This window comes from Podarcis cretensis (assembly GCF_951804945.1).
Source record: "Podarcis cretensis genome assembly, chromosome: 1".
In the NCBI taxonomy this organism is placed as follows: Eukaryota; Metazoa; Chordata; class Lepidosauria; order Squamata; family Lacertidae; genus Podarcis; species Podarcis cretensis.
In genome coordinates this window covers 44,010,428-44,297,165 of record NC_137170.1, presented here as the reverse complement: position 1 = coordinate 44,297,165, position 286,738 = coordinate 44,010,428, and the positions used below count along the sequence as shown (strand labels likewise).

The window sequence follows — 286,738 nt, the reverse complement described above, 5'->3', positions numbered from 1 at the left end:
AAACCTGCCGTTCTGACAGCCAAATATGTTTACTTGTAGGATATATGTTGTGATTTATTTGTATACCATCTTACGGTCCAAAGGTTACCAAAGATACAAAAGAATACAAAAAGAGAAATCCAATAAAAGCACAATCATTGCAACAGATCATCACCATCATCATCACACAGAGAGAGAGAGAGAGAGAGAGAGAGAGAGAACGCTGCTCCAGTCTCTCATTTAGGAGCAAGCTCAGGCCCTTGCCTTACTTCAACAGAGAGACATTTTCCCTTCATTGATGCCCTACCAGGGCTGCCTCAGCAGTGGCAACGGACTGCCAATAGCAGTCTCCAAACAACAGATTTCCACTTTGGGAACCAGCTACAGTCGTGGCAAAGTTCTTGCTCTTCATGGGTGGGGCCAGCTGGTCAATGCTTCTTGCCCCTCTTACAGGCTGCTGTTCTCCAGCTGCGGTAGAAAAAGCCTGGGGAGGCTAACATTTGTATCCAGCTCCCAAACAGCAGAAGTCCAGCTACTGCTACCTGCTTCCTACGCGGAAGATACTTGTAAGTGGAAAACTACTATTTCAAAGCTCTCTAGGAAGGATTAGGCAGAGGCTTGGTGTGCCCTTTGATGTGACACACTGTAGAATTATAATATTATCCACTGAAAGAGGATACAATTGGGATGGAGAACTAACAGGTGAGGATCTAGTCTGCTTTTTTTATTCATATATCATCATCAATGTACAATGCATAGGGGGCTATTTATAGTTTTATCCCACCTTTCCTGCAAGAAGTTCCAGGTGGCATGCAGTCTCCTGCCCCCATTTTATCCTTTACCACCCTGTGACATAATTGGGTGAGGAGTTGGTGATCAGTCCAAAGTTATCCAGCGAACACTATGGCTGAGTGGAGATTTGAACTCAGCTCTCCTTCACTAGCTCTTGAAACAATCATTGGCTGGCTTGCACACTAGCTATTTTCTCTGGAAATGCCACCCTTGGGTTGTTCATTCTTTTTATCCCCAAAGTAATCTGCAAAGTGTTGCATTCCAGCGTTTTCTGAGTTCAGAGTCAGACAATTCAATTTCTGATTTGATTGGTGGCCTTTTTTATTTTACTTTTTGCCTTTCAGGGCTCCCGTGCCTTTTAATTTAAAGTTTCCTGTTTGCAGATCCAAACTGTTTGACGGTCTCCTGTTGTTTAAACAAATGGTGGATTAATGCTGAATAACTTCATAACTGCCTCAATATTATTTTTTCATGAGGTGGAAAGGCTTTAAATACCCTTTTCCTCTCTTCACCTTTTAAAAACAAACATAAAAATGGAGTGGGGGGGGGAATAATGCAACACAACCAATAATTGAAGCCTCCCGCTCCATCCACAGGAGCAGACACTGACATTGGGGCAGTTTAAGAGACCATTCCTTACCAGGCCCATAGTCACCGTCAACAGGAAACCATCAAATGAACAGAACCTGAAAACCGGAAGCTTTTTATAAACAATGGGAACAAACTTTACTGAACAGGAATGGCATGTGAGTAAACACGACAGGAGGACTGTGGCTGTGGGGATTTGCATTGCTAGAGAACATAATGCTGTATAAAAACTTTGTTTCCATTCCCCTTCTACCTAATTACAGTTCCTGAGCCACACACTAGTGTGTTTAATGTAGAAGCCCCACCCTGGGAATGGATGTGGAAAGCTCAGGTTCAAAGTTCTACCTAGGGCCAAACTAGATGCTACCATAACGTGATGAAATGGGGAGCATACCACCCCCTTTCACCCTGACACTCCTTTGCTTTAAATAGGAGGTCCTCAACATGGCATCTGTGGGCACAGCCCCCTGAAAACAACCACCAAAGCCCCTCCAATCTTTTATTTTTAATTTTTTACAATGAGGGGCTTTTGTGGTTGCTTAGCTAGGGGTACTTTGTGGGGGGGGGCTTCTTTTTGGTTTGTGTTTCATCTGTTTTGAGGTTTGTAGGTGTTTTGCCTGCTAATACTTGGAGGGGAAGTATGTTGATCAACACTAGTTTTTCTTCTGGGAAATGTTTTTTTATATATATACTGTCCGTGTCAGTTTCTGAGATTTGGAAGTGTTCTGCAGGCCTAAAAAAGTTTGAGCTGCCTTCCCTAAAATCATGGTCACTGCCTCCCCATCTGCTTTGCCCCCTGAAATTGAATTGTCTCAGGGCCGGCATCAGCAACTGGCACCCTTGAACTCCATATTTTATATATGGGCCAGTGCTCCAAGGAGTGTTGGGCAACTGGGTCAAGCCACCACCCATGCCTTCCATGTTGCATCGGAACAGGGAGAGGCAACATGATGCCCTCTAAGTCCCATCAGCCCCAGGCAGCAGAGCCAATGGTCAAAGTTGATGGGCGTTTTCATGCAGCAATATCTGAAGGATGCCACATTGGCTACCCCTGCCCTAGAACATTGCTACAGTGGTACCTCGGGTTAAGAACTTAATTCGTTCTGGAGATCCGTTCTTAACCTGAAACTGTTCTTAACCTGAGGTACCACTTTAGCTAATGGGGCCTCCCACTGCCACCACGCCACCAGAGCATGATTTCTGTTCTCATCCTGAAGCAAAGTTCTTAACCCGAGGTAATATTTCTGGGTTAGCAGAGACTGGAACCTGAAGCGTCTGTAACCCAAGGTACCACTGTATTTGGATGAACATGGGGAAAGATGCTGTGAGGAATTAAAATTGTGCCTACACAATCCCTCCTTGGAGTTCTGCTGCCACCATTGCCTGATAACCCCACCAGGACCCACTGATAGACCCATCAGAGGGCACTTTGACCACTGTATTGCCTGGGACAAGTCATTTCTCTCTCTCTCTTTTAATCTACTTCACATGTGAAGCTAAATGGCAGACATAGGCTGTCTTGGCAGTTGTCTTACAATGAGATCCTATGCATGTCTACTCAGAAGCAAATCCTATTGAGTTCAGCAGGACTTCCTCCCAGGTAACCTGGAGGCAAAGCAGATGCTCTCTGCTCCTGAGCTGTAAGGCATACAGTGACACTGAGCTACAGTTCATGATAAATAACAGCAGGCATCTTTGCTTAGCTGCATGGCAATACCAGCTCAAGTGCCAGGCAGAAAGCAAGTGCAAAGAGCTATTGCCGGTGCTCAGCTGCTTCTAAATTTAGCTTCATTCCTAACAACTGGCAAGGCTTTGGACTAAGCTGAAATGAGCATAAAATCCACTAAACAAACAGCCTTTAGCTGAAGCTGCTCTCTCGCCTTCCAACGGCTGTGTGCCATCTTTGAGTCTTTCCAATCTTGTTCCTGAGTTAGATAATTTCTGGGCAGTCTTTTGGTATAAAACTCCCAGGGCAGCATGCAATTAGTCATAACCTTACGTGGGGGCAGGGGAATAAAAGTAGCTGGCCACGAAATAAATAAAATCCAGCAGAGCTATACCATTCAACTAAAATTGTTTCAATAAGGTACCAAAATATCTGGGCATTTTTTTTTAGGTCTTCACCTGGCATTGAGAGAGCAGCTAGGTGGGCCACCAGGTAAGTTTCTCAAGGGGCTGCATGTCATAGATAGAGTCCATGCCCCTCAAAGCCATTTCCAGTTATCACCTGGCATCCACCTAACCTTTGTATAGTGGGACAGGAGATGGGACATGGAAAGCTTTGTGAATAATGGAGCCTTTGGGTTGAATAAGGTGTGCCTTCAGGTAACCAAGAGTGGAACACCCTCCCCTCAGATGTGAAGGAAATAAGCAGCTATCCTATCTTTAAAAGACATCTGAAGGCAGCCCTGTTCAGGGAAGTTTTTAATATTTAATGCTGTACTGTTTTTAACATTTGATTGGGAGCTGCCCAGAGTGGCTGGGGAAACTCAGCTAGATGGGCGGGGTATAAATAATAAATTATTATTATTATTATTATTATTATTATTATTATTATTTACTATTATTACTATTTAGAACATTTAGAACATTTTTAATATAGGTAACAATGAATTGCTCCCACTAAATTGCTTTTAATTGCCCCCACTAAGCAGCAAGGTTACTTTTAAGTCCTGGCAAGATACTTCTTTATAGCTGTTCCTAGTATTTTTGTGCTATGCTATGTTTGAAAAGTCTTCAAGGGCAGCCCCATGTATATAGCATTTCAGTAGTCTGGTTGAAAGGTTAGTAGTGCATGGATAACTGTGGAGTTCTCCCTCTTCTAGGCCTGAGCCAGAGAGACCCAACATGGGAGAGGTCCAAGGTCCAGCTGACAACTGTCTGTTCAGGGCACAGAAGCTGACAGTAGATGTCCCCAAAACATCCCAGAGGAGTATGTGGCCTCCATTCTTAAACATTAAGTGTGTTGTCATCAGTTTTCCACTTGCCACCAAACTCCTTTCACAAGTTTCTCGCTCTTGTGCAATATTTGCTTTGGTGAAATTTGCCTGAGAAGGAAGTGTTAGATTTTCTCACAGTGCAAGCCCTCAAAACGTAAAAACCATCTGAAACCTGTTCACAAGCTGATTATTATGCAGATCAGTCAACATTATCCTTTCCCTCATTACCTCAAATGCTTTGTGCCATCTGTTGGTAACAAACCTGCATCTGGCAAATTACCCATTGATTAGGGCTCCTCTGATAATTAGGGTAGAAGCTTGTGGAGAAGGCCCACCAGTGGGCACGAGGAAAGCTACTGGTGTGAAAAGAGAAGGACCCTACAGAGTCAAGGTCTTGCATCCAAATATATATCTGACAAGGATTCTTCCTGAAAATGACTAGGACCAAGATCAGCTGCATCAGTTTCTTTCAACTGCAGTAATTCCCTGCAGTGATTCCTGATTGATTTCTTGTTGGGCAATCAGGACTCTAGTAATTCACTTCCTGTGCACAATATTCCTGTTCCTGCATAGTCTGCATATAGGGACAACCTAGTGAACTACAGTGAACCAATAATGCAGCGGTATTCAACTTGGTGTTCTTTAGATACAGGCTACAACTCCCATCATCCCTGGCCACTGGCTACGTTGATGGGACTGATGGGAGATGGAGTTCAGCAACATCAGCAGGGTACCATATTGGCCACCCCGACACAGTGGAGCCAAATTGATCTGGGTAGAGCTTGCTAATGTGATCTCACTCCTCACATGCACATCCTCACTCCAGGCATGTCCATCGTAAGGACGGGGCTACTGTGATTTGTGAAACAGAAAGCTTCACTAAGCTAGCCATGAATGTGCACACTTGCCTTCCCAGATTCAGATCCCACCCCCCACACATGTCACGGCTAAAATGGCCGCTGTTTCTTTAATGCGAATAATGCTGGGTCAGCATGACTCAGCGGCCTGCAGCAGGTTGTATATATAAAATGAGAAATGTTAGTTTGTGCTGAGGCTGGTGTCTGGAGGTTGGGTTGGTTGGTTAGTGCTGGTGTGTATAGTTATTCAGTCATGTTTTGCACAAAGACTTTTAAGAATACTCTAAATGGCCAAAATATCATGAGATTCTAGAATATGATGGTGAAAGGGTGAAACTTCAGAGTTATGAGAAACTAAAGCCTAAGGTTCGAGATTGGTTGCACTATCATCAGATAAATGAGACATTTAAACAGGACAGGAAAATAGGATTTCAGAAAGAGAGGTCAAAACTAGAAACAGAATTGTTGGAACCCAATACTAAGAACTTATCAAAAATGTATAACTTGCTGTTGAAATGGAATACACAGGATGAAACGGTGAAATCAGCAATGATTAAATGGGCACAAGATATTGGTCATGATATTATGTTTGCTGACTGGGAACAGTTATGGACCACCGGTATTAAATTTACTGCATGTAATGCTTTAAAAGAAAATATTATGAAAATGATCTATCGGTGGTACATGACCCCAGTCAAGCTTGCAAAAATTTACCACTTGCCTAATAATAAGTGTTGGAAATGTAATGAGACTGAAGGCACCTTCTACCACCTTTGGTGGACCTGCCCAAAGGTTAAAGCTTTCTGGGAAATGATCTATAATGAAATTAAGAAGGTCCTTAAGTGGACTTTTCCCAAGAAACCAGAGGCTTTTCTCTTGGGCATGGTTGGCCAAGTGGTGTTAAGGAAGGATAGGATTTTCTTTATGTATGCCACTACAGCAGCAAGAATTCTACTGGCAAAGTATTGGAAGATGCAAGAACTACCTACTCTGGAAGAATGGCAAACAAAGGTGATCGACTTTATGGGACTGGCCGAGATGACGGGCAGAATCCGTGACCAGGGGAAAGAGACAGTGGAAGAGGACTGGAAGAAATTCAAAATATATCTTAAAAACAATTGTAAAATTGAGGAATGTTAAGATGTCAGGGGGTAAGAGGTAAAGAATTGCAGCAGTAATCAAAAAAAACTAAAGGAAACTTTATGAAAGGGAACTAAGACAATGGACCTAAGGGTTGCTAAAGAACCATTAAACAAGGATGCAGGGATGGGGAGGTATGGGGAAGTCAAAAGAAAGAAGGGTATGAAATGATGATTTTGAAGCTGTATTGTTCTATATTGTTTTTATTATCTGTCTGAAAAACGAATAAAAATTATTAAAAAAAAAAAAAAGAATAAAACTCTGCAAGGATATTCTCGTGGACTCTTTTATGCAGACAAGGGTCCGAGGACCAGGCTGAAGAGACAAAGGGAGGTCAGAACCCTTTCCTTCTTTTTTTTGCTTTTTACAAACACTGACAACACATACACCCTGTTCTGCAATACAGAGATTATACCAATGACGTAACTTACAAAATTGTTGTAAGGACTGCTATGATAATGTACAAAAAAAGATTACTAATGCACCGAGTCCTATTACACGAGGCCTACAATATGAAGCCTTTATGAAGGCTTGCAAGAGGATATATGAAAAAGTAACAGCGTGGGATAAAGCGAGTGCTGAACATACAATAAAATATTAAGTGTGAATATGTAGGCAAGTTTAGGGCCACAAATGACCAAAGGCAAAGTCTGTCAAATAGTAACAGGTATTTGTTATTTCCTGTGACATTTGCCTCTGCTCCACAGAAGACAGAAAAGCATCTACACTGGCAATGGAAGATACAGAAGTAGGATACATTCATCTACACCAGGCATAGGCAAACTCGGCCCTCCAGATGTTTTGGGACTACAACTCCCATCATCTGTAGCTAACAGGACCCGTGGTCAGGGATGATGGGAGTTGTAGTCCCAAAACATCTGGAGGGCCGAGTTTGCCTATGCCTGATCTACACAAATTTATGTGCCTGCCATCTACATGAAATCCAACAGTCAGCCAGCAGAACTGACATCGCTGACAGAACAGATCCCCCTTTCACAGCCCCCCAAAACTCTAGAGAGCTGAGGGACCCTCTGAAACAGATGAGGGGCCCGGGAAGTCCCACTGCGCAAGCCCCATGATGCAGTGCTAATGTTGCCCACTGACTTCTAATGAATCCTAGGCAGCGAGCAACAATGCAACCTGGAGGAAAAGACACCCAGATGAGACCTAGAGGCTATCTGGCAGCAAAGTTGGGAGGGCATAAAGCTGTCTTCCTGCCCAGCTCAGCTTTACATCCGTACCAATAAAGGGCACCTGCAGGCCGGGAGACACAATTCTCATTACGTCAGTGCATAAAGCCCCCGATTCACCTCTATATTATGGAAAGACAATACACCCAACAAGGAAACCAGCAGGCCTCCCCTATCAGTCACACCCCTTTCAGAATTATTTCCTTCTTTTCTTCTCCGCTTCCCAAGTCCAATTTCGGTGAGTTTCACTCTCTCCCCCACCTGCTCTTCCCATATTAAACATTGATGCCGGAGCGGAACGTGATAGTGGTGGCATTTCTTTACCGATGCAGCGAGTGGAGGAAGGGCCGGGGGGGGCGGAGAAGGAGGGTTGATGCTGAGGGTGGGGGAGACGTGATCGGTCGGCGAGCCTGCTTTGGAGGGGAAGCAACAAAGAGGAAGCGGGGAGTAACATCTGGCAGGCAGAAGCAGGGCTGAGAGTGGGGTCAGAAACAGGCCTTGCGCTGAGGCAGGTCATTGTATATGCACTTTCAGCCTCAACAGTGGAACGAGGAGGGTGTAACATTACACACTTCTCTTAAAGCCTACCCAGGTAGCAAGCTTTGCAAGGCACCGGCAGCCTATTCAGCAGCAAGGGTGTTTTCGGAGATGGCGCAAACCTCATCCAGCAGGCACACACTTTCAGATCATCTTGGTCAGGTTCAGAGGCCGAGACTGCCAGATTTGGTTCGCTGCTTCTGTAGAAGGTAACTGAAGATGGGCAAAGACCCTACAAGAGCCGATAAGCTGCGCCTGCATCTTTGCTCAGGTATCAACAGTATCCAATGAGCGTCTGAAATCAGAAGCAGCAATGGGCTGAAGCGAGAGAAGCGTTTCAAAATGTACTCATCTATATGCTGGTGACCATTAATATTAATTAATATTACTGCAGAACTCAGAAGACAAACTGACCAACAGGTTCTGTTTGCTTCCCATCATGATCTCAAACCAACTATGAAGCACTTAAATGGATGCACACCTATACAGTGTTGCACAGTTTTACAGCATCAGTAATCTCTCCAAGGCTCAAAACACCAACCTAATGTAATAACTGTGAGATAGGCTATGTGGAGAAATTAATTTGGCCAAGGCTACCCTTGTGGGCATAAAAGACTTTGTTCTTCCAGTTGCTATTGGAATAAATTATTGATCCACAAATCCACAGGACTTTACATGTGAAATCAATTATTTGCATACAACTGAAACCTCTGCTGTATAATCAGTATCAATTTGTTTTTAAGTAAACCCTTTTCTCGGTCTTTGACAAAACAGTGGCATCTAGTGGCTGGTCCCAGAGTTTTTACTCCTACTTCAGCTTAGCATTTTTAGAACAAGGTGGGGGTGGGAGTAGAGAAACCTAGTTGTTCTGGATAAATGCAAAATGAGTGGCAGATTACTCCCAACGTCCAGACCAGACACTGAGGTCCAGCGCCAAGGGCCTTATGGCGGTTCCCTTGCTGTGAGAAGTGAGGTTACAGGGAACCAGGCAGAGGGCCTTCTCGGTAGTGGCGCCTGCCCTGTGGAACGCCCTCCCACCAGATGTCAAGGCAATAAGCAACTATTTTACTTTTAAAAGACAACTGAAGGTGGCCCTGTTTAGGGAAGTTTTTAATGTTTGATGCTGTATTGTTTTTAATATTCGGTTGGAAACCCAGCCAAATGGGCAGGGTATAAATAAATTATTATTATAATATTATTATTTATGAATTCTTGTACTAGAACGTTTTCAACAATTACATTATATACAATTAGAATTTCATATATTTCCAATTATTGTTTAGCTGGCTTAACAGCAAAGTGGCTTTTAAAGTGGCTTTTAAAGTGGCTTTTAAAATTTGCTTTGGGGTGCGAGGTTTCTTTGCTGGTCATCAAATGACAGAGATATTACAGAAAAGGAGAGCACCTGTCAGTGGTCCAAACACTATCAAGAAACAATAAATCCAGAGAGAAAGGCATCCGGCTGGCCACTGTAAGAAGTGGGTGCCGGACTTGATGGGCTCTTGGCCTGATCCAGCAAGGTTCTTCTGTATATTTTTGGGTGTTTATATATCAGTCTTACAATGTCAGCTGACATGATTACTGTAAGTACCATTTGTACCATGTATCATCTTTCATTTTCTTCCTTTTGCTGTTCTTGAGGAAAGGCTATAGCTGTGGAAACGGGTTATGGTTTCATGGCACAGCATCTGCTTTGCATGTCGAAGGTTTCAGGTTCAATCTCTGGAAAGGTTTCAGGTTCAATCTATGGCACCTCCAGGTAGGGCTTGGACTGTCTGAAACCCTGAAGAGCTGCTGCCAGCCAGAGCAGGCAATGCTGATCTGGGTGGACCCATGGTCTGACTCAGTGTTAAGGCGGCTTCTATGTACTGATTCACAACATCAAAATACAAAATCATAGCTAGATTTCAAAAAGCCCAGCTAAAATTAGTGTGTGTTTTAGTGACACAATCTTGTAGCTTATGCCCTGACCAAAAAACAACAACAAAAGGCCAAGGGAAGCCACGCACCAGGATGTTTACTCCCAGCATTTCATGCTGACAATCTAGGCTCTCAGCATAGCTAGATGGCAATGCATCCCCAATAACTGTTTATTCCGATGCAGCTTTAAAGAGCAGGTTTTTGTGGAGAAAGCTCCAGAGCTTTAAAAGGGTGTGTGTGTGTGTGCTTGGACACACAGCTTTAAGGCACAGACCTGTGTCTGTAAAGAGTAGGGCAAAATGTAAGTGTGGATTGCACATAATTGCACAAGTCTGACTCAAATAGAAATTGGATTTGGCATGTTAAAGGCTACCACTGACCTCAAGAAATCCATCTTTAATATTGATAATGAACATGGTGAGCATGAAATGCTAAGCATCATTGTACACAATTCTAGAAAGTTTGTAATAACGTTTGAGTTTCCCCATGAACAATTCCTGTTTCTTTGTCGCATATTACTTTTAGTGTCCATGTAGTAAATAATATTTTTAATTGAAACTAATGAGACACTCAGGTGCTCCACAGCCTCATCACACCAGAAGCAGGCAGCCACACGCATATTCCAAGCATCCAACAAAAACCTCAAAAGCCAGGTGACCATTTCAGAAAAGTTTAATGTGCATTTAAAAAATAACAACTGAGGCACATCCTTAGAAGCAACTTCACCATAGAAACCCTCTAGTTCAGACATAACCTTGCTCATTATTAAAGGTAATTCATAACCAGAACGAAGAGCGAGTGGATCAGTCACAGCCTGGACCCATCCTGGGCTCCCCATTCATGCTGTTTGGTTGCATCTATTAAGGTTTAACTCTGCCCAAAAGAAAGGCGGCAACTGCAGGTGAGGAAATGGAGGTGCCACTGAGACAATCGGCTAGATTATCTGCTAAGCCTTTGCCCCACCCACCTAAACAGAGTCAAAGCCCCCAAAAGCACCACTTAGGGAAAAGGAGCAAATGATGAGAGGAGACTGAAAGGTAGCCAAAGGGAAGAAAGGAGCAAAGGAAAAAGATGGATCTAAGCAAGAAGCTAAAGAAGATGATGCTGAAGTGTCTGACGACAAGCCAAATTCTGAGTAACAAATTTAGCTCCCTTCATTTCCATCATTTGGTATCCGTACCTCCATACTGTATTGGTAAGAGAGGAATGTTTTTCTCCACCCTTTTATAAATGGAGGTTTTCTTAGCATGAATTTAATTATGGAATATCTTCATTTCAGTTACTTGTATCTTAAACCAACGGGAAAACGAACAAAGCCATTGTTTTGTGATTGTCGCAGTTTGTATGGTACCTGGGAAGAATGAGTGGTGGCTTCCTATTGACTTCTGTCACTATATAATCCCTTTTGTTTCGTAGGTCATACAAGACTTCAAATTGTCACCCTTCTTATGTGCTGAATGGTTTCTTAAAGTAGGGCGGTCTAAAAATGATTATGGCAATAACGCCACAAAATAATTGCGTCAGACAGTCCGATGGTTCTGTGGGTTGCTTTTATAAAGAAGCTAGGATATTTTCAGGAAAAATCATAAGGAACTAGAAACTTGTATCCCAAATGTAGTTCTATTTTGCCACATTTTACAGAATAATCAAGAATGTATAAAAAAAAGGGGGGGGAGAGAGACTAGAACCAAGAGGAAATGTAGTTCTAGTTACATAGTACCTCTGACATGATTTAAACTTTGGGTCCCTTAGCTGGCTTTCCTTGTGACCTAAAGTCTATTCCACATCATTATTGTCTTTAAAGAGGGAGGGAGGAAAGATACCTTTCACCTTACATCCAACAGTTGTTCCAACCACACCATTTTTCTATGGTCATTTAAGGATGTGAATCCTGAATTCTCTTGCTCCAACTTCAGGATGGATTTGCTGTTGGCGACATGCGAGTTTCCAATTCTATGTTTTAATATCAGTCCACAAAAATGTGCAGCTAATAGTGTACAGCTGTTAAGACCAGGAATGGCCAGGTGTTGCTGTAATTAGGGGCAGTGTGAACATTCAAATGAGAGAGTGTAAAAAATAAAAAGGCAACAAAACTAGCATGGAACATCTTAGATCTGCACAAATGGTATCAAGTCAGAGTGCCATAATTTTCTTCCTGCATACTGTGAACAAAATGAAGAAATCTTACAGAATGTCAAGCTACCTGACATAAGCTTTCAGAAAACTAAGGGGGAAAAGAACAACACCTCAAAAGAGAAAAATAAAAATGTAGCATTTTACATGGAATTGGTTTGCCTAAAAGTGAAGCTTTTATGCCATATTACAGGAATAGGCAAACTCGGCCCTCCAGATGTTTTGGGACTACAATTCCCATCATCCCTGACCACTGGTCCTGTTAGCTAGAGATGATGGGAGTTGTAGTCCCAAAACATCTGGAGGGCCGAGTTTGCCTATGCTTGGCATATTAATACAATGGACCTGTGTTCGGAACAGGACTTCATGCACATTTTCTCCTTTTATATTTCTGACACAGAACACAATCTCAGTCTCGTGACCAAGAAAAACAGCAGGAGATGCTCCACATTTGAAAACAATACAAGTGTATCCCCACAACGGCCCAATTCTTTATAGAAATATGGGCGTAATCCAGATATGGTAACACAAGCGGTAATGTTTGGTTACCTCTCAGCAAGAAAAACATCCATTTAGAATTCATATTAAGGATGTCTCTGAAGAAGCCTTGTGTAGGCAGCTGTTAAGAGTGCTTTGTAGAACGTCAATATAATTGCCTTAGTAGCAATGACCATTACTGACACCCCACTAACTTACAGATTGTGAGACTCGCATAATACTTTTTCAAATCCCCATGGAGCCCACGTGCCTAAGGTGCCTGGTGGTTAGCTGCCAAGCCTCATGCTCTCTCTGCAGGCAGTTTCATGCTCCAATGCAGGCAGGAACATGTTGGCCTTACAGCCAGCTCTGCATCTCCTCTTCATACCTCTGTGGATCAATGAAAGGCTTGTCAACGGACCGGATCATCAGCTCTCCACAATACACACATTCAGCTGCCACAATATCATCAATGTCAGCTTTCATCTGCTCACGGCTTAACTGTCCCTTTCCTTGGCTAGAAGTATCGGTGTCCTTAGGCCGGTGGTGGGATTTGGAGGGCTGGCTTGTGGCCGAGAGCTTCTTTTGAAGGTCTTCCAGTTTAGCCTGCTTGTAGGCAGGCAAGTTTGGATAAACTGCCTGCAGAAGGCAATCATAGTGGAACATGTGCCCACAGAGGAAGAGGTAGAAGGGGCGGTTCAGGAGCGGGAAGTCACATGCCGCACATTTCTCCTGGGGTTCCACAGAGCCATATTTGTTCCTCATTTCCTGAATGTCTTCCCGGATCCTTTTGGCACTCTGTGTGGCTTCCTCCATCTCCATCTTCAACTCCTCTATGTGCTTGTTGTAGGCCTCCAGAGAGTTGCAGATGGCTTCCTTGAAGTGATCGATGGTGACAAAGTCTGGGAAGAATGGCAGGACATCTTCAATCTTCAGCAGATTGCAGCTGGAAAGGCAGGCCATGGCCTTCTTGACATCCTTCTCTTCCTGGACGACATGTCGCGCGATCTTCAGCCAAAGCTTCTTCCTCAGCTCCTCATCGTCTTCAGGGAGGTCTGCACAGGACTTTGCCATATCTACATCCACCTGGGAAGAACAAAGCAAGAAGGAAGGAAAGAAAGATAAGGAACTAGTCACCATTTATACCCCTCGCTCCTGTCACTAAATACACGGTTGGTAAAGGAAAGAGACTGCTAAGAGGAACCAGACATAGTTACATAAAAATAAAGGTAGCAAGAGGAAGATGATGCGTCTCATCTCCCCCAATGAAATTGTGATGTTGTTTTCAGTTGCTGCTTTCAGTGGCCAGGGATCATTTTGAAAACTCATCTATCCAGAGATGAAACAAGACATAAAAATTCAAAAGGAATTGCATTTCCCCATGGGACACACTTTTTGCTCTTAACCAACGTGGCTGGGGAAACCCAACCAGATGGGCAGGGTATAAATATTAAAATTATTATTATTATTATTATTATTATTATTATTATTATTATTATTATTAACATAGAGAGAATTAATAATGTAGAAGACCATTTGGATGCTCTCCTTACAAAACGGAGGTTACTGGGTGCTTTCATTAATTGCCCACGAGAACAATAGTCATATGGCACCTTGAAGAGGAACATGTTGAAGAATTCACATTTCAAATGCTTGTCTGAAAGAAAGTGAAGACAGGGATGGTTCCTGCTGAGCCTCTACTGGCAGGGAATTTCACATGGCAGCACCTGCCATGCTAAGGCCTCAGTCCCTAATAAAGGCTGACTGAACCTTAGGGGCATGGGGAACCACAAGAAGTGCCTCATATACACATGGCCAAGAGAGGGAATTCTAAGCAGTGAAGTCAGAGCGAAACAAAATGGAAGAAGTACAGACAGTGGGTTATATCAAACTTATGTCTCTCCATGGATGAAAGGCTTGGAGTCTTCCACCAGTGGAACACAGATCAAGGTGATCTTTGGTGATTTTGCCCTCCCTGTTACATTACTTCCTGTGCTATTCCAAAGGGTCTCCCAACCCTCTGGAGCAGATTGGAAGCGATGCTGGGTGGAGGGGGAATTTCCAAAAATGGCTTCACTCCCTGTTCCACTGACAGAGGTCTCTGCTGGATCTAAGAGCCTTCCAACAGCAGACGGACACCAAGTGTACACAGCCCAGCAGCAATTACGTGAAGGTGACATAGAAGACCTAAATGAAACGTTGTCTAGAAACAGAATCTCTCAAAATGCCAGGTGTTGGGACAGATAACCATACGCTTCTTGTGAGTTCCCCCCCAAACAACTGCTAGCTGCTGCTGAAAAGAACACCCAACCAAGCCAGCAATACAATTATTCCATTAGACAACGCTGTACTAACAGACTCTTGCTTTCCAGTCAATGAATACGACAACAGTGTTTCCCAGGTCTTCTGCCTACACCAAAACTTCCACAATCCTTTCAAGCTTTGAAATAAATCTAATGCATTTTCAAGTGCATAAACGAACGGGGTCATTGTTCCCCTACCTGCAAAGCAAGATCCACAGCTTCCTCATACATCTCCATAACTTTGTACACATGGACACAAGCCCGGTGGTGGCCGTGTTCTGCACAGAGCCGAAGTGCGTACTTCAGGTCATAGTGGATGTTGTCGGCGTAGGTTCCAGCACGTTCCAGATACGACAACAGCGAGTCAGGGCGACACAGAGCATAGAGGGACAAGAGGTAATTGTGAATGGCCTGCTGAGTTTCCTTCAGTTCACTCACACAGAACTCCATGTATCGAATGGCTTCGTTGATCTGTTCGGTGCTCCCACTCTGGCTGTAGTTGACAAGGGCAGGGATGAGGTTCTTGGCATCCAGCTTCTTCCCCATTTCGATCCAAGCATCCACCAGCTTCTTGGGGATGTGCTGGATCAAGACCGGAGAAAACTTGTAGAAGAGCACATCGTCCCTGATTTTGGACAGGACTTCCAACGCTTCATTGTAATTCTCATGTTGGCAGTAATGGGCTATCACCCGTTCGTAGTCATGCATTATGACGGCAAAGTACACCATGTGTTCCGTGTCCCCGTGGCTCGCCAGCAGCTCGTGAATGGTTGCCCGGTTGTTGAACAGGCAGTCTTTGTTTCTGGGGCTGCCCAAGAAGCTGCGGAACTTGTCCCGGGTCTTCTCGTAGAGGTCCCGTTTCGATGCGTCTGCTTCCAGGACTCCTAAGCGGTTTAAGTACAGCTCCGTCAGCCATGTGGTCAGCAAAGTTGTCTGAGTCTTTTCCGAAGGCTTCAAGCTAGCCAGTTTCTTAATCAGAAACTCCATCAGCGCCTCTTCCTGCTTGGCTTCGATAAATTTAAGAGCAATCTCCTCAAAGTAATTTTGAGTCAATGCATAACACTTTGCACTATCCAGGTATCTCTTGTTCTGGAAGCAATATTCGGCCTCCTTGGCCAGCACGATATCCAAGCACTCGGGGCGATCCTTGCAGTACTCTTTAGCCAGATCAAACTTGTTGATGTTCGTATACATCTTCCACACGTCACGGGACTCTCGCTGCACATTGTATCGAAACACGGCCTTTTCTGTGTGGATCCAGATTTGCCCAAACGCGGGGTCTTTGATCATACGCTTCAGCGAGCCAAACTTTTCCAAGAACACATCCTGGAAGACAACTTGCCCATTCAGGGTACACACAGCCTTCACTCTGTCGGGAAACAGCAGCAGAAAATGAAACTGCGTGAGCACTATACTCATGGGCTTGTTGGCTACCGCGTCTACGTCAGATGGATATTCCCAGACCTGCTCATCGCTAAGAATAGAGTCGGGACGTCCGTAGTCCAGCGATCCGTACAGGACACCGTTGCCCATCATCCAAGCAAAAGCACTGGGGGTGGAGCGAAGCTTAGGAGTATAAAATGCAATTTCGCTGTAGCCAAGGCTAGCTGGAAACTCGCGGAAGCCAGGCAGGTGATCTGCGGGCATGCTAAATATTGCTCCAAAGGCTTGCTGTTCAGATCCCTCTGGAATCTTGCCAACAAACTGGAAAAGCCTCTTGCGAGTAGTGGCAATGATAAAGCACTTCCCATCAATTCCTCGTTCTATCTCGAGGCAGCAGACTGGGGCAGGTCCTGCCTCCTCTTCTAGGTTATAGATCTGGCGAAAATACTGGTCAGGGTTAGTGCCGAAGAGACTGCCTTCACTGACTGAGACCTCAGCTTCGTATATCTGGCCTTGGGATGTTCCCACCAAAATGGGGCCCGTGTTCATCTCCGAGCCAAGGAACTTGTTCCAGCCCACACTTTCAATCAAATGACCTTTCCAGCGTGACAGGATCCGCACCTTCTGAGCACTTCGGTTCAAATAGAGGCACTCACTGGTGTTCAAGGCAATGATAAGGTGAGAACCTGTAGTAAAAAAGGGAAACCGCAACAAAGATGAAAACAGAGGATCATAGCAAAATACCTCTCCTTAGACACATCTTCTGATGCCTAAAGTTTTCAGAAGGTTCTAGAAATAGATTTGACAAGCACAAAATATTCATCTCCCCTCCTCCACATCATATTTGTCATATCATTAAATACCTAGCATAACAGTATAACATATCTCTTCATACACATTTAGACAGGAAGGCCATTAAAAATCCTGATTATTCTTCAGGAATCTCCTACTTGCCTTCATTGTTTCTATCCAAATGAGAACACTCATAATTATGCATAAATGTGACTTAGAATTTGGCTTCTTTTGGTGTCAGTAGATGTCAAATTTGCTACAAATTTGAATATTTTTAAAACCCTTATTAAGATATCAGCTAACACATTACCTTATTTCAGTTAACAGAAACACATTCTTCAACATGCCCAGCTTCACTCAAAGATCAGTTTATCTTGAGAAGACAGAAAGCATACAAACCGCAGTGCTCCTGTGATAAATCTTAAGATAACGACTTGTGGACATCCAAGTCTGAATATCATCACTGTGCTATGACCACATTTAATCAGCAAAAAGTGTACTGAAGGAATACCCTTGCAGGATGGTCTGACCAAAATATACCGTAGGTAAAAGAAGAAAGAATAACAGAGGCTATTGCAAATGTGTGTTTTCACATGAATGTGCACTTTATAAAAAATTCCTTAAGGAAGAAAAATAAATTTTGTTAATACTGTATATGGGGTGAACTAGGGATGACTTTTCTAGACAGAAAAATTCATATTGCATGCAAAAAACAAACAAACCCCATAACATAATGTTTGTGGCATTTACTGAACATGCCAAAGAGCACTTTGTAGCTCCTCTTATTGCCTCACCTGTGTGGTCCAAAAAGAGCTTGTGAACTCTGGCTTCATCCTTTCGGCCAAGCTCTACCTGGTTAGGCTCATCTGCCTTGGCCAGGTCAAGCCTACATAAAAGCGGAAAGAAAGCAAATGGTTGAAAATTAGGGGGCGGGATTGGGTGGGACTAGCAGAAACTTTGCTGCTTGGCAGAATTATCATTCAGGCTGGGATTTAGGACTGGAACAGCCTCAGTTGCCCTGACTGATGTTCTGTTCCTGATGTCCCCATCTAGATGTTAATTATGCTGGATTAATTATGTTGATATCTCAACAGCTTTTGATATCAACATGGTATATTATGAGACTTCCTCTGTGAGATGGGAGCATTGTGCTATTGTAGTTCTCTTCCTACCTACAGCATTAGTTCCAGAAGATGGCACTGGGCAACTTCTGCTCTGCCCTGTCGCCATTACTCTGTGAGGTACTGCGGGGTTCTGTGCTGTCCTCCATGCTTTCTAACATCTATATAAAGTTGCTGGGAGAGGTCAGCAAATATTTGGGAGTTAGGTGTCATCGGTATGCTGACAACACTCAGGTATTTTTCTCCAAGTCACTTGAGTCAGGTGAAGGGTCTGGACCACTGTCTAGTCAACATAATGGGCTCAAGGAGGGCAAGTTAAATAAAACTGAATCCCAGTAAGTCACAGATTGTGTAAAGTAGTGGGTCCAGACCCTGAGGTTGTCCTATGAGGCCCTTTGCCATGTGCCTCCGCGGTGACAAGAAAAAGGACCTTAACAGTTATGGACCCTATTTTGTGGAATGTGGAAAGTCCACCAAATACAGACATTCACATCATTTTGGCACTAGATAAAGACTCTCCTCTTCTCCCAGACATCTGACTGTTAACATCCTTAGGTTTTGCTGGACATTTAAAGGGATTTACTTTGTGCCACTTATGATACATGTATTTTCCTTGGGGTTGTGTGGGTCGCTTTTAGAATTGTACTGACACAGTTGTGGGTTGACTTTATCTCTGCTTTCAATTCATGTATATTTTTATATTGTTTGTAATTTTAGGTTGGGATTATTTTTTTAGTAGAAAGCGTCTAATAAATTGATTGATAATAGGAGGGAGGAATTCAGCATCATATTCTTCTTTCATCCTTCCCACACCCGATGAAATTTCAAACACAATAACAAAAGATTGCACATACCTAAAAATGATGTCTTTTCCAAGACTCATACACAGCTGGTTTGAAGAGACAACCAGGCTATTAATCTTTTCAGGGGGGTTGAAATCAATCCTTTGTTTGTTAAAAATTGGGGTCTCTTTTTCTAGGCGAGCATTCACATACCCTTAAAAAAGAAGGAAACAGGTTTTTAAAAACTGAAATCAAACTGCAGCACAATCCTGTGTATAAACCCTCAACTGCCATGCACTTACTAGACATGGAAAAGTGATCCAATTACATACACTGCATTTACTGAAAACAGTTAACTGTCCTTTGTGCCAAATAAAATAAAGAGAAACATTAATTTATTCCTGTTGAGGCATGTGCAGAGTGCCCATCCTCATGCCAGCAGAGTGTGCCAAAAGAACAGAGAAACACCAAAGAGCTTTAGGAAGAGTCAGTTGCTTTATATAAGCCATGAATAAACCAGAAAAGAATGACCAGCACACAATAATGCAAGCAAGTTTGCAAAATGTATGCACTGCAAATAAAATTCAACATCATGCAAGGGGTACTTCTAGGACTACGGTGAAAATGTGAAGCTCCCTTGATATTTTTACAGCTGGGTGCTGCATGTTATTTAAGTAATCTTGATATATTTATTGTATTGGAATGTGGTTGTTTGATATGTTATTTTAATTGCTTTTTTTGCTATGTTATGAAATGGTTGCTTTGTTAATATGAAATTGTTTTTGTAGTGTGTGTTTGAAATGCATCCCTTTTTTTGTTGTAAGCCACTTTGAGCATGGTTGGGGTTTTTTTGGCAAAGTGGCATACAAGTAAAATGAATGAATGAATAAAAAAAATGCATGCAAAAGCAGACTGTGGAGTAGGTTAAACAATGACTATTATAAGAATCTCAGTGTTAAAAGATATTAATCTGGAAATATTGAGAATAAAGATACAACTTGTTTCCAATCAGACATGCACAGCATTGCGCTGTAACATTATAATCTCTCATTCAATCTACAGCTACCATACATAAAAGATGATGACTCAAAGTGGAAATGAATCTAATGTGCTTTCCAAAATATATATCCCTTTCCTTCTGGTTCACTTTCCATTTTAAAAGTGTTCCGTTAAATGCAGGAAGTTACAACACACACGCTAATGACAGCTGCAAACAATTTCACTAAACACACTTAACCACATTTGTTGGGGCTTTCATCTCACTAGTTTCCACAAACGTTAGTGGACAGCAAATTGCACTGGCCAATACAGAAAGATGCAGAATCTTCATTCATACAAATATTCAAGGATGTTATTTTACTACACAGATACACAGCCTTCTGTTTGGAAAACTTAAAAATGTGTAGTTTCAAGAACTTTTGAAACCATCCCAAGGTAAATATGTCTCTTTTCAAGATCAAGGAGAAAAGCATAGTTTTCCACTGAACTGGAAAATAGTGTGACATCCTCATAGAACAACACATAAATGGAGCCATTTTTAATCATCCGCAAACAGATAGTATCAGAGCTTTTGGACCACATCTGTCCTTCAAAGACGCCCATTTTTCCTAGGCTCACATTCATTGTAAGTCTGCAGAACACCAGAAAACCCTTTAAACAAGATCTGCCCATATCACCTCAGGGTGGATGACAAAAATGGGATGAGCAGTTGTGGGTCCCTTCCCAAGTTAATTAATATCAGATTCACTGGAAGCAAATGTGGGGGCAGAGAGCGGAGAACCCTAATGCCAAAGGAATTTATATAAGCCTGGGAAAATGTTCACAAGTAACATGTACTTGGAAGAACTGACACGGACTAAAGCAAATGTTCCAGATCATCCGGCTTCATTCTTTGCAACATTGACCTATGCTGTTCCACTTGTCTCAGTTCTTCCCAAAGAGTTCCTTTACTATATTCTGGGATGGGAAAGTTCCATTAGCACTGAACTGAAACACAGAACGGCACTATGGCAGCTGTCTTCCATATTTTGACCCTGCTTTAAGGTTACCCTCAAATCACAACCTGTCTTAAAATAGGACGGCATCTAGATAACCACAGATTCTGTTTGCTTTTCATTCGAATGGGAGTGAAATGAAAAATAAAAATTGTATGACAGAATATAACAAGAGGTCAGCTGTGGGCTTCTTTTTTCAACTATCATTTCTGTTCTGTTGAGACTATCCGTAGCGTCTGAAGGACCATCTCTTCCCACACAGATCTACCTGTGGGTTGCAACCAGCACAGAAGATCCTGTTGTACATCCTAGCACACAGTGACACAGGACTGAATTTCTACCCCAGTAGCATCTTCTAGATTATGAAATTCCAGATATAAACATCTTCAAATGCCTTCGGAAAGCAAGAATAGGCCGTTCATGGTACTGCTTACCAATTACTTCTGCTGCTTCATTTTTGTGTGGTGGCACACAAACATGGTTATTTCAAAGTTCTAATCATGTTTTAGATATGCCATAAACCTCTCTGAGGCCCCTACTCAGGTAGGAGAGTGAGATATAAACATTTTGAAGAGATAAATTGCCTCCATTGTGAACTGAGAAAAAAGCAGAAGCGGTGGGGAGGGAAGGCAGGAAAACGTTTTGCCACACCGGCGAGGGATCCAGAAGGATCAGAAGTTTACTCGGGAAAGAGCGGCCTTAAAAGCGAAGGGCGCATGGGCGTATCCCATATTTTTGTTGGGGAGCAGGCCTTTTGTTTTGGAGGGGAGGCAGAACCACAGTTTGCTATGCATTTTTATTTATTTCTGAGGGGCAGCAGCTGCCCCTCCCTGCCCCCCCCCCTTGGCTACGCCCATGGAAGGGGCATTGGGGAAATGTGCAGTCAACTCCTAGCAAAGAGGAGGAGGCAGAAAGAGCCGAAATACACGCTGCTTGAAAGAAGAGACTCAAGTGCACTAATGAATGGATTCTGCTTCCCGTCCTCCTACCCGTGTGCGGGATGCCCAGGCTGGCGCGGTTCTGCTGCGAGGAAGCCGAGTGCGAAAGCGAGTCGACGTACTGGTCCAGAATGGAAGCCATGGCTGCTCCGGCCTCCCCGGAGAGCTCTTCCAAGCCGCTGCCGCAGCACCTCCTTGGCTCCGGCCCCCAGAGACCGCCAAGAGGCTCGGCCCGGCCCTCTCGCTCCCTCTCTCTCCCCCCCCCCACCGCCTCCTCCTGCTCCGATCAGCTGACGAGACCCACGAGCGCAGGCTGCGCTTCCTGTTTCCGGGTCGAAATCCCGACCATAGAGAAGGGAGCGCAGGCAAGAGAGTTCAGTGGGCAGCTTCTCTTACGTCGCCCGACTCTCTGGGCACAGGAGGGGAGGGCTTAGGACAGTTGGGTGTTTTTAGAAAGAGTAATAAATCCAGAAAAATATGAAATGTTCTCCCTATGCATGAAGGCCTGAGTTAGACGCGGAGTGAACGTTTAGCTTTACTACTATCATTATTATTATCAATTAAATTTCTGTACTACCCTTCATCCGAGGATCACAGGGTAGTTTTGCAATATAAAAACATAAAAAGGGCTGGCAGGAGGTTATTAAATCGCGGTAATGTGTTTCTAGGCGCACAAACGTGGACCTTTTTGCAATCGTTCGGTGGATTTTTTAAATGTATTTATTTAAACACTATACACACACACACATCACTTAACTACAATAGTCTTTTGTGTGGTTTACAAAGATGCAGTACAAAAAATAAAAATCGGTTAAACTGTGCAATCGAATTTTTAAAGTTCTGCAATACTGAACACACAGCACTTGGTTGATGCAAACTGTGCATCAGAGCCACAGGGACCGCTAACAGTGGCTCCCTGAAGACTTCAGTGATCAGGCATGAATACAAGGGATTGGACATCCTTGAAGTACGCTGGAGGCAAATTGTTAAGTGCCTTATAAATGCATGCAAGAACCTTGAACTGATAGTGTGTGGGCAGTTAGTGCAGACCCCTGAGCTCTGGAGTAATGTGCTGGTGATAGTCCGTCTGCAGTGTTTTCCATCAGCTGGAGACTATGGATCAGGCCCAAGGGTAGCCCCACATAGAGCACATTGCCATAATTGAGTCTTGAGGTTACCAATACATGACCACCCCTGTCAAAGAATAGCTATTGTTGATGTACCAGATGTTGCTGGTACTGTAATAGGCACTCCTAACCCGAGGCCACTTGAGTTTCCAGGGACAGGTGGATCCAGGAGCACCCTCAGACTCCAAGCCTGTACTTGAGGGAGTGCACCCCACCCAGAACAGGGAGCTAGCCAATTTCCCGGACATAGGAACTACCAACCTACAGTGCTTCCATCTTCCTAGGGTATTGGCACTCATCCAGTCTGTTAAGTTGTGGGTGAACATATCAGACGACACAGCGATTCTTCAAACAGCTCTTGTTTATTCACAGGCCAGAACTGAACTGAAGGGTTCAGCCAGCCTGCTTATATAGAGCTCCACTACAACGCAACAGTAACCATTTTCTGTAACTATCCAATCACTGAATGTCACTTTTAATGCCTTATTTTCATATGTGGACCTTAAATGGCTACTCAGAGACAAGCCCTGCTGAGAACAGCTAAACTTGTTTCAATACTATATCCACTTACCTGGGACTAAGCTTTATTTAAATCAATTCATTGAAATGAATTCATTGAATTTCTGGATACATGTGTAGGATTGTGTTGTTTACATTGGGAGAAGCAGCTAGGGAACATCCTTCTGGTTTCTTTTTAAAACTTTTTATCAAATAAGAAGGCCCAGTACTAAACTCCTTTTAAAAGCCTATTTGTAACATTATTTTTTTCCCATGGACTGAAATTAGCCGCTGGGGAAAGTCGGTACTTGAAAGCCCAGCTGGCTCCAGTGCTCCCAAGAGGGGCTTGAGAACAAGACAAGTAAGCTGGTACTAAGAGCCTGAGGGGAGAAAGAAGCAGCACAGGGTGATTAAAATGCTTTATCTCCTTTCATACTGACAGAGCATAGTGTATAAACAGCTTTGTCTGTGGCACATCTGTAGATGAATAATATGTTCAGTATCACTCTGAGCTGGACGAAGACATTTTGCTGCCTGAGACAGTGCAGCAGCTGCCCCACCCCTCCAGTTTTGACTCCTGAAATCCCACAAGTGTGGCTTCCCCTTCCCTGGCAGTAGGGGGGGAAATGCTAACAATTTGCTGCTCCAAAATCGGCTGCCTCACTGTCAGCCAGTGCTTCAAATGGAGGTGCTGTGAGTGAGGAAATCAACTGATCTGGATTGAGTGATCTGGTGTTGGACCCACACACCCATCCAAAGCGCCAAATTGTTGGCTGGGGATCATTCTGGAATTGGAGCTGCCTGGAAGCCCAGATGGGGGCAGATAAGAGTGCTTTCCCCCCAACTTCAGTTAGCGTGACAGCTACAATCCTATCTTGGGAAAACAGACCTAGCCTCAGTCATGGATGTGGTAGCTGCATCCATGCTGGCCTACTGTAATGTACTCTTAGTGGGGCCGACTTTGAAGACTACTCAGCAACATCAGCTCATACAAAATAGGGCTGCTTGAGCCCTTCTTGTGGCGAGACAGTTCAACCACATCACATGGCTCCTATATCAGTTGCACTAGTTGCCAGTGTGTTTCCAGGGCCAATTCAAAGTGCTGGTTCTGACATTTAAGTCCATAAATAGTTTGAGTCCAGATTATTAAAATGGACTTTGGAAGCCTAACTTGTGTGTCAACATTTAAGATCAATTTAGACTTGTGGCTACTAGAGGTAGAGTCTTCTCAGTGGTGGTGCTGTCAGTTAGTATTTCTTAGTGCAGAAAATATTGATCTGATGTGTAGAGATCTTTCCTCTACTAATTAATTCAAGAGGGTTCTGGAAGCTTCTCTGTGTGAAAGAAACAAGCAGAAGGTTCATGATGTTTGGGTTATTCCTTCAGAAAAGCTGAGTGTAGCTGATTTAAACTGGTTCTGTCTTCTTTTCAGTCACGTTGACTATAAAAGTAAGGCCAGAAAGAGCCTGGGTTTCATTTTCTGTCTCTTTTCCTTCTGGTGTGGTGTTCTGTACATAGTATGCTTAGTGTTGAGGTTTAGACTTTTTGTAAGTTATTGTAAGTTTCAGTTAAGTCTACTGCAACTGGACTTCTTATGGACAGTGCCAATCCTGAACGTACTGGATTTGTGACCATTATGCTCATTTGCCTTCAGTACCAGTAAAGCTCTTCTGGATGAAGTCCTGTACAATTGCCTCTGGTCTATTTTTGGGAATCCTGCAATGTGTTTAAGTTTTTACTCTGCTAACTATACATTGGAGTTCTGCTGTGGATCAATATTGAGTAGAATTCCATGACAGGTGCCCACCTTATGGAATTTCCTTCCAATAAATATTATGGCTGCCGCCTTCATTTTCAGGTTTTTGGGGAAGCTTTAAAAAGTCCTGTTTTCCCTGGCTTTTAGTTGAAGGTTTTACTGTATATGCTACAAAGACTTTTATGGCATTTTAAAATGTATTATTCCTGCCCGGGGCCACCAGGTGGCGTGTTGGAAGATGGCCGACAATAACATCTCTCTGACCCATACGAGGTAATTAAGGGGCTGCTATGGGAAGTATGCAGTCTTCCTACCCCCCCCCAGGAGACGGGGGGCGCGCTGCCTTGCCAGCGGTGTTCACAATGCACCCCCTGATCCGAGAGATGGGGGTGCCGAACACTTGGCACGAGCCCTTGGTGAAGTCAGATCTTCCTGACGCCGATTCCAATTAGCGCGTGCTGGTTAGCTTCAGCTCGGAATTATAATTGGAAACATATGATTGGAATGAAGCTGAAGCACATACATCAAGTAATGTTCGAGAGATAAGACTGCTGATTAATGGATATCTGTGACCGGGAGTGACGGATGGATAAGTAAATCTTCTGATGAATCACCACTAAGAGATTGTATGTTTGGAATGAAGGGGGGGTGGAGGAAAAAACTTTTTTTTTCTTTGCACGATGTGATATTAATAACCCTTCACCCCAGATAGAAATAAGATTGTTGCGTTTTTACTAATCACAAGCAGGAATTCAAGAACTGTGTGGGATGGATTATAACAGGAGAGAGGATTGGTGAATGGTGAGAAAGAGGAAAAAATTTATGACGCAGTTAAAAAATGGCATCTCGCCAAGACAGGTTTGCCGGAGAAAGAAGGACAGGGGGAGGAGAATCAGGATCGTTCGAAAGAGAAGGAATGTTGGAATGCAAGCTTGACCTGACAGAGCCTCCTGATTCATTTGATTTATTTGGCAAGCCTGAGAAAAGTAAAGGACAGACCAAAGTTGTTGTTTTTTTTTATGGAAGCGTTGAACAGAGGCTGTCCCTGAGCGATATGATCTTTGGAGAGTACAAAACCCACACAGAGGATGCCTGTTTTCAATCTGCTTGTGAAAATTATCAGAGATCGCAAAGAAAGGAATATACGATAACAACAAGAAGAGAAAGAAAGTAATAAAGGACTATCTGGATTGAACTGGATAGAACTATCTTATTAAAGCAGTAATATAAGTGATGTTTGGACTCGTTCGGAGTTTTGGACTCGTGCGGAGCTTGATGTATGGGTACCCCCAACAAAATTTAAAATTTGGCTGTATGATTTGGAACTAATGTGATTTGGATAATGTGATGTGATTGGCCTGTTAATAAAAATTATTTTAAAAAATTAATAAAATAAAATGTATTATTCCTGCCCAACTAGCAGTTCAAAAGCACATCAAAGTGCAAGTAGATAAATAGGTACCACTCCGGCGGGAAGGTAAATGGCGTTTCCGTGCGCTGCTCTGGTTCGCCAGAAGCGGCTTAGACATGCTGGCCACATGACCCGGAAGCTGTACGTCGGCTCCCTTGGCCAATAACGCGAGATGAGCGCCGCAACCCCAGAGTCAGCCACGACTGGACCTAATGGTCAGGGGTCCCTTTACCTTTACCTAAAATGTATTATACACAGTGTTGGTCATTTTTATTCATTGTTGTATGATATTTCGTGTATTGTCCTGTTCTTACATATGTTGTACTCCACCCTGATTTACTTGTTGATCAAAGGTAGCACAAAACATTTTAAATAAATAAATGTTGTCGCTCATAGCTGGGCTGATAAGATGTTATAAACTTAAGCTTGTTGCAGATCACATCATATTGTTTCCACCTCAAAGAGCTACCACGGATTAAGGCTGCAATGCACTTATTAAGCATTTTTTAAGGTCGTGGGGCACATTTCTGAGGAGACATGCATAAGAAGTCTTCGTTCCTCTGATGAAATGGGCTTGTGGGCTTGTGTAGTCTTAGAAGCCCCTTCATGGATCACTGCCTTGCCATGGCGAAGGGGCTTGAAGAACTCAGAGAAGCTATGAACTATGCATGAGCCTGACCAAGCTGCGGGGGGCAGTGGAGGACAGGAGTGCCTGGCGTTCTCTGGTCCATGGGGTCACGAAGAGTCGGACACGACTAAACGACTAAACAACAACAACAAAGTCTTAGAAGCAAGTCCCACTGTGTTAAATGGGGTTTACGTGTTTGTGAATGTCACTGGATTAAGCATAGCTGGTTTTGTCCACTAGGTGACAGCAAAGATTTATTTTTAAAAAGACACATCTGAAAAATATCAAGCAAAAAAAGACAACTCAAACAAATACCTGTTTGGTGGGTAAATGCTGGCCTACATCTGAATCAAGCCAAGGCAATCAGACTAATATATGTGTTGTTGTTTTTTCTGGAGCATTAAAAAAATCCTGTTGCTTTAATTCAATAAGCAACTTGTAAAGATCTAAGTAGCCAACATTTTGGGAACGCTGAAGAGTGATGTAGAGGTTATTCCTTCTGCACATTTCAAGTCTAATTCTGTTCAGCGTTGCTTTATTTGCATAGCAGGCAATCTAAATAATGACAGACTATAAGAGCAGGCTATACACGGCGGATCTTTATAAAGCCTCAGAGTTTGACTCCATTGCATTCCCTTTGCAGGGGGAGGAATCCCCGCCCATGAGCCCACCTGGAGGATTGATTTTGTTGGTCAGCCCAAGAGATAGGGTCTTTTTTGTGGTGGTCCCCAGATTGTGGAATTTACATAGGACCTCAACGCCGGAGACTTCTTAAATTAATTAATTAATTAAATGGCATTCACATTCTCCAGTCAAAACTGTGACAATGGGCTTTAGGAATAGTAACCGACCTTGGATCAGCCAGCAAATTGGCAAAAATTCCCTTTTAACAGAACACAACAGCATCCATTTTGTTAACAGTCATAACTATTGCATACAGTTTTTATAGAGTTTCACACTATTTAGGTCATTACATTTAGGTCATTACATTTTAATCTTGGGCCTTTCTCATCATGTCCATCAAGATCACATTTTAAGCAGCGATGCTGCAAATTTATTTCACTGTCGAAATTAGGGAGTTGGCTTTCCCCCCCGACTGGACTGAGATGAGCTGTCAAAAGTGACGCTTGGTGAATCAGCTTTAGCTGGCTCTCTCACTAATTAGATAATAATTAAGCAGGTGATTGGCAAGGGAGGTGTATAGCTCATCTCCAGAAAGATCTATCTTGGTTTCACCAGATCCCTTTTACTTTGCTGCCATGCTGCCTCTTCAGTCACATCTGCAGGGATCCCAATCTTTCTCCACACACCTTTCATTCTTTATCAGTGTGTGGGACACAGGATGCAATCTATGTTCCCTAATATGGAAGTTAGTTCCATTGGGTTGGATCCAAACTAGCTTTCAGTGGGAACAAAGTGCAGCTAACTTAGTCTGGATCCAAATCCAAGTAAGCTTGCTTCTACTTCAAGCATAGGGTGTGGCAGAGCAAACCATTTAAGGAGCTGTGACTCTTCAGGAGCCACACACTGATTCTGAAGCATGTCAACACTTCAGTTGACTTCAGCCAGATCACTTTGAGACCCACCATTCATTGAGAACTTAGGAAATGGGGGCTTGTTCCAGTGTCTGTCTGTCTGTCAGGTTAGGCTAGCTGGGACCTGTGCTAAGATATCCTCAATTGCAGTACTAAGTCTCAGTCTCCAAGGAGGCCTACTTGAAGACCATCTTTATATTATTCCTTTGTGTGACAAATGAAAAACAAAATTTGGAATAGGAGATACAATGTATCGTAGCGGCAGCTGTGGCTTTTGTATTGGATGGTTGGGGTAAAGCATTTTTTAAAAAACACAACCACCACCTAAACACACAATTAATTATCCAGTAGAAAGGTAAGTTGTGGGGGCCTTGTCTGCAGGCCCACCATCAAGGTCTTTTCAGTGGTGACCCCATATCTCTAGAGCTCCTTCCCAAAGGAGGTACATCTGGCTCCTTCCTCTCACAAAGCTACAATTCCTAGACTTCCCTGTAAAGAGGGATTGATTGTTAAACCACTCTGGGAATTGTAGCTCTGTGAGGGGAATATGAGCAAACAACTCTCAGCGCCTGTAATAAACTACAGATTTCTGAAGTCTTTGAGGGAAACCATGATGGTTTAAAGTGGTATCATAACACTTCAAATGTATGGTGTAAATGTGGCCTGGACCTGCCTGCCTTCCGCTCCTCTCACACACAGTGTGGCAATCTCCTCTTTCCCTGAAACAAGAATAACAAGCAGCTTGGAATCCTTACCCCCCAGATGCCCCTCTGAGTGATGTCTCAAGATATAGTGGGGACAAGGGCAGCCCTCAGGCTCAGCTGAAGCCAGTGCTCATCTGCCTTCCATTTCCCCACAACTGACTTCATTATATCCACCTCCATTCTTTACCAGTACACTATGCAAGGTCAATTCAACAGGGCAGCATCGTTCTGCTCAAGAAGCAATAAACCTTTCTGTCTTATCAAGGATTTATGCTTATGCTGAACAGTGGGGAAATTCCCCGTTATGACTGCAAGCTTCTTCCTTTTGTTTTTCTTCTTTGGTTTATCTTCCTTGCAGACCTTGTAAGCAACTCAGCACAAGACACTTTCCTGCTCCTCCTCCCTTTAGTTTGTGTGCCTCCAGAGTCGCAAAAGCCACAAACATTCTCTTCCCATGCATTTTGTAGCTGTTTGGCTCCAGTGTTCCTACAACAATACCTTTTCTCGGAATCCATATATGTGTATGTGGGGCCAGTGTGGTGTTGTGGTTCGAGAACTGAACTAGGACTCAGGAGAGCAGGGTTCAAATTCCCACTCAGCCATGAAGCTCACTGGGTGACGCTGGGCCAGTCACAATCTCTCAGCCTAACCTACCTCACAGGGTTGTTGTGAAGATAACATAGGGAAGAACAATGTGCACCATCTTGAGCTGCTTGGAGGAAAGGTGGGATAGAATTGTCATAGTTAACTAGATAAACTATGTACACAATCTACCAGCAGAGAAGACTGCTTCATACATCTGACAAAATCCATGAAAGCTTATGCCACCATTAGCCTGGTCACACCAGTTAGCCTCCACAGTTTTTTAATTGCTACTTTAAATATGTCCTTACTGCTATTGACCAAAAGATTCCATAATGTGTACAAAAGTGTGAATAAAAGTGTTTTAAAGCCCAGTCCTATGCGTGTTTACTCAGAAGGAAATTCCACAGAATTCAGTGGGACTTACAAAAGTACACAGGAGGATCAAAGTCTTGCGTGGCGAGTTCCCGCCCCCCACCAAGATAAATAAAACACACGAGACACCATAATTAAGGTTAATTGGGCGAATTAGGCCACAACTTTATTGAATTCAGGAATGAGAGGCATTGGCTTAGGCATTGGTCCTATCGACTATCCGGCTGGAGACACGGGGAAGGGTTAACACTAATCGGGGGAGTCTCCCGCCGAGGCACGTCGACTAGGAGCTCCCCCGGGTCACCGCTCTGGGGCGTGCCTTTGGCCCACACCTCCATAGGCTTCGGACAGGGCCACGCCCCCCGGAGTCCTTTAACGGACCACCCTTCGTTCACTGGGGGGGAGGTAATGGCGTTCCTCCCCACACACATCCTCTTAACCCCTTCTTACCAATGCCTACCGCCAATGCCGAAGAGTTGTGACGAGTTGCTACAAGGTAGGCGAAAAACCAAAAGGCTGTAAATTGCCAATTGGGAAAAATTCCTACCATGCCCCTTGCGGCGACAGACCGAAGTCCATAGCAAAGTCAGACCTACCTAAAGCCCAACTAAAGGGAGGGAGGGTGGGAAAACGTGGGGGCTAGCCGGAGAAGAGAGGGCGAGCCCCCTCCGATCCGGCCCTAAATAGGGCAAGCCATGCCCCCCCAGCCAGCCGATTGGCTGGCTGGGGAGGCGTGGACGGATGGGATTCCCCTGTTCTCGCGGGGGCTGAAAGCAGCCCCCGCTCACGTGGGGAGGGCGTGATGCCCGCAACCCCACCTCCTGGGGCAGGCTCGGAAGTGGCTTTATGTGACAGCCACACCATGCACTAAAAGTGCATTGAAAGCACATGGCTTCCCCCAAAGAATGCTGGGAACTGTAGTTTTCGCCCTCACAGAGCTACAATACCTACACCCCATGGGTGTAGCCAAGGGGGGGGCAGAGGGCAGCTGCCCTCCCAGGTCAAGTAAAACAACTTAACTAACTGATCACATCAGTTTTGCCCCTCCACAAAAGTCTTGTCCCCCGTCCCCTAACAAAAATCCTGGCTACACCCATGCTACACCCCCAACAAACTATGTACTGCTCCGAGGATTCTTGGAATTGCAGTTTGCCCCTCACAGAGCTACAGTACCTAGGACCCTTAACAAATTACAATTCCAAAGGTTCTTTGGAGGAAGTCATTTGCTTTAAATGTGTGGCATGGATGTGACCTTAGTTTTCAAAGCTATCAGCTGTGCACCTTTCCTGAGCGAGGATATGCTCTGGCTGTAAAAACAAAACTCTTAGCTGAAGTCAGGTCCCATTGTTTGAAAAGCTTTTTACTTTTTTTTTTTTAGTTGAAGTGAAACTGCACCTGTAATTTTTAGATGCTGGGAGCCAGATAACGCCTGAGAAAGAAACCTGTGGGAGCAGGGTTGTTTGTTTCTAATAAATTAATTGCTCAGATTAAAGATCATTGAGACACTGCACAATTCCCACAGAGGTGAAGAAGTCATTCTAGGCAATCGTTGTCAGAAACATATAACTAAGGCAGAAAGCAGGAGTCCATCAGCAAAATGAAGAGTGATTATTTCACGAAGTATGTGAATAAAGACTCAAGCAGCCACTCTCAGGCAGCTGGCCAGAAGTCACGGAGTGCTGCAGGAAGCTGGGTTGTGCCAAGGGTGGCAAGAAAGGCTCAATGCTGCAGAAGTGGCCAATATGGAGTTCTCGGACTACAATTCCCACCAATGGCTGGGCTGACTGGGGCTGATGGGAGTTGGAGTCCAGCAACATCTGGAGGGATATCCCTGGGGCAAATGTATAGCAGGGCCAGCAGGACCTGGCATCCTTGAGCACCGATGATACCTGCCCCAGGGACCAACTTATAGTCGTGTTTTTTTTCTGGCTGGCACTCTAAGCCGCTCCAAGTGGCTGGGTCTAGACACCCTTTTAAATTAACAGGGTAGCTTAACCCAGCCACCCTACAGGCCCAGATGACAGATCAGTGGTGACAACAGAGGAGACTCTGTCCAATCTGGAGCTGGCTCTGCTTCTAGGGAAATTTTTTGCCTTACTGCTAAGTTTAGTTCCAAACGACACTATTAATATGATCTGTGAGAACAGGATGCTACACTAGATGGGCCATTGGGCTGATCCAGCAGGCTCCACTTATGCTCCTATGGCTACCTCCCTCTTGCAGGGGATGTGGACCAGGCATTGTCGCTGGTCATCTGGATGGGATCCCCTTGCTGGGTACATTTGCAGTATAAACAGGTGGGGAACCCAGAGCTGGACTGAATGGACTGGATAGCTCAGTTGGTTAGAGCATGGTGCAAACAATGCCACGGTTGCAGGTTCGATCCCCATTTGAGACAGCTGCATATTCCTGCAATTGCAGAGGGGGTTGGACTAGATGACACTTAGGGTCCCTTCCAACTCTACAATTCTATGATTCTATGTATTGCTTGGTATGGATTAGCTGCGTCTTGCATGGATTCCATGCCAATAAGCCCTGAGCTTGGAGGAAGAGGATGTGCTAAGAGGTAGCATGCACAGATCAAATTTTGTTGCAATATCCTTAGTGAAAGCTACCATAACCATTGTTCTAAAGAAGGGCAAGGGGGGAGGGGGAGAATTAGCCTTCTCAAGGAGCACTACGGGATGGGTGTGTTCATCTCTCACTTTCCTAATCCTTGCCTGCCAAGTTCATTGCAATGACTGCATTTGCCGCACCAGTGATTGTGTCACTGGGAACGCTAATGTCAACACACAGGAATAAGCAGTGGCGTAGCGTGGGGGGTGCAGGGGGTGCCAGCCGCACCAGGCGCAACATTTTGGGGGGCGCACTCGCAGCTCTCTGCCCCTACCTGGCTCACTCACTCTCTCTCACAGTGCTGGCTGTGCGAATCCGATCCGAGCTGCCGGGTCGCCGCCCACTGTGCGGAGCAGAGAGAGAGCGATTTACTTGCCTTGCCCCGGGTTAGGGGGCGCAAATTACTTGCCTTGCCCCGGGTGCTGACAACCCACGCTACGCCGCTGGGAATAAGTCACTTACAGCCTGTACACTCAGAGGTAATAGAGTCAGTGGGACTTATTCCCAGATATGTAGAATATTAAAGCTTCAGAGCTCTATTTTTAAATCCATTGTTTTTCAGTAACATGCTGCCTCTTCTACTAATGATGATGCTGGCTTTTGTGAGTGCAGCTTGTCACAGAGCCCCCAGCAACAAATGCAAGAGGAAGAGACCACCTGGGTTTCCTCCAGGAAAATATGCATGAAATGAGCCCAAGATTTCACCTCTTCCAGAAAGTCAAACCTGTTTGCTTGCCATGCTGCCTTTGCAGGATATAGGAGAGCTCACAGCTCCCCTTCGTTTGCTTTAGGTTGCTACGCTCTGCTTGTTGACCAGAGCCACCACTCCCGATCCTCTTTAGAAATCCCCGGCAAAAATCAATAGCTGTTTCTGTTTGGGCCAAGAGGGCGGAGGGGTTCTGAAATGCAATCATCTCATTTGCCTCCCCGTCTCACTACCTCTGGAAACACCCTTTTGAATGACTGCTCAGCCTTGGTGAGAGAAAAAATCGTTTGCATCTGCCAGGACCTTGATAGCAAATGAATCTCAAGGGGTGTCCAGAGCATTGTGTGGTCCTGTTTTTTGGATAAGTTTCAGTTAGTAAGGCTCAGGGAGGTGGACTCTTGGCTGCTAAATCTAGCAGGGAGGGGATTAAAGCCTCTTTGCAAGAGGGGGTGGTCCCTGCTTGTACCTGGTTCTCCCTCTCCCTGTTTTATCCTCACAACAACCCTGTGAGGGAGGGAGGGCTAAGAGTCCATGAGAGACGTTACCCAGTGAGCTTCATGGCTGAGTGCGAACCAGATGCCCATGGGAAGCCTGTAAACAGAATCTGACCACAACAGCACTGCTTCAGACAGTGGAGGTAGAAGCCACAGTAGCAAAACTGTTTCACCTGTTTGTTTGTTTGTTTGTTTGTTTGTTTGTTTGTTTGTTTGTTTGTTTGTTGTGCGAGATGGCGCTTCACCCCACCTTACCCTCATGTGTCAGTCAGTCCAGCAGTTTGCCACAAACAGCACCTTCAGTAAGTGCTAGGAAAAGGAGGAAAGGCGGCTGGGAGTTTGGAGTTTGCTCAAGCACCTATAAGGCAGCATCAGGTTACCGGGAAAGGGGGTGGGCCCATGCAAATCACAGCTGCTCTGGGTGGCTTAAAGAATTAAAAAAAAACAACCATTACAGGTCTCGGGAGTTAAATGCAAAGTGAAAAGGTGGAGTAGTCGGCCCGGATGCAACTCTCTTTTGCTCCAGACCCAAGACACCTGAAGGGATGCAGTCCCAGAAAATGAGATACTACCACTGCGCGTGGGAACAGAGTGACTGACCCGAGTTTGGCTCTCACTTCTTCCTGCTTGGCAGTTGTGGTGTTTTTAAGCCCAGAAGAACTAAATATCCAATCGCAACATTTTTTGTTTCAAAAGAGGGACGCCAAGTGTCCCCTTTCTCGCTCCTCCAGCGATGCCCCCCCAGGAGCTACTGGATTACTCGCCCACCTTGAGAAGATGCAGCACCCCCAGCAGAGGCAGCGGCTCCGAGCTGGGCATCAAGTGTGTCCTCATAGGAGATGGGGCAGTCGGCAAGACCAGCCTCATTGTCAGCTACACAACCAACGGATACCCAGACCAGTACCAGCCCACGGCGCTGGACACCTTCTCAGGTAAGCAGAGCGGAACCTGGGCAGCTCCTTCCTTCCTGATATGTACTGGGGTCCATTTTGCCACAATGGGGTACGCTGTGGCCTGTTGTCATTTTGGCGCTCTGCGTTCTTGACTAATTGCAACAAGACCTTTCGCAGTGACAAGTGGGATACAAAGTTCATGATTAATAGATCAATGGCATGTGTGACAATTGAGATATATTGAGATGTATATTATTGAGATATATATCGAGATACATATTATTAAACTGCTGGCTTAAATGACTGTGTTTTATTAGAATAGGATGTTGTAATTTAATATTGTTTGCAATGTAAGAAGTCTGAGTGGGGATTAAAAATATATATACATACATATTAAGAAGCAATTAAGTAAGCATGCAAAGGATTGCTTTTTTCTCCCCCCCCCCCACCCTGTGCCTTTAACAGTAGCATGGGAGGTGGAAATTCACCAGGTGAAGCTATCTCCAGCAGGCAGATGCAGAGCCAGGGAAAACTTTGCTTACTGATTATCTCCTTTCAAATGTGAGTTTTGCCAGAAGAAAATGAGGGGGAGGCCTGCATGTGTTTTCTGTTCCAAGCAAAGACTTTTGGATCTTCTCTTCTTGGGTGTAATTGGAGTTGTAGTGGAGGGGCTGCAGCTGCTGCAAACAACCAGCCTTCTGAGCCCAGTATCATATACTGTAATTGGCCAGCCAGTTGCAGCAATCGGATGGTGTTCATCTGTCAAGGAAATAGATTGTGAAGCAGTTTAACCTGATCCCTTACAAAACTTCATTGGCACCACAACCCCAATGCATGTCTGCTCAGAGAAGCTAAATGGGACTTCCTCCCAGAGAAGCTGCTTTCCTATAAATGCTTAGTACAGTGGCCTTCATTGCCTGTTGCTTTAAGCCACAGTTAAACTTAGCTATGCGCTGGTGCAGGCGAGGTGGGGGGAAAGGGAAGTAATTACAGTGGTACCTTGGGCTAAGAACTTAATTCATTCTGGAGGTCCGTTCTTAACCTAAAACTGTTCTTAACCTGAGGTACCACTTTAGGTACCATGCGAGTAGCGCTGTGGGTTAAACCACCGAGCCTAGGGCTTGCTGATCAGAAGGTTGGCGGTTTGAATCCCTGTGACGGGGTGAGCTCCCGTTGCTTGGCCCCTGCTCCTGCCAACCTAGCAGTTCGAAAGCACGTCAAAGTGCAAGTAGATAAATAGGTACCGCTCCGGCGGGAAGGTAAACGGCGTTTCCATGCACTGCTCTGGTTCGCCAGAAGTGACTTAGTCATGCTGGCCACATGACCCGGAAGTTGTACGCCGGCTCCCTCGGCCAATAAAGTGAGATGAGCACCGCAACCCCAGAGTCGTCCGCGACTGGACCTAATAGTCAGGGGTCCCTTTACCACTTTAGCTAATGGGACCTCCCGCTGCCGCCGCCCCATGATTTCTGTTCTCATCCTGAAGCAAATTTCTTAACCCAAGGTACTATTTCTGGGTTAGCGGAGTCTGTAACCTGAAGTGTCTGTAACCCAATGTACCACTGTACAACCACTTCATTCATCAAAGTTTGAAGGGCTTGTGGTTTGTGTCTCTACAGATAAACCATGAACTGTCACCAAGGTTTGTTCATGGTTTGGGAGAGAAAAACCTGAACCCTGGTTTGGTTGTAAAGCTAAGCCAAACCATGGCTTAGCTCCTGGTAGCAGGGCAGCAACAAAAGCTTTACCTTTAAACTATAATTAAGCTTCTGTGTGATTTAAAGTGATGTGTGAATGAGGCCATTATTTAAAGCACCAGTAGCCATATGTATCTTACATAGTCCCACCAATATTGAATCAGTGTCAATATCTTTAAGAGGTTTTGAAAGAAAATTAAAAAGCTGTCAAGTGGACACATCTTGAACCCTGAAAAAAAAAATATAAAGGAAACAGGTTTGGTCTTCTACCCGAAACATGGGTGGCAGCACTCTCGCTTAACTAACTGTGGAAGACTGTTCAACTGGTTTTGGGTGTTTCTAATTGGGAGAGTAAACCTCAAGAGACTGTGTTTCCAGTTCAAGCATAGGAAAAGAGGAGAGAGCAGTTGTGACATTTGAAGCTGTGTTAGTAATTCATTTATTAGGATGAAACTCCCCATAGCACGTGGGGCTGGATTGCCTTAAGCTCTGTACAGACAGGAGGTTTCCCACACTGCAGCTCATGTGATAGGGCACTGAACTGGAAATGCAGGAAGGATCATATGGAAGGTAGAAAAAGAAGCAGACATTTGGAGGGATTGTTTGCCAACTGACAGAACATGCTCTGAGTTCTGTACTTCTTAGGGAATAAGATCAGGCATGATTTTACTATGGTAGCATACATTTCCACAGGAACAGTAAAGTGGTTAGAGTGTCGGACTAGGACCTGGGAGACCAGGCTTCAAATCCCCACCCAGCCATGAAGCTCACTGGGTAACTCTGGGCCAGACACTGTCTTTCTCAGCCCAACTTACCTCACAGGGTTGTTGTGGGGATTAAATGAGGCAGGGAAGAACCATGTACACCATCCTGAGCTCCTGGGAGAAAAAAGTGGAGATCTCAATCCTGATCTCCCAGGTCCGATGCTCTAACCACTACTCCATACCACTACTCAGTATGGTTCACATTAAAATGCCAAGCATTAAACAACTCCCCTAAACAGGGCTGCCATCAGATGTCTTCTAAAACCCAGATAATTGTTTATTTCCTTGACATCTGATGGGGTGGTGTTCCACAGGGCAGGAGTGACTACTGAGAAGTCCCTCTCCCTTGTTTCCTGTAACCTCACTTCTCGCAATGAGGGAACCGCCAGAAGGCCCTTGGAGCTGGATCTCATGATATGGGTGGAGACTCTTCTTCAGATATACAGGGTCAAAGCCAGAGGTGTGTGTCATGCACCTGGGGAACCACCAATGAGGGAAATCACCCCCTCTCCCTGCCAAAAGTCTCTGCCAATATAATCCAGGATCAGGAAGTCCCTGAGATGTTCTGGACCCAAGTTGTTAAAGAACCAAGTTTGTTTGTTCTTCTATTTGGAAAGTCCAATTTCATCATTGTTATGGTCAACAGATGCATTTTCAAAAAATGGAAGTTAATATTCAATTATATATTACATTTCTTTCCTGCCATTCCTCCTAAAGGGACAACAAATGCATTGGCGTTGAAACAGTGCAAAATTAAGCACCTGGGTTTGTTTACTTCAAACACAACCCTCTTTCTTTCAATATTAAGAATTAATTTTAGGCTTCAAAAGGATTTCATTACAACACTAGCTGTTGCCATGTGTGTCTAAATGATCTGGCTCCCTGCCTTCTCATCCCATTGGGGCCTGCCCTGCCCCACACTCTCTCAAGGCTCTTCAAAGGCCATTAGTCCCCGCCTCAAGAGAGTTTCTGTCAGTCTGGATGCCTTGTAAGGAGAAGGGAGGAAAAGGCACAGCGGGTGAGAACTAGGTGTGAGGACTCTCCTAGTATTGCCTGTGAATTGCATAGGCAAAGGGATTACCTGTGGAAAGAGGAGGGGGTGTTTATTGTATCTCTAATTGGGATGGAGAATTTCAGGTGCCAGGAGGCAGCTGTGTGGAATGATGGTTCCAAAGTCAAAAAGGGATTGGAACATTCTTGGGTCTTAAAAGATTTCATACTGGAACCCTGCACAAAATGTCAACCAAACATTTTTTATGAAGTAGGCCATTGCCTTTAAGGTATCAGGGCACAATGCGTTTTCCTTGCAGCCTTCCTTAACTCATGCTGCAAAGGCTGCAATCCCATGCAGGCTAACTTGAGAGCCAGCCCTATTGAACACATTGGGATTTACTTCTGAGTAAACAGGGTGTTCTTGGACAGTGTTCTCGAAGCTACCAACATGAGTTTGACCAAACTGTGGGAGGCAGTGGAAGACGGGAGTGCCTGGCGTGCTCTGGCCCATGGGGTCACGAAGAGTCGGACACGACTAAACAACTAAAGAACAACAAACAGGGAGAGGATGGGGGTTTAGAAAGAAATGGCTGCAATCCATTTACCTGAGAGTAAAGCCCATGGAGTGGACGCAGGTGGCGCTGTGGGTTAAAGCCTCAGCGCCTAGGACTTGCCGATCGAAAGGTCGGCGGTTCGAATCCCTGCGGCGGGGTGCGCTCCCGCTGCTCGGTCCCAGCGCCTGCCAACCTAGCAGTTCGAAAGCACCTCCGGGTGCAAGTAGATAAATAGGGACCGCTTACCAGCGGGAAGGTAAACGGCGTTTCCGTGTGCGGCTCTGGCTCGCCAGAGCAGCGATGTCACGCTGGCCACGTGACCCGGAAGTGTCTCCGGACAGCGCTGGCCCCTGGCCTCTTAAGTGAGATGGGCGCACAACCCCAGAGTCTGTCAAGACTGGCCCGTACGGGCAGGGGTACCTTTACCTTTACCTAAAGCCCATGGAATTTTATTTGTTTTTTATTTGTACCTGAAGTCTGCTCTTCACCAAATGTCCCAGGGCAGCTTACCAACCAACCAACCAACCAACCAACCAACCAACCAATCAAATAAAAATTCAAGGATAAAACTATTGCAAATCGGAAAACGAAATCGCAAAATTCTGAAGCTCTCTTTTGAAACAGTCAGAAAACGATTGCATCAATTTCTTGGTATCAATTGGTTAGGTTCCGCCAGCCCCTTTGAAAGTTTCCAAAAAGTCTGTCTCTTTATATTTTGGAAACAGTGGTAGTATATCAGCCTGCAATAAGTAGAACACATCTTGACAGATATTTGGGGCAGCTGTGGGAGTAAAGCAGTGTTTCCCAACCTTGGGCCTCCAGATGTTTTTGGCCTACAACTCCCATCATCCCTAGCTAGCAAGACCAGTGGTCAGGGGTGATGGGAATTGTAGTTCAAAAACAGCTGGAGGCCCAAGGTTGGGAAACACTGGAGTAAAGGGTGTACATCTCAAGCATGTTTTAATTGAGCTGCTTGAAGTAGGGTAAAAGGGGTGGAGCAAGTAAAGAAACTAAACCTTAGTTAAACTAGGCCCCAGTTTGAATCTCACCTCTGCTCTAATCTCACTAGATGGCACTCTCTTTTACTTAGCCTCCTGTCTGCATAATGGGGTGACGAATCTACCTTACAGGATGGTTGCAAAGATTATGTATTTGAAAGACTTTGAACACTTTAAAGTGCTCAGTAGAATTGAGACTGACTTTTACCTTAGGATCTGGCTGTAAAACAGTTTCACCTTTTATTTTATTTCTTTCGTTATTTATAAAATATTTACATACAGCTTGGAATATGCAGAAACGGTGAAACTTGCCAGAGAAATAAGTAATCAAGATAAAAAATAAAAATAAAATAAAATAATGGAAATGGTTTATTGAATATTTACAGATAAATTATAAACAGATAAAAACTTTGGCAGGATTATTGTAACAACCTGCAGTTTTATAAGAGTATATATTTAAAGAAGATGAATAAATGAGTAAATTAAGTTAATTTGAATATGCAGAAGATATTTTTTTAAAAAAATTAAGGAACCACAGAAAAAGGGGGAGGTAAGTCAAGTTTTGAAATGTCAAAATGAATGTAAAATTAATGAAATGTATAAACTTGTAAAGTATAAATAAATAAATAAAATGGGGAAAAATATTTACATCCAGCTAGTCATTAAAAAAAAATCAGAGCGGTTTACAACAATTATACATGAAGCCATACTATAGAAGCCATATAAAATATGTATTCTTAATTGCCTGTATAAGCCTCATGGAACAGAAAAGTTTTCAGCAGGCATTTAAAGTTGAACCTTTCCCCTACACTGCACATAGACTCCCCTAGAAAAATGAGTAGTCTAGTGCAAATAGGCTGAGAATGTCTGGAGGCGATATCTCTGTTCTTTTAATTGGAAGCATGTGTAATGTTTAGATGGCAGGCAGACTGTGACTCAGAGAGCAAAGACACCAATTTCATATGTCAGCGGTCATTCCGCTGCTGGTCATTTAGTATAATCATTCATCTATTTTCAGGTTTCACCTGTTGCTTTTATTGTTGTGTTTTACTGAATTGATCTGTTATTTTCTGCACTGTCCTGAAATCTTAATATGGTTGAGGGGAGTATATAAATGTAAACCTAGTGGTTGGTTAGGTTGCCACTGCTGCCCCCCCCCCGGGTACTGGTCAGGGGGGACGGCAGCGCAGAAATCTCGCCTCACGCCTCTCCACTTTTTCAGTTTCTGGTCCATGTTCTCACCTGGCTTCAGAGGCGCCACTACAATTCCTGGCCAAGGGTGCAAAGGAGCCTCAGTTCTTCTGTTGAGAAGCAGTTTCCTTACACTGGCAACTGTGTGGGGGCTGGGTATTTAATATTGTGAAGGCTGTGACGGCTTTGCTCCACACCCAATTTGACACAGCTGATCGCTAACCTTTGGGAGACCAGGCAAGGCCTTATCCTGATTAGGGGCTATTGTATATGGCTATCTTCCTGATCTTCAAATTTATTTGCAAGATATGGCAACAGCAGCTTAATTGCTCTTTCTGCCCTGTGCCTCCTTGTTCCCAGTGCTCACAGAACAGGCTTTGCAATCTTCTTTTTGAAATGTGTTTGTTTGTTTTTGACACTCCTCCAAGGACTCAAGGCAGGATACAATGCACCCTTATCTCATTTTCTTCTTCACACAATAGCAGTCTGAGAGATAGTGACTTATCTAAAGATAGCCAATGAGTTTTCATAGGTAAGCACTTATTTGATCCCTGGTTCCCATGCCCATGCTATGTCCACACTATGCTAGGGTAGCCATCTGCCCTGCTTTACAGAGGAATGGTCCTCTGTTGAAAGTTGCCCTTCATTTCAAGGGCTGCCCAGTCCAAATCTGGTTTAAAGACTAAAAAAGCCCATCAGAAAGTACAACAGGGGTCTTGGAGCTGCCCTTCAACACTGAAAGCAGCTGGGCAGCAGACATGCAGGTCCTGGTCTTCCCCACTATGGCGAGATGTGTTGTATTCATATTTAAATAATAGTAATTAATTTTAAATCTGTAGTATATGCACAGGTTATGTGAATCTTTTTTTGTTGCATTTCTTCTTTTTGGTGAGGCATAAGTGGCCACCACCACAAGTGATTATTCACTGCACCTTTGAGGGGCTGCCTCAAATTAGGGTCCATAAGGACATTGTCATGAGTTCTGCCTTCCAGGCCAAGCTGCAATACATGGCTAAACTTAAATTATCATCTTATGAGCAAGAAAAGGTCTGAGCCACATGGTCAAATCTTATCAGCTATACACCTGAATAAGTTGTCTAAAAAAAACAACAACCCCAAACTAACAATCTCACTGGAGTTTCCCTCCACAAGTTTCTCGAAAGATTTGTCCTTTGTTTTTTTATGCATTGTCCACTGTCAGGGTTAGGCTTCTCTTATGGAAATAATCACGTTTTCCCAGAACCCAAATTATAATGTTTGGAGGCTGTCTGCAGGCAGCACATCTTTGTTGTGTAGGATATGGGAGAACCACACAATCCAACACACACACACATGTATGGTTGCAACAAGGCTAACACTTGTGGGAAGTGGCTGCCTTTAGAATACAGTGGTACCTCTGGTTACGAATGCTTCGGCCTACAAACTCTGCTAACCTGGAAGTAGCTGCTCCTGGTTGCAAACTTTGTCCCAGGATGCGAGCGGAAGTCACGCACTGGCAGCAGTGGGAGACCCCATTAGTGAAAACTCGTCTCAGGATAAGAACGGCTTCAGCTTAAGAACAGATCTCCAGAACGAATTAAGTTTGTAACCAGAGGTACCACTGTAACAGATCATGAGTAGTAAGTGCCATTACCTTCTTCCTGGTAAGTGACCAGAGAGAAGATAATGGCATTTGACAAATAATAATAATAATAGTAATTTATTATTTATACCCCGCCCATCTGGCTGGGCCTCCCCAACCACTCTGGGCGGCTTCCATAGAAACCAAAAATACAGTAAAAAAGCAAATTTATGTATATATTGTTACTATCCACAGCACCTCCACCTAATAAGGATTCAGTTTCAATTTGTTGGCCCTTGTCCAGCCCATCACTGACTCTACACACTGGCCTGGCTTCCCTGATTCAGATGCAAGTGGAATACAGAGTGGGTGTCATCTGCATATTGATGAAGCCACACTCCAAACCCCCAGCACCACCCAGCAGTTTCATGGAAGCATTTATTAATACAAGATGGGGACGTGGGTGGCACTGAGGTCTAAACCACTGAGCCTCTTGGGCTTGCCAATCAGAAGGTCAGCAGCTTGAATCCTTGCGATGGGGTGTGCTCCCGTTGCTGTGTCCCAGCTCCTGCCAGCCTAGTAGTTTGAAAGCACACCACTGCATCAATAGGAGTATAGCATCTAGATCAAGGGAAGTAATAGTGCCACTGTATTCTGCTCTGGTCAGACCTCACCTGGAGTACTGTGTCCAGTTCTGGGCACCACAGTTCAAGAAGGACACTGACAAACTGGAACGTGTCCAGAGGAGGGCAACCAAAATGGTCAAAGGCCTGGAAACGATGCCTTATGAGGAACGGCTAAGGGAGCTGGGCATGTTTAGCCTGGAGAAGAGGAGGTTAAGGGGTGATATGATAGCCCAAGGGGTGCATATGATAGCCATATAAAAGGATGTCACATAGAGGAGGGAGAAAGGTTGTTTTCTGCTGCTCCAGAGAAGCGGACACGGAGCAATGGTTCCAAACTACAAGAAAAAAAATTCCACCTAAACATTAGGAAGAACTTCCTGACAGTAAGAGCTGTTCGACAGTGGAATTTGCTGCCAAGGAGTGTGGTGGAGTCTCCTTCTTTGGAGGTCTTTAAGCAGAGGCTTGACAACCATATGTCAGGAGTGCTCTGATGGTGTTTCCTGCTTGGCAGGGGGTTGGACTCGATGGCCCTTGTGGTCTCTTCCAACTCTATGATTCTGATTCTAAGTAGATAAATAGGTACCACTGCAATGAGAAGGTAAATGGCGTTTCTGTGAGCTCTGACTTCCGTCAAAGTGTTCTGTAGTGCCAGAAGCGGTTTACTCATGCTGGCCACATGACCTAGAAAGCTGTCTGTGGATAAACACTGGCTCACTCGGCCTGAAAACGGAGATGAGCACAGCACTCCATAGTCGAATTTGACTGGACTTAACCATCCAGGAGTCCTTTACCAGTGTGGTATAGTGGTTAAGAGCAGTGAACTCGTAATCTGGTGAACCAGGTTCGTGTCCCTGCTCCTCCACATGCAGCTGCTGGGTGACCTTGGACTAGTCACACTTCTCTGAAGTCTCTCAGCTCCACTCACCTCACAGAGTGTTTGTTGTGGGGGAGGAAGGGAAAGGAGATTGTTAGCCGCTTTGAGACTCCTTAGGGTAGTGATAAGGCGGGATATCAAATCCAAACTCCTCCTCCTCCTCCTCCTCCTCCTCCTCCTGCTCCTCTTCTTTCTTCAATACAAGATGAATCCCCACAGTGCACCACAGTATAAATGCTACGAGGCTAAGCAGAAAATCTCTAATGCTATTCTCTGGTAATGGTCCTATTGATAGAAACAGAGCCACTGTAACACAGTGCCCCCAATTCCTACGCCAGGAGGATACTGTGGTCAGAAGAAGAAGAAGAAGAGTTTGGATTTAAATCCCGCCTTTCACTCCCTTTAAGGAGTCTCAAAGCGGCTAACATTCTCCTTTCCCTTCCTCCCCCACAATAAACACTCTGTCAGGTGAGTGGGGCTGAGAGACTTCAGAGAAGTGTGACTGGCCCAAGGTCACCCAGCAGTTGCATGTGGAGGAGCGGAGACTCGAACCCGGTTCCCCAGATTAGGAGACTACCGCTCTTAACCACCACACCACACTGGCTCTCAAGTCAGTGGTATGAAGCACAGCCAAGAGGTCCAACAGACTCAACTGGGTACCATTCTGTCTGTCACTCTCCCAAATATAATCAACCAGGGTGACGAAGGCTGTTTCAATGCTATATTCAAATCTGAAGCCAAACTGAAATGGGTGCACATAATCTGCTGTATCCAGGGATAGCAGCCACCACACAATCTCCCTGCCCAGTAAGTGATTATTGCAACTGGGTGGTAGTTATCTAAAACCTCAGGTTCTGGGGAGACCATCTTCAAGAGGGGATGCACCACTGCATCCTTTAATGCCGTGGGCATCTTCTCCTCCATAAGTGAGGCATTAAGTGCTCCCTACCCATCTCTGCTTAAACGGCCAAGAGAGAATGCAATGGGCCTGATCCCTTCCAGGGTCCTGTCCCTCCTCAGGCAGCAACAACTGATCTCACCGACTTCAAGCAGACAGTGCTCTAACCACCTTCACAGGACTTGCATTAACTGTGACAGCAAGTGAAATGTGGATACGAGCAATTTTGCTGATTGCCGTCAAAGGCTGCTTTGCTATGGTTATCTGCTTTCTCTTCAGGGCTGGATTTCAACAGCCCATTCACCACTTGGAAAAGCAACACTGGGCAGTCCACCGAGAAGGCATACAGTGTACAAAGACAGCCCCATGGTTATCATGTCCTGAGGCAGAGCAGAAAATTGGCCCTGACACAGATCTTGGTCCATGTCACAAACAACCTGGAGAGAACCTCTGCTACTTCAGACGCAGGAAGGCTGTCGGGAAGGGGGGGTGGGTGCTACTTCACCAACACCCCAGGCTGCTCTGTAGCTCAGCCCCTCTGGTGCAGATTCTCATATCCAGTTCCCAGACAGGCTTCCTGGTGAGAAATTAGTTTCCCATGCATACAGGTTTAGATCTGAACTACCAATAACCTGTCATTTCAAGTTAGTTCGTCACTCGGGGTCAGAAATATGCATAAATATTGACCTTCAACCACCAAACTATCCTGTTTAGCCTGCTTCTCCGTTATGCCGAAATTCTTCCATTGCGTATAGGAGGGGCCAATGCAAGGTTTTAGAGAGACCTACAAAATTGTAGTGATGGGGGAAGAAAGAAGCAAACTTCCTCATACCGAGGTGCTGTGCATTATAAAGGTAAAGGTAAAGGTACCCCTGCCCGTACGGGCCAGTCTTGACAGACTCTGGGGTTGTGCGCCCATCTCACTTAAGAGGCCAGGGGCCAGCGCTGTCCGGAGACACTTCTGGGTCACGTGGCCAGCGTGACATCGCTGCTCTGGCGAGCCAGAGTCGCACACGGAAACGCCGTTTACCTTCCCGCTGGTAAGCGGTCCCTATTTATCTACTTGCACCCGGAGGTGCTTTCGAACTGCTAGGTTGGCAGGCGCTGGGACCGAGCAGCGGGAGCGCACCCCACCGCAGGGATTCGAACCGCCGACCTTTCGATCGGCAAGCCCTAGGCACTGAGGCTTTAACCCACAGCACCACCTGCGTCCCAAATGCATTTGGATGCCCTGAAATGGGGGTCACAGTTCTGCACCTTTTCACACTGCCACCACGTACCCTTCTCTCTGTTGCCATAATTTACGAATGAACCCTGTGCTCCTCCCAACTTCTTTCTCTTTCCTCTTTCCTGATTCTTTTCCAGTTGGTTCACCCAGGTAAAGAGAGGAAGATAAGCACAGGCAGTTACTAAGGAAATGTATGTGATTTTCCTCCTCCAGAAGAATGGAGGGCAGTAACAGCTGAGGGACTGTCCTGAAACCACCTAGTCCAGGGTTTATCTGACTGGGGCTGGTAGGAGTTTGATCCCAATAACATCTGGAAGGCCACAGATTCCCCCAAACCTGATGTACAGGGTAGGCTGCAAAGTGACAGAAGCAATAAAGCCCCAGGGAACTTACAGTCTGTATCCTATTGGTTCACAGTTCTCACATGAATTTCTGATAAAGTATTTGGGGCAGTATACAACTACCACATCCTGTTGGTGCCTTTATTTCTGCTTGCTCAACAGGACATCCCCCCTACACATGTCCTGCATCCTCCCTCAAACACTGCACATGCCAGTTATTTATTTCCCAGTTAACCCCCACCCATGGGATTGGCAAATACGTAAATACTTAGAAATGAGACACCAAGAGGGAAATGCTCAGCATCTTGAAGATCAAAGTAGAATCTTTTGATCAGGAACAGGTTTCCCTTCTTTCTCTGTGGTTACGATATGCTAACGGGCTCAGCTATAAAGAAGTGATGTATTTCACACCAGCTCTTCTGATGGCTGAAGAGGCACTCTAGGACCTTGAGCTATCCCTGCATCTCTCTTTTTTAACCTGTTTTTGTACTTATGTGGAGCCATTTTTAAACCCCCTTCTCACCCAACACAGTGGCAGGCAAAAATGTTCATTGCGCTCCAAACATTGAACCCTAAAATTCAATAAGGAAACCTCTATTTTCACCCGGTCACGTGATAACGATGCAACCATGTGTGCGGATATTCAGGGTTGGCCCAATAGTGTGAAGGTCTTGCTTAGACCCAGATATGTTCTATCTGGCACATGGCCCCTTAGAAAGAAACAGGAGACCAGCTCCTGAAGGTGAGGCCTAGCTGGAAGAGTTTGTTGTTACCCTTTGCAGAATCCTAGGCCTTATCAAGAAAGACATTGCACGTTCTTTTGTAATTCACACACACACACACACACACACACACACACAAGGTTAATTTATCATTAACTCTGTCAGTAATGTATTCATACATAAACAGCAAAGGGCAAGACATCTACCAGCGTAGTCTTGAGTGGGGAAACTGATGCCCTCCTAACATTGTTGGACTTCAACGCCTGATACCCCTGACCATTCCAGTGACCCTGCTTTTGTATCTGTTTTGCCACATTGAGCCAACCAAAGTCTTTTGCCTTTCCCTGTGCCTCACTTGCTACCTTTAACACCTTGGCTGCACTTCAAGGAATATCCAAGCCCAGCCCAGTTGACAGCTTGGAGGCCTTGAGTCCCTAGGAGCCTGCCTGGCCGCTGAGGCAGCATGTAATGAAATTACTGAAGTGAAAACTGATGGCTCCTTTCTAATTGTCCCATGCCTAAGAGGAGTTTGTACTCCATTTTTCTTTAACCAAAATCCCCTAACCTACTTATTTAAACTACTGTGGGATCTTCAACAGTAACTTTGAATGTATCTTACTGCCTTTCCGTGGTGTAGGATTTTCCACAAATACAGTGGTACCTTGGGTTAAGAGGTCCGTTCTTAACCTGAAACTGTTCTTAACCTGAAGCACCACTTTAGCTAATGGGGCTTCCCACTGCTGCGCGATTTCTGTTCTCATCCTGAAGCAAAATTCTTAGCCTGAGGTACTATTTCTGGGTTAGCGGAGTCTGTAACCTGAGGTACCACTGTAATGCACTGTGACTGTGCTGTCTTGTTCTCTTGTCTCCATTTCAGTACGTTTCTGTTTTTCTGCAGTTCCAAAATGCTCCTTGATTCCGTAGTCCCAAAACACCTGTTTGTTTATCCTTTGATGCATTTGCGAATCTCTCCTCAAACTTGTGCTTCTGAGAATGGAGATCTCACATTTTCTAAGTGCTCAATGTGCAATATTTTGTAGCTGGAAAAATTAGTGGTCCCCCCCCCCTCCATTCATGGGAACGGCTATTGCAGAGGTAGCCAAAGTGTCAGTGGGGGTGGTATCCTCTGGGTACAACCTCCCTCCCCCTCAACACATAAAGTTTTATTTATTTTAAATTGGACATTTCACCACACTCCCTCTTTCCTGTGTAGGAGTGCACATCTCACCATGGAAAAAAGGGAAAGAAAGGGCTGTACAAAGGCACCACCTAGTTGCTCCATTGTCATTGAGATTCGGGGTGGGGAAGGAGCTGAGACACAGGCGAAAATGTGATCAGGGCACCCTTTGCCCCACTGCACCGAAAGGCCCCAAGGAAGGGAGAGTTATTTTGCTCAGTATGCTCAGTAGATCAATGTAAATTCTGAAGCGAGGTTGTTTGTGGTCACCTGCTAATGGCACAAAGCCTGAGAAAAGTTTAACCCTGTCTCTCTACAAAATAAAGAACCCATACACACCCCAGTTGAGGAAAGGACACAGTGGCAATATCACTAGTTGGTGCTAAGTATGGGCTATTGTTGTCTTTAGCACAGGATGTCTGCTTCTCTTGATTACACACTCCTGCTAATTATGCATTTTATCTTGGGTTGTTGTTTTTCTTTATTACCCTGTCTCTACATTCTCTGTAAGCTACCCCCAATATCTATTAATGTTCCAGAGCTCGTGTTGCTCACAGCTTCACTCTGTAATAGTTAGTTAAATGCAGCTCAAGGTAGCGGATAAGACTTTAAAAAAACATTCCTCCATGGTATATTTCCTTTCATTCATTTCATTTCAGTCATTCATTTGCATTCATTTGCATATTGTCACACACACTCCATTACATGGTCTCATCTGTGGTGTTCTTTGTCTCGTGAAGAGAAGCTACAAAACTGTGACATACTTCCAGTGGGGGCTGGCTCCCATTGGGACTGGTAGGGTGGAAGGCAGAGAGGACAACGGTCCTAGAAGCATAAAATTGCAGAGTTGGAAGGGCTCCTGAGGGGTCATCTAGTCCAACTCCCTGCAATGGAACCTGTAGCAGGGTGGGCAGAGAGCTCTCCTTCACGGAAAGTCTTCAAACAGAGGCTAGACCGAGATGCTCTCTAGCTCTGCATTTCTGCACTAACCAGAAAATTGGGCAATATTCTGTACAAGGGCCCCTTCTGCATTATTCTGCAGTGTTTCCATTTGAAAATAGATGTGGGCGGTCCTGGCTATGGAGGGTGTATCTGCATCTGTGCAATGACGTAGTTATACCAAGATAACAATCACCACTTCCTCCTTTCTTTATCTGGGGCATGTGCAGGGAGGAAAAGGCATGGATAACCAAATCAAGGGCAAGGTTTTCAAATGCGCATCAAGTACCTACATCCACCCATCCTTGTGGATGATCCAGTATAAACCTAGGTTGAAAACATCATGTTGAGTTCGGACATGAATGATTCCAGACTGAGAAAACTTTGTGCTTGTGCTTCAAATGGGATGGTGTATACGCAGCCTAAGTCACTGGGATTTGTACACTAGTGGAAGAAAACTGGCCTGCTGCAAAGGGATTGTACGAAACCTGCAAGGGAGAGGCCTTTATATTGAAATCCAAACTTGCTTGGTTGGTTTGTTGTTTTTTTAAAACTATACTGCAATTATGGAACAATGTTGTTGCAAACATTGCACAAATAATTCACCGTCAGTACAGTTTCGCTGTTGACAGTAAACTACGTTGGCTATTCATGGCTGGTTCCATCCCTTCATTAGTGTGGCAGCAAAAGAAGGGAGTAGCTGGACATATGGAGGAACGCTTGCTTTTCAAATGGCTGCTTTTTGACACTGTGCAGCTCCTCACATTCAAAGAGCTCCTAGGTATATAAAACAGGGGACATGTTAGTAGATGGGTGTGAAATATATCCAGCAATTACTCACTCCCAACCTTCTCTCTCTTTCTGTTTGCAGTGCAGGTCCTGGTAGATGGGGCACCACTTCGTATCCAGCTGTGGGACACTGCAGGACAGGTGAGACTCATAAATTAAAGGAGAATACGGGTTTGAGTTCTGATGGGGTGCCAAGAATGTCAGGAAGAAGGTGGTGAAAATCTGGGTCAAAGTGAAATTCTGAGTGGCATTAATAATTGCTCTTGTACAGCACATTTCAAGTTCTAAGATGTTTCAGATACATCACCCCTGTAATCCTTACTACAGACCTACTAGGCCAATCTTACCAAATTAAGAAAAAGCCCTGCTGGATCTGGCCAAAGATCCATTTAGTCCAGCATCCTGTTCTCACAGTGGCCAACCAGAGGCCTGTCAGAAGCCTACAAGCAGGACCTAAACGCAACCAAACTCTCCTTACTTGTGATTCGCTGGAACTGGTATTCCATACTGCCTCAGACAGTGAAACACAGCTAGGATCCCTGTACCGCAGCTGAGGGTATGCAGTATTGTCACCTGATGAGTTTGTGTTTGAGGTAACATTAGAACTGAGGGCTCCAGGAATTGAAATCTACTGAAGCCTCCACAGCCAGGGTACTGAAAAATGTGGGGTATCTCTGTATAGAAGTGCAGCCCTGGCTAGAGAAGCTTCCCAAGCGTTAATTGGAACTGGCTTTTTTTGCTTGGCTGAGATCCCTCTTTGTAGTGGACCTTAAAGTCTCTCCCTTTTACAGTCATACCTCGGGTTAAATGTGCTTCAGGTTGAGCGTTTTCAAGTTACGCTCCACGGCGACCCGGAAGTAACGGAGCACGTTACTTCTGGGTTTCGCCGCTCGCGCATGCACAAACGCTCAGAATGACGTCACGCGCATGCATGGAAGTGGCGAAACGTGGCACGCGCAGTCACATGTTATATTTTACTCAGGATGCGAACAGGGCTCCGGAACGGATCCCACTCGCATCCAGAGGTACCACTGTACATGGGCCAAACTGAGCTTCCTCTAGTTATGAGAGTGGGTGAGCTACCAAGTTGTCTTTGTTTCCCTTTGGTTACACTTGGAAAGCTCAAGCTGTTTTGTTTCTTGGCTTCAGAAGGTTTGCTGGGACAAAGGATGAAAATGTATGCTTTAGAGCAGGGGTCAGCAAGGTTTATCTTGCTTGGGCTCGATCGGTCTCGCAGAGATCCCTCCATGGGCTGGCTTGCATGCGCCCGCAATTTTGACGTCTATGCATGCGCAGACGTGATTTTTGGCATCTGCGTCTGCGCAGATGCAATTTCCGGCACCATGGAAGCAAGTCCCTGCACCGGTTTAGCGCAGCGCGCAAGCAGGTAACTCAGTTCGGGGGCGGCTCGGGGGCCAGTCAAATGACCTCTGCAGGCCACTTCCGGCCCATGGGCCTTAGGTTGCTGACCCCTGCTTTAGAGCTTTGTGGAAAAGACAGCATTACTACATTTTATGAGAACCCTCTAGCTTATCAGCCACAGCTAGTTTCTGCCGGTATGCAACATCTCCTATGTTTCCTCTGCAGGAAGACTTTGATTGCCTCCGTTCACTCTGTTACCCTGACACAGATGTCTTCCTGGTCTGCTTCAGTGTTGTAAATCCCACATCCTTCCAGAACGTTATGGAGAAATGGATCCCTGAAATACGGACACACAATCCCCAGACTCCCGTGGTGCTGGTGGGAACACAGTCAGATCTGCGGGACGACGTCAATGTGTTGATCAATCTGGACCAATATCATGCCGGGCCTGTGCCAAGAACTCAGGCCGAAGGCCTGGCTGAGAAAATCCGGGCTCAGACTTACATCGAGTGCTCTGCTCTGACTCAAAAGAACCTGAAGGAGGTTTTTGACACAGCCATCATCAGCGCAGTTGAGCACAAGGCCCAACAGGAAAAGAAAATGACAGCCAAGGGAATAAAAACTCTCTCCAAGTGCCGGTGGAAGAAGTTCTTCTGTTTTGTCTGAAGCTGGTTTGGGAATGAAGAGGCCTAGAAGTCGGGGTTGGACTTTGCACTTTCTGCCACAGAGGGCAAAGTGGCTAACTGAATGAAAAAGTGGCTCCAGCAAGGAGAGTGTCGCGAGCCAAGGGGACCTGGAGCCCCATGATTTGCTGGGTTGGGATAGAACTTTCCTGGAAGACAGGAAGTGGACTTGTGTAGTAGTGCCAGGATACCAAATGGCTCATGCAATCTCAATAGAACTGGGGTGGTTTGAAGCTTCTTGTACTGAGTTCAGTATTAAAGAATAGCCAAGCTTGTCATTTTAGGTACCCAGACAGCATGGGCAGTTTCCAGAACCTCCTCACAGCATCTTATTTAAACCCAGGAGAAGCCAATGCAGTGGGGTGGTGCCAGACCGCTGCCCCCCCCCCCCGACAATGGCATTTCTGCTTATTGGGGCAAGGGCAGGGCTGTAGGGCCAGTCTGACAGGAGCACCGGGTGCTGGTGTGCCCTCACAGCCTTGTCCTTCCCACAGCCCTGCCCCATAATTTGAAGTGGTCCCTTTTTCAGCCAAGCAGCAGCACTCCACCTCACGGGATTAAACCTGAGATATATTCTTGAGGCTGATATCTCCTTTTCAAGGCACAGGCAAGGATAGAGGGATTTCTCCCGGGAGACAACAATGTCAAATAACATGGCCTGCTCAAGGAAAAGGTATCTTTTATACTTTGCTTTCAGTCCTGCTTCAGGAAGCGGAATAAGTCCTCCAGACAGCAGGGTGTTTGTATGAAGGAATATCAGTTGTGTGGCACGTCTTTAAAAGGACAAAGCATTTTCTAGCGAAATGACATGGAATGATCCTTATGCTTCCACAATGCTATTCCAATACAGTACATCATTTTGGACATCATGTATTTGAGGTTTTTGGTGGGGTAGGGTACCTTCCGGCATCTAAATGTGAATATTTCCCTCTTAAGAAGGACCAAGTGCATTTGAAAGAACTGTAAGAAAATTTCACAAATATTGTAAAAGTGAGAAGATAAAATGGGAGGGAAATGGCAATATAGGAGAAGCACGTGACAAGAAGGGCAGAGAGATGGTAGGAATGAAGGAGAAGAGAGCGAGACAGAGAGAGATACAGAGGGAGTTTAAGGAAGGTGAAAGGGAGGCATAAAGGAGCATTTCCCAATGCAGTGCCCTCCAGATGTTTGAACTTCCTGGTCCCATCAGCACAGCTGGCTAAGGCTGGTGGAAGTTGTACCAGGCTGGCATAGACTAGAGAAACCAAGAGACAGGAGAGTATGTCGCCATGGGGTTTAGATTAGGTTGGCAGAGAGTTGTGTTTTTTTGCACTAAGAAACCCTTCAGTGACCTCACCTCTTGATGGTTAGTCATACCTCAGATTCAAATGAAGGAAGATGCAATAGAGGAATTGTCATGGAAATAAGATCTTTGATGTGCTGTACTAAAAGCAAGGAGAGAGACTGCTGTTCTTCCTGTATCAGGAAAGAACTGGCTTTGCGACCTATGGGTGGAGCGTGAGAGCCAGAAATTCTGGCAGCCCTGGAGTCGGAGAGATCTCACCTCTGGATAAGGATCCGAATGCAATCCTGGACCTTTGTATAAGAGGTGAGAGTGCCTGCAAATTGTATAGCAAAGAAAAAGAAGTGGCACTGTGTTACTAAATACACAAGTATTTTGGAATTCACCAGTTTCTTAAATGCCAGGCTTTGGAAAATGTGAATGAGAAGCGGGAACCTGAGTGGCTTTGCTTATTCAATTGATGTCTCCACAGGCAGGAAACAGCATCCAGATCAGGGATTGATCATCACATGCGGTAATCATGCGTATTTCCTTTTTGCTATGCGTAGATATACTGGGAAGCTCAGCCATGACTTTCCAGCATTTGTACGCCTTGTGTGATGATCAGCGCACAGTTTGCATGTTGGAAATGTGCTGTGTTTGAAGCAGTTCTTGATCATCGCTATTCTCGAGTTGCACGGCACACTTTTGCTGCACAAGTGGAAAACGCTGCATGTTGGGTCTTTATGCATTTCCATTGTACACGGGGGAAGGTCCTGGAATGAGGTTGGACATCATGGCAGCCCTGTGTTGAGGACTGAATCTTAAAGGCAGTGCCAACACCAGGAGTTCAAAGGAACTAAGCATGCTTCCCTTTTCCTGCAGTACTAGGGAAGGATGCATGGGTGTTGTCACTTCATGTTTGTAGCATTGGAGGGATTCCAAGGAGTTCTTCCTGGGAAAGAAAGGATCCTCAATCCTGTTCCCATTGCCCTAGGGACTGTGTATCATACACTTTTTGTTTTGTTTCCAAATAAAGATGTTTTGTTTAAGTATGAATGCGGTTCTGTGAATTATTTGCATTGGTGGGCAATACCTTCACAGATTAAATGGAAACGAATTCAAGGTATCAAAAGCCTAGTGACGATGAATAAGAGTCACAGAACATTTTCTTCCCGCAGAAGTAGCAAGACACAAGTTGCAAAATGTCAGGTGAATTAAATCCAAATTAAACTCGGCAAATTGGACTCCTCAGCCTTAATCACATGTGTGTGGTTGAATTATTGAAGACCTCATTCTATATAGATTGCTAAATAAATAAGCCACAAAATATCCCTCCAAAAGCAAAATAAACTGTTGGGAGCAGTACAGACATAATTAATAAATACAGATAATACAGGTGCCATCATACACAAAGTAGGCCATTGGGTGGAATTCAGTGTCGTGTTGTTATAATAGTTCCATCTGTGCAACCAGTTCAGTTTTCTGCATTATTTCTTTTGGCAACAGGAAAGAGTATCTGTGCTGTAAGGCCATTACTTTGATAAAATCATTATTTCGCAGCAAGCTACTTGGACGCCAGCAAAATAGACATAGACTAAGCACTTTGATCCTGCTGTAACCAACCGTCACTTGACCTGGCCAAGTTGCAGCATGCCTTGCTGCTTGGGCGGCAGCCAGGAGGGAGAGTTTCTGTTTTTGGTGTATTTAATTCTAAAGGAAATCCACAGTGACACAGATTTTAGAGTTGCTGTGTCAGCTGCTACTGCTGCTTTCCAGACTAGCTGATGAGAAGCAGTTTGATGGAAACCTATCTGACTGGGAGTGATAGCAAACTGTCAAATAACCTTTAGAGTAATTCATTGCAAAAAACCCAAACATTATCTTTTGGGAGTACAGCAAGCCTAGGAAAACACTTGAGGTAGGGGATCTAGTTCATAAGAAGCATTTTTATGGTGTTCCATATAAGAGTAAACTGATACCTTCCTCAGTTCCCCTGTGCTGAACCAAACTTGCTGGTAGACCCAATTATAAAAGCCTCAAGGCCACAGAAAGGTTCTATATTTTTAACAATAATGATAATTCATATAGCATTCTTTTGTACAAAATCTCTTAAATCTTTATTGCATTCATCTCGCAGAGTTAATATTACTAATTCAAAAAACTCTCTTAAAGTGCCAAATCTCTTACTATCTTTATTACAGACATAAAAGCTGAGAGTTTGTAATAACACAGTGCACTTACAAAGCACACTTCAAAGCGTTTCATATTTGTTTATCTCTATAATCCTTAACAAACTAGGTCAGAATAATTAATTGTCTCCATATTGCAGATGAGAGTGTGGAAACTGAGCAAACAATAATGGCTTGTTAAAAAGGACTTGAATCTATAGATTTCTCAGGTTCCCGTCATGGCAGCCACTCGTCAGCAATACCTCCAGAGAGATCCAGTTTTATGTGTGCGTTTTAAGCTGATTTTCTGCCTGCGGCATAAAGCCACCCATCCATTGACTCTTCTTCAAATCATGCTAAACCATGCGATGCTGCTGAATCATGGTGCAGAAGGCACAGAGCGAGGGCTACCTAAGGGCCAGTTTCAGTCTGGGCACACTCTTTCCAGATTATACCCGATACTGGCTGCATTCTTTCCACAGCTTTATAGTTAGCAGACGACAGCAGAAACTATGCAACTTAGCTCACTTGAAACCCCTTCTCTTGGCTCCATAAAAAGAGTGGTCTTTATCTATGCTATGATTTTTTTGCTGAAAATCTCCCACCAATGTGAGACTCATGTGAATGGCAGAATCCTGCAGCTGACTTCTAAATAATATTCCTCATCAATCCCAGCTGATAGCAAACCTAATTTATTCAGGGATGGGAATCTGCAGGGCCATTCACAGGAGGGTATCCGTTCTACCAACTCTAGCATTTGTAGTGTGGGAAAAACACAGCAAATGCCTTGCTTACCTTAGGCCCGTTTGTTTCACTACAGAAGAATGCATCCCTTAAAAGGCTTGGCTTCACCTCATCAGCTTCCTGCTGGGACAGCTACCCTATTCCCCCTCCTGATCCCAGGCTGCAAATTAAGCCCTGGCACACCAAGTATTGTTCAGTTCAGTGGGGTTCCTCTTCCTAAAGTGGGGTGTGGCCAGGCTTTGAGACCTTCCAAAAGATTCACCCTTCCTGCTGTTTTTCTTCCAAGCCTTATTTACAATGCATGGAGAAATGTAGACGTTGGTGGTGATGAAGTGAGTCCTTTAGCCAGCCTCTTTCAGTTAAAAATGCTGATGAGACCACAGGGAACTTAACTTAACCATGCTAATTATGGGGGCCTTTTAAGATAACATGCAACAGGGATGGTCCTTCACTTCCCCCAGAAGCCTGGGGGGTATTTCCCCCTTATAAACAAAATTCAAGGAACAGGCAATTATACTATGATGCATTCAAATAATAAAAGATTAGTCTGCTCGTTATCTTACCATTTTTATTTCATGATTTACACAAAACTCTAAGGAACTAACTTGGGCGTTTTCATTTCACCCCAACATCCTTTAATCCCTGCTTCTTTCTTCATTGTTCAATTTGCTTGCTTAACTTCCCGCCTGATGAAAAGTTTTGATGGATTCGGAATCTTCTTGCTTCTTTGTGATCTTTTAGTGGATTGTGCTTTTGTTACTGTCCATAAGCAACAGCATTACCTGTCTTGTGCTTTTATCTGTGCTTTGTGGCTGGTTGTGTGTGTGTGTGTGTGTGTGTGCTTTCATAAGCAACCCTGGTGAGATATAAACTATAGAAGCAAGCAAGCCAACAAACTCTTTATTTTTCATAGGTATGTGACATGTCATCTATGGGGAAACTGAATGAAGATGATTTCTGGATCTTATTTTTTTCTTTATTTGTTCATTCAGTTTGCAAGCACATGTACATTCACATTCCCTTTCCACTCAGTCACAAAGTTGCACCTTAAGATTTTCACTAAAGTTGAGTGCCTTGAGTCTCACTTCACACACAACAGCAGAAAATAAGGGAATTACACAGAGTGAGTCAAGGAACATACGAACCAACTCTTAAGTTAGGCACAGTGACTTGCTTGAGGGAGGGCAGCCACCAAGTCTACCCATTTCACAGGTGGGGACACCTGGGATCTGGTGTTTCAGTACCCCCTCCCTATCGGCTTCATCTGTTTCTTAATTGTCAACAAATATGGCACATTTCAAGAGGTGTGGTGGATCAAGGAGACAGTAGAATCAGGTCTGGGGCAGAATTGATAGCATTTTCAAGATCAGGTGACTGGGCCAGAGGTGGCAACACCGTGATCAGAAGGAGAATGGAGGCAGCCAGTCAGTGTGACTCAACTTGGTTTAAGACAGGTATCAAAAGCCTGTATGTGGTGTGGGGATGGATGTGGGTCAAACAGGAGGAGGAGGAGGAGTCCAAAGTTCAGTTTATAGCAGGAGAAGGAAGGTGGGTGTTGGTGAAAATCTTTGGTTGAATTGTCCTTGAGCTCAGCATTCAGTAATCATCCCAGTGGACAGCACTGACTCAGGCCAGAGTACAGACCGCCTCCTCAAATGTTGCGAGAGGCCCACAGGCAACAAGCTCCTCCTTCTGTACAATTTGTAGAGTGGATTTGATTCCAGTAAGGATAAGGCCGGAGGCGAGGATGTCGGGAAAGCCATCTCATCCTGCTCTCGGGGCCTCCTAAATGAAACCTGCTGAATCATGTGAACTGCAGTCCCTCCTGCGCTAGACAAAAAGTTCCCAGCACAATGATAAGTGCAGTATTGTTTTGCCCTTGTGAAGGTCCATTGTGCAAGCGGGTGAAGAAAGGGGTGGGGGGAGGAGGGAAATGATTCAAGCTCAACCCTGAGACAAGTCTCATCCTTTGCATCATGTGATGCTGGTTCCCAGGCTGACACCGTGCCCTTTGCGCTGTGTGTGAGAGAGCTTGCAATGCTCTAAACTGGTCTAACCAGTCTTGGAAGGGAAAGATCAGCTGCAGGGCCCTGTCTCTTCTTCCACTGACACCACCACCCCACGTGAGGCTGTGTTGTGAACCTGAAGTGCTGCATGAGAGGGTTTTTTTTCCCTTTGTCCCTCTGACTGAGGATCATCGGGTGTGTGAAATCTGGCTCCCAAACAAGTTTCGCCACATGTCACCAAGCCAGGCTTTTCTTTCCCATGAGATAATCCTGGGCGGGGCAGGCAATCTGTTAAAATCGAAACACAATGAAAATGAAGGGCTTCCCAGGAGTTACTGTAAATCTCCCTTGCTGGTTTTTCTCAAGAAGGACTGGGAATATGAAGGCGATACTGGGTTTTTGGCAAAGAGGATAAACCTATTAAATGCCTATATCCAATCACACGTTGGGGCACGGTGAAGAACTCCCAAAGTAAGAGCACTCAGCAGTCCCCTGATGGACAGAGCAATCCCAATTCCCCTTATGCTCAGCTAGGGGGAGTTGGATTGAGTAGAGGTATCTCAATGCTCAGCCAACCTCCCATTGGCTGCCAGTTAATCTGGGCTGGTGGGATCCCTGAGCCAGGGACCACTGAGCCAGGCCGGGATCCTCTGAAGTCCAGGCCAGTCTTGCTGTTGTTGCAAGGAGACTGTTGTGAGTCGAGGACCCTCCACCTGCACAGGATTATAATAAGACGCACAGACACGTTATTTTAGGTCAATGGGCAAAATTGAGCATGTGAGTAGTATGGGTTTAGGCATTGGATAAAACAGCAATACAAGACTCCACCCCACACAGCCAGAAGTCATATCAGGGTTAACAACCAATGGGAGGAGCTTGTTGATGCAAATACAACTGGAAGCAACCCCATGACATCACCAGCGGTTGTGCCATGGCCCTAGACACTAGCAGGGCATCGGACAGGATTCACGACCACCAGATTCCTTTAACGGACTACCCAAAAGAGGAGGGGTAGATGATGGCGCATACCCAGTCCTCCAGCACAGCACACATATTCCAATGCCTAACCGCCAGTACCAGAAAGTTGTGACAAATCGCTACAAGGTAGGCGAAAAAACCAAGAGGCTGGTGCCAATTTGCCAAATGGATAAAAAAGTCCTACCAGGCCCCTTGGGCAACCAAGGCAACCAACCGAAGTCCATAGCAAGGTCAATATGCAAAAGAAGCTGACCTAACAGGGAGGGAGGGCGGGCGGGAGATCCGAAGGAAGCAGGAACAGAATGAGAGAAGTGGGCTGCCGCGGCTGTTTAAATGCATTTAGCCCCACCCACCAGCCACTCCTATTGGTTGGCTGGGAGGCTTGGCCGCGGCAGCAGAACCAATCAGTGGAAGGGAGCCTAACACAGCTCCCTGCTCCCCACGGGAGGCTGCTCCCGCTCACAACCCCTCCCCTCTGGGAGGAAGAGGGGCTTTGTTGGACTCAATCACTGTGAATTGATTGAGACCAAATTATTGTCCTGCTCCCGCCTTTTGATGCAGCTGCTGTGGATAGCTGGGCTAAAGATGCCACTCCACAGATCCTCACCTCTGGGAGTTCAGGATTGGATTTCACCCTTAAAGACACATCACTCCTCTTAAGCATGCCTTATTTTAGAGTAAGTTGGATACAACTGGCTGTTGTGCAAATAGTTGCTTAACAAGATACAGTGGTACCTTGGGCTACAGACGCTTCAGGTTACAGACGCTTCAGGTTACAGACTCCGCTAACCCAGAAATAGTACCTCGGGTTAAGAACTTTGCTTCAGGATGAGAACAGAAATTGCACAGCGGCGGCGGGGCGGCGGCGGGAGGCCCCATTAGCTAAGGTGGTACCTCAGGTTAAGAACAGTTTCAGGTTAAGAACGGACCTCCGGAAGGAATTAAGTTCTTAACCAGAGGTACCACTGTATTGATATAGCCACTTTTGCGCCTAAGGAACCATTTTGCTTAGGACCAGCCTGGAGATATTTGTAAGTCTGAGGTGGAATAGTAGATGCCCCTCCAGCATGGCACCAAGGCCAGTCCAGCGATTTTGGCATCTGAGGCAGAAAATCCAACAAGCACCTCTCCCACAACCTGGCAGATAAAAAAACACAACAATAACTACTAATTAACAATGTGCTGCCTTTTGTGACATTCAAAATCAGCTGCCTGAGGCCAACGCCACACATTTGTAGCTCATGTTTACTCAGATTCTTATCATTGGATAGGATGAACAATTGGGAGGGGGGGGGAGAACTCACCCCACTGTGCTAAACCATTTGTAGAGGCTATTTGAATCATCACACCAAGTGGCAAGTAGAATTTTTTCCACATAACCGATATAGATATGTGGAATGAACATGTGGAAAAATGGCTGCCTTAGTCCACTTGTTATAAAGGGTACAAAAAAACCCCTGCTCTGTGAGTCAAGTCATTTCAGCCTACAAAACTGAATCCACTAGTGGGTTAGACTGAGGGGGAAGGACCATAGGTCAGTGCCTTGCATGTGAAGGTCTCAATTCAGTCCCTGGTGTCTCCTGGCAGAGGCTGAGGAAGACCTCTAGGGAGCCACTGCTAGACAAACCATGGCCTGACTCTGTATACGGCATATTAAAAAAAAAAACTTGTCCAATAGCACCTTAGAGACCAACTAAGATTGTTCTTGGTATAAGCTTTTGTGTGCATGCACACTTCTTCAGATATGTGCATGGACATGAAAGCTTATACCAAGAACAAACTTAGTTGGTCTCTAAGGTGCTACTGGACAAGTTTTTTTGTGTGTTTTTTTTGTATATTTTGACTGCGTCAGACCAACATGGCTACCTACCTGAATCTGTATACGGCAGTTTCCTATGTTCCAGTGTTCCTACAGCTATTTCACACATTGCATGGTAGTCAGTTTTGCCACCCGTACACAGGTGTTTAGCCTTAGGTGGTTGGCAATGGGTGCCGTTTGCCAGGTGAAACAATCTGAAGAAGGGTGCATGCACACGAAAGCTCATACCAATAACAAACTTAGTTGGTCTCTAAGGTGCTACTGGAAGGCATTTTTTTTTAATTTTGTTTCGACTACGTCAGACCAACACGGCTACCTACCTGTAATCAGCAGCCACTATGTGGTGCACAAGGGAAACAGAATTCCCATCTTCAGGTGGTTTCTGAATGAATAGTTGCCCCCTGGTGTAGGTTGCTAAAGTCTTCAGGGACAATGATGCAAGTTGACAACCATGGTCCTAGAAGAGGAACTGTGAGGCCCTGTCTTCCTTTTTCTCCACACACAAGGTCAGTGAGAAGTTCTCAAGGGTTTAGAGAAGCATACCCTCTCTTCATTTTGTGTGTGCATAAGTGACAATGCAGGTGTGTATGGGCAGCAAACGCAACTACCACATAGAGTGTTGATTGTTCCTCAAACAAAGAATCAAGCAAAACAGGAAGATCTTAAATTTGGGCAGAATATTATAAACTAGAAAGGTGAAGCGACTTCTATGAACATCATTCACCACCAATTGCAAATATATTTAAGATGCCTAACTTCCTTTAAACTCTAGGTAACTTAATCAAAGTTCATATCAGACAGCATCCACAGGAATGCATCTCTGAGAAAACAGAGCAGTGAGGAAAAAAATGAACAAAACAGATATATTTCTATACTTCCTAACCTAATTTAAATAATCATAGCAGTGGCATAGGACATATTTTGGACTGGGTACGAGATACACTGGCTATTCAGTTATCATGGAGTTTCACTTTATTGAAATGGAGAACTTAGCATGAGAAATTGTGGAAGAAATATAGCAGGTGAGGCAATACCTAGGGGCATTGCTGGGTTAGTTTGTGGGACAAGTTTAAACTAAAAGTTTCTCCTCTTATGCTCACTGAAAGTCACATCTGGCTGGAGAGGAGTGTGTGTCTGTCTGTGTCCCACACCTGAGGAAGAGGCAGGAACATTTTGCAACCAGAGATTGGAGAACTACAAGCCTGAGTATGGTCAGAAGGACTGTCTGAACTGTGCTTTCACCTTACCACCCGCCACCTCCATGAGTCGACAGGTGCCTCAGGCAGTACAATGACGCACCACACACCTGAGATCATCATTTTCATGGGAATAGACTCCTGAGAGAAGAGAAAGAGTTGATGAGACTCTCCCAGGGCTTCAGTCACAGTCAGCACTCACAGTGCAGATTTCACATGATACTTCAAAAGCCTTTAATAACCGCAAGGGATCTATGTTTAAAAACCTTCCAGAACTGTGCCAGGAGGAAATGCAGTCAATTAGGGGACAAACGTTTCACACCTCTTCAAATGAATTAACTGCATTCAGAGAGAGAGAGAGAAAGGAAATGTTTCTGTAAGACATAAACCAAATAATTCCAGACACTTATTGAAATTCAATACAATTGGATTAGGTGCTTAATGCTGTACAGTGGAGGAGGCCATTGTGTTCTGTAGGTCTTGCTTATGCAAGGTGCATTAGGGTTTCTCAATTTAGGAAGCATTTTGAAGGGAATAAACATGCATCCGACCACCTCAATCCTGATGCTCCCAGGAATGTGCCTGCCAATCAACAACTCCACCCAGCAACTAGATCTGTGCATGGCAAGAATTTCACTTGGAGCCTGCAAGAAAAGGTACTTGTTTTTGCATAAGAACCCTTTTGCCCAGTCCACACATGTGTGGCACACTGAAAATGCAGAACTATCTCACCGAACTGCACTCGATGCCAGCATAGTTAACAAACATAGTAAAAAAAGCCTATTAGAGGCAAGAATACCTCCTTCAAAGAATGGAAGCCTTGTTCAAATGAAGAGAACAAAAAAGGAACACAAACCTTGGCTGAAAAAGGAAGTGCAGGCAGACAGTAAGGGATGCTTAAAAAAGAACATGAGGGGCACCATGGGCGTAGCCAAGGGGGGCAAGAAGGGGCAGCTGCCCCCCTAAATCAGTAATAATAATAATAATAAAAACAACCCCCTAACAAAAATCCTGGCTACGCCCATGTGAGGCACATGCAATAAACCTCAGGAGGCGAGAGAAGTACTGTGCTCAGGCCTTGCTTGCAAGTTTCCCACAAGCATCTGGTAGACACCATAGGAGCCAACTCCTAGTGACTGAGGTCCCTTCAGCACCCCCAAATAAAATATTTGAGGGGGCTGGGATCCCCAAAGTTGATGGGCATTGCCATTCAAATGGTGTTCATGTGCTGTGTCATGTGATTGATTCTGTGGGGTGGGGTTTACCGGCGTCCCCCCAATATTTTATTCAAGTTGGCACCCCTGTTGACCACTGTGAGAACAGGATGCTGGACTTGATGTGCCCTGATCCAGCAGGCTCTTCTTCTGTGCTTAAATTCTCAGTCTTGATGAATTCACCTCAAAATCACCATGCAGCGGCCTCAGCAGCAAGAAGAGAGTTTAGTCCTGCTGGCCACATGACCCGGAAAACTGTCTGTGGACAAACGCTGGCTCCCTCGGCCTAAAAGCGAGATGAGCACCACAACCCCATAGTCACCTTTGACTGGACTTAACCGTCCAGGGGTCCTTTACCTTTTTTCCTTTACATAAGAATAGTATTTATGAGACTGAGTCATCTTTCATGACTGAAGATCCAGCCTTAGGAAGAAGGTTGGACTCAACGTCCTGCACAACATCCCTTCAGACTATGTAAATCTGTGAGTTCATATCTACCTCATTGCTTTATATACTGTATGTTATGGTTTCAACAAATGGTTGGAGTATTAGATTTTAACTTGGCGATCACTATGATCCCCATAGTGGGCATGTCCAAAAGCACTTTCAGAAATAAGATTTTTGTAATATAGTGGTACCTCGGGTTAAGTACTTAATTCATTCCGGAGGTCTGTTCTTAACCTGAAACTGTTCTTAACCTGAAGCACCACTTTAGCTAATGGGGCCTCCTGCTGTCGCCGCGCCGCTGGAGCACAATTTCTGTTCTCATCCTGAAGCAAAGTTCTTAACCTGAGGTACTATTTCTGGGTTAGCGGAGTCTGTAACCTGAAGCGCATGTAACCTGAAGCATATGTAACCCGAGGTACCACTGTACTTGTTAGCATGTTGAAATAGCAAGTGGAAGCAAGCTCTGTGCTGATAGCGTTGGTCCCCTCCAATATCTAGCAGGGATTGATACACATGAACAATGTTCAGCATTGGAAGGTGTGTACCAGAGGTGGCAAATGTGTCATCCTTCCTAGTGCCATGAACTACAACTTCCATCATTGTGGTCACTTGGTCATGCCAAGCCAAAAGGAGGGGATTTTTTTGTTCACAATATCATTCTGGAGGGTACCATGTTGGTTGTCCTTGGAGCAAACCACTATGCTGGTAGGAACCCCCACTTGATCACTCCCACTTCTGGTTCTGCAGTAAGATTGCCACTCTAGTTGCTGGGGGAATACAGATGGCAGAGATGGTAGCTTGGCCACTTCCAGTTGGGACATTTAGAACCAGCCAAGCCTTAACTTCCACTATCAGCCAGCTACTTCACAGATATACTGTGAGACCGAATAAGATCATGAGCGTTTTACTCTGAGAATCCAGTGATATTAATGAACATGACTAAGATCACTGGACAGTGTTCTCGAAGCTACTAACATGCGTTTGACCAAGCTGTGGGAGGCAGTGGAAAACAGGAGTGCCTGGCGTGCTCTGGTCCATGGGGTCACGAAGAGTCGGACAGGACTAAATGACTAAACAACAACAACAAGATCATTAATTTCAGTGGGTCTCTTCTGAGTAAAACTTAGTTGAACACCATCCAATTTTTTTAATGCGAACTCTGATCAGATTCAAGACAGGTAACAACTTTAGTGAAAAGAGACATGGTGGAATCTTGTATTCTACTGTTTCAAATGAAAAGGCTCCATGGCTTCAACTACTTGCTTCTCTCTGCTCACAGCAACCCTGAGGCTGCTGCTGCATGAGTCATCAATAGCTGGAAGCTGCTATTGTTACTGTATTTATCCTTAATGGAGCCAAACCAAAAGCAGGCACATTCTATGCACCATTTCCCTCAGGGAGAATGAAATAAAAAAAGCATTTGAGGAGAAAATTTCCTCTCACAAAGAAGAATGCAGCTCATCTGGTGGGCTTTGGCACATCTCCATTGAAAACAGCAGCATGACGATATTTCTTTTTGACAGAGGTGTATAACAGGAATTCAACACGTGCATCAGCACCTTCAAAAATAACTACACTTGTTGAACGTAATACTTAAATTTAATACTTACATTTATTTGTGTTCTTAGTTGTATTTGTCTTAATTTTATGCTGTGAGCCGCCTTGGATCCCATACTGGGAGAAAGGTGCAACATAAATAAAATAAATAAATTCATATTTATTAAACTTATTAGTCCCTTTTTAAAAGCAAAAGTAACTCACAGCAACTTACAATAATAAATAAATAACACATAGATTAAAACCAGCATAAAACAAAACAGAGAAAAATCTAAACCTCAATTTTTTAAAAGGTGGAACTAAAACATCCTACCCACTGAAGGAGGCCTGAAAAAAATGTTTTTGTTTGGCAGCTCTGGATAAGTAATGATAGCACTAAGTGAGCCTTCCTGGGGAGAGCAAACCACAACTAAGGAGCCACCACTTAAAAGGCCTGTTCTCGTGATGCCACCCTCTGGACCGCCAGGGCAGGGGATACAGAGGAAGACCACCAATGACGATGGCCAATCAGCAATAGCTTACCAGGATTTTGTTGCACTGGGTCAGAGCATCACTCAGAAACAAGTAGAGAGAGCTATCATAGCCATACCTAAGGAGGTGGATGAGTCATGCTACAGCCACCTGAGATTTAGCCATGGGCTTTGAGATGTCAGCTGTCTCCCGTTTTTGGAGGGCTGCTTTGCGGATGGGAATCTGGGGCCTCCCTGAAACTCGGCTGTGGGTGGAGGCACACTACCCACGTCAGTAGCATCCCCGACCGCGTCACGCCCCCGGCCAGCCAATTGGGCTGCTTGGGGGCGTGGCTACCCACGGTTTAAATTCTGGTGCATCTGGGGAGGTGGCCTCCTTTGCTTCCAACTCGAGATCTCCCAGCCCACACACCCTCTTTTCTTGCTTGGTTTGACTATGGCGTTGCTATGACTTACGTCGGTCGCCTGGTTGTCGGGGCCAGGTAGGAATTTTTCCACTTGGCATAATTGGCACTAGCCATTTGGTTTCCATCTACCTAGTAGCAATCGTCACAACTTTCTAAGGTTAGGCATTGGGTAAGCCTTATTATGGGAGGGGAGGTTGTTGCCTCCGCCTGCCCCTCCATGTTAAGGGTCGTCCCGTTAAAGGGATCCAGGGGTGTGGTTCCTGTCCGAAGCCTGGGCGTGGGCCAGGGCCATGCCACGACCCCAACAGTGACCCCAACAGTTGACCCTTAAAGAGACTTCCTGCGGTCTGGCAGGATTCAGGTTATAGTCTTGCTTCACCCAATTGCCTAAGCCAAACCACTCACATCTGGAACCAATAAAGTTGTGGCCTTATTTATCCCATTAACCCAATATTCTTGTGTTTGTGTATTTATTTCGGGAAGCTGGGGGGGGGCGTCCCTGGGGCCTCGCCACACAAAGGCATTCAAGGCCCCACTCAAAGGAATGAACAGAAAGGCCTCCAAACACATCAGGGTGGGCTTACTGCATTTTGAAATGAGTAAAGCAAAGATGAGTCAGGCCAATGACCCATCTAGTGCAGCACCCTGTTCTCAAAGATCTTATTAATATTGTTGTTTGGTACTAAATTAGCAGGAAGGCAAAAAAATGTCTTAGAAGCAGAACCAGTTCTAGATTGGATGCCACAATGGGAAGCCCAAAAGCAAGACTTGAACTCAACCCACTTGTGATTCGCAGCAACTGGTGTCCAGAATCCCACTGCAGGAGGTAGAACATAACCATCATGGCCAGTAGCCTTATCCTCCACGAACGAGTGTAATCTTCTTTTAAAGCCATCCAGTGCACATTGCCATCTAGAGAGGGGAGCCCCAATACCATTAAGTCCAGAATCTAAAATTTCCTAATTGCACCATTCTTTCCACTGCCCCTGAAAACACACATTATTCCACATGGTTGCATGATATTAGTCAAGTTCTTTCCTTGCTGGCAAAAGTAGGTGGAAAGGGAGACTGAGGTATTAAATGGCAGTAAGGTAAAGGTAAAGGTACCCCTGCCCGTACGGGCCAGTCTTGACAGACTCTGGGGTTGTGCGCCCATCTCACTTAAGAGGCCAGGGGCCAGCGCTGTCCGGAGACACTTCCGGGTCACGTGGCCAGCGTGACATCGCTGCTCTGGCCAGAGCCAGAGCCGCACACGGAAACGCCGCTTACCTTCCCGCTGGTAAGCGGTCCCTATTTATCTACTTGCACCCGGAGGTGCTTTCGAACTGCTAGGTTGGCAGGCGCTGGGACCGAGCAGCGGGAGCGCACCCCGCCGCAGGGATTCGAACCGCCGACCTTTCGATCGGCAAGTCCTAGGCGCTGAGGCTTTAACCCACAGCGCCACCTGCGTCCCAATGGCAGAGAAGAGATAATAATAATAATAATAATAATAATAATAATAAAAATAAATAAATAAATAAATAAATAAATAAATACTTTATTTATATCCCACCCTCCCCAGCCGAAGCTGGGCTCAGAGCGGCTACCAACAATAAAAGTAACACAGCATTCTAAAATCAATTCATTTTAAAATAAGTTCAAAATCAAATTAATGGCAACCATTGGGCTAGAGTTCTGTGAGGATTACCAAAGGAGGGGGTCAGACTGTGCCTTGGCCAAAGGCCTAATGGAACAGCTCTGTCTTGCAGGCCCTGCGGAAAGATGTCAAGTCCCGCAGGGCCCTAGTCTCTTGTGTTCCACCAGATCAGGGCCACAGCTGAAAAAGCCCTGGCTCTGGTTGAGGCCAGCCTAACCTCCCTGTGGCCCGAGACCTCCAAGTGAAGGAAGGTGAGGACAGGTGCCCTCACCTGGGCCCGAAGTCACCCCCCAGCAAAGCAGGCTCAAAGCTTCTCAAAGCTTTTCAAAATCATTTTCTCAGCATCTAAGCATCAGAAACATTCCGCTCGGCTGTAACAAAGGTAGAGAACAGTCCATTGTTTCTCAGGCCTTTCTGATGCCTTCTGGCCTTGCTAAAGAACCACACTGCAACTTGCTTTCTGTCCGGGAATCATGCCAGAACAAGAGATTGAAACATATCTGAACACTCTGAAACACCTTTCCTGGGAAGGGCGCCAAGAGTCCAATAGTCCCAAGACAGCTTTCTGTTCATGCTCAGAGGAACTCATGGGGCAGGACTCCTGGAAAAGGAGGAGAAAGGAGGAGGGAACTGAAAAGGGGTATATATGCTTGTGCACATGACTGTGAACTTCGTGCATGCTTTTTGTGACTTATCACACTTGCTCCTTCTACCAGTTCATGGATGGTAGAAATAAAAGCCTTTTCTCCGAAACTATTCATTGAGCGTCTGTTGACTCCCACTTCCCTTTCCCGGGCGCAATATTTTTCCCACCCGAGGGCAAAGCCTCATAAGGCTACACAAGATGTTTTTGTTTGAAGACCGTAAGGTCCTCCGTGGGACATACCAGGAGAGGCGGCCCCATAGTTACGAGGGTCCTAGGCTGTATAGGGCTTTAAAGGTTAAAACCAGACCTTAAACCTGATCCTGTACTCCACCGGGAGCCAGTGCAGCTATTATAGCACCGGGTGAATGTGATCCCGTGGTGAGGACCCCAGCATTCTGCACCCGCTGGAGTTTCTGGGTCAGTTTCAAGGGCAGCCCCACGTAGAGTGAGTTACAATAATCAAGTCTGGAGGTGACCGTCACATGGATCACAGTGACTAGGTCAGGGCGAGAGAGGTAAGGAGCCAACTGCTTAGCTTGGCGGAGATGAAAAAACACCACCTTTGTTATAGCTGCAATCTGCGCCTCCATGGAAAGGGAGGTGTCGAAGATTACACCCAAACTCTTAACGGATGGTGCTGGCACTAATTGCGCCCCCGCAAGAGATGGGAGTTGCCCCCCCAATCCCATATCGTCCCGTCCCAGCTAGAGGACCTCTGTCTTCGAAGGATTTATGGTAGCTTCAACCGGGAGGATTTATGGTAGCTTCCACCTCCCACGTAACCATCCAGCCACAGCTTCCAAACATCTGATCAGTGTGTCTGGGGCCGAGTCAGGATGGCCATCCATCAACAGATAGATGGGGGAGGGGGGCACAAACAAACGACAGGAAGCGTTTTACTTTGACCAAGTACAGGCATGCCTTTTGCCTTAGGTGTGGCCATCTTTAAGTCCATACAGACAGTGCAATAAGAACTGGAGTGGCCCAGGATTAGGCTAATGTGCTGAGCTGTGACACTGTCAAGCTGAGCTGGCTAACACAACAGTTGTGATGATGAGCCCATTAATCACCTTGCAGCCCAGGGGACTCGTAGCTGAGGAGTCTGCCCTGGCAACAAACCCAATTAAGAAAAGAACTGTTTGCTCTTCACATCTATGTCACAGCACAGGAGAACTTGAAAAGCCTGGTCATGGGAAGCTGAGAAAGAAAAATGCTTTTGCTGCATGCAATTTATGAACATAGGAAGCTGCCTTGTATTAAGGCTGTCTCCAGACTGTCACTGTTTTGTGAGATTCAATTCAATCGCATATTTGAGCTTTAGGTTTGCATTGAAAGTGCCCGGTCATTATAGCAGAGCAAATTTGCTTTAAAGGAGCAACAATACACTTTGCAGGTTGGAAAGTGACGGGGAAATGCACTGAAAACTGTGGCATGAATGAATGACTAACAGGAAGACTTGCAAACACTCTGCAAGCAAATCAGGATGAATGTTCCTTGTTGGATAACCTCCTTGCAAACAAATCAGACCAGATGCTCAATAAAATCTGGATGAAATCTAACCTTCATGCAATATTTGTGTAAGCAAATCAAGATAAATGCTCAATAAATAGGTGATCTGGAGGGGCTCTAAGTCAGACCGTTGGCCATCTAGCTCAGTACTGTCTGACTGGAAGTGGCTCTTTGGGGTTTGGGGCAGAGTTCTAGCTCAGGCATAGGCAAACTTGGTTCTCCAGACGTTTTGGGACTACAATTCCCATCATCCCTGACCACTGGTCCTGCTAGCTAGGGATCATGGGAGCTGTACTCCCAAAACATCTGGAGGGCCGAGTTTGCCTATAACTGTTCTAGCTCAACCTTACTTGAAGATTCCCAGGATTGAACTTGGAACCTCCTCCATGCAAAGCAGATAACTTATCACTGAGCCTGTCTATTCCAAGCAAAGCCCCCAAACCACAACAGTGGAACTGGGAGCTAATCCAGGAAGTGGGTTACAAATACTGTGTTTTTTTCTCTGTTAGGAACTAAAGTGGTCAGATCAAAATATTCAAAAATATTATTATAGCAACTTTAACTGAGATTCAGAGTATGAAACTATGTCCCCTTATGAATTGATGGCTGAAATTAAGGAGGAAAGCCCTTAAAGTAGACAAAAGCCTTAGATCATGCCCCCATTATTTTTAAGCAGAAGCTGGATGTTCACCAATCAAGAGCGGCTTTGACAGGGGACTGGGCTAGATGGCCTTTGGAATCCCTTCCAACTCTATGATGCTGTGGAAACCTTTCATTGTACAATTTATACTAAGTCACTTTCAAAGTATTTGTGTGAAAACTTGGGATTCGTTGATTTCCATGTCACCTTATCTACCCACCTAAGGTTCGGTCCATTTTATCATCCCAAGAACCCTGTGAGATACTTTAGGCCAGGAATGAGGAACCCCAGGCCTGGGGATTGAATGCAGACTCCCAGGTCTCCTTGCCTGGCCCTGTCTCTCTCGAGTCCCACCCGCCCTCCATTGCTGCTCCTGCTCCAAACCCTTTTCCTGGCTGGAATGTTCACTTGACAACAGCACACCTGCACAATTTGGAGCCCTATTTAAAGCACTATTACACCAGTTTGTGGAGAATGTTTGTTAAGGGAAGTGAACCCTTAAAGGTAAAAGGTAAAGGTACCCCTGCCCGTATGGGCCAGTCTTGACAGACTCTGGGGTTGTGCGCCCATCTCACTTAAGAGGCCAGGGGCCAGCGCTGTCCGGAGACACTTCCGGGTCACGTGGCCAGCGTGACATCGCTGCTCTGGCGAGCCAGAGCCGCACACGGAAACGCCGTTTACCTTCCCGCTGGTAAGCGGTCCCTATTTATCTACTTGCACCCGGAGGTGCTTTCGAACTGCTAGGTTGGCAGGCGCTGGGACCGAGCAGCGGGAGCGCACCCCGCCGCAGGGATTCGAACCGCCGACTTTCGATCGGCAAGTCCTAGGCGCTGAGGCTTTAACCCACAGCGCCACCTGCGTCCCCTAAGTGAACCCTTACAGAGCTATAATTCGCAGCATGCTTGATGAATTACAGTTCTTAGGATTCTCCTAGCAAACTGCAAAACCCAAACTGCATATATGCCATGCTTTTTATCTTTTTCTTTTTTTAAAAAAAAAACTGCCTATCTCTGAAGCAGGTAGGAGATGCATAGATCTGCACTGGAATCCCTGATTCAAGCAGAGAGAAAACTTGTAAGAGAAAATAACAGAGCAACTGCTGTTGTCTAATTTAAGCTAATAACTTCCAGAGGGTTCATTGTATTTGTTGAAGAACAAACAAAGAATCACCCAGTGATGATGCAGCATATTATGCAATGGATTCTGGTCCATGGTTGCTTATGTCACAATAAATTTGTTTAGTCTTTCAGGCGCTACAAGACTCTACATTTGTTTTCAAAAATATATACATATATATGCAGCCAAAGCGCCCTAGTGCCACCATGTGGTCCATTCAAGAACTTCATTTCCTTGACAAAGACTGTCAATTACGTCTAATAAGTGGGACCTGCGACACAGTGTTGCAGCTTATCTCTTATTTCTTGAGAGGTGCTCCTTTTTAGGGCGGCTCCAAATAGCCTGCAAACAGGTAGATAAGTAAAACAAAACAAAACAAAACAAAACAAAATTCCTTCCAGTAGCACCTTAGAAATCAACTAAGTTGGTTATTGGTATGAACTTTTGTGTGCATGCACACTTCTTCAGATACACTGAAACAGAAGTCACTAGACCCTTCTATATAGTGAGAGGGTGGGGAGGGATATTACTTAGAAGGGTAGTGGGAATGGGTGATTGGCTGATAGGTGTGGTAAACCTGTTGATGACTGTTAACGACTGCAATTGGTCTTACAGGGGAAAACAAGGGGTGAGATGGCTAAAAATAGCTTTATCATGTATCATGAGATAAGAATCCAATGTCTCTATTCAGACCAGGTCTCTCCATGGTTTTAAGTTTGGTAATAAGTTGCAATTCAGCAACTTCTCTTTCCAGTCTATTTCTGAAATTCTTTTGTAATAAGACAGCTACTTTGTAGATAGGGAGATTGAGAATCATGGCACAGCAGCAAAAACAAAATCCATATTGCACCATGCGCAGGCTTGTTACAAATACACCAGTGATTTAGGAACATAGGAGGCTGCCTTTTATACTGCCTGGCAGCAATTTTCCCTGGTTTCAAATGGGTCTTCCCCGACCCCAACAGAAGATGATGGGCATCGAGCCTAAAACCTTTTGCATGCATAGCATTGTGCTCTACCACTAAGTCTTTATACTTCTTCCCAATAATTCAGAGTGTCTTAAAAGGGGAACAGACTGTAGTGCCAAGGAGCCGTGCACAGGACCCTTGTAATGTAAAAAGGTAAAGGGACCCTGACCATTAGGTCCAGTCATGGCCGACTCTGGGGTTGCGGCACTCATCTCGCTTTATTGGCAGAGGGAGCCGGCGTACAGCTTCCGGGCCATGTGGCCAGCATGACTAAGCTGCTCCTGGCAAACCAGAGCAGCGCACAGAAACACCGTTTACCTTCCCGCCGGAGCAGTACCTATTTATCTACTTGCACTTTGACGTGCTTTCGAACTGCTAGGTTGGCAGGAGCAGGAACCGAGCGATGGGAGCTCACCCCGTCGCGGGGATTCGAACTGCCAACCTTCTGATCAGCAAGTCCTAGGCTCTGTGGTTTAACCCACAGCACCATCCGCATCCCTTCCCTTGTAATGTAGTTCAGGTCTAAAAGGGATGTGTGAAGAGGACACAGAACATATTCACTCCTGGCTTTATCCTGCTGTGCTGTGCTACCAGCCTAGAACTTGAGCAAACAATAGTTTGGGATGAGACAAATACAACTCCAAGCAGGAAAGGGGAAAATACGTCCTCCTCCTTTGCTTCCTCCTCAAGGTGCCAGTAGAAGTACAGGACCATATGCCTCTGCGTATCACTTGATGAACAGCACAAGAGGGAGAGTCATATTGTGTTCACATTGCACTTATGGGCTTCCTATAGACATCTGGTTGCCCAGTGTGAGAAGAGAAAACTGGACTAGAACATAATAATTTTATTATTTATACCCCACCCATCTGGCTGGGTTTCCCCAGCCACTCTGGGCGGCTTACAGCATATATTAAAACATAATAAAACATCAAACATTAAAAACTTCCCAAAACAAGGCTGCCTTCAGATATCTTCTAAAAGTTGTATATTTCATCTCCTTGATATCTGATGGGAGGGCATTCCACATGGAGGGCACCACTACCAAGAAGGCCCTCTGCCAGGTTCCCTGTAACTTTGCTTCTTGCAGTGAGGGAACCAGCAGAAGGCCCTCGGCACTGGACCCCTGAACGATGGGGGTAAAGATGCTCCTTCAGGTATACTGGGCCAAGGCCGTTTAGGGCTTTAAAGGTCAGCACCAACACTTTGAATTGTGCTTGGAAACGCATTTGAATTTATGTAGCAGGGCTCTTATGTACTTGTGTTGGCAATATAATCTGACAACCCTTAGTCATGTTAGTCCCTTGGAATCAAGAAACCATGATCAACTGCAGAGATAGCTCCACAGGATCAGTCAGGCTTCAAAAAAGTCAGCCAACTAAGTTAAGGAATGTAGTTAATGGGTTAATTCTCCATCAGTCAGCAGAGGTGACTCATTCCCCACAATGCAGGCATTTTGTCTCTCTCCTATCTGTTACTGGGCAGATTTGGCAAGTAACTCTTGTGTATAAAAGGGCTGCAGAAACTGAGTCAAGAGGTTAAGCTCACCCCTTGATCAGGACACTAGACTTCTGTCAATGCACTTTTAATGTGTATCTGCTATGTTCTCATGATAATCAGGGTGTTGCAGCTTTGGTGTCGTTTTACCTTTATTTTTGTGGTTTTATTATTTTACTGGGCCGAGTGCCGTGATTGATGATTGTTTAAAAATTATGTTTCATATATTGACTTGTCTGCTGCCTTGGGCTTTAACAAAGACCAGTCACTCATAAACCACCCCATAGCCATAGGTTACAAGGAGACTTATTTGAGCAAGCAAGATCATGCCTGGTTGCATTTTCTCCTTATTCCAAACTAGTCTGACTGGTTGAAGGCCCAGTTTGAGGCGACACCTTTTTCCTCAGTCAGTTTTGGGTCCTAACATGCAGGAAGTGACCTCACAGCAGCAACCCTCTGACCTACTTGCTACCTGGCTGAAGAGCTGGGCTGGATCTACCATTATAGTGACTAACAAAGTTGCTGCCGTCTTATGAAATGTCTGCCTGCCTCTTCCTTTCCCTGAAGCATTTTGACAACAGCGACTCCTGAGTCCTTCTCAAGTCAACCACAGCAAAATAACTTTCCAAGCAAGTAAGTTGCTACAAACAAAATATTTTATTAAAATTTACATCTACTGAGGGAGAGAAATCCAGAATTTAAGGGCTCAGGAAGCAGAGGTTTGCAGAAAGGGAACAAGGGGGGAGGGGGCAGATGGAAGGAGGGCAGAACTAGCAGATATAAAATATATTTTAAAAAGGTGGAGTAACCTGCCAACCACAGAAAATAATGAATTATCTCCTGTCCCATTCCTTCACAGCACATTGGTGACCCTCACCATCATCTTCTCAATCTCATTCTGCCACTTCGCTGAGTATTAAGAAATCTGGCTCTTGGAAAGAGCTGCTCCCTTCTCTCAGAGAATTATTTTTGCTGGTGCCTGTTGGCTTCAGCAAAAAGTCCTTCTATACATACATACTGTACACACACACCCCCTCATTAACACCACAAAAAGAAGACACAAATATTCTCTGCCCGCTCTGTCAACTTCACAGCAGAGGGCATTTCCAAAGCAGCAGACAGAGCTATATACATTTGCATTCCCAGTACAGAACTGTACCAAATTCATTTCAGACAGCAGCCGTTCCACCCACCACACAGAGAGGGTGTTTTGTCCTGGTTCTTAAAGCAATGTTTTGGCTGGATTCTTAGTAGGGCGAAAATGGGAGTTGGCTGATTAGCTAGAATGGGCCCATCTACGTAACCCAAGCATTTGCAAGGGCTTCTGTGCCTGAAAATGTCTGGGAGTCACATGGAAACTCTCAATGATAGCTGCTCTAGGCTCACCGTACAGCTTACCCCTATCACATGAATCCTTTTCACAAGCATCCTCCATACCTAGGGGAATGTATGAATGGGGGAGTAGTGTGGCCCCCACAGAGGTCCCATTCACATGGCATGCCTACACACAAGTGGCTGTTATATGGAGGGTAGGGAGAACACCACCATGGTGCATGATACTGAGGAGGGCACTGCAAAAATGTAGGGAAACGCATGAAGGATGGATCTTGTTCAAGTGTTGACAACCACAATCAATTCAATACTCAGGACTAATGAGGGGTAACCAACATGGTGCCCTCTGAATGTTGCTGGACTCCCAACTCCTACATCAGAATTGAGCTGGGGGGGGGGGGGGAATCTGTTATACTGAACAATGGTGAACAGCAGCAAAAGGACAATAGCTTGCCTTGTCATCAGCAACTTCAAAACAGTAAATTGCAACTGGATTTATACACTATATGCTTAGACAGGTGATAAATGAGAAACCAGAACATACATGTCCTTCATTCACCCAGTTCATTTCTGTTCACTTTGGGGCAGAAGCTGCCCCCCCCCTCTCTCTCTCCTCTCTCTATATATTACTGTAGTCCACCAAAAAGCAGTGTCTTCCAGCTTCCACAGTGCTCCTTCTGAAGCTCTCATGAAAGCATGTAATGGGAAATCAGTAAGTGGTACTAGCTTGCAAATAAACAATTGGAATTCCCTATAATTGGGGCCATGAGGGTGGGGGAATCTCCACAAGATTCACTATGTACTTGGGAGACCAGCTAGTTAACATCTTTCTAGTCACATTTTGATTCTATAAAAATAAATACATACAGGTGCAATATTCAAACTCAAGAACTAGTCGTTTAACATTAAAAGCAGAAATGGCAACCTTGGGAGGTAGGAACAGGCGGGAAAATGTCAAGGAGAATGAATGCAGACCCTGATTTTCAGTCATTTAGGAACAATTCATCCGCACTTCTTAATATGTTCAAATTACGTTTAAAACTTATGGTCATACTATATATTTTATGTTCCGTGCACTGCATCATGCCTAGCGATTAACATGCAACAAGGGCTGCAATATATTTGGGAAGAGGCCAGATTCACTCCAGTGGTGCATCAAGCTTCTTTTTGATATCATCTTGCTGGAAAGACCGCCATGTGCAACCCTGAGTTCACAATGATCAAGTATGAGAACCTGCTCAGGACTCTCAGAAGTATCATGAGGTTTGAACTACTTAGACCCTTAAGCACAGAGAGGGTGGCTCTAAGATGGCAGGACTTTCAAGAGAAACAAAAAGGAACTAGGCAGAAGTTTTAACACACACACACACACACACACACACACACACACACACACGAAATGTAGATTTGAGCAGGTTTGTGAAGGGATGAAATCTGTACCAAAAATCAAACCATGACTCCTTCAATAGGTACAGTAAGCCCTCAGCGACAGCTTCCTCTGACAGCAACAGTGAGCCACTGTTGTCATTACAAAAGGGGTGGGGGTGGGATACTGTCCTTCCTCTTCCTCAGAAGCTGTCACATAGTCAGAACAATCGCTAGGGGCAGTAAGATGGCTGGAATTTGACCGTCTAAGGAAGGAAGCATGGAGGAAGAGGGACATCCTTCAGCCACAGGCTTTTGTTTCAGAAGTATCATCAGTCAATGCAACTGTCCCACTCCCAGAAGTGGAGGGCAGCTCTTCCAGATCAAATAGGCTTCGTAGTACTGTTGTAGACGAGGTGCTCCGTGTCCTCAGTGGTGGAGAGCACAGAGGAGAGAGTGGAGTTGGCGGCTGTAGCTGGCTGGCGCCGTCGCCGGTACGTCTTTCTGTTCTTCAGGAAAAAGTAGCCAAGGATTGCCAACACTATCATTATGCATACAGCCAGGAGCACTGCAATGGCCGTTTCGAAAGAACCTGTGAGAGATTTGAAGGGAGGGGGGGGAAGAATCAGGGTTAACCAAAGCTATTTGGGCCTTAAAAAGCGTTAAGAAGGAGGTGCTGTTAACGTATTTACAGTAAAAGCCGGAGCAGCCCAAGGTTTGAGGCACCTCTGGTTATTTTGCTGCTTGCCTTTCCACACTCAAAATGGCACCTGTCCTCTTTTTGCAGTGTTCATCCAGTGAACCGCTTCTGACTTGGGTCGGTGTCCTAGGCTGAATGCACAGATCTTAAGATGCAAGATGCACTTTTAACGTGGGGTGCCTAGCCACCTCAAAAACAATAAGCAAAAGGTGATTGTGGGTCTCTTCCCAGAGCCCTCTGCAACAAGGACTTCCTGACAGAAGTACAATGGTACTTCGGGTTACATACGCTTCAGGTTACAGACTCAGCGAACCCAGAAATAGTACCTCGGGTTAAGAACTTTGCTTCAGGATGAGAACAGAAATCGTCCTCCAGCAGCGACGCGGTAGCAGCGGGAGGCCCCATTAGCTAAAGTGGTACCTCAGGTTAAGAACAGTTTCATATTAAGAACGGACCTCCGGAACGAATTAAGTACTTAACCCGAGGTACCACTGTACTCCATGGTGTGATTCCCTCACCAAGGTATGTAACATGCAGATACCCGGAGGCGCAGAATCCCAAGGTACCATCTTTTTCCGTGTATAACATGCCTCCATGTATAAGATGACCCCTATTTTTTTGGACCGCAACAAATAAAGTTGGGAGGAGATTGCACAGAGTTGTTAAGCTTTTTTTTTTTTGGGGGGGGGGGGGAAGCAACCACGCCTCACCGCTACTGTAAATAACCCGCCCAATTGCCGCAGCCGCTTGTCAGCAGGCCTTGCCACAGCAGCCAATCACACACCCAATCGCCGCTGCCAATCTCCTGCCACCAATCTCCTGTCCCCCCTCTTCTATCCGTGTATAAGACGACATGGAATTTTTGCCTATTACTTCTAAGGAAAAAATATTGTCTTATACATGGAAAAATATGGTAAGTGTGTTTAGACTTGCAGCCTAAGGCTACAATCCTATACATACTTACAACAGATCAATCCCATTGAACTCAACAGGGCTCAACTCTGAATAGATGTGCCTATGATAGCATGTCAAATACATGTTATTTCTAGAGCACTCGCTTGAAAAACCTTTGGTTTTAAATTTCACTGTTGTGATTTGTAGTCATAAGCTGTGTGACTAATTGTCAGCCGCCTAGGTCTTTTATTGAGTAAGTGGCATATACTTTTTGCTAACTAAAAACATAAATTACTTTTAAGAAACAATGCAGTGGATGAATATGTAATAATAATAATAATAATATCTTTATTGTCATTGCCCCCTCTCAGGGACAACGAACATAAGTGATGGTGACATGTTTCTAAAGGCAACAAATTACGCGTCATCACTTTCTTTGTACAGAAGTATCAGGATTCTTCCCATGCCTCCTCCCAGTTATCATATTTTCTAAAATACATGGCAGCTTACAGCCGAAGCAAAAGAGACAGACAGCAGAGACTGAGGAGCAAAGAAATAAGTGTGCTACTAGAGCATTGTAGAGTTCAGTTTACATACTTAAACCTGCCTGCCGGGCCTCATAGGTGCTCCATCTCTGGCCAATCAGATCTTCCTCTGTGGAGGAGAGAAAGACAGGGTTGTATAATGATGCTTGGAATAATGGCAGATGCTCCTTCACTGAGGCAGTTTCATACAGTGCACTTTTAATATTAAAACTCTCCCAAAACTTTCCCTTTAAGTCATATCATATTTTCACCCCAACAGTTCAATCATATGTTCATTTATTATTTTTATTTTACTTCTTAGATTTATATACCACCTTTCTCTGCTTTCCAACAGCTGGATTAACAATTAAAAAAGAAACCAGAAACCAGGAAGAAAAAGATATGAGTGTGGGAGGTAAAAAAAGATGGTGACAATGAAATAGGCCATGGGTAGGCAAACTAAGGCCCGGGGGCCGGATCTGGCCCAATCGCCTTCTCAATCTGGCCTGTGGACAGTCCAGGAATCAGCGTGTTTTTACATGAGTAGAATGTGTGCTTTTATTTAAAATGCATCTCTGGGTTATTTGTGGGGCATAGGAATTCGTTCATCCCCCCCCCCAAATATAGTCTGGCCCCCCACATGGTTTGAGGGATGGTGGACTGGCCCACAGCTGAAAAAGGTTGCTGACCCCTGAAATAGGCTTATGAGGCCAACAGTTCTTTCGGGGAAACAAAGATACTCACAGGCGATGATCATGCAATAAGCCAGACTTTGTGGCTTATTGTGGTATATTTATTTAATTTTATTGTTTATTAAATGTGTATACTGCCCTTCATCCAAAGATCACAAGAAGAAGTGGCTGATTGCTCCTACTTTGCTTCTCCCCTGGTGCAAGTGGAACAAACAAACTAGGAAGCTGGCTTTGTGTTACACCTGAGCCAGGGATCGGGGTTAAATGCTTCCTACCAAGCCACACTTGGGAGGCCAGCAACAAACCAGGTTCTTCCAGGGACCAGAATCAGTGCTTTCTGCCAGCCAGCAGTCTATTACTGAGCTAGGTGAACCACTGGCCTTGCTTGGACTCAGACAGCTTCTCACAAGAATACAGAAATGCTACATGGGGTCAAATCAAGAGCATTTAAGCATTCTGTCTTTTAATAGCAACCAGATAGATGCCACAGAGAAAGTTATGATAAGCACCATTATTTGTTACTTCCCACCATCTAGTACTGAGAAGTATAAATATGTGAACCTCTGGCTGCTAAACAACAATCTGTTAAGCCTTTCATGCTAGTACAGACACAACAGGAGAAGGAGTCTGTGACTCCATATTCTGCTGACCTCTGGCCTGCATGGTGCCAAGAATTTACTCAAAAAACATTTACTAAGGAAAAGATGCCCCACATCTCCTGCCCACCTCTTTAGGTCCTTTTTCTACTTACTTGTGACACCTTCGCAAGATTTCATACACACTTCCTCCTCCTCAAAATTATTCTTGTTGCCTTCACAGCCTCCATAGGTGAAGCGACGGCATTTCTGAGCAAACGGGTTGTAATACCAGCGAGGTATGCTATCGTCACATCTCCCAGTATCTGGCATATCCACACAGTGACCTGCCAAAAAATATTATTGAGATGGTTTTGTATCAGGACATTAGCTAATGATAATAATTGATCATCTGATAATAATTATTTAAATTGGCCTACTGCTTTCTTAGCACAACTGCCTTCAAAAACTGACTTTCCCCTTAACCGCTTGTTGCTTCACTTTATTTCTGTTCTAACTTTTTTTGGCAACTGTAGTCCAGTTTTCCTTAGCCTGACCCCCTCCAGATATTAAGCTACATATCTCATCATGGCTGACAGTTGGCCACGCTAGCTGGGGCCAATGTGTGTTACAGTAATGTAACTGTATCTGAAGGGCACTAGGTTGGTCAAGGCTGGCCCAGGTACTTGAGGATATAAAACAAAACGAACTCATTCAGTGAATGATTCACATTTATGGAATCCTTGCCTCACATTGTTAAAAGTTACAATTACATTTTTGCAAAAGTTTCATTGTTTCACAGTAACCAAGAGTTGCAGTCAACTAAGTCCTGCTCAGTGTTAAAGGTAAAGGTAAAGGTACCCCTGCCCGTACGGGCCAGTCGTGTCTGACTCTAGGGTTGCGTGCTCATCTCGCTCTAGAGGCAGGAGCCGGCGCCGGGTCACCAGCGCAGCACACGGAAACGCCGTTTACCTTCCCGCTATAAAGCGGTACCTATTTATCTACTTGCACTTAGGGGTGTTTTTGAACTGCTAGGTGGGCAGGAGCTGGGACCGAACGACGGGAGCTCACCCCGCCGCAGGGATTCGAACCGCCGACCATACGATCGGCAAGTCCTAGGCACTGAGGTTTTACCCACAGCGCCACCCGCGTCCCCTGCTCAGTGTTGGACCTATTGAAATTAATGAGCCTAAATTAGTCATGCCCATTCATTTCAATGGGTCTACCCTGGGCAGAACTAGCATTGGAGAAAACATGGGTGCGGTCATACTTTATATGCCAGAATAAATTTGTTACTCTTTAAGGTGCCAAACAACTTTTGCTGGTTTTTCAAACCAGTTGAAGATGAAGATATATTTTTGTTGTTTGAATAAAAAATAATGCATTTAAAATACTTGAACACTACTTGACCAGTGAACTGACCACATCTTCATTGACTGGGAAAATGCCTAACTTTAGTGTTCATCAAAATGATGCATATACTAAGGAGCTGAGAAGTGCTACTGTTCCTTTGCAGGAAAGCCTTTGGTACAGTTTATTCTTTTAATTTGAGCAAGGTAACTGCAATCCATCTCCAGTCCTTCTGGAACAGTCACCCTTTCCAACCCCAATTACACTTGGAGAGATGCATATGTAAGTAATCAAATTGGTTATTAGCACATTCATCCAAAGTAGAGTCCACTCCACAGGCATTCAGGATATACTTACTTTGGCTGGTGGTAACATTGATATTACGTAATCGATTGAACCCTTGCACATCTGCAAGAAACACAAAGGGGGAGGGGATAGTTCACATAATGGTTCTTTTGGTGTGATGACAGTGCAAAGAATCAGCATAAAGTCAGAAACGCCCTGACCTCTTATTTAAATAGTTTCTCCCTGTTGTTTTGTTAGTAGTTCTCTGATCTTCCCCATTCACCTCCTTATTTGTTTCTGTTATCAACTTTAGACATACTAGACCAGGGGTAGGCAACCTAAGGCCCGGTGGCCGGATGACGCCTAATCACCTTCTCAATCTGGCCCACGTGTTTTTACATGAGTAGAATGTGTGCTTTTATTTAACATGCATCTCTGGGTTATTTGTGGGGCATAGGAATTCGTTCATTATTGTTATTGTTTTTCAAAATATAGTCAGGCCCCCCACATGGTCTGAAGGATGGTGGACCGGCCCACGGCTGAAAAAGGCTGCTGACCCCTGGACTAGACAGTAATACGTAGACCTGTAATAAGTAGGCCTACTTTAAAAACAAAACACCACAATAACATTTTTGCGTTTATTTAACTGAAAAGCAAGAAAAGCTGAAATAAAACTAACTCTGGGAAATGGAACAGATTTGTATGTTCTCATTTTGCAAAATGTATCTGGCAATTTTTAAAGTATTAAACCTTTTGGCTGGAAGATTTCCTCTCTGGTTTCTGAGATTTTAGTAGATGTTGCCCACATACTTTTCAACAGCAACTATGAGTGCTGTTGCTTCTGTAGCCCAAACAGTACCACCCACAAGAGGGAGGTATCAGCAGGCTTAGGGAAAAACCCAAGACATTGTGTTAAACAAAACAGAACAATACACAAAAAGTGTGTGTGTGTGTGTGTGTGTGTGTGTGTGTGTGTGTGTGTGAGTGAGAGATAGAGAGAGAGAGAGAGAGCGAGAATTCAATAAAGACTGAGTATGCTCCGTGGCCACAGAATGCTGATGATTTTTGAGGTGTGTACATGTGTAGAATACAGAAAACTGGAGCACAGAAAAACTAAATGGAATGGCTGGAATCCTGAGCAGTGTACTCTACACAGCAACATTTAATGAACAAGAAATGAAAAATCAGTGAAAGCTGGTATTATTCTTATATTTGTTAGCTGCCCTTTATCACCTAATTATCACCTTTTGCACCTATTATGCAAGAAATAAAAAAAACCCACCTCCAAATGCAAAACATGTTCTTAATAAGCCACATTTTGCAGTCCTGTGAAATTGCAACGGACACTTTGACCAGAAATACAAACAAGAGCAATGGGAACATTCGCAAAGGGAAATGCAGGACGTTGCCATTAAAAGCTAGTTCACACATGCCAGCTGGCTGCTTCTAGTGTGCACACATGTGCACACACATGCATACTAGCTCATCATAAAATCTCTCCCCACTCAATCCAAATACAGAGTCCTGTGGTACAACATCAGCGCGAACAAGGCAATACACAGATACAATCAGTAGTCTGCAATGATGCTGGCGATTGCAATGGGTGGAAATATATTGATGGTGCCTCTATTCAGTCCTGTTTGCTTACATTACTCCACACAAGATCCTGGACTCAATATGAGAGAGAGAGAGGAGGGTTCATGTAAAAGTGTATGGAGGGGAGAGAAATGCCTGCTTTGCACGAGTGAACCAGTCCTTACGCATTTTTAGATTTTAGAGGGGACTGTGAAATCTGTATGGGGCCTGAATAAAATGAAGTAAGGCATGATCCATCTTTGGTGATGAAAGAGAGGGAGAGAGAAGACTACCATTCTGCCCTTTCTAGCTTCAGTTCTGTGAACTTGTGGAAATGGTTCAAGCAGAAGAGATAGTAGATTTGATAGTAGCTTCAGTGGTCTGTCCCAAAATTGTACAGACACAAAAAATGAGAAGAGAACATGACTTCCTCTCCTGGAAGGACCATGTTTGCCATCAGAGGGTGGCTGCTTCCACCTGCCATGGCCCACCCTCAAGTATCTCTCTAAGGGAGGATGTGCCAGGAAAACAGCTAGAGTGTTTCTGGCCTTTTGACTCCAGATATAAAAGTTACTGGAGGGGGGGGGGAGAGTGGATGCTACTTCTGGAGTGTTGAATAGCCGTGGCCCTCCATAATCTTGGGCAGATGTTTTTCAGGGCACTTTATTCCTTTCCCTGGAGATGCCAAGGCCTGGGTTCTTTTGCATGTGTGGTATGATTATGCCCATTTTCAAAGACGTCACAGCAACACCTACTTACACGAATCACATAACTTCTCGTCTGACCCATCTGAACAATCTGCAGTTTCATCACATTCCAGGAAGCTGTCAATACAGCAGCCATCGTCACATTTGAAAGAGTAGGGCAGGCAGTTTTCATTGCACACTATAGGGGAAATATAAACCAGACCTTTTGGTTCTCAGCAAAGACAGTACCCCCTTCCGGACGGGACATTTGCTTCAGATCAATCATCCTTAGGGCAGACCAGGACTAAAGATTGTGCCAGTGAGAGCAGTAAAGACAAGAGCTTCGCCATGCCAAGAAAGCTACCTCTTTGCAACGCTGCAAGCACAGAGGCAAGAGACCAGTCACCAGTATTTGTCATTGAGCCTGAAGTCAGCAAGAAAGTGAGAAAGGATGGAGTCATGCAGATATACAGGCAGAACCCGCAAAGCAAACTTTGGCTTAGGGAGAAGGCACAAAAGTGTTGCAATGTGCTGTGACAGGCCACGGTTTGGCTTAATGTATCGTCAAAATCTGGGCTCGTGGTTAAGTTCTCTCCTCGCTAACCATGAACTGTAACCAAGGTGTGTTACTGCTCACAGCTCATGTTTAGTGAGGAGAGAACTTGACTCAGGGACAGACTGTGGTTTTTCAAATTTCAGCGACGTCCTGCGCAAGGTCTAATTTCAGCACCCCCAGCTTGTCTCTCGCCTTCCGTTCTGCTCAATTTATGACATCGTAGTTGTGACGCTCTGTGGCGCCCCCTAGCCCCAGCACCCAGTGCGGCAGAACCAGTCCTGCTGCCCTAAATCCACCTCTGCTTAACTGCGAGCCCACCTGCAGGCAGAATGTTAAACCAATCCTTGGGCTCAGCTGAGTACAGCATGGCAACAGAAAGCACCAGGGAAGAGCAGAGTGGCTGCAGGTTCCACTCTAGGAATCTGCACATGTGGGCCATCTCCTAAGCCCAGACTTGGCTTAGTGTTCTGGACAAACCAGGCCACAGAAATGCTTACCTGGCTCATTTCGCTTTTCAACAGCACCTAGAGAGAAAGAAAGAGAGATTAGGAGGGGGAGAGATTGCTGTTTTTCAGAAAATTACATGCAAGTCATTGGATCTCATCTAAAAATTCAGACAAAACAATAATGCTTTATCTGTTAAAACATTTCCCCTCCTTTTAAATGCTGGCATGCACACAATTCATTTCCAGCTACACTACTGTAGCTGGAGGGGCCACAGGAGAAAAAGAGTTTTTTTAATGTGGTTTCCCAACAACACCCTTCTAGAATTAATGAAACAGCTGTCAGTCATTCCCGATTCCAAAACCTAGCTAGCTTTTAGCAAAGTACAAAAAGTCACAGGTTACAGAGACTCAGTGAACTCACTGCATTTAAAGCTATTAAGATTCAGCTCTGCCAATGCCAGAGGGCAGAAGTATGGGAAAGAACATGACTTGTGTGTTGCAAAACTCAGCATTCTGAGGTTATGGCCTGAAAGGATTGCAAGCAGTTTGACCACAAAATTGAACATGAATTTCCCCAAGGAAGTGATTTACGGAGAGCTGGCTTCAGGTACCAGGCCTGCTGGCAGACCTACTCTGTATTATTGGCCTCTACAGCCATAGCAGACACTGTAACTCTCCAGCAGTTTGACTTTACCCCCCAATGGCACACTCTTCCATTGTCTGAAGGAGCGTCTCCACCCCCATCTTTCTACCCGGACACTGAGGTCCAGCGCCAAGGGCCTTCTGGCGGTTCCCTCACTGCGAGAAGCCAAGTTACAGGGAACCAGGCAGAGGGCCTTCTCGGTAGTGGCACCCGCCCTGTGGAACGCCCTCCCACCAGATGTCAAAGAGAACAACAACTACCAGACTTTTAGAAGACATCTGAAGGCAGCCCTGTTTAGGGAAGCTTTTAATGTCTGATGTATTAGAGTATTTTAGTATTTTTTTTTTTGGAAGCCGCCCAGAGTGGCTGGGGAAACCCAGCCAGATGGGCGGGGTATAAATAATAAATTATTATTATTATATTATTATTATTGTCTCTCAAGACAGACGGATGCCAATAATGTTCAATTTTTAACTGAATGCATTTCTCGCATGCGATGATGAACTCTGACTAGAGAGATGGGAAAAATTCCATGTTGCTTGCCTAGAATAGCTGGTCCTCATCAATCTTTAAAATAAATGCTTTGCAGGAACTGCCACAATTTATGATCAGTTCAGCATTAAAGATGTTGGAACAAGTCCCAGGCTAATTATTGCTTCCAAATTTATGGAGATTTTTAATCTCCCCTCAAAAAGCCTGAGCACATCACATCGAGACTTGGTAGACGGGTTCTTCCTCCACCCCTTCAAAAATTAATTCTCAGTGGCATCTATCAAATGACAAATGTTTTCTCACTTGAATCTCTGAAATCCAGAAAGGAGGGGTTTTCATAAAGGAGACCAACCTTGGACATTCTTGCAGGCAAGTTTACATTCTTCTTCTCGTATGTAATTGTTCTTGTTGGGTTTGCAACCCCCAAAGGTGAATTCCTGACACTGCTGAGTTTCTGGATTGTAATACCAGCGAGGAAAGCTAGCCCGGCAACGTCCCACCTTATAAGGAGCCAAGCAGTGCTCTAGAAGAAACACACACAGTAAGTATCAGAGAAGACACTGGTTAGGAAGCACTGGTTAGGTTTAGGTTTAGCTTATTCCCCTGATCTTACAATATTACTAGTTGGAAGGTCCCAGCATGTGGCACTGTTCCCCAGTGTATCCCTAAGACTAGTATCAGCCGGGGTTCCAGTTCTAGACTCTATCTTTGAAAGGTACAGCTAGCAATGACCCACCTACAGTCTGCTCAGCATTTAGCACAGTGACGGTGATATTGGTAGAGCCCTTCTGTCCAGAAGTATCCGTCACAGTCAGCTGGAAGATGTAAGTCCCTTCTTGCAGGTTGGTGAGCACCACATGATCTGTCTCTTTCTGAAGATGCAAAATGTAAAGAAGGGAGGTCCTTTCAGAAGGCATGATAACATAAGCTATAGCAAGAGCTTCAGCATTCTCTCATCTTGGTTCAAGAAATGTAATGGTGGTGGGTGTTTTTCAGAGTTGCCACAGAACTTCACCTAAAGCAGGCATCCCCAAAATCGGCCCTCCAGCTGTTTTGGGACTACAACTCCCACCATCCCTAGCTAACAGGACCAGTGGTCAGGGATGATGGGAGTTGAAGTCCCCAAAAAGCCGGAGGCCCGAGTTTGGGGATGCCTTACCTAAAGTCAGGATGGAGAACTTGTCCCCCATCACCACACCAGTGCTGCTGGACTACAACTCCCATCATCCCTGGTCAATGGCTATGTTCTGGAAATGATGGGAGCTGGAGTCCAGCATCATCTCGAAATGCCATGGGTTCCACATCCATGACCTAAAGCATCAAGGCAAATTTGGAGGTTCCCTACTCTGGCAAATTCTGAGGGACGTTTTTCAGTGTCCATACACTGATACACTGAGAGCCAAGGACAATTGGGACTGCCCCACAGGACATTTCAAACAATGGATCCCAGCACTGGAAATGTTTTAGTAGACCAGTCTTGCAGGAACACCACAACAAAATGTTACAGAACACACAGTATTATTAGGTTAACTGCGATAGTAGTAATAAAGCCTTTGAAAAAGTCACAAGGACCTCCAATCAAAGCTGTCCCTTCTTGATGACATCAACTAGAAGGACCAAAGCCTAAAACTTTCTACTACAAAGAGTAGAAGGAAGTCAAGTTGGCTGTAAGAAAAAATCTGAAAGCCATATTAGGGCAATACCTTTATTAAAGGTAAAAGGGTAAAGGTACCCCTGCCCGTACGGGCCAGTCTTGACAGACTCTGGGGTTGTGCGCCCATCTCACTTAAGAGGCCAGGGGCCAGCGCTGTCCGGAGACACTTCCGGGTCACGTGGCCAGCGTGACATCGCTGCTCTGGCGAGCCAGAGTCGCACACGGAAACGCCGTTTACCTTCCCGCTGGTAAGCGGTCCCTATTTATCTACTTGCACCCGGAGGTGCTTTCGAACTGCTAGGTTGGCAGGCGCTGGGACCGAGCAGCGGGAGCGCACCCCGCCGCAGGGATTCGAACCGCCGACCTTTCGATCGGCAAGCCCTAGGCGCTGAGGCTTTAACCCACAGCGCCACCTGCGTCCAATACCTTTATTACACCAACCAAAATGCGTCCAATACCTTTATTACACCAACCAAAATGCCACACAGTGATACAGTTGAGTGGCCTAAGGAGAAAGAGACAGAACTTTGTAAAAGCTATTTGTACTTGCAGAGATGGGGCATCTGCCATTATGTGTTTTTCGCTCCTAGGAAGAAAGGCCACACTTGCCAGACGTAGACACAGATGGCTTTGAACATCAGCCAACTCTCCTACCTCCCCATCCCTCAACTTTCTTTTTTAAAAAAAACAATGTAACCTGATTTAGAGTTCAAGGCAACCTTGGAAAAGCTTTTCAAAATTGTGTTTAGAAAATTGTGGTTCTGAAAAAACACACACCAAGCCTTAAACACTGCAAGATATGAACACAGACTCAGATACCATGATGGCACTGTAACCTGGCACCTCACATTTGTCCAAGATAAAATAAGTGCTTTATATCCACTCTTGCGTCATGAAGTAGACAGTAACAATTTATGGGGCATGTAGATGGCATGGCATTATACAACAATTTAGAGCAGGAAGCAAAGGCACTGGACATAATAAGGTTGCCAGACTAGTCCCACAAGCTAGAATTTACATTTGACCTCAGGTGACCCACAAGGGAAGCTAGCAACCTCTAGTCTGGGATCAAGTTTCTCCCTTTTCCATCTCCTATCATCTCCCCTGAAGGAGATAACTCAAATTTCCTTGTCCTGTTTGAAATCTGCATCTTCTTGTTTTGTTTGAATCCATTTTTGTAGCCAAGACTCCATTTTCCTGGTAGCTTGTGGCCTAGCAAAACCATGAAATCTCACTATCCCTGCCTAGTTTAAAAAACACACACACAAACACCATTTTTAGATTGGAAGTGTGAAAAACTTGTACCTTGGTATACTGAAAGAGTGCACCATTAATCTCTGAAGACAAGTACCATAAGCAATGTTTGAAGGAAGTTGGCTAGATGTATGTAACAACTGACTAAATTTAATCTTGAAGTCAGTAGAAGAATGAAACTACTAATCACAAATAAATAAAAGAGGATGCTGGTGGATAGCTAACAAACAGAATAATTAGTCAAAGGTTAATAACGAAAGACAGAGCAGAATAAGGTAAAGGTAAAGGTACCCCTGCCCGTACGGGCCAGTTGTGTCCGACTCTAGGGTTGTGCGCCCATCTCACTTAAGAGGCTGGGGGCCAGCGCTGTCCGGAGACACTTCCGGGTCACGTGGCCAGCGTGACGAAGCTGCTCTGGCGAGCCAGCAGCAGCGCAGCACACGGAAACGCCGTTTACCTTCCCACTATAAAGCGGTACCTATTTATCTACTTGCACTTAGGGGTGCTTTCGAACTGCTAGGTGGGCAGGAGCTGGGACCGAAAGATGGGAGCTCACCCCGCCGCGGGGATTCGAACCACTGACCATGCGATCGGCAAGTCCTAGGCACTGAGGTTTTACCCACAGCGCCACCCGCGTGACGAAAGACAGAGCAGAATAGCTATACATAATTACATATTTTAATGAGAAGGCTGGGAGGGCTAGTCAAAGGAGCGAAAGGATTCCCAATTGGTTTAGAGTGATGAAAGTGGGTTATAGGAAATTTATTGCAATCATATGATTGGTTAATAGTAATCATGTGTGTAATACGGAAGTGTATAAAAGCTCTATGCCAGGCATGGCCAAACTTTCCCTCCAGCTGTTTTGGGACTACAACTCCCATCATCCCTAGCTAACAGGACCAGTAGTCAGGGATGATGGGAATTGTAGTCCCAAAACAGCTGGAGGGCCAAGTTTGGCCATGCCTGCTCTATGCAATTATACCATGTTACAGTTCTTCACTGATTTTTCATGAAGGCTGCCCCTGAATATGCTTGTACCACATAAAGGCCTAGTTTCACTTGAAGCCTGTTTTTTGAATGGCATTTTTCTTGGGACACCCCACCCCACCCACAGACCCCTCCCTTTCCTTCAAAGCAATAATGATTTGTCCCTGTGACTGGTCCTTCCACTATGTCTCCCTCTCACATGCAACTGAGGTGGCAACTGCCAGGTCTGATGTGGCTATTGTATACCTCCCCACCAGTGGAAGGTACTTAAAGTGCCCACAACAGGCAAGTGATGCTGTCAGGCCCCCCGTTTCCCCCATGAAGGATAGAGCAGCCATTCTTGGATCGAAGCCCACCTCAAATGCTACCACCTGCCATGTCTCAAAGTCAGCTTGAACACCACTGCATTCTAGGATTGAGGAACACGAGGATATTCACCCAGTCACAATCCCCAAGACTCTCCCTTGCCCTGGGAAAAGGTAGTTCGCTGCCCATCTCCTTGAGCCAGAAAAGGCAGATAATCTGACCCAGCACTCGTAGTGGCAAAGGACCTGACTCTTGTTTTTGAACTCATTAAAGATTGCTGAAAGGCAGAATGTCAAACTGCTGGAGCCCTGCCTCCCTTGCAGTCATTACTGGAATCTGCCTAAACTGGATTTACTTACTCAGTAGCAAGCAAGGGATTGTATGTAGCACACATCTAAAATACACGAACCCAGGACAGGTTCAAGCTTTGAACTGAGGCATGCCTTACATAATCAAACTTACACTAAGTACAGCTTACAGATCTGGCTTTCAGGCAGTCTCTTTATCCAGACACTGACCAGGCTCAGACCTGCTTTGATCTTACGTATAATGTAAGAAAACCATATGCCCTTAGATGATATTCTGGGATTAATAGTACTGAATGCTAATCACATTGTCTTTTATCTTTGTGCAAAGTTCAACAATGCCATATCATTAAATATTAAAAAAAAACACATTAACCCATCTATTAAGGATTTCAAGGATATAAAAAGGTCATTTAGTAGGAGAGGAAAGCAAAGGTGTTAGAGCAGGGGTCTGCAACCTTTAAGACAAAAAGAGCCACTTGGACCCGTTTCCGAAGGGGAAAAAACTGGGAGCCGCAAAACCATTGCGACATTTAAAACAAATATATCTCCGGAGCCGCGATCTGACAGCGGGCAGGAAGGTGACGTCGGGACGGTGCGTGACTAACGCACGCACTGCCCCCATGCGACGTCACAGCCAGTACAGTGCCCGCCACAGTGGGGAGTGTCGGGGCGCACAATGCGCCTCCTCCCCTCGCTAGTATCCGCCCCGGAGCCACGGCAAAGGTGTAAAAGAGCCACATGCGGCTCCGGAGCCGCGGGTTGCAGACCCCTGTGTTAGAGGGAGAAGGGAGTAAATGAATATCAGATGCAAAGCTGATGGCTATTCTCACAGAGCTTGTTTCTTTGCATAACATCTCCAGTAATTTGCTTAAAGAAAGGAGGCGTATGCTGAGTAACAACTTAATTGAACCATACTGCTGACATCATGACAAAATGATTCACTGGCTCAATTCAGATGATCATATGTTGACTTAATAAGCCAAGACATAAACCACCTTTTTGGCACAGCATGCAGCCCCTTTGCTCCTCTCTTAATAGGAGCCACAATTAAATCAGGGAATTCCTTAATCAACCATAGTTTCCCATTTCATCCGTACCAAGAAACTATGATATAGTTTAAGCCTGAATCTTAAACTATGGCCTATGGTTGAATCATACCTTGATTCTGAAGCTACTAACCATAGTTTTTTGGTTTGAATGAAATGAAAAACAATGTTTACAAAGAGATTCCCTTGTTTAATCATGGCTGACACAGAAGAAGGAGAGAAGGGGTTTCATCTGCAGGCAGTTCATTCTGTCTCAGCTTATTAAGCAGAGATATGATCACCTGAATGCTGATAAGTGGAGACTGGCAAGCTATTGTGGAAGCAAACCTAAGCCAAACATTTGGCCTTCCTTACCTCCATCACCAGAGAGTCATCGCCAGAGAGAAGAGTCCATTCATAATTCACAATACCATGGTCATCAAAACTTTCTGAACCCCTCAGTGTCACCGGCTCGTTAGGCTGCACTTTCATCTCCATCCATGCACGGGCCACAGGTGGCCGATCATCTGACAAGGGGGAGAAGCAACAACATTTTTATGTATTAATTCAAAATATATCCTGCCAATCTACATAAAGCACCATGCGCAGCTAACCAATAATAATATAAACTGAATAAAATCATTTTTTAAAAAATCAGTAAAGCAAAAGGATTAACAAAGGATGATGCTTGGCTCCAATTCTGAAAAATGAAGGGAACAAACACATGACTAAAATGACATGACAGCTACAAATGCACCCCACAACCTGCAGGAGATTTTTAAAAAATGGATGTCCAAGGACAGGTATCGCTGGTGGTTAAAATGCTACATTAGCAGTTTATTTTTAAAAATTAGACATTTTTTCAAAGTGGTAGAAGACAAGTAGCTTTAAGGACAGTAAGGGATGAGGTCAAGTAGCACTTTTGTAGTGTATAGTTGGCTCAGTGGCTGTGGCGCCATCTTGTCAACTTCCTTGCCTGTGTCCATTCTTATATGCAAATAGAAGAATAAACAGGAGAGGCTCATCCAGCAGGGCAAGTGGAGCACTGCCCCACTAACCTCAGTCTGCCTTTATCCAGCCCCCACCTGCCTGTCTTCTTATTTTATAAAGCCCACTGATGGCATTTTTTGTCCTCCTTCCGCTCAGTGTTGCCACTGTACAACTCAGCACAGTGGAGGATGAGGGCAAAACCAGAATCCATCGGCTCTACCTCTCATTGGTTCTGGCTCCACCTGTCACTGGTGGCCATCCAACCTCTACTTAAAAACCTCCAGTGAAAGAGTGGTATTGCTACTTGATCCTACTAACTCAACCAACAGGCCCTTGAGACAGTTGCCGAAGAAGCCAGACTACTGAGGTAATCTTTTACCCCAGAAAGTTCAATCTAGCTTTCCTATCCAATTTATCTTTAGCAATAAGGGCTATTCATGTGGAGGTAAAGGGCCAAACCTAGTAAGCTGCAGGCAAAGACATCTGACGTCAAATGGAAATATACTGGGAAGTTTCCAGTGACCTTAAACTAGACTGAAGTGCAACCAGTTATGCCAGAGTTTTCAATCAGCTACCTAAACGTCATTACCAAAAGTGGCCGGAACAGCAAGACTTTTTAACAACAGGCAAAGACCAGCAAATGCTCAGGTCATACCCAAAGGATTACAATAGGTTATACCCATGCAAGCACACTGTTCCCATCATTTCCCCAAGGTCGTTTCCCCACATGGATTGCCAATGCGAAGGAAACTGGCAGTGGCTCTCCAAGATCTCAGGCAGTTAAAGGTTTTTCATAGCTTCTGCTACCTGACCCTTTTAACTGGAGATGCAAGGAACTGAATGGATAGAGAGTACCTGCATGGGGTCTCCTCCTAAAACACAGGCATCCTCTGATAAGCCAATGGAAGAAAACTCTCCATTTTATAGCAGGGGATTCTGATGCACCCACACCCATCCTGTTTCAACAACAATATGCATGATGCTGCACTGTGGGTGTGCATTCAGACATATATATGACAGATCAGACACATGCCTCAGATGTTTTCAAATTAGAGCAAACATGACTTAATAAATGAATAGCCCACTGAGTATGTTTATTATGCCACCTCTTCTCCCCTCAATCTCATTAGATCAGTTTCTCCATAGCGACAGGCTCTTCTCATGTCACAAAGGGAGACAATCTAACATAAAGGTGCTTTACACAGAAGTTCAAACAACATAAGAATCTGGAAGATCAATTATAAAACTCCCCAGCATTTTAGTTCATGTATCTCCTTTACCCCATGAAAAGCAATAGGGGTGGGGCGCAGATCACAAAAATAGCCTGCAGGGAAATGATAACTACCTCCTTCCGCAGTGATATATATATTTATATATTACACAACATTTAAACACAAAACATCCCTTACAAAATAGAAATAGCACATAACAAAAAATTACATTCTGAAAGTACTTCTATATAATGTATCTAATTTATGTTTATATATAAAAGTATCACTATACCATTTGATGTACCCCCCCCCCCCGGAACACAAAGCCCCTTCATGTATATCAGAAACAGTTACAGTGGGCCTATTTAGGCATTAATTGGTTATTTACATGATTTTGTTTGTTTGTTACTATGTTATATCTATTTTGTGTGTGCTTTTATACTGCCTCAGCTCAAATTCCTTATTTGTGAAAACCAACCTGCATGATGCAAGAAGTAAGGCAATTGTTAGCTCCCTATAGATCACAGAGGACCCAGGCCCTCTTTATACTCTAGGCAGTATGGTTAGGATCACATCAAAGTCCCCGTAGGTTTTTACTAGGACATCACCATGACAAGTGAACTTACTTGGCATCTGATGACATAAACCGTATGTCTCACAGTGAAGTACTCCTTCCAGAAACATCCCAGAAAGGTTTATAATTGTTCCAGGGAGTACTTCACTGCAAAACAATACTTCCTAATCTCCAGTGCTATTTTTCTAGAAAAAGAGGTGCCAGAACTCACCATGAACACTTCCCTTGTTCTCTTAGGATGGCTATGGCGCACACCTGAGACATGTCATAAGCTAGTTCCAGTGATTTACACCTGGGAGGGGGGGGAAGCCCTGCTAATCTCCACACTAAAACCAGGGCTAGAAAATATATCTATCTAAGCTCTAGATAGGGTGTGTGCTTAAGCGATTGCCTGATGTGGGACGTGATAGTGAGATCTTGTCTCTTTCAGAACACCACTGCTACATGCCCAGGCTGGAAGCCATCATTCATTTGTAACACTGACATTATGCCTCTGTAGTTCATGCACACTGCACATAGTTGCTCTGAGTGAGCTTTTGAGAACTGTAGCTGGGTCAGTTTCATTTACTGTAGTACTTCAACCTTCCTCCAAGGTGTTTAAAATAAAATTTTATTCTTGCACTGTTAGCAGCACCTGGGCCCTCCAGCTGAAGTCCTCAACTGCACCTTGCCCTGACCCCCAGGAAGAAGGTGATCTGTTGTGCCAACTCTACCTAGGCCAGGAGGCTGCTCAGGCCAAGCAAATAAAACAGGAAATCTGTTTTTGTTTTCAAGTATCTTGAAGGTTCTTTCCTTTTATTGAAATAGGGAAAAAAATAAAGATCAATATCGGATATATTTTTATCAAGACTAAAACACTAATCTAAATAAAAACGCAGAGCAGAAACAGAAGAAAAAATGAATGGGGTAAAAGAAAAAGAGGGAAATAGAGAGAAATAGAAAAGAGAACTTCTGATTCTTTATCTGTCAGCTGTATAGAGAGAATTGTTCAACACATGTACTCCAAGACAACACTCAACAAATCCACCTTTTATAAACTAACATTATCTTCAATCCTCAAACCGAGATATCATAAGTACATTTTCTTTTTCATGCAAAAAACCCATAGAAAGTTTCCAATCTTTAGTAAATGTTGACAATGGTTTTTCTCTGATTAAACATGTCAATTTCACTATCTCAGCCAAGTCCAGTAATTCTAACAACCATTCCTCCACTGTAGACAATGATGAATTTTTCCTTCTTAGTGCATGTAAAAGTCTCGATACTGTGGTCATATATTGAAATAAAGTCCCACAGACCTTTTCTAATCATATACCCGTAAATCTCAGCAGGCTTGGGAGAACCTCTAGGTTTGCAGAAGCACCAAAGAAAGAGAGAGTCAATCCAGACCATGGCATAACCCCCAAAACAGCTATGGCTGAGCATGCTTAGTGGCCATGAAATGCTTGCTGTCTGAGTGTTGGAAGGGGGGAAAATGGGAAACTGGGAGGAGAAGAGGGAATGGGGAAAAAATGAATTTTGACCAGCAAGGAGGACTCCTGTAGGCCTCATCTGTAGCTCAGTTTCAAAACTCCGCAAGCCCTGCTGCACATTGTACTGTGTTGCAGCCATCCCTGGAATCTGCCTCAACAGGACTTGCCTACTTTATTCCAGACAAAAGATTTCACTCAAGGTACACATGAAGAAAAACAAACAAAACTCATACCAATAAAATTCCTATTTGAAAAGAGAAGATAGATTCTAAAGGTGAGTCTGGTCTTTAAGAGATTAAAGCATTCAAGCCTGAGCCATTCACCATTATTGAGAAAGACAACAAGCACACACAAACCACACTTGGACCTTTGCTCGACCTGGAACTTTTTTTCCCCAACACGGAAATTAAATGAACTAAAGGACATATTTGTACTACAGTACAAGCTTAGATCAAGATTTTGGTAGTTGTATAAGTCCAGGGAGGAGTATATAGAGTCAGTCAGTGGAAATAATAAATGTTATTAGGACCAGTTAATGTCCAAAACAGAAAGCAGTTGTTGCTTTTGTAGCAAGAATCAATTCCATGAAAGAGCCCTGGTTTGATCCCAGAACTATAATTCCCAAGGTTGTGTTGGGGAAAGGATCCAAAACAGTTAGACTGGGTAAAATCTGTAGCCAAGACGCCACTGGCAAACCCCTTTACAGATGAGAACATTTGAACCAGCTTGGTTTTTGCTCTGAGACGCAGCAATATTCTGAAGTCTCTGCCTTTTCCAGTTCTGCTATCCAAGATCCTTTTAGCTGGAGATTCAAATTGGGCCTTCTGCATCAACATGTACTCTGCCCCTGGAGATGCAGCCTCTTTCAACACCAGAGTTTCAAAGAAGTCCTTTCTCTCTTTATCATGACCTACACTATACAAAAACAAACCTCGCCTCAATACATAATCCTGGTCTAACTTCCTTTATCTGTGAACTTTGATTCAAGTAAGCATTTGCCTATCATAAGCTCAGATCAAAGTTCAGCATCATGAAACTGTCCAGTTGTTCGTTCTTTCTTTAGCACTGTATACATGACAAATACCTTCCGACTCTAAGCACTGCAACTCTGTTTAGTCTGTACCACTTTGGATTTTCAGGGGTTTCGCTTCCCTTGTTTTAAGGCAAACAGTATCACATTCTCTTCAGCAAATCCAAAGAAATTCAGCGGCCACATGACACTGAATTTTTTTTGACTGCTGTGAAAGTGATGTTGGCCAGTATGAGTTCTGTGCCATCGCAATGAGTGGCTTTAAGCTTTCCTGCAAAAACACTGGCAAAGGTATCAGAACACTTCATGTTAATCTAAAGCAGCAGCCAACTATGTCACGGTGAGGGTTAGGGCTGGGCGATATCAGCTTTGCAGCATCGCAGTGTATCACCAGCCAAACGTTGTGGTCTGGCGATATACCGCGATATTGAACAAACAAGCTGCACTGGCTGCAAGGCGCTGGGTGAAATTGCCACAGCTCCCACCGCAGGAGCTGAGACATTTTCACCCCAGCGCCTAGCGGGCTGGGACAAGGCAGTTTGTTTGTACGGCTCAGCTGGGGCACGGGAGGGCTCCCCACCACCAGTTGAGCCATCCCTGGTGTTCCCCCAGCTTGCAGATGAGCAGGGAGAGCAGTGGGGATCCCTTGCCTGGAGCCAGTGCCAGGCTGGGGGACTCTGAGGGGAGCAGCAACCGCACACTCCTCAGCTGAGCAGTTAAAAGATGCAGTGGGGGGAACAAGCTGTATGGGCGCTTCGCCGGTGTAGCTTTTTTCTCCCTCTGCACAGTATGAGGGTAGAGCAGGGGTCAGCAACCTAAGGCCCATGGGCCACAAGCAGCCCATGGTGGTTGTATAACCAGCCCATGGACCCCCGCCACCCGCTCAGGGAACCCCGCTTTCTGTTTGGTCAGCTCCTGTGCACCACGCTAATCTGGCGCAGAGCAGAGCGGGGACCACCTTCCATGACGCTGGCCGGCTTCCCATTGGCTGCAGGAAGCTTCCGCAGCCAATGGGAAGCTGTGCACGCCTCCCCCACCCCAAAAGGAGCATTTGTGCCTGCATGCGCACACACACACACACACACTCCGGCCCACCGCGGCGTCTGTGAGACCGTGAACCGGCCCAAGCCACAAAAACTTTGCAGGCCCCTGGGGTAGAGCAACACTCACTAGAGGAAGTCGCTAGCAGAGGGACTCAGGAGCAGTGGCGGTTTCACCAGTGATATACTGGTGAGTGAAGCCGACATCACGGTCTGCTCCTCATACTGGTCCTGGGCTATACAGTGGTACCTCGGGTTAAGAACTTAATTCGTTCTGGAGGTCTGTTCTTAACCTGAAATGGTTCTTAACCTGAAGCACCACTTTAGCTAATGGGGCCTCCTGCTGCCGCTGCTGCACGATTTCTGTTCTCATCCTGAAGCAAAGTTCTTAACCAGAGGTACTATTTCTGGGTTAACAGAATCTGTAACCTGAAGCGTATGTAACCTGAAGCGTATGTAACCCGAGGTACCACTGTATATTGATATATTGCCCAAGCCTAGTGAGTGTTGCTAAATCAAAATTAAATCCAGGATTCACACTTTTGTCCAGCGACATTCACACTTGCTACCAATGGGTGCAAGCAATCAAAAGGAAAGAGGAATTTCTGTGTCCCACCATTTATTCTTCTGGTAAATGTGAAGGGGCTAAAGTACTTTACAACAACCCTGCAAGGTGGGTTAGGCTGGATGGCAAAGTCTGTTGGGAAAACAAACGGCAAATTGCTGGGCTCCACTGCAAAAACACCTTGGAAGGAAATCCCCATCTCTCTCAATAAAAGCCACTTCCCTGCATGCAAGTGCCTAGGATCAAAGTCCAAAAGTCACCAGCAGTTGATTCTGGGTTGGTGACAGTTCTGGAGACACTTCTTCCCACCCAATAAACTGAAAAACCGGAGGCAGGCTGTGTTTGCAAGTATTTCACAGTATTAGGAGAAGGTGCTGTTCTAAACATAGGCAAAAGTTTGAGGAGGTTATTATTCCACTCCCACTGAACTGGTTTGCCTAGACCCAGAATAAACCTATGAAGTCATAACTTAAATAGCAGGCTCTAGATTGTTGCCAGTAAACATCTTTGGGTCCTGCCCTTCCACATAAGGAAAACACAGGATTCCCATTTTATGGAGAAAACAGAACGAGCGCAGCAGCACTGCTAAAGAGTCAAACAGCAGGCACCCAAGAATACAGTTTATGATGAACAGCATTATTCCTTAATTCTTAGCAGCCAAAACAATCCTTAACAAAAACAATCCTTAACAGCCAAAACAAGTGGCAAGAGCTGAGGGGGCGCCAGAATTGCTCAATAATTACAAACAAGGAGAAGAGTCTTCGGCTTATTATTCCATCTAAAGATTCCAGACAAAATGCTTCTATTTCTATTCTTGCTCAGCTTCAGCACAATCATGTATCATCTTCTTTTGACTATTTTTTTAAAGAGGTCAGCAAACAAGTACTCAAATACCCATCTATTCCTAAAAGCAGTTTTCTCATTTGAGCAGAAAGTGTTTAGGCACATAGAATCATAGATTCGTAGAGTTGGAAGGGACCCTGAGGATCATCTAGTCCAACCCTCTACAATGCAGGAATAGGCAGTTGTCCCATAAGGGGACCAAACATGCAACCTTGCCATTATCAGCACCATGCTCTAACTACCAACTGAGCTAATGCTTCGCCCCCCTTTTTTTCATCCCAGAGCTGTTTTTGCACGCGTATATTCCATTTTTATTGTGGTATATAAAATCTTATGTGTGCTGATCAAAAGAATCATCATAGATCTTTCACCTGGACCACAAGAGAGGGAAGAGGGCTAATCTCAGTGAAGGAAGCAAATCTATTTCAGTAGGGAAGGGGAGCCTATGGGCTTTCCAGAGGATGTTGGATTCCAACTCCCATCAGCCCCAGCCAGAATGGTGATGAGGGATGAAGGGAGTTCTAGTCCAACAATCTCTGGAGGGGCCACAGGTTCCTCACTCTGTTGTGTGGAATGGAACAGAGCTTCCACAGAAATTAACAGGCCACCCATGTGAGCCAAGGCACATATCAACCTTGGGCTGTTGGATAAGGATGGCAATGTTATGTTGCAACCTCAGTTGTGTTTGCTGTGGTTGCATTTGACAGCTAACAAATAAAAACCAATGTGACCGTATTGGCAGTGCTTGGTGAGCTGATCATCACGAGGCTGTACAAGAGGGTGAAGTTTGCCACCATAACTGGGCAAGGCTCTGGAGAAATCATACTGGAATTATACTGGACATACCAGTTGGGGCATTTGACCTACAGGATGACAAAGAGGAAGTAGCATGGCCCAATTGCCCATCCTTATTTTGACATTATGGAATTTGCCCATTATTACCCTTAATGTTTCGCCAGACTAACACTTTGGGAAGTGGCATGTACCAATTCTTAGAAATTATCTCTAAGGTACTCTTTAGGGCTCCAAAAGCTTTGCAGTCATGATCAGATTTATCCTAGCAGCAGCCCTGTTCCCATTTTATTGATGGGGAACTGAGGATGCAAGAAAGGAACCCTGCCCCGATGAATTTCTGAAGTCAGCTCCCACAGGTCTCAATCCAACCCAATGATCCACCAGCACAGAGGAGAGGATCTGTGGCCCTCCAGATGTTGGACACCAGCCCCCATCACCAGCAGCAGCCAACATCGCCAATGGTCATAGATGATGACTATTGCAGCATCTAAAGGGTTACAGGTTTCCATCCCTACTCTGGGAGCACAGTCATCTCTTCTTTGGTGATCACTTGTAGCCGAGTAAGATTGTCTTCCATAAACACGGTTTTAACAGTGAGTTTGTAAGTGACTGTGGAGGCCAATTCTGGACCCACACGTCCTTCCACAGTGGGGACATTGGTTCCCTGCAACATGACCAATGGTCATGGATGGTGACTATTGCAGTCCAGCAGCATCTAGAGGGCTACACATTTCCATCCCTACTCTAGGAGCACAGTACCATCTGGAGAAGACATAAAAACAGAGAATCGTAGAGTTGGAAGGGACCCAAGCGTCATCTAGTCCAACCCTCTGCAATACAGCAATCTCTTGGCCAACGTGGGGCTTGAACCCATGACTCTGGGATTACAAGTCTTGTGCTCTACTGACTGAGCTATCCTTCAGGTCATGCTTGATTTATATTCTGGCCTAGCCTCCTCCATTACCCATGTAGCTTACTTACTACTGCAATTCTGACCGTTATATTGCTCTTTGGGCCAATAACGTGAGAGCTAGGCACACATTACTTATGCACTGCATGAGACATGCTGCCGAGGAGCAAAGCTGCTAAACCAGTGTTTCTCAAACTGGGGTCTCCAGCTGTTGTTGGTCTACAGCTCCCATCATCCTTGACCACTGGTCCTGCTAGCTAGGGATTATGGGAGTTGGAAAATATGGAGACCCAAGTTTGAGAAACACTGTGCTAAACTGTATTATTTGAACGGTCAACTCTCCTACATTTTTGCTGTCCCCTCTCCTTTTTTGACTCTACATATCCCTTCACATTTACAATAACCTAAAAACATCCAGAGAAAAAGCTTGAAGAACTGATCAAGCGAAGTAGACAACATGTATATCTGACTTGTTCCTCTTGAGACTGCATGCAGGGTTCATTACAACCGGGATGCTATTCTACACATTCTCGGCGGTCTCTATTTCTTACTCTTTGGGTGGGGTCATATGCATTGCCTAAGTCAGACAACCACACAGCCTTGCCTGCCAAAACTAATTTTAATGATATGCACAGACTGGAGGCAAACTTCTGTGTTTTGTCTCTTACATTCCCTCCAGCGCAGCAGAAGTCTCAGGCAGGTCATGGAGAGAAAGTGACGTAAACGAAAAAGTATCTGCCAGGTAGGTAAGTTACCTCACTGCTCAGGGGCTTTGTTAATCCGGTCTCCTAGAAACACACCTATAGTAACCTCACTCTTCCTGTGCACCCAACGGAAATGATGCACTCACTTGTCCTGTTCGAACAAGCCTTCCATTCCCCACAGGATTCCCCACCTCCTGACCTAGTTCATATGTCATAGCTACAGAATACATTTGTTTTCTGGCTCAGATCCCACCACCATTCCTTGTCAGTGGCTTCAATTGTATTTCATTTTCAAATATCTCAATCCCACAAATCAGCCCCCAGCAATCATAAACATCCAGAGGTTTTTAAAGCCACACACAAAAACAAAGCGGGAAAGAAGCAAATTAAAGCTGGAGTAGACAAAAGAATAAGTGTTTAGCTTATCTCCAAAAGCCCATCTGAATAGAATTTACAATCTTGGGTCAAAATGAATAACAGGCACCAAGCAAACCTTCCCAGAAAGGCATTCCATAATCTGGAGATGCCAGGAGGCGTCTATGATAGTCACTCAGAGAAGGCGCCTCAGAATATGACCTCAACACAAGGGGAAGTTTGTACAGGAGAAAGCCAAATTGGTATTACTGCGTACAGTCTCCAACTCATTCAAATTTTGTGAGCTACGTAGTTTATTGTTCACCAATCTTCCCATCTCCTGGCTTGAAACAGTTTTTCAGCTCCCTTATAATAATTGGGTGGTGGAGGTTAAACTTCAATAACGTCAAACTTTTTCCTAACACACACACAAACATATATATGTTTCAGTATACTGACAGGGTCTATTTACACAAACATCTGCATTCCTTACTTTTTTGGGAACTGCCCCCACTAACAGATAAAGCATTAAATTTGCTTTGGTTACTATTGAGAAATCCTGCAGCAATTTTGAACAGGGAAATGTGTAATGAGTGCAAGGCAAATTGCTCTCACAGCCTTCAAAACCATCCACGCCCATGTATTTGCCATGCCTAGCATAAAGTATAGAAAGTAGGAAACTAGTGTTTTCATATACTGTATATATATCATCCACTACAACAGCTACATTTTTTTAAAATGTGGTGGATTGTTCAGGAACATCAGAAGAGAGTGCTGGATCAGGCCCACCTAGTCCGACATCCTGTTCTCACAGCAGATAACAAGATGCCTATGAAAAACCCACAAACAAGACCTGTTATTGATGGCATCATGCACACACGACAAAACCTTTCAAAAATACCCAACATCACTATCGTGTTAACCGCCTCCTCTTTCCAGTAACAGAAAAGCATGAAACATTCTGAACAGAAGAGGAAGCAAAAATAAAAGGTCTCCCTGGCTGTGCCAAGACCTCCTTTTTTAATGTTTTATTTATGCTTTTACAGTAAATTGGTACATCCAACTGGTAAATTGGAGCTGAGACCTCCTATACAAACATAGGAAGTTGCCTTACATCAAATCAAACCTTTGCCCATTGATCTTTCTAGCCCAGCTTTGATCACCTCCATGCCATATATTTAAAGACGGAGCTGTTCCACCAGGCCTTTGGGCAGGATGCAGTTTGACTTACTTTCCTTTGTATAAAAGAAGCCCAAAGGAGGCCCCCAACCCGCTCACAGGTCCTTGTAAGATCAGTGGAAACAGTTGGTCCTGGCAAGTACTCAATTCCAACCTGATAATTGCCACCTGCCCAGATTTTAACTTGTCTGAATTAATTTTAAGATGTATTTTAATTAATTGATGTCTGTTTTTATGTATATTGCCTTATTTTTATGATGTTAGCCGCTCTGAGCCCAGCCTCGGCCAGGATAAAAATAAAATATTATTATTATTCATTATTATTATTATTATTATTATAGCACTGTTATGCCACTTTAACACTCATGGGGAATCCTGGGAACTGTAGTTCTGTGTGGGTCAGCACCCAAAACAAACAACAGTCCTCCGGATTCTCCATGACTGTCAAAAGAATATAACAGTGCTTCAAATGTATATTGTGGATGCAACCTTTGGCAGTGGCTCTCCAGAGTTTCATGCACACCACCTGCTGCCTGAGCCTTTTTAAACTTGAGATGCCAGGAAGCTGCAGTTCCACCTCCAAATACAGGACCTTGCACTGTATTCTTCTCCTCCATTAAAGCATTCCTGGTTCAGCATGAGGCAATTAGGTTCCAGGAAGGCTCAGACCTAATCCCCATGAGACTCCTTGCCCTAGGTTTAGATTTCTTTGAAGACTTTGATACTTCTGTTGCCAGGCTGCAAATAGTTAGAACACAGAAATGGAAAAAATGCTTCATGGAAGGCACATCTTTCCGTGCAATTAAATGCTTAAAGCGGCACTTTTAAAACGTTTGGACCCGTAAAGATATTTTGATAGGTGCACAATGAGCTTTTACTCAAAGCTCTCTTAGGTAATAATCCAAGATCTGAAACTCCCGTTTCTCTCCCACAAGTCTCTGGACATTCAGGAGTCAAATCACATTTAGGCCAAAGGAAAAAATAATAGACTATGGGTATGGATTGGTACATCACATCCCCTTGACTCTTCAGCATTGTATCTGCAGATGACCTGAGTAAGGTCTGGGGTTGTGCATATTCAAAATGTTCCCTATGGCCTGGTATGCTTCTGTCCCCAGTGAAATGTGGTAGAATCCCTTCTTACAGACTCTACTAGAGTAGTGCAGGACTTTGAATGCCATTTCAATGACTGTGCATGCGCTGTTCTTATTTGTTGATATACTCCTTAATATTCCCCCAGAAGTTCATGTCTGCAGTCAACAGGGCTAAAAGGTTTATCACTACAACAAGGAACCTGAGTATGTATTAGAAACAAAGTTTCCCTGGTCCAAATCCTGCACAAGTCCAAGTCATGTCCTCATTGGGAATGTCCAACCAGTTATGACACAGGGCATTCCTACAGCCTTGACTGAGTGTAAGAAGTACAGCATCACATCATGGGTTGTTGCAGGGGAATTATTCTTGTTGGGTAAGTCAGAGATTTTCAACCTTTTTGAGTCCACGGCTCCCTTAAGCCAGTGCCGTAGTGTGGGGGTGCAGAGGGGGCCGGCCGCACCGGGCGCAACATCTGGGGGTTAGGGTTAGGGGGCGCAAATCCATGGGTTAGGGGGCGCAAATTACTTGCCTTGCCCCGGGTGCTGACAACCCACGCTACGCCACTGCCTTAAGCAACTACCTTCTTTCTGCGGCACCCCTGTGGGGCTCAGGAGCCCAGTTAGGTCACCCCTTGCCCACAGAGCTGGCAGCCTCTCACCCCTTTTCGAACATCCTCCTTTGTGGAGTGTTCCCTCAGCCTCCTCTTCTCCTGCTGCCGCCGTTCTTGCTGACCCCCCACCCTACCCCAAAGAGAGGTGCCTTCCAGAGGCACCATTCACCTGTACAGTTTATAGCCAGGGCTGCTGCAATAAACAGCTGTGCAAGCCTTTGGGAGGCAGAGACATGAGAGGGCATCAAAGGGAGGGAGGGAAAGAAAGAGGGACAGAGGCTAGTGTTGCCTGTGGCACCCCGACCATCATTCAAGGCACCCCAGGGTGCCACGGCACACTGGTTGAAAACCACTGGGGTAAGTGATAGTCAAGCTGGTATGCAGGCTGGTTAGTTAGTGACGACTGATAAAATTACATCACTGACTATATCCAGGAGTTGCCCATAACACAACCTGAAGCTAATCACAGCAACCATAGATGCACTGTTGTGGAATGGGATGTAGTTTCCTAGGCACGCAAGGCAATAGAGGAATCAAATAGTACAAGCGGATCATCTTTACTTGTAAATCTGGCAATACTCACCTGCATGTCTAATACTGCATTGTTTGTGTGTTTGGGGGCAGGAGCTATTTGCAGGAATGTTTATAAGATCAGTAACACTCAAATGGTACGTGCTTGACCAATGATGATCAGATACATTTGTGCTAATTTACTGTCTTGAGTAATAATGATAAATCACAGATGCAAATTTTGAAGCAAGTTATAAAATGAATTTTTAAAGACTCAAGTTACTAAAAAAATTGAACAAGGCACTCTTTGCTAGAGTTAGTATGAAGCCGAAGGCCACCTTGGCTGCAAAGTACTATAAAATATAACATTTAGTGGGTGGAAAATGCAATCACCCTGAAACAAAAGCCCAGTCTTGAGGAAGGATACGCAGGCAGCACACAAATAATGGGCAGCACATGTACATTTGTAGTGTTAAGAGATCAACATGTGCAGAAAGGCCTTTAGTGGCATTTCCCCATGAGTTTACCATTCTTTTTGTTAAAGTGCTACTCTGCGTCATAATCCATGTTGCATGGGGATGTGCGATAGATGTTTTACACGGTCACAATTTGCATATGCACACAAGAAGCCACAATGTGGGAAAGTTCCATAGTTAAAGTAAACTGTACATTCCTGTAATATTACACTTTTCCAGGAAAAAGTACAGAACTATGTTATTGATGAAGAGCCTGACTGACTGCCACTCCTCATATTAGTTTTGTTAGAAACTGCTGCATGTATTTTGAAAGATCTTTATGTAGACATTCTACTGGAAGGCTGCCATTATAGAGAGGCAATAACAAACTACAGACCCTTGCCCTTCACCCCTATAACACGTCCAGTTAAATTATTCAGGCAGGATCCATCACACAGTGAAAAAGCTGAAAGTTCTTAAGCTTTCATTTACACATTCCAGTTATGCAGTATAATCTGAGCATCTTTTTCTCACAAGTAAATCCCACTAAATTCAATGCGATTAACTCCCTGGTGGATTTTTCCAATGAGATTTCCTCCCTGTGCTTAGATTTCAGCCTTGGTAATATATGTGCTTTCCCTTACTCCTGTTGAAGATTCTGGATTTATGAATTTTCAAAACAGTGCTTGGCCAGAGTCTCTCTCACAAAAGCATATTAACTTTTTCCAGATCAGACCAAGGTCAACTGGTTCCACTGTTCAGTTTCCAGGGGCAGCAGATGCCTCTGGTTACTCATGATCAAGACGTGAAGGTGGTCACTTTCTCCTGCCATTTGTGCCCAAGAGGTATAAACTGCTCCTGGACATGGGGGCTCAACTCAGTAGTTAAAACCTGCTTTGATAGACCTACACTCAATTCACTTGCCTACTCCAGGGGTCTCCAATGTAGCACCTCTTGGCACACATGCACCCTTGACACCCACAGGGTACCTGCTCCTCCCACTGCTGAAATTAGGCTTGAAGGAAGCATTTAGCTGTAGACAGCTGAACAGGTTGTGGTGTGTACTTGGTTGTGAGGGTGGCAGCAGCTGTATAAACACATTAAACTTAAAGGGCAAAAAGAAACCTGGGTTCGCTTCTACATAGTTTCATCCTTAATTCAGACTTCGTGATATATTGGTACAGTGGTACCTTGGGTTACATACACTTCAGGTTACAGACTCCGCTAACCCAGAAATATTACCTCGGGTTAAGAACTTTGCTTCAGGATGAGAACAGAAATCGTGCTCCGGCGGCACAGTGGCAGCAAGAGGCCCCATTAGCTAAAGTGGTGCTTCAGGTTAAGAACAGTTTTAGGTTAAGAACAGACCTCCAGAACGAATTAAGTACTTAACCCGAGATACCACTGTATATTGCAATGCTCAGCTGGTAATATATCATAATATTGAAAACTAGACATCACCCTGTCTTACAGGGAACTGCAGTTTGTGGTGAGAACTGAACCCAAGAGGGCTGAACTACAATTCCCAGGATTATTATTTTTTTTGGGGGGGGGAATGTTGTGTGTGTTGTGTTACCTACTACATTTCCTCCATTTTGTGAATAAACTCAAGGCCCCTAAATGTTGGCGACCCCTGGTCTAATCCTTTTTTCAAAAACCAGCTCCTAACTCCAGTAGAAGTCCTTACTCCTGACCCGCCTTGTTTGGGTCTCTCTGGAATTCTAGTATTTTTGTGGGGGGGAATAATACTTCAGTCCATAGTAGGGCAAATCTCGACATGTCCCACAAGACACCCCAACAACAACACACACACACACACACACATCTCCTTACCCCGATGGCCTTTTCCCCGCATGGCCACATAGGCCTCGTACACGTCCTTCTTGACATAGTTGAGGAAGCCATCCTTCCGGGCAAACTTGCAGACGAAGGCCTGCTCGTAGAGGCAGTCGAGGAGGAAGCAGCTGTGGATGCCGTCTTCCTCGTCCCCTCCGGGGACCTTCTCCACCAGAGCCAGGTTGCACTGCGGGTGCTTGCAGCAGGCCCGCACGCAGTCGCGGCCCCTCTCCACCGACGGCGAGGACAGGAAGGTGGCTCCGTTTTCCACCGAGGCGTCCGTGTCCAGGACGAACTCGGGCAAGCCGGCCGTGAAATGGGCCTGGCACCTGTCTCCGAAGGACTCTCCTTCGGCCGCCTCTTCCTGCCCGACGGCTACCAAGGCAGCCGCGACGAGCTGAAGCAGCAACCCAGCCTGGACGTGAATCCGACGGGGGAGCATCGTGACGCAGGCGGAGCCCCTTCTTCCGCGCAGGCGGTGGATCTCCGCAGCCGAGCGAGGGCGGCGCGCTTCGAGGAGCGGAAAGCAGGCAAAGCGCAGACGGGCTCGCCAAGGAGAGTCGACCGCGCCGTCGACTAGGAAAGCTGAAAGGGAGTCGTTTCCCCTCCCGTCTACTTGTGGCTCTTTAGCCCAAAGAGCATTTCTTTAAACAACTTTCCCCCCCCAGATTTTTTCTTTTTTAAACTCTGGCTCGCCTGTTCCCAAAAAGTCCAACTGCGACTCTTCCTTTCGGTTCCTCCTCGGAGAAAATTGCGGGCGGCGGGCGCGTGTCCGGGGATCGGAAGAGTGAGGCTCCCTGGACGCCGTCCCTTCGGTTTTGTGCGACGACTTCCTCCCTCGGACCTCTGCGATCTGTTTCCCTTTTCGGGTTTTTCTTTCACTACCTGCCGACTGGTTTCAGGTGAAACTGACTCACGGGCTACGCTGCAGCCCAAGAGGGGTGTTTCCCTTCCGCGGATCTCCGATTAACTCCTTCCCCGCCGCCTGAACTTCAAGGTGCGCCCTTTAGCAAGAGCTCAGGGAGAGACAAAAGACTCCAGGTGACAGGAAGTGAAATTCAACGCCTGGACACCCAGCCCTTCCTATTTACTTTGAGCAGGCAAGAGGGATGGGAAAGGGGAGGATGCTTAGAGGCGCGCCTTTCCCCCCAGCCGCCTCCTGTGAAAGGGAAGAGGACGGGCAGATCTGAAAGAGTTTGGAAGCCCTTTCAGGCCAGGGGGAGAATATGAAATTGAAATACTGCCCATTTCTTAGTGCCCGCTCTTCCCTGTGGAAAACGCCAGGCGAAAACGGCAGCCTTTGGCTGATTGACATCCGATGTTCTGGGAAAGGGATTATGGGTTTGTTGTTCTTAATTTTATCATATATATTTTATATTGTAGTTTTATGTTGTGAACCTCCCTGAGACATATCGATGAGGGGCGGGATACAATAAAAAATAAAAATAAGATGTTCCACTGTGGTTTCCTCCCCCATTGATTTCAAATCTAAATATGACTTACATGGGGCATTTCATCCGTGAATCTTCAAATATCCCCACACAGTGAAATGTGTTACATTGAACAAACATATTTATTATTTATTTACTTAATATCTGTCAAGGAGCTTTAGGAGGCGTACATGATTCTCTCCCATCATGTACCTCACAACAACCCTATGAGGTGGGTTTGGCTGAGAGACTATTATGGGCCCTACGTCACCCGGTGAGCTTCAGGGCTGAGTGGGGATTTGAACTCTGATCTCCTGGATCCTAGTCCAGCACTTAAACCACTGCACCACACTGGTTGTAGTGCACAATATTATACACTGTAGAATTATTTATTTCGCCTAGTTATGTAATACATTTTTAAAACAAACAAATTTAATTAAAGATTTTCTTAGGTTACAGAAGTATGTGCATGGTCTCTTTTTTTTCCAGGTCATGATATCTTTTCTACAGATCAGTTACATTCAATGTGAGACTGGGAGAGGCTCCCGCGCACCCAGCAATATGCCAGAAATAGTACCACTGTACAATCCAAGTTAACAACCCAAATCCTGAGCATAGAGGTGCCTAAAAGCTTTCCAGAATGGCACGTCATATGTGTTTCCCTGGGGAGGGCTGTAATTCATTTTTCTTTAAAAAAAAAAAAGCAAGATCACAAGAAAAGCATATTCTTTGTTCCATGTATAAATCCTTTAAGGAGCTAGATGTGTGCTGCAGGCCAGCGGACATCAGATCAGACGTGAGGAATCTTCGTCCCACCAGATGTTGCTGAACTACAAAACCCATCAGCTCCAGTGGCCAGGCATGATGGGAGTTGTAGTCCAGAAACATCCAAAAAGGCAAAGCTTTGTCACACCTGCCTTAGCTGTATCCTTCACTTTGCTCTGATAAAGTCAACTTTGGATCATGTCTGTGATTCAGAAAGGCGGGTGGGGAGAATAAAATTCCCCCTGCCTCTTCATCTGTAGGGCCTGCCCTGCTGAAGTATGGGAAAACCCCTAGATTCATTGCCAGCATAACTAAACTGTAGGTTCACATTCAGAGTCAGAATTCCATTGAACAGCATTTGGAGTGAGTCAACAGAGGGGGAGGGGGCTCTTATCCTCATGTCCTGTTTCTATGGGCTTTCCAAGGGCATCTGGTTAGCTACTGCAAGAAACAGAATCCTAGACTAGATGAAACTTATCTTGATCCAGTTTTCTGATGCTGGAGACCAAAGCTTGCTTTTCTCTCTGTTGCTTTAGCTTAACAATGGGAAGAATCAGAGTTGATGCATCCTAGCAGGTGGGAGCCTGCAAGGCAGATATGAGCCACCCTGGCAAAACCCTCCATCCTCTGCCATGCTCTAGGTACTTGGCGCTCCCCACCCTCAGCTGAATGGCAGTGTGATAGCAGGAGAAGTGCAGTCCCCAGATTGTGAGTGTGATGCAGCAGAAGATTCAAGGTATTGCCCATCCCCTTACCAATAGCCCCAGGCTCTTATAACAGGAAAATGATGTCAACAGTTTCTGCAGATTTTGTCTCGAGACTTTATTTGGATTTGATGTAGAAGTGATTTAAAACAAAGCAAAACTGCACAGTTTGGCTGGTTGAAAGTGATGAAGGACACTTCCGCATTATGCTTCCTCAATAGCTGCCACAGTGCTTACTCCCCCTCCTGCCACCCACCAAAAAAAAAAAAACTAAATTGAAGAACCTCTTAAAAACCACTTTAGGGTGATCACATAAAAATCAACATTGTTTGAAAAGTCAGGGAAGAGAAGACTGGCTTTTGTCACCCGTCAAGCAGCCTGTGTACCAAGGGTGATTTAAAGGGGTACCTGGGTAGCGTGTGGCGTTGTGGTTTAAACCACTGAGCCTCTTGGGCTTGCCAATTATTTTTTCCTGCCCTTAACCCTGAGGTCCCAACAATGGGTTACAACGATTAAAGCACAACGTTAAAAGCCGTTTGAAACAACTTACAATCACAGAAATAAGCTGGGTCCTAAAAATATACATCCCAAAGGTCAAAAGACAGGACAAAGAGGGGCATCTTCAGCGTTCACTGTGAGTTGTATGGTGAAGGTGGTAGATGCACCTTTGTGGAGAAGGGATTTTGTGGCTTAAGTCTAGCCATGGAGAATGTTCTTTTCTGGAGCACCACCACCCTGAGTTTCCGAGGCTGGTGGAACAACCAAGAGAGCCCCCTCTGCAGATCTGAACACCTGAGAAGGACTATATGGAAGGAGGGGTTTTTTCATATATTTGGGGCCTGGGTCATTTAAACACTAATGTGAGCACCTTGAATTGGGCACGAAACAGCTGCCAATCTCTTTTGGTGCATAATAGGTGAAACCTTACAGGTGAAACTTTACCTCAGCATCAAGATCTAGTAATGCAGAGGAGGCCTGTTACATTTGAATCTCTGCTTCTTGTGAAGTTGTTAGTGTCACTGGAGCCCTGCCAGAAAAGGGTGGTTACCTATTCAGAAGAACCACTACATATTGCTTTCCAGTGCCAGAATGTGTGAAGACAGGAATGACTGTGTCTTATTTTTACTCCTGCAGCTAGGTCAATTACTACACAATTAGCCTTAATAAGGATAAGGAGAAAGGTTGCATTTTATTAACTCTCTTCAGTGGGGGGCAGGAACAAAACCCATTTTGATTAAATCTGCTACACAGTAACCTTCTGAGGAAATACCAGAGTATTTCGATTATTGGAGTAATCGTCTTTGCTTACCTTCCTCCAACAACAACCATTTCCAAATTCACAAGGCCAGTAAAATCTATTTATCTCCCTGCTCTAATGTGGAGAACCTGTGGCCCTCTAGATACTATAGGACTCCCACTCCCATCAGCCCCCAACAGCATAGTCAATGGTCAGAGTCATAGATGATGGGAGTTCTAGTCCAGCGACAGGATATCCTGCACAAATGGATACTCAGAAATCTCTGTCAAGCTTGTCAGCAGTTAAAGACATGTGCAGGCAAACATTCATGCGTGTGTAATATTTGCATGCCTGTATTTTATTTAAACATGCCTTTTATTCTAGCAGAACAATACTAAGAACCACCAAACATAAATCAAAAGATTAATTGCTAACTCAGCCTTGTATTTATTAGCTCACCTGGTTGACATAGGCGACAAGGAATTCCATGCAGGTGAGTGAGCAGGCTGGTAAACGAGGGACCGATTTTCTCCATCCTTCCTCTGCCAGCCTTCCACATTGCTATGCTACCTAGCTATGCCAGAGAGCACCTCCTCCTCTGTTCCAAGCATGGAAACATAGTGGGCTGGTGGGGGAAAGTTTTTGCAAACAGTTGCATGGCGTTGTTTAAACTGAGACTGGAAGAGCTGAAACTAGGACTCAGAATTGTTGCCAGCACTTGCTGCAATTGGCACCTGTCAGTTGTGATGAGACTGATCCTCTCACATTCAGCATTTTTGAAACTCTATTCACAGTTTTAGAGAAACAGATAGAGTTAGTTAAAGGATGGGTGCATATTCAAGTATATACACAAGTAACTCTTTAAAAGGAAAAATCAGTGCAATGCTACCCTTTCCATTTAGCAGTGCTCTGCAGAACACTTACTTTTCAATTTATACTGTAAAGCATTTTGCTTAGTGGTGAAATTTATAGTCTCTAAACGCTGCTTACGATCTGGTCAATTTCATTATCCCATTGGCTTGTATGAGACAATTGCAGTTCAGACAGTAGATTGAACAGTTTTCTTCCCTGAGGCAAAGGGAAAGAAAGATTGCAAAAAGCAAGTTTGTTCAATTAATTTTTTTGTCTTGTTCTTTCCTAGGTGAGCACTGGATGGAGTGCATAATTCTCTCCTCCCTTTTTATCATCACAATAATCTCATGATGTAGGTTAGATTGACAGACAGAGCCCAAGGTTATTATTGCTTTTAAAAATTGCTTATAGTGCACAGTTAAAACATTTTCATGCCATTGAAATGCACTTCTGTAAAAACAACAACAACAAAAGGTTTATTCAGCTATATCTCATTAGAAAATAGTGACATAAGACACCTGATAGCTTAGGGACTGCATCAGAATTACGCTCGTACATTGTAATTAACGTCCTAATCTAACAAACAGGACAAAGCTGGCCAGCAAAAGCATATTTTGAAATATATAGATGATAGATAGATGATAGATAGATAGATAGATAGATAGATAGATAGATAGATGATAGATAGATAGATAGATGATAGATAGATAGATATTGTTTTGTTTAAATGTATTTCTAATTGAGCTGTTTGATATTCTGAAAACTGCATAGTACTGATACAATAAAGGGTGGTAAATTAAATATAATGAATACATAATAAACATTCTAAATAATAAAAAATAAAAGGTGGTTTCTTCTAAAATACCACTGCTGGTACTAGTGGGGCACTAAGAAAAACATACTGACACAGAATCCAAATTATAAATATAGGCAGCTTCAGAATGTCTAGTATGCTGGCTTATCTAAGGTCAACTAATTTGCGTGTTGTCTTTTTCTCTTAACTCTTTATTTGTTTGCAGTTTCCACATAAGGTCACAAATTCTTATCAAGAATAAATACTGGGCCTATTACATTGCATGACTTTCCATGGAAACTGTCTGCCCAGAACAGACAAAAACGCCGCCTTTCTCATATTGATCTCTGTCCTTCAGACAGGCATTGTTTTGCCTAGTGGTTAGAAAACAGAGTAACTGCTTTATTTCATAGAATCAGAGAAACAAGGAATTGTAGAGTTGGAAGATCCCCTGACGGTCATCTAGTCCAATGCCCTGCAATTCAAAAATATATTGCCTGTTGGGCTCAAACCCACAACCCTAAGATTAAGAGTCTCATGCTCTACTGACTGAGATATTCCTCTCATCCTATTGCCATATACTGTATTTTTCGCTCTATAAGACACACTTTTTCCCTCCTAAAAAGTAAGGGGAAATGTGTGTGTGTCTTATGGAGCGAATGCAGGCTGCACAAGCGATCCCAGAAGCTAGAACAGCAAGAGGGACCACTGCGCAGCACTCCCTCTCGCTGTTCTAGCTTCTGGCTTCTGGGGGAGCCTTCATCCCGCTGCCCTGAGGAGGCTTCGTGCAGCTATCCCAGAAGCCAGAACAGCAATCCCTCTTGCTGTTCTGGCTTTTGGGATTCAGAATATTTTTTTCCTTGTTTTCCTCCTCCAAAAACTAGGTGCATCTTATGGTCTGGTGCGTCTTATAGAGCAAAAAATACGGTAGTAGTTTTCTTTGAACTATCAGCTATTGATATATCTGCCCCTTGAGAAGTAGGATTCACTTTTTGCAGTCTCAGTTTCTCTATATCACTGACAAGAATGTTTGGTGTCCCATAGTCAGGAGGCCATTAAGCATCACTTTTGAAAAAGAGTATCCATTTATTCTGTGTGGAAATGTGAATACAGGACATTAGGCTCCATCTATATCCAGATGTTCTAGAATGATATGGACCACCCTTTCAAACAAAGGATATTCTTAATTTCCAAGGACCTTAGTGTGTACTTAAACTGCAGCTATGGTTGAAGCATGCTTCAACTTGACCGTTACAGGTATTTTGCTCTAGTACTGAATGTATACACTTCACTAGGATGTTTAAGGTTGAAAAAACTTGCAAATTACAGTATGTGGAAACATAGGCGCCGAGTTGCACCCAGCGTTAAGGGGCCCATTGCTTGTGCATGACATCACATGCATGACACACGCATCCCAACCTGACCAGGCCGACTCGGCCCGCCATCCCCCCCCCCCCATCAGCCACCTTACCTTTGTAAAAGGGACATGCGGGGCGAAGATGTTTCACCCCGCACATCCCTGGCAGAGGGGATGTTTGTTGTGGGGGAGGAAGGGAAAGGAGAATGTTAGCCGCTTTGAGACTCCTTTGGGTAGTGATAAAGTGGAATATCAAATCCAAACTCTTCTTCTTGCTCCTGATGAGAACCATCTGGCTCCAGCTTTCTTAAGCAGGGTTTCCAGCCTCAGTCAGTTGCTGGAAACAACATTTGTCGCGCCGGGTCAGACCTTGCTGCTTCTCGTTTCTCGTGACCTTGGACCCTCAGATTTCATGCCCCCTGGATCATCTGACTACATGAACTGAGGTGCTCGTGACCTTAGGATTGGACTGAATCTTGCATATGGAGTCTGCACTGAGATTCGGCTGGTTGGGTGTCTTCTCCCTCCCCTGAGCTCTGCTGTGGCCGGAAGCACAGGACTACAACAAAGATCACAGGAACGCCTTGCCGCATTCCTGGTGGCGATCACCAGTGTGCCTCCCCAAAGGGAAGTGTGGGGTGAAGCTTTATCCTGCCGCGTCCCTGGCGATCCTAAGAACATGGCATCTTCATCCTGGTGTATCGTTTTGAGGAGCACTGTGGAATTTTGGATGACTACTCCTTTCTTGAACATATTGGGGGGCTCCCCCTGCCCCCTCATAGATGACACCCTGTTTGGAAACTAGTGGAGGTTTGTACACACTGGGAAATAGATCAGATGGTGTTATGCACACAGAAGATTGACACAACCCTTCACACAGTGACCTTAAATGTACCAACTCTGTTTTCTAGGTGGTAAAATGTGATCATTTTCAAGTTAAGTTTTTCGTATTTCTTTTATGGGGCACGCAAACCACCAGACTCCCCAAAAGTAGCTTATTTGTACCAGTATAAATAGATTGACATAATAACAAAGTAGGACAGTATGAGCTGCAATACTGTGGAGCCCTGTCCTAAGGACTCTTGAATGCCTGCTCACTGCATGGAGACAAGGCAGTGTGAATCAGTCCTTTGTATAATCCCAGTATGACCTATTTTTGCAACTGCAAAAAAAACACTTTAAAGTAATGGAAATAGGCTACACTCTTATATAGTGTGGTCTCATGAAGTGATAACCAATGCCAGCCTCCACAGGGGACCCCAGAATGGCATGCATGTTTGCCACTAGCCATGTAGTGACTGACTTCATGTCAAAATTCTTGGGGCTTTGCTTCCATGACTTTATTCCCTTAAAGGAACTACAAATCACTCACCACAAATTAATCTGATGCTGTGATTTTGCATACAAAAGATTCTACTAGGGAGAGAGGTATATTTTTTCAGAACTCCTTCTAACAGAAAGAGTTGTCAGTCATAGTTCAGGATCTGTCGCTTTTCAGATAAGGCTAAAATAAATCAGACTATGGCACATTCCATTCTGCTTATACATTTGGGTGATAGGAGATTATTGCCAAGCGTAATGTCTAAATGTGATTCTGGCATTATACATTGACTGAGCATGTTTGTGAAACATCTTTGGTCTCAGCATAAATGTCTGCTTTTGGATCTATAGTGCTAAAACGATCAATTAGTCTGCATGGATGGATTGATCTGACGTGTGTCTATTACAATAATAGTTATTAAACAAATATGGCATGCCACATGCTGCAGGTTACATCAGAACTGATTTCTTAAATATGACTCAGAGCTAAGCTAGCCCACATGAAGTTTATGTGCAGCAATCTGTTTATATTCTTTTTTTCTAACTTAAAATTTAAGGGCAGAATCCAGGTTAGGCTCACAGAAAGGCTTTTATGTATCCACTAATGGAAGAAAAGAGAAGCCAAGGTTTGCTCCCCCAGTGCCCCTGAAAATAGGCTGCAGACCTGAGTAAGTCTTCTCACCAGTCAGAGAAATGGAGTGGTTTTGTTTTGGATCATATCTTCATTTTGGTTTGACATCTCTTCCCATTATTCCAGTTGTCTAAAAACAAGGCATGGTAGAGACAACAATAGGATGGAAGGATGCTCAAGTTGCAGGAAACATTTGCAGCCAAAGGTAATCTGACCTTTCACATAAAACTTAAAGAGGCCAGCGAGTGCCTTTTGGAACAAACTGTAAAACACCCACTCCTTTGACAACAAAAATGATGCTGACAGGTTGCCTAGATACGCCAGATGTCTCTGGGCAACCTGTCAACATCACTCCTGTTGTTCAGGGCATGCTTTATGGTCTGCTGCAAGAGGCAATCTCCGGCCTGCTCTCTGCAAACTTTCACCTTGTTCCATCTAGCTGTTGACTGCCTTGTTTCTAAACAGCTTTTAAGAGGCAGCTGAAAAAGGATTGGCTTGTTTGTCCTTTGGCTCCTCCATCTCCACCCACCAGTTTAATTGCCTTAGATGTTGTTGGGTGTCAAATTTCCAAGGCAAGAGGAAGAGGTGTGGACCTAAGGGAAGACAGAAAGGTAGCGCAGGAAAGGGAGACGGGGAAGGTTTCCAGAGTTCGGCAGTTCATGACTAACAGTCAAGTTAAGCTGTGGTGTGAAATAGAGCAGAAAAATGAATGACAGGCCTCTGAGTCCACAAGGAAATACACTGCTGCAGCGTTTTGCAATGTGTTTCTCTGATTTGCCCCCTAGATAAGCTTTCAGGTGAGCAACTGAAGGCTCATCAACCCCATATACTTGGGGTTTATCTGGTTATAGTGAGTGAGGAGGGACCTACCAGGGCTCTGCAGAACCCTTGTTTACTGTCAGCAGAAGGCCAACATTCCACGCCAGAAACTGTTTGGATGTCCAACACTTTCCTCTTTGTGGTTCCTCTTGCCGTAGCATGTTCAGCTGTAGTGCTTTGCACCTTTATTGGAAGGTAAATTCCATTGGACTCGGTAGAACTTACTTCTGAACAAGCACACTTGGGATTGTGCTCGCAGTATGTTACAAGAATTCATTCCTGTTGTATTTGTTCATTCCTTTTGTTATTTAAAACATTTTTCAAACACTTAATACATTTTTTAAAAATACCTATCTAGGCAGTATACAACATAAATCCAGTAAGCAACAGCTTTAAAAGAAAAAGGTAACATGAAACCGGTGAAACAGTAGTATGAATGCATATAAAAACAAATACAGGAATTCAGGCAATTTATACAAACAAAAACAGGGTTCAGTCTTATGGGTCAGGGAAAGCACGGGTGAAAAGATACTGTCAGAGCAGAATTAGTAGTCTCTGGCTACTAATTCCACCGTCTTGTCCTTGCCGAAATGTCCGGCGCTGGGTGCGTCGTGTAACTGTTGCAGTACTCTCGCGCGGAGGTCGTCTCCCGGCACGTAGATGGCCCCTTTGCGGAGGAGCAGTCCGTCGCGTATCTGGAACTCGCTGGTCCTTCGCTGTGCCGCTGCGCACTTCCTCCATCTTGGATCGTGCGAAGGAATCCGTTCGCAGCGCGCGACGTATTGCTTCCAGGTCCACGGTGGCCGAAGCGCATGCCCACGCCTTAGGTGCGAAAATGTGTTTGGCCGCCACCGGTGCTGCTTCCTCCAGATACTGCGGCTTCCTGGATAGTGCATCAGCCATGATGTTGTTGTCTCCGGGGATATATTCTATCCTGAAGTCGAAATCCGCAAAGAACTCCGCCCAGCGGATGTGTCTCTGGTTCAGGAACCGCGCCGTGCGCCAGTACTCCAGGTTCCTATGGTCCGTGTGAACTTGCACTGTGTGTTTGGCTCCGATGAGGAAGTGCCGCCACGCCTTGAAGGCTGCATGAATGGCCAGCAACTCTCTGTCCCAGATGGTGTAGTTCTGCTCCGACTTGCTGAGTTTCCTGGAGTAGAAAGCGCACGGCCTCCAGTCCCCTTGCGGATCTTGCTGCAACAGGACTGCCCCCACGGCTCTGTCGGAGGCATCCGTATCAACCCTCATGGGTTTGCTGGGGTTCACATGTGGCAGTTGTTCTTCGGACGCGAAGAGACGCTTGAGTTTCTGAAAGGACTGCTCCGCCTGCTCCGTCCAGATGAACTTCTTCTTCTTGGAGCTGAGGGTGTCCGTGATGGCCGCCGTCTGCATAGCGAACCCCTTGATAAACTTGCGATAAAAGTTGGCAAAGCCGACAAACTTCTGGACCTCCTTCCGATTGCGCGGGCTTTTCCAGTCCAGTACCGAGCGTACCTTGGCGCTGTCCATGGCGAGTCCCTTGTCGGACAGTTTGTAGCCCAGGAAATCCACCTCCGTCATGTCGAACTGGCACTTCTCCAGTTTGGCGTAAAGTCTGTGCTCCCGTAGTCTCTGCAGGACTTCCTTGACATCTCTCTCGTGAGCCTCTTGCGATTCCGAGAAGATCAGAATGTCGTCCAGGAAGCAGACGCACTTCTTGTAGAGGAGCCCCGCTAACACGTGATGCATGAAGGTTTGGAAGCAGTGGGAGCCATTTTGTAAACCGAATGGCATAACCCTATATTCATAGGTGCCCAAGGGCGTAAACATGGCCGTCTTCCACTCGTTGCCCTCCCGCATGCGTATAAGATTGTACGCCCCTCGTAGATCCAACTTGGTGAAGATGCGTCCCTTCCTCACCGTCGCGAGCAAGTCGTCGATCTTGGGCATCGGGAAAGCCGTGGGCTTGGTTTTCGAGTTTAAAATTCTGTAATCAACTACCAGCCTCTTTTGGGGCGTGTCTTTTTTCTTCACGAAGAACACAGGACTGCCCCCCACTGCTTTGGATTCCCGGATGAATCCCCGCTTCAAGTTGTGATCTATGAACTCCCTGAGCTCTTGCAGTTCGTCTTCAGACATGGAATACAGTTTTCCAGTCGGCAGCGTCGCCCCCGGCAGGAGGTCAATCTTGCAGTCGTATGGTCTGTGGGGGGGCAGTTTGTCCGCCTCCTTCTCGCAGAAGACCTCCAAAAACCCTCTGTACTTGTCGGGTACCGCTTGCAGCACGCCCAAGTGTAACTGCGGTCCATCTTCTTGCCCCTCATCTTCCTGGGTAGGCAGTATGCAGTTTGCTGCGCAGTAGGAGGAGCCGAAGGTCAATTGGCGCTGGTACCATGCTAATGCCGGACTGTGCCTGTCCAACCAACTCATGCCCAACACTATGGGGGTGTCCGACAGTTGGGTGACGTTGAAGCTGATGACTTTGCGGTGATTTCCAACTTGCATCACCATTGGCGGCGTTTGCTGTACCACTTGTCCTCCCAGTAGCTCTCTGCCATCGACTGTGACAACGTGCAGGGGCATCGTGGCCGGCAGGAGTGCTACGCTATGTTGCTTGACAAAGTCCACTCCTACAAAGTCCGCATTACTACCAGAATCAATGGTGATAGGAACTTCCATGGTAAGTCCATTGGGTAGCTGGAGTGATGCAGTGAGTTGCACCACCGGTTTGGGCGGGAGGGGGTCTGTGGGCTGTAAGATCTCTGGGGACTTCTTCACTGACTCGTCTGACTGGGCCCCAGTGCCTGTGCCTCCAGCCAGACTCCGTCGTTTCCCTGCAGTGGTTCCTCCTGGTGAACTGTTCCCTTTACTGTTGCTGAGGCTGCAGTGTGCTTGTGGAGCTTCTGGGGACACTCTTTCGCCATGTGCTGAGCACTGTCACAGACATAACACTTCCTGTTCCCTCTAGGAGCCTTCGTTTTGACTGCTCCCGGTGTGAGGGCTCTGGCTGCTGACTGAGCCCTGGCACCACCTATCTCCATCGGCTCCTCTCCCCCTCCCAGTGGAGGCGTGGACTGAGCGCGCGCTGTGTCTCTGGGAAAGAAAGGAGGTGATCTAGCTGGCGTGCGTCCCCAACGCCCTTCGTCTTTGCTCCAAGGACGTTCCTCCAGCCTCACTCCAATCGCCAGTGCTTTCTGGACCACTTCTTTAGTGCTCTGGGATCTCTCCCCCCTTGCAATTTCGTCTTTCACAGCCCCATTTAGCCCCTCCCAGAACAGGTCCCGGACGGCAGCTGAGTCTTTTTCCCATCCCAGCGCGTTGACCAATGCAAAAAAGCGGGAGTGATATTGTCTTACAGTGGCTTTGCCTTGTCTCAGTCCATGTATCTCTCTTCTGGCGACATCTACATCTACTGCTGATAAAAAACAAGCGTCCATCGCCTTAATAAAGGCATCCGCATTTCTGAGGGCTGGGTCATTATCTCGCCACAGATTGCGCAGCCACGCTTTTGCTTCTCCATGGAGATGAGTTAGTATGAAGCCCACTTTTTCCTCCTCATCTCTAAAGTCCTTCTGCAGTAACTTGAGCGCATAAACTACGTCTGCTCTGAAGTTAGGATACTGCTGCAGGCTCCCATCGAAATGAGACACGAGGCTGCCTCCCCTCTTTCCTAGACCAATTCCCTCTGGTCTGGCACCCGGTAGCCCCTGTTTGGTCAACATTTCCAACCTGGTTTGCAGATCCTGGCAGGCAGCGGCTGTTTCGTCTTCTCTCTTTCTGGATGCTAATATCTCCATGTTAAGCCTTGTCACTGCGTCTTGCAGGGCTGCCATTTGTTCTTCGGTAGTCATCCTGTCCTGCTTCCGTGAGCTCGCGAAGCACCAATCTTCGCCCCTCGCTGCGTCCACTCACGTTGCGAGATATAGTGGAGACGGGACTTACTGTCAGAGCTGCCTCTAGGTCCCAGCTCACAGAGGACCAACGCTAGGCTGTCGTAATGTACAAAAGTCTTTATTGAAGTTCAATTTCCATTTCAAAGCCGCAGCGCGCAGCCCTACATCTTAAACCCTAGATCGGCGAAGTCCCGTCTGAATCTCCTCCCCTCTGACACCTAGCCCTGCTCCACCTTTTCCGCTGCTCTCTTCTCCTCTGGGTCCTCCTGCCCGCTGGGGCATTCCCCTTTCTGGACTCCTCTGACGCTGAGTCGCTTAGCTCCTCCCCCTGCCTCCGGCGGGCTTTAGGACCCGGTTCCCAATCCTCATTCTCTGCTGTCCCACGCTCCTGTACATTTGAACTTGCCTCTCGCGCCAACCCAGTGACCTTCCTCCTGACCGTTACACTACTTCTGTCACTGCTTCCCTCTTCCGGGATACTGGCCGGATCTGACCTCCCCTCCGTTGTCTGACTCTCCGATGGAGGCGTGGTCAGCCCTGACTCCTCTCCTCTCCCTGCTGGGGGAGATGCTACTCCTGATACCTGTGACTCTTCCCCTCCACTATGCTCTGGTGGGGAAGCTGGTCCTGATTTCCAACTGCTGCTCTGGGAGTCCCTGCTGCCCCCTTGCTCCTGGGGCGTTCCCCTTGGGAACCCCCTACCCCTGGCCACTGGCGCCCCCTTCTGTGAATCTTCCGATTCGCTGGAGAGGCTCATGGAATCCCTCGGTCCACTGTCCTCTTCTCCTACGCTCCCCTCGGATTCTTCCCCTTCGCTCTCCATCTCCTCTCTTCCCTGTGCCTCTGCTCCTGAGCCCCTGACAGATACGTTTTACAACATATCAAAAACAAATGATGGCTGCTGCTTCACATATGGGAGCTGAGCTGTCCCCACTGAACACAACCCCTGAAATGACTTAAGTAATCTTTTGTCAGGCCTTTAAGATTAACCATGAAGAGAACCAAACTGCAAGAAAACACAAGTAATTAATATGGCCCCTGAAGTTCCACTGCCTAGGAAAAATGTCACACCTACTGACTGAGCAGTCCTGGGACTCGGCTAGACTGCTAAACAAAAAGCGATTTATATGTGTTGTATGTGCGATATAATATTGTGCCATCAGATGGTGACGTGGAGTCCCGTTTTTCTCTACTCGTTTTCCCTGTTTAAATTTACAAATGCTTTAAACTGAAATGCTTCTTTGATGTGTCTAGATCCAGCCCAGGCCATAGGGAAATAGGAAGCAGCCTTATATGGAGACAGCCCATCGGTTCATCTAGCTCAATATTGGCTACACTGGCAGGGGAGGGACTTTCCCGGCCCTAACTGGAGACGTCAGGGATTAAACCTGGCACTAATGGATTCATAGCCTCCTTTCATACCCAGTATGAATCTTCTTCCCTAACAAGTCTTGTTGCTGTTGGTTCCTGGTTTTGAAAGAAGTGGCAATATATCTTAAATATTGGGAAATAATGAAGTTAGTCCATATGGGCGATAACCAACTCGGTCATATTCAGACTACACACAGTGAAATCTATAAGACCTGTCAGTTGATTTCAATGGGCCTGCTACTCTGACAAATGTTGGACCATCACTCTGTAGGTTTTGCAATGTGGCTTCCCACTCTGCAGTAGGACACGAGGAGATTACAACGGCCTGGCTCCTTGTAGAAATGGCTTCTGAATTGTTTAGTATGTGCACCAGTTGTTAGTTTTGACAGAGAGATGAATAGATGCTACTGGAAGAGGATGTAGTTTAATTGGTTCCAGAACAGAAACATCTTTCTTCTAACTGCCTGAGGAACAACTGTAATATGTTTCATTCTCTGCTTGAATGGAATGCTGATCCTGGCTAAGACTATAATGGACTTTGTAGACATGTGTCTATACATGTCTCCTCTTATTTCTTTTCTTAGTACAGTGACCTATACAAACGTTAACTTTTATGAGAAAGGTCTGCAACCAGTCCGTGACAGGAGATGTCAACAAGTCTAAAGACTTGAGGTAAAATTTCACATGCAGAATATAAATTTGAAATGTCACATTAAACTTTGGTGAAATTGGTGTTGCCAACTGAAAAAATATTTGCAAATTTGTGTTTCAGGTTTAATTTCATGTACCAAAATATTAAATAATGCATTGAATCAGAGTAACTATCACATAGGGGATTTTGTTGGTTTCCACTATTGAATCTAATTCAGAAATCATTTCTACAAACTGGACTTGTTTTTTAAATTTCTTTCTTAGCCAGGTATTCAAACTAAGTTCAAACTGGTATTTCAGAATTTTTTTATTTTTATTTTTATTTCAGAAATTCACCTCCTCCTCCCCCACATGTAGTAACTTTAAGGCTCTATTACAAAGCAATGACATTGTTGCTGGCTGACAAGTCTTAAGGCCTCAAGCCCAAGTGAAGCTTCCTGGAGAGAGATCTAAATCTTTAATTCAGTCCTGGAGTCTACGAGGCATGGATCTCTGAGCACACCCTTCTCTGGTCTGGGAAGGGCAAGATGTATAGATCAAGTAATCTTTCTGAGGGAAGACCTTTATAACAGGAGCTGCTTGGTCTTCCTGGTCTGGACATTATCACCTGCTCAGCTTCTGGATCTGATCTGGGTAGACTTCCAGGGTAGACTTCCTTTTTAATGAGGGGAGGACAGCCATAACCTATAGAACTGCATTATAAGAACACGAAGAACTTGGACTTGAGCTTACTTACCCCTCCTCCCTTCCATTCCTTTTTCCTCATGTGTCATGTATTTTTAGATTACAGACCTGAAGACAGGGACTGCCTCGGAATGGATTTTTGTAAGCTGTTCTAAAAGCCTTTTCAACTAAAGGACGTGGGTGGCGCTGTGGTCTAAACCACTGAGCCTCTTGGGCTTGTCGATTGGAAGGTTGGTGGTTCAAATCCACGCGACAGGGTGAGCTCCTGCTGCTCTGTCCCAGCTCCTGCCAACCTAGCAGTTCAAAAAGCACACCAGTGCAAGTAGATAGATAGGTACTAATGTGGCGGGAAGGTAAATGGCATTTCCGTGCACTCTGGTTTCTGTCACAGTGTCCCACTGTGCCAGAAGCCATTTAGTCATGCTGGTCACATGAACCAGAAAGCTGTCTGTGGACAAACGCTGGCTCCATTGGCTTGAAAAGTGAGATGAGTGCCAAACCGCAGAGTCGTCTTTGACTGTACTTAACTATCGAGGAGTCCTTTACCTTTTTACCTTTTCCTATAAGGAAATACCACAAATAAATAAATAAAGAGATGTGTGTGTGGGGGGGGGTAAAATATATATCCTGCTTTTCTATGGCAATATTGACTCAACACAGCTGTGTGTGTGTGTGTGTGTATTGTGAACTGTCCCGAGACCTGGGGGTATATGGTGGTATACAAATTTAATAAAACAACTCTAGCAGTGGCAACAACAACAACAATAGATAGCAGATAGATGATAGATAGATAGATAGATAGATAGATAGATAGATAGATAGATGATAGATAGATAGATAGATACTGTATCAGAAAGAGGCCTCCTTACCGTAAGGGTATTAGAATTAGACTATTAAAAGGAAATAGCATATTTAAAGCACAAAATGTATTGATCAGAAATGCATCAGAGAGATGTGTGGTGGTTGTTTTTTGCATATTTCAGAAGCATGCAATTTAATATTGCCTGCTTCCCTCTCCTCGCTCTCAATTATCCCCACTTAGCTCATTCTCCTCAGGAAGTGGATTGCATAAAACATTAATGGACTCTGTCTGCCCGGTCTATGATCGCTCAGCCTCTTCTAACAACAGATGTTATTACAACTACTCTCCCTCCCACATTGCTTTTGTCAGTGTCACTAACAGTGAAACCAAATCAGCTTTTTCCTAGAGCAGCTGATTGATTGCTTCTCCTGCGACTTCTCTCTCTCTCTCTCTCTCTCTCTCTCTCTCTCTCTTTCATCTAGCGACTTGCTGTGGGACACCACAGGCAGTTTCTTCTGCTCTTTGAAAATAATGGCAATTTTTTGAAGGAGGAGGAGGAGGGTAGGGGGAAGAAACATGCTGGAAGAGAGAGCATTGTCCCCGGAGAGTACAGAGGAGGTGGGACAGTTAGTGAGCATAGCCCAGGGCCCAAGTTCCCTTCCTCGGGTCACTTTTAATGCTCCAGAGAAACCAGAAGAGGAAACGTCCCACAGAAGGCTGGGCAAATTAACCATCAAGTATAACCGAAAAGATCTTCAGAGATGGCTAGATCTGGAGGAGTGGATTGATGCCCAGTTGCAAGAGCTGTATCAGTACCAGGTGAGTAACTATTTGACTGGATAAAGACATCACACATAAGCCCAAAGAATTTTACCTATGCCAGGACTGTCTGTAGCACAATGTATGGCTTGGAATGGAATGGACATCTGTTTTGCTGATAAAGGAATGTGATTCACTATCACACTCATTAACTTGTTAAATTCTCCCACTCCCATTCTGCATGAGATTGCTGTGTGAGATTAGACTGGGGCTTAATGGTAGAGCCACAAAGCGTCTGCCTGGAAAGGATCAGCTCATCCAACTCTCCACCCTGAGGCAAAGACATCTTATATCCAAAAAGCATTCCTGGCAGACACCTTTCTGCTCTTACCTTGGAAATTTCCAAGCCCGAGACCTCACCACCTTCTTGAGTAGCTTTTTCAGTTGTGGGAATGCTCCCATGATCAGGAAGTTTGTCTTAATCTTGAATTTAAATCTACTTCCTGCAACTAAAAGCCATTGTTGGTTGTCCTGTATGCAAGTTGAAAGAATGGACGACTGTTTCCCTTTTATTCTCCAATATCTCTAAAAATGTTTGGAGCATGTCTGGGGGTCTTACAGAATTTCTGGATATTTTAGACTGGCCTCAAAGGATTTGCTTTTTTATTTAGGGCAGCCTTCCCCAGTTTAGTGCCCTCCCATCATCCCTGACCATTGTCCTGATGGCAGGGGCTGCTGGGAACCTGAATCTAAAACATCCAGGGTGGATCAGGGTGGGGAAGGTTGACTTTGATTGGCATCTGTCTGTCTCAGGAGACAATGAAGGGGTTTGCCTTGGGTGTATGTGTGAAGTCAAACTGTTGGGAAGTTACAGCGCCTGTTGGGTCTGTAGAGACCAATGCAGGAGAGACATGCTTTGTTGTAGCGGGGGCAGATGAAGGCCTCAAGTTGTGCTGTTGCAGATGCACCATGGCTTTTCTTCTCCCAGTGGTCATTCCTCCTCAGGTCATTGCTATGGATACACAACTTGACTGCATGTCTCCAGACACTGTGCTTGTCTACAAAGGATTCCCACACAGCAGGGTCGATGTTGCTAACCTCAGGTCACATTTGCAGACATTTTTGTTACGCATAATTGATTTATGGCATGTGTGTCCTGCCCAATTTGCAAGGGCATTTTAATTTCACAACATCCCTTTGTGAAGATGATCAGCTGGGAGAGATTGAGAAATCTGTCCATAGTCATCCCAATGAGTTTTGTAGCATGAACTTGAATAAATGTTTTCCATTTCCAAACTCACCTTGAACCATTTAATCCACATTTACTTTCTGTGGCTACTTTCACACTGAGCATTTTCTGTGGAACACCTACCCTCTGTTCACTCACTTTTTATGGGGAATCTGCATGATGCTGTTGTCAAAACATCCTCCCATGATGATCTTCTTCAACTTCCATCCTTTTCCAAAGCTCAATTTCCCAAGAGGTAGATGACCTATCAGGCGGCTGCTTATTAGGTTGTTGGGCAAGTTATGGATTGTATAGATTGCTCTAACAATTTCCCTCCCTATGATCCATCTCTCCTATCTATGAATCAGATATATTACTTTAACCCTTCCCTTCTCAAATAGCATTGCATTTATATCCATTTCTATTCTACTCTCCCCATACATCACACCAAAGGGAGGTAACTATGATCAAGACTGCAGCAAGTGGAGGAAGGGGGGGGGACATTTAACCCTTTCCTCCATGCCCTTGCTGAAATGAGAATTCTCTTCCTCCCCATGGACACTTGAGACTTGAAGGCACTGTCTAGTAGTCACAAGCCAAGCAGAGAGCATCCAGGACCTTGGACAGCTCCAAAAGCCCCCCTCTAAAACAGCCACAAGAGCAGCTGTTGCAGCAGGGAGCTATAGCCTTTGTTGTTGTTTAGTCTAACCAAGCATAAAGTGTGGCAGATTCCACTGCCCTGGAAGAGCTTGTCTTATTTTGTAGTCTCTGGGTTCTACAAGGTTTGAGAGACAGAAGTAATGCAGGGGACTCACCCTTTAAGTCAGAAGATAGTGGCAGGACTGTGTCTGCTAGCCCTGAGTAAGGCACTGTTTGTTCTTCCTCTAATGAGTAGCCTGAACTTCATCTGAACAATGCACTGCAAGGTTCCCAGGTCATGGATCATGACACCTCAGCATTCGAGGCTGTTTTTCTTGGGGGGGGGGTACCCACCTGGGTACATGTTGAATCCTAAAGACAATAAGCCTCAAACAGAGTTGCTATTCCACTTGCAGCCTAAAGCAGGACAGCAATTATTGTGTCCGATTAATTATCACACCTGGAAACACCTGAGATCTTTACCCATGCTTGTAGAGTCCTCTTCCATCTTGTCAGCTCTTGAACTATGGAACTTAAAACTCAACATAATACTCTAAATGAGGTCTCAGCAGGGTCCCTCAATAGCACCACTAAATTTCTAAGTCTGGAAGACCATTTGATAATTTGATTGTACCTAAAATAAGTTTGTTTGTTTCATGAAATGCATACACCACTTGATTGTAATTTTTTTTAACAATACTTTTAAATATACAGAAAGCTAAACTATTAAAACAGATTAAAATTCACACCAGCATTTCTAAGCATCTGGGTAGGCTTGCCTAAACAATGTTTTTAACAAGTGCCAAAAAGAATATAGTGAAGATAGCTGCTTGATATCAATTGGCAGGGAGTTCCAAAGTGTAGATGCTGACACACTATTGTGTTCTTATAAAGGCCGAATGGGTGTTATGTGGCATCTGTAATATTGCCAATTCTGCCAATTGAGGTGGAATTAGTCTATTGGGATCCTTTGCTGGGGGGTGAAGGAGGTTGAGCTTATTAACAACCAAACTAATTGTGGGCTAGCCTTCACAATTGGGGTCATTGAAAAGAGTATTTCAAGCCTGTTTCTGTACAGGCAGCATGTAAATGCCTGGCCCTCTTATCTCAGTTCCAAAGGTTGTTTTCCCGACACAGTTTTGCTGATGCTTTACTTTCCAGCAGCCTTATCCCTGCTTCTCAAAGGCAGGTAAAGGTGAGGATATCCAACATTATTGAAAGGAGGTTGTTAAGTAATCAAGACATTTGCTGACCTGTCTGTGTAATATGGAACTGAAATCTGACTGTGTGCATGTGTCACTGGTGGAGGTCCTGGAAAGACAGAGGAGGCAACCATTTGAAATTTGCTTCAGTCAATCAAATTTATGTATATTTATAAAGTTTACCTTCAGAGTAGCAATGGGTGGGCCAGATGAAGAAACAAAAACTGAAGGTGTTATGTGCCTCATTAAGTGTACACACACATACACCTGAATGAAACAGAATCACCCTACCTGGGTAGCAGTCCTATATGAGATGCTACAGTATTTATTATTGTCACCAAATCCATAGTAATAATTCATTACAGCTGGGTGGAAATGAGAGGTTGGGGTAGATTTTTTTTTCCAGGGGATAAACAGCACAGGGAAACCCCCTCACCCCACAATCCTGATTCAGATTGGGGTCTTCCTGCAGCTGCTAAGAAAGGTGTGGCTAGTTGAGAGCCTACAATTTAAAAAATGTGCTTAAAGTCACGTCTCATTGACACTTGTTAGGCCACTGGAGCTGTTGGAGCATGGCAGGAGGCTCTTGATTGGCAGGTGCAAGTATCTGATCAAACAGAGTGCCAGGCACTAGCTAAAGAAAGATTCTGCCTGGGGACGTAACAGGAGTGGTTCTGCCTGAATAAACAGAGCTATGCCTGGCCGGGGGCCAGTTGGCCAGCTTCAACCAGACTGGTAGACATGGTGGAGCTGGAGAAGCCCAGGCGGGATGGTGGTGCCATCTGATTAGAGATTGAGGTGGGGAGGAAAGAGATGATGGTTCCAGTGCCTTCTAAAAGCAATAGAGAAGGGGGCAACCCCAAAACATGAAGGGCAGCGCCTGTGTAATTTGAGCATTGGTGATTCTGCTCCAGTTGCAGGAGGAGACAGAAGCCACAGCCGCTCCAGAGCCAGAAATCGACATTGAGGATCTTCTTGACGTCTCTAACGAGGAGCAGAAATCTAAACTGCAGGTTGGACAGAGGCACCTTTAACTGCCTATTTAGACGGTTTGTGGGGACCAAAGGAGCCTTTTCCAACGTTGCAATGTTAGTCATCATGAAAGGAGGTTCTCCGTGAGCTGTTGAACACAGCGTGACTCAATGAGACAAAACCATCTGCCCCATTTTTTGATGTGGTGCCTGAGAACGGAGTCCTCCACAACTAAATAACTGGAATTGCAGGGCGGGGTTGCATGGGGTGCAAGCTCTGTGTACCATTTTTGCATGTGGTTGAATTCTGAGATTGATTTAAAGCAGGCAGGCCATTTCAGACTTGGGAGTGTTTTGAGAGACTGTCCATAAAGTACATCAGTTTTCAACATATGAGTCTGCTTAATACAGAGTCAGATGATTGGCTCATGTGGCCCAGTGTGGTATACAGTGGTACCTCTAGATACAAACGGGATCCGTTCCGGAGCCCCGTTCGCATCTAGAGGTAAACGTAACTAGTGACGGCACGTCTGCGCGCACGCATCGCTTTTCGCCACTTCTGCGCATGACGTCATTTTGAGCGTCTGCGCATGCGCGAGCGGCGAAACCCAGAAGTAACGCGCTCCGTTACTTCCGGGTTGCCGAGGAGCGCAACTCGAACGCGCTCAACTTGAAGCATATTTAACCTGATGTATGACTGTACTCCTATTGCAGATAAGCGAAAGGCCATGGTTCAGTGCAAGAGCATTTGCTTTGCATACAGAAAGTCCCAGGGTCAATCCCCAGTATTTCCAGTTAGGGCTGGGAGAGGCCCCTGCCTGAAACCCTGGAGAACTGCCAATCAGGGTAGACTATACTGAGCTAGTTGGGCCAATCATCTGACTCGCTATAAGGCAGCTTCCTGTGTTCTTTTGGCTGCCAACCAAAGAGATTTTGCTTCCTTGCCCCTGGGGGTAAAATGTAGAGGAAGATATATAGAGATATATAATTCAAATACATGCATAAATGTTTTATCTTATCTTGTAGGAAATTCTCCAGGAATGTTCCAGACCTACAGAGGTGAGCATAGAGCAAGGCAATTGTCAGTGCTTTTTTTTATTTTTCCAGGAAGTAATCAAGTAGCGGCACCTTTTTTGTTGTTGTTAAAAATTGTGGCACTTACTCTAACAACTTCATGGTGAGTACTGGCACCTATTTTTCTAGAAGAAAAGAAAGCACTGGTGATGCTTTAATATCACAGTGTTTTGCTCTAAGAACAGCTGAACAGCCAGTTCTACAGATGTTTTGAAGCTATGTTTAGTGTGCATTACTCATGCTTTCATTTTTCAGCCATACTTACACAGGTATAAATTATTTTATCCCAAACGGTTTGTGGCTCAACCAAGAGGTTTGGATAATGCCAAAATTTGGATAAACAAGAGTGCAGTTTATTTTCTCCAAATAGCACAAAACTACTAGGGTTGAATGTGGTGGGTGGCCAAGATGGAAGTTCTACTTCTAAATATATTTGTTTTGAATGCAGTAGAGCCAAACTCACATAGGAAGGGCTGTAGCTCAGTGGTAGAAGGTATCAGGTTCCTACCATCTCCAGATAGGTCTGGATATGTCCCCCTGTGTGAAAGCCTGGAGAGCTATGGCCAGCCAGAGTAGACAACGCTGAACTAGATGGACAATGGCCTGACATGCTATAAGACAGCTTTCCTATGTTCAAACTATATACTACTCTTAAGGTGCAGCTATGTATCAAGTCTCATTTTCCTTAACTACAAGCATATGGGGAAGAAATTATTACAGGGAAGTTAGTGGGGGCTTATTTCTTCCCTCTCCAGTGCAGTCGAAGCCAAAATTGGCTTCCTTGTGCAGCTAAAATGCTTAAGGGAAAAAAATTCCCATTGATAGCAATGGTAAGTTTTCTTTAGTATTAGATGCTGGAGGGGGAGGATGATTTTGGCTCTGATCACACAAAGGATGTTCAACTTTCCTTGCAAGGATCACACACATACACCCCTACACCTGTACTTAAGAAAGGGAAAACTTGATAAGGTTTAATATCAGGCAGACATCAGTTTGGCCCTAAGAGAACTACTCAGTTCTCATGACATTCATTCCTCTTCCTTCTACCTGCGTTGGTTCATCCATGGAGTCACTATCATCAACTTTCCCTTCAAGGTTAACACCCATCCCTCATGCAGAGAGCTGCACATGAGCTAGGCGACTGTGTTGTTATGCAAAGGACACCACTCGTTTTCATTCATTTCAATCGGTCTACTCAGAGAAAATTACTTGCATACCACCACCCTGTAATTATGTTTGGAAGGGAAATCAATCGGGTTATCTATTGAAATAGGACTCTGAACTATATTGTGTGCTACAGCTGAAGGAGGCGAGATTTTCCTTCTCTACAACTAGTGGCAGTTGAACTTCTTGACTCACCATTGCTGATCTCCATGGTAACTTGACCAATCCTTGTAGAAGTTGTTCAAAGGTGACACAACAAGCAGGGTTGGTGAATGATTTACTTGTGAACAATAAGATAGCACTCAGATGTGGCTGGGTAGAAAGGGAAACCCACCAATGACAGTGCTAGCTTGAAGCATTACAAGAGGTAACACACAAAGTCCATCACTCGGTACAATTGGATGTGTGCAAAATAGTCACCACCTGTACAGCTGGCGGGGTATAAGCACATGGAAGGCGGCTTCTAGGTGTGTAACTCAAGCGGGATGAAGGGCAATATGTGATCTAGCTTCAGGACTGCATCTCTCTCTTTCTGTTAGAAAATAGCAGCAGTAACCTTCAGTTACTAAAGGGCAAGTGGAGGCTTATAATGGCTGAATGGTGCCCACAGCAGCGTTTGGTGGGAGGCCGGGATATACCGTAAATTCCAGCGTATAAGACGACTTTTTAACCCCCGAAAAGATGTTAAAAAGTCGGGGGTCATCTTATACGCCGGGTATCCATCCCCCGCTGCTCCTGCAGCGGCTCCGCTCCGTGCCAGGAGAAAGCTGCCCGGCCCGGAACCCAGTGGCGTAGCATGGGGGTGCAGGGGGGGCCGGCCGCACCGGGTGCAACATCTGGGGGTTAGGGTTAGGGGGCGCAAATCCACGGGTTAGGGGGCGCAAATCCATGGGTTAGGGGGCGCAAATTACTTGCCTTGCCCCGGGTGCTGACAACCCACGCTACGCCGCTGCCAGAGCCTGCCCCTTGTGCTGCTTCTGAAGCAGCAGCAGGGGCTGCAGGCTGTGCTCCGCTCTGGGCAGCTTTCTCCTGGCGCAGAGCCCAGCCCCCCAGCTACTTCTGAAGCAGCGGGGGGCTGGCTCCACTCTGCACCGGGCGGCTTTCTCTCGGTGTGGAGCTGCCCAGCGTATTAGGCAAGTGGGCTTATAAGACGAACCCCCAAATTGCAGCTGCCAATTTGGGGGGTCATCTAATATGCCCACTTGCCTAATACGCCGGAATCTGCAGTACATTTAACAAATAAATGAACAAATACATGTTCCTCCAGACAAAAAAAAAAGGCCAAAAAAGCTGAGGGTCAGGAAATAGGCTAAGCTAGAATGCTTCTTCCTGACATACCTGTTTTCTAAACAGGAACTATTTTCGTGTAGATGAGTATTCAGACATAAGAGTTGCCACCTGCAGTCTGAAGTGGTACAGTCCAGAACCTCAATTGCTGTGCTTTTGGTATGCGTGACTTACATTTAATTTGCTTGATCAGCTGAGTCTCTCCATTCTACTTGCACTCCAGGGTAGAATGGTTGAAGTCCCCCAAGAATAGATTTCAATTTATATTTATAAATTGGTTGGCATTTGGTTTATATTAAAATAAATCCCCTTATGGTGATCTTAGAAGATAGCGGGGAGAAGAATCTGTCATGTAGTTGATCCTGTTTTTTAAAAATACATGGAGATTCTTCTCCCACCTGTCTGCTAAGATCTCCATTGCATGAATGGCTTTTCGCAAAGTGCATAGCAAGTATGGGGACCCCAGTCCAGACTGGAACCCTGGCACTGATGGGAGAGGGCCTTTAACCTTTTGCTCCTGCTGCAGTCCTGATCCAGCCTGGAGCAGGGGAAGAGGGGAGGGGACGAGACCTGGGTGTCAGCACTATATGTCTTCATTTGGCCTGGAGAACCGGTGTGAACTAAAAACTGCTTTGTAGGGTAACAGAGAGGAGGAAGGCCTACCATCTGCATTAAAAGAACAGCTCCATTGGTGTGAACGGGAGCTTCTATTCCAATGCAAAAAGTGGGTCTGGGGACATAGATCCACACTGGAACTGCAATGTGGGCCACGCCAAGATCCCCATCCAGACTGGGGGCCCTGCACTTGCTATTTACTTACTTAACAAAATAACTTTGCAATTGGTAATGGCGCAGAAGACGCTTTGTCTCCTTGTGCCCCAAAGCCACCGTGTCAAACAGGCTGGCCTCAGGCCAGCGAGGGTCAGGGCTTCTGAATCTTTAATAGCTTGAAAGAAGGAGTTTCAGCAAGTCTGTCATGTCAACTCCAGGCTCATCCAGACTTCTTTTTGTGCTGCATTTCTAGGAACAGACCTGTGCCTTAAAGTGTCTAAGGGCTTTTGCAGTGAAAACTCACTCTTTGCCTCTGAATCAGAGCAAATGGCAATCTGCAGAAAACTCAAATTGCTGTTTGTTCCGAGCTAGTTAAGGAAGCTACACCCACCAAGTTTCCTCTTCTACACAGCTACTGCACCATTGTTTATTTGCATGCCACTTATCCATGGAAAACCATACCCAAAGCAGCTCATATCAAAGTTTACATAAGATAATTCACTAGCAATTATACGACATAACAAAATGTAAATAGTCATATAAGCAATATGCCAATGAAAACATCTCATTATAATGAAACTATAATAAAATTAAACAATCTGCTGGTAATTCCTAATAAAGGCCTAGCAATAAAAATAAAAGAACATAACAGCACAACTTTTCAGCCACAGCAACAACCCTAAACAAAACTCTACCCTGATTGCCTGAAAACCTCAATCTTACCCTATTTTAGCCCGGAGGGGGGTGGTCTTTTAATTATGCCTTAAAAAGGTAAAGGTACCCGTGCCCGTACGGGCCAGTCGTGACCGACTCTAGGGTTGTGCGCCCATCTCACTTAGGAGGCCGGGGGCCAGCGCTGTCCAGAGACACTTCCGGGTCACGTGGCCAGCATGACGAAGCTGCTCTGGCGAGCCTGCACCAGCACAGCACATGGATTATGGCTTAATTAATTATGGCTTAGCTGCTTCTTAATGCTTTGCAAGAGGAGCATGCCAGGAGGTTGTAAAGATCCAGCTACTTTAATTTGGTGGAGGGTGAGTTAACTGTATGAATTAAAACCTTGTTTTAATGGATTTTGATTCAGGACTTTGTTACAGAACTGCTCGATCGATTGAAAGGTCTCAGGAGAATGGCCAACAATCAAAAGAAATGAACCGCAATGACAAAAACCTGTAACACAAAATGCATCATCCCGTGGAAGAGAATTATTAGAAGACACAGGGATGGAATTCCAGCGCTGCCTGATATCGTACACATCAGATTCCAAAGCATCCATCTTCATTCGCCCCTTGGATTTCTATCTGCAAGCAGTAGCTTGTTTGCGGGGAGGAGAGGCCATAGCTCAGGAGGCAGATCAGATGCATTGCTGGTCAAAGCTCCCAGGTTCAGTTCCTGACATCTCCATTTGAAAAACACTTATGGAGCAGGGCTGGGAAAGATCTCTGCTCAAAGCTCTGGAGAGGTAACATGGAACTAGACATGCCAATGCTCAGACTGTTAGAATCAAGCTAGGTCTTTAAGAACAGGGACAGGGAGTCTGTGTCTCCCCAGATGTTGCTGGATTTCAGCCCCCATTGAATCCTCCCAGTGTGGCCTTTGCTCAAGGGTGCTGGAGAGCAGGGTGGGGAGGGAACAGCTGTTATGGGAAGGAAGCATCTCTTTCCTCTTTGCATTAAATCAGGGAGGGGAACCTTTGGTCCTGCAGATGTTGCTGGGCTCCCATCTTAGCTTGAGCCAGCATGAAAACCAGAGGGCCACCAGATCGTTGTTATTATAATTAAATGTGTATACTGCCCTTCATCTGAACATCACAGGGCAGCTCACAACATAAAAATACAAACACGAAATATGTAAATCCCTTGTTGCCCTCCACCCATTGTGTCATGTTTTTGAGGGATGGGGAACCTGGGGCTCTTGTTGTTGGACTCCGGCTTCCATCATCCCTGATGCTGGCAGGGTTGGGTGGGAGTCAGAAGACAGCAACAGCAGATTCTTTGCCCCTGAATTAGAGCATGGGGGACAGACAAGTCCCTCAAGCAGTACAGGTTATCTGTTTGTATGATGGCATTTGCAAGGAATAATAATTTTCAGTTGAATATTTTTGTGCTTCTTAATATGAATGTATGCACCAGACATTTAAAGCACAGTTTCCTCATAAATCCTGGGAACTGTATTTTGTAAGGGTAGTGGAAATTGTAGCTCTGTGAGGGGCATTCTACAGTTCCCTGGATCTTTTTTGGATTTAAAAATGTATTATAAATGTATGGTGTGTGCATAGCCTAAGAGAAGCATTTATTAGAATTCATCAGACTCCCCAGTTTTCATTGACATCACCTCTGAGATCAGTCTTTAAAAACATTTTTCCTGCCTAAAGTGATTTCCAGCTTTACTTCCATCAACGATACAGCTGAGAAGGTAAGGCACAGGAAACAGAGTCATACAGTGAAGAACGACATCATGATGGGGGTTTACAACTGGAGTATCCTATCTTTACATACATACCTACGCACCATTCAAAATGCAGAAAACTGACAGAATGCCAAAAATGGGAAGCGGGGAAGTCAAGTTTTCAGTGACTGAAAGAGGGGAAGAAGTTGGACATGGGAAAGTGGATTTAGCTCAGCCCTTGATTATTTCTCTCTTTCATGGATAAATGCTCTTAGGTAATTGCACGTGGCTTAGCTACCAGAGTCTAGAATCCAAAAATACTGAGGCATGGGAGTTTCTAGCAGCTAAACGTGAAGGAGGTGGGAGATGAAATACCTGAGCTGCTGCAGATCTGTGAGTTTTCTTGAGTAGCACATGTCCATTCATGTAATTACAAGGTGGGGTTTCCTGTCCTTTTTATTTCCTATTCTGAGGAATACACACTGGTGACTAAGGCAATGTTGAGATCGTTCATTCTTCTGAGCAATGGGAATGACTTCACCAAAAGATCTGTGCTCTTTCAGGCACCAGGGCTGCATCCATAGCAAAAAACTGTGTTCACTGTTGCTTCCCCCCCCCCCTTTCAAATATTGTGTTTCAGAACAAACACCTCAAGCATGTGATAGTTTGGGATGCATATGGAGTTAACAAAAATGTATTTTTGCCTTTCATTTCAATCGCTTTGTACAATGTCTTCGTCATCATCATCATCATGTTCAAGAGGTACATTTTCTATGGCCTTGGTGTGGTATTTCCAATGTCACAATTCCCATGCCCCCATTTCCAGGTGTATTTCACTTGCCACATTGTGAATGGAGGTGACTGTATAATGTTTGGTAGCTGATCTGTGGCATGGGTGCTGTAAATGGCACAAGGAACACAGGTCTGTGCCATTCCTGGACCAGAGCAAGCGGGTCTCTGGGCAGAGGTGGATTTCGGGGAGTGTGACCAGCTTGCCTTCACTGGGCTGCAGGGGCCCCCACAACTATGACTTCGAACAGATGAGAGACAGGGGGCACCGCTGAAATTTGAAAGCCCAAAGTCTGCCACTGTTGTGGCAGAAAGCTTGGACTATGTGCCTGCCTCTCTCACCTGCCTTGAGATCTAGAGCTTGGTCTCATATCTCTGTCTACTGGACTACACATATAGTTTGGGTTTCAGGCCAATTTCTCTGTCTGTCTGCAAGAGATCCATTGTTAGGTTACTTCTGAAACTGAAACACGCCATGGATAGTGTAAGAGGAGAGCAGCATGTACAGTGGTACCTTGGTTTTCGAGCAGCTTAGTTCCCGAATGTCGCAAACCCAGAAGTGACTGTTCCAGTTTGTGAACTATTTTTGGAAGTCAAACATCCAACAGGGCTACCGCGGCTTCTGAGCAGAAGCTGCAATTTGGTTTTTGAATGTTTTGGAAGTTGAGCACACTTCTGGAACGGATTCTGTTCGACTTCCAAGGTACGACTGTACTGCACTGCAACATGCTTCCAGGCAACGTCTTCTGCTCGCACACTGCATTACAAACACACCACCTGAAGGAAAACACTCATTTCACCATTCTTCAAACCGCCTGGCTAGCTCAGCCTTCCTAACAAACTGATCAAAGTGCACTGAGCCTCATATTAGAAATGTTGTGTCTGTTTCCCTCCTTTTCCTACATGCATTTTCTTTGCAGTACTTGCTGGGCAAGTTGCTCAAGTCCATAAAACACACTCGAGAACGGCAAACAACAAACACAAAGGGTCAAACTGAGGTTGAAGAAGAAATTATATTTGTGGAAAAATACAGCATCTAGGAACTAAAACCGATGCTTCCCTCTCCAGCAGGCAGTTTCATGCATCTTTTTGCATGAAGGCATTGTAAAGAAAGAAGGCATTGTAAAGAAAGCCTGTCACTGACTTCAGAATTTGTAGGAACTGAAATCTCTGTGGGGAGAAAGTGACTATGTGCTTCTGGGCCAGTTTGTATTCCCCACCCTGCTCTATAGCTGTCTTGGTTCAATCCCCTTTCCTTCCCTTTCAGCAGATAGTCTGAAAAAAAGGACACACACACAAAGACCAACATGAAGAAAGCTTCGATCCAAGGGCAGGGCCCATAGTGGTTAAAAATAAAACCTGGCAGACTGGTTACTGAAACAATTCAAGGAAGAATAAGCTGGATGTCAAATAGATTGTCACCTCTGAGCAGGCAGACTGCTCCTCCCTTTTTCCTCATCCTGTCTTCTTCAACACGGTCCAAATATGCTAACCACAAACACAGCAGCAAAAACTGCTCTGTCTGAAACCTGCTGTCCATACTAAGCAAATCCGAGCTGACAGTGCATGACTAGATACTACAACTATAAATGTTGTGGTTCAGCTACTAATCGTTTCTATGAAAGTGAGACTGCCTTTAAAATTCTTATCCTGCCCCCTAACAGCCATCCAGCCCCCATGATTATGCATCTGGATTCTGCATCAGGCACACTTCTGCTTCACTGTAGACATAATGCTAATATGGGATGCTGATCCTTTTTAGGAGAAATCATGACATTCACGCCTCTGCAGCCACAGACCTCTGAGTGGGGCAGTCCATCACAAATTACTGAATGCACAACACCTGGTGGATACAAGCCATGCATCTAAGCATTGGGGGGGGGGGGGCGCTATCATATCACCCCTTAACCTCCTCTTCTCCAGGCTAAACATGCCCAGCTCCCTTAGCCGTTCCTCATAAGGCATCGTTTCCAGGCCTTTGACCATTTTGGTTGCCCTCCTCTGGACACGTTCCAGTTTGTCAGTGTCCTTCTTGAACTGTGGTGCCCAGAACTGGACACAGTACTCCGGGTGAGGTCTGACCAGAGCAGAATACAGTGGCACTACTACTTCCCTTGATCTAGATGCTATACTCCTATTGATGCAGCCCAGGATTGCATTGGCTTTTTTAGCTGCCGCGTCACACTGTTGGCTCATGTCAAGTTTGTGGTCAACCAAGACTCCTAGATCCTTTTCACATGTACTGCTCATGTACTGCTCGCAAGCCAGGTGTCCTGTTAAAACACTATTTGTTTTCTCTTTGGGCGGTGTCCAGATCCGATGATGGGCATGTTACTCTAGCACTAGTCATTGTCCGGGTATTACTTGCTCTATTCAGAGTAATTACCACCATTCACACTGAAAGGAAATGGTCTGTATGTGCTTCTTTGTCAGCTCACACCTGCCCATCCAGACTCCTGCCAAGTGCCTGGCTTCCCAGGTAGACTGCCCTTCTGTTCACCCTAGATGGAAACACGCAGAAAAGGCCACCAATCCACCCAAGAGTGTGTTGCAATTGCAAACCAGCTGCTACAGAACACAGCTTTATGCCCAACCTCCTCTGGCTATTTAAATTGTTTAGAGGAGAGATGCATCAGGAACCCATGCCCACCCAGCTATGAATTCTCGAAATGTTTTTACCGCCTTCAGTTCAGACATGCAGAGTCCTTCAGTCACCTTGGTTCACATGTCCGAGAATGCCATTTCCTTGAGTTAGAGGAAAGCAGAAGATCTGGACACCAGTAAGAGCCAATGAAGAACATTGCTTCGCATCCAGTGGCACCATCCCGTTCACAAAAGGACTTCCACAATGGAACTTCCCTTTTCTCTCCTGTTCTGGGGGTTTGCCAATGCTGGCAGTTCCCTCACTGCAAGAAGCGAAGTTACAGGGAACCAGGCAGAGGGCCTTCTCTGTAGTGGCACCCGCCCTGTCGAACGCCCTCCCATCAGATGTCAAGGAAATAAACAACTATCTGACTTTTAGAAGACATCTGAAGGCAGCCCTGTTTAGGGAAGTTTTACAGTATTTTTAATATTTTGTTGGAAGCTGCCCAGAGTGGCTGGGGAAACCCAGCCAGATGGGCAGGATATAAATAATAAATTATTATATTATTAATACTGCGACATGGGGAAATGAGAGGGAGGGGAAGTTTCACTGCAAAAGTCCTTGCAGGATGACTTCATTGGATGCAACCCCATTGTTTATAATTTCATTTACCTCACCACTTGGATTTTTCACTTCAGATGCCAAAACGTCTTCGGCAAACCCTACAACATGGCCGACTAGGACAAGCAGGGCAGATGAAGTGACTGGCTGCACCAGCCTGCCTCCTCCCCCGGTTCCTTGTAGGGGTGTGATATGCTCTGATACAAGGGAAGTGTGACTGCAACGAATAAAAATACAGTGGGCAAACCTCTGTCTGCCACACTCTCCAGAAGGGATAGTTCTAGCAAAACCTAGCACAGAGAAGATAAAATAGCATACACTTGAAGCATAAAAGTAGCCAGAAGCAGTTTGCTGGATGGAGTGGAGCCATAATGCTAGTTTTGCAATGTGTGTGTGTGTCTCACTGTTGCTTACAATGAGAGAAAGGGACAACATGCAGAGCGGAGGGTAAGCCAGCACAGTACAAACATACCGGCAGGAGTGCTGGATTGGGTCCCATGCCTTTGCACTTCACCAGCCTTCCCACAATCTCTGCCCCCCCCCCAAGCCACTTCTAAAAGGAGCAATGTAAGGGGTGAAGTGGTCAATAAATCCATGTGTTTTGCCTATGAATGAACACAGAACTGAGAAACGGGGTTCCATTTCTAGAATCTGCTGTTGTGCATTTCAAGGGACTTTGGTGCAACGCCAATACGTGTCCGTTTAGCACACTCAGGTTGACTTACTAAAAGCATTCACCTCATAATGGTTTTGGAATTCGCTATTGTGAAGCGAGAACAGAAAGGATGCTACTCTGAAAATTTAGTAATTAAAAACAAGACATATGAAACCTAAATCTAGTTCCTTTTGTAAGGGGGAAAACTGACCAAAGAGAAAGGAAAGATAGGAATTGAATGTTTTCCTGATTTCAGAGGAAAGGCCTTGGTTATGATCCAAGCCTACTTGGAATTTAGTATAAAACTGGTTCCATTTTTGTGAAGAACTTTGCTGTTGAGGCAACACTACTGCTTGCATTAAGGACGGTGTAGTTTTAAGAGACCTTGAGACGAGTTCTCAGATTGTAGAATGCAACAGTGGACATCTACGGGGGGGGGGGGGGCGGGGGGAGAGAAAAATCACCACAAACTTCTCTTCATATAATTTATTTTCTTTGCAATATTTCCTATGAACATCTCATCCAGGTCAATGGCAAATCTCTGCAAAATAACCCACCTTTTCAAGCATGCCAGTCTTCATTCTCACTGAATTAACAGCTTACTCACATGGCAAACCACCTTCAGGGTACTACGAGCTCCACAGTGGCTGCCTTGATTTTGCCGGGCACAACCATTTGCCCTCCAAGCTTCTCAGTGACACAGAGCTGCCTTTCAGAGTCTGCCAGCTTTTGCTGAAATAGCAAACCTTTGTGGACATCTTCTCTTTTATCCCCTTCCATTTCACCTTCCTCCCCTTTTCTTCTCATGCTCCTTAGGCTCATTTTTGCTTTCGAGGACGACAATAGCTAGACGTTCGGTGCTCCCTCCGATCAAATTCATCATGGCTTTCCCTGAAAACCAAAACAGGAAGTGCAGGCAGTGTTTACTAGGAATCTACTGTCATGCCAACCAGAATATCCTGCAGAAGTGATGGCGACTGTCACTCATTCATGGAGGTAAGAGGAGATCACAAGCCCTCCAGTGATCTGAGGCACCAGGTTTTGCAGGCATAGTCAGAAGTCTATGAATTACTAGTATGAAAATTTAGGTTACTGGGCACAGCTGGCAAACAGGAGGCCTCCAGCCGTTCCTTCAGATCCAACTCTGAAACTGCACTACAGGGGTGGGGATGCCTTCTCTGTAGGATTGTGAGCCACAGAAAAGAGCAGAGAAGGGCCCAATCCGCTGACAGGATCGTCTTGCACAAGCTCAATGGAAGGAAACAGAACTATGTGAGTACACATCACTGTCATCACCCGCAAATAAATTACTCTATTTTATGTATGTGCTCACACACTGTGAAGTGTTTTAATCTTTGGCACCATAGTCTGAATGACAAATTTCTCCCTCCCTGCCCTACAAGAAGAGAACTGCAGAGAGCCAGTGAGGTATATAGTAAGCCAAGTGATGGACTTGAACTTTGGGACAAACTACATGTTCACTTAGGTACGCAGCATAGAGCTACTTATTTCCCCTTAAATAATTGCAGGCATGAGAGTTCCTGGTTCTTAATGTAAATGCAGCTCATAGAAAGGGGAAGCTTCTCTCTTCACTCTCCCACTTCGATTGGAATGGAGATTCCTTCCCTTCCTCAAATGCAGCTAGAAAAAGAAGTTCCCACTGATACCAATGAGGACTTTTTATCTAAGGCTCTCAGCAGCACAGAGGGCTTGATCTCCATTCCAGCTGTGGGAAGTGAATATGAAGAGAACTTCATATTTGCAGTAAGAACCAGGCTTCCCCCAAGCCTGTAACTATTGAAGAAAAGGCAATATACACAAACTCATGCGACCACTTTAGACAGCCATGGCTCCCCACTCAAAGAAATCCTGTAGCGCTGAGAGTTGTTAGGAGACCCCTGTTTCCCTCATGGAGTTACAGTTCCAAGTGGTTTACCGATCAATTCCTCTTCCCAAGGAACTGTAGGAATTATATCTCTGTGAGGGAACAGCGGGGTCTCCCAGCAACTTTCAGCACCCTTCACAAACTACAGTTTCTCTGAGGTAAGCCATGTTTAAAGTGGCAACATAGTGTTTTAAATAAACAGTGTGAATGTGGTCATGGTCTGGGCCTGAGAAAACATGCCTTTAGGCCCGACACCAGTTGTGTGGTCCTTGCAGGAGGCACTGCTGCTGAGGCAAGCATAGATTTTCCACCAATTTCCCTCTCCGAAAACAGCCCTCAACTCCTATCCCAGATGATTCCTCCATCCTTTTTAGGGAAAGCAGGAAGTTGCAGCAGGATAGAGGAAGTGGGACAGTCCCCTCCTCTTAGGGCCCAAGTCATGGGGATTGCACGTTCAGTGCTAACCACTTTCTGCCATGGGGCCCTTGCAACTGAGGAGCTTTGTTTCAGCCTTTCTGGCACACAGCTCTTCCTGCACACTCTAAAAAAACATGCAGCAGATGATCACGCTGCACAACCAGCATGGAATGCTGGGATTTCCACCTTCCGCCCCGAGGTTCTTGCCATTACCGAAAGCATCGCTGGCAGTAGAGGTCGTCATCACAGGCGTGGCAGCGCAGGACAGCATCCTCGTTGCAGATGCAGCACCAGGGCAGCTCTTCCTCGTCACTGTCCGCTAAGGCGGGAGGTTTAGCAACCGCTGGAGCTTTTCCCTAACGGGAAGGGTAATATGCATAGATGTTGCAACAGAAACTCCAAGAGTACCTTCTGGTGTGAATGGGGAGCTGCATGACATTGCCTTCACTGTTTGCATTCTGCAAAATTCCTCCCACTACAACTTTGCACCAATTAAAAACCCAAACCCACTTATATAAATCAGTGCAATATTTCTACATATATCATGCAATGTTCTCATTTCAGTGTTTTTAAAAAATTCTAGTTTTTTTAAATGAAAAACAAACACACACCTTGCCTATGCATTATTTGTTTTTTGGGGGGTCAGGAAGCCACATGAGTGTAAGAGGAAAGACGTGACTGGCAGTCAGAGCACATAGGAGGGATGCTGTAGTTATTTCCTGGATCGTAGATCCCACACTCAGCCGTGGGTTGGACTGCATACCACCAAGGTCCCACCTTTATTATTCTAAGACTAGAGGTCAGAAGGTTAGAAACTGAACTAGATAGGGCACAGGACTCTTTTCCTTGAAGATCACAGCATTTTAAATATATGCTATGCACACATCTACATATACAGTGGTACCTCGGGTTACAAACGCTTTGGGTTACAAATGCTTCAGGTTACAGACTCCGCTAACCCGGAAGTAGTAACTCTGGTTAAGAACTTTACCTCAGGATGAGAACGGAAATCGTGCACTGGCAGCGCAGTGGCAGCGGGAGGCCCCATTAGCTAAAGTGGTACCTCAGGTTTCAGGTTAAGAACAGAGCTCTGGAACGAATTAAGTTCTTAACCAGAGGTACTACTGTATACACATTCTTTTTTTGGAGATTTGAGATAACCACTGTGTTTTTAATATGAACCATTAATTTCCTGCTTCAGGCCTCATCTTACCTGAGACAGTTCTTTCAATCTAGGCCTACATTCCCTCCTTCTCCCCTCCATGTACAATGCGATGCTCGTGGTGTTACCCCATGTTACAGGGCTGTTTTAAGGAATATACAGGGAATATACATGAAGCGCTTGAGACACCTTAAATGTCTGCATAAATGTGAAGTATTAATATCTTACAGCCACAAGACCAGAAACTCAAAAAATAAAATAAAACTGAGCTGCTACAAACTCTGCTTCAGGCCCCAGAATACACTTCTAACCCTGCGCAATATTGAACAACTGAAGACAATGCAGAACAGCCCAAGCAATAAAGGAACGACCGCTTTTGCTTGGTACAGGAAGGGCCCATCTGAAGTGATGAGGCCTTGACATGAGTTTTGTAAAGTCACAGAGGAAGCATGTGGAAGAACTGTTTGTTATTTCCCACATCAGCACCAGTCACGCTTGATTGCTATTTACTTTAAAGTGCACACACAACTTCGGGCACCTCTTCTTGCTCACATAGACATCAAAACCTATTGTTCTAGAAGAGGACACCTATCAATTTTGCCTACAGCTGGAGGGCTTTGAATTGTTTGGCATAACACAGAACTAGGACACAGAGTGTGGCTCAGAATTAGCTGGCCTTCGAGGAGTCATTTTGTCTTTTGCTTCTCAGCTTAACCATTCGGCCCATGGGCATTTTGTTGTTGTTTCTGTTTAGGTGCTATTTAGCACGATGGGATGGCACCTAAACTAAAAAGGGCCTTGCTGGGATCAGCCTGACACTGCACTGAGCACAGCAAATTCAGAGAATGCCACACATATAGGCAGTGCTTTTTTCTGGGGGTACACATACCCCTAAACATTTTGTGAATCTTTGTACTTTTGTCCATTTACTGTATTTATTTTTCCTGATTTGAACTATAAAACACTGATTTTCTTGAGTCAAAATGGTAAAGGTAAAGGTACCCCTGCCCGTACGGGCCAGTCGTGTCCGACTCTAGGGTTGTGCGCCCATCTCACTTAAGAGGCCGGGGGCCAGCGCTGTCCACAGACACTTCTGGGTCACGTGGCCAGCGTGACGAAGCTGCTCTGGTGAGCCAGCACCAGCGCAGCACACGGAAACGCCGTTTACCTTCCCGCTATAAAGCGGTACCTATTTATCTACTTGCACTTAGGGGTGCTTTCGAACTGCTAGGTGGGCAGGAGCTGGGACCGAAAGACGGGAGCTCACCCCGCCGCGGGGATTCAAACCGCCAACCATGCAATCGGCAAGCCCTAGGTGCTGAGGTTTTACCCACAGCGCCACCCGCATCCCTTTGAGTCAAAATGAGAGTACCCCTAAACATTTTTTTTAGAAAAAAGCACTGCCCCCAAACATGTATTTTTGTCCATTTACTGTATTTATTTTTCTCGATTTGAACTACAAAACGGTGATTTTCTTGAGTCAAAATGAGAGTACCCCTAAACATTTTTTTAGGAAAAAAAAGCACTGCATATAAGATTGAATTGGCTGCTCACTTGCTCAGGTTTCCTGGCTGGTTTCTGTTGGTCGGTCGTTGGTTGGGTGGATCGATCTGGAGAAATATTGAAGCCGCTTGCTTCATCCAGAGCTGCCTCCTCAGTAAGCTGATGGCAGAAACAACAGCAGTTGAAACAAAAGACTTTTCTTCACACAAACCTTCCCCTCAGAAGCGTCTTTCTTCTACTACTTCCTTAATCTTTGGTTTAGTAAACAAACACGCAGCCACCAGATTAACTATTGGGCAGGAAAGAAAGCAGCTTTACAAAGGGCATTTATGACCAAAAATACTATCACTAGTCATTAAATACTCAGAGAGCACCTGGGTTCAAATTCCTACTCAGCTAATTAATATCTGTAACCTACCTCACAGGTTGTTGTGGGTAGCTCCTCTGGCTAGAAGTTATGTAACAAAATCAATAATATGGATGCTCTTCCCTTCAGACATTTGCATGGCTTGTCTTTCTGCCTCTCAAAACCCTTTTCAAAAGTCTCAAGCATGGCAGCTTTGATTTTTATTATTTTTTCTTACATCTATCTTCGTTTCATCATTCTTTCATTGCTTCAAATATTTGAAGTAATAGCAAATATTTGTTCATCTTACTACGTACTTCCTATTCCCCTCCCCTTGTTTCTCTGATATTGTGAGCCTGCAGGAAGAGCCCACTGATTACAGAATGCTTTACTTTTGAGTAAACATGCATCCAATTGCTGAACTGCTGCCGTTGTGAGTTTTAGATGGTATTGCTTTTTATGATGCTGTAAGCTGTCTTGGATGGGCTATACCCCAAAAGGCAACCTATAAATGAGTTTACAGATAAATAAAATTGTACTACACAACTCCTACAGTTAATTGACTACAGTGGCTGTTGTACACATATTTTAATGGGAGTAAGTTTCATTTTAACTCTAAGCTGACGCGCACAGGAACTGCATTACACGATTTCTTTAATCGAGTGAAAGCTCTACATAGTACTCTACAAGGCTTATGGACTAATTTGGGAAAACCATTAGGAGCACACTGTGAGGATGGATTTACAGCAAAGATAAGAAGCTGGGCATAGCAGAAATCTTGTCTTTGCAGCAAGGCAAAAACAAGAGGCTTAACAAATGCAAAGCTCAATTCCAATTACTATGGACCTGTTTCAAAACTCTCTGAATGGCTTCTTCTTCTTCTATTTCTTCATCACTATTGGGGAATCTGTAGTCATCCAAAGTCACTGCAAGAGAAAGAAGAGGAAACTGAGGAGCTAAAGATGCAATTCATCAAGACGGCCCATCATCATCTTATGTTTCTTGCCCTCCTTTGCAGATTTGCCCTCCCTATGGGAAGATGGGTTTTTATTTTGGTTCACATTCTTTAGCGTATTTCTGATCCCTGTAAAGCTGGAGAGAGAATGAAGGACCACCTGATAGAATGTACCATTAATACACCCCAGACACATGTATTCTTAGAAGAATAAAGGCTGTTCCCTGGTCACTTCCGTTCCATCATCAGATAGGCAGATATTTGCTGCCTTTGGGCTCAAGCAAGCTAGCAATCCACCCTCTTCCTTTTGTGGCCTTGTTTCCCTAGCAGCCAGTCCTTCCTTCTTGTTGAGCCCAGGCTCTCTAGGCTGATCATTCTTTATGGTAGAGTCCCAGGAGAAACATGTTACTTTTGGTTCCAGTCAGTAGGATTTCTAAAGACATCCAGGATCCTCCTTCTCCCATCATCAGTGTAGGCAAGGCTAACTCTAGCTGTGGCAAATGGAGCTGCTAATGGATGAGAGGTCACTTTGACAGCAGCTTTGTTTGCAGGATTAGCAGCGGATACTTTTTAGGTGGAAAAGTTCCACACACTCACTCTTGCATATCAAGGTTATATCAAAGGCAAAAGATTAGGCCAAGGTATTGTCTTTCCTCCAGTTAGTTGGGAACCCTAGCTGTCAATGTGAGAATGCACTTATTGATTACAGAGGGAGCATGAAGCTACTGTGCAGCTGACCAGTTGCATAGGCTGCAATATTTTCTAACGCTTGGGATTACTTGAAGGAATAGTGTGTATATTTTATTTTATTTTATTATAATAATGTTCTGCAAAGGTATTTGTCTGTTTGATACACATTTGGACACCTCTTAAGGTATCATAAATCACATTTTGAATGGGGGTTCCTGAGATCAAGGAGCAGGTTTTTAATCTATGGTTCGGGAAAAATGGAAGACCAAACCTTTCAAAATGGCACCAATATTTTTGTTTCTTCAAATTCCTGAGCAATGCTAGGCACCCAGGGGTGAAGAAATATGAGAGAAGACCAGGCCCCTGGCAAATGCCCAAGGCTGGAGAAAACACAGCTAAGTACTGAATTTTGCTACAGGCCTGTCTACACACAAATCAGGATTTGCTCAAACAGTTTCGCTTGTGAAAGAAACTAAGGGTTTCTGTTACAAGTTAGCTTCGAGCTATCCACTGATACCAATTACTTGTTCCTTAAAAAACCAGAATCACAGCACTAGGAAACAGTCATATTTTTCGACAATTGTTTGTCAGGCATATTCCCACTAGCCAACAAAGAAAATGTAAGGACGTAAGAAGGGTCTGCTGGTTCAGGCCAGTGGCTCATCTAGTCCCACATCCTGTTCTCACAGTGGCCAACCAAATACAGTCAAACCTCGGTTCTTGAACAGCTCCGTTTTTGAACGTTTTGGCTCCTGAATGCTGAAAACCTAGAAGTAAATGTTCGGGTTTTCAAACATTTTTCATAAATTAAACATCCGACATGGCTTCCGCTTGAGTGCAAGAAGCTCTTGCAACCAATCAGAAGCTAAGCCTCGGTTGTCAAACATTTCTGAAGTCAAACGGTCTTTTGGAACGGATTACATTTGACAACCGAAATTTGACTGTATTCCACGGAGAAGTCTGCAAACAGGACCCAAGAGAACTGGCACTGTCTCCTCCTGTTTGGAACGACTCTTCTTTAGGAAACAGAGTGCCTGTTTTTCTGCTTCCTTTAATATCCCATTACACACCTTTCTCAGGATCTTGGCCTTTTAGTGCGGCCAATCGCTTGGCTACTTCTAGAATCTTCTCCTGCCTGGTGTTGTCTTCCCTCAGCTCAGTCGCCGCCGATGCCAGCAATCTATTCTTCTCCTCCTCCAACTGTTTGGGATCCATATCATCAATGCCGCCAATGCTGTCGGCTCGATTTAAGTCATTTAAAGTTTGGGTCCTAACTTCTGGAAAAGCAGAGACTTAGGGTTAATTCAGAAATATATGACCATTGCACGATGACTGCAACCTTAAATGATGCACGCAGCACAAACCTCCCAGACCAAATGCGGCAGACAGAACATCTATTATCTGGCTCCCACATCACCATAAAAACAATGCTATTTCAGTCTGCAATGTCTATCGCCCCATGAAAAGGATTGTGATTACAGCAAGAACAAATAAGAACCAGCAGCCAGCAAATAAAACACATCCGATCGGTAAAGGCAAAGGTAAAGGACCCCTAGACGGTTAAGTCCAGTCAAAGGCAACTATGGGGTTGTGGCACTCACCTTGCTTTCAGGCTGAGGGAGCCAGCATTTGTCCACAGACAGCTTTCTGGGTCATGTGGCCAGCTTGACTAAACCGCTTCTGGTGCAAAGGAACACCGTGATGGAAACAAAACCGCATGGAAAGGCCGTTTACCTTCCCACTGCAGCGGTACTTGCATCTACTTGCACTGGCATGTTACCAAACTGCTAGGTCGGCAGGAGATGGGACAGAGCAATGGGAGCTCACTCTGTCGTGCGGATTCGAACTGCTGACATTCTGACCGGCAGGCCCAAGAGGCTCAGTGGTTTAGACCACAGCGCCACCCCATTCCTCCATCTAATCGGTAGCAGCCGGTGAGGCTGCATTCCCAGTGTCAAACACCACTGATGGTTACCAAGCTGGGGGATGGGGAGGAGCAAGGCGGCAGGGAGTTTGGTGTACTGCAGGCAAAGCGCTGGAGCCAACACGATACTCCTGCTGCTGTGCCTACCCTGCAGTAAGCTCTCTGCCGCCTTGCCTTCCCTCTCAGTAGTCAGTCGCGATGTGTGGCATCAAGAAGCCAGGTCAACAATACAGCATTGTCCCACTGGGCACTGCTGCATCAATCCCAATAAAATAACTAAGACCCCATAAATCATTAAAGCTAGAAGGGTATTGCAGATTCAACAACCCCATGCAATTCTGTTTACGAGAACATGACGGAAAACGATTAAAGCCTTTGGGGGCTTTAGAAGGCCTGATATGATGGGGCTGATCTTCCTGGAAATGCAGCTAAGGTTTAAGACGCTTGGAGATATAACACTGAAGGATATACTTTCATGCCAGTAGTGTGTGATGTTCAAAGCGAATTTTCATGGTAAGTTTCCGTGCCCAGGAAAACTGTGGCCTGATGCAGTGGAATAGTTCAGCTAGTTTGCAGCAGGACCCAACTGTGGATAGTGCGGTTGGCTGGCACCTGCAACATCAAAAAAGCTCTGCTCCCTCCGAGAATAGTTTTGCACTAATTTTTCAAAATGCTTTCTTTAAAAAATAGTGATTAATTAGTAATGGTCGATCTTGACTTGGGTTACATTCTGGGGGTTTATGTGCAAAGGCCAAATCATGCAAAGTCAAAACAACTGCTGGAACTCCCCCAGCTGCTTGAGATCTTGCAAGGCCCTACAAGATCTCATGAGAGCCTCTAAAGCCTGAAAAGCAAGGATCTTTCATCACCTTTCTATTTATTGCAATTGCTAAGTAAAATAAGTGTAAATTTACATGTGGCACTTTTAAAAAATAGTAACAAAAAAAACCATAAAAGAGGAAAAGCCCTCCTGAAGCACAAAGAGAGGGTGGGGTGAGGCTGGAAGATGATGCAGATTTTGAATTTCTGGTATGTGAATCTGTTCTGCAAATTGCCAGGCCAGGTTCACACTGCAGGGCGTGAATAATTATTCTCCCCACCTAGTGAAAATTAACAGCAAATAACCCGCTACCATTTCTCTTTAAATGTTAGGTTTGCCTTCAGCCTAGGACTCGCCTCCCAAGGTCCAAATGCCAGCAGAGGGTTGGGCCAGAGGCAGACATGGGCGGAACAATCGATGTGACTTTCACCTTTGCGCAGCAGATACGTTCTAGCCCCACAAAAACCAGAGGTTTCTGCACCTCCCACCTACTCTGCCTTCCAGGCAAGTAGAAGACACAGTTTAAGAACGGGAAAAACAACAACACTGAAGAACAGGAGCAGGCAGCATGGAGCCCTCTGGACAGTAGTGTCACTGCTGCTTTCTGGGTCGGTATGGGGGTTGAGCAGGGTGACATCACAGTTGTGTGGCTGCACCAGTGGAGTCAATCTTGCATTCCCACTAGTCTGTGCCTGTTAGAACCCTATCCCTGCTGCCACCATTCTGCAGAGGACACTGGTGTCAGAGAGGCAGCTCCATGCCACCAACCCAACATGCTGGCCCTTCCTGCTCCATGAGAGTCCTGGGGGCCAGATAGAGAAGGCTGGAGGGCCACATTCAGCCCCACACATGCTATATACATAGGAGGGGAGTCAAATTTCTGGTGGGTATGATAAAAAGTAAGACCTCCCTGTATACTTTTAAATATTGTTGGGGGGGGGGAGATGCATCTTTGTAGGAGTTATTTATGAAAGAGAGGTTTGATACTATTGAGGATTTCCTCTGAGGGTTAGAGGTGGCCTTTACAGTGGTTCTGTATCTATCAGCTGGGTCAATTTCGGAAAGCAACCTTGGTCCCCTAACAGTTATGCTGTGAAGCACCACAGGGCACTATTTTCTCCCCATTCCTATTTAATGCCTAAATGAAGCCATTGGAAGTAGTCATTAGGAGATCTGCAACACAGTGCTTGCAGTAAGCTGAAGACACTCAGCTTTCTTGCTCTATAACATCTGAATCAGGAGTGGTCTCTTTCAGAGGCATACTTAAGTTTTGTTTTATTACTGTCCACTGATCATCTCCTGGTCTTGTACTGAAATTTTAACTATTATCGCTACTGCATATTTTATGTTTATTTTTGGTTTTCTGTACTCCACTCTTGATATTTTATAATGAGTAGCTTATAATTTTTTTTGAAATAAATACAGTGGAACCTTGGTTCCCGAATGGCTTAGTTTCTGAACAAATCGGCTCCCCAACGCCATGACCCCAGAAGTAAGTGTTCCGATTTGCAAACATTTTTCAGAAGCCGAACGTCCAACGTGGCTTCTACTTAAGTGCAGGAAGCTCCTGCAGCCAATCGGAAGCCGTGCCTTGGTTTTCAAATGGTTTCGGGAGTTCAACGGACTCCCAGAATGGATTAAGTTTGAGAACCAAGGTACCACTGTAAAATGAATAAAAACATGTCAGCCAAAGAACGACACTGCACCATGACTCTGATCAAAGTACTCATACTGTTCTCAAACTGTAACTAAAGAGGTCATAGCAAACAAAGATGTATACAGTGGTACCTCGGGTTAAGTACTTAATTCGTTTCAGAGGTCCGTTCTTAAACTGAAACTGTTCTTAACCTGAAGCACCACTTTAGCTACCGTATTTTTCGCCCCATAGGACACACTTTTCCCCCTCCAAAAATGAAGGGGAAATGTGTGTGCGTCCTATGGGGCGAATGCAGGCTTTTGCTGAAGCCTGGAGAGCGAGAGGGGTCGGTGCGCACCGACCCCTCTCGCTCTCCAGGCTTCGCGCAGATCTCCGCAAGCCGTGGGAGATTTGCCTGCATGCTGAAGGCTGGGCGCCCTGGGCTCAGCGCGCCCAGACTTCGCACAGCTCCCCGCAAGGTGTGGGAGCCCGGCGCTGGGCTCCCATGGCTTGCAGAGAGTTGCGTGTTCTGGGGGCTGGGGTCGGGGGTCGGGGGAAGCTCAGGCTTCCCCAGCCCCACGCCTGGGGGGGAAATAAATTTTTTCCCCTTTATTTCCCCCCCAAAAAACTAGGTGCGCCTTATGGGACGGTGCGTCCTATAGGGCGAAAAATACGGTAATGGGGCCTCCCGCTGCCACCACGCCGCAACCCCACGATTTCTGTTCTCATCCTGAAGCAAAGTTCTTAACCCGAGGTACTATTTCTGGGTTAGCGGAGTCTGTAACCTGAAGCGTATGTAACCTGAAGCGTATGCAACCCAAGGTACCACTGTATATGGAAACAATTCAAATAACCTTGTTTTCATTTATATACCGTACATTATTTAACTGGGACCTGCAGCAAGGAGTAAATGTTGGGTGATGTGCTTGAGCGAGTGATTATACTGTAATGGATATATTGATCTATAGCAGTGGTGCCCTTTGAGGTCTTGAGATGTACTTGCTTGTTCCTCCATTTTTAATCAACTTGCAGGGGTGGGGGGAGAGACTGAGCAGATTTAAAACAAGACAGGGACCTTGTGGCGTAACTCCTGAGCCACCGCTCTCATCAATGGCAACTTCCTCAGACATCTGCTTCAGCAGGTCATCTGACTGCTCAGTTTGCGTCCTGGCATTAGGGGCCTCGTGTACCTAACAAGAGAAAGAAAAACAGAAAGGGATTGCACAAGTTACATCGGAATTCCCAAACTTTCAAGTTCACTGACCTCTGGATGAGTCCAGAAAGTTGCCATCAACCTCTACCCGAATTCTTAGGAAATAAAGGGGTGGCCTTGGGAAGCAGCTAAGCAGAGCCCTGAAGAAAAGTGAGGCTTTTTAAAGACTCACTGAAGTTTCCCAAAGGCAGCTTGCTTTTATATATTTGGTTGAGGAGTGTTATAATTAGTCTTTTAACACTGTAAAAAAATAATATTTTACAAGTGAAACTCTGCACTTACATACATTTTTTTTTTGCAAAAGAACAGAAAAGCGTGGTCTGAGAATCCTGTTGCAATGTGGAATCATCTTGTTAAATACAGAGGTTCCTCAATGGCAAGGGCATTCATTGGCTCTCTGAACATGCCCTTGCTCAATAGTTTGTAATTAAATTTATTTTTCACATTGTACCTTATAAATTCCTTTTCCACCCCAGGCGCTTTTGGACCCCCAGATCTTTATTCACCCCTGCACAGTCCCATCAACCCCAGAGGGTCAATGTTGACCACTTTGAGAAAACCTAAGTTATACAGTCAATGGAAGGAGCCCAGAGGTTCAAAACTAAAAGAAAGAACAACGGGCCCAGCCACAACAACTTCCCAAATGTCTCAAGGGGCCCAGGGACATTTCTATTCTTTCACACCAACCTAATATACCCAATCTTATTTTCAGGGGGCCAGACAACAGATATGGCCTGTCTCTGAGGCAAACGGCCTTGGACAGAGATAGCACAGCGAAAACCAACACCTGCTCTCTCTCTCTCTCAGCTTTCGAACACAGCTGAGAACTTGAAACACTAGTAGGTACCAGAATGTCTCTGGTGGATTCTGTACCTCATAAAACTTCAAAACCCTATTAGTAAGAGAATGATAATAGGTAAAAAGTTATAGGGCCCCTGGACAGTTAAGTCCAGTCAAAGGTGACTATAGGGTTGCGGCACTCATCTCGCTTTCAGGGCGAGGGAGCTGATGTTTGTCCACAGACAGCTTTCCAGGCCATGTGGCCAGCATGAGTAAACCGCTTCTGGCGCAACAGAACACTGTGACAGAAACCAGAGTGCACGGAAACGCTGTTTACCTTCCCACCGCAGTGGTACCTATTTATCTACTTGCACTGGCATGCTTTCAAACTGCTAGATTGGTAGGAGCTGGGACAGAGCAATGGGAGCTCACCCATAGCTGTCAACTTACAGATTTGAAAATAAGGGACCAGCAGCCAAAATAAGGGACCTGCAGCCTCACCTGTTCCAGGCACTCCAGTCTTCCTATCCTCCTGCAGTCTGGTCAAACTCATGCTGGTAGCTTTGAGAACACTGTCCAACCAACTTTGTAACCAGAGGTTCAACTGAATAGAATCTGAATCACATGCACCACAAGGCCTATGCAGCCTCAACTTAAGATGGCTCCCTGGCCTGGCTCTGCACTGCAAAGTTTGCAGCAGCACGTGCAACAAAATGGCGTCCAGCATTCAAAACCCCCCTCAGCCTGCATTAACTAGCCACACACAGGGCATGCAAGCTCCACCCCCCAGTTGTTCTTAGACTTCTTATTGGGTGAGCAACACAGCCAAGCAACACAGTTGGAGCCTCCCTCCTCCCTGGTCGGCAGGCAGGGAGAAAGAGGAGCTGCTTCCTTTGAAATTTAAGGGACATCATTTAAGGGACATCCATCAATAAGGGACAGCAGCAGGACATGGCGCTGGAATAAGGGACTGTCCCTTCAAATAAGGGACACTTGACAGCTATGAGCTCACCCCGTCATGCAGATTCGAACTGCTGACAAACAGGCTCAGTGGTTTAGACCAGTAGCCTTGGCCAAATTAATTTTTCCACATAGCCTATCTCACAGTTATTACATTAGGTTGGTGTTGGATAGACCACAGCGCCACCCACGTCCCTTGACAATATTCATGTGGCAGCTAGAAACAGAATCTGGAAAAGAGTGGAACCTGCGGCCCTTCAGATATTGTTGGGACTACAATTCCCAGCATCCCTATTCACTACCATACTGGCTTGGGCTGATGGAAATAGGAGTTCAATAACATCTTGAGGGCCACCAGTTCCTTATCCCTTGGAAATTATATATAGTAGTACCTTGGTTTACGAACTTAATCCGTTCCAGAAGTCCATTCTTAAACCAAAGCGTTTTTAAACCAAGGCATGCTTTCCCATAGCATGGTACTCAATTTACAAATAGAACACACTCAACAGGAAGCAAAACATGTTCTTATTCCAAGGCAAAGTTGACAAACCAAAACACCTATTTCTGCATTTGCAGCGTTCTTAATCCAAGTTGTTCATAAACTAAGCTGTTCTAAAACTAAGGGACCACTGTATATATATATAGAGAGAGAGAGAGAGAGAGAAATCTTACTGGTTTTGGAGCTGCAGAGGGGATTGTTCTGCCCTGCAAGGCTGCCAGCCGGTTTTCCATCTCCTGGGCTGATGGAATGGGTCTTGCAGAGTCATCTTTCAGTGCTGCCAGCCTAGACTCTATCTCAGCCTGAGATGGAATGGACTCTGTTCAATTAAGAACAATCTTGTTTTACTAAGAGAGCCCAAGAGGCTTTTGTAGCTTTCGTGCCTTGCAAGTATTTCCCACCCCTACCCCTGCTCCAGCCATCATATTGACTAGACCCAGAGGATACCGAGAACCACCTGTGATACTGGAATAAAATATTTCCCTTCTCCGCCCCCACCGCATCATTCCCTAGCCTGTGCACATTCAGTGCCCTGCAAACCCCAAATCCTGCTGTCTGAATAAAGCTTAAGTAACAGACAACAATTGATGCATTGTGTGCTATCTCTGCAGGCAGGACAAAGAGCTATTCAGGACACAGAAGCTCCACCTGCTGACCACTGGAGGGCCTTCCCATTCAGTCTGAGGTTTCCATCAGACATTGTTCACATATCAAGCAATGCTGCTTCAGAGACCTCAATCACCAGAAACTAAACAATGAATAGAAGTTCCTTTCAACTGCCCACAAGAATATTTATAATGCCTACCAAATGTCAGATGCTTGCCTTGTGTGGCAATCCCAGGGACACACTAATTATACATAGCCCTGCCTAAGTATCACACAGATGCGAGCTGAATTCAGACCATTGTTAGTCTCTAGTGCCTTCCCTTTAGCACCTTCAATTGGAAGGTATCTAAAGCAGCTTCCAGCAGCAGCACAACGGCCTGCAAAAGGAAGCGTCGAAGATGTAAATGCACACAGAGGCCATCAACCCAGAGCATATAGCAATATATCGACTAACTGCGCAATTCCATAAGTACTGCCTGAAAAGTAAGTTCTATTTTTGCTTAAGGCAAACCATGAGCTGTAAACCAAGAGCAAACCTAGGTTACAGCTCAGGTTACAGCTTGTCCGAAGCAAAACAAATCACAAGGCCAGGTTTGTACAACAAACCATGGCTTAGTTTGCAGCACTGCAGGAGGATCGGAGGAAGAGCCAAGTGGCTACAATCTCCTCTCCAGGAACCAGTGTGTTCACACTAAGCCATGGTTTAGCGTAGCATTATGTGCAAACTGGATCAGTGTGTGGCAGATCTATTGTGCAAATAAACAGTTAAGGTAACCTTGCCATTGTTGGTTTTTTTTCCACACTGCTGCAAGCACGTGTTGGCTTTAAAGCTAAGGACAAGCCTTCCCCTCCATTTGCAAGGCTGGGAATTCATTTTTTAAGTTGTTTTATGTTGTGTCTAAAGCAGGCTTTCCAGGGGTGATAAGAGGAAATGACTCCAAAAATACCATATTTTTCGCTCTATAGGACGCACTTTTTCCCCTCCAAAAATGAAGGGGAAATCTGTGTGCGTCCTATGGGGCGAATGCAGGCTTTCGCTGAAGCTTGGAGAGCGAGAGGGGTCGGTGCGCACTGACCCCTCTTGCTCTCCAGGCTTCAGGAAGCTATCCACAAGCCTTCGGAGCGCGGCAGGAGTTCCTGCCGGGCTCCGAAGGCTTGCGGATAGCAGGCAGCAGGCAGCAGGCAGCAGCCCGAATCCTGGGGAGCGCAGTGCTGCGCACCCCGGGCTTTGGGCAGCTATCCGCAAGCCTTCAGAGCTCAGAAGGCTTGCGGATAGCAGCAAGCTCCGGGAGCGAAGGTGAGGTTGCGCGCAACCTTGCCCCCGCTCCTAGACTCGTTCTGGGGGCTGGGGTCGGGGGAAGCTCGGGCTTTCCCCGCCCCACCCCCGCAGCCAAAATGGAAGCCAAGACAGCGAGCGGGATCCATCCCGCTCGCTGTCTTGGCTTCTGCGAAAGCCGCGCGCAGCCTCTCCCAGCTGGAGAGGTTGTGCGTGGCTCAAGAGGAAGCCAAGACAGCCAGCAGTATGGATCCTGCTGGCTGTCTAGGCTTCTTTGGTCTTTTGGGCTGGGGTGGGGAATAAATTTTTTTTTCCTTTATTTTCCCCCCAAAAAAACTAGGTGCGCCCTATGGTCCGGTGCGCTCTATAGAGTGAAAAATACCGTAGTACGCAGCTTACTGGGTTTTGTTTCCTTCTTGAGCCTCTCCAGTCTCTCTGCTAGAGCTCGATCCTCTTTTGATAGACCTTGATATGTGGAGCCTGCTTGGCTTTGGGACTTCAACAAACCCTTCTGGAGTCCCTGCGGCCGATTCTGCTTGGCTTCAAGGGCTGCTACACGCCTGCAGAAAGAGCAACCAGGAGGAGTTACAGCAGGGTTTTGGTTTTTTTAAAGGGGAAATAATAATTTTAAAATCATATTCCATGTGCTTCTCTAGGGGTTTGTTCACACCCACCCACACCATTTGATCTTTGGAGCATCAGCTGACCACTTGCATGCACAAAACAAACACTACGGATGGAATCACCCCACCAAGTAAAACACAGTCCTGTTTCCCAAGCGCATTCACATGTTCAGCCAGAGTCGTGAAATACTGAGCAATCAAGTGCTGAGCAATCAAGAAGTACATAGGCATGAGTGAATCGGTCCTAAGCAAGGGGTAATTTTAGATGAAGGTTATGCAGCGACTATGGAAAACTGCCTTCTCTCATCATATGAGTGGAAATCACAGCTACTCCAATAAGAAACAAGAACTATCATTTCAACAGCAAAGCAGTGCTAGGTGAGGCTGAGGAAACAATTTTGACTTCCCAGCCTTTACATTAGGGCTTTGAATCCTGACACAAACTAGAGAAAGAGAACATTACAGGTGGCTGATTATTACCTAGAGCTAATGGTGGCAGTTCAGTGTGTGACAACAAAGACTTGGAACTGTAAAATGAGCAAAAGTATACACCCTTGTTTGCAACTTACACCAAGGATACGGAATAAAACCAGCTAGATTGTTATTTACGTACTAGATCCAGGTGCTCCTGGGGGAAACTGATTTTCTCTATCTATTTCAGTTGGGGTTTATGCCTGGTTTTGGCACAGAAATTGCTTTGGTCACCCTGTATGATGACATCTGTCAGGAGAGAGACAAGGACAGTGTCTCCCTGTTTGTGGAATGCCCTCCCCAGGGAGGTTCGGCTGGCACCTTCATTATACACCTTTAGGCGCCAGGTGAAAACAATTCTCTCCAAGGCCTTTGGCTGAAGAACATCTGATACCCTTTTAAATGTTTTGTGAGAGGGGGTGAGGGGAAGGGAGTTATTAGATTGTTTTTGTTCTTGTTTTTATTACGTATTTGATGTTTTATATCTTGTATTTTTGTGTGGTGAACGGCCTCGGGACTTGTGGATGAAGGGCGGTATAAACCTTTTAATGATGATAATAAATTAACATCTGCATGAAACTACTGAATAGGATTATCTGGAGTTTTACAGTACATTATCAGCAATATGCTGATGACACACAGGTCTACTTCTCATTCACATCGGCAGGTGTGACAGTGGAAGAGCTGGACCAATGTCTTGCCTTGGTCACAAACTGGATGAAAGCCAATAAACTGAAGCTCAATCCAGGCAACACTGAGACACTGTTAGTGGGCTCTTCCCTAGACTAAATGGATGGGAGGCTGCCTGCTTTTTATGGGGTTACACTTCCTCTAAAGGAGCAGGTACATAGCTTGGGGTATTTCTGGATCCACAGCTCCCCCTTCTGGACAGGAATAGCCTAACTTCAGTCATCTATGCTCTGGTAACCTCTAGGTTAGATTACTGCAATGCAGAGGGTGGCCTCTGAAGAAGGTTCAAAAACTTCAGCTGGTTAACCACTGGGGAAAGATGGTTTGAGTATATTGCACCAATCCTGACCCAACTGCACTGGCTGACAATTTTGGGGCCCAATTCAAAATGCTGTTTTTGACTTATAAAGTCTTAAATGGCTCAGGACCGCAACACCTCAAGGACCACCTCTCCTCATATGAATCAATGTGGACCCTGTGGTCATAATCGTTGGCCCTTCTGCGTGTGCCTCCTTCACTAGATGTCCAGAGGGTAGCAACACAAGAACAGGCCTTTCCTGTGGTGGCTCCTTGCTTGCAAATTCTCTCCCCAGGGAGGCTCGCCTGGTGTCTTCATTACATATATTTAGGCACCAGGCGAAAACATTTCTCTTTAACCAGGTCTTGGGCATCTTTGGCTTTGGCATCCTTTTAAATGCATTTGTGGGATGGGGTTATTGGTTTGTTTTTGCTCTCGTTTTTATTACGTATTTTGTGTTCTTACTTTGTCTTTTTATGCTATGAATCATCCTGTGATCTTCAGATGAACAGCAGTATACAAATTTAATAGATGATAGATAGATAGATTAGATTAGACAGAACTCACTTTTTATAGTTCTCTGGTGGAGACCATTTAGCTGCATTTGACTGAGGTGAGCCGCTGTAAAGCAAAAGGAGAAATGTCACAATGGCAGAACATAATAAATCCCTTCTTAATCATGGCAAGACATGCCCTCAGACAGAACCCCATCTTGCCTTGCCTTCGATCCTATGAGAAGTCCCGGGTATAACATCAATCTATTTCACCCTATGCCTCAAAAGCAGCAGGGGAGATGGTGAGGCTGTTTGTTGATTGTGCCTCTTTAGCTTCAGTTTGAAGAATTGCCTGACTGAAGGCACCCCCGCAACAATCTTCCATCAAAGTACACAGAAAACTAGATGCAAAGGAGAAAGGTCCCAGCCTAAACTTCAGCCTGAGATGACAGTTTTCTAACAAGCCTCAACGATTTCACTAAGTCCACTCCAAAGGTGAGGAACCTCAGCCCCAGGGAGAAAACGTAGCCCTCACTGGCCATGCTCCATTTCCTCCGTGAATGCTTTTGCCTGGATAGAACATGTCCCTCAACTGGAATAATGCTGCTTGCTTGCACAGATGGAGAGACAGGGAGGGGTGTAGAAGTTTCTGAATTTTGCATTGCTGGAATGTAGCCTACTGTACAGAGTTAAGAGGCATGTCTGTTGCGCCAACTACTTTTGCCTCTGCCCCCTCCCCCTTTGCAGGCATGTAGCCCCTGCCCAGTTACCCATGAGAGAAAAACAGCCTGAGAAACTTCCTTAGTCTAGAAAGACCCTTGCAGCATCATATAGACCTCATTGTTGTGGGGAATGACCACCTAGCCTGTAGAAGTGCTGGAGTGACAAGTCCCTGCAGGAAACGCCCTGTGTTGCCTTCATAAAAGGAACCCCTCAATCAGAACCACAGCTCTGGTTTCTTACCTTGTTAATTCCCCATGGCATTGCTTGCAGACCTTCTGCTGGGTGTTTCCACAATGGGGGACGACAGCACTGAATCCCAGGCAGCCTGAGCAAAACGCTCGCCCACATTTCTTGCATCCACACTGAGAGAGGAAGGAAAGAGGAAAAGGAAGGAAGTGCTCTTAACACCCAGCTGCAAATGATTCCAAGAAGTCTGAATGACTCTTTCTTGGAAAGGCTTCATAAAGGGGATGCTTCCACATCAAAACATTATAGCCTTCTTCGATCATTTTCTACCTTTCGAAAGCAAAAGAATTTATGTGAATGCAGAAAGTGTTTGCTAACAGTATTTCAGTATTTCAAACCGGACACATAGTTTAGTGATATTTGTTTTAAATGTTTTCCTGCTTTTATCTTTTATTTTAATGATGGGTTTATCCATATTTGTTTTTAACTGGTTTTTAAATTTTAGTTATGCTTTATGACTAAACATTATGCTTTATGACTGAACCTGGGTTGTTGTTTTTGCTTATACTTTTTCTAAATAAATAAATAGCATAACATAAATACTTCCCATAAAACACATTAAATGAACCTTTGTTTACTCAAAGATATCAATCTTAATTTCAGCCATTCCACACATTATGTAGCTGCAGACCTTTGCCACCAAACTCAATGACCAAAAGAGAATCCTGGGTCTCTGGTGAATGTTCTTTTTATACATACAAGATTCCAAACGTATGTTTGCTTCACCCACACCTTACATTTTTAAGTGCACACTACACAGAGCATGCCTACTCATTTAGAAATTTCCCACAGTGATGCTTACTCCTACGTAACTGTACACAGTTTTGCACCCTTACAGATATTGGATATTTGTTTTATTTTATATATTTATATTCCATTTAATGCAAGAATAGTCTCTTAGTCTCTAAGTGGTTTACAAAATATTTTATTATATAAACAATGAAAGTAAAACGATACAAGACTGTATTGAAAAGGTGTATAAAAAGCATAATGTATTAATCGGTCCTAATTCTTACTTTGCAAAGCCAACATAGAAACAACATTTTCACCCCTTCACACCACACCCCAAACTTCTGAGGGTGGAGGAACTAGCAAGAGAGCCCCCTCTGCCTATCTTAGCACCTATACACTTTACAGCTGTACAAAACAGAAAATTGGGACAAAAGAAAGTGATTTGCTTAAGACCTACCTCATCCAGTAAATTAATGACAGGAGACGATTAAACAACTGTCACATCATTAAAATAACTAAAAATTGAGCAAGTGCACCTGTCACAAACGATTGAAAGCCTGAGTTCTAGTGGAACATTTTGGAATAATAATTCCAATTTCTACTCTTCAAGCTCTCCTTTTTCAAGACAAAGACGATTAGTCGAGAAAACCATACCTGTTTCTTGAAGACAGTAAACTTCGATGCACAGCCATAACATCTGCTATCCATCATGTCAGGTGAGGTGGCACACTCAGTCTTCAAAAATGTACAAATGGAGACACATGATTCTATTCTGTCTGCTACCTCAACTTTCTTCCTCTTTCAGAGAGAGACCAGACAATAAGAGAGACGGTACAGTTATGGAATGTTAGCAATGGACCACTGAAAACATGCCATGTTATGGAACCTGAGGTTCACGCAGTCTGAAGAAAATGTGAGGATCTGGTCCTTACTTAACCTTAACAGCGATGGTTGCCACTGAAATGTTCTTAAATCACTAAATCAAAGGAAAGGAAAACAGACACTATACTTCTATAAATATCCTTTCTGAGGTGACCATCCTGGTGACCCCTCCAAATTTAAAGGAGAAAATCATTGGGTCTCCTAGACAGCAGAATTCTAGATTTCAGCATTATCAGTTTCAGATGAAAGCAGTGCCCCCAAAGTCTGTGTGTAATGGGTCGCCCACCCCACGAGTTCCCATAATCATCATCACAGATGGCAAACACAACCATCTACAATGCACCGATTTATGTGAGAAAGGTGGCTAGCAATGCACATTTTTGAAGAGGAGTGACTCATCACTTTCGCAGGCCGCTAGCACATTACCCATCACCAAAAGGTAGCATCCTACAGGCAACCTTTAAAAATAAGAAGAGGTTACACTTTCCTGCCACACTCCAAGGCTTTTAGAGAGGATCATAGAACAGCTATAGATCCACTTATTTCCGGAATACTGTACTGTATGTACTACTGTAAAATGCAGATGCGGCTGGGCTGATACATGGACAAGCAAACATCCAGAGAGATTTCCCACCTGGTACTCATCTTGCAACAGCTAAACATTTCAATCTTTTTTGAAGACCAGGAATGCCAGCCCCCACCTTATTCATGGCACCCACATTTATGTATGTATGTATGTATGTATGTATTGAACAACCCACACATTTCAGGTATCTCTCCTTCCGTCTTCCTCCGCCTTCTCTCCGCCCCTCCTTCCTCTCACTCCCTCGTTAAAATAAAAAAGGCAAAAAATGGAAAATGTTAACGATGATGGAGAAAGCTCTGGAGCAACCCACCTTAGGCTGACCCGGGCGTCATCCAGCCGATTCACACGACCCAGCAGTCGAAGGCAAATGCTCTACCACCGCGGAACTCGACGGCCGTTTTACCATAGAAGAGCAAAACAACAACCCGCCAGGCACACACCTCGGTCCCAAATCTGGAAATCCAACACCCAGCTGCACGACACGACACAGCCTCTGGGCGCCGGGAGGGCGAGGAGGCTGGAAGCGAAGCGAGGCAGAAGACGCCTCCGCCTCCCCGCCAGACAACAACGAGCAGAACCTCACTAATGGCAACGTCCACTAGCCCGGCTCGGTAATACTCACTATAGTGCAAGAAATGCGCGGTGCGGCGAGAGTCCCACTCCCATCACCCCGGACAGATCTTCTCCGGCAAGACAGGAAGGGGAAGAACTACATTTCCCAAGAGCCCACGGGGCCTCCCCGCCCCCCACTTTCCCTTGCGCGGAGTCTCATGGGAGCTCCAGCCTTTCTAGGTCCGAGGCATGACGGGAATCGTAGTTCTGGCCACACGAGCGAAGGGGAACTGCTGAGGAGGCAAAGACTACGTTTCCCAGCAGCCTCAGGGCAGCGCGAGTCGCTGTTGGGCGGCGGGCGAGAGTAGCCTCGCTGAGGAAAGGCAAGCTTGGTCGGGCAAGTCGAGGGAATAACAGCCGCTTTGGACCCGTAAAGAAGCGGGTCGGAGCGGGAAGAGAAATGGCGGTGGATAAGGAGCTGCTGGAGTTGGACTTATACGCGCTGCTGGGAGTTGGCGAGAAGGCGTCGGATAAAGAGGTCGGCAAGGCCTCGGGCTGAGGGGAGGGAGAGGCGGCGGCGGCGGCCGCCGCTGGAGATCCCTGAGGGCCCAGCCGGACCCTCGCAGGCCCCCGAGGGCCAGAATTATAGCAGGGGGCTCTGTCCCTGCCGCTCCTTACGGGACAAGACCTCAGGGCCCTCGAGCTGCAGAGTTCAAGGGCCCATGGCCTAAAGTATTGAAGCGATACCGCACACACTTTACTAGGGGCCACTTGGCACTGTACTCGATGGGTCCCCCTTCTGGGTTCCCCAGTAAATCTGAGATGCGCCGGGGTGCAGCCCTGCGCGAAAGTCGCGCCTTCTTCAAATGCGATCATACTACTGTTTTTTCATAGTCATTATAGGAGGGACCACGACGGTCATCTAGTTCAAACATGCAGTGCAGGAGTCTTTTGTCCAACGTGAGGCTCGAACCCACGACCGTGGAATTTAAGTCTCGTGCTCTGCCAACCGAGCTCTCTCTCATAGAATGGTAGAGTTGGAAGGGACCCCCGAGAGTCATCTAGTCCAACCCCCCCCCCCCAATGCAATGCAGGAATCTCAACTAGATCATCCATGACAGGTGGCCATCGAGCCTCAGCTTAAAAACCTCCGAGGAAGGACAATCCACCACCTCTCGTGGGAATCTGTTTATGATAGGCTTTGCAAGTGTGTGGTACTGAACTGCATGAATGAACTGTGATTTGAGATGGCCTCTTGGGTTTGCTTTGGATGCTTGAGGTGATGAGTATAATGATGGGGGAGGTGAACTGTGAACTAGGAAGTCCTTGGTTTGCATCCGATCTTGGCCACAATTTTTTGAGCCTCTCCATTTGGCATAAATTGATAATAATGCCATCTTACTTTGTGTGGGCAAACATTGTGGCAACCTTGCAAGTATGTTCCTCAAAAGTTACTAGAAGACTTATTTTTATTTGTTATCCTGATCTCCTCACCCCCATTTGAGGCGTTTTTTAAAAAGCTAAATTTTAACATGTTTTCCTTCCTAGAAGTGATATTTGCTTGTTACAGGCAAGCATTTTGGAAGCTTCTTGAAAGCCTGTTTGTAACAGTTTCTGCAATAATGGGTATTAAGCACTTTGAGTAGTCAAATAGTGTTGTTATGTATTATTGTGTTAATATTTTCCTTTAAGTTTAAGGAACAATAGCGTAAAGTTGTCTTTTTTAGGACTCATTTGGTCCACTAGGTGGTGCCTAAATACCAGACGTTTTTAGTCTATACATACTGCATATTGACAGAACTTTTTAGGGTAGTTATCTTAGAATAATAAGACACTGCTTTGCATATGAAGATGTTTCTGATAAGGAGTATTAATGTTAAAATGAATGCATGTGATTTATACTTCATAGTATCTCTGTTGTGACAGAATTGTACAGCTGGAAAGATGCTAACAACATCTGATCCAGCAACCTCAACAGAAGAAAGATTCAGTGTCTTAACAGTCTCACACGGATTTTCAATGTGCCAGAGAACTCAGAGGTTCCTCACTGAGAAGATCAGTAATACAGTTTTTCCAGCACTACTGAACAACCCATCAAATGTGCATTTGCAAGGATGGGTTGAAGCTTCTGGAGCGCACTTTTGATTCACAGGCAGAAACAGCAAGAACAATCGGGGCTGGCCAACATGGAACTCATGTAGTATTTTGTGGCTTCTGGCCAAGTGTCAGCACATGTTCAGTTTCTATCAGGCCAGGTTGTTGCCATTGGATGGAATCAGCGAGACAGTTACTTTGACAAATAAAATATTTTTATTTACCTGAGCAACTACAGTCCAAGCATTGAGGATGCATTAGGCAGCAGGTGTGTTTGTCATATCTACAGCAGTGTTATACCAGGGTTGCTTGGTATAAGGTAGGCCTGCATTTGGGCAGATAATCTCTGGCAGCAAAACAAACCTCTTAAAAGAATGAGCTTATTTTTAAACTTTTCCTGTTTACTTGTAGTTGCCTGCAGTCCTATCGTCTACATAACTGAATACTGCCTTAATCTGCTAATCACACTGTTCATTGCCTTGTTTTTGCTCTGTCATTTACAGATTAAGAAAGCCTACAGACAGAAGGCCTTGTCCTGCCATCCAGATAAAAATCCAGACAACCCCAAAGCAGGTATGGAAAGTATTCACAGACACTCTTAGCTTTTATTGACTGTTTTCCCTGTGTGATCACTAGAAGTGGCTAGATTTATCCAGAATTACACTGGTGTGTTTTATTGGTAATAGATGGAATGTTCTGGATATCAGTATCTAGACTTGATTATTTATGTGACCCTTTAATCACATGAAGCCTATTGTGTACCAGGTCCATTGGTTGACAAATGGTGCAGTTTTTAGGCCTGCTACCAAGAACCATAGATTGGCAGGTACCACAGACAGAGTTTTTTTGTGGTAGCCCCCAATATTTAAGGCTCCCTCAGAAATTGTGTATGGACCCCCATTGTTTGAGTCTTAAGCAGATTTGAGATTTTTATTCTTCTTCTAAGCTTTTGTTGATGGTTTTATGTAGGCTTCATCTTTTAGCTGCTGCTATTCTGTTAGTTCTGTAATTGCTCAATATGTTATATTTATTGCTGCAAGCTGCCTTACAATGTTCATAAGCTTATCGGGGGGAATATAAATATATTCAATTAAATGATGTCTCAGCAATATTTTGTATTCAGAAGGGGGCTAATTGTTTGAGATTCAGGACAGACAAAATAAAATGTATTTTCATACATGATGGCTAAGTTCTGCTTTCACTGTCCAAGGTTGTGTCCTCTGAATACAAGTTACTAGGAATCACCTGTAAATTTAGAAATAAGATATTAAGAATAAACCACTGATCCTTGCATAAGGGACGAACTGTATTTTAAATGGAGCAAACTGAAGTTCTGAAGTTATGGTGAGGATTGACTTTCAAATATTGTAAGAAGCTTTGTTGTGTTCTCTGAAATGATTTACTCAGACAAATTTCAGACAATCATTTACTCAGTTCTATATCTAGGAATTGTATGCATTCTCTTATTGCTGTTTCATTTTTTTCACTTTCTGTTTCCTAGCTGAGCTCTTCCATCAGTTGTCTCAAGCTTTGGCAGTTCTAACAGATGCAGCAGCAAGGGTGAGTTATTTTAATGCTCTGTTAAAACTCCAAGCATTTTCTGGCTCTGCTGTTAGACATGAATACTTGGAAAAGAAAAGTGCAGTCAGAAACTTATTTCAGGCCAGTACAAGTTCCATTACATATCTCTGGATAGCTTATGTACAGAAATTCCCTACTTCTCTCAGCAATAGACTCCTATTCTAAACTGTGAGTGGCTGAGGCTGGGTCATACTTGCATGGAGGGAGAACTCTATAACCATCAGAGGTCATTTGAGCCTCTAATGACAGAGATGGATCAAAGACTGCACACCTGCTCCTTCTGGAGAAGTGCTACCTAATCCAGAACAGACAATTGGCCTAGCTCCCAGAAACAGGAGCTACCCAGTCACAAGACCTCTGTCTTTCCAGGATTCAAGCTCAGTTTATTGACTCTGATCCAGGCCACCACTGCATCTTGCTCCACACTCAGTTGCAATGGAGAAATAAAGTTGAGTTTCATCAGGGCAACACCTTGCTCCAAAATTCCAAATGACTGCTTCCAGTGGCTTCATATAGATGTTGAATATCATTGGGAACAATATAGTGCCCTGTGGCACCTCATAGTGTAAATGTGTTCGTTGATCTTGGGGAAGGTTTAAACTAATTTATTCTTGCCTTGGAGGCTCAATATGAATCCTTTATTTCAAACTGATCTCTGCATACTTTCTAAATTAGTGATAGCTTGGGATGGAAGAGATTTTTGGCATTATGATCAAGTATTTAGGTTCTAAAATGAGCTGGGTTCCACTTATCTGAGTAAATAATACTTCATATAAAGAAATAAGATGGAATTAAAAAAAATGTGAGAGAGATAGAGGGAGAACTATATCCACAGCTTTAAACTCGTTTGCTGCAACAGATCTTATTACTGAAAAAAGTAACTGCTTTTTTTATTGGTTTTCTCCTGTATTTGGAACTGTTGTGACATGAAAGCAGGTAGAGCTCTTGCAATTCTATTGTTCTTGCCCATTCTTTGGATCCCTGTTAAAAGCTGCAAGCAAAACTATACCTGTTGTCAACACCTGTTGTCAGTATGTTTCAGACCATGCTGCCCCTGCAATCCTAGCATTAAACTGGGCTAGTGATCTAATACAGACATTATAAATAAGATGTATACTTCAGAATACTTTCAAACATTTGTATCTTTCTTGATTTCACATATTCTGGTCCATCTATCTTTCCTCTGTTTGTGGACATTAGTAATGTTAGTTACTGAGAAGTCTGGAACTATTAAAATTTTTATCCTTGTTAAACACAATCTGAATGTCCATGACACTTGCAGATCTTTGTTTTGTTTTAATTTTAATATTTCTAGATATGTGATTGAAGCTTTCATTTTGTTTTGATTTATTATTTTTTCTTGTCCTATCACTACTGCAGGCAGCATATGATAAAGTAAGGAAAGCAAAGAAACAGGCAGCAGAAAGGACTCAGAAACTTGATGAAAGGAGGAAAAAAGTCAAACTTGGTATGTAAATCTAGAATATTCTTTTGCATATGGAGTAAATGCCAGGTTGCAGGTTCCTTACCATTTGTTCATGTCTGCAATTCGTTTGTTTTCATTAAAATTTGAGGTGGTATCAGTAGGTGCTCTTAAATATACTGCACTGTGAGCAATGATTCATCCTGTTAGAAATGAATCTCAGGAAAAACCAATCTGTTTGGGTTTGCCCTATCTTGGAATCATAGAACTGTAGAGTTGGAAGGGACCACGAGGGCCATCTAGTCCAATCTCCTGCAACGCAGTAATCTTTTGCTCAATGTGGGGTTTGAACCCACGACCCTGAGATTAAGAGTCTCCTGCTCTACCAACTTGTGGACTTCTTCTTTTGCTATAGATCTTGAAGCCCGGGAAAAAGAAGCCCAGTCCCAGGTTAGCAAGGAGGAAGAGATCCAGATAACTAGAACATTAGAGCAAGAGGTAAGGGTAGCAACCAAACAAAATGTTATTTGATATCAGAAATGAGGATGGGATCCTTTATGTGCACAGTCATTGTGAAGAGCAGAAAGTTAATAGTATTGAAAGATAAATTATGCTGGCAGCCTATAGGAGTAGCAGCATTGAGGTTCAGGCTGTGTGAAAACATAGCATAAAGGGATTATAAACTTGAGGGGCATAGTTCAGTGGTAGAGTGTGCTTCACATGCAAAAGGTCCTAGGTATTGATCCTTGGCATCTCCAGGTAAGACTCCTTTCTAAAAAATACCTGTAGAGAGAGATAGTCTAACTTTATATAAGGCTGCTTCCTGTGTATCTATTCTTCTCCCCCCCCCCCAAAAAAAAAACAACACTTTTCAATTTGGCTGTTGTTGCTAGACAGGAGATAAATAGACTGCTGGTCTATTCCTTGTGACACTTTCTTCATACCTACAAGTTAAAGAGTAGATTGTTTTGTAACAGCCACTTTTCTTGGCAACATGGCCACCATTTTTTTTGCCTTCTGCCTCTTTCCCCAGATCCTACGGTTACGTGAGGAGGGATCCCGCCAGCTGGAGGAACAACAAAAACTTATCCAGGAACAAATACGACTTGAGAAAGAACAGCGAGTACGAGGTAAGGCCAGGCAAGGTCAGAGCCTCTGACTGCCACAAAGTTGTCTTGCCTCGGTTCTCTTTGGAACACGCCCATGGGTGCTCAAAGCCAGTTTGCTTTTGTTGTTAAGGAGTATATGTCTGTAGAAAAATAGTCTTTTCTTTGCTGCGTCTCATGTTGTGGAGCTTAGTGGCAGAATATTCTTTTATTAAGTAGAAGGGCCAAACAAGAAGAGTTAAATTGGGAGATGTACAGCACACTCCTATGCATGTCTACTAAGAAGTAAATTGAGTTCAAGGGGACCTTCTCCCAGGTCAGTGTGTGTAGGATCATAGCTCTGGTCTCTTCTAAGATGTGCCACTTATTTCCTTTTTCACCCCAGGCAGATGTGGAAATGAGGAGGGTATTGACGATTAATTTAATGAATGTTTGCAAAGAACTTTGCAATATTTGTTACAGATTTTTCAGTACCAGTTGGCATCTGAGATTGGTTTATGAACATTCAGTGCTATTTTTATCCTCCCACCTCAAATTTATTTATTTATTCTTTTATTTACTACATTTATATACCACATTTCTCTTCCAAGGATTTCAAGGTGGTATACATAGTTCTGCTCCTCCACATTTCATCCTCACAACAACCCTGTAAGGTAGGTTAGGCTAAGAGATGGTGACTGGTCCAAGGTCACCCAGTGAGCTTCATGGCTGAGTGAAATTTTCCAATCTCACTGTCATTGGAGCCCTACTTCTGGAAGTAACAAGAGTCAAAACAGAACGTCCTTTTAACTTGCATAGTTATCAGGATAATTGCCAACCTACACCCAAATCCCCTGTGGTGGAGTTTAAATCAAGCTAAGGATATGCAAAACATAGACTTTCTTGAGTATTTTCATTCATTAAATGTCAGTGTAGTTTTCATTTTCTTTTTCTTTTCTTCTTTGAGGCAAACATGATGGGTATGGAGAGGAGGGCAAAGGAACACCCAAGCTCAAAGTAAGACATTCCCAAAAATTGAGCTATGAAGAGAGATGAGCAACTAACTTATCATTCCATCAGTAGAAGCCACATGGATCGCCTCTGGCCACACAGAATGCTGGACTGTCTCTGGCATCCTCGCTGCTTGCTGGAATTGTCACTTACTTCATCTTAATGTGTTCCTTGCACTTTAATCTAGAATCTAGGCACTAGGATGAAGGTAATTAGAAGTTAAGTCTCTGTGACTTGGGATATTGACAAGTTGCCAGATGCTGCTTGATGTATGTAGTAATTTTCAGATCTTCTAAATGTGAACTTTTCCCTGTGCCTAGGACTATGTATATCTGTCCCTGTGCAGTGTAGACATTCCTTTTAGTATGTCTACAAATTTTAACATCTGAATCCGTTGCCTCTATAGCATCACAGATGCAAAACCAAATGCTAGATTCTGCTATATATTGCATCCAGTACAGTGAACAGTGTGAATTAATTTCTAAATTTTCCTCATCAGCTACGCTGGAAATGCAAGAAAGAAGATGAAACTAAAGGAGGCTACTCAAAAGAAGTTCTTCTGCAAATCCTACAAAAGGTCCTGTTCCAAAATGCTCCTTTCACCTTGGTTGGTTGGTTTTGCCTAGCATTCTGTAAGAATAAGCAAAGAAAGTTGATATCTTCATAAACTAATGAGGCCCTCCCATGGTAATTATAAATCATTCCATTCCTTTTTGTTGGTACAGGAGGACACCATAAGGAATTTATTAACTTGTCAGCTAATATTTAATACAACTAATACATCCCTGTGGTATGACTAGTAAATAATTTGATGGTGTGGTTTAACATGTGATCTTTACTTCATCCCTATTTGTACTTCAGTAACTGCTAGGCAGATTTGACTAGCTTGGGCTTTCTCTCTATTTTTTTTGGGTGAACAATTAATTCAGAACTAGGCTGGAACAATAACCTCATTCATTACATCACATGATGATGATGTTCTATGGGGTTTTGCTGGGAGAGTGTGATCTGTGAACTGACTTATGGCTGTGTTGCATTTCAAGCTTGTTATGATGACCTTGGCCTCAAATCAATGACTGCTATTGTAATATCTCTAAAAACTCTTTAACTAGCGTTTTGACATGATTATGCACAGTATATCTTATTACAAAACGTACTCTTCACCAGTATTGTATCTCATCCCACTGCAGTCCTTTTTCCATTTGTTATTTATGGAGACTTTGGCAAGAGCTGTCATATATCCCATTTTAGAACATACGGTTTCTCCCCTAGACCTATGTCTTGACTTTACATTTCTTATTGATTCTGGCAGTATGGCGAGGTTCTGAATTTGCTAATCTCTAGCAAGAAGACTGGGAGTGCAGTTGTGGAATTTGCCACGGTGAAAGCTGCTGTAAGTTTTTTGACTTGGGAATTTCTCAGTGCACCTTTATGGTGGTATACATTGACCTTTATGGAAGAAGGTATCATTAGAAGTCTTTCTATGACTCTTCTACATCAACTGGGCTTCCCCCACCCAACCCTTCTGACTGGCGCAGAAAGCAGGGCCAGTTCCCCATCTTTCAGCAATGGGTGGGTGTTTATAGAGGGGTGGGAGGCTCTGAGAAACTTCACCAAAACAAAGGGAAAGCATTTATTGCAGTTTAGGAAACCAAACTTAAGTATTTCTATATAGATAAGTAATTTATGTGAATAGTTTCTTGTTACTTTAAACACCCATGCTTATAGCCCCTGAGTAACAAAAAGATCATGGTAAAACCTTCTCCCATCAGTATGCAAATACCACTATCAAGATAGTTACCAGTAAACCCTAAAATGCTACATCTGGTTTTTTTATTGTTACTAGGATGCTTCTCTCCATATTATGATGAGCCTTAGATGCAAAAAAACACCTTAATGAAGTTAGGAAGGAATTTTCCTCCCATTAGATTATCTGACTATTTTACTTTTCACCCTTCCATACAATACATTTAGTGTGGTTTGCTTTAAGCAAGCTGGATTTGTTTTACTTTTCCCACAAGCTCTCCCCTATCACATGGTGCATTCATGTGGCACTGGCATGCATTCTCTCACATTAATGTGCGCACACAAACCTACTGATGGAAATGGGATGGGCTAATCAGGGACTGGGAGGGGCTGATATATAAGCATGGAGGGGTTTTCAGCTCAACTAGCACAACCTTCCCCAACCTGATGCCCTTGAGATGTTTTGGACTCCAACTTCCATCAGCCCAGCATAATCAGTGGTTGGGGATAATGGGGATTATAGTCCAAAACACCTGGAGGGCACCAGGTTGGAGAATGCTGATCTAGCATGATTGTTTAATCAATTGACCTGTGGCTATTCTGTTATTCTGGGCTTAGTATGGGAAGCATGAAATGAAGAGGCTGTTTTTATTCATTAGGAGATGGCAGTGAAGAATGAAGTTGGCCTGATAAGCAATCCTCTAAAAATCTCCTGGCTAGAGGGCCAACCACAGAGCAATCCTGTGTTTGCTGATGGCACCAGCCTGCCACAGATATCCAAGGTAGGACCAATACAAGCTGCTACTTTTGCATTTGGTGGTTCTTAAAATCTGTTTGAACTCTGCATACACCTGGTATGGGCACTAGCAAAAATATTCCGTTCATCTTTATACTTTTGCCTTGGGAAGCATTCACTGAGCAACTGTAAGCCATTTAAAGTTTTTCATTTATGAACTTGTTCTAATGAAAGCAAGTATAAATCTGGCTTGATGTTGTGCTTGTATAGATATGATCTGCTGCAGCACTAATTGGGCTGTTGCTAAATGGAGTCATAGAGAGGATCCTATGTGATGTTTGCTGTGTTTAAGTTTGGGCTGAAGAAGTACATGCACAGTTGATGAAAGATGAGCCTTGGGAAGCGATCTCTTCTGAGAAACTAGATTGGGGCAGATAATTCTCCCACAAAAGGAAAGGCTTGTTTTACTGATGAAACTCATGGGTTTAGAGCAGTGGTGGGAAACCTCCAGCCCAGCATCAGCTGATGGTCAGGTCTTGCAAAGCCCTGTGCACAGCACTTTTCAAGACCAGGCAGTAAGCAGATCATCACCAATTTGTGCACTGTGTCTTTGCCACCCACCTGTAAATTTTGTGGGGAGGGGATGTGGGGACAGATCCAGTTCCCCACCCCTGCTTTAAAGTATATGTTCTCTTCTGTTTGTTGAGAAAGTCCCATCATTGGAAAGAGGCCTACAAACGTGATGCACTGTCTGCAAATCTGCTAGATAAAATAAACCTCTGTGATCTCTTTGAAAGCAGATCTAATCTATAGGTTCCTCACATCCCCAAATGTGGTTTTGCTTTATTGCACCATTTCAATATTACATTTATAAAGACTGTTCTAATGTTTCTAGAACTTCCCCTGCTCTGTTGAAGGCAGGGGAATCGGTGCTGTAGAGTGCAAGATCATCTGAGCTTCCATTTTATATTTGAAGCTTCATTTGTTTTTACTTTTTCATTTATAGCTTGTCGTGTTTTGAATCAGAGCATCTATTGTTAGTCATAAATGAAATAAGAGTCTTCATGTGTTAAGGACAAAACAGACTAGATAAATGGGTGATGGAGGGAAGTGGGAACATGTAAATACCACTTTATTATCTTGATTTGGACTGTATCTATTATAGATATGTGAGATGGGAATGCCCAGCTGTTCATTCTGCACATGCAGATATTCTTTAAAAGCAAAAGCAAAGAGAACTCTGGGCCAAAGTCTGCCATCTTTTCTCTGTGCACGTGGCTTGAATAGCTTTTTCAATAGTGTGTGGGTGGAAAAGTAGCAGCTGTCTACTTAATGAGCAGGTATTCTGGTAGTTTCTCAGGTGAGGCTGTTATTTGCGTCTTCCTTTGTTTTGCTAGCCGGTTACTTTGTGTTTAATTCCAAGTAGTAGTTCCTGAGAAACTGCCTCTCAGCCTCCCTGAGGTTTTGTTTGAGCCTGGATGGCTCCACCTAGGGAGCACTTTCAGCTCTTTTCAAAGAGTGACTTTCCTGCCCGACTCCACAGGGCTGTGTGTTTATGGCCACAAATAGTCTTGCCTGGAGTGCAGTGGGGAACAAATCCTGTGACTGGTTGTGCTGAACTAGGTGGAATCCAGCAGTACTTTCAGGTTGTTTGGGGCCAAGAGATGTTTTTCTCCCTTGCGCAATCTAGGCGAAGCTACTGGGCATGATAGCTATGCCCTGCCTCCCCAGCCAGAGGCAGTAATGCTTCTCAATACCAGTTGCAGGAAACCACAGGAGGGGAGAGTGCTGTTGTGGTTGGGTCCTGCTTGTGGGTTGGCCATTGTTAAAACAGGATGCTGGACTAGATTGGTCACTAGCCTGATCCATCAGACTCTTACATTCTTATCACAAACAATGCCTATAAAAGTTGTTTTCTCAGGAATGAAGAGCAAAAGTTGTCTCCAAACAAGCTCTTGTTGGTTTTCAAGTTAGCTTATTGCTTCTTATGAAGCCTCTGGCTTATGACGTGAGTTTATCTTGGCTTGTTTCCGTTCCATATGTTTCTTACTGGGAGCCCATATATTCTGCCTGCTGCACAGGATTAATGTGTATGAACCCAAGCTGGGAGCTGTGACTGAGTTCATAGCTCTGCGGAAGTGATAGATGCTCTGATACAGAGGCCTTCCAGCTACTTGCTGGAGTGCAGACATTGGGATTGTGCTATTCATTCTCTTTATATTTTGGGATCCTCTTCCAATTCTGTCGGTATTTACATACTAAAAAAAAGTTATTGAATTTTAATGACTAATTTAAATCAGTTCTTATCTCTTGACTTCTGTCTGCCCTGAGGCTCTTTTTACTATCCTGTTCATGTTTACTAGCCTTCCAATAAATACTTAACTTAGGTGCCCTCCTCCTGAAATATTGTAAAATCCATTAAGCATGTAGACTGTATACACAGTGCTTGTTTTGTCTGTTCTGTCATCATGCTTCTAAAAGGAAACCTCTTGCGGCATTAACCTGTTTGTTGGCTTGCTCCTTGAGTTATGTGATGTTGCATGCTTAATGTATTTTTTTGTTAGAAAAATTATCTGTTATCTGCAAAGATGATTCAAAAGCAAATACTTTTTTGCCGCAGAGACACTAGCTTGGCACTTGCACCAGGACAAATCTGCTATTTATGTATTTATTTCATAACGTTTCATATGTTTCTTACTGGGAGCCCATATATTCTGCCTGCTGCACAGGATTAATGTGTATGAACCCAAGCTGGGAGCTGTGACTGAGTTCATAGCTCTGCGGAAGTGATAGATGCTCTGATACGGAGGCCTTCCAGCTACTTGCTGGAGTGCAGACATTGGGATTGTGCTATTCTGAACTCTTTCTTAGATGATACCTTAGCAAGTTTTATATTTGGACACATAGCAGCACCTTTCAGTGGGATGTAATTGCAATTCATGTAATTCCTGGATTCAGCACTGGTTTTTCAGTGGGTTTCCAGCTAGAAGGGATACAACTGGTATGTCTTCAGGTTGGAGATAAACTCCAGTACTCCCCCCCCCCCCGAAGTAATAGTTTCCACCTAAGCTAACTGGCCTGCCAGTTTTTATGAATCAGTTTTCATAAGAACTGGTACGGTTGCCTAAAATAGCAGGATTGAGTTTAATCCCAGTGTATTTTTTTAAAAAAATTGCAGTTGGGGGATACTGATTTTTTACTTGAAAAGATAGTAAACTTCTGTACTGTAACCTAAATTCAGTACAGAAAAAGCTGAATCCTGCAACCTGTTTAAATTACCTAAATGAAATAAACATCCATACATTACAACACAAAATATGGTAATATTCTTAATCAGAAGACTTTAAAATTGCTTTTAGAATTTTTACAATTACACAAAAATATTAAACCTGTGAAAAGATTACTTATATTTTGCATCCTTAGCCTTTGACAAGTGAAGTTCCAGTAAACTTCACTTTGATATGCAAACTTTTTCCTGTTGCTTGTGCCATGCCTGCGGTGATCACCTTCCTTCCTCTTTTTGTATAATTACTCCTGAGGTGACATCACTGATTCCTTACATCCTTTCTACAGAAACTTCCCACAACTTATTTTGTTTGGCAGTACTTGAATATGAATGCTTGTAACTTGCTCTATTCATTCTCTTCCCAATTTTAAGAGACATCTTTTGTGTTAATGCCTCTTTATATTTTGGGATCCTCTTCCAATTCTGTCGGTATTTACATACTAAAAAAAAAGTTATTGAATTTTAATGACTAATTTAAATCAGTTCTTATCTCTTGACTTCTGTCTGCCCTGAGGCTCTTTTTACTATCCTGTTCATGTTTACTAGCCTTCCAATAAATACTTAACTTAGGTGCCCTCCTCCTGAAATATTGTAAAATCCATTAAGCATGTAGACTGTATACACAGTGCTTGTTTTGTCTGTTCTGTCATCATGCTTCTAAAAGGAAACCTCTTGCGGCATTAACCTACTTGTGGGCTTGCTCCTTGAGTTATGTGATGTTGCATGCTTAATGTATTTTTGCAAAGATGATTCAAAAGCAGATACTTTTTTGCAGCAGAGACACTAGCTTGGCACTTGCACCAGGACAAATCTGCTATTTATTTATTTATTTCATAACGTTTCTACACTGCATGATTGTAAAAATAAATAAATAAATCTCAAAGCTGTTTACAAAAAGATTAAACAACATAATCAAGAAAAATTCACAGCCATACTTTAAAACATACAAAAGTTAAAACACTAAAACATTAAAATTACCTCAACTTTTTAAGCGTCTGAGTAAGCATCACTTTTTGTGCTGGAGTGGGAATTGTCTGGCATGCTAGCTGAAAAGTTATGCCAATATACATTGCTGTAGAGCAGGGGTGGGAACTAGATCCATTCAGCGGGCCAGATCCTGGGTTCTGCTAACCCTGGTAGGCCACTTTGAAAGGTGGGCAGGGCCCTACCCACCTGTCAATCTGACATTGAGTGACATGTTCCCTGCTAGAAAAGGAAAAACAAGCTTGAAGTCACCCCTGACAGTGAATAGACTTGCTCTCGCTGCCAGTCAGCTGATTGGATTAGTGACAGCGCACAACTGGGAGTGCACTTTCAGACTCCTAGTTGTGCAGTGGCAGCCACATCTCCACCTGCCCCACACTTGATGTCACCTATGGCAGCAAGTTGGCGTGGTTTGGGGAAAACTGTCTCACGGGCCAAACTGGGACTTGTGTTGGCCCTAATGAGGACCGTGGGCCAGAGGTTCCCCACCCCTGGGAGTATAGTGTGTCCTGCGTTTCTCACAAGGCCATGCTGCTAACCTGAGGAAATCACTTTAAGCTCAGTTCTGACTCTTGACTTGTTTATAATGTGAAGCCAGAAGCAGAAACAAGGGTAAGAGTCCCTGGTTACTTAGGAACTCTTGGCATGCTACAGCTTTATCTTGATGGCACAGTCATTATGGCAAGTATGCAAAAATGGGTGGAGTTCATAATTCAATTCAAGTGTTAGTTTTACAGAGGGCAAAACTACATGTGATGTTAGTCATGCATTGCAAACAAATATGCACAGCCTGACTGTTTTCATATTGAAGCAGCAGCAGCCATAGGGTTCCAATCTGCAGTACAGATAGTAAATTGCACCTTTGGAGGTAAATAGCAGCCAGTGATGCGGCAGTTTTCCACAGGAAACCTATATGACGTGGTTGTTTTCTCTCTGAAATAAAAGCCATGAGGTTTTGTATTCTTGTTTAAACGTGGAATTGTTGTTATTGGTTTGTATACCACCCTTCATCCATAGATCTCAGGATGGTTCACAACATAAATTTACAATATAAAAAGACAAAATGCATAATAAAAATAAGAACACAAAAAAATAACACTTGCATTTTGGTCCTGAGACTGACCTGCAATAGCAAGCAAGGGAGTATGACTGTGAATCCATCTACACATTGTAAGTGTTTATTCAGGGCAGTAACTCAATAAATTATTTTGACATGGCCCTGGAGCCACATGATTTCATAAACAAGCCTTGGGACATGATATTTCTTACAAGGGGGTCTTAGGTGGTTTGGATATGCTTAGGAGAGCAGTAGCTATTTGGTTTTCCTTTCAGTGGCCCCTTTCCTGCTCTTTCTAGAGTTTGATGTAACAGGGTTTTCCCCAGTCACACTGTTACATGAGTGCTTGCCAATGGAAATTAAAGGAGACACAAATGAAGTACATGAAATACTTTTAATAAGGTCTAAAATATATATTCTCTTCCACATTTTACAATGGATTATTCATAGCTTATTGTGGAAGCAATAGTTATACACTTCCTTTCCCCTGTGACAAATAGAAAGAAAAATAATTGCTTTCCAATAATGGTCTGGCTTTCTAATAGGTTAAATATACCCATTAATGAGGAAAATATGCACCAGCATAAAGGAAGATGAACTTCAGTCATGTATAGTTCAAGGCTCTTGTATATCCATGAGTTCCTTATAGTTCCTTCATGTTACAACCACCCACCCTTTTCCAGACACACATTAGTTGTAGAATCTCTGATACGGTCCAAATGTAGGAAGCATCTTGTCATAATGAAGTACTCTGAGTAGGAGTTCTTGGGAATGTGTGATGAATGGAAATACAGTAATCCTAGTAAATTCCAAGTAAATACTGTGTTCAGCTGCTAGCTGGTCTGCTGTTCTCAGTTCATTGAGAAAAACAAAAAGCAGCCTCAGTTGCGTATAGGCAGTGAAGATGAGCCAGTGGTTCGGTGTAATTAATTCCTCTGCTTTTATTTGCAAGTCTAGCTAATCTGACAGTAAATTCTGGTTTCTGAGTGTCTGCAAAACATCATCAAGGAGTGAGGGCCCCAAATCCAATGTGAAAGAAAAAAAGGGGTCTAATGGATCACGAATAGGATTTCTGTAGCAAGAGGTGGTTTCAGAGAGCCACCAGTTTGTGGCTTGGTTCCTATAAAATAGGTCTGGCTGTGTTTGAGTGGCCTTGTGGAAATGACGTGAAGTGCTTGGGAAAGAAATGTCTGTAGAGGGAGAATCAGTGTGGTTTATTATATTGGGGCAGCTGGCACTGTCCAGATATAGCCGAGGTGGTTTGGGAGGTGGCAGTGGCTTGCTGAGTAGGTTTTGCTCGCTCTGACACGATAAATAGTCCGACTTTCCCGTCAAGTCTCTTGGGAGTTCCCTTTTGTTGTACTGTTGTCCACTGGTGTCTATTGTTTGGCTGTTATGATTCCAGATTGTGACTTGATTGCCCAGCTTTTTATGCCTCCTGAATGAGAGGCGCTTGAAGAAACCAGAGGATCTGATGGATCCTCTCCGCCAAGTGTCCATGGTGAGGGAAGCAATAAAAAAGGCTGGTGGCTTCCAACTGTGTGATGAAGGAGGCCAGAGGCCTCTGTGTTGAGCTTAATTGAGGCTTTCTGAGTCAGTGGGGAGCTTCTTTCTTCTAATTTCTGGAAGAAAAAAGAAAACCTAACAAGCTGGCTTCCCAGAGAAGGCAATATTTGACTGTTAACCCTCACTTCCACTAAAGAAACCATTGGGAAAGAGTTCTACCAACATGACTTTCATGACCGTATTAGAACTGTAGAACTGTCCAAGTTATCAGTATTTCAAAGAAAATGTTAAGTAGACATATAAAAAGCACTTCAAGTATTGTGAATTTGAAAGCCAATCGTAACTCTTAGTGTGTAAATAGTTGTGTTTTAAAGCATTTGTAGTTGAGGCTCTGTCATCCCAGCTGGCTGAGATGCAGCAGATGAGTTATTGCAGTGTACAGGATGGGGCTTGACCCTTCTTATTCCTCTGCTGCTTGACTCTGCCATGCTTCTGCAGTCGCCTTTATTCAGGACAGTGGCAACCAGTATAGTACTATTTGAGAGAGAGTTACTGACCTATCTCCATCATGATCAGCCTTCTTCCCTGCCTCCCTGCTTCAAATCATCTTCTTATCCAGTGGTCCCTTAGAACACCTCTCTGCTATTCTGCATTCCTATGTCTCCTTATCTGTCACTCCCATTAACACAATTTTCCACAGCTTTTTGTACAAATCCACATCTCACTCCTTTTTTCCTTCCTTCTACCTGCGATGGTCTTCCCATTTTCCATTTATCAGGCCACTTTCCTTTCTTTCTCTAGAGCTCTCTTTAAAACCAAATTATTTCCAAAAGAATCTTTTCTGACCTACCCTTCCTTTGTTTCACTTGATCTGCTACTTTCCCTACCTCATTTCCTTTCTCAGTTGTTAGGCAAAATGAGGTACTGTCTAATGCAGATTGAAAGCAGTAATGTGTCAGGACATACTAACTTCATCTGCCACCTCAAGGTCACCAAACTCCACTTACCCCTTTTAGCCCACTTTAAATCCTTACCACACAAAGGAATTATGGGGCTGCCAAATTAAGGGCTGTATATATACATCATCATCTCAACAAATTTACCCAGATTCTAGAGCACAAAGCAGCATCCATATGGTGGAATTGTTGAATGTTACATGACAGAAAAGTCATTATCAGTCTCTCATTACTGGATTGGCAGAGCCGAGAATTAGCAAAACTATATTCATGAAGGATTTCTAGAGCTTAAGTAGTTGCAGAGCTTAACATTGAAGAAAATGAAATGCAGAGTTGCTACTTACTGTGAGACAGAGGGGAATTTTGAAGGAAGTCCTTCCAGCCCAAGACACAGCATACCTGTGTCCATGTTTAAAAGTCCACTGTATCTTCTCAGCTCTACCTCTACAACACTATTCCTTCGGTGTTACTCCTTGCCCTTCTCACTCAGCCACTCATGTGTTTTGCTGGTGGCAATTCCTTTGTGCGTGTTCTGTGCCAAGCCCTTGCTGACTCAGTTACATCAGAAACTGGGATTTACACTATTAGTTAATTGCAGAGATTGCAGGAAGTAGGTGTGTAGACCTGTGAAGTGTCAGCCCACACATACAAAGCTTCAAGAGAATACAGGGCTTCTATGGAATATTACTTGAACAACTTTCAGTGTAGCTGCTGGAGGAGGGGGAGGACAAGGAAATACAATAAGACCCAGTTCTGAATTGCAAGTTCAAGGGACCCGTGCATTTCTACTTAGGATTGGAGATGGGATCTCTCCCCATCCCCAAACGGCACCTTCATGGTCAGAGGCAGTAAGATTCTGACTATCAGGCATGGTGGAGAGACAGAAGCAAATAATCACACTATGCTTGCAGCTGTCCAGGGACACCTGACTGGTGGTCACTCCTGGAGACAGGATGCTGAACCAGAAGGACCTTGGTCTGATCCAGTCCAGCAGATTTTTAAGCAGAGGTTGGATGGTCATCTACCATGGATGCTTTAGTGATTCCTGCATTGCAGGGGTTGGACTAGATGTCCCTCGGGGTCCCTTCCAAGTCTACAGTTCTACGATTCTATTATTCTTTATACTGTATTTCCACACCATTATATGTTACATAAGCAATTAAGTCACAAATATAAGGTGCCAACTGCCTTCAAATTTTTAAAAAGGCCTGACTAATCAGGAATGTACAAAAATGGCTGTTTTTACTCTGCTTTATGAATTAGATAGCTCCAAGCTGAAAATGAAAAGCTGTTGATTAGTATTAAAGAGCCATGCCACCTATAAGTCCTCTTGAGACTCTACAACACTAAATGTTTAAGTATAGAATCTGTTTAATAGAGTGCCAAGAAATAAAATGACACACAATTTCCAGGATAATGGTTCCACTGGTTTTACAGGATATTAGGCCAGGGGAATCCCCTCAATGTAAGATGTTTCGTTTTCAACAATTTTAGATTTGGGGATTTGTATTGTTCTCTTCTTGGAATCTGAGGAAGAAATCACTAGTTAAGATTCTGGAACCCTCCTCAAGAGTATTTGCAGTGCTTTGCCTATTCTTAATTAAAGTGATACTATGTTCCTGTACTAAAATTAAGGCAATAGACAGTATTTTGATCCTAGAACATTTATGATGCTGCTTTAGTACTTCCTGTTATATTGTAGCATATTTACCATTTATTACATTTATGTTTCACTTTTCAGTAAGGAGCTAGCTTGGGTTTGTGTCCCCTTCTATACCCATTTTACCTTTACAACCACCCTGTGAGGTAGGCTACAATTACCTGTAGTAATGAGAACTGCCACAACTGTAATAGTTGAGAGTGGAGGAGCTTACTTATTCTGGCATGACATTTTGCTTGGAGTGGCTATATTAGAGTTGTCCCCACTTTGGGCAATCTTTATCACCAATAAACGCTAGCTAGTAATGTCTGTAAGGTACTCTGCACCAGAAGACCTCTTTTCTTGTGCCATTGTGGTGGTGTTTATTTTAGGACCTCTGAAAGAACTAGCAGGGATTCCACCTTACTTTTCCTGCCATCCCTTTTTCTTTAGGGTTCGGTTGTCTCGGAGCGGGATTACGAAAGCCTTGTGATGATGCGGATGCGCCAAGCCGCTGAGAGACAGAAGCTGATTGAGCAGATGAAACAGGAAGATGAGGAAGAACCTTCCACATAGTACAAGGAGAAAAATGGCATTATCTTGTGTGTTTGCTTATACTTAAATTAAGTCAATAAATATCCTTTTTAAAAACAGCCGTGGTTTTCTTTGAAAAATAAACTGGTCATCCTCAATAAGGGTATAAATCTGGTGGTGTGTGGCTCTGCTTCTGCTTAGATATCGGGTGCCCACACTGTCAAAGCTACCAAGTCAAGTTTCTCCTCCCATTGACAGACCATGGGCTAGTTTTAATCTTATGGAAACTGCCAGAAAATGGTTCCTGCTGTTGGCAACTCCACAGATGGGTATAAGTTATATAAATGATTGCCATGTTTACAAGGTATCTCCAGCAACTTCTGTGTTAAAAGAATTGTGTGTTAAAGGGAGTTTCAAAGACACTGAAATGGTGATGTGATGAATAGACACATTGGTTGCATTTATTAGTTGAGAAGAAGTCACCAGAAGGTTGTCGTGCAATGGACCTTTGAGAAACCTATTGCTTCTGTTCCCACATGGAAGGCTTTTTTTTTAAAAAAAAGGGTTCTGAAATACATTGGATGCACCCTCAAATCTGCAGCAATCATCATGGCAGGTACTGGTGCTGTTTTTGGTCTTTTCTCACTGCTCTCATTAACGGGAAACATGGAGATTATATATAATCAGTGTTGGCCACAGTACATGACCATATTTTCAAACACAAGGAGAGTAAATGGTTTGGCACTACACTACTAAATCAGTAAACAGCCCATGCTACTGCCATGTTCCTACAGCTTCTTGAAGAATGGAAGGCTGTACAAGTTGGGATAGCTCAGTTGGTAGAGCATGAGACTTCAGGGTTGTGGGATTGAGCCCATTGGGCAAAAGATTCCTGCATTCCAGGGGGCTGGACTAGATGACCCTTGTGGTCCCTTCCAACTCTACAATTCTATGATTCTACTAAGGCTGTGGGCCTCTGATTCATTATCTGGCAATGCAGGAACTGGCCCATATCCAGGGTCATTATCTGTGTACTTCTTCTAAAGCCTTTTAGCGGCAGCTGCTCATTATTTCTCAGAACTTCATTCAAGAGTTAAAACGCTTGCCCGCTGCTACTTCAAAGGAATTAAACTCTGGACAATGTGAAGTCTGTTTGTTAAATTATTTTATTTTGCCAGCTATTTTAAGAACGGCTTACTGCATAAACACAGTTCCAAATAATCCCAGCAATGAATGGACTGGTACAGTTACAAAACTGATGTTCAAATATTTACAGGACCTTTCGCCTCCATTTTCCAGTTTGCATATAGAAGGGGTAACTAAAAAAACCACATTCAGGATTCTATTCATACTCGTTAACTTGAGTACACGCTAGATTATTTTCAGCTTGGAGATTTGCTGTGCTTACTGGTGATCAACTTGTTCTGCAGCAGCACCCGCCCCTTTCTCAGCAAAGTAACAAACTTATAAGCTTGGCCTTTTCTCCCCCCAGCCACTCTAGCCTGAGAGAGTTACTTTAATGCCAGCTTTTCATCATTCAACAGAACAAATGAGGATAATGCTGCTATATTGGCAGTTCTGGACTGGCATTCCAATTAATGCTCAAAAAGGATTGATCTCTTCAGGCCAACGCCAGCCCTAACTGGGCCACCTTCCTATGATGCGCTTGTGGTAGTGGTACCTATGTTTCATAATGCCTTAAAACGAGTAACACGCTGGAAAATGAAGGCAGGACTATGCTGGGCGATTTACAGCAATATCTTGGGCAGAGAGAAAATCAGAGTTCTCTGTACATTCTTTGTGGAGGCACCACACCAGTGTCTGGCCCACTCCCGTCATGCTGATCACGCGATAACCACGCTTCTCCAGCTTGTCCAAGACGATCCGAGGGGCATCGTGCACATAGTATTCCCAGCTGTTGTAAACAAGATGTGGAAACAATGAGAAGAAGCAGTTTCCCAAATAACGTCAACTGAACCGTAACGGCCACTTGGGGAAGGCTACCAAATTCCATCAAGGTTCTGACAGCGCAATCTGTAAACCTAGAAAGTAACTGGACGTGTAAACTAAAGTGGTGCGGATCAGGGTTATGCCCAGTTATGGCTTTGCCATCCCAATTTTTTGGAAGACTTAGGACAGGGTTGGGAAACAGGCCTTGAGGCCAAAGGTAGTTCTTTCCAGGTCTTCCTGGGCCTGGAAAGGGGTTAGTTTAACCTCTGATTTGCTAGTAGTAGACCCCATACAGACCAATCACACTATCCAGATCAGGGGTAGGCAACCTAAGGCCCGGGGGCCAGATGCGGCCCAACTGCCTTCTCAATCCGGCCCACGGACGGTCTGGGAATCAGCGGGTTTTTTTACATGAGTAGAATATGCCCTTTTATTTAAAATGCATCTCTGGGTTATTTGTGGGGCACAGGAATTCATTCATATTTTTTCTTCAAAATATAGTCTGGCGCACCACATGGTCTGAGAGATGGTGGACCGGCCCATGGCTGAAGAAGGTTGCTGACCCCTGATCTAGAGCAGCTTTATCCAACCTGGTGCCCTTCAGATGTTTTGGACCACAACTCCCATCAGCTCTTGCCAACTTGAGTATTGGGTGATCTAGATAAGATTAGCATGAAGCTTACACACTTCATGGCAGAGTGAGGTCAAAACCAATTGTAAATGCAAGTTTGGAGTTGAACTTGGCTGTGGAATCTTCAGCATATCTTTTCTCTTTACAGTTTAGGGATCACTTATAGAAACATTAAAATGCCCATTGAATAATGAGGAAATAGGAAGGACGGCCTACAACTTGGGAATCTAACTGATAAGAAGAACTTAACAAGGGAATCCAAATCGACTCTGCTCTTGATACATCCCAACTAATAAAGGATAATTAACATCGCTGAAACATTTTTGACATTTCTGTGGTCCTTGCCACATATTTTGGGCTAGATGAGAGGTCGTCTTGCTCCGTGAGGAAATCCATGGGTGTGTATGACCCAGATTCAAGCCACACAATCTCCATTTATTTAGGTACTTTCTTGTTAACTACATTTGTAATCCCAGCTGATGCATGCTTGTTTTAAGATTTCCAGGCTTACTCCAAAATACATTTTTCAATTAAAAAACCATCCACTTGCACCCACTTTAAAACAGGTGGGGAACGTGTGACCTTCCAGTTCCAGTTGAACCAGAACTCCATTGACCATGCTGGCTGGAGCTAGAATCCAACGATATCTGGAGAGCTTAAGGTTCCCTACATCTGCTTTAAAACTAACAGGAATTGTTTTACTGAAAGAGTGGATTACCTGCATAATCATTTAGTGCAACTGGATTTTTAATACAGTTAAAAGCTACTTAGTTATAACACTTTAAGTGTTATAGATATGCCCTTCACAAGTCGTTTACAACTTGAAGAGCACCATAATTGCTTAGAAAAGCAATCTACCCTTAGTATGGCTCAATCTCCACCTTGATATTTTAATAGGCCTCCCTTGGTTGTGTTCCTACTTGGTTCTCTGAACTGATCTCTCTGACTTAACCTTCCTGGAATGCAGGTTTTCACACCCACAGCAAAGATGCCAAGTATAGCCCTACATTCCACCAAGGCAGGTTTGTTTTTTGTTTTCCCCCCTCTTCTTCCTCTTCAATTACAAAAGGGAGGAGGCAAGCTATGCAGCTTTTCGCCGTGGCAAAGGAGACAGGAAAAGCATCCACTGACTAAACATTGATTGCATCCTAGAAATGGATGGGGTAAGAATTAGAACTTGCAATGTTTGGAGACACGTCAGCCAGAGACAAGTACAAAAGTTGACATGAGGGAGTGACACTTCTCACAGCAAGCCCTAGAGCAGGGAAAGGCCACGTGCTGTCCTCCAGTTGTTTTGGATTACAAACCCCATCATCCTTGACCATTGGCCCTGCCTTCTGGGGCTGATGGGAGTTGCAATTCACAAACTCTGGAGGGCACCATGTTGTCTATATCCAATCTAAAACAAGGTCTCAGGTAGGATTCCTCTCGCATCAAGGTTTTTAATGCTTGATGTTTTTAGATATGCTGGGGAGACCCAGCCAGATGGGCGGGGTATGAATAATAAAGTTGTTGTTGTTGTTGTATGAATAATAAAGTTGTTGTTGTTGTTGTATGAATAATAAAGTTGTTGTTGTATGAATAATAAAGTTGTTGTTGTTACATCCCACCACATAGTTGCCACACACCTGCTGGAAACGAACAAGGACACTTCTCTGGTGAGAACGAGAACTCAGCAGCAGGGGTAAGGACTCTTTTTCAGTCTAAAGGCCACATTCTCTCGTGTACCACCTTCCAGGGGAAACATGCCAGTGGTGGGTGGGGTCAGAGGTAAAAGTAGATGCAGCAATTGATGCGACTCTTACCTTTCGACATTAAGCTACGTTCCATCCACACAAAAACCAGAGGGTTGTTTCCCCCCACATGCACATACCTGGAGGGGGCTTGGCCTAGGGACAGTCTCAAGGGTCAAAAAGAGGCCTCGAGGGCCACACTCATCACCCAAGGCTTAAAGGTCCTCTTTCTTGAAGGCACTTGCAGGAAGGCAGCTGGTCAGATTTCTAGGGGGGCTCTCAAGACAAGCTGGTGCTTCTAACACATGCCATTTTCCAGCAATGCAATTTTACACATTAAATCACTTTTTCTCTGCTAGTAAAATAGTTGCTTTCAAATATAAACTGTACAATCAGGGAATATGACAATGAGAAGGGAAAGAGCAGAAAACATCATTAAGAGTGCACTGTGGTTTTAAGAAGGGCATGTTTATAAATGACGGGGGGGGGATGCTAGTTCTTCTTCACCATTTCTTAGTTCTTATCTCTGAGGTAAATATTCATGTGGGAGAAAAATGTTCCTTAATTTTCCTCTTCTTCAAATCTGAAATACTTGTTTGTTTCAAGAGATTTTCAGTCTCACCTTATAGTTATGAAACAATAAAGTATCACCTTCAAAACTGTGTGTTTAAATCGTAATTACAGGGTTCTGTATTGTGTGGGGACCTTCCACAAGTATAGGAGGCTTCCTGCTTCAGAAGTTCACTCTCCAGCACTGGAGGGCGACATTAACAGTGATGGTGGGCCAAAGCTTTGGGTGCTCTTCATCACACAATGCTACTTGTGGGGGAGATTATAACACCTGAAAAGGGCCTCTGACATACTTGAGAGAATGTCAAAGGAACACCAGACTGAAAACAGACTGAGGACAGGAAGGGGAAAATGCACAAGGCAGAAGTTGAACTAATGATGAGGAAGTGGTAAAACATTTACTCTGCATGAAGAAGGTCCCAGGTCCAATCCCTGGCATCTCCAGGTAGGTTTGGGAGAGCTCCACCTGAAATCCTGGAGAGCTGCTGCCAGTCAGTGCAGGAATTTAGAGCTAGGTGGACCAATGGTCTGACTCAGTGCAAGGCAGCTTCCTATATATTTAGGGGCTGAAGCAAGATGAAAGTCTTGCAAGGGACAGTGGGTGGAACACTCCTCCTGAAATTTATCAGCATGAATGGGCCTTCATTTTTATTTTTATTTTTTACTGTTGCTCCAACCCTATTCTGGCATTAAGCCCTCACATGATGTTTACTGCATGAGAGGAAGAGTGGGGCCACACTTGCTGGTCACAACCCCATTGCCCTGCCCTCCATGCATTGAGTGGAAAGGTCTAAAGCAGGGAGCCTGACATGTGCGTGTACAAGTATACAGCAGGCTTTTTGCTTCAGATTTTCCCCTCCCTAATGCATGGATAGCAGAGGCAGGGCCAGCAGGGGATGAGATGGAAGGGGTGGATCCAACAACCACAGCTAGGCCTGAAGAGGACTCTCTTCATTTACTCTGGACTGAAGTCCAGGAAACATCTTGGCAGCAGGGTGGAGTGTTCCATCCATCCTAAAGAAAACACAGAGTTTTCACAGAGCTGAATGATGAAGGTGACCAGCAGGGCACGGTTTGGCCATAAATGAGGTGTGAGGAAATGTTTTTAACCACTTAGATCAGGGGTAGCCAACATGGTGCCCTCCACATGTTGACATAAAATGTAGACACTGAGTTAGTAATGGACCATAGCTGTCAACTTTTTCCTTTTCTTGCGAGGAATCCTATTTGGCATAAGAGAATTTCCCTTAAAAAAAGGGAAACATTGACAGCTATGTAATGGACTTTTCACTGTGCCTCCGAATGTTTAGATTCCAATTCACATATAAACATATAAAAAACTGCCTTACACTGTAGGAGTCAAACTACTGGTCTATTGAACTCAGTATTGCCTAAAAACTAAACTGAAGTCTGGTTCTCATATTCACTTGTCTTATCTACACTTGTTACTTTCACAGTGGTACCTCGGGTTAAGTACTTAATTCGTTCCAGAGGTCCGTTCTTAACCTGAAACTGTTCTTAACCTGAAGCACCACTTTAGCTAATGGAGCCTCCCGCTGCTGCTGCTGCGCCGCCGGAGCACGATTTCTGTTCTTATCCTGAAGCAAAGTTCTTAACCTGAAGCACTATTTCTGGGTTAGCGGAGTCTGTAACCTGAAGCGTATGTAACCCGAGGTACCACTGTATTTTTGTTTCATTTAGACTAGCAACTGGATGTGTGGACTGAAATCCACTGAAAAACCTCTGGTTTGAGAGGTGATAGGAACATCTTGCCTGCAGTGCTGTAGCTGTGATGGCCTATTCACACAGGCAAGGCGCTATTTGATACTGCAAGCATCCCGTGATGAACACAAAGACATGTGAATTGCCCCTAAGTATTGTATTTGCAGTGCACATGCAAAATCAAAAGGCGAAAGTCACGTTATACTCTCAAAATCTCTGACTGGTTAACCAAAGGATGGAGAAGCAAAAAGATGGGAGATCAAAAGCCCACAGAAATACTTACAAATGGTTCCCCAGCATGTTTCTTTTTGTGGCCCCAAGGTATTGCATCAGGTTTGGGTCAGAGTGCTCATCACCAACCATCGTGGGCCCAACCTCCTGCAGGAAGAAATACCCAGTTTCATTACTGAAAATCATATTAGGATCAGGGCATTCATCCAGTCTATCTAGCAAGAGTGTCTAATCCATCTAATCCAAGGGTCAGGAACTTGTGGCCATCCTGATGTTGATTGATTACGCTTATTTTTTCCTTATTCTAATGATGATATTATTTATAGTGACTTAGAGACTTTTATGCTGTTAAATACATGGCCCAGGAAGGTGGACACAGCAGGCATGCAAAACGAAACATTCTGCTAGAGCTCCTCCTGCAGGCTGAACAAGGGACACCAGGATTTCCATTTGCATCGTTTATCCTGCCAAGTTAGTTATTATGCTTAAATTCAGATTAACTAGAGAGAAGAGAAACGCAGTGAAGGATTAGAAGAATAACTGTTTAAAGAGTTACGCTACTTAGAGGCACTTAGGAAGCCAAACCAGCCTTAGGTGCAACCAAGATCACTAGCCACACTTTTTACTAGCCTGCCTGCCCAAACTTACAAGTCGTATCAACCTATAAAGGGAGCAAGGAGAGAGGCAGAGAGCACTTCCACTTCTTTTCCACAGAAGAAGAAGAAGAAGAAGAAGAAGCAGCAGCTTTGACTAATTGCCTGGAGCCACTTCCTACTCACCACAAGCTAAAGGTGAACCATTTGAATGCTTGCAAAATCTTACTTAGATCTCAAAGGAGCCACTTTGCAGTTGCAAATATACTGCTTTAAAATGTTCATAGCACTGGAGGAAATTCAAGGACTATTTGAATAAATATTGTAAAATAAAAAATAAAAAATTACTTGAAAGAAACAAATAGGCCTAGGATTAAATTATTATTAAATAAATGGGATTTAGAATGTTAAGAAAAGTGCATAAGATGGACTATAATTGGAAATTGTTTTAGTTTAATAATGATATTGGAAAGCTGTTACTTTTAATTACAAGGAAACTCAGAAGGGAGGGATTTGAGGAAGTCAACCATGATGTTTAAAAGGTTGGATTTGTGAAGAATTAAGTTAGTTGTTATTGTTTATCTGTTTATTGTTCCCCCCTTTTCCCCCCTTCTCCCCCCCCCCTCTTTCTTCTTTCTTCTTTTTCTTTTTCTGTTTTTGTGTATCATCTTGCTTTGTGGTTTGTGTTATCACGGTGGAAAATCTAATAAAAAAATTATTTTTAAAAAAATTAAAATGTTCAGAGCATGGAGTCTCAAAATATGCTAAGAAGCAACCTGCCTTTTACCCCCAAGGTCAAGATGCTTGCCAAACAGCAAAGGGAACCCACAATGGCTGTGCCTAATGTAAGTGACAAAGAGGCTGCCATGCTAAAAGGGTCCACTGTGTGACCAGACCACGGTTCAGGAAAGGGAAAGAAGAAAACAGTGCAACTGCCACAGCTCATTCAGAAACCATGAAGGAGCTCTTTTGCGCTCACTGTGGCATGCACTGCAGAGCAATGTCTACAAGAGCATGCCACAGCCAAATGACCTCGCAAACCCTCTTGTCCAGCAGAAAACATATTCAGTGCAACAGCGTTTCCTGGCCAATTTGTCCAGGAAATGACTTGGCATTCCAGCTTCATAAGCCCTTTGAGTAAAGGGACCAAGTGCTGTAGGAACTGGCGAATAAGCTTTGTACATCCCTGGACTGTATTTGGGAAAGAGAAACTTGCACTATTTGAAATGGCTGTAGGCAGACAACAAAATGTTGTCACCCTATGGTTTCCCCCCTCTTTATTCATATTAGTTAATGGTCTAGCCAGTGTTCTAAAGCTTCTCAAAATTTGCTCCCCTTTCGTTTCCTACAAAATATGCATTGCAAAAAAAATAATGTCAGCTTCCTATAGAAAGCTAGAATTTATTCATACTGAGGATGTAACCCTAAACAAATTCATTTGAGAGCAAGTCACCTTGAACTCAACTTACTTCTGAGTAAAGAGTAGGATTGTGCTGTTTATTGCTTAAGCAAATGTGTGATATGTTGGTGGCAAGGGAAAAATACTGTAGGTATAAAAAGGAGAATTTCTAGATGCCAAGATCCAAGTCTGGGGCAAGTACTCATTGGTGAGAGACCCCAGCAGAGTTTTCACATCACAAAATATGCAGCAAAGTAAAGCATGGAAGTATAGGCTGCTAGACCTGTAAATTCAAAAAAACAACAACAACAAAAAAAAAAAAACCTTCTTCCCCAGCATAGAAAAAGACCACACATTTGGTCAGTTAAAAAATGGTTTACTTAAAAACTCTGCAAAGGTCAGATTCGTGTGCGTTTCCACACAGCATTCAGAAAAAGTTACAGGCAGTAAACCTGACTTAGTTACAGTGGTCAAAGTTCCTAAATTATTGGTACAGGAATTCAAGAGAGGCTTGTTCGAGCCATGTGGTCTGAGCTTGGAGCAACCAAGGTAGGCTGACAGAAATGAAGTCTTGATTACCTAGTCCCGCCCAAGGTGCCTTGCAAGACAGCTTACTCTATGGTCTTAATCCCTTCATGCATAAATTAGACCTAAGCATGTAGGTTATTTGAGGCTTGTTATCCCACATGATCCACTACAGATTTCTTAAAACTTTTTTTTTTTTAATGTGCTGCAATGTAGAGTGTACCACACAGAGACACAAGGGAGCAAAGGTGAAACTTGATAGAGCTTTTCATAACAAATGAGGGCAAGAATATCCATTTGTGTATCAGAGAGGAACTGGAATTTTTAACTTTTATTCGATTTTTAAAGCACGATTGTGCAACCCCATTTGATTCACTATGCACTGCGACACGCTGCCTTTCTGTTTACAGATCAAAATGACTGGAAGTTTCTTCCACATTGCCCTTTGCCACTCTTCACTCAGTTTCCAGTTGTTTTGTAACTCCATTTCTTTCCTTTGCTAACATTCAATACACCTAGCCCATGCAGCTTGATACTCTGGCTGGCAGGCAGAGGCCCCTGCAATGAATATAATGGGACTCTGCTAGAGTCTCTACCCAGCAAGAACAGAGCAATACATCTGCACAGTTCCTGCCCCCCTTTGCCCAAAGTCACTCAGGTTGAGAAATAACACATTAAAAAAGCTAGACTCAAAGTGCTTCCCGGCAGTCACTATTTTGCAGAAGGGATTTCCCTGTATCAGGAGGTTTTTAATGTTTGATGTTTTATTATGTTTTTATATGTGCTGGAAGCCACCCAAGAGTGGCTGGGGAAACCCAGTCAGATGGGTGGGGTAGTATTTATTATTATTATTATTATTATTATTATTATTATTATTAAAACATGCATCAGAGATTTAGGTTGGTGCAATGCAACAAATTCACTTAACACACTTTTTGCAGCTCAAAAAGCGACATGGAAATGCACTGGGAAATGTAGGATAAATGACTGAATAATGGGAAGGCAAGCAAATCAAGATGAATGCTCATAGTCATACAACCACCCTATAAGAAAATCAGAGCGACCGCTCAACCAAGACTGGTCACAGTTTAATCACTACATAAGCTTTCTGCAGGTTGAGGGAACTCTATGCGGGTTTGGTGCAGCAGCAGAGCCAAACCTAGGAGTAAGTCCAGGCATGCGTGCTTAGTAAAGCAGAAAAGAACTGGTATATGTGCCACCATATACAAAGCTGCCACCACATACAAAGCTGTCGGTATTCTGAGATTCCACAAAAGCATAGAGTACAAAAGGGGACCAGAAATTCAGCTTCACAGTTTTCCTTTCCTTTCCCTTGGCTTTTTAACTCAAGCTTCTAGTCCTTATGGGCAAAAATAAATTGGAATGTGTGGGGGCAGTGCTCAGCAAAGGCCAAGTGACATTTTCAGTTGGCTAGGAGATGCGGCTTCCATGCCTAGCCTCGTCCCTTCCATGCCCAGTACAATCCAATAAATATCCACTCAGAAGTAAGTTTAATAATGCATGATCTCAGATGTGTTTAGGATTCCAGCCTAAATTATGGGAAAGAGTGAGTGAAGATATGCCTAATTTGCATTATGTACACAGGTCGCAAACAATTGGAGTTACCATGGCGTGGAATCTTTCCACTGTATTTTACGGACTGAGCAGTGCTGAAATAATATCACAGGGTATGCAATATCACAGTGTTTTCCAAGCTTCTGCATGCAAAGCATAAGCATTACCACTTAGCTCTGGTCCTTTCCCTGGGGTTTGCGTCACATTACATTTCTAAGTGTGCAGATAAAATATAATGCATCAAGCAGCTTTAAATGTGCTCATTTGGTTCCATCTAGGAATATACACATACACATACAAATCACCAAACACATAAATACTTATATACATACATAAATAAATATATAAATACTTATATATTACATAAATATATACATACTTATATGCCTGCATATACACATACTGTACATACATATATATGCCCCTCTTATGGGTCTGTTTTGAGGATAGATAGAAAGAAGGAGCACCACATATGCTGTTTTGAACTCCTAGGAGAAAAGGTACAATATACAAAATAGTAGCCTTTACCATTTTTTTGTAGGATGAGCTAGTGTAGTGCAGTAGCGAACAGTCTAATATAGGAATCAGGAATTCCTTTGTTCAAATCTTACCTCAGGCATGAAAATAGATAATATTAACCTAACCACTTTCTTTGAGCCACAGCCTCCCATCTACAATATGCGAGTAATAAAACTGCCCTACCTTGTGGAGCTGTCATAAGAATTACAACAATAATGTACCAATATGTAAATTGATTTGAATACTAAAATCTTCTACATAAATAAGCAGTATTAGTCATTCACATGTAACAGAACTTCTGGCAGCATTGTTTAAATTTACATCAGACTCAAGCTGTTTGTCATGCAAAGCTACAACACACTGGATTTCAGTCCGTTATTTTTGTCAAGGAGACAAAAAGTAAGCGCTATCGGTTTGTAATCTAGGACATCTGTCTTATCATGCAACTATTCTACAGAATCACTGGTTGCTTCCTCAGCCTGAATAACAGCAACTTTTAGTATCAAAAAGGCAAACTTGGCACCCGTCTGATACACTGGGATATATCCACAGTAGGTTCATGCTAACAGACAGACCACCCTCGGGACCATCGCTCAGCGGAAGGAGCCACCTGTCGAGCATCCGTTGAGAACTGCTGCACTAAGTTACCTGGACACTTTAGCAGGTGGCATCCCTGAAAAAGGAAGGAAACCAGGAAACAGCCAGGTATGTTTCGATCCATGCCGAGATCACAAGGCCACCCTGGGGGGTTTTGCCAATCACACCGCCACCAGCCCTAAACAGCACAGAAAGAGACAGCCCCATCGGGATCCGAAAATACTTATGCACGTTCGGGGGCCAAAGCAAAAAACAAGGGCCGGCCGCTGTTTTATAGCCTGGAAGCAGCGGCACCTCCTGCAAGGCAAATGGGATCAACTCCGTCCCGCGCCCCAGTCCACCTCTGCAAGCGGACACGGGCGGGCAGCAACCCGTTCGGGGCCGCCCCTCGCCTTCCTGGGCATGGGCACCGACGGGCTCCTGGTCAGCACCATTCCGGAAAGCCCACCTAGAGCTCCCCCCGAGCTGCTCACCATGCGGATCTGCGTACTGATGAGGACGTACGGCATGATGCCCCGCCGCGAAGAGCTGCCCTCAAGGTGGCCGCCGCTCCCGCACGCCCCGCTTTTGCAGCGCCGCGCCCACGTGACATCCTGCCACTCCGCGGCCACGCCCTCGCTCCGAGGAGCCAATCGGCGAGCGGGCTGCGGCACTGGAACGCGAATTGCTTGGCCTCCGGGGCGCGGGCGGCTTAAGGGGCGCGCGGCGGCGTTCGGCGGCTTTTGCGCTCGGAACTGGACTGCCAGGGGGTCGCGGGCGCGAGGGGGGAACCCTCTCGTCTGCACCCTGCTGCGTTGCATACCCGGGTGGGTCACCCCACAGCCACAAGGCTCCGCGGGGCAGAGGCTTCCTTCCCCTCCGCCTTGAACTCCTCCGCGTCGAAAGCCGTGCACCGCCCCCAACCTCCTCACCTGCTTCTCCCTTCAGGCGTTTCTGTCGCCGCAGACAGACAAGAGGGTGGTGGGGCGGTGCCCCATATGCCCTCATAGACCAGCCTCCGTCGGCACCCCCTCTGTAAAATATACGGCGTGATACACCTGCCGATCTTTCAGTGCATGTCACAAAATTAGGCATGCGTAGGACTGCAAACTTTAGTTGGGCTCTCCCGCTGAAATCGATGGGAATGAGAAGCATTTCAGTTTGTTGTTGTTCTTTAGTCGTGTCCGACTCTTCGTGACCCCATGGACCAGAGCACGCCAGGCACTTCTGTCTTCCACTGCCTCACGCAGTTTGGTCAAATTCATGCTGGTAGCTTCGAGAACACTGTCCAACCATCTCGTCCTCTGTCCTCCACTTCTCCTTGTGCCCTCCATCTTTCCCAACATCAGGGTCTTTTCCAGGGAGTCTTCTCTTCTCATGAGGAGGCCAAAGTATTGGAGCCTCAGCTTCAGGATCTGTCCTTCCAGTGAGCACTCGGGGCTGATTTCCTTCAGAATGGATAGGTTTGATCTTCTTGCAGCCCATGGGACTCTCAAGAGTCTCCTCCAGCGCCATAATTCAAAAGCATCAATTCTTCGGCGATCAGCCTTCTTTATGGTCCAGCTCTCACTTCCATACATTACTACTGGGAAAACCATAGATTTAACTATACAAACCTTTGTTGTCAAGGTGATGTCTCTGCTTTTTAAGATGCTGCCTAGGTTTGGCTGGATGTAATATAGTCAGTGCTTTTTTCCTGTAAAAAAATGTCTAGGGGTACTCTCATTTTGACTCAAGAAAATCACCATTTTATAGGAAAAATAAATACAGTGAACGGACAAAAGTACAAAGATTCACAAAATGTTTAGGGGTATGCTACTCCTGCATCGCCCCAGAAAAAAGCACTGAATATAATTAAAAATATTTACTGCAGTACATGGCAACATTAATCTGCCCTTGCTAGGGTTTCCATTCCTTCCCTGAAGGAGCGGGCATGTAACTTGGGGGTACTCTTGAATCCTTTGCTGTCGCTTGAAGCTCAGGCCTCAAAAGGAGTGGCTGTGTGCCAGAGGGCAAGTGGGATGGCAGGCCCCTCCCTCAATGGTCAGTTAGTTAGAAAGACAAAAGGAAAATTTAGGGTGGAGGTTTGCGGCAGTTTCTAAAAGTCAGCAAGCTGAAGAGAGGGCCATGTTTTTGAGGATGTCTAATTTTTTATTTGAATCCAGGACTACGTCTATGGGTGGCGGGGGCAGCGGCAGTGCTCTGAACCCCTCCATGGCAGGCTCAGGTTGTATATAAGTGTAAATAAACCATATTATCTTGATACAGATAGGTAGCCGTGTTGGTCTGCCATAGTCAAAACAAAAAAAAAATTCCTTCCAGTAGCACCTTAAAGACCAACTAAGTTAGTTCTTGGTATGAGCTTTCGTGTGCATGCACACTTCTTCAGATACACTGAAACAGAAGTTTCCAGACCCTTCTATATAGTGAGAAGGTGGGGAGGGGTATTACTCAGAAGGGTGGTGGGAATGGGTGATTGGCAAATAGCTGTGATGAGCCTGTTGACGACTCTTAACGACTGCAATAGGTCTTACAGGAAAAAGCAAGGGGTGAGAAGGTGAAAAATGGCTTTGTCATGTATAATGAGATAAGAATCCAAGGTCTTTGTTCAGACCAGGACTCTCCATGGTTTTAAGTTTGGTGATAAGTTGCAATTCAGCAGCTTCTCTTTCCAGTCTATTTCTGAAATTCCTTTGTAGTAAAACAGCTACTTTGAGATCTTGTATAGAATGTCCTGGGAGATTGAAGTGTTCTCCTACTGGTTTCTCTGTCTTGTGATTCCTGATGTCTGATTTATGTCCGTTTATTCTTTGGCGTAAGGTTTGGCCTGTTTGTCCAATATAGAGAGCTGAAGGACACTGTTGGCATTTGATTGCATACACAATGTTAGACGATGAGCAATTAAATAGTCCCGAGATGGTATGTGTGATGTTGTTGGGGCCAGTAATGGTGTTGTCCGGGTGTATGTGGCAGCAAAGTTGGCATCTGGGTTGTGGAGGTTATGGTGGCTTGTAACAATACCCTTCATAGACTTCCTTTAAATAAAGCAATAAGTTTGAAGGTTGGGGGAGAAATCTTTCACTCATTTTTTTGCTTTTGAACCAGGAGGTGGGGCTGTGCACAACAGAATAATAATAATGAAATAGCAAATGTGGGACACGGAACAGTCTCTACATATTCATTTCCTTTCTCTTGTATTTATTATTTTATTATCTTTGAAGGAAAAAGCACAAACTTCTCAGGGTCCCAAGGTATAGTCTGAGGACAGATGAGGCCACCATCTTTCTAAAGCAGATGAGGTCTGGATCTGGGTCAGTGCTAGGGTTGGTGAGTACCCGAAACCACATATATGCTGCCTTGAGCTCCATGATGGAAGAAATATAGAATAAATGATTCATTTGTAATTTAACAGAGCATCTCATATTCTGCTTCACTGCTGCCTTCATGGATATCTTTGTTCAGTCGGCATAATTTTAAATAAACTCAAACATTACAAAACACCCTAAGTCTCAAGTAACCTTCATCCAAAGGAAACCAAATTCAGTTGTGTGCTGTGCACCCAGAACTTTTCATCACTCAGAGAAGTGGGGTGAACATAACAGCAACCAATTGTGCTCTGAGCTTTTTCATGCAATTCACGTTTAAGAAGGCTTGAGGTGATTTAGCTGCCTCGTAAATTATGGTTTGGTTCCTTTACATAATATTAGAGATAAATGGCTTTTTAAGCAAGATTTGTGTGTGCCTTTTCTGTTGTTGTAACAGCTTTTTCAAATTAATGCTTTCTTCTTCACTCTATAAGTGCTACAACTAATCTTTAAGTTTGTTAAGATTGTTCATAGTTTCTTGAGATCAGCCAACATTGTTAAATTAACTTCCTACACAGAGCAAACATCCTTTTTCTATCCTTCCTTTCGGTATAAAATATATTCGAGGCAGTTTACAAACAATAAAGCAACTATTACAATGATTTGCAACAAGGCTAAAAACAATAAAGCAACTTTTACAAAGTTTGCAACAAGGCTAAAAGCAGCAGTAGCAGTAAAATCCTTAAAATGGGGGGGAGGGGAATCCCAAAATAGCTCCCTGAAATAAAACCGTATTTGCTTCTTGTCTAAATAAAATAAACCTTTTTGAGAGGCTGCACCATGGCCACTCTCTAGCTCTTAAAGGGAGAGGTAATACTTGAGATATACTTGGTCCAAGCTATGTCTGCCTATCAAATTAGCGTCCACTTGGCTGATAAAGGATTGGTGTGATCTGATCTGTGCACAGCTCTGTGGGTTAGAGTGTGGGGCTGATAACGCCGTGTTTGCAGGTTTGATCCTGTATGGTACAGCTGCATATTCCTGCATTGCAGGGGATTAGACTAGATGATCCTCAGGGTCCCTTCCAACTCTACAATTCTATGATTCTGTTATCTGATCTACCAACTCCAGACAAGCCTGTCATCCACATTCTGCACACTGAAGCTTCCAGACTATCTTCAAGGGAAGTGCATTACATTATAGAAATCTAATGTGAAAGTGATTAGGGCAGGAGAAATTGAGGCCAGGTCTGTTTTTTCCGGGAAAGGGTGCAGGTGGCGTAAAAGATAAAAAGGTCAAAGGTCATCCTGGTCACTGCTGCTGCCTAGGTATCCAGGAACAGGGCTGGGTTGAGAAAGAACCCTCAAGCTGTGGATCTGATGCTTCAAGAGAAGAGCAACTGTATGTGTACCAGTGATGGGAATGCACTGGAGCCTGAGTCAATGATAATGTGCCCACAGTCTGAGCAACTAGGGGTTGCATTCAAAAATGTTTTCTGTTGTGGCTCCCCGACTGTGTAACATCCTAACCTGGAAGCTCAAATGGTGGAGACCATGATGAGTTTCTACCATCAAGTAAAAACATCCTTATTCTTCCAGGAATTTGGGGTGAACCCGTGAGGCCACATTTTCAGTATTTTTAGACCATTCTGTTTCTTTTTTATTACTTTTTATTGCTTTAAGTTGTGTATTTTTTGTAATTGTTGTTCATGATATTTTGGAAATTACACGGACATTGCTATAAATGACAAAAGACGGAATACAAATCTAGATAATAATTACAAAAAGTTACATGGTTCCTTCCTTCCAACTCTATGATTCTATGAATTGAGTTGATAATCTTGAAATGCGCACTTAATATATTTGGATGACTAAAAACATCATTTGCATATTCTGTATTTTTTTTTCCTTTTTCATTTTGATCCCTAGGGTCCCACTCCTTTTGTTTCTTGGTTTATCTGGGAAAAACCTCTTTTGTGTTTGTAGAAACTTTCAACCATCGCCATTTTACTGGAGTTGAAGAGATCATTAAAAGATGAAAAGTCTGACAGCGTGTTGACACTGCAGCGAAAAGTCACGTGCAAATATAACCAGCCCTGGGAACATGAAAGTTATTATTTTTTAAAAAATCATTTTTTACTAAAGATTGGCGCATAATTAAATTAATTAAAGTAATTACATTTCCTTTCTAGTATTCTTCTAATCATTTAAGCTTACCTTACTCTAGAATATTGCCTTGTCACTGTCCTTTGATCCTGCTCCATGAAATGAGGTCATGGATTTGTGTGTGTGTTTATGATGGAACAATGGTTTTCATTTTGATGTCATGAGTAAAGAATTAAGGACTTTTCCTGTTAGCATGAAGAAATAAAATCAAAAACAAGAAACATCTGGGAGAGAAAACTCTAATAAGTAACATTTTGTACTAACCCAATTACTAAAAACAAATTAAATCCCGACAATGCTACTCTGGCTACAAGATGGGCTGGCTGACCCATTCAGGATTTCCTTATCTCTTATATGCATTATTTATTTGGTTTAATCACTGTCGGGTTTTGTTTTGACCACAGAAGAGCATAACTGAAAAAGGATGGGGCTAATTTAATAACTATCACGTCTAAAAGAAGGGCAATATTTCAATAGTAGAAAAAGCTTAATTCCTGACATCTGTTATGAAAAGCGTCTCAGGTACAGAGCTGGAAGTCCTGAAAAGTAACTCCCAGTCTTAGTAGGGAATACTGTGCTAAGTCTGACTCAGGGCAGTTCCTTTTCCCATACCTGTATTTCACAGTGGGCAATTTCTATAAATTTCAGAGATGTCGGACTCAAGGCAGCCTGGGAGTCACACCTTCGCACCTATAAGCCTGGTCCCCAAGCCCAGATGTCTGGAAGCTGTTTTTTGTTACTTCAGACTTGAAGGATGAATATTACCATTATTTTATCACCTTCTGTTTAAAGCTGCAATCCTATCCACACTTATAAGTAGCTCTTATTGAATTTGGTTTAAGTGTGCATAGGAACTGGCCGAATTTGCCTTCTATGATAACACTGAGGGTGTTGATCACGAACATGGCAGTGCTTAATGGGTTTTTACCATAGTCTGACTCTGAATATTGTTGCCTGGTGGGTTTAGTTTAAAGAGAACATTTTGATATTACTTTCACAAAGGCTGATGTTCCAACACCAGCCAAGTCCCATAAACACAGTCCAGCTATGATTTATAATACTGTCTAGATAGGATCTTTAATATCCGCAAAGGCCTAACTTCAAACTCCCGCTGTCTTGAGCCTCTGTTATTCCTTCCTTGATAACAAACGGATAGTGAATAATAATTTGAAGGCTTGCAGCAACGTAGTTTCCTTTTTCCACTCACCCTTAGGGATTTGTCAGATGAAATCTATTCCATTTGCTTTCAACCCAAAGCTCTTACGTCAGCAATGCAACACAACAGGCCAAGAGCAGATTTCTAACAGTATTATATAGCTGGAACACTCACAGACTTCAGGGACTGCCTTATGTCCTGATCTGATATTATCTGTATGATGCAAAGCCAAATATTGTTTACAGGTAAAAATGGAAGTTTGGTGACTTGCAGGTGTAATCAACTTGCCTCATGGGATTACTATACATTGTTTATAACAAAATCTTGCATCACCAAACTTTGTGACTTCTAATAAGGCATGTTCTGGCATGAGCCCCACCTCTCAATTTACCCATGTGCATTGGCAAACCCACTATGTCAGTGACCTTCCCATATTGCACACAACATCCTCATATGTTTCCTCCCAACCCAGCCGGTAACAGACCGTCCCAAGTTGTGAGGGGAAGATCTGCAAGGAGCTTTCATTGACTTTAAATTGAATGTGAATTGAATTATCTTGCACAACCAGGGACCCCGCATTATCAGTGTTCCTGATTGTAGTGGAGCATATATGGGCATACCTCCGGCCTTCCACATTTGGAATGCAGGAAGCTGCCTTATACAGAGCCAGGTCATGGTTCCATCAGCCTTTGGTCGATAAAGCATTCTATGGCTTTTTAAATGTTTTTGTGGGAGGGTTTGGTTTATTGGTTTGTTTTTGTCTTAAGTATTTTGTGTTCTCATTTTGTATTTTTATGTTGTCAACTGCCCGGTAATCTTCAGGTGAAGGGCAGTATACAAATTTAATAAATAAAAAATAAAAATAATGCAGATGGGGTGATCAGATAACCATTGTAAGCAACCAGGACCTGGTAGCCACTATGCTATATTAAGACTAGCAGAAAGACCTGACAAAAATGTTGGGCTTGGCCTGGAATTCTTTGGCCTAGGGCAGTGATGGCCAAACTTGGCCCTCCAGCTGTTTTGGGACTACAACTCCCATCATCCCTAGCTAACAGGACCAGTGGTCGGGGTGATGGAAATTGTAGTCCCAAAACAGCTGGAGGGCCAAGTTTGGCCATCACTGGCCTAGGGTGAACCCTAGATGTCCAATTAATAAAATGACATTTTCAGGCTTACATTGAATAACTTTAAAATATGTGGTTATTTTGAGGCTGTTGTAAGTCCCAAGGGGGAAAGTTGCTGCCACAGAAGCTGTAAGATTAGATATGTGTGATTCAAATTTCCCAATGTGCAGATAGTCTTATTCATTTATTAAACCTGTATTATAACCTCCAGGGTATATGGGGTTTTAGAGGGGTAGTACCTCTGGTGGGGGACATGCTTCTTCTGGGGTAGTTTTTGGTCCCCACCCTGCACTCAACTCTCACCTGTAGCTACTAGAAGCTGTCAGCATGCGACAGCAGCCATACCCTAGGAACGGCTACAGCTTTGACTGGCCAGCTAAACCAGGTGAGGGTAGCCGATCGGTCTCAAACTCTTGGGGAGTTAGGGACTTTGCCTGTGTGCAAATAAAGGCATATTGAACCGATGAGACCAATAGTAGGTCTAACAAGCAAGAAGGCAGTTTCTACACGTCCTGTAAAGGGAAGTGAGAGGCAGATCCGGCTCATCAACCCAGGAAGGTAACCCATCTAGGAGACAGTAAACACTGATCCTAAACTTCCGTCTGTCAGTCTTCCCCTAAAGAGTTGAGAGCTGCATAGGCAGAGAGAACTCCCTGCCGCTTCACTTCCAAAAAACTATACCCATATGGTCCAGCATCCTGTTTCCCACAGTACTCTCCTACTGTTCTCCCCCAACAACTGGCATTTAGCAGCGTACTGCCTCTCATGCTGGGAGAACATTTCCATCATGACTCCCAGCCAGGGCCAGATTTAGGTTTGATGAGGCCCTCAGCTAATGACAATAACTGGGCCCTTTATATGTCCACCTGTCCTTTGTCAACAACAAATTTTTGCTGTTTTTTGTGTTGAATATATACTATATGGTAATTTATGGACCTAATAGGTATCTAACGCCATTTGCCACTGTTGCTGTATGTAGGTTTTATTTTATTTGTTTTTTATCTTATATTTTGGAAATGTACATCCAGTTTTTCCCCCCTTTAATTGTATGGGGGGCCCCCAAGAGAGTGGGGTCTTAAGCTATAGCTTGTTTAGCTTACACGTAAATCCAGCACTATTCCCAGCCATTGATGCTCCAAAACCAACCCCAAGCCCTTTCAGATTCTTGCACCGTTCGGAATCAGGGCATCTCCCAGTGCGGCAAGTTAGGGAGAGAACAGCCTCTGTTTTAATTGTACACACCACTAGCAGACGTCTAGGCAGGCGCCCGGCCGCTCCTGATTCCACCCGCCTTCCGCCCCCCTCTGGTGTTTTCCCCACCCGTGTTTCCTTATTGCTCAGGCATAGGCAAACTCGGCCCTCCAGATGTTTTTGGGACTACAACTCCCATCATCCCTAGCTAACAGGACCAGTGGTCAGGGATGATGGGAATTGTAGTCCCAAAACAGCTGGAGGGCCGAGTTGCCACTGGTCTAATCCGGCAGGGCTTCTCTCTACATTCTAGAGGCGTGGCTCCTTTCTCTCCGTCAATTCTCCGTGCCACCTTTCCACCAGCGGAGGGATGAGCCGTGCCCCAACGTCATTTCTATGCGCCGGCGAGAGGACTGGCCTGCGGCGGGGTAAGGGGGAAACACGGGGAACGAGGAGGGCGGCGGACGGTGGCCGCACGAGGACATATCCAGCGAGAAGCGCAGCGGTAATTTAAATAGCTGGAGAAGGAGCGCTTTGAAGTTTTCACTCAGCCTCCTCAAGCGGCTCGCGCGCAGCAACCGTCGCCTTGCGGCTTTCCTGACTCTTTGGGCGCGCGCGCGGCCTCCTTTTCGAGTACGGAAAGGGGCGCTTTCCTGTTGAAGCATCAGCTCCCAGGCATATAGAACTACACAGTGGCAGAGGGAGGTGGGGGAGAGCGAGTCTAGTGTCACTTCTTAAAGAGGGACGGTGTAAGTCCCTTACGTGCCTACTCTGGAGTAAACCCCACTGAGTTCAGTTGGCCTTACTCCCATGTAAGTGAGTGCAGGATTGCACCCTCCATCTCTTGTCAATGCAGCCCAAGAGATCCGCTGTGGCGCAACGCAATTCTCTGCGGTGCCACAAATCTCTCTCAAAGCGTTTTGCTGCAAACAGACCAATAATGTGGCTCTTCGGAATTTAGAACTCGGCCTTCTCTGCGCATGCGCCTGGAGCGGCGGGAGATGCTGGGGCAACGCGCCTCCTGTCGCCCATGGGTGGGGGTCGGGGTGCGGGTGGGGAAGGGGCGTGTGCCTCAGTTCTGCGGCTCACCAGTTCCCGCTATCTCTGAGCACACCCAGTGGGTGGCGACCCCTACATGCTCCTTCTTTCAGTAACGTTTGTGGTTTAAGAACCGCAGTGTCATCGCGGGGTCAGAGGCTTGGCCCAGTTGTCAAATCGCCTGAGCTGGGTAGACAAGAGTTTAAAACCTGTTTGGTGGTTTTGGATCCCTAAGGCTCAGCATTTCTTATCTCGAAACACATCATGTAGATGGTGCTGACAAACTGTATTAAGGGGAAACTGGTATATTTACATGTAAGTGGGTTTAGATTTCTGTGTATTTGTGTATGTATTTATGCATGTATGTGAGAGAGACAGCTAAATTGGGAAAGAGTGACCTGGGAAGAAGATTATGTGGCTTCAGTTCTTTGAAATTGCTACTAATGCGGACGGCGTCCTGCTTTGAAATGGGAGTGTTTTTGACAAGGTTGCTGGGTTATCACTTGTGTCCTCCCTGTTACCTGTTGAGCTCCTGGATTGAACTGTATCCGGGTATTATCTGAGTCAAATGTGTATAGCTTCAACTACAGAACTTTATCATGTGGAATGAAATCTCACTGAATGACCTTTGGTATCTGATTATATTTCAGTGTAAAATTCTGTTTCCTCTAAGCATTAATTTGCCATTGAGGTCACCAAATCAGGATTTCCCTCCTATATAGATAGAACATCAGAGTATTTTTACATATTCTGAAAAGTAGGTTGCTGTCTCTCATATCAAAGAACTGATGGTTATGTTGCTGCACCCTCTTTGTTTTTGTTTTATTTAAAAAATGCTTAGCTTGTAAATATTTTAGACTTATTTTATTTTGAAATATTGTTAAGCACATAACACTTACCATGTGTTATAATTCAGCTCTTTCTCCTTCATGTTCTATCTATTTCATAAATACAAATTATGGCCTGCTTGAATTGTTTCAGATGCATCATGTCCAAAATGGTGGTCTTCCGTGTGGGACTTGGTGTGGTCCTGGGAGCAGCTGCAGGGATAGGTCTCTTCTACTACTTCTACAAACAAAAGAGAAAAAAGCCCCAACAAAGATCCAAATCACCAAACGTACAGAGTCAACATAATGCTCTGGACCCTAAAGAACACACACAAATTCTACAGCCTTATAATCAGGGTACAAAGATGGTTTCCGTTTTTTAAATTATCTTATGTACTTTTATTTTTTCTAAGACTAGAGTCAAACTGGTAAGAGGTTGTGAGGTTAATTTATCACCATTAAACTTGGAATTCACATGCCTAGTATTACTCTTATTTGCTTAATTTCAGTGAAAGTATGCTCTGAGATGAATGTGCAGATTAGTTGAGAATTCTGTTTGTATCTGATAAGTTATAATTACTTTAAAAATAAAGACACAACTCTGCTGAACTTGCCAAATGGGAATATATCAAAAGATTCAATTTTTCTGTAAATTAACAAATTACAATTAGACGTTAAGTTGTAATTCTTAATGTGTACAAGTCTGCATATGCACAAGGCTCTTTCTGCAGACTGGAAAAGCAGTTGTATTACTGTAGGTTATATACCCTTGTACTATTTATCTGCAAAATGTTGATAGCTAGCATGTTTGCATCGCTGTATCAATGATATGTGCAATGCTATGGGAATTGACTGCATTTTTTCCCAGAGCAGGTTTTTATCTCTTTTTCCTGGGAAGTCTCTGGGTCCTCCATTCTGAGAGAAGCTTCCTTATACCAAGTCAGACTTTTGATCCATCTAGCTTAGTATTGTCCACCTGACTAGCTGTGGCTTTCGCCAAGGTTACTGACGGGGACATTCCTCTTCAAACCTGGAGATGCCAGGGATTGAACCAGGAGTTTCTCCATGCCTAGCTGTGTTGTAGCTGCTTCATTTTCTTTCTCTAGTTCCACGGATGAGACAAGCACCAGTGGAAGGTGGTGACAGCATCCCATATACAGCTCATCTAACACAAGAAGAACAGGCTGAAGTGCTGAACCGTCTGGACTTTGTGCTCAAAAGCCTTATAGAACTGCGACATGAAGTGGAAGAGTTGCGGAATAGCCTGCGGGGTTTAGCAGGAGAGATTGTTGGAGAAGTCAGGTTAGTATAAAGCTATTTCCTGCAGATTCCGGGTTGCTGAAAATTACATGAACCATGTTTTGGGTGAAATTGTTATTGTGCTTTCCTTTTTTTAAACTCACTGCTATTTGTAAAACGGTAATTCTTCCAGAGTAATTTCACTGATATTTAGCAAAAAGCTATGGATATACTAGAGGCACACGCCCTTACAAGGATATTTAATTTCAACATGTTCTTCTCTTTTTTTCTTCAGCTATCTACAAAGCATCAACCTTTATCACACTAACCAGTATTTAAAATTTGAACCATTTGATTTCGTATCTGTTGCCAAATGTCATTTGTAACAGGTTGTCAGCCCCCAAAATTGATACCGGAGCAGAACACTGGTATAAAGCAGTTTATCAAGCAGTTCAGAATTGAATCCAAAACTTAAGAAATGTGTAGATGTTTGTATTGTGGGAAGAGTAACTTCTGGGAATAACTCCACTAGAAGGTTTTGGGTGAAGCCTTTTGAATGATTCATGTTAATATTGACAGCTGTAGAAAAGAAGCATCAATGTATGAGCATCTGACCTAGGCTGCAGTCCTATACACACCTTGGGGGACGTTTCATTGAACTCGATGGGACTTTTTTCTGACACATGCATAGGATTGCCCTGCTATGCTTCTTAGTGGATGACCATTTATTTTTTCCTGGAAGTTCTTCTTAGTATAGTATAGTTGGCTAGATGATTTCCCCCTAACAGATATCCCAGGCTCCCTAGACTTCACAGCCCTATCTAATCTGTAAAGTTGAATGCGTTTTTGTCAGTTTCCCTTCTTAGTTATAAGTGGTGATATAGCGAAATTATTGTGTAAATATTTGTATATGTCTGTTATACTTTTATATTCTATGACACAATAGTTGAATAAGGTCTGATTTTGTAGGACTAATCTGAAATATACTGAGCAGGTGGTTTGTGGGTGCATTAGAGAAGGAAAAGGGAAACAAACAATTAATGGGAAACAAACAATTATACAGTGGTGCCCCGCAAGACGAATGCCTCACAAGACGGAAAACCCGCTAGACGAAAGGGTTTTCCGTTTTGGAGGTGCTTCGCAAAACGAATTTCCTATGGGCTTGCTTCGCAAGACGGAAATGTCTTGCGAGTTCCTGCGGGTTTTTTCCCCTTTCCCCCCCTTTTTCTAAGCCGCTAATCAGCTGATCCGCTAAGCCGCTTATCAGCTGATCCGCTAAGCCGCTAATAGCGCTAAGCCGCTAATGGGCTTGCTTCGCAAGACGAAAAAATCGCAAGACAAAGAGACTCGCGGAACGGATTCTTTTCGTCTTGCGAGGCACCACTGTACAGCGTAAGTGTCTCTTGTGTTAATATCTCCCCTTGCAGAACCCAACTAGAAGAAAGCCAGAAGGTTATTCGGCGGAGGCGTACTGTATATCCCAGAGAAAGGAGTGATTCCACAGGTTCCAGCTCTATATATTTCACAGCCAGCTCTGGAGCTGCCTACACTACTGATGGTGAAAGTGAGGGAGGGTAAGTGAGTTCAAAGCAAAAAATAGTTTAAAGGGATTAACTTGTGGAAGCAGTAGGTTCTATAAGAGAACTGACTAGTAAAATATCTATTCTGCACTTAGTATTAAGCCTCATCAGGGAAAGTTCAAGGAGAAGTAAAATGTTGTTAAATTTTTATGTAATTTTTTCTTTAGAGAGCCTTGCTGTTCGGTTCAAAAGCTTTTAAGCAGAGATTGCATGATGCATCCCTTCAGATAGACTAGACATGTCCAAAGTCCATTTCGGGGGATCTGATCCAGCCCGCTGGTCTGTTTAATCCTGGGGTAAACAACTCTGGGGTAAAGCTCAACTCTGGGGTAAAGCTCAACAACTTTGGTCGGCCCTCGCGCATGTTCACTTCATCAAATCTGGCCCTCTTTGAAAAAAGTTTGGGCACCCCTGAGATAGTCACATCAACTGTAGCAATTTCTACAATAGCACTACAGGGGAATCACTGCTTACATGGGAGTTCCATTCCTGGCTGCCAGACATGTAAGTGTGACATGCCCAAGTCCATTCCACTCCACCCCATTCTGCCCCACCCTCTTTGGGTGCCAAAAACAGTGCGCCTGTCAGCAACCACACATTTACTGATTTCGCACGAGTGTGGAGGTGCCTGTATTTTATAAGATTTCCCTTACGTTCCTTTTTAACTCCCTTGTTATAAGGATTTTGAAAAACAGAGAGCTAGAATGACCTTTGCTTTCTAAAAATTATTTATTAATTAAAAAATTATATCCCGCTTTTCATCATCAGAACATAAAACAAACTCTAAAAGAGTTCAAAGGCATCTGAAAGTCAATACAGTAGTACCTTGGGTTACATACGCTTCAGGTTACAGACTCTGCTAACCCATAAATATTACCTCGGGTTAAGAACTTTGCTTCAGGATGAGAACAGAAATTGTGCTCCGGCGGTGCAGCGGCAGCAGGAGGCCTCATTAGCTAAAGTGGTGCTTCAGGTTTAGAACAGTTTTAGGTTAAGAACGGACCTCTGGAATGAATTAAGTACTTAACCCGAGGTACCACTGTACGAGCAGTTCTTATCTAACTTTGTGTAGGAGGGATGCCCGTTAAATGAGATTCCTCAGTTGCCTTGGAAGGAAGGTTCAGAAATAATGCCATATTTGTCCTTGTGGCTTAAACCGATTTCATGACCTTGCATAGATTTCTAGAAAGTGTTGTACTTGGGAAAGAATTTGGGGAGAGATGTGGAGAAGTCTGACCATGAGTCTGTAATTTATCTGCTGAGTGAACAATATAAACAAACAACTATGAAGCTTGTACACTCTCTATCTGCTGTTGTCTTATTAGGGAGATTCAGAATATTAAGTTTGTTTTGTGCTTTTATTATTTAGGTGTTACTATAATTTTCTTCACCGTGTATTTCTATGGCATTTCAATCAAGATTTGTTCCAAGACAAAAAGTTTTCTGAAGGAGCATGTTGTAAAAAGGAGTTGTGGTCTGCTAGGAACATTTGGCATTTTGAGTTTATGTGATAATAGTTTGGGTCCAAAATAAAGTTCTACTGATTTTACCTTGTGTAAATTTAAACTTCAGTTTTATAATAGTCGGATGACTAGATACAAATTAACAGATCTAATCATATTGATAAATGAAAACCACAACCATTTCTTTCCCCGTGGCTTGTATTTGATTTGGGATATTAATCCTTTAGTAGTGGGGATTGTGGAGAAATAACTCTTGCTAAGCTAATAAACTGCTGAATGGTCTTAGCCCGAGAGCATTTATTTATCTGTTGTATTTATATCTCACCTTTTCCCCAAGGAACTCCAGTGTGGTACATGGTTCTCTCATCCGCACCCACCCTATTTTTTGTCCTCAGAATGACTCTGTGAGATTGGTTAGATTGAGAGAGAGAGAGGGATTGCCATCTTTTATTTCTTTATGGACAATATTACTATGCTTCCTCATAACCAAAGTTATGGATGACATACCTAAACATCATTAAAATACAATAAAAGCAATTTAAATAAAATCACAATAAAACACATCACACTTCAGAGACTGCAATAAAATGTGGCGAATGCAGGCCTTAAAACTTTTAACAAACCAGAGCCTCAAAATCCTTTAAAGCCCTAAAAAGGTCGCCTAAAAAGCATTGGAGAATCAAGTCTTTTCCTGATGCCAAAAGGAATACAAAAGGAAGTACAAATAGTTGGTGGCAGGTGAGCCGCGGTGGAGAGGGAATTCCACAACTGGAGTACTATCAGTGAGGAGGCCCACTCTGTAGCCACAAAACAGAGTACTTAGTGCTGGCGCTCTGAGAAGGGCCGTTGGTGACCTTGTGACTGAGTGGAATTTGAACCTGGGTTGCTAGTCGTAGTCAAACATGCTAACCACTGTACTCTGGACCCACACGGAGTTTGGTCCTTTGAAAAAGGAGGTAAAACACACACATCCTGCATATACTCCAGAGCTTTTTACTGAGTGACTTTGCACACGCATACTTATCTCTAAGTGATTGCAACATCAAGTTACATGATTATGTGAAATAGCAGGTACAAGCAGGGTTTTCATACAGCTTGATACCACTTCAGATACTTCCTGTATTTTAAGTGGCAATATAAAATCATGCGAAGGTTCTGGTCTGAGTACTGCAAATAATTGAATGTTTGGAGTGACATATTATGTCCCACATCAGAGGTAAAAGGTAAAGGTAAAGGTACCCCTGCCCGTACGGGCCAGTCTTGACAGACTTTGGGGTTGTGCGCCCATCTCACTTAAGAGGCCAGGGGCCAGCGCTGTCCGGAGACACTTCCGGGTCACGTGGCCAGCGTGACATCGCTGCTCTGGCAAGCCAGAGCCGCACACGGAAACACCGTTTACCTTCCCGCTGGTAAGCGGTCCCTATTTATCTACTTGCACCCGGAGGTGCTTTCGAACTGCTAGGTTGGCAGGCGCTGGGACCGAGCAGCGGGAGCGCACCCCGCCGCAGGGATTCGAACCGCCGACCTTTCGATCGGCAAGTCCTAGGCGCTGAGGCTTTAACCCACAGCGCCACCTGCGTCCCACATCAGAGGTAGCACTCCAAAAATGTATTGGGAAACTGTGTAAGGAAAGTAAATAAAAATGTAGTGGGTAACTCAGCTGCAGGAGTGGGAATAATTCTTAGAAGTACACTGAAGAACGCGTGGAGGGATGATGTAGGAAGATGTAGAAATAAGCTAACACTTACTAACTAAAGCACAGTATGTTGGCATCACTGCCATGACTTATTGATAGAAGATTGTCAAGTAATTATTCTGTAGGATGTAGATTCACAGTTCTTGACAGTGTTGTGAAATATATTGCAAGATCAGCATGGTTTTTGGTTGTATAGTTCTACTTTTATTCTAGTTTACTACTTATTAAAAATTCCTTAAAATATTATTTTTAGAAAATGCAGTGTTTTTCTGATGGACCTGTTGAAATAATGGCCCTACATTAATCATATCTATTAATTTCAATGGGTCTGCTCTGAGTAGGACTAGCATTGGCTACAACCCACTCAGTTGGGAATTAGACTGATGGCCCATGCATGCGTGCTGTGGTTTGTTGGTCAGGAATTTTGGCTTTGTTTTTCAGTTCCAGACTTTGAGGCCATTAGCCCATTCTGTTGTATTGTATTGTGTGTTGTATCTGCTGCTGATACTAAAAGCTGTTGCATAGCAGGAAGTTTAGGATTTGCCCCCCTATATTAGCATTCTTTTCATAGAGTTGGATCCAAATTTCCCTGTATAGAAGGGCTCCTTTGGTCCACTTCTGATCCAGAAGAGGTATCTCATTAGTGGAAGGGCAGAAGAGGATATTTGTTTATACCCCTGCCAACACTGTTCTGGAGAGTCTCCCCATCCTCTTGAGCAGATCTTTGAAGGTTGGGAGGGGTTGCAGAAGGAAAAACAAACCAGCAAAAGTTAGCCTCTTCCCTCTTTTCTACTAGTGGAAGTGTGATGAACGGAACTCCCTTAGGGAGAAGCTTCTGCCACGAACAAAGTTCAGGCACAAACTTCTATTTCTTAGGATGTGATATCTATTGACTTTAAAAGCTTTGATTGTGAAATTTAGGTTATGTCGTGTTAATGTAATGACAGATTTTCTGCAATTTGTCTTAAAGCTATACTACAGCCAACGCAGAGTCTGATTATGATCGCGAGTCTGATAAAGAGAGTGAGGAAGGAGAAGACGAAAGAAGTTGTGAGACTGTGAGAACGGCAAGGAGGGATTCCTTAGACCTTGTCAATGAGGATGAAACACTGACTTTGGACCCTGCTACAGACGAAGCACTTGGTCAGTTGCTCCAGCAAGCAGATCGCTTGCACTGTGGGAGCGAACAGGAGAAGAGAGAAGGATTCCAACAGCTGCTTAACAATAAACTAGTGGTAAAGTTCACTCTAGCAATTTCCCAGAAAAACTGAGCTGAGCTAACCAGCAGGGAGAGCAGAACAGGATGTTGTGCAAGGTCTTGTCTGTACCACAATCCTAAATGAGACCAGGCATCTAAAATGCAGCATTGCTTATGCTGCCATTAGGAAATTAAAACCCTCAAAGCCTGTGGGACTTGGCCTCTTCTTAAAAGTATTAAATTATGTTTTGTTTATTGCGTATTGAAACATACAGTAACTCAATCCCCTAATGGGTTTAAAAGTGGAACTGCAGCATCTCTGAAGTTGATAGCAAAGCTCTGCTCAGACTTATTACAGTGATGATTTAGGCATAATTGTTTCATGAAATGTAGATAAAAACTTGCTTTATATATACATGTCAACAAGTCAGCTGGTCAGCTGTTTGCAACATGTTCGGAAATCAAATCAAGCTTACCAGTACCCAAACTTTTCCCATCTTCATTTGCAGTCATTTCTCAGTCTGTTCTTCTAACGTGTCTCTTACATCTTTTGTGTTGCTAATGCTAACTCAAGTCTTCTACTCCCGCTCCAAGGCTGCCCTACCCAACTGCTGCAACCTACTTGCTATGCTTGAAGTTGGATCTAAAAACTGTTTGTTCTGCCTTAATACTCACCCAGTTATTGAGAAATCGCCTCATTTTCTCTCCCTGTCCCAACCCCATGGTAAAATTAGGTTAATGAGCCTGGAACTTATAGCCATGTCAGTAGTTATATATCTGCTTTATATAGCATTGTACCAAATTAATTGGCTCTGTAGTGGCCAACTTGATTTTATGAAGTCTCACACAGGTCTCTAGTTCCCAGTTCTGTCCCCACAAGGGGGAGTATTGTCCAATTCAGCCATGCATAATGTGCACATGGCTGGTGTATTCCATCTAGTGGTCATGGCTGTGGTACATATGCTATATGCTGCTTAAGCTTGGCACCTTTGTCTGCTTGCAAAGAAGGCCAGTGTGACACCAGCAGAGGAACAGTTTATTTGCAGGAGCAGGGCCTTGTTCTAGGAAGGTTTCTATTTGACATAAGTGTTTGACTGTCTGACCCGAATCCTATAGTTACTTTATTAAAATCTCAAGAATGAGAAGCATATTACACTTTACTAATTCAGGCAAGTGAAGAGATTTAAATGAATTATTGAGTTGGTTTTGCTCGTCTAGAGCATTATTCCACTGCTTGTCAAATTGTTCACAAGCTACGTTTAAAACAAAACAAAACAAAACACCTGCAGTATGTTATACTTGGAAATCCCATTTTCTTTTAAGCAAACAGGTGAACTAATAAATAAAAAAATTGTCCAGTAGCAACTAAGTATGTTCTGGGTATAAGCTTTCGTGTGGATGCACACTTCTTCAGATACCAGGCTGCATGCACACGAAAGCTTATACCCAGAACATATATAGTTGGTCTCTAAGGTGCTACTGGACAATTTTTTTATTTATTTTGATTGCGTCAGACCAACATGGCTACCTACCTGAATCTAGAATCAGGTGAACTAATAAATGTGAAATAACATTTGTTTTATCCACAGTATGGTGACAAGCAAGATTTCCTTTGGCGCCTGGCCCGTGGTTATAGTGATATGTATGAAATCACGGAGGATGCAGATGAGAAATTATCTTATGCGTCTGATGGTAAGAAGGCACTTTGAGATAAGGGTGGGTGCATTTCACCAGTGAGTTGTATTGGGCATTTATTTACCTGACTGCCTTGGAAAAAGTGGGTTACACACACACACACACACACACACACACACACACACACACACACATGGTTATTTGTTTGTTTGTTCCATTTATATCTCACCTTTCCTCCCAGAAGCCCAGGGTGGTGTACATTGATTCTCTGCCTCCCCATTTTGTCCTCATAATAACCCTATGAGGTAGGTCACCAGTGAGTTTCATGGCAGAGCAAGGATTTGAATCCTGATCTCCCAGGGGTCTTAGTCCAAACACTGCACTACACTGGCTCTCAATTTAAAATTACAGCCCCCGTCCCCGGTGGATTATTCTTACTCCTAAAATGAAATCATGTGTTAAAGAATCTTGTAAACAGAATTGTACTTGGAGAACTGCTTGGCAGGTGCTGCAATTGCATTTGCTGGTTTTATCATGTAATGCAAGACTTTCATAGCATGAATGGTACAATAAGTCTGAATCGCTGCATCTATATTGGATGCTTGCTCCAGCCCACACTTTTGATTCACATCACTGCTACAAACTGCTTTACTCCTCCTCAAATTCCTCAGCTTATGTTTGTCTCAAAATTGTCCACTTTCCTTTACCTCCTCTGTTGCTGCCTCCTTGTCAGACAGCAGCCACCTACTTCTCTTTCTGATAGGGCCAAAGTTGGCTCTTTGTGATGCTGGAACTGTAAGGCTGCAGTTCTATAGTCTGCACCCTGAGAACACATTGTTATGGGAGTTGGGAAGCTGGCAGATTCAAAGCTATAGTTTCCCATCTGAATATGGTACTTCATATGTAACATCTCTCTCTTAAAAGTGTAGTTAAATTCTTGCTCATTCCTGCCTTGTCTCTCCCTTTGTGACAGCTCCACAAATATTAGGGGTGAAGCTTGATCTCAGGCAGCAACCTTAATCTGGTTTTCTGGGTTGGGAGGCATGTGAGCCAAAAACCTATGGGCTCTATTTCCAAGAGTGTCAGACTGTGAGGTGCAGCTCTTCAGCTGTCATAATGTGCCATCCTTGAATTAGGCTGCTGTTCTCTGAAGAATATCTGCTTACTGAATGTGTGAAACTTCTTTGTATGCTGTTAATCTCCAGTTTCAAAGTATTTGAAGGGTTAAGTGTTTAAAATGTGACACACAAATAAGTTTATTTTTGTTGGTTTTCGTTGCAGGAAAGGATGAGGCAGAAACAGCTTTGCAGATGGGAGATCAAAGTGCTGAGTGTCACCAGTGGTATGAAATTACTTCCTTTGTGAAGAAAAGGCAAAAAGAGGAGAATTGTTTTATATATTGGCCTTCTATATGTTGTCACTTTAGACATAAACTTTTCAGAAGCATAGTCCACATACAGAGCTGCTGTCTTCTTAAATGTACAGATTTGATTTATTCTTCTTCCACAAATACTTATTCATTTGGCAGAAGAGTTTGAGTTTATGGACAGAGCTGTTTACAATTAATCAAAATATGTTTTCCCCATTTGCTCTTGTCAGCTAATGACAAACTGGCTCAGAACAATTCTCCCAGAGGATTTTTTTTTTTGGCTGTTAGAATAATAAGTATGTTTTGACTCTGAGAATATGATTCGTATCAGTGTCTTAGGAGCTCTCATCTAGTAATTTACTGCTTTTCCCCAGAGTTGTAAAAAAAATGGAGTCTAGGCATATATCTTGGACAGTTCTGGTGCTTCGAGAAAACAAATGACTTCTCTTTTGCCGGCTCCTAATCTCTTTCTTCTGCAAGTCTGCAGTTCAGCTGCAATACAGCTGTGATTTTAAAATCCCAAGAACAACACTACCTACTGTAAAATTATGATACAGATACCACCTGGTGCTGCTAATAAGTCATTGTTACAGGTAAAATAGCAATGACTTCAGAGGAGTCCCATAAATGTCAATATTTTTTTCTGTTAAGTGCAGTAGTAGCCATCAGGGGTGGTGCAGGTGAGGCAGCATTGCTCACCTGGCATCCCAATGCTTGCATCTCTGCTGGTTACTGAAAGAGGGAGGGACATAACAACAGGGAGTTCAACATGGGCACCCAGTTAGGAGTATTGGATTGCCTCTGCCTCTGTGGCTCCACCACACTCTCCACTGCTTTGTCCCTCTCGGTAATTGGCAGGGATGCGGGAGGTTGGGAAGCCAGATGAGCAACACCGCGTTGGCCACTGCTGCTTAAGTGTCATGGGCTTAAGTGCCAGGTGGGCTGCTTATAAAGCATCATTCGTGTTGAACCTTTTATATACTGTGCCTGTAAAACTCACATATAATGTTTAATCTACTAGAAAACTGAGGTGGTAAATAAGGTGAGCTTAATACCATGGTTATCAACCCCTTATACTCTGGCAATTTGAGAGTGTGAAGTATGAAGAACTGCTATAGCTTTCATGTGTGCCCAGTGCTTTTTGTCTTAAAAAAATGTTTAGGGGTACTCTCATTTCCTACTCATATTGAAACAATGCCCCTCAATGAGGCCAAACTTAGATTCAAAAAATGTTTAGAGATTTGCCTACCCCTGCATCTCCCCAGAAAAAAAGCATTCCGCCTTTCTGCTGAGTGGTGTATTATTCAACTTTCCAAAAGGCAAGAACAGAATTAAGTGTTTGAAGGCCCACTGCTATCGGCTAGCCTTTCAAGGGTGTGAAAACAAAAATACTGAATTCTTGCACACGGTGGTCTAAATTTGATGTCTCATGGGAATGTGAGAAGGGTTTCATTGCATTATCTTTTCTACCAAGCAGTAAAAGGGAGCCTCTTGTTGGAACTCCCATCTGCTGCTAGAGGGAAGAGACTAAAGTTCTGTATCTGCCAGCAGTAAGAGGTGAGCTTCAGAGTCATTAGGTATTGTTTCTGGAAATATAATGTTTTGCTGGTGCAATGTAATACATGAGAAAACATGGGTGGCTGACCCAGCCTTGTTTTTAATAGGATGTCCCAAGCTTATCCCATGACTTCCAAAACTAGTTGTAACATTTAATCGCGTGGTAGAGGGAGAAAAATATGCACCCCTGTCAAAAACTAGGGCAACTCCGTGTGCTGTAAAGCGTGCGGTCTAATGTGTTCCGGCACCAATATGTGAATTCCCGAAGGCCTAGCAAAATAAAAACAACTGAAAATCCCCCATTGCTTCAGCATGTCTGTGGCCTCTGCATTCCTTAAAAACATACTCTGTGAATTAAGGATCAGGAGGAGGAGTTGCTTGTTTGCTTTGGCATTTGTTTGCATTTGCTGTTGAAAGAAATGTTGGAAGTACAACAAGAGCAGGAGGGGATTTCAGAGTGGTCTCTGGAGAGGAAACAGTGCAGGTGCAGCATTATCAGTCCTTTATGCAGTTAGAGTAGTTCTGAAAATATTTACAGACATCCTAAGAAGTCAAAGTTTGTTATTTGCCTTTCGAGACTAAACATAGAGAGTCAATTACAGGATGTGTGAGGCTGGCCTCCAGACCTAAATGGAATTCTGGCACATGAGTTGTCTCTATTTTTTAAAGGGGTGTACAGAAAAACTGCAGTTCTCAAATGTTCCTGAGGTTGTTGTTTTTTTTAATGAACGAACTGTGTTCACCAAACATGGGTTTTTGAAGCTTAATATGCCCATTCTCCTTGATGTGAATTCTATATACTTTGTTTTGGGATAACCCAAAAGGTCCATAAAACTTGCTAGTTAAATTGCCATGTTTAGATTTAGAGCTACATAATTTGGAGTTGTTCCAGGTTGTCTCTATTAACAAAAGTTAATTGGTAGGTAGATGCTGACCTTCTCCACTTACCAGTCCAGTGGACCCTCAAGTTACGTACTGCTCTGGATACGTAATTGTATACTTCCAGGTTTTGCCGTGCGCACATGTGCAGAAGCGGCGCCTCCGGTTGCTGACTTTTTGGGTTAAGTACGAACCCCCAGAACGAATTTAATTTGTATCCGGAGGGTCCACTGTACAGTGATTTGGTGGGTGACATGTAGCAAGTACTTTCATGGGGTGTACTGCACCCAGGTTTGTGGCTGTTGCTGAGGAAGCAGGTGTTCAAAAGCATCCCGAAAGTGGCTTGGCCTTTAGATGGCTATTAGGAAGAGGGAGATTTGCAGAGTAGCCACTGAAACTCTCTAGAGCTGTTGGTCACAATGGAACATAGGGGAGAAAAGGAACCATACCTAAGGAATTTCTTTGCATCAAGTGGAGCCTGTGCTCCTTCATAGGTTGTTGGACCAGTGCCCATCAGTCCCAGGCAGCATGGCCATTGGTCAGGGATGCTGAGAGCTGTAATCTAACATTATTTGGAGAGCCACAGCTCCTTGCCCATCCATCATCTAGGCTGCTTTTGATTCTGGTAACAGTAGATGCTTTACTAAGCAGCAGTGCTTAAACAGTTGAATTCTATAAATTACCTTACCCAAGTTTCATAATGTGTTTTTTTTTATTGGTGGAAGCTGTCTCCTTCAGTCAGTGCTGCTATTTTCTAATACAAACCATGCTGCCCAATAAAACAACCAGTTGGTAAACTTCTAGGAATTTTTTTAAAAAAATGAGTCACAGCAACCTCTGGTCCAGATGTCAAAGCAGTCACTGAAATTTCTTACATCTATTTCCGTTTTTGTTCACTGTTTTGAAAATGTGGTTATTCAGAAGGGAAAATAGGGCCATATCCATATCAGCAGCTGTATTGCTCTGGTTTCTGACTCTGGATAGTAATCAATTTTAGCAGACCTTTAGTATGGTCTGTGAATGACTGATCTTCCTGTGCAATAAATCTCTTAGTCTTGAAGGTGTCACAAGACTCCTTTTTTGGAGGAGGGGGAAGAACTAGCTGGCTGAATGAATTCAAATTTCGTAAATTTTCATTAAGTGAAACTTATCCTGATGTTTCTCTTTGTATGGACAAGATTTTCGAGGAAAGTGTTTTCCTTGTATGCAGCAGATTTCCCTTCAGGAAACAGTTCATTTAAAAGTCAGCTTGAATTATTTCCTTCACTGATTGACCTTGTGGCAGGAATGAAATAGCAAGCCTGTTTTTTATAGCTAATGGGAAAGCTGGTGTGCAATAAAAGATACAGTTGGGAGGAGGGGAAATGCGGTATTTTTTTTCTTGCTTCAGAATTTAAACCATTAGTATTTTGTGGAGTACTTCTCTATGTTAGAGCAGTTAAATAATATAAAAAACTCCAGTAAAGGTTTGCAACCCCAAGGATGGAGAAAAAGCAAAACTCCAGTATGTGTGGTGTGATCCTTGACATAATGTCACACCCATTGTCCCTAGATACCTACCTACCTTCCTTCCCTGCATGCCAGATGGCAGCTTCGAAGGATGGTCAGGAGTGAAAAAAGTAATCCCCACCCCCACCCCCAGTGCCACTGCCCGTATCAAATTAGGTACCCTCCACGGCTGCTTTAAAAGAAGAATAACCATGTTGGGAGAGCTGATCTTGGCACTATTCATGTTCTCATTCCCCCTATATGAGCATCTTAGGGAAGATTCAGACAGCTGGAAGCCATCTACTATCGCAAAGCTTTCCAAACTTTTCAAGTTGGTGACACACTTTTTGGATTTGCTTCATTTCATGACACAGCAATTCAGTTTTGCATCACTTCACGACACAGTAATTCAGTTTTACTAGCAAGCTGGAGGTTAAACTAACCCTTTGCAGCCCCAGGAAGAGTGTTCATGTGACACACCTACACACTGCAGCCGACACACTAGTGTGTCATGATGCGCAGTTTGGAAAGCTCTGTACTATTGGTTTAGAAGCTTGCTGATGCTCCTGTAACTGCATCTTGAGAACAGCATGTTCTCTTTCAACCATGTACATGATGGCACACACACATGCATCACTCTAAATTGCATTCAAATTCCTACCTGACCATAAAACTCACAGGGTTAAATGTGGGCTCAATATCTATTAGGCTAGCACATCTCATTAGTTGTGAAGGTAGAAATGAGGTTGAGCAGAGAGGAGAGAAAAGCCATGTATGCCTCTCTGAGCTCCTTAGAAGAAGGGATGGATGAACTATAGTAAAAGAAAAACCTGTTTTACCCCATATGGCTCTCTCTGTGTGTGAGAGAGATAAAACTGGACTTCATTGCACAAGGGAGGCTAGGGACAATTTCATACAGCAAGTATTTAAGTAGTACTGTATAGCTTAAGAGGTATGCAATAGATTCAGCAGATGGTGGGTGACAAATTGTTCAGTTTGTTGCTGAAAACTAAAAGTTTGAGATCTTTCTCAAACTTGGGGTCCCTTTGCTATATGAAATATGGATGGGAGGGTGAGATCTTTCTGGTTTCTTCCTTTTTATATAGTGAAGTTTTCTCCAGGGAGATCTTGGAGCACTATAGAAGTCCCATTGCGACTTGTTTGCTAAGCACTTTGAGGACAAAATCACACATTACCTTGGCCTGCAGCCTACAATTTCAGCAGTTCAGCTGAAATGTAAGGGTGTAAGGTTTCACAAACCATAGTTTATTAAACAAAGAATTGGTGTTGGGGCTACACAGTATTTTCTCCTGTCCCCGCTCACACCAGCTTTGGTATGAAGATCCAATTTTATTTTGTACAAGAGGACACTGTTATGTCTGAACCTGAAAAATGATCACAAACCAGGATCTCTGTACAAAATCTGAAGCACGAGGTAAGGGTTGAAGAGGGAGCGTGCAGGTCTAATGCTTGTTCCCAGCTTTGTAGGATTTACAAAGCCTAGATGTTCTAACTGAGCCACATTTATGCGTACAGGAACTGTGTAGTCCTTTTAATATGGATTAGGTGACTTTCAGTTGCTGCAGCTGTTCTTCCAGCCTCCCATCTACTGAGTAAAGGAAAGAAGAAAAGCACCAGTTTAAATTAGCAGGGGTTGTTAGCCACTTTGTAAAGCCTGTTTACCAAAAAAGGTGGGATATAAATCTCCCCCACCTCCGCCAAGGCATATAATTGTACTGCAGGGTGTGAGGTAGAGTTTCAGATCTCTCTGCAGTCCTAGGTGGCTGATTCTGTTTTTTCAGCTGGCCAAGGTTCATGAGAATCTGCTTAGTTTTGAGTTATATGGCAATGCTCCAAGATCTGAACCATCAACATCTGCCGTCTTTGAGCTGTAGGATACCAGCAGGTGAGACTTGAGACAAAACTCCCCAGTTTGTTTTCCAAGGAGAGAAGCTGCATCAGAACTTGTGGGAGAATTATGCCGTATTGAGTTCGTCAACCCTATGTGGGCCGATTCATTTTCTTGTCCCTGACATTCCTCACTGTTGCTATGCAGAATGTGAATTTCTGCACAGTTTGACACTTCTTGAAAGCCTAGCCCAGCTTAGTATGTTAACCAGGAAAGGTGGAAGGAAAAAGAGATGACAGTTACTACTTGATCCTGTGTGTGTTTACTTGGACATAAACCTTGCTCAGTAGCATTTACTCCCAAGTAAATGTGCCCAGGATTGCAGCTCTGATGTTCTTTCAGCTCATACTAGACTCCCCAAAAGTTACTGTTAATGGCAGGCTTTTGTTAAGCTGTTCAAATTCTTTTTGCTACCCCCAGTGATAGAAACTGAAAGTAAATATGACAGGATTTACAAGCAGTTACTGGGAAGCGTTTCCGAGTGCCTTGCTTCAGGGCAAGTGTGGAGGTAATTAACTGTGTTTATTTGAAGATCTACGAGTTCACATGGGGGTTATATGGCTTTCTCTTGTTTAAACAACCTTGTAAAACTGTATTTTAAAGATCTCACAAACTTTTAGTAGTGTTGCAGTAACTTTCATTAGATCATCCTAATGTTTTATGGAGTTGCTGAGCAGCCTGAATTAGAATCTGATATGAACCATTGAACTTTCAGACCTGTAACTTTCAGCAGCCCTTCATTGTGGGGTTGTTCATTGATAACATGCCACGTTGCAGCTAGGTAAAGGTAAAGGTACCCCTGCCCGTACGGGCCAGTCTTGACAGACTTTGGGGTTGTGCGCCCATCTCACTCAAGAGGCCAGGGGCCAGCGCTGTCCGGAGACACTTCCGGGTCACGTGGCCAGCGTGACATCGCTGCTCTGGCAAGCCAGAGCCGCACACGGAAACGCCATTTACCTTCCCGCTGGTAAGCGGTCCCTATTTATCTACTTGCACCCGGAGGTGCTTTCGAACTGCTAGGTTGGCAGGCGCTGGGACCGAGCAGCGGGAGCGCACCCTGCCGCAGGGATTCGAACCGCCGACCTTTCGATCGGCAAGCCCTAGGCGCTGAGGCTTTAACCCACAGCGCCACCTGCGTCCTACGTTGCAGCTAGGTGCATGCAAAAATGGCAGAAAGCTAATACTCAGTGTCAAAGCCTCTGATATTTTCTTCACTTTATGTTCCCATGAGCGCAACATCCATTTTTCCTTTGTCTCACCCTCACTCCCTGCCTCATAGTCTCTACTTTGGCTTCTCCCCACAGTCTCTTTCCCACTGAGGTGATCCCTCTGTTTAACAATATGCATTGGTCCACAGCTCTTCCAAGAATAGAAGACTGAACTTGTGAACTTCTTCTGCGTTACTTAAGAATTTGCAGCTTTTAAAAATTAAGTTCATGTTCACAGCTGTCTTTTCTTTTTCTTTATTAATATTTTTTTTTATTAAATTTTTCCATAGAAACTCCAATCATACAAATTTCCACATCACATATTTTAGCTTATTGGACCTCCCTCAACTTCTCTGACAATCATTCGTAATTAAATTCCTATCTTCACATTCCTTAATTTTAGTATTGCCTTTAAATACCATATTTCTATCCTCATTTACTTTCTTACAATATTCCTTATATTTTCACAAAGCTTCTTTAAAGCACACTAGCGTTGTATATTCCTCACAAACAGTTTCCAAATACTCAGTAAATTTTCCCCAGTCCGCAAGAAACTTATGGTCCTTTTGAAATCTAATTTTTCCAGTCAGTTTGTCCAGTTCTGCATAATCTGTTAATTTTGTTCTCCATTCTTCCAAAGTCGGTACTTCTTCTTGTTTCCATTTCTGAGCCATCAATATTCTTGCTGCTGTTATTGCATATTGAAAAAGTTTACAGTCCCTCCTATTTATATCCATTCTTGTTATTCCCAGCAAAAAGGTTTCTGGTTTCTTAACAAAGCTGTATTTCAGCATTTTCTTTAGTTCATTGTATATCATCTCCCAGAACCCCTTTACTTTCTTACAATCCCACCACATATGCATAAATGTACCTTCTTTCTCCTTACATTTCCAACATTTATTACAAGTTTTGTACATTTTTGCTAATTTTACTGGTGTCATATACCACCTATATACCATTTTCATGACATTTTCTTTTAGTGTGATACATGCTGTAAACTTCAAATTTTCGTTCCATATTTTTTGCCAATCATCCTGTGATGGGATGATGAGCTGCTTGTGCGTAAAAGCTTAGTCCCTCAGGGTTTGCTCAGCTTAGCAAAACTCTGTCTTTAGCGGAGCCCTTAAGCATGGCTCCCTCAGTCGCTGGCAGAATCCGACAGTGGGCGTTTGCGGAATCTCTTCCAACATAAAAGCTCCTTAACGGAAACGCGTCTTCTGGACTCTCGGCGTGACAGTTTCCGGCGAGGTGTGGGTGTCCCTATAGGAGGTCCTGAAACCTCCTCACTGTTTTCGCTGGAAGTGTCCCAGAGCCCTTTTTCCGACTCCCTTTCCCTCGGAGCTCCTTCTCTCACCCTGCTGGTTCCTTCCTCTGCTGTTAAGTCTCTCCTAACCTCCTTGAGCCCTTCCACCACCTGCTCAGATGGCAGTTCCCTGACACATCCATATCTATGTTATGTCCTAAATCTCTGGCCCATTGAATCATTACCGCTTTTACTTCCTCATCCATTGTATGCCATTCCAATAAGATTTTGTACATTTTTGAAATTATCTTACAATCACTATTAACAATTTCTGCTTGAAATTTTGACTCTTTTTCTTTATACCCTTTTTCTTTCACATCCTTTTTAAACATTTCACTTATCTGATAGTAATGCAACCAGTCATACACGTGTTGTTTTACTTGTTCATATGGTTTCAATCTCCATTTCCCACCTTCTTTCACCACCAAATCTCCATAAGTAATCCATTCGCTTCTCATATTAGTTTTTTTGACACCTATAACCTCTAATGGGGATAACCAGTGTGGAACCCCCGTTTCTAGTATATTTTTGTATCTGTCCCAAATTTCGATTAACGATCTCCGGAAGATATGGTTTTCAAACGATTTATAACCCTTTTTCTTATCTTTCCAAAGATGCGCATGCCACCCAAATCTGTTATCAAATCCTTCCAAATCCAGGAGCTTTGTGTTTTTAAGTTTTATCCATTCTTTTAACCAGCAAAGACATGATGCCTCGTAATATAACTTCAGAACTGACTGAACTTGTGAACTTCTTCTGCGTTACTTAAGAATTTGCAGCTTTTAAAAATTAAGTTCATGTTCACAGCTGTCTTTTCATATTAAATATTTTAGAAAAGGTTTTCTTGTATTTAACTTGCATTTTGTTAAATTTTGTTCACTATTTTACCCCAGCTGATTCCCTAAAGAAGAATCATACTCAAAACATGTAAGGATGGTTATACCTCATTTGGCATTTTTAAAAGACAGGATTATTATATTTCATTTGGCATTTTCTTAGACATTCTGCTTCATAGGTATAGAATTAATACTTTAATAATATGGTTCCCACCTTTTCTTTGATTGGTAGGCAGCCTCTTTTCATGCATCAACTAGTCCTAGACATCCTTTTATAAGCTCAAATGAAATAGCCTGGATCTGAATGTGTTGGCTTGCCTGCTTGAACAAAATGCTGGATTGGGTCCCAATTTCTACGGACATGATCAGATTGGTTTCTGTTTGATTTATGTTAACCAAGCTTATCGTGATTCCAGAGGGTCTAGAAAAAAACCTTCTCCTGCACAAGCTACTTTCCATGTATCAAAGGCTGGCCTCAGAATCCCACTTAGCAAGTGTCACAGATGGTGTTTGTCAAGTAGAGTTCAACTTGGCAAAAGAGCAGTTTGAATATGAGCCCTCTGAGAACAACCTAATGCCAAGGCTGTAAAGTAGTCCTGAGAGGAGAGGAGATAGTGACTCACCTGAGCCTTAGGGGGACCAATTCAGGGTGTGTGTAAATACCTATGAAGTGACAAGGTATAAAACTTTGTGTTTGTAAACTGTTGTTAATTACTTGCCCTCTGTTTTCTTTGTACATGGCTTCTCTGGACAACAGAGCATTTGATATTTTCCGACCCCAGAACACAACCACAACACCATGCTAAAAAACCACATTTTGGAACGATACACTAATGCTCAGGCTTACTGTAATTTCCAGGTATGCCGTTTTATGTGGCCAGGCTTCAGAACATGAAAGTATACAAAAACGCATACAAGCAGGGCACACTTTTAAGGTAAGATGGCTTTTTCTCTTTTAAAAAGACATTTATCGCAATGGAGTAAAATGGGATATTGTGCTGAAAAGGTCTGAGAACATGATAGGAAGGACACCAAATATATTATAAGACTAAGCTGCAAGTAAGATTTCCAACTGATTATAACCATGGTCTGCTTAAAGCTACCCAACAAATTTATGGTCGAGGTTTATTCTGACTTTGACTTCAGCCGGTACTCTGCACCATACATTTCTGGCACCCTTCTGTCTCTCCCACCCTTTCTCATATAACACACACATGTATATGCAGTGTGGGTGCTGCTCTTCCATGGTGCTGTTCTGTACTCCAGAAGACTGTGTGAAGTAAACATTCTTGAAGATAGGGCCAGTTAATTTAATGGGTCTCTGCTTCAGTTGAACCCTACAATTGGTTCCTCCTATGTTTTTGTTTGTTTCGCATAACAGGCTCCAGTGCTGTAGGATCCCACAGTGGGAAAGCATCCACTATGAGTACGTGTAGGAGGAGGATTTTAAAATGTGTGGTTGACATAAAAGAGGACATGTCATTTGTGCCCTTTAACAGATTGTAAGAAATGACTTAAAGAAGTTGCAGAGGGTCTTGTCTTTGGTATAGACTCTGGTATTAGCAAGTACTATATTACCAGCTTTTTGATAGTTTACTGCTTTCAGTCATTGTTATATAGGAAACATGTTTTAGTGGAATCATAGATTTATCCCAAAATGAGTGTAATCTTAAAGTTGTGCTTCATGAATGAGAAATGTCTTTGCTGTACATCTCTTTAGAAACATGTAGACAAAGCAATTGCTCTGAAACCAGATGACCCTAAATCTTACTATCTCCTGGGCCGGTGGTGTTACCAGGTAAATCATTTTCTTTAATATGTATTTCTGAGGTCACAAGACATCATGCTAAATTATTTTGTCTATATTGTTGTTTGTTGTTGGCACCCGCCTGTCTCGGGAGACAATGAAAGAGTGTGTCTTATTCCTCCTCTGGTCAGTCTTGTGGATGCACGGCCAATCTCCAGGTGATGCGGTCGTCTGCAAGAGACTCCCACATGGAGGAGTTAATGTTGCCAGCCATTCTGTCACATTTGCAGACACCTTTGTAACACAGAGTTGTTGTGCCAATGGGTCTGGTGCCTGAAGCCAGCTCCCCATAGAGCATGTCCTTGGGGATCCTACCATCTTCCATTCTGTGGACATGACCAAGCCAGCATAGAATAGGAAATAAAATACATCTGTTGAATGCCTTAGGGTTTTTCTGTGTTTAACTGTCTGGATTCTTTTATGCAATTTCAGCTGCCGATAAGATCTTCACAAAAATAGTCTGCTTCATTGATTTGGTTCAGCGACTCAGTTTTATTGCATTTATTGCAGATGGATGCAATTGTAATGTTTTGTGATGCTTCAAAATTCTGTTGTGGTACAGAGTTCCTGATCTAAAATGTTGAAATCTGTCCCACAGCTCCTTTCTCCACTTCTTCCTATATTTGGCAATTGAGTGTTGATGCATCACTTGTTTGAGGCAACATTAAGAATAAGCTCAATTAGATCTTTGCAGTGGGATGGAATTTGCATGGAGTGTTATAGCCTTGTGATGTGCATGCTCTCTGTCTCTCTCTCAAACGTGCACACACACACAAGGCTAGTGGCTGCTAACTAATTCACTGGTCTTCAAGGCATTTACACTAGAATCTAATAGTTGACCAAAATGGAGTTTCCCAGGTAATGTGGGATGGCCAGCTTAAAAGCTGCTGATATAGAGAGCCAGCACTGTTTTAAAATGCATGAATTGGCAACATGCACAAAACAACCACTAATGAGCAAAAAGTACTATTGGATTTCTCCCACAAGTGTCATATGGCAAGTAGTTTTAGATGGGAGTGTAATGTGTCTGACTGCAGAGATTTGTAGTGTGATCATCTGCTGCTACTGTTAATCCTGATTACTGTTTTATACCTGTGTTTGCTGGGGAGTGAGTATAAGAAAGCTGTTAAGATATTTATATTGTGGGTTAGTGTCAAACTGATGTTGGCTTCTTTTTGGCAACATGCATTTGTATAAAATCTGTTCATGAATATGAGGTATATTTAAAAAGTGATCCTTTTTTAATTGAACAAGTTAGAATGTGTTGAATAATTTTGTAAAAAACCTATTGTACCTTCTATTTGAAACGCTACTATTATATGCACCAGTAGATAGCTTTAAATTATTTGCTGTCTCTCTATATTGTGCGTGTTCTAGATTAGCAACATTATCTTCATGATTTATTACCTGGATCTGTTTTCTTTCTTTCCTCTTCCTCTAGAGGGGAAAATGCTATTATGCTGAAAGCAGTTCCAAGTTGTAAGAAACTCAAGATCCTAGGTAGTTTTAAGATCCTGATTTAGTGCTTTGTTCATTGGAGGGGGCAAGGGAAGTGGACACAAAGGGATAGTGAAAGAAAAGCATTAGTTGCAGGCAAATGCATGCTTTCACTTTCCCCATAATTTTACTCCAGTAAAAACAATCACACTTCCCTCTTTTGAACACACATGGATGTGATTAAGGATGTTTTGGAGCACTCCAGGGCTCCTGCATACAGTGTATTTGTATAATGTTTAGCATGTGTTTTTCTTCTGTTGCTCTTATCAGAAACGGTTGCAGGTATTTAAAAAACTGTATCATGTGCTTTATATTTTTCAATGGTGTAAAGAAAGGAATGAATTGAGGGCAATTCATTCACTTATTGAAAAAAACTTAACTGAGCTAAGTTTATTTAGTACAGTGACTATGAGGCATCCAAAAAAGAAAAGAAAAAGATGCGCAGGTAATGGGACTGCTAGCTCGCTCTTCCACTGCTAGTAGAGTCCAACTTGGCTGCAGCTGAGATTTAGTAGTGTCGGATAACAAAACAGAATATCAACTGGAGTGTCATTACAAGCAAATGGTCATTTAAATATTGAATGGCAGTGAGGAGTAGCAACCTCTACTTCTCTAATATTTCATCTCAAAAACGAAGGAATACTGGTGGGAGGAGACAGTAGATTGTTGTTGTTTAGTCGTTTAGTCATGTCCGACTCTTCATGACCCCATGGACCAGAGCACGCCAGGCACTCCTGTCTTCCACAGGAACTGCCTCCCGCAGTTTGGTCAAACTCATGCTATCCAACCATCTCGTCCTCTGTCGTCCCCTTCTCCTTGTGCCCTCAGTCTTTCCCAACATCAGGGTTTTTTCCAGGGACTCTTCTCTTCTCATGAGGTGGCCAAAGTATTGGAGCCTCAACTTCAGGATCTGTCCTTCCAGTGAGCACTCAGAGCTGATTTCCTTAAGAATGGATAGGTTTGATATTCTTGCAGTCCATGGGACTCTCAAGAGTCTCCTCCAGAACCATTATTCAAAAGCATCAATTCTTTGGCGATCAGCCTTCTTTATGCTCCAGCTCTCACTTCCATACATCACTACTGGGAAAACCATAGCTTTAACACTAGATTAATTGGTTCTTAATCCATGTAGCAATTCTTTTCTGTAGTTGCTGGTGAGGGAATAGGTGCCCTCCCTATTACTGCACATTTTAAGTGACATTCAACATGATTGCAACACATGGAGGCCACCGCCATCTTATTTTGATGGTAAATAATCATGTTAATACCTCTTCTCTGGTATACACTGGTCTCTGTAGAGCACCTACATTATATTATTCTTGGAAGGATGGATGCATGCTATCCTGTTCCTCTGCCACACAAACGGAATCACTGGTGAGATAGGCATATGAACTGGGTGGTTTTCTGTTGGCTGCCAAGTTATAGTAGGAAGATTATGTTCCCCTCTTTGTTTTTATGCAGGTCTCTCATCTGGGATGGTTGGAAAGGAAAACTGCTGCTGCCTTGTATGAAGAACCCCCCACAGCCACTGTTCAGGATGCACTGCAGAATTTCTTAAAGGTACTAACAGTTGAGCAAAGCACTAAAATGGCTAGTTATTAGTTGTGCACAAACCACCAACAGAAGCAGCTAAAGTTCAGCATTTTCAAGCATGTTTGAACAACAGCAAAAGAAGCTACTAAGCTTCTTAAACATTAGAATGGGCCTTTTTGGTGGCAGCTCCCTATTTATTCAATAGCTATCTACTTTTAGGTGCCAGGCAAAAAGATTTATCTTAGCCAGGTTTTTGCCCCTTAATTTGGAAGGGTTTAGATATTTGTGGCCTCTTTCAGTGAGTGGAATATGTTAGGACCTACCTTTTAGATGTATGAATCTATTTTGGTTTTACAGTGGTTTTACATATGCTTCAGGTTACAGACTCCGCTAACCCAGAAATAGTGCTTCAGGTTAAGAACTTTGCTTCAGGATGAGAAGAAATCGTGCTCCGGCGGCGTAGCAGCAGCAGGAGGCCCCATTAGCTAAAGTGGTGCTTTAGGTTAAGAATGGACCTCTGGAATGAATTAAGTACTTAACCCGAGGTACCACTGTATAATGGTTTTAATCTTTGTACTATTTTGCAAACTTTTTGTACCTTTTGTAAAAGAAAAGTGACTAATAAGTGCAATAAATAATAAACTTTTACACACATACGCACACATCTTTTCCCAGCTTCCACCATCAAATATGAGACAATTATCACAGTTCAAGGACACATTTCAGCCAGGCAAAAATATTTAGAGAGTATAATTCAGGACCATTGAGAGTCAGATAGGTCTGGAAGGCTGCATGCAGACCCTGGGCCTGAAGTTCCCCACCCTTGCATTAAAGGCTAAAATAAATACTATGGGATAAGCTTCCAAGATTTTTGTGGTCTTTTTGATGCAACAGACTAATACGACTGCTCCTCTAGATGTTTTGTTAGGTGTACCAGTCATGTATTTTGATGGGCAAGGGTAACTGACTCACATGGGCTACATGCAGAAGGATCTGAAAGCCCTGCTTCTTAAAATGATGTGAGTGTAGCAGAAGCTTCTCTCTAATAGGCCCCCCTCCCCATTTTCATGACCCATTAGAGTGCAGATAGTTTCTGTCAGATGAGCAGTGTAGTACCTGCATAGCCTGAGCTAAAGTCTAATCTCTTTGAATCATCTTTAATTCTTCATATTCGTTGTAGGCCGAAGACCTGAGTGCTGGTTTTTCAAAAGTGGGAAGAATATACATTGCCAAGGTAAGTGTATGTTTGCTTGGGCCACAAAAGTTGTGTGTTTATGTACATTAGAAGTTCAGAATTGACTGCTTGGTTTGAATGCATGAAACTGCCTAATGCTGAGTCAGACCATTATTTATTTAGAAAAACCATGCTACACCCTTCCAATGGTCTGCGTCACTCAAGATGATCATTAGGCTTTCTAGCCCCTAGTATCTATGGTTCCAACTAGGTGGTGGCTGTTGCTGTTGGGTTTTTGTATCTATATTGTAGATCGTGTTGTGATTTACGTGGAAATCGTTTGGTTTGGTTCCACAAAGGATTTGAAATATGTTCTTGTTTGCACAAACTGAATGTTGTTGTTTTTTCTGGAGCTGCATTGTCCTCTTTCTGTGACCTCCAGTTGGAGCCCATGAAAGTTTTAATGCCAAATGGCTTTTGCTACAATAGCCAGAGGAGAAGCCAAGCAAGAGTGTAGAGGGATTTGCTCCCTGTAAAATCACTCTGTTCCCCAAGTCCCAAACAACCTCATTTTATGTTGAGTAGTGTACAAGTTTTTAAGATTCTGTTCTTGGCTTGAAATATATTCAAATTTGAAGTTGCCACAAGTTTTACTTGCTTTGACAGTCTTCTGTAAAAACTGGAAGGTGGTAATAAACTTTAAAAAGAAGTCAACAAAATGCAGAAATATTTGTGCAGATTACTTTTTTACTTGTTTTACTACACTGTGGGCCATTGTGTATCTCATACGTGACTAGGATGTCAAATGAATATAATCTTTAGTTATAAGTACAGGACTATAAGAATTCCCGCCCCCGCCCCCCCATGGAATGTTTTCCATATATATGTCTAAGAAGCCTAGATCTAAGTTCATTTTAATTATGATTTCTTCATCATTCTTCCATTTCAAGAAAAGTTTGCTTTTAATAAAATAGGAAAGTTACTGTTCTAAATTTCAGTGTTGCATATGATACAGCTGAAATGTGAATTGGGATTCTGGTGCAATTAAACCACATCATGATGATACACATGGTATCATTAGAAAGTTGAGGTAATTTTAATCTGTTCTAGTAGTTTAACTTTTATATGTATGGTTGTGATTTTTTCTCGATTTTACTGTTTTATCTTTTGTAAGCTGCTTTGGGGTGTGTTTTTTTTACAATCAAGTGGTATAAAATTTTTATTAAACAAATAAATAATATTTTAAACACTTTTTAGTAGTTGTATTTAGACTATCCTATACCTCTTAGCAAAATAACTTATCTGAGTCACTTGAAAATCACTCACCATAATGTTCCATTTTAACTAAGGCTGCAATCTTGCATACACTCAAACTTGGCCCTCCAGCTGTTTTGGGACTACAACTCCCATCATCCCTAGCTAACAGGACCAGTGGTCAGGGATGATGGGAATTGTAGTCCCAAAACAGCTGGAGGGCCAAGTTTGGCCATGCCATGGTGGGATTAACACAAGTAAATGTGCATAGGGTTTCACAGTCTAACACTAGGACTTTTATATATATCTAGCTAGCGTTTGAGGACAGGAGTGCCTGGTGTGCTCTGGTCCATGGGGTCACGAAGAGTCGGACACGACTAAATGACTAAATTCTTATATTCCAAGAATATGATCTGTTGTACATAATTTTGTTGGCATCCGTCTGTCTTGGGAGACAATGGAAGAGTGTGCCTTTTGGAGGCGAATCAGGGTATTTTGATTCCACTGGTGATTCTGTGAAAGCAAAGGGTGAAATATGTCCCAAGATGGTTAGACAAATTCTGCTAAATGGGCCTGTGAGGAGGGTGTCAGCCCCATGCCCGCCCCCCAGGGGTGTGGCAGCCTCAGCATTATGCAGTCTTGTGCTGCAGGAGTGCAAGTGTGAACTTCACAACCACAAGAGCAGTGCTGAATGTAACGTCACATTCACTCTTGCGTCACCGGCTCACAACATCCTCTTGGATGTGCATATGAAGAACCTTACCTGTGGCAGTCGCTATTGCCCCGTCTCTTGAACATCATTCTGAAGTGAACAGTACAGCTTAATGTGTTTGTACATGGACTGATGATGTCACCCATTCTGATGCCTCTCTCTTAGAGTTCAATCTACTATATATTTTGGAAAGCATCTCTGGGCATCTCCTCTTCTGTTCTCTATGGGTTTCAGTGTTTGAAAAGATAAATTATATTTTTTATTAATGGAATACACATCCTCATAAAATGTTCTATCTTGTTTTAATTTTGCTTTCCCTCCCCACTCTCTCTTGCAGTGCTACAAGGAACTAGGAGATAACTCGGCAGCTGCTCACTGGCTGAGTTTGGCTTCAGAGTTGCCAGTCATCACAAAAGAGGTAGTGTTTGAGTGTCATTCATGTGTGAATATGATGATTTAACAGATCCAAACAATATGCCATCTCATATTTAGTTGTATCTATCTTCAGAGATAGACAGCCTATTAAATCTACACTTTAGTTTTTATTTTATCCTTCTTCCTTTTTGAGCAGTTTTCTAAACCTATTCCTGAGTAATTTTTAAAATAAAAATATGTTAACGTTAATGTCATTTTAAATAGGTAGTAGGTGAATATAAATATTCAAACTGCTGAATCCTACTGGTTTTATTCATACGTCATGCTAAGCCAAACCATGACTTAGCCAGGCTCTGGCAGAAAAGATCACGGCCACTTTGTTGCTCTCTAGCCATTGTGCTTTGCCAAGTTAAGCCATGGTTTATATTGCATGAACTCTGGCTTGCAGGCTAGCTTTCCTGGTTTGCAGCTCATGGTTAGTATGGAGAGCACTAAACCACAACCCAGGTTTGGACAGCACACAAAGCCAAACTGTGGCTGAATTCAGTGCAGCATAGCAGCAAAATGACCTTAGAGGAGCAAAGTGGCTGCCTGGTGCATCTTGGTATGCCATGCAAATCTTTCAAGTAAGTAGTAAGTGGTGATAAGTAATTTTTCTATCACTGTTATGGCGAAGCTGTTTTTTATAAATGTTGGATGGAATGTTAACCTTTTATATGAATTTTCTATTCTGTAATGTTGATTGGATATATTTTAGGTAACAGGCCACTAATATAATATGAATATTGCAGTTAAATAAGATGAAACTGGCTGCATTGAACTTGCTCTATTGAACTAGAGGTGAAATCTTCACGGACCCTGTCAGATGTTTTTAAGCTGGAATATTCATTCTAGGCTATAATGCCTGCAGTGGTTTTGAGGATCTTCTTTCTTTTAAAAGTTTTCACCTGAAAGGGGTTTTATCTTTTGTTGCACAGCTCTTTAACTGACGTTTCGGACTATGGATATACTGAATTTTGCTCACTATTTTATATTATGCGAAACTGGTGTTACTGCCACCTCCAGAACAATATCTAGTATTGCACTAGCAAATCTTCTACTGCAGGCTGCCAAGCTTAGGGAAACCAGATGTCAAACTTAAGAATTCCAGTCACTGAACAGGAAATTTCAGAGATCAAGAAAAGGTTAGATCCATCAATTCAGGCAGCAAAAACCTGTCAGACTTGGCTAGGAGAAGACTTTTGCTAACCAGGCATTTTAGGAAAACAAGTTGCGCGCTGTAGGGGGAGTGTGCATCTATATAAATCAGAATTGAGTGTCAAAAGTGGAGAATGAACATCTAATGGCCATAAAGACCAGGCTGGCCACAAGGCTGGCATCCCCCAGTGGTGTCAGCAGGGGTACAGTCACCATTTCGGAATCAGGGCAAGTGTCAGCCAGTGATATTACAGCATGGTTAGTGTCCTAAGAGATACTGAGTTTTGTTGAATGGGAGTCTGGAGTGAGAGGCCAGATGCTGGTGATCTTGTCCAGTATTTCTTTCCCCAGAGTGAGAAACAGGACTGGAAGTGGATGGCTCTGGGTGAGAGCCTAGGACTAGGATGGGTAGCTGCTTCTGCTGATTATGCTTGACTTAACGCAAAGAGATTAGGTTGTGATATGCCCTAGATAGATCTGATAGGCTGGGTATTTACTTTCATCGGAAAGGACTCTGCTGCTCTACCTGTGGCTGTTTTTAGTACTGTACTACCCTGTGGCTGTTTTAGTACTGTACTACTGGATATCTTTGACTTCGCGAGGTACAGGATTGTAGCAGGGATTGTGTTTTTAGCTCCTCCTCCTTGCTGTCCACTTCTGGTAATTGTATAATACAGTGGTACCTCGGGTTACATACGCTTCAGGTTACATACGCTTCAGGTTACAGACTCCTCGGGTTAAGAACTTTGCTTCAGGATGAGAACAGAAATCATGCAGCGGTGGCAGCAGGAGGCCCCATTAGCTAAAGTAGTGCTTCAGGTTAAGAACAGTTTCAGGTCAAGAATGGACCTCCAGAATGAATTAAGTTCTTAACCCGAGGTACCACTGTATAGGCTTTGTGTTTGAAGGGGGGCAGGGAGATAGAATGTTTGAGGTTCCCCAGCTGGATTCAAACTGTGCCTGCAAATGGACAACTTCAGGGGGTATTGCTATCAGCACTGATCAGCTGACCATCATTGAGCCTGGCTTTCCAAGGAAACATTGGGAGAAGATTTTTCAGCAGTTCATATGCAATTGTGTCTTTAGTAGGTAGACATAGTTTGGTGAAAACAGCCTGACATGTTAAATTAGGGCCCCTGCTAGGCCCAATTTAGGGCCACAAGCGAAAGGTTTCCACCGCTGTTTTGAAGTATAAACAGTATGGAAAAGGAAGAAGGGTCAGTCAGGGTTGTTTGTTTCATTTTCTGCCTAGGAGGTTGGGAGAAGAATAGCATGTTGATCATCTCATCCTGATTGTATAATTTTGCAGATGGGATTAGTTCAAACCAGCTAGCCACAAATTTACTTTGTTCCTTTTCATTCCTCCAGGACGCTGAAAGCAGTAGAGAGATGGAAGAGATGGAAGCAAATTCAGAAGGCTAAGCAAGTTGAAAGATCTGTCTGCATAATAGTTGTGCAAATGCAGTGAAAGTTCCAGTCTGAAAGGTTTCACAGTCATTATTATCCTTGCTGGGCTTCATGAACATGCCGCAGAATGAAAATGAAAAATCAAACTGTGGTTTCAGCAGTCCTTTTTCAAAGAATTAGGCTGGCATGATAGTCAAAGAAAAGTGATTCAGCTCATATCCCTTGATTGCTAAATCAGTATGCTCAAGTATCCTCAAAACAGAAGTTACCAAGTTGGTTATTTTTTCATGCTTGTGTTTTGCATATTCACCAGCCAGACATTTCCAAGACACATTAATTGCACACTTCCTTAATTGTGATGTGATCAACATGGCACTTTGTGTGTTAATCCTGTTTTCATAATACATTAGAAATTAATCAGTAAAAAGAAGGCCTATATTAGATGTGATGGCAGAATTAGGCACAAGATCTCCCATGGTTTTTAGATTAAAGGAGACCTGGGGAGGGTTTTAAAAATGTTTTTCATTTAAAAACAGTTTCCCATTTAGAATCTCCCCAGCTATATGTTAGGTATATACCCAATACCTTTATGTTTTCCAGTTTATTTGCCAGAAGACAAATAGCTTGAAGTGGGTGGGTGGAGTAAATTTGGGAATGAAGTTTATGGAAAAGCTTTAATTGTCACCTTTTCTAATACCCCACACTTGTAGTGATCAGCAGAGCAAGGTGGCTTCTCAGCATAGAGGTTGCTAATGGTAAATAGGAAGGGGAGGGGCAAGGCAATGGGAAGGTTGGTGTTACGCAGGTACAATGGCAGGACCAATCCAATATTCCCAATACTGCAGCTGCATCAATCCATGTCACTTTGCTCCTTTCCTTCTCTGCTACTGGCAGTGACTTCACATTAGGAGGCCAGGTAAGCAATACTGCTCTACTGGCCCACAGCCTCAGCCTAAACCCAATTACTGCTTTGATCTAAATGGAAAAAGGCAACAGATCTTAGAATCATAGAATCATAGAGTTGGAAGAGACCACAAGGGCCATCGAGTCCAATCGTGGGACTTATCCCACCAGGTTTCAGCGATGCCTATTATGTCATATTTAGTTTGCTGTACCAAGATGAGCTCAAGCTCATCTTGTTTATTTCCCATGCTTTGCGCATTAGTGTACAGACATTGAAGTCCATTAATCATTCCACCGTCTCTCTTATTTAAGGATTTTTTCCTCCCACCACTAGGTCTGCGTTCTGTTTGCTCCATTTGGTCTATGACATTTGGATGATCATCTTCATCAATTGATAGACTCCTACCTTCAGGAGCACTGTCTCCCTCCCCCACATTAGTCAGTTTAAAGCCCTCCTGCTGAGGTTTCTGAGATTTTTGGCAAAAACATTCCTCCCAACCGTTGTGAGGTGCAGCCCATCGCTTGCCAGAAGTCCATCTTCAAGAAACTGCAGTCCGTGATCTAAGAATCCAAATCGTTCCTGTTTACACCATTTCCAAAGCCAGCTGTTCACTTCCACTATTTTTCCCTCTCTCCCTGGGCCACGTCGTTCAACTGGGAGGACAGATGAGATGACAATTTGTGCATTTAATTGCTTCAGTTTCCTGCCCAGAGCCTCGTAGTCTCTTTTGATCTTCTGGAGGCTATTGCTTGCAGTGTCATTGGTTCCCACATGAACCAAGAGGAAGGGGTATTTGTCAGTGGGTTTTATGATTCCTTGCAGTCGTTCAGTTACATCTTGGATCTTAGCCCGGGGGAGACAGCACACTTCCCGAGACATCTTGCCAAGCCCACAGATCACTGCTTCTGTTCCCCTCAGTAGGGAATCCCCTATCACGCCTCCTCTTAGGTTTGGTCGGGGTTCTTCCGTGACCTGTCCATTCCAAGGTCGCCTGCATATTCCCTGAGGACTGACTTTGCTGCTCGTCTTCATATACCTGATCGATTGTAATGAGGGAGAGATCCTCAAATGGAGTCTGCTCTTCGTCTTCCATGCTAGGGGAGAGGACCTCAAAGCAATTGTGTATTTCTAAACAATCAGAGCGAACCCTGGGCCTCCTACTTCTTTGAGTCACGTTTCTCCATATATCTGGCTCCTGTGTTGGTGAACTAGCCTCCTTCTCAGGGGAGTCCCCTGTTTCCTCCTTGGTGGAGACGGTGTGCTCTGTTGCTTCCAAGAAGAGCTCCAGCTCTCTAATTCTTTGGAGCGTAGCTACACGTTCCTCCAGTTGCTGGACTTTGTCTTCTAAGAGGGCAATCAACATGCAATTGCTGCAGGTAAAGCTGCCTGCAACCTTTGGCAAGATGGCAAACATTGCGCAGGAACCACAGGCGACTGCAGCTGTTCCCTCACCCTCCATCTTGAGAACGTGTCGTTGGGGGTGGCTACAGCGGTCCTCCATCATAAAAAGCATGAAGACAGGACAAATAACTCCCCCCCCAAAAAACCTAGGTCTCCCCCAACAAACGTTTGAGACTAGCTCCCCTAAATCTAAGAGATGGATCAAACTGCGCATGCCGATAGGCGCGCGCCGCTGCCCTGCAAGCTCTGATAAGCTCCTCCCACAGCTAATCACCTGCCTCAACAGAAACCCTGCCCCCTCTGACCTTTGCACAGGGAGAGCAGCTAATCAGCCACAAAGAAACACACACACAAGAAAACCCTTTTTGCTCCTCCTTCAGCTGCTGCCCTGCAATCTTGTTTTCTGGATTCCCCTGTGTTGCATCTAGTTTGAACTGGGTGTATAAGGTAGAATTATAGATCACGGCTTCCTCTGGCAAAGTGATTAATGCTTAATCCGTGGTCACATGACACTGTTCACTGCACATGATAAATATTGTTGACGTGGCCATTTTTACTCAAGGCAGCGTAGTACTGTCACTTTCAATTGCCTCCATTGTTAATATCCAGGTGGGGATTGATAGGAGAACATTGGGTGCCAATACAATATTCCACGAGCTAGACTTCTGTTTGAGCCCTTACAAATAACTCTGAAAACACATGCACCTCGTAAGCTATATGCATATTCAACTAGATGCTTGTGGATTTTGTGTTCCTTTTGGAGTACTCCACTTCTTCCGCACAGTATGCTATAACTGTGGCACTGCCATTCATTAAAGTGACAAGGGGCACCCAGCAGAAAAACTTAGAAAAACCTTAATGTTGCGGGACCAAATAATTTGCCTTCAGTTTTTGCAGGTGTTTGAAAGAACTAACAGGAAAGGGCAATTAAAATTGTTTTAAGTTTAAGGAATAAAAACAAAGAGTTTTCTTCATCTGCTGGCCTTAAACAGTATATTCCAAGATATATTTTAAAAATTATCTTTCATTCCTTCTCTTCAGCCATGAGCATTACCTGCCTACTGTAGAATACAGCATAGGGGGAAATTCTTGGTTCTGAAAGAGAACCAAGCTCTGTATTTTCCAGATGTACAGAATATGCAATGTCTAAGAGGTGGAATTAAATTACCATTCAGTTTCAGCCTGTTGTAAACCAAACAATCTTACTATTTCCAGAGCACAGAATAGTTCTGTTTTCTGTGTCCTGTAATTTTTGCCAGGAATTCAAGTGGGATTTCTCAGTCCCCTTGAAACCTAATTTACAGCTCACTTTAGCTCGATAATTAGTGATTTTTACTGAATACACGCTGCTGTATTTAACATTTCTAGAAAACACAATTAGAGAGAATATTTTATATAAAAATCATCTAATCTATTCACCCAAATATGTATATAACATTACACAAGAATTGCTTTTTAACATTACAACAAATCAAGTTGGAAGACAAGACATATTTCTGTCCAAAGATTTTCCTGGTGCGTATTTTCCTGTTTCTTAATTCATATTTATATCTAAAAACATTAGATAGGCTGTCACCCTAGTCCTATAAACGTTCAGAGAAGCAAGTACTTTTATAGTCCTATTTTTACTGTGCTCACAAGGAAATGCAACTCTGTTAAGATTGCAAAATCAGAAATGTGGATTGTATTCAACTTAAGTTGTACTCAGAGTAGACCCACTGAAATAAATTAACCTACGTTAGTCATGTGCATTAACTTCAGTGGCTGTACTCTGAGTAAGAGAAGTATTGGATACTGCCCTTTGAGTAGGTGGCAGTGTTATATATTCTTGTGACCATGTGGTTGGGATGAGAACATACTGCCAACTACTAAATCACTAGGGTATTTCCTTGCATGTTCAAAATGACTGGCCATAAAATGTTCAGTGAAGGGTTCCTCAAGTTAATTCAACATAGTGAAAGTTTCCTGGTATTTAAAGGTTTGTATAAATGCCTAAAATAATACTTGTTTTAAATACAGTAAGTCCTTGGATCAATCCTTGTTGCCCTTGCTAATTTACTGTAATAACATCACCTTGCAATCAACTTAGTTCATGCCCCTTGCGAATTTTAGGCCATGCCATTGTACACAATCTAAACAATGTCCTACTCTAATACTTACTCCATACTTCATTCAAGTGAAGTACAAATTGTATCTTCAGCTTAGACCTGTGGGCCATTTCCCTCAAACCGTCAGTTGTTTTTCACTTGTAGTGTGATCTGATGGGTGGGAGGGCAGAGTTAAGACCTGAGTTGGCTGTGTGCACCTCTTCCTTGCAAGGGATGGCTGATGGTGACGTCATGATTCAGGGAGCGCTTTGCATTGGAAGCTGCTGCTAAAACAAAGGAAAAAACACTAGTCACATTTGGTCCACAACACTGATATGGGATCTAGCTAGTGGAGTCAGAAAGATTCCCCATCCCATTCTAAAACCGCTATTCAAAATGTGCATCTGGATATTGGACATTTTGTTTAAGTGAAAATTGGAATGACTAACAATAACAACCTTTTATTATTTATACCCCACCCATCTGGCCTTGAGGCTCTCACAAATATTACTTGAAAAGGACCAGTCCATATATTTGCATTCAGAAGTACTTACATTTTTCTGAAGTTAAAAATTCGTTCGATTTCTGTGCCTGACCAAATTATTTATTATTCCAGTGAAAGAACTAATTGAAATGCTTGGGAGAGCCGTAAGAATTATTAGACTGTGACCAAAGTATTTTCTGTTAGTGCTGCTTTTAAAAACTATGCTCTGAAAGCATTTATAGAAGATGGAGAACTGTAACTAAGGCTGCAATTCTGTACTTGCTTACCTGGGAGTAAGCCCCACCGAACTGACATACTTCTGAGTAGATGTGATAGGATTGCACTATTAAGTACACTTTTCTGTTGTTGTCATCCCCGCCCCCAATTTTGACATTCCACATACTTATTTATGAGACTTTTGGTGATTCAGTGTTTGCTTTCACTATCCATTTCCTAATGTGTTTAAAGCTTTAAATTTCCACGTGTGATAGTCTGATACCACAGAGAAATGATGTCAATTGCAAGCACATTTATTTTTATGTGAGATGGATGAATTAAGTAACTGATCTGATTGTGCTTCTGCAAGTAAGCCTGACAAACCTGACTAAAATGCCAATGAAGTAAACGAAGAAAGGGATCCTTCAGTAACCTCACATGATATCAACCTTTAATTCAAGTACAGACATAGTCATGTTTTGGTGCCCTATGTAGAATTGCACTGTGTGATCATTTTAGGGCCCACAAAGCAGTGAGTATCTTAATGCACTTGACCAAAGCAAGGTCTTTAGTATGATTGCAATAGCACAAGAATGGTCCTTTAACTGCATTCCATATCTGACTAACATCTCTCTCTCTGCCCCCCTCCCCCCATGAATGAATTGCCACATGGGAGCACTGCGTGAGATTTTGCAGGCTGGGAGGGAAAAGCTTTGATAGGCTGGACAAGATCCTCTGGCTATGTATGTGTCTTGCCCTTCGTCTAAGGAGCTGGAGAGAGAATTCTGCCTGTCTGCCTGCCTGCCTGCCTGCCTGCCTGCCTCCTTTTGTTCCTTTTCAGGAGATTGCTGTTATCACTAACACCATAGAATCATGTGTTGAAAACAGAATAGCTTTCTGAAATTGGCTTAAGTAATCAAGGCAATATCATTTTGAGTGTGGTAGATTGTATACCTTGAGATCAGTATTTTGGAGAAGAGTAATCTCTGAGGAAGGATGGTTTGGGGAAAGTGGTTCTTTTCATTTAGAAGGAGGTGCACTTTTAGCAGCCTTAGATGGAAATGATTTGTGTGTGTGTGGTGGTGGTTGTTGTTTTTTTAAGTTGCATAAGTTTTGTTGACTAAACTGTGAATATAAAGGTGAAAATCTTTTATGACTGCACTGCAGCCCTCCCAGAGGGTCACTAAGTACTTAAAAGTCTGATGGACAAGAGGTAGTTCAAAAAGGCAGTTTGCATTACTGACAAAACTTATTTCCAATATCTATTTTACAGGGAACAAAAGACAATTATTTTCATGCAGCTGTATATTTGTTTTTAAAAATCAAGCTAATACAAGAGTTAATTGTAAAACTGGGTGGTTTTAACTTCAACTTTATTTGAAATAAAAGTGACAACACTGCCTAATGATGAGTATGTAACAGTTCTGAAATAAAAATATCTGCATTCTTTTTATATGACTGTGGCTTGTATCCAAAGTTCTGTGAGCAAAACTCTTCTCGTAGGACTTCTCCCAGGAGGAAGTGCAGGGAGGTGACGTTTACTGATTCATACTTCCCCCTGCAGTGCTCTGAAAAGCTGCTCCAGAGGGGCTGGAGAGCCTCTTCCAGGAATAACTTGGCTGAAGGGATAAATTTGAAACCCAAATCTGATTCCAGACTTCTCAAGAAGTGTATTGTGACATAGACTGTGTAATTAACAAACATTGTATTGGTGACTCTAGTCAATTACTGGTTCCTTAAAATTACAGGAATTATTTTAATAAAGGAAAAGGCCACACAAAGTTAAGACTTGCAGTGCATTGGTGATGCCTTCAACTCCTTTTTTCCAGCTGTGACATTACCTGCCCCATTCCTGATGTCATATGTTAGCGTAGGGCAAATAGGCATGGCTTAACTAAATGGGGATGTCTGGTGGACTTTATTAGGGGCTCATGATTTCCTTCTGTAAACAATCATAAGAACATAAGAAGAGCCTGCTGGATCAGGCCAATGGCCCATCTAGTCCAGCAGGGATTTGAACTCTAACCACTACACCATACTGCTGCTGGATGCCTGTGGGAAGCCCACAATCAGGACATAAGTGCAACAGCACTGCTTGCCTTCAACTGGTACAGTATTCAGACTCTTACTGCCTGACAGTACAGATGGAACATCACCATTCTGGCTAGCAGGTGATGATAACCTCCTACTCCTCTTTGAAGCTATCCAAGTTGATGATCATCACTGTGGAAGTGAGTTCCAAGGCATGAATAAGTACTTTGCTCTGTCCTGAATCTTCCAACATGCAGCTTCATTAGATATACATGAGTTCTAGTGTTATTTAAAAAATAATAATTCTCTATCCACTTTCTACATGCCACGCATAATTTTATAAATTTCTACCATGTAACTTGCCTTTTTTCAAGCTCTGAATGCTGCCATCTTTCCTAATAGGGAAGTTGCTCCATCCCCTTGATCATTTTGGATGAATTATCTTCCTATGGACTGATGGAAAAAAAAAACAACAGATTCCTTGCTCCCATTTGCCACGTGAGCCTGAGTCGAGCATGTGTGTTTGGCGGTCATAACTGCTGTGATGGTTCTGGTGGCATCACCTTTGCCTAAATGTGCTGACTGCAGGATAGTTTTAAAAGATAGTAAAGAGTTCTATCAGCTTCCACCCTGACTTCTGCAAGGCTCGTAACTTTCCCCCTCTCTCCAGCCCCTGCCAGATACCCCTATTCAGACGTTTACCAGCAAATGTGGGTGTGGGTGGCGCTGTGGTCTAAACCACTGAGCCTTTTGGGCTTGCCAATCAGAAGGTCAGTGGTTCAAATCCCCATGATGAAGTGAGTTCCCATTGCTCTGTGCCAGCTTCTGCCAACCTAGCAGTTCAAAAGCACACCAGTGCAATCAGATAGGGACCGTTGTGGCGGGAAGGTAAACGGCATTTCCATGCGCTCTGGCACTTGTCATGGTGTCCAGTTGCACCAGAAGCGGTTTAGTCATGCTGGCCACATGACCCAGAAAGCTAGCTGTGGATGAACGCCGGCTTCCTTGGCCTGAAAGCAAGATGAGCGCAGCAACCCCATAGTTGCCTTTGACTGGACTTAACCATCCAGGGATCCTTTACCTTACCTTTTTACCGTTTACCAACAAATTCAAGTTCCACTTGGATTTTTGGGGGGTGGAGAAAAACAAATAATAAGCGTTCAGCTTTCAGAAAACAAGCGTTAGCCGATTAGGCATTTTAGCTATGCAGTGTTGAATGTTATCTGTAACATTGTTCTTGCCTGTTTTTCCTTTGTTATTGTTTTTATTTAAACCACTCCATGAACCAAGAACCTGCACATTGACTACTTACAATGAACCATGTTACGGATATTACAGCAAATATATACTATTTTTATGGTGCACATGTGACATGAGAAGACTTGGTCTATTTATTTGTATAATTTATTATTCCTGTGATCCCTGCTTTCCTTTGAAGCACATCAGTGAGGCTGAGGGGGGTGGGTCTTGTCCCATGCACACTGCCAGACCTGCGCCCCAGGGAGGCCACTTTGGTGCTGCTCACACAGCAGTTTGGCTTCACTCCCGAAGGCACACTCCATTGTCTTGCGAAACAGATGGATGCCCACAAAAGATCCCTGTTTATAAAACCCAATAAAAAGTTAACTTTTTTTTTTTAAAGACATGCCAGACAATATGTAATTTTGTATTTTAGAAGAACACATTTAAAATTTCTTTAGACCTCTTCACCACTATGTTCAAATCCTGCGCTACGTGAGGAAATGTTGAGATCTTCCCTTGAAAGGCTGCGATTGCCTGCCAGATTCCCCAAGTTCCTTGGTTGCATTATGACTTCTCAACTGTCACCCAATAAGCATCTTTAAAAGAAGGCTTTTGCTGACTAATGTGTTAAATAAAATTGCACATTTCTTAGCTGTGAAAAGAGCACAGATGTTCTCTCTAGTGGTAGCTATGAAGAGCTGGCTCCTAACTATTGCATGTATGGGGACAACACCCACCCACGGGAGATATCGTCTCCCCTACTGGCTGGAAAGAAAGACTTCAAAATTTAATCATATGTTTTTGCTTAGACTGAGGATTGTTGCTAGATTGGCCCCAGAGGATAGCAGGCGCATATAGTGATATTCTGCGACATTTCGACCATTGTAGACTCTCCCTTAGCTAGCTTTTGCCTGCTACCCCTCAAAGGTTCCCAGTGTTACTTTCTCTCTCCCTACCTCCAATCCTTTTTCTACCCACTAAGTTAGGACAGGAATGCTTGAGACTCACAAACATTTCTGACAGGTGTTAACAAAGCAGAGTTTTACAAGTATAAGGGTATGAGAGCAGCACCATCCAGCTAACTTTCATAGGTATTAACAGCACTTTTTAATCACTTCAAAGGAGAGGATTCATGAAAAATGTTTCTGACTACCACTGATGGTGACCTTACTGGTGCTGGAGAAATAATGTTGGATGGTGGCTTTCCTGACAGTAAGTGAATAGCCATGTGGCTTTGCCAAAGTGCTTGCTATTTGCGCTCATCTGAAACTTCTACTTTGTGTAGGATATCTCTCTATTTCTTTAATCCCTTGCCGCAAGAAGACAAACAATTGTGACAGCATCTTTATTCGGAGGTAATAATAGTCACATTTTTTAAAATGTTAAATAACACTCAAGTAATGTTTAATATAAAAGAATATTTTTAAAAGTGCTACTTATGGTCTTCACCCAAACATAGGAATAAGGAAACGCCTAATGGTAGATTCAAAAATAGGCTATATTATTTATGCATTTCAAAACCTTTCCTGAATATGTGGCTTACTAGAGAAATATAAAGGCTGCTGGAAAGAAGAAACAGCTACGCAAGTGAACTCCTTGATTTTCAGCATAAAGCAAACAAGTGCAGATTCCACTTATGTTTAAAACAGGGATGGGGAGCTTCTGGGTGTTTTTGGACTCTCAACTCCTATTTATCCTTGATCACCCTGATAACAGACAATTATGCAATGCAATGTGCAGTTGGGTCACCATCATTGTACTAAGAAGAGTTCAGTTCTCCTTGCTTCTTCCAAAGCATATGGCTGCTTCACAGGTTACTCTTTGCAAAACCTTCATGAGCTTAACTTCTATGCGGTAAAATGGGGGAGTGTGTTAGGCTGATGCTCTTCTTTGTCAACCTCACATGCACCCAATTGCTTATGAACATGCCCCTCTGCAGACAGAAAGCCAAGCAGGTTCAAAACAGTCTGCATCTCCAACTCCTTCCTCCGGAGCAGCTCCAATGCTGACAGCGGAACAACTCTACAGTAACTGGCTTTGAGGACTGAGTATTTTGTCCACCATAGCTGTAGCCACATGACCGGGTTTTGGGAGTGGGAAAACCTGGAAGGGGGGGTGTGTGGACAATCTGTGGCCCTGGTCCAATTTCATGTGAGTGGTGAAGAGGAAGGAAATTGGAAGAAGGTGGGAGACAGACAGAAGAGGCTCCATTATGAGGTCTGGCACACATCAAGAATGCAATCCCCAATGGAGTACAGGGGAAATGCTGTTAAGAGTAGAACTGGCAAACGAGGAAATTTAAGTGTCTTGATTTCATATCACGTTAAAGCGTAATGGTCTAGATGCTATTTCTAATCAATCATCTGGTAACGTTTATTAAAAACAGTTGGTAGGTTCCGAGTTGAATTTCAAGGTAGGAACCACTGATAGATAACAGAAAAAGAACAGTTTGTCCCGCAACCCAATGCAGAAAAATGCAGCCAAAGTATTTCCTGTTCCCTGGCTAGGAGGGGGCAAGCTGGCTGAGTGTGCGCACTATACAAGGAGATTTTCATTTACATTTCTGCTGAAACTGGAAGTGACAAAGCTGCCAAGACGTGCCACATCTGTGCTGCAACTTGAGTAATCCACTAATGGATACTGAAGAAGCTTGGTCAAGATCAGAGCAGGAGCACTAGGTCTACAAGTGGCAAGCTTCTGCTGCCAGGTGCTTCTAAGAAAAAGCAAGTTTTGAGAGAAGCATCAGAGTTGCTTAACCCTTCCCCTGCCTGCCATTTTTCCAGCGGCTGCTAGCATGATGGCTGTGCTCTTCCTCCAAAGTTGGAACACCAACTGCTGGAACCACAGGAGGGGAGAGTGCTCTGGTGCGTGGAGTCGTGCTTGCAAGTTTCCCACAGGCATCTGGCTGGCCAACTGTGAGAACAGGATGCTGAGCTTGATTTTGCCACTGGCTATTCTTATGTTCTGTGTGGCTCCCTCCCACAGCTGGCAGTGTTCCAACCATAACTGTCACAGGCATGTATCTCAGCCCGAGAGTGTAGAGGAATTTCAGCAGAAAGCCAGTGGAACAGAAAAGGGTTATGGTCCCCTCCACTGCTGCTGCTTTGCTGAAACTGCTTTTCCTTTGATGGGGCACTGCGGCTCTCCAGGTGTTGTTTGCAGCCAACATGGCTAATATTCAGGGAGCATGGGAATTGTAGTTAATCAACATTTGGAGGGCTACAGATTACCTGTACCTACTTTAGTGGCAGTGGGAGAGGTTGCTACAGGAATAATTTGGCCCATATTTAGCACCACTAACCAACCAAAGGTTTCCCCCATGTCTTTTTTAAAAAAATGAAAGATAACTCTATATACGACTCGCCCTATGAGATGGGATGGAGCCACAGGGTTAATTCTTAGCAAAGTCAGAGCACAGATTACTTGCTCCTGGCTGCCACAGGTAGGAAGTATCTCTCTTCTTGTTCTGCTTCAAATATGACAAGTGTGGGAGGGACGCAAAACTGCATGGGGATTGTCCCAGGTGACAACTGTGCACATGTACACATAATAACTAAGTGCTGGGCTGCCACCCCTAAGTGTCATTTCCCAGCTGATGGACCTGCAGTTAAAGGCATTGTCACTGTGATACTATTCACACTGAATATACATTATTTCCAAGTAAATGCTTCCTAGAAAAATGCTTTACACATAACACAACCTTACCTCCTTTTTTTGATTAAGTGACAAACTTATTGACACAATTTTTGGGGGGAGGGGGAGCTGGGAGAATCCAGGAGACCTTTTCTGTCTGCATGAGTACCTGCTTCAAAGAGGCATTTATTATAAAAGTTCATAGTCCCAAAGGAAGTAACTGATGCCAGTTTCCCACACCACCACAATAACATGTTTCTCTCCCCCCCCCCCCGTCACAATAGTCTCAATGTATCTCAAATTTAAGATGTTTGATTGGAGGACTCTGGATGGGTCACCCAGGTGAGCTGAGCAGGCTCAGAAAACCCCCCCAGCAGGTTTCAGCTTTCCACAGCGCAATGTCTGCCAGTCCAGCTCCTCACAGGGATGAGGAACCTTTGGCTCTCTCCAGATGTTGCTGGACTAGAACTCCCATCCTGGCTGACCACTGGCCATCCTAGCTGTGGCGGGTGGGAGCTTCAGGCCAAGCCACCATCATCTGGGAGGGGCAGGTTCCCCATCCCTGTATGAAAGGCACATCTGAAGCCACCAGCTTCTGAAAGTTAGGGGGAGAGGGGCTGGTGGGGGGGAACATCAACTTCCTCTGGCAGAGGGCAGCTCTGAAAAGCCAGCAGGGGCTATGGAGAACTTGCTGGTGGAGAGGGAAGCGCCAATGCTAAGAGGCGCCCTCGACGGTCCTTCCTCCTCTCCCTCCCTCCTCCTCTCCGCTAGGGAGAGCGCTTCGCGGGGAAACGGACACCGTGTATGGCAAGGGCTTGAGCACCAGCCCGTAGACGTAATCCAAGGTGAGCTCCTCGGCCGGGTTGGCTTCCACCTCGCACTGCTGCAGCAGGATGGCGGTGAAGAGGAAGAGCTGCAGCTTGGCCAGCTGGTCGCCGATGCAGCGCCTCTTGCCCGTCGAGAAGATCATGACCCGGCACGTGAGGTCCCGGTCGACGTTCTCCTGCCGGGCGTCCAGGAAGCGCGTCGGGTCGAAGACGTGCGGGTCCTTCCAGCGCAGCGGGTCGTGGTTGACGGACCACTGGTTGACGAAGACCACCGTGCCCGCGGGGATGTGGAAGCCGTCGAGCAGCACGTCGGCGGCCGTGGCGTGCGGGATGGTGACGGGCACGAAGCTGCTGTAGCGGAGCGTCTCGTGGAGGAAGGCTTCCAGGCGAGGCAAGGAGGCGCGGTCGTCCCCCGTCGGAAGGCGGGAGCGGCCCACCACCCGGTCGAGGTCCGCCTGCAGCTGCCGTCGAAGGTGCGGGTGCTTGAGGAGGAGCAGCAGCACCCACGTGAGGGCGGTGGAGGTGGTGTCCTGACCTGCGCCGAACAAGTCAGCCAGCGTGGCCTCGACGAAGTCTCCGCCCAGGCCCTGCTGCGCCCCGGGGCCGTGCTCCATGCACTCCAGGATGGCGTCGCTGATGTGGCGCGAAGGGGCGCCGGCCTGGAAGGTGCTGCGGTGCTGCGCCACCTTGGCGCACACGAAGTCGTACAGCTCGCGGCTGACCGCCTGGAAGTCTCGGAAGACGCTGCGCACCGGGTTGGGAAAGGCCTGCAGCCAGGGCAGCACGTCCACCAAGCTGCCCGCCGCCACTGTCTGCCCGAAGCGGTGGTTCCTGCTCAGCAGCGCGCGAAACTCGCCGTCGGCGTGGCTGTAGCGCTGCCCGAAGCAGAGGGCGCACAGCACGTTGGCATTGGCCACGACGAAGAGCGGCGAAGGGTCGACGTAAGTGCCGCCCTGGCTCAGCTGCAGCAGGCCGTCGATCAGCTCCTGCGCCTCGGCCGCCACGTGCTGCTCGAAGAGCTGCTTGCTGGGCGTGTTGGCCGTCGAGAAGGCGCGCAGCGTGGCGTGCGCCACCCGCCGCTGCGCCCGCCAGCGCTCGCTGTAGCGCCCGAAGGCCATGCTCTTGCCTCCGGACACCAGGCCGAAGGAGAGGAAGTCGGGCCGGTCCGCGAAGGGCACGGCCTGCTGCACCAGCGCCTGTCGGATGGCCGCCTCCCCGTTGAGCACCACGATGGCGCGCCGGCCCAGGCGCAGCTGGAAGATGTCGCCGTAGCGCCGCGCCAGCTCACCGAAGGTGAGGTGCGGCAGGCGGCCCAGTTGCAGCACGTTGCCCAGCAGCGGCCACCCGACGGGGCCGGGGAGGCTCTTGCCCGCCGGCCGGGGGCTCCTCCTCGCCCACAGGTACAGCAGCAGGACGCAAGAAAGCAGCAGCGCCGGCTGGACGGCGCTCTTGAGGAGCGCGCCGGGCGCCCCGTCGTGGCTCCCGCCTTCCGCCATGGGGGGCGCACGCCCGCGGGACTCCTAAGAAACCGGTTTCTTTGTGGAGAGACGCGGGAAGCCGTCGGGGGACCCTTCCTCCGCCTCAGCCCCGACCGAGCTCGTCGGGTGGGGACTTTATCGCCCCAGACGCTTCGTCCCGTCGGGGAACTGCCCCCTCCCTCTGCCAGATGCCTCCCGGCTCTGCTCTGAGGAGTTCGCAGGATGCCCGTCGCGGCTTTATAGCCGTCTGGGAAGGGGGCTGAGCTTCCCTCCTCCCCTCGCGGTGGTCCCAGAGTCCCCCGTGCGCAGCCATTCCGTGCTTTCCTCCGAGAGAGAGAATGGAAGCAGCAGATTGATCCCTCGCACCAGGAATGTGTGCAACTTTCCAAGGTCTTCCTCCTGCCAAAGACAGCCTGATCCTCGCAGCAGGAGCCGCAGAAGCGGGAGGGGAGCGGAGTGTGAGAGCTACTGAACTCTGCCAGGCACCTTTGGCTGCCTTGGAAAGGCTGCTGCTTTCGTGACTGGAGACAAACTGGCCAGCGACGCTGCAGCTGCCGCTGCCCCAGACCGCGAGGGATGCGAATGCCAGTCCAGTCCGAAGGGAAGGGCGGCAGCCAGCATTTGGTGCCTCTGCTTTGTCAGGACACTTCAGCAGAGCCTGGTGGAGGGGACTGTCAGGAGACAGCAGTTACTCGACTGGCAACCTTTGGAGTAAGATATAGACAACTTGACTTTTTGCTTTCTTTTTGCTTTGCAAAAACATCTCAGCTGTTTATCATGCCCAAAACTGGCACGGTTGGTTGTGGGGCTTAATAAAAAAAAAAGGAGTGGGTGACCTGGAAAGACTTTTGGTTATCCAGAGGGGGATACTTTTGAAAAGGTTACAGTTCATAAATAAAGGAAACACAATTGTTCTATTCCTGCAAAGGCGTTGCTCAGATACTTGCTCCTCTGAGACCAAGTGTTGTTTCTGATAAAGTTACAGCTTCATTGGAAATGCTTGCCATCTCGGCCATCATTGGGTGTCTGAAAGCCCTGCGATTCTCTGCACAGCTTCCCAAATCCCCTGCCAGCTCTTTCTTTAATCACCGACATATCCCCACAACACACACCTCAGCCCCATTCCTGCATCGTGCTCAAAGATGGGAGAGCACATAGGACCTCAGCTTTGCTGCTGCATAAGTTACTGTTTTCATAAGGCTATGGGGGAAGCTAGCTTAGCTAAAATGAGAGTGGGGAGTGAATTGGTGGGGCTTGTGAATTTTACTACAAGTCTCCTACTCCCTGCCCCCACCGCTCCGCTGACGCCAAAGCTGTTGCTGCTCCTGCAAGTGCCTTGTCCATGTTCCAAGTCTCCTAGTCCGTCCCACTGCATCTCCTAGCATTTGCTTGCACTGCAGAGATTGTCCTCAGTTCAAATACCTCTTCAGCCATGTCCTGTCTCATAACCTCTGTTTCCCATCTGATATATGGGGATGAGGACTCTGTAGGGATGCTTATCCAATTTGGCACATGTGATATATAAATGACTGTCGGACTTTGGAAAGCTCATATCGGTGGATCAAGCTCATCAGTTTAGTTGGAATTAATTAAACTACATAGTTTGAACTGGAGTTTGAATAAATGTGCCATTTCTGTTTTCTGAATGGATTTTACTGTGGTGTTATTTTCCTTAGTAGTTGTGCAAGCTGCCATTTTGAATAATGCTTCCTATAGAGTAGGAGGCCCTGGAGCATGGCCAAGGGAAGCTGCTGCCACCCCCTAAATCAATTAAAATCAATACAAATCTGAGGTTCTGACCTTTGTAAGAAAAATCCTGGCTACACACATGCCCTGGGGAATGTTTATGGAACCAAGAAGGCAGTGCCCCCCCCAAAAAAAATTGGGAACCACTGACTTAAAGCCTGTACATTTAGTTGTACTCTGAGCTTCTCTTGAAGCTGAATTCCATGGAATATCCCTGTGTGCTCTACTTGCTTGAGCTTGGGCTGTGATTCAGTAGTGGATCACGTGGTTGGCATGCAGAATGCCCTAGGTTCAGTCCCTGGCATCTCCTGCCAGCCAGTGTAGACCCTAGTGAAGGAGATGGACCAGTGGTTTGGCTCCGTATAAGTCAGCTTCCTAGGTTCTGTCTCAGCCCTGAACAATAATGTGCACACATATCAATAGGGCTGTAAAATCAATCAGAGTGCAAAGGAGCTGCCAGTATAATCCTTCTCCCATATGTCTTCTTAGAAATAAGTCATTATTCGCATTTTACAAAAAGGGAACTGAGCCTAGGAGAAGGAGACCCCGGCCAGTGAGCCTGCAGCTGAGTGGACACTGGTCTCCCAAGTTGCCTAAACACAAATCCACTGTGCAAACTGCTGAGCCACACTGATGAGTACCAATCTTTGCAGAACCCTTCCATAGAATTGCAGAGTTAGGACCGCAAGGGTCATCTAGCCCAGCCCCCTACAATTACAGAACAGATAGGTTCACTAAAATAATGATGAGTTGCATGTCCTTTGGTGCCAAAATTATACACAGGGAGGGCATAAGAAAGGACACAAACCCATACTCTGGTTTCTCTTCAGATCGTATAGATCTTTCGCCTTTTAAGAAAGGACACAAACCCAAAGCGAGAGGTTAATGTACATTGGACTGGTCTCTTAAGCAGCAAAGGGTGGTTGAGCTTCTAGTTATCAGGGGCTGTTGGTGGCGTGCCACTTAGAGATCACCTTGACGGAGCTAGGCAGCCTCAGAGTGTCAGAGAATGTGCTTAATGGGGTAGCTGTGAGTAATCATAGCTGTTGGCAGAGCATGTTGAAGAGGGAGCATCCGCAGGTCATGTTTTAGTGGAGCAGAGAAGCTGCCGCTCCGGAGAGCCTGACTGGAGCCAAACTTTTTGCAAACTTTCTGTTGTAAAATAAGATTAAGCTTTATTGTTGCTGTCTGAGATGATGCGATATCGTTTTAAGTCCTTTGCGACTTCAAACGTTTTCCGGTGTATCCCCCTAACATTCCTGGGGAGGAAGGAAATACTGTCGCATTATAAATTGACAGCTTGCACTATCAACATGTCACTCACGGCCGCGGTGCCAAATTGAGCCCGTCTGTTGCTCAAGGGTCTCTGCGAGGGACGTTTCCAATACAGAATAATTGTGACCACATGAAGTATTCGCGTGGATTTCTGAAAGTATGCGTTTGGTAGTTTTTTAGACGAGCCTATAGCCCAAAGGGGAAGCTGGTAGCAAACTGAAGATGGGATAACCCATTTCACTAGACTTTCTGGGAGTGCACTTTTTAAAAATTGAAGCGCTTTCTTTTAGCAAGCTTGTTTTCTCCTGCTCTGGAGGCTAGGACCAAACCAGTGGCTTCAAGTTACAAGAAAGGAGATTCTGACTAAGTATTAAAAAAAACCCACCTGATGGTAAGAGCTATTCAACAGCGGAACAGACTCCCATGAGAGGTGGTGGACTCTCCTTCCTTGGAGGTTTTTAAGCAGAGGTTGGATGGCCATCAGTCATGGACGCTTTAGTGAATATTTTTGCATTGCAGGGGGTTGGACTAGATGACCCTTGGGGTCAATTCTAACTCTACAGTTCTATGGGTCAATGATTCTAAATAAGCTGGCATGAAATTCCAGAAAAACACATTTCAAAGTATGAGACAAATGTTAACAAGATTCTACTGTGGACCTTCTCAGAAACTTTTTTTTACTACACAGGTGAAAGACACACTGTGCTAAACATGTGTATTACAGTGGTACCTCGGGTTAAGAACTTAATTTGTTCCGGAGGTCCGTTCTTAACCTGAAATGGTTCTTAACCTGAGGTACCACTTTAGCTAATGGGGCCTCCTGCTGCTGCTGCACCGCCACCGCACAATTTCTGTTCTCATCCTGAAGCAAAGTTCTTAACCTGAGGTACTATTTCTGGGTTAGCGGAGTCTGTAACCTGAAGCGTCTGTAACCTGAAGCATCTGTAACCCGAGGTACCACTGTACACTGTAATTGTGTGTGCTCAGAAGGCGCTGTGTAGCCTATTAATTATTTGCATTTGAGACTGAAACAATTATCTAATGCCCCCACCCCAACAGCTTTGAACGGTAGCACGAAAGTGGTAGTACAGGGCAAGTCTCTGCTTCCTGCCTTGAAACGGCAACATGATTTCAGCAGATGATTGTTGCAGCTGATGAATAATTCCTGGCTGGTCCCTTGCAGTGATGTGGACTGCCCAGAACAGGGGGCAACCTGTGCAGGATCAAGTTTGGAAAAGTATCAAAGACACCTGCAAGTTTTAAAGCCTCCATTCGTATTAGTGCAGTCTCCTCTGACCAAGAAAAACAGAATCCTGGTTAAGAGCTGGAACTTCTGGATTCTCTTACTACTTGGAGACTAGGACGTGCACAACAATATACTGTATATACACATAGTTGCAGAACTTCAGGACAACGTTTTAATCATTAATCTGACCATGTCTGCATGAATGAGAAACAATAGCTGCTGGATTAAAATGTGTGTTTTGTTCTATGAATTCTTTTTAAAGAAAGTTGTTCAGCAATGGTTTTTGGTATTTGTTCTAATTAAAACCATTCAATCTGCCAACATTTGAAAACGGGCTTTTGCACGTATGCTGCAATTTTCAAGGAAAATCATTTAAGCGTCCATGTTTACCTTACCACATTGTAGATGTGCTACCAAGCAACGTGGTAGCATAAGCTATTTTACTTGCTAGGGAACCGTTTTCACACCTTCCACTGATGGATGGGACTTAGTGGTTGAATCCTGCCCCAAACTGCCTACTGTCAAAAGAGGCTATTCTGCTCTTCATCATGAGTCACTGATCTGGGTGTGTCTTCTGATCTAGATGGAAGGAGGCCCAGAAGAGTAGCTTGCGTTTTACATCCCATCCCATGTAATCTAGAGGCATGCAGGGACAGAGCGGGCTCCCTCCTCCGTGCCTCATTACTCTGGGTTCATGGTGGTGGAGACTTTAACCGCATACTTATTTCCTAAGCATAAGAAGAATGTAACAGGAAAACATTCAGCAAGCTGGAGAGATGTTTGAGTTCTGTTTGAATCCAAGGCTGTGGCTACAGGAGAAACAAGACCCTTCTGGGGCGTTGATGCTGTGAACCCCTCTGTTATGTACTGAAGTTCTCACCCTGGGCCAGCAGGGGGAGACTGTAGATAGTTATGCAAATGAAGGATTGAAAAGTGACGTTCAGTGATTGGATAGTTTTGTATGCAAATGAAGGATTGAAAAGTGACGTTCAGTGATTGGATAGTTTTGTATGCAAATGAAGGATCGAAAAGTGACGTTCAGTGATTGGATAGTTTTAGAAAATGGCAACAGTTACATTGTTCTGTAGCTCTATATAAGCAGGCTGACTGAGCTCCTCAGCTTAGTTCTGTTCCAGCTTACAAAATAAAGAGCTGCTTTGGAGAAATCGCTGTGTCGTCTGCTATGTCAACCCACAACCTAACACCCTCCATCACAAGCTCAGGTTGCATATATGTGTAAATCATGTATCGCAAAGACACCACCATCTCTACTGTGTCTCATTTCCCAATGGAAACACGAAGCCTGGGTAAGCGCCTGGAACCCCTGGAATTGAATACCTCTTGGAGATTGGGGGGACATGCAACAAAACCTACATCTAATTAGTGATGTAGGAAGGGGGGTGTGGGGTGCCACAGTTGTCATCATGGAGGGGGGGTGACAAAATGGCAAAAATATGTGTTTTTAAAATTAAAATAAAAAATTTGAGCTCACAACACTTAAAATAACAACAACAACAACAACTCCTGCACCCCCCTTCCTATGCCACTGGCAGCTAGGTGAGGTGGGGGGGGGCACTGGGTGCCTGGGGGCCTGCAGCGTGCCTGAGCCACACGTCTCTCCTGAGGGGGAGGTGGGGGGCGGACTGCCTGCAAGCTCCGCAGTGCTTATGTCTGCCCACCACCTCAGCTGCCCTACAGCTGAGGGGAGGCTGCAGATAGGCTCCACGCAGCACACCCTGCCTTGGCTCGCCCCACCCCCATGGGCAGCTCACCCCGTCTCCGGCTGCAGGACTCGTGGGTCGCACCAGGCACCCAAGTGGCTAGCTATGCCTCTGCATCTAATGCTTGGAGAGGGGAAGAGTTCCTGCAAAGGCCTATACCCTCTGAAGAGGTGCAGGGAGGCAGGAAGCTGAACTCCAACACACGTACACACACACACACACAAACACACACTTTTTCTTAGCCCTCCCTCCCTTTGCTCGCCAGCAGAGCTGGCAATGATTATGAATAACAATGCATTGTAGCCTGGATTGGATTGAATTACATGACATGCAGACTGACAGACAGTTAGCAAGCGGAACTCTGATTGCGAAACTGGGACACTGACTCCCATGTGGATGCTTCCCAGACAAATCCAACTTCCCCTTTTTCTCCTTTTAAAAAGTTTTCAGCCAGCACAAGGAGTTACAAATGAAGTGGGTGGAGTGGGGGTGGGAGGCTGAAATCTGTGTAAAACATATGGGAGATCTGGCATAGCATCTATTTCACTGGGTCCATACAGCTTGAGAATTCCAATGGGAGCCAGTGTGGTGTAGTGGTTAAGAATAGTGGGCTCATAATCTGGTGAACCGGGTTTGATTCTCCGCTCCTCCACATGCAGCTGCTGGGTGACCTTGGGCTAGTCTCTGAAGTCTCTCAGCCTCACTCACCTCACAGAGTGTTTGTTGTGAGGGAGGAAGGGAAAGGAGATTGTTAGCCGCTTTGAGACTCCTTAGGGTAGTGATGAAGTGAGATATCAAATCCAAACTACTCCTCCTCTTCTTCTTCTTCAGTCACGGCTTCCCAATGTTTGTACACACAATAAGACATACCTGCATTCAATTGTCACACATGATGGCATGCATGGGTGTGATTCCACCTCGTACATGCATGCGTATGTACACGTACACAGACATACAGTCGGGTCAATTAAATGTGAAATGCTTGCAGTCCCTTTCATGTAGGAACTTATTCATATGTGGAGTGGTCTGCAAACAGTCACTATTTTGAAGCTATGTCTAGGCACCAACATGCCTAGGTTTGCTGCTCATTCTCATCTCAAATCTAGAAGAGCAGTGATAAAATCTCCATTTTAAAAAATGTCTATACTGTCATGGAGCCCCATAATGACTCCTAGGGTGCCTGACACAGCAATACAAAGATGTTCACCTTCTTTTAATTTAAATGAGTCTTAATCAAAGAACAGATTGACATTCCAAAGGCAGAAGATGACAAATATGATAGAAAAATGTGCGTATCTGTCACCTCCCAAGTCTGTGTGTGGATATCAAAGATGGCACAAGTTGAGCTGCATGGATAGGACCTTTACAATTGTAGAAACATCCTAGCTTGGCCCCCCCAAAAAACTTACAAGGGGACAAACACTCTACTTCCCCTCAGAAAGCACCCTGAGACGTACAGATGGAGGGTGGTATACAATTTTAATAAATAATAATAAAAAATGGGAATGCACATATGCACTTTCCTCAAAGTCATGGCTTTTAAGGACATGAATCAGAACTTCTGCCGGGATGTGGCTTTACTAAAACCAAGCCAGGCCACTGGTCCATCTAGCTCAGCATTGCCTTCACAGAGTGGCAGTGGCTCTCCAGGGTTTCAGGCAAGCATATTCCCCAGTCCTACCTGAAGATGCCCAGCACAATGGCGGAGTGTGGGGCTGGCACAGAGGAGGTTGTCCCAGCTACAAAATTGTTAGGTGGTGCAAAATTTCAACAGCCGGTGCTGCCTCAATACAGCTGTGTGCTTCCCTTGCTGGGCTCCATTGAAAACAGCTTCTCCATGTGAACCAGGAAGTGTCCTCTCCAGATAACGGAATGACTCTTCTTTTCTTATCTCTGTGCCTGCAATCTCCTGGGTGACGTGGGTGCCATTAGGCAGATGAAACGCACATGTGTACTACGTCCATTTACCTCCCACCATGCAGCCTTGGCTCCTGGCAACCCATGCTACGCCACTTGCCAAGCATTGAATCTGGGACCTTCTGTATGTATATGCACATGCTGTCCGACAGAGCTATGGCCCTTCCCTTATTCTCCTCAACAACTTGCTCTTGGGCGCTCGTCCCCACAGCTGTACTCCAGGCAGCTGAATTCAAGCAGCTCCAAATAGCTTGGAGTAGTTGCAAAACTAGTGTTGGTGCTTTCCCACTACTAGTCACTAGGTACTTTTGTGACTGGTTTAAGCCCAGCCACTTCAAGCTCCATACAAGGGTGGAAAAGCTCCTCCCAGTTACAGCCAGGTCCCTGAAAGGGGTGGCAGGGTGGTAGTGGTAGAGAGCCTTGTACCCTCTGAAGCCGAGTTGTTTGCTACTGAAAAAAAAGCTCCGACTCAGTGCAATGCATCACACGATGGCACAGTGCAACAGGATTGCTGACTGGTTCCAAAATGTGGTTGTTATCAGTTGAAGAAGAAGAAGAAGAAGATAATGATAATTATTTTTTATTTTTATTTTTATTTTTATTTTTATTTTTATTTTTATTTTTATTTTTATTTTTATTTTTATTTTTATTTTTATTTTTATTTTTATTTTTATTTTTATTTTTATTTTTATTTTTATTTTTATTTTTATTTATACCCCGCCCATCTGCCTGGGCTTCCCCAGCCACTCTGGGCGGCTTCCAAAAAAATATTAAAATACTGTAATACATCAAACATTAAAAGCTTCCCTAAAGAAGAAGAAGAGGAGTTTGGATTTGATATCCCACTTTATCACTACCCGAAGGAGTCTCAAAGCAGCTAACATTCTCCTTTCCCTTCCTCCCCCACAACAAACACTCTGTGAGGTGAGTGGGGCTGAGAGACTTCAGAGAAGTGTGACTGGCCCAAGGTCACCCAGCAGCTGCATGTGGAGGAGCGGAGACGCAAACCCGATTCACCAGATTACGAGACTACCGCTCTTAACCACTACACCACACTGGTAATGTAAAAGAATACATAAAGTTATTAACACCGATAAAACACATCTAGGGATAAGACCATTGAGTTCATTTTAATTTGAAGAGTTTTATCATTCCAAAAAATTGTTTCTGGCTTTTCTAAAAAAGTTATGGAACTCCCCTTATATATATATATTTGTAAAACCTTGAAGCATTGTCAACTTATTCAGACATTGGAAGTAGTTTTGTGGAATGGCCAGTAGGAACATGCTGTGAGAACAGCAGGGTGGAGCCAGGATCCAATTAAATCGAGCACGAACCTGAGATCTGCTCCAACATTTGGTCTCAAGGGTCTGGCATTCTGACCTGGCATGAGCCTGAAGAACTCAATAGCACTTATTAAGGGATTTTGCAGTGTGCACACAGCTGACATGGAAATGAATGAAGTAGCTTGGCCCACAAGGAATTTTTTTGTTTATGCCAAGAAAACTGCCTTTGCCTCTTTTAGCCTGACAGCAGGGCTATTTGTCCAGGAAAATATTCCTAATGTGTCTTGAAAAAATATATAATAATGTTTTCAGAGGCTGCAGTTAAAAAAATATATAAAATGATATGTTTTCAGTACTTTTGCAAGCAGCGACCCTCCCCAGAACTGGATTCAAAATGGCACTGGAGGTTGCTATGGGGTGGGGAAATTGGTGGTAGCTTCTTCTGGATGTTCGGCCTTTTCCCTTCACAAAATGGCATGTCTGGTTCCAACCTAATGAATTCAATAGGTTGTGTTCAGCATAGTGCTAAGGAGAATATTCCATGGAATGCAATGGGGTGTTCTCTTCTCCCATGCCCCTGTGCACCCCCTAAATGTGCAATGCAGGTTGCCCAGAGCAGATTTGGGGATGGCACAGGGCACTTATGTAGTGGGACGAGAGCGGGGGACTCCCCTTGTGCTAGTGTTGATCTTTGCACTAGTGCCTTTATTTAAGCAAAGGCTGCCCAATTTAATTTTATCTCTGTGCATTTATAACTGTTCTTCATCGAGCATTTAAGCAACAGACTGGGGAACAATCATATAAAATAAAAAGACACAGGAGGGAGAGATAATTTATAAAATTTAAAGAATCCGTAAGAAGTAGTCCAATAAATAGCAACCAAATTAAGAGCTCTATCATAAGACAAACAAAACTAAATTCCAGTAAAGACAACCATTAGAATTTCCAATTTAACCAAATATCTGGGCAAAGAAGATACTATATCCAACCAGATGAAACTGCCAATTGGCCTGATTAACAGTTCCCTCCCATCTCTCCTTCAGGGCTGCCCCCCCCCCTCTGTGTCTCACAAAGAGAGCCCCGCTCTGTTCCAACAGTTCCTCCCTCAGCAGCTTCCATCCCTCCACCTCAAACCACCCAGGCTCTCTCCTCGAGTGGCATAAATTGTTGCCCACAAGCATCCACAGCGGAAACCTCTCGCCCTCTTTTCCCACAGCAACAGAGCAAAAGCTCTGGGCTGAAAGTCAATAAGCCACAGCTAGTATTTTTCTCCTCTTCTTCCCGGTTCTGACAAGACTTAAAGTCAGTAAGGCTGCTAGGGAAGGGTTTGCTGAGCTCCCCCATCTCAGTGCACCTTGCCAGCCAAGACAAACTGTAGTCATCGCCCTTAAAAGAAGAGGCTTCAGCCTTTGGGCTGAAAATCGGTGGGTGAGCTCTTGTTTGTCTCCTTGTCTTCCTAGTTCTGCCAATACTTACAGGCCTCAAAGGTAGCAGGGCTTGGGAAAAAGATGTGTTGGTTGGCATCTCCCATTTCTCTAATTTCGCTCAGTGGATTGCGACTCAATACACTGTTGCCTTGAATTGCAGGGAGTGCAGGATTGCCCTTATGGTCAGAATATTTTGCCTCCCTTTACAATAAAATGTGTTAAATAACTGATAATTGGCCAGTGCTTAATAGCATCCAAACACCAGTTCCTTAGACATCCCCTTCACTAACTTTAATAGGGAGGCCAGATCTGATTATGGTAGCTCTCCCACCTCAATCTCATTCTGAGGGCCTCAATGAAGTTGTTTATTTTAGGGGTTGGTGCTTCTTTGAGATTTTCCAGAAAATTAGATCCCAATACAGTGATACCTCGGGTTACATACGCTTCAGGTTACAGACTCCGCCAACCCAGAAATAGTACCTTGGGTTAAGAACTTTGCTTCAGGATGAGAACAGAAATTGTGCGGCGGGGGCGTGGTAGCAGCGGGAGGCCCCATTAGCTAAAGTGGTGCTTCAGGTTAAGAACAGTTTCAGGTTAAGAACGGACCTCCAGAACAAATTAAGTACGTAACCAGAGGTACCACTGTATTTGGAAACTTTATTGCATTCCCACCACATGTGAGTGAACAACCCTACTTCATCATCACAGCATCTCCAACACATTGCTGTAGACGTTTCCAGTCTCATTGGTGTCAAGTACCATTTTTGAACAATCTTACAGGATGTCTCTCTGAACCTCCCAGATATCGATTTATAGGGGGATTTAACCCATCAGAAAGTTTTTTAAAATCATTTTTTTAAAAAAATGAGCAGTTGCTGTAATATAGTGTTATAGCCCTATTACACTACAATACAAACAAAGTAACATTGCAGCATCATGAGGCTATAACAGCTTTCATTCTGGCGAAACATGAGGCCGGCCGGTATTCATTGCCAGCACAAAATGGCTGCCATTAGCAGGCAAAAAAAGAGGTTCCAGTAATCCATACTGATAAGTATGCTCACATAAAAAAAGCGTTGGGAACTGGAGACCCCACTGGCGTTGGTGTTAGGAGACTTTAGCATCCATGGCAGGGAATCTTGGGTGGCAGCAGAAATGGTAGCTTCATGGTTGCCATGACAACCGTGGGGCTGTCTCACTACATCGCTGGTTCAACGCATTTGGAAGGTCATGCATTGGCTCTGGTCTTTGCAATTGGACAGAAAGCAAGTGGTCTAGAACTGGAGGCAGGTGGATTTGAAATAACACTGTTGCCACAGTCGGACCAGCTCCTGTTGGGATTAACAGCATAAATTTCTATTTTTACATAGGAGAGAGGAGGAGGACCCTGAGCCATGTGTGCAAGCCCTTAAATTGCCCACCCTGGAGTCCAAGACCATCCCAAAAAACATCATACATACATCAGAGAAGGGGTGTAGCCCAAGACCACCCTCAGATACACCATATCTACATCACAGAAAAGACCATCTACAACAGAAATCTGAGTGCATTGTTTATCTCCTGTCTGGCAAGTTACCTGACTGCATTATCTGGGTTTTGGCCACTCTTTTGTTATTATAACTACTTAATTCCTGAATCTAGGTCATAGGTCACAGGCTCACACCCTGTTCATATCTTGAATGTGCTCTTAAGACAAGATTTGTGAGGACAGGATTTGTGAGGAAAGAGACAATGGGGAGGTTTCCCACTTTGACCTTGCAGAGAAATATTTGAGGTCAATTTGTTCAGCACCTTTTCTGTGGGGTTTCAGACATGTGGTTTATATATACAGTTATGAACATTTAATTTTTATATATATGACCTTAAAATTCTTATAACATCTGCAATTTCAACACAAAAGGATAGTAGCTGGTCAGGAATTCCCTGTGGCAACAAACTCATATTATTTTAAAGAGCAAATGTTTAGACCACAGAAGAGACGAATATTAATTGGAGAGGGGATTTTGAAATTTCTGCTTACCTGTAGATATTTCCTACATGCTCAGCACACCTCTCACTGGCTGACGTGCAGAGGTATAGTGCCTTGGCACACTGAGGTTCCGTTTAGCTATTTGTGTAAAAGCTGGCGAATGGCCTCTCCTCCATGAAGTCTTTTAAGCTCCTCTTGCCTCAACTTTCTAGCACTGCATTTCATTGGAGGACGCCAAGCTTTGCTTTCAGTTCTCAGAAGAGCATTGCCCACACAAACCACTAACTTTTAAAGGGGGGGGGATACATTTGCCATTTTTATTGTTTTAGCAATGTTTTGCTACTCCATAGGGATTTGTCAGCTGCTAAACCAGGCTTCTGGGGACGCAGGTGGCGCTGTGGGTTAAAGCCTCAGCACCTAGGGCTTGCCGATCGAAAGGTCGGCGGTTCGAATCCCCGCGGCGGGGTGCGCTCCCGCTGCTCGGTCCCAGCGCCTGCCAACCTAGCAGTTCGAAAGCACCTCCGGGTGCAAGTAGATAAATAGGGACCGCTTACCAGCGGGAAGGTAAACGGCGTTTCCGTGTGCGGCTCTGGCTCGCCAGAGCAGCGATGTCACGCTGGCCACGTGACCCGGAAGTGTCTCCGGACAGCGCTGGCCCCTGGCCTCTTAAGTGAGATGGGCGCACAACCCCAGAGTCTGTCAAGACTGGCCCGTATGGGCAGGGGTACCTTTACCTTTACCTTTAAACCAGGCTTCTAATTTATACTGTATCCTCCTCCTCCTCCTCCTCCTTCTTCCTCCTTCTGGTGTTTCCCTCGCTGCAAAAGGGGAGGTTACAGGGAACCAGGCAGAAGGCCTTATTGGTAGTGGCACCCACCCTGTGGAACACCCTACAAACAACAACACAACTTTTATAGGGCATCTGAAGGCAGCCCTGTACAGGGAAGTTTTTAATGCTTCTGCTTTATACTGAAAATCCTCCTCCTCCTCCTCCACCTTCACCTTAAGGTCCTAGGGTGGGTTACAACAATTTAAAATGCAACATTAAGAACATTTTTACAACACACACACACACACACACACACACACACACACACAGGCTGCATAAGCATTTGTCCTACTTTTGCCATCATACAGCCATGTAAACGACTGAGGAATTACAAGACAGTTGGTTTCCATCTTTGTTGTCCTCCCTTATTTTATTTTTACATACAGCCCGTGAGATGAAAGAACACATATTGAACCAGTCAGGTTTAAATTAAACAGCTGTCTTGAAAATGTCCTCTGGGGACCTTTTATAATGGGCTGTTCCAAGTTAATAGCTATTCGTTTATTCAAAGAAACCTGCTACCGCTTGAGAGGCTTCTAATACATAACCCAAGACCTACTCTCCATGATTTTCAGAGGAAGAACTGAATTATCTTGAATGGAAATTAAAGTGCCTGCCTCGTCTTGAGCGTGATGAGACCTACCTCCTCCAGACTTGTTTTTCTTTTTTCCAGGTATATTCTGCAAGATTATTCTGAGCTGACCACATACCACTTCACTTTAATAATTGTTCTGCAATATTTCCCCAGTGCTACAGTTGTTGTTGTTGTTGTTTAGTCGTTTAGTCGTGTCCGACTCTTCGTGACCCCATGTACCAGAGCACGCCAGGTACTCCTGTCTTCCACTGCCTTTAGTCAAACTCATGCTGGTAGCTTCGAGAACACTATCCAACCATCTCGTCCTCTGTCGTCCCCTTCTCCTTGTGCCCTCCATGTTTTCCAACATCAGGGTCTTTTCCAGGGAGTCTTCTCTTCTCATGAGGTGACCAAAGAAGCTTCTCGATCTGTCCTTCCAGTGAGCACTCAGGGCTGATTTCCTTCAGAATGGAGAGGTTTGATCTTCTTGCAGTCCATGGGACTCTCAAGAGTCTCCTCCAGAACCATAATTCAAAAGCATCAGTTCTTCGGGGATCAGCCTTCTTTATGCTCCAGCTCTCACTTCCATACATCACTACTGGGAAAACCATAGCTTTAACTATACGGACCTTTGTTGGCAAGGTGATGTCTCTGCTTTTTAAGATGCTGTATAGGTTTCCATCTAGGTTTCCAGTGCTACTACCTTGCTGCTATCTGGAGGGCACTTGTCAGAGCTGCCTCCAGGTCCCAGCTCACAGAGGACCAACGCTAGGCTGTAGTTATGTACAAAAGTCTTTATTGAGGTTCAGTTTCCATTTTAAAGCCGCAGCGCGCAGCTCTACGTCTCGACCTTAGACCGGCGAAGTCCCGTCTGAGTCTCCGCCCCTTCCACACCAGTTTAAGACTCTCGCTTTGCTCCACCTCTTCCTAAGTTCCTTTCTCCTCTGGGCCCTCCTGCCCGCTAGGGTTTCATCCTTCCTGGACTCCTCTGACGCTGACCCTGATGATTCTTCCCCCTCCTTCCGGCGGGCTTTAGGACCTGGTTCCCTATCCGGGCTACCTTCTGTGCCGCTCGCCTGTACATTTGAACTTGGCGCGCGCGCCCAGCCTGCAACTTTCCTCTTGACCGTTCCCTCGCTCTCCAATGGAGGCGTGGCCAACCCTGACTCATCTTCTCTCGCTGGTGGTGCATATGTGGGCTCTGATACCTGGGACTCCTCCCCCCCACTACGCTCTGGTGGGGAAGCTGGTCCTGATTTCCAACTGCTGCTCTGGGAGTCCCCGCTGGCCCCTTGCTTCTGGGGTGTCCCCCTTGGGTCCCCCCTTGCCCTGCCCATCGGCGCCCCCTTCTGTGAATCTTCTGATTCGCTGGAGAGGCTCATGGAATCTATCGGGCTGCTGTCATCTTCTCCTACGCTGCCCTCGGATTGCTCCCCCTCGCTCTCCATCTCCTCCCCTCCCTGCGCTCCCACTGAGTCCCTGATAGCACTCTTGTGTTGTAGTGCAACAAAGGTTGGATCCCCCACCCCCATTGACAATTCAGCAGGATATTAGGAAACATGCACGAATTGGAAGCAAAGCAGTCTGTCCACCCACAAAACTTTAGCAGGGTCAAACAGTATTGAACATGGGTTCTGGGTTCATGTATAACCACACATTTAATCGTGAATGCACAATTGAATGGATGTCTGGTGGGGTGGACCAGTGCTATTTTTCTAGAAAAATAGGTGTCAGAGTTCACCGTGAACTTCTCCCTTGCCAGAACAGAGATCCGGTGAGTCCTGGTTGGAAAAAAAAGCCCTGGTGGGGATCCATCTGAGCTGAAATTCTCTGAGAATTTTGCACTGGGTGGATACTTTTAAATGCATTTTTCATCCTTACACTTTATAAAAAGCATTTGCTTAATTAAGAATAAGTCAAGCGCTATTCACAGTTCCCCCCTTGAATTCATTTCACTACATTACATTTAAAAATGAAACAAAACCCACTGCCATTGTTTTACAAAGTGAATATAAGAACATGAGAGCATCCCTCCTGGGGCAAACCAAGGTCCATCTGCTTCAGCATTTTGTTCTTCCAGTGGTCAACCACATCCCTGCGGGGAGTCTACACACAGAAGATGAAACCACAACAGCAGTCTCCCCACTTCTGCTCCCCAGCCATGGGTATTCCAAGGCATACAGTGGTACCTCGGGTTACAGACACTTCAGGTTACATACGCTTTAGGTTACAGACTCTGCTAACCCAGAAATAGTACCTTGGGTTAAGAACTTTGCTTCAGGATGAGAACAGAAATCGCGTGGCAGCAGCGCAGCAGCAGCGGGAGGCCCCATTAGCTAAAGTTGTATCTCAGGTTAAGAACAGTTTCAGGTTAAGAATGGACCTCCAGAATGAATTAAGTTCTTAACCCTAGGTACCACTGTACTGCTTCCAGTGGTGGAGCTTCATGCTCCAGTATCGGGGGGGGCGGAGAGCAGGCGGGGGCGGGACATACATCCCGGGGGCAGGGCACACCACTTGCAGGGGCGTGGCACCCAGCGCAGGCAGGGTGGCAGCCATGGTGGCACCCCACCAGGATTGCGCTGCCGGGTGTGCTCTCCCTGCACTCCTCTTCCTCCGCCAGTGTCTGCTTCCAACCCTGAAGGTGGTAAGTACAGCTGCCTTGGCTAGAAGCCACTGATAGCCTGATCCTTCCTAAATTTGCCTAACCTTTTTTTAAAAGCCATCCAAGTTGGTGCCCACGCCCATTACTACAGTTAGCTATAGTGGATTCCATATTTTGGCTATGGAAAGTTTGAAGAAGTATTTTCTTCCGTGTTGCCTGAATCTCCCAACATTCGGCTTCATTGGGTTATCCTGCGTTCTCGTATTACGATGGGGAAGAAAAACAAAATTTCTCACATAATTTTGTACATTTCTATCATGTTTCCCCTTGCCCGTCTTTTTTTTTCTTTAAAGAAGAAAGAACCCCAAATGTTCTAACCTTTCTGTTGCCCTTTTCTGACTCTTTTCCAGCTCCACAACATCCTTTTTGAAGTGTGGCCGGCAGAAGGGAACACAGTATTCCTGCCGTGATTAAGTGCAATTTCACTTAAGGAAAACAGCTACATTAACTTTTCCAACAAGAATGTAAAGTCTCAAATGCAGCTCTCTCTACTTCCAGGGTTGCTCTCTCTTGGTGTAAAACCCTCAGAAACTCTTTCCCACTCCTTAGTTTTGCGTCTGCATGCCAAAGCATGCCACTCATTCTGGTGGTCTCAGCTTCATCAACCCTCCTTGTCTCCTTAAATTTCCAGCTCATCCCATTGGGTGTTTGTGCAATTGCCATTAAGTTCAGCAAGATGCTTCCACACCTTAGATTTAATTCCAGAATAATGTTGCTGGCTGGGATTCTGTAGGAATGTTGCTTGTCGCTAGTTATGAGAGTAGGAAGGAGGGCGCTTTCTAGCCTGCCGCTGCTACTGTCTGCTTATCAAGTAAAGGGTCCAAATTAGAAACCCAACATCTCTTATACATATGAACACAAAGCATTGGATATTTTCAAAGCAGTTCAATTTATAAGCTGGCAAGCTACAAGAAAAGTTCCGTCCCTTTCTCACCCAGTTCTTGATTCCTGTCTTCATCAAGACAGTCCACTTAACCCAAGTCCCACTGGCCCACCAGCTGTTCTGATCCTTTAATCCTCCCCATGTTCGAAGATTTAAACGCTACTCTTGAAAAGTGGGAGTGATGCTGCTGGGGTGGCTTCCAGATTCTTGCTATTTTCAAGTGGGAGTCAATTGCATACTAGCAAATTCAGGTTGCGCCATTGAAGTTGATCTGGAGGTTTTGCACAACAAACCCGCTTACCCCACCCCCATGAGGAGATTTCACCCCTCCCATATCCAAGAATCTCCTGATGAGTCTGCTGATTCTCCAGAGAGGAGGGGCAGTGTTCTGCTCTCTACTTATTCTGCTCCAGCACCACATCAAAGAGTCAGTCAGTCAGTGTGTCGGAGAGAGAGAGACTGAGTGTTAGAGATCGTGTGTATAGATAAGGTTGCTGCTAAGAGCAGCTGCAGGCACTCAGTGCAGTTCAGCATTCATTTATGCTTAGACCTATTTAGCTCTGTATATATTGTGTATAATAGTTGTAGATAGAATAAAGAAGATATTCTACAGAGCTGCTCTCTGAGTCATTTATGCTCTGCTATACTCTGCTGTGCAACGACTGTATTCTTGTGGAAGTGAATCCGGTGCTCACAACTCTAAGCTGTGAGTCCACAGCACTTTGACCTGTTCCTGTGCAGAAGGTGGTCTCTGGAAGTGCTACCCAGCTCGCCTAGCCCAGTCGGGGCTGAAGTGGATGAGTCTAGTTTGTGGCACTGGCTCAAGGGCGATCCTGACACCCCGCACCCCAAATCACACTTTCTGCAATAAAGGGAGTGACAGGAAAAGGCACTGCAAAGTGTGGGCTAATGCTTGCTTGCCTTAATAGAGTTCAGCTTTCCTGCAAACACATCAGGACAAATATTCAGCAAACAGGTTGGAGGGGAGTAAACTAATGAATGCTGTGTGAATAAAGGCCAGCGCAACTTCTGATTCACCAAACTAGATTCAGCCTATCAACCATGTACTGTTACCTGCTGGCAGCTGGATTACATACCAACACACCCTGCTGCTTTTGTAGCTCCAAGCAAGCAGCAAAATAGGTTTCTCTTGCTCCTTGTGGACTTCACTAAATGGCTGGTTTTCAAGGGAGGGGGCTGGGTTTTGCTCTCCTCCCCAGTGCCCCACTCATCCAGTTTGGTCCTCCAACACAAAGATGAACAACGGGTGGCAACACCTAGTTGGCAACTCAAATGGAAACTGCTGCTCTAAGAGCAGCTACAAGACCGAATTCATGCTGAGCCGACCCAAAGCCCTGAATCAACGCAGGAGTGGAGGACATTCCTGCTGGATCACTTGTGGTGCACTGTCTGAGTCCAGAATAGTGAAAGTGAAGGATGGAGAGGGATAAAGATAGCTTATAAGCAAGCTGTCAGGCTCAAGGCTCCAAAGTCCTGCAGTCTGTTGCCAAGTCTGTTGCTTCCCTCTGTTGCCAAGTGCGCAGCCTTTTAATAAGTTCTCTCAATCATCAACTTGTTCTCAAGAAGCCTTTGCATAAACAAACCTAACACTACTGTCCACCAGTTGCTGAAAGCAAGGAGGCTTGAGAAAGAAAAGAGAGTAGCTACTCGCAGCTAGGGGCGCAAGCCAAGCTCAGCCATCCCTCCAAGGGACCAGTCTGTTGAGCAATCATCCAGATTTGCTTGTGCAGAGGTTAGATTATATCCAGTATTTAATGAGCATTTGTTTTGATTTGCATGAAGTGGTGTGTGTGTTATGGAACATTTACCCTGCATTCACCCTTATTTCGTGCAGTGTGTTTATACCTCTTCCCATTCATCAGTCATTCATCCCACACTTTTCAGTGCATTCCCCTATCATTTTCTAAACCAATGGCAGAAAACTCCTATTCATTTTTAAAATTGGATTTGCAACACAGCCTTTTAATTCACTTTCATGGACCTGCATTGGCTCCCCGTACATTTCTGAGTACAATTCAGTGTTGGTGCTGACCTTTAAAGCCCTAAACAGCTTTGGCTCTGAACATCTGAAGCATCTCCACCCCCATCATTCAGCCTGAAAACTGAGGTCCAGCTTCTAGGGCCTTCTGGTGATTCCCTCGCTGCAAAAGGTGAGGTTAAGGGGAACCAGGCAGAGGGCCTTATCCGTAGTGGCACCCACCCTGTGGAACACCCTCCCATCAGATGTCAAGGAAATAAACAACACAATGACTTTTAGAAGGCATCTGAAGGGAAGTTTTTAATGCAGGCTTCCTCAACCTCGGCTCTCCAGATGTTTTGAGACTACAATTCCCATCATCCTTGACCACTAATCCTGCTAGCTAGGGATCATGGGAGTTATAAGCCAAAAACATCTGGAGGGCCTGTTTTAATGCTTGATGTCTCACTGTGTTGGAAGTCACCCAGAGTGGCTGGGGCAATACAATCACATGGGTGGGGCACAAATGTTGTTGCAAACAATCCTTGAATCCTTCCCACAAAACAGTGGTAGTCTGAGGCACCTATAGCCTGCCCTCAACTTCTGAGCTATAATCAGAGAGGAGAAAGAGTACCATAGGTTGGGTGGAAAAATCAGGGATCTAAGAGGGGCAGGGCTTGTCAGTCCAACCCCTGCACAGTCTCATCAGGGATGGCCTTAAGGCAGTTGGAGTAAGTGGGCCAAATTGGGCCCCGTGGGCCACTCTTAAGGGGGCCCCTGCACCAGGGCAATCTAGATGGATTTTATTTATATCCCTGAGATTCTGCAGACTGGCTGTGAACTGGGGCCCCACAAAAATAGTTAAAGTTGGGCCCCAGAGTTTCAAATTGGGCCCCACTGGCTGGCCCTGAGTCTCATAGTTGCTGGGCCCAAGTTGCCCTGCCCTCGCATGAAATCTTGGGTTTGCAATTTTGGGAGAGGGGAGACTGCCTGCTGGGGGCTAGAGAGGCCCCCTAGATTTAGAGTCCCTAGGCTTCATCCTACTTAAGGTAAAGGTAAAGGTAAAGGGACCCCTGACCATTAGGTCCAGTTGTGGACGAATCTGGGGTTGCAGCACTCATCTCGCTTTATTGGCCGAGGAAGCTGGCATACAGCTTCCGGGTCATGTGGCCAGCATGACTAAGCCGCTTCTGGCGAACCAGAGCAGCGCATGGAAACACCGTTTACCTGGAGCGGTACCTATTTCTCTACTTGCACTTTGATGTGCTTTCGAACTGCTTGGTGGGCAGGAGCATGGACCGAGCAACGGGAGCTCACCCTGTCGTGGGGAATCGAACCACCGACCTTCTGATCGGCAAGCCCTAGGCTCTGTGGTTTAACCCACAGCGCCACCCGCGTCCCTTTCAGCCTACTTAGCCTATACATAAATCCAGCACTGGAAAAGGGGCAAGTGCTGTTTTGCATCTGGTTGCTCATGGGGAATTACTGTTTCTGCCAAGGAAGGAAGGAAGGAAGGATGTGGCTAACAGCACCTACAAGCAAAGAATTAACATATTCAAAGCAAGCAGCATTTCTCTTGGTGGTGGGGGGGCTTACACTGGAACTACATGCCATCTTGGTAAACAGGCATTTGCTGTGCAACACTTATGTAGAGGGGGGAGATGGCAGAGGAGAATCAGTGGATGAAAGGGGAAGGTACTTAACCCCTTCCCAAATCCATTGTTTTCCCCCTGCCTTTGCTCTCCAGAGCCTTCTCCCCACTCCAAATCAGGAGGGTCTTGCAGCTTGGCTACAGATAAAAACCTTTTGAAAGTGGAATGCTAGGGAAGGGGCTGTGTGTGTTGTGGGGGGAGCGATGGGTAGGAAAGGGGCATTGATTATCTCCTGCAAATACCTCCCCCCCCCCATATACCTACGTTAGTGTTACCAGTTTATGGCAACCTCGTGATTGTTTTTTTCACATAGTCCCAGTCTTAGAGACAAAATACTTCATTTGCTCTCATCTTCAGCTTTGTTCTGGCGCTTTTGTAATAAAAGGCAGCATAGAATTCAGAGTGGGATTCAGCAACAATTCACTTGTTATTCTCAACTAAATCAATGCTAAATTTCTAAGCGCTGGGTCATGACCAGGGCCTGGAAAGAGGTATTCAAGATGCACTCTTTTCCAGCACAGATGGCTTTAATTTACTTGTGTAAGGCCTGCATTGTCTCACAAAACCCCCAGACAAGAGCCAGTTTCAAGAGAGCTAAAATGTTTTATAATGGCAGCAAAATTCTGGCCTGCGTTTATTTCCCTCATAGAAACTCTCACAGCTATTTCCTCAGAGACCTGCACAAATTCGGTTGCTTAGTGCATGTAAAAGGAAAAGTCAGTTTGAGGTAATGCGTAACTGTGAGGGCAAGTGAGGTACTTGAATCTCATGCTTCAGGAGACACCTGGCTCTCCTTATAGGCATTTCAGGAGAGGGGGAATCAAGGAATGTGGATGTGATCTCAAGTGCCTTTTTGCCCATGCAACCTTAATTTATCAATTCATAAAGCCAAGTCAGTGTGGGGAACATTGTTAAATTTTCTTTTCATCTCAGGAAGAGTTGTTTCCAGCAAAGTTCACAAAGGAGCTAGGGAAAGTAACGGGCCTAAGTTGGTCATGCTGATTAATTTTAGCGGGTCTATTCTGTGTATGTTTCACACTGGATACAATTAACCCGTGGAAGACAGGAGTGCCTGGCATGCTCTGGTCCATGGGGTCACGAAGAGTCGGACACGACTAAACAACAACAACAATTAACCCATATTATTTATTCTAAATGGGAACCTGCGCAATGGTGAACAATGTTACCACAGCAGCATTAAACTCATTTGCCCCAGATCTGCGAGGATACAGAAGCAAAAAATTTATATGAACACAGCTAGCATGATGGATGGAAAAGAAACACAGATTTGCTATAAGCAATAAGACACATAAACAGACACATTCTTCTTCAAGTGAGGGGGGGGGGAATACTTTTAGACATGTTCCCGTGTGTGCAAGTAATAAAACAATGTGGTTATAACTGGCTATGAATCTACATGTTGAATCAGCCAGGAACAAGCATATGGTGAGTAAACTGAAAGTACGCCAGACAGCATTTTCTCAGTTCTGAACGTATGGCTCCTATAATGCTCAATTATTAGAAGTCTTTTGCAATAGCTCATGCCATGTGTAATACTAAATACACAACATGTGAGTTCGACACAGAAAGAACATACCATCCAGTACAAGTTATTGTGGCCAAATGGCGTCAGGTTGACATTCTCCACCGTCCTGGTAAACTAAAGTTTGGGACTGAATAATTTGGGATAATAAGGAATTTTCTGCTGTGGTTCAAATATGGGTTGTTTCATTACATGTGTATAACTTAATTCAGTAAGCAGAATGCTAGTTGGGGCTGGATGGAGATCCCTAGCTTCCAAAATCCCGTTCAGGGATAAGCAACATGTTGCACAGCAACTGTTAACCCAACAACTCTTTCTCCATTGTGAAGTGCCCACATGAAGGGTGTGTGGCATCAGAAAAGGGCTTCCTGTCAACCCCACATATGGTTGCACCTTATTGACCCATGTTTGTGAGGCAAATATTGGTCCATAACACTTGAGGGTTGAGGAGAAGCCCCTGGGTGACGGTAGGAGCAGTGTTTGGGGGCAGGATTTTCCACGGCACACACATGTGTACACACACGTACACACACACACACACACACACAGCAGAATGAGGAGGAGGGCTCCCAAATGCAGCAAGGGCCAGCTCACCACATTTTGAAGTGAGTGAAGTAAAACACAAGGACGGTTCTCCCTTCCCCTCCATAATACCATTAAGTCCAGAGTCAAAGCTTGGCTAACTGCATGGGAGGGAGCTGGGGGGGAATGGCTGGCAGAAGAAGGGTTAAGCACTCCCTCTTCTCTGCCTCAGTTTTACCATGAAGGCCCATTTTATATGTAAATGTGCATAGTCCAAGGGATGCTTTTACTGCATGTTTTAAAGTGGGTCTGAGGGAGGAACTGTTTGACCCTTTTGCTATCTAACTGTCCTCCCTCCTCGAAGCTGCTGTTTGTCAAACTGAGGGTGAGGGAATATATAGATGCACTATGCCAGGGGACTCCAACTCCCATCAGCCTCAGCCAGCATTTTCAATGGTCAGGGATGATGGGTGTTGTAGTCTGACAATATCTGGAGGATATTCTACCTTGGCTACCTCTGCACTACGAAGTGCCTGTGCTTTTCCTCAGCAAGAGCTAGTAGCCTTAACAGCTTTAAGGAGGACTAGTTTAGAGCACGTAAACAAATCCTTCAGTGCATCTACTTCAATCAAAATCAGAGGCCCTGCAGTGCATCTGTTTTAAAGGTTTTTGTTTATAAAGGGTTGGGTAATCCAGCCCTGGAACTCCCACATCCCATCTATTTTGTTACATATAAATTACTCCAGAGTTAAGAGGATTGTCGCCTCTCTTCCATACACTGTATAGAAGATACACAGAAATACTTCATCGTTTTGCAAGTGCTGAGTGATTCGGGAATCTGTGGCTGAACCAGGACAGATGAAAACAAAACCATTTCAACAAGACTAGAAGGAAAAACAAAGTTAGCTGACAGTGTAAATATGTATTTGTGTCTGTTATATAAACTTAAGAGGCAATATTCAGTGCTTCCAGCACACAGGGGAAATGGAAGCTATATTTCACGCTTTCCAATTTTTCTTTAGACCTTGCCCAAACTGCAAGCAAGAACCCATTAAAACTTTGGTGAAATTAATGTCATATGAGCCCTGCAGCAGAAACGAAAGCAGACAGAGGGTGTGATCTAGATCCAAGTTTGCTGTGAAACGCCTCTCAATACCAGTTGCTGGGAATCGCAGGTGGACAGAGTGCTCTCGTGCTCATGCCCAGCTTGCAGGCTTCCCACAGGCATGTGGCCGGCCACTGTCAAAACAGGATGCTGGACTAGATGGGCCATTGGCCTGATCCAGAAGCCTCTTCTTATGTAAACGTGACTCTTTAAAGAGGAGCTAGTTTGACGTGGTAAAATTCAGAAACTGGAAATGCAAAGAAAGCAGACATAGAAAATGGCCTAATATTGAGAGTCAGGCCTTTTATTAATTGAGCCCAAGACTGGCTAACCCCACCAGAGAACCAGGGAGAAGTATTTTCCTCCTCAGCCGGCTGCGATTCTTTTAAGTGGAAAAGGCACTCCAGTGGGCAAAGCACAGAGGACCACACTGTGTGACTTTCATCCCATGGTCCTTTTTACACCTACAGCCACTTCAGCTGAGAGTGACTATGAACAAAGAAGGAACAGTGTGCATGTGTGCGCACTTAACCCTTTCCCATCTGCTGTTCGCTGTGTCCAATTCCCTCCCCAAGCTATTTCCTGCAAATCAGAAGTTTGTCTAATTAACAAACATCCCCAATGTTCTTTGTACCATATGGCTTCCAACCAGGCCATCTTTCATGTTTCTATGGAGCCAGACCACTGACAAAGATGCTCACTCAAATTTTGGCCAAAGTGGTCTTTGACATGATGTCACTGCATCTGAAAAGAGCTCTCTTCCTCTGGCCTCTTGACACAGGGCCTCTGGAAGCCACTGCACCAGCTTTGAGCCGCAGGTTGTTGAGCGCTGAAAACAGCTGGATTTCCTTTTACGAAACTGAATCCAAGAAGCTTCAGGAATCAGGACTTTGATGTTGGCCACCCTGTAGAGTATGTTTCCTGGGGTTTTAGAGAGAAGGACAGGAAGAGGGAATGCCGATGGGAGGGTTTCCTGAGAGAACAGGCAGTTTTAAATTCTTATTTATGCTCCTTTGCTGCCCTAACTCAGCGCACACACAGAGTGGGATCCTTTGGTAGTTGGGGACAGGATAATAAATAAATACTCAAGCAGCCTCACCTCTGTAGAGATCCTAAGATGACTTAAGATGTTTTGTTAAGTATGCGTGACTCAAACTGTTATAAAAACTCTCTCTGTGTGTATGTGCCTATGTATATTTACTTACATTTACTAACTACTGTTTCTGCTAAAGCGTCAAGCTCCTTTTCAGCAGGAATAGCTGAGTGTGTGTTTCACTCTTGGCTTCTTGTTCTCTGTCCCAAACATGTCCCTTGTTGCACACAGTTTTGTCATACAGCCAGGATCATAAATGAACTGTGTAATTGGATGGATACGATTTCATGATTATTTCATCCCCATCATGTACAGATTTTCCACTCCATCAACAACCCAAAGAGCAGCTGACATTTAACAACTAAAGAACACTCTAGGTTCAGGTAACATTTGGAGGAATTTCTTGACCTTTTTTGCTGTCAATGCAGCAGGGTGAATGAGGCAGCAGTTCTCCTGGGTGAACTCTGGCCAGTGAGAGATTCCTCTCTGCAGATGCTTCCAGTTATCATTTTTCCATTCTTGGTAGCTATATAGTGTCTCCAAGCCTTATGGGAGTTTCTAGGTTTTAGCCATAACTTACTTCACCTTTTCGTATTTTCAAAATAAACTGAGCCAAAGTAATTTATTGCTAAAACTTCCCATACTGTTTAAAGTCCAGGTGACCTCAGTGGCTAGGGGTGCCTTCTACCAGCTTCTCTGGTAAAATTGCCAGAACAGTTTCTGGACTGGAACAGCTTGACCACTGTTGTTCATCCTATGGTGACTTCCTGGACTACTGCAATGTGCTCTATGTAGGACCACCCTTGAGGTTGATCTGGGAGCTGCAGCTAATGCAAAATGTGGTGGTTTGACTGCTCAGTAGGGCAGAAAATTGCTATCATGTTATACCGCTGCTGAAATAATTGCACTGGCTGCTAATTAACTGTTGGGTGAAGTTCAAGGTCTTGGTACAAGAATACAAAGCTTTATACAGCCAAGGACCACAATGCTTAAAATATAATTTTGTTCTTTGTATACTGAATTGAAAATCTTTTCCATTCAATGTTTAAGTATGGCACCACCTATGTTTTGGAACTCCCTTACATTACATATCTGAATTAAGTCCTGTTAATTTGGTATTGTCCTGTCTGGCACTTTAGCCAGGCATTTAGTGCAAAATAAAGTCCCACTGAGTTCAATGAAACTTAATTCCACACAAAATTGCCGTGAATCGGTGACAATAGTTTCATTGTCTCCTGGTGTTTTCAGTAGAGTGAAAGGAGCAATTGGTGGATGTGTGTGAGTAGAATGGGTTGCATAGCAAGTTATGGTATGATTTGTGCAGATGCAAGACGGATTTCAGGTGTGAGATGTATTGGGATGTGTGTGTTGCATATTGTGAGTCAGGATGTGCCTTAATTAGATTTGTTGTGGGGATTAAGTGAGGAGGAACTCGGCTACCATGAGTTCCATGGAGAAAAAGGGGAGATATAAATGGAAAATGCAAGCAGCTACCATTTTACAAGTCAGAAGGGAACTGAATGAATAACTGTACTCTGTGTTACCTTGCATTTTCCTGTAGCTGATTCAGTGCCTTTTCCATTCTCTAATTTTTCCTCTGGTGAACTGCTTCTGCTCTACTAACTAAACCTGAACTCCTTACCTGTCTTCCCCTACTCCCCCATCCTCACCACTGAACTTTTTCTTACCCATGACCTCAGCAGCTCGTAAAAGATCCATTAGCATGATGTGTATGGCTTTCTTGTTGCTTGGCACAGTGTGGGGCTCATCTCAAATTATGAAAGAGAAAACAGAATTTTGTCCATCACAAACCTCTTTGTGCTCAAGGTTGTACCGAGTGTGATAATAAAGGATTAGGAATGCACCATATGAGAAGCTGGCAAGAAAAAAATATGGGGGGGGGGGGGCGAAATGAAAACAATCCAACTTTTTGAAATGTAAGATATCGTCATTATCAACAAAAATCTGAATGGATACCTGCCCCTCACCCTAGTGTCCTAGGGTAGGTCACAAAAATTGAAAGCATAACATTAAACACAGTTTAAAACAAATCACAGTCACAAAGTGAGTCTGAAAATACACATCTCAGGTCAAAGTGACTTAATGCATCTTCAGCATTGACCAAAAACTGTACCGTGAAGGTGTTAGAGATACTTCTGTGGGGAGGGAGTTCCACACCTTACTGGCCACCACAGAGTGCCCTCACCTGGGACCCCCCCCCCAAAAAAAATAAAAAATCTGAGGGGGTCAGAAGTATCAAGAGGACCCAACTGCTGAGAGGATCTGTAGGGAAGGAGGCAGGTTTTTGGAGCCTAAGTCATTTATGAGCCCGGAATTTGGGCCCGTAAACAAACTGGCAACCAATGCAGCTGTTTTAAATCAAAGCTTACATTGAAATCTATATGGAACCCCAGCCACTGCATTTTGGACCGATTTAAGTTTCCAAGTCATCCTCCAGGGCAGCTCCACACAGAACGTACTGGAATAATCCAATCTGGAAGTACAAGTCAATTCTGTCCAAAAGAGACTGTGGTTAGCAAAGTAGACAGAGCTGGGAAAAGGGGCTCTTAGCCATTCTAGCCACTGAGCCTCCAGTGACAATGTTGAATGCAGGAATACTCCCAAGTTGTGGATCTGCTGCTTCAAGGGGAGTGCAGCCTCATCCAAGACAGATTGTCTCCCCACCTCCCAGACTTGAGAACTCAGGACACATAATACCTCGGTTATTTCAGAATTCAGTTTATTGTCCCACATCCAGCCCTTCACTCCTTCTGAGCACCAGTCTATTGAAATTTAACCTCAATTTAAATTTAAAATATCAAATACCAATGCTATCAACAGTAACTTACTGTTGGTTTTCTGCCAATAGTTGTCCAATAGCAAATGCCACCATACATTAGAACTCTCAGACGTTAAATACCATTGCGTATCATTATTGAATAATAAGCAATATGAAACCTCAAATATTGTTAGATGCCAAATATTCATATGATTTTAAATACACTATCCAAGCGGGAAACATGACATTCATGCCTGCAGGGGAATAAGCAACCAGGTCAATCCTTCTTAAAGTGAATGTCGTATTTGCACCGGGGTTCCATTGTAGTGTTTGCAGAGCCATATTCCAAACAGATTTTCCAAATCCACATCCAGTGTGGGAGACCTAGTAACATTTTGCAGCAAACCTACTCTAGCCAAGATTCAAGAAGAGTTCCTTCTGCCCCGTTACTTTCTGTCAAATATTTCAGAAGCACAAGTGCCTCTGTATACATTCCAGATTAAACCAACAGGCAAAGGTTATCCAAGTGCTTTGCTCAAACACTGTTCTCCTCCCATTCCAGCTTACATTTCATGTACAAAGAATGGCAGAGAGTAGTTTTCTTTTTTTGGGCGGGGGGGGGGGGGTTTCTGCCCGACCCTGAGCACCTGCACCTAAGTCTGATGGAAGAAGGCTTCTGCCTGGACTATAATAATGGGCCTTCCATTCCTCTAATGAATCCCCCTCAGTATGTTTGTGTGCTTAGTGGAAGGAGGGGGGCAGTGAGAGGGAGGGAGGGAGGGCTAGCTGTCAGGATATCTTGCCAATGAAAAGGAGGAATTGAAATGAAAAAGTTCCTTCTGGCGTGCAAAATCGAGACATAATCACCGCTCTCCCTAACTAGCTGTTATTTCAGGACGGGTGTGAGCCAGAGGAGTGGAGGCTTCTTGGCCGAAGAACAGACTCTCTCTCAACTCGGCCCCCCTCCCCGTCTCACCCTTGGGAGGGAAGTGTGTGTGAGGGGAAGATTAATCCACTGTCGGGGTGGATTAATGCTGACAGGAGGGCCTGGACCGTGACAAGATAGATGACAGGGTTACACGGCAATGCGTGAGAACCCTGCCCCCTTTGAGCAAGCGCTGTTTTCATTGCGTGACTGCCTCCCTTCTCCCTTCCAGCCGCTTTCACCTTGTGACAGCCTCCCCTTAACTCTTCATTTCCCATCCACAAGATTGTGGAGGGAGGGCGGAGGGCTGCAGGGAAAAGCTGCCAGCCATCAGCCCCAGAAAGCCCACCAGGCCTCCCCTGGTCATGGGCATGGAGCGACTCTCCTAGGAGGAAAGGTTGCAGCATTTGGGATTTTTCAGTTTAGGAGGAAAGGCAAGTAAGACAGAATGGGAGTTTATAAAACGAGGCACGAAAGCAGATCGAGAAAAGTGCTTCTCCCTCATAGACATCCAATTAAGCTGAATGTTGAGACTCAGGGCAGATAAAAGCAAAAATACTTCTTCACCTAGCATATAAACTCGCTCCCACAAGAGGCAGAGGCGGCCGTCAACCTGGATGGCTTTAAATTCATGGAGGATGAGGCTACCAAAGGCCTTGATAGCCATGTTCCACTTCCATCGCCAGAGGCCACACACCTCTGAATGCATTTCTGGGAATGGCAGGTGAGCAGAGGGCCATTACACTCAGGTCCTGCTTGTCTGCTTCCCACAAGCATCTGGCTGGCCACTGTGAGAATAGGATGCTGGATAAAATGGACCATTGGCCTAATCCAGCGGACTCTCTGTATGTTCTTATGTAATATGGAACCTCCAAGGACCACAGACTCTTGAGAGAATGGGTGATAGTCAACTGAGTTGTACTCTAGAGTAGAGCCACTGGAATGGGCCATGTTTATTGAATTCAACACGTTTAATCTGAGTAAAACTTAGCTGAATACCGCCCTAAGTATTTGCAGTGTAGAACTCTCTCAGAGCATAACTCCCACCTATGCTTGGTGCAAATCATATGCTGTGCAAATAATATGCGCATGCATGGATAACTATATGTTTTCCTTTGTACAGGTAGGATATCCATATGTGCGTTTATAGGTACTGACTATACTGGGAGATTACAGTTAACTTTAGAATGTGAAACCAACTCACTTTTCCTGAGACACAAGATAGGTGCTACATAACACTTGTTCAGCATTTTTAAGATGTCAACTCCCTAGCTAATGACATCCGGCAGGCACCTTCACTACTCATCTTGGTACCTGCCAAAAACATTTTTGTTTAGGCAAACCTAAGACTCCCTGGAAAAGACCCTGATGTTGGGAAAGATGGAGGGCACAAGAAGAAGGGGACGACAGAGGATAAGATGTTTAGACAGTGTTCTCGAAGCTACCAGCACGAGTCTGACCAAACTGTGGGAGGCAGTGGAAGACAGGAGTGCCTGGCGTGCTCTGGCCCATGGGGTCACGAAGAGTCGGACACGACTAAACGACTAAACAACAACCAGACGTGTAGAATGTTAACATGTGTTTCAATCTGGTTTTTAGCTTATTGCTGATTTTTGACTTGCTTTTATTGATAATTTTGTAGTTTTATTCTTTTTACAAACCACTTTGAAGTTTTCTTACGATCAAGTGGTGTATAAATCTTGTGAAATGAATAAAGACACATTTCCATTAAAAAGCGAATGAAATCTATAGTTCTTGGACAATGATCCTTCCAGAGCAACTGTTGTATTTTATTTAGTACTACAAAGCAGGTGTGGGGGCATGGGGTGTTAGGGGAGGGGTAGTACCTCTGCTGGGGAACACGTCATGCTGCTTCTAGGTAGTTTGTCCACCCTCTCCCCGTACTCAGCTCTCACCTGTGGCCCCCAGAAGCTGTCAGCATCTAACAGCAGCCACACCCCTGGAAACAGCTTCAGCTGGCCAGCTAAACCAGGTGAGGGTAGCTGATGGGTCTCAACCCTCAGCGAGTTAAGGACTTCTTCTGCATTGAATACAGGCAGATTGAGTGGATGAGACCAATAGTGAGTCCAATGGTCAAAGAGGCAACTTCTGCATGTGCTGCAGAAGGAAGTGAGGGGCAGGTGGGGCTTGTCAACCTGAGAAGGTAGCCCATCTAGGAGAAGGAAAACTGATCCTAAACCTCTGCTGCCTTGTGGGATAACTTTGGGAGAAGAAAAGGCTAAGGAGTAAACTCTACACAAATCTAGAGTGGAGTCCCTAAGATGGTTGGATGGCTCCTTGTAAGCCTCCTTCCAGCAACTCCTGCAGCCACGCCAGTGCCGAATGTATTGCTCTGCTTTCCTATGGACCACATCAGTGAGGCTGAGAGTGGGAGTCTTTTCGACTGGGCAGCCTCCATACACACTGCCCAGGCTTGCGTCCTGGGAGGTCACTTTGGAGCTGCACTCCATTGTCTCTCGAGACAGACGGATGCCAACAACAAAGCAGGTGCAGTTATGACAAGGAAGACTATTGAGAAAGGATTGTCCTGTTAGTGACAGCTGAACCCAACAGCACAATATTGAAGTTCTCAGTTTGTCCACACAGGAAAGAAAAGTTTCGCAAACTATCATAATATAGACTACTGCACAAAGCTATTTCATTTAGCAGGACCCCTGCCAACATCAAGTTGTATAAATTCTTACCATGCCAGAGGCTGTTCACCTTGGAGACTTGCTGTGGCTATGGGTACGAGATTTAGACTCTCTCCCTCAGATTTTCAAGGGCCACTGAGATCTTGCTGTAAGATCACTGCTGTAACCATGCTGCTTTCCAAGGCTCGGACCTCTCTCTCTGGGCAAACCCATTCCAGGGCAACCCTGACCTTCACAAAGAAAACTCTCCCAGGGGGCTCCTGCTGGCTTCTCTGGGATTGGCCGTGTTACTGAAATGGAATCTCTTAGCACCCACCTCCATCACTTCAGACACTGAGATCTGAACCCAACTCCCTTTCAATCAACTGAGGGTCGTGGAAAGGTAGGCACCAACCGTACTTTCACCGGGAGAAACATGTACACAGAATATGGAAGGTTGCAGGATAATCCCCTTCAGCCTGCATTTTTTTCCAGGTAGATTAACAGAAGGTGCCACCACTTCCATTGTGCTATTTAACTGGATACTTCTATCACCCACACAACATTTCAAAGATACATCTGTGCCCTGGAAATCAATATTCATAGTGGGTGTAGCATGCAACTACTGTATAATGCATTGGTGACATCTCACATGGTAAGTCACACTCAAGACTAGACCAACTGAAGTCAATGAGCTTAAGTAACTAAGCCCATTGATTTCACTGGGTCTTCTCGGAGTATCCCTAATACTGGGTACTGCTTATATAAAAATGTTTGCAAAAATTAAGAGATTTCTAATTCATGCCATCAATCTCCCTATTTTTAGGCCAATTAAGCCAACATATGGAAAAAATTATCATATGCTTCTGAAAAGCTGGGCAAAGAACTAGACTTGTCTGACCACACACAGTGTCAAATTCAGCCAGCTCTCTGCCCGCAAACTTGTTACAAGATGTGGATTTTCTTTCCAGAAATTATAGAACAGATTTCTCAACGCTAACTCCCTATTTCTTCATCCAACTGAGATGCTGGCTCAGTTCCTCTGGCTCTGCGGTTCCTCGACATCTCACATATATTAGGCAGCAGTTTAATTTGTGTACAACATGCTAATTGTATACCCCATGGTGTTGCCAGTTTTTTTGGATATGTAGAGCAGATGTGTTAGACCTCCAAAGAGTGGCAGCAGGATGTTCGTGACTGGTAACTAAACCAGTGTACTCAAACAGTTTGGGTCAGTTTAGGCAGCAGGATGCCTAGCCTCTTCTCCAGCTGTCAAACCATCCTCGGGAGAAAAACACAAAACCAGAAACTCATGTTCAACACATGGAGTTTTGATTAGTCAAATTTCTTTAAAATCCGTGCAGTCCTTAAAAACTGGTACAATACATTTAGGATCTCAGACTATTTGTATATCAGCTAATTTCTGATTTTTAAAATAAGTTACATCTAAGCATCTGTTTAGGTTCTAGTGAAATATTTCAGTTGCCATTAAAAAGCACTACCTGCACATTGTGTAGCTTTTGCCCATAATCAGGCACATGGGGCAGAAAAATAGTGAGCTATTCAACTGCTAATCACCTTGCCATGTGATAGGAGACTTGGCACTAAACTGGAAGCAAAGGAAATAAGTTTTCCAAAAGACAAAAACAATGTGGTGCAGAGGAACATAATGTAAGAAGAGGTTTAAGACTAAAGACCCATCTAGTCTAGCTTCCAGTTCTCATCGAATAGCGAACCGGATGCCTCTAGGTCTTTGTGATTGCCTTCATCTACAGTGCAGACACATGGCTGTACAACCCAGTGATAAACAGAGATAAAATGCACATTATGTAGTATTTAGCTAGTTGGCATCAGATGAACTGCAAACATATTTGATCCCTGAAAACATGGCCCACTGAAATACATGAAACTTGAATGTAACTTAAAACTTAAATATTAAAAAACAGGCCCACTGGCATACAACATAGAATTTACTTAACACCATTTTAGGAAATAAAAAATGTCATTCCCTTTCCATTCTACATGATTTCTGTACCTGAAAATTCCAGCAAAGCTTTCATTTACTGCTGCATTTATCATTTGTTTACATTGCCACAGTATTTCAGCTAGACCTTATAAGACCGCAGATAGTGTTGTATGAATTGTGTAAACCCTTGAATTCAGTTTTTTAAAAGAACGCCAGTTGTTTCAACAAACTCTTTATTGCTGCAATTAGTTATGATAGGGTTGGTGTTCACTAGGTGTAGTAATGGAGTTCACTTGAGATTCTAAAAGTTAGTGTTATTAATGAGTCATAGTCTCTCTTTTACACTACTCTGTGAATGCCTGCATGCTTAAAACATGTGTAGGGTATTGGCTGGAACAATTAGATGTGTAGTTGTTATTACACAGATAGTAGAGAAGCTCAGGAAGAACTTTATGTGCTGTTTTACTAAGGCTCTCATTAACACCTGTGGTTGTTTTCCTCTGTTTTTAAGATGAAAGTAAGAAAAAAAACCAATGTGAGAAGCAGTCACAAAAATGCAAGTCTTATGTGCATATGTGCTATGCATATTGCAGCACTGACATTTTGCTTACCCATTATGTGACAGCATTTTTAATGATACAGGCACCTCAGCAAAAGTGTCATTCTTGTAGGAAGGAGGTCTGAATCTTAAGTGCTTGTTTAAAGCTCTGGTAAGCAATGCTAAATGGGCTTTTGTTTGTCCTCTGGGCAGCTCATGTCTACCTTGCTTGCTTTTCACTCACTAGACCTTTGTGAAAATCCACTGAATTTGTAGAAGTTAAAACAATGCAACTC

The 286,738-nt window shown here is 44.3% G+C and overlaps 9 protein-coding genes and 1 pseudogene across 22 annotated transcripts; 4 read left to right on the top strand and 6 right to left on the bottom strand.

Moving 5' to 3' along the window:
* Window positions 1-10,596: 10,596 nt before the first annotated feature.
* On the bottom strand, window positions 10,597-22,152 carry VPS18 (VPS18 core subunit of CORVET and HOPS complexes). The gene is made up of 5 exons (XM_079964203.1): window positions 21,917-22,152; window positions 19,006-19,147; window positions 17,825-17,916; window positions 15,054-16,924; window positions 10,597-13,638 (listed from the first exon to the last, which is right to left on the bottom strand). The coding sequence occupies exons 1-5, from the start codon at window positions 22,005-22,007 to the stop codon at window positions 12,910-12,912; spliced, it is 2,925 nt and encodes a 974-aa protein (XP_079820329.1). The 5' UTR covers window positions 22,008-22,152; the 3' UTR covers window positions 10,597-12,909.
* Window positions 22,153-34,747: 12,595 nt separating this feature from the next.
* RHOV (ras homolog family member V) lies at window positions 34,748-54,907 on the top strand. 2 transcript variants are annotated; one of them, XM_079965213.1, is made up of 3 exons: window positions 34,748-35,229; window positions 50,630-50,683; window positions 52,130-54,907. In XM_079965213.1, the coding sequence occupies exons 1-3, from the start codon at window positions 35,137-35,139 to the stop codon at window positions 52,568-52,570; spliced, it is 588 nt and encodes a 195-aa protein (XP_079821339.1). In that variant the 5' UTR covers window positions 34,748-35,136; the 3' UTR covers window positions 52,571-54,907. The 2 variants fall into 2 exon arrangements, with proteins under 2 accessions (XP_079821339.1, XP_079821338.1); XM_079965212.1 differs by having other exon boundaries at window positions 34,750-35,229; window positions 50,625-50,683.
* Window positions 54,908-75,503: 20,596 nt separating this feature from the next.
* On the bottom strand, window positions 75,504-110,518 carry SPINT1 (serine peptidase inhibitor, Kunitz type 1). Of its 2 annotated transcripts, XM_079964852.1 has the most exons (10): window positions 108,689-110,512; window positions 92,894-93,045; window positions 87,721-87,856; window positions 87,337-87,507; window positions 85,901-85,927; window positions 84,921-85,046; window positions 82,659-82,709; window positions 81,128-81,298; window positions 79,758-79,814; window positions 75,504-78,158 (listed from the first exon to the last, which is right to left on the bottom strand). In XM_079964852.1, exons 1-10 carry the CDS (start codon window positions 109,131-109,133, stop codon window positions 77,950-77,952), a joined length of 1,545 nt encoding a protein of 514 aa, XP_079820978.1. In that variant the 5' UTR covers window positions 109,134-110,512; the 3' UTR covers window positions 75,504-77,949. The 2 variants fall into 2 exon arrangements, with proteins under 2 accessions (XP_079820978.1, XP_079820979.1); XM_079964853.1 differs by lacking the exon at window positions 84,921-85,046 and having other exon boundaries at window positions 108,689-110,518.
* Window positions 110,519-126,128: 15,610 nt separating this feature from the next.
* PPP1R14D (protein phosphatase 1 regulatory inhibitor subunit 14D) lies at window positions 126,129-140,131 on the top strand. Of its 3 annotated transcripts, XR_013835788.1 has the most exons (5): window positions 126,129-126,798; window positions 130,722-130,820; window positions 131,805-131,837; window positions 134,370-134,462; window positions 136,159-136,256. XR_013835788.1 is itself a non-coding variant. In XM_079965298.1 (4 exons), the coding sequence occupies exons 1-4, from the start codon at window positions 126,556-126,558 to the stop codon at window positions 136,187-136,189; spliced, it is 393 nt and encodes a 130-aa protein (XP_079821424.1). In that variant the 5' UTR covers window positions 126,131-126,555; the 3' UTR covers window positions 136,190-140,131. The 3 variants fall into 3 exon arrangements, 2 of the variants coding, with proteins under 2 accessions (XP_079821424.1, XP_079821423.1); XM_079965298.1 differs by lacking the exon at window positions 134,370-134,462 and having other exon boundaries at window positions 126,131-126,798; window positions 136,172-140,131; XM_079965297.1 differs by lacking the exon at window positions 134,370-134,462 and having other exon boundaries at window positions 126,134-126,798; window positions 136,159-140,131.
* Window positions 140,132-142,582: 2,451 nt separating this feature from the next.
* On the bottom strand, window positions 142,583-165,267 carry ZFYVE19 (zinc finger FYVE-type containing 19). 5 transcript variants are annotated; one of them, XM_079964951.1, is made up of 12 exons: window positions 165,151-165,267; window positions 163,715-163,858; window positions 162,323-162,444; window positions 161,433-161,486; window positions 159,183-159,343; window positions 157,075-157,220; window positions 154,525-154,639; window positions 150,140-150,346; window positions 148,271-148,350; window positions 147,130-147,237; window positions 144,627-144,769; window positions 142,583-143,002 (listed from the first exon to the last, which is right to left on the bottom strand). In XM_079964951.1, the coding sequence occupies exons 2-12, from the start codon at window positions 163,769-163,771 to the stop codon at window positions 142,930-142,932; spliced, it is 1,266 nt and encodes a 421-aa protein (XP_079821077.1). In that variant the 5' UTR covers window positions 163,772-163,858; window positions 165,151-165,267; the 3' UTR covers window positions 142,583-142,929. The 5 variants fall into 5 exon arrangements, with proteins under 5 accessions (XP_079821077.1, XP_079821080.1, XP_079821076.1 ...); XM_079964954.1 differs by having other exon boundaries at window positions 163,715-163,795; window positions 165,151-165,206; XM_079964950.1 differs by lacking the exon at window positions 165,151-165,267 and adding an exon at window positions 164,839-165,144.
* Window positions 165,268-165,404: 137 nt separating this feature from the next.
* DNAJC17 (DnaJ heat shock protein family (Hsp40) member C17) lies at window positions 165,405-184,837 on the top strand. Its single transcript, XM_079965116.1, has 11 exons — window positions 165,405-165,618; window positions 167,678-167,747; window positions 168,676-168,734; window positions 170,136-170,223; window positions 170,594-170,676; window positions 171,212-171,308; window positions 172,231-172,280; window positions 172,774-172,851; window positions 173,587-173,667; window positions 174,680-174,802; window positions 184,638-184,837. Exons 1-11 carry the CDS (start codon window positions 165,541-165,543, stop codon window positions 184,758-184,760), a joined length of 930 nt encoding a protein of 309 aa, XP_079821242.1. The 5' UTR covers window positions 165,405-165,540; the 3' UTR covers window positions 184,761-184,837.
* On the bottom strand, window positions 180,464-184,630 carry LOC307209904 (uncharacterized protein C15orf62, mitochondrial). Its single transcript, XM_079965281.1, has 2 exons — window positions 182,890-184,630; window positions 180,464-181,705 (listed from the first exon to the last, which is right to left on the bottom strand). Exon 2 carries the CDS (start codon window positions 181,581-181,583, stop codon window positions 181,041-181,043), a length of 543 nt encoding a protein of 180 aa, XP_079821407.1. The 5' UTR covers window positions 181,584-181,705; window positions 182,890-184,630; the 3' UTR covers window positions 180,464-181,040.
* Window positions 184,838-185,866: 1,029 nt separating the features above from the next.
* GCHFR (GTP cyclohydrolase I feedback regulator) lies at window positions 185,867-197,394 on the bottom strand. The gene is made up of 3 exons (XM_079965335.1): window positions 197,237-197,394; window positions 191,608-191,702; window positions 185,867-186,633 (listed from the first exon to the last, which is right to left on the bottom strand). Exons 1-3 carry the CDS (start codon window positions 197,270-197,272, stop codon window positions 186,453-186,455), a joined length of 312 nt encoding a protein of 103 aa, XP_079821461.1. The 5' UTR covers window positions 197,273-197,394; the 3' UTR covers window positions 185,867-186,452.
* An 8,607-nt stretch (window positions 197,395-206,001) lies between these two features.
* On the top strand, window positions 206,002-244,412 carry RMDN3 (regulator of microtubule dynamics 3). 5 transcript variants are annotated; one of them, XM_079964888.1, is made up of 13 exons: window positions 206,002-206,114; window positions 207,706-207,908; window positions 208,658-208,853; window positions 210,218-210,364; window positions 214,500-214,764; window positions 216,317-216,419; window positions 217,644-217,704; window positions 227,771-227,846; window positions 228,632-228,709; window positions 231,677-231,775; window positions 232,929-232,982; window positions 235,226-235,306; window positions 237,829-244,412. In XM_079964888.1, exons 1-13 carry the CDS (start codon window positions 206,083-206,085, stop codon window positions 237,880-237,882), a joined length of 1,449 nt encoding a protein of 482 aa, XP_079821014.1. In that variant the 5' UTR covers window positions 206,002-206,082; the 3' UTR covers window positions 237,883-244,412. The 5 variants fall into 5 exon arrangements, with proteins under 5 accessions (XP_079821014.1, XP_079821018.1, XP_079821016.1 ...); XM_079964890.1 differs by having other exon boundaries at window positions 206,069-206,191; XM_079964891.1 differs by lacking the exon at window positions 206,002-206,114 and adding an exon at window positions 206,434-206,498.
* A 5,155-nt stretch (window positions 244,413-249,567) lies between these two features.
* On the bottom strand, window positions 249,568-252,338 carry LOC307209587 (cytochrome P450 1B1 pseudogene; annotated as a pseudogene). Its single transcript, XR_013844028.1, has 2 exons — window positions 250,288-252,338; window positions 249,568-250,249 (listed from the first exon to the last, which is right to left on the bottom strand). The product of XR_013844028.1 is annotated as a cytochrome P450 1B1 pseudogene (transcript).
* Between the last annotated feature and the right edge of the window lie 34,400 nt (window positions 252,339-286,738).

What these genes read in the sequence shown, in the direction of transcription:
- PPP1R14D (XM_079965297.1), top strand. Translation starts at nt 126,556, where the DNA reads ATGCTGGAAGAGAGAGCATTGTCCCCGGAGAGTACAGAGGAGGTGGGA. An exon ending in AAGAGCTGTATCAGTACCAG is followed by an intron (nt 126,799 to 130,721) that starts GTGAGTAACTAT and finishes ATTCTGCTCCAG; the next exon opens with TTGCAGGAGGAGACAGAAGC. An exon ending in AGCAGAAATCTAAACTGCAG is followed by an intron (nt 130,821 to 131,804) that starts GTTGGACAGAGG and finishes CTTATCTTGTAG; the next exon opens with GAAATTCTCCAGGAATGTTC.
- RMDN3 (XM_079964888.1), top strand. Translation starts at nt 206,083, where the DNA reads ATGCGCCGGCGAGAGGACTGGCCTGCGGCGGG. An exon ending in GAGATTGTTGGAGAAGTCAG is followed by an intron (nt 208,854 to 210,217) that starts GTTAGTATAAAG and finishes CTCCCCTTGCAG; the next exon opens with AACCCAACTAGAAGAAAGCC. An exon ending in TGGGCCGGTGGTGTTACCAG is followed by an intron (nt 228,710 to 231,676) that starts GTAAATCATTTT and finishes GTTTTTATGCAG; the next exon opens with GTCTCTCATCTGGGATGGTT.
- VPS18 (XM_079964203.1), bottom strand. Translation starts at nt 22,007, where the DNA reads ATGGCTTCCATTCTGGACCAGTACGTCGACTCGCTTTCGCACTCGGCT. An exon ending in GCTCTTTTTGGACCACACAG is followed by an intron (nt 16,925 to 17,824) that starts GTGAGGCAATAA and finishes TTTTTACTACAG; the next exon opens with GTTCTCACCTTATCATTGCC. An exon ending in CTGTGGATCTTGCTTTGCAG is followed by an intron (nt 13,639 to 15,053) that starts GTAGGGGAACAA and finishes TGTTCTTCCCAG; the next exon opens with GTGGATGTAGATATGGCAAA.
- LOC307209904 (XM_079965281.1), bottom strand. Translation starts at nt 181,583, where the DNA reads ATGGACACTTGGCGGAGAGGATCCATCAGATCCTCTGGTTTCTTCAAG.
- DNAJC17 (XM_079965116.1), top strand. Translation starts at nt 165,541, where the DNA reads ATGGCGGTGGATAAGGAGCTGCTGGAGTTGGACTTATACGCGCTGCTG. An exon ending in AGAAGGCGTCGGATAAAGAG is followed by an intron (nt 165,619 to 167,677) that starts GTCGGCAAGGCC and finishes TGTCATTTACAG; the next exon opens with ATTAAGAAAGCCTACAGACA. An exon ending in GAAAGAACAGCGAGTACGAG is followed by an intron (nt 171,309 to 172,230) that starts GTAAGGCCAGGC and finishes TTCTTCTTTGAG; the next exon opens with GCAAACATGATGGGTATGGA.
- GCHFR (XM_079965335.1), bottom strand. Translation starts at nt 197,272, where the DNA reads ATGCCGTACGTCCTCATCAGTACGCAGATCCGCATG. An exon ending in TCAGTACGCAGATCCGCATG is followed by an intron (nt 191,703 to 197,236) that starts GTGAGCAGCTCG and finishes TTCTTCCTGCAG; the next exon opens with GAGGTTGGGCCCACGATGGT. An exon ending in AACATGCTGGGGAACCATTT is followed by an intron (nt 186,634 to 191,607) that starts GTAAGTATTTCT and finishes TGTTTACAACAG; the next exon opens with CTGGGAATACTATGTGCACG.
- SPINT1 (XM_079964852.1), bottom strand. Translation starts at nt 109,133, where the DNA reads ATGCTCCCCCGTCGGATTCACGTCCAGGCTGGGTTGCTGCTTCAGCTC. An exon ending in GCGGGGAAAAGGCCATCGGG is followed by an intron (nt 93,046 to 108,688) that starts GTAAGGAGATGT and finishes CCCCCTTGTCAG; the next exon opens with ATGATCGGCCACCTGTGGCC. An exon ending in CGAGAAGTTATGTGATTCGT is followed by an intron (nt 82,710 to 84,920) that starts GTAAGTAGGTGT and finishes TGTTTCTTGCAG; the next exon opens with ATGTGCAAGGGTTCAATCGA.
- ZFYVE19 (XM_079964951.1), bottom strand. Translation starts at nt 163,771, where the DNA reads ATGATGGATAGCAGATGTTATGGCTGTGCATCGAAGTTTACTGTCTTC. An exon ending in TGCCATGGGGAATTAACAAG is followed by an intron (nt 161,487 to 162,322) that starts GTAAGAAACCAG and finishes TTTGCTTTACAG; the next exon opens with CGGCTCACCTCAGTCAAATG. An exon ending in TACTGCCAGCGATGCTTTCG is followed by an intron (nt 143,003 to 144,626) that starts GTAATGGCAAGA and finishes TTTGGTTTTCAG; the next exon opens with GGAAAGCCATGATGAATTTG.
- RHOV (XM_079965212.1), top strand. Translation starts at nt 35,031, where the DNA reads ATGCCCCCCCAGGAGCTACTGGATTACTCGCCCACCTTGAGAAGATGC. An exon ending in GGCGCTGGACACCTTCTCAG is followed by an intron (nt 35,230 to 50,624) that starts GTAAGCAGAGCG and finishes TTCTGTTTGCAG; the next exon opens with TGCAGGTCCTGGTAGATGGG. An exon ending in TGTGGGACACTGCAGGACAG is followed by an intron (nt 50,684 to 52,129) that starts GTGAGACTCATA and finishes TTTCCTCTGCAG; the next exon opens with GAAGACTTTGATTGCCTCCG.